Source organism: Hemitrygon akajei, chromosome 30 (assembly GCF_048418815.1).
Source record: "Hemitrygon akajei chromosome 30, sHemAka1.3, whole genome shotgun sequence".
NCBI classification, from domain to species: Eukaryota; Metazoa; Chordata; class Chondrichthyes; order Myliobatiformes; family Dasyatidae; genus Hemitrygon; species Hemitrygon akajei.
In genome coordinates, this window is record NC_133153.1 from 4,356,213 (window position 1) to 4,620,843 (window position 264,631).

Below are 264,631 nucleotides of genomic sequence, written 5' to 3' on the forward strand. Positions count from 1 at the left end.
GGCGCTGGTCCTGCTACTGTTGGAAAAGGGCTTCTTTTTTCTGTTGTTGTTTTGTTGATGGTGCACCATCAATAACTCTCGGAGACGGGAGGCAAATGACAGGCTTTTATTAGCTGCAAAAGTGACCACAACATCTTGGAGACTGAGGGGGGAGCAGTGCCTCCAATCGCCTTTATACAGGGGTCTGTGCTGCAGGAGCAGTCAGCAGAGGGGTGTGTCCAGACAGGTATACATAGTTTACCACAGTTGAACCTTGTGTTCTGTGTTGATCTGTCAAGCATTGTGGGCATGCTATGTGTGATAACATTTGTGTCTGTACAACTACAAATCAAATCTATAAAGGAGAAATTAACATGTATATTCACTTTTCAGAGAGGAACAAATCAATGCAGATGTGTGAGTTCTCAGTCAATAATTAGTGCTAAAAGGAGTCATTGCACTAAAAGAAATAGACCTGTGCATTAACCTTCTTTTAGATTAATGTAACATAAAAGTGTACATGTAACAAAACATTCAATTTCCCTTTACCAGACCATATTCAAATAACATTCCATAACTAACGTCACTACACTAAAAATTCATTCTTTATGGTGGTCCTCAGTTTCTTTCAGGATAGCATCAGGTTTGGCAGTTGTCTTGCCAAAGATAACTTTCTCAGTTTCCGGTGTCACATTGCTGTTAGTGACATGAACATCACTGAGAGCCACGTCAAGTGGCTGTAATGTGTCCATCTTGTTGGATGCAATTGGCTCAGGTGCGTTCTTCGGTTGAGAATCCAGTATCTGGTCCACATGACGTTGCCATGCCTGATCTCCAGTATCCACCGTGTACATCAGTGGCCCAGTTCTTGTAGCTATCCTACCGGGTGTCCAACTGTCTTCACTCACTTCCTGCCCAATCTCGAAGCTCCTTGCTGATTTGCTTGGTAACTGTCTGAACTGTTTATTCTGCACATCCTTCCATAGGTCTGGTTCAGGAGGGCTATGCAAAATCTCAGATTCCTGCTCATGAACAGGTGTTTGAGTTGCAAAGGACAAATAAGAAGATGTCCGCTTTGTGCTGTAGAGAAATGCCCTCCTTGTCCGTCGCTTCAATAGACGTTTTGAAGGTTTGAACAAACCTTTCAGCTAACCCATTCATTGCTGGGTGGTGAGGAGCTGACTTGAAATGCTTGATACCATTTTTCTTCCTGAATAGTCTGAACTCTTCTGACGTGCTTTGTGGTGTGTTATCACTCACAATTTGTTCTGGTAAGCCATTTTTAGCGAAGGTAGTCCTTAGAGTGGAAACAGTCTTTTCTGATGTGGTTAACTTCATTGATATGACCTCAGGCCACTTCAAATGATCATCCACAGAAATCAGAAACATGGAGTCCATGAAGGCCCAGAAAAATCAATATGTACTCTTTGCCTTGGTGAAGTCAGCCACTCCAAAGGGTGTAAAGGTGCTTGTGGGGTGCATTTTGAATGTTGTGGCATCCCAAAATGTTTTTGGCCAAGTCTTCAATCTGTCTATATATTCCCAACCACCAGACCGAGCTGCGAGCGAGACTCTTCATCTTGACTGTACCCAGATGTCCTTCATGCAGATAATCTGCACTCCGATGCGCAGTTTAGAGGGCAGCAAAACACGAGATTCACACATCAGCGTCCTTTGACATACAGACAGCTGGTCTCGTCTCACTGAGAACTCAGGAAACATAGGATCCAAGATGGTGGCACGACGCAGCTTGCAGCGGCCTCTCCGGAGTTGATATCTGTTATTTGTCAAGCGGGGTGCCGTGCACAATCCTAATCTGATGAAAAACAGACATGGGAGCACGGAGGAACATCTGGAAATCTCCAGGAAGGCCTTCTTCGTTGCTGCTGCTGCTGTGAGGTCCGGGTCTGTGCTGGGAAGAACAGACCCCTATCCTCAGGGTCATGTTGCCGGTGGCCGGCAGCAGGGGCACCGTAGTGTGCTCGGCAGAGGATGGTGCTCAGAGAGGCTGTGCCAGAGGGAATGGTTGGAGGCTCGGAGGTTCGACGGACTCAGAGTCCACTGCGGTGCTGTGTCTGTGAGGCTGGGTCCGACGGAGCTTTCATTGTTTGCTGCACCTGCGAGGCTGAGTCCGGCACCGTGGAAGTCCACAGCGGGGGTATTCCCTTCTGCCGCCGGCGTGGGATGACGAGTCTATCGGGACCCTGAGGACTTGAGGAAACTGTGTGGTGGTTTCTTTCAAACTTACAGTCTTTTAACATCTTTGGACTATTTTTACTGTGCCCATAGTCTGTTTTTTTTTTATCAATTATGGTATTGTCTGCACTATCGTAACTATATGGTAACTATAACTATATGTAACTATATGGTTTTGTGTAGGTCTTGTAGCTTTAGTTTTTGGTTTGTTGGGTGGTAGAGTTGGTGTCCTGACTTGGTGTGTCTGGGTAGTCTTGTTTTGTCTGGTGGATTTGGAGCTCCTTTCCGGGGAACGCGCTAAGATGATAGCGCAATATTAATATGCAGCAACCTCTCCGGACTCTGGATTGGGGATTGCCAAACATTATGTGGATTTTCTGGTGTAGTCTGTTTTGTCATGTGCTTTTGTGATATCATTCTGGAGGAACGTTGTCTCATTTTTTAACTGCATTGCATTTGTGGTTTCTAAATGACAATAAATTGAAATTCAATTCAATTCAATTCAATTACCATGAGCTGACCATCCTTGCATGGTAATGTCATTGACTTTTGACAATGTTGGGTTTCTCTTTGTATTTCAGAATTTGTTACTGATAACTGGTCCGGCAATGCTGTGAGGAACACTTCTGCTGGGTCACAGAATGAAGATTTTTCTTCTTCAGTTGTCAATAGTGGAAGACGTGACAAGTGTCATTGTTGCTGTGTTGTTTGGTACCCTTGAACTCTGTGTCGTAAGACTGGGTTGTTAGGAAAAGTGTCTAATGTTACAACCAGGTAACAGAGATCACTGGTATTCCCTTCCTGGGATTGAAAATGGACACAAGAGGCTAGTGATCTGTCACTAGAGTAAACTTTTGTCCATAGAGGTAGTGGTGGAACTCCTTTCCTCCCCATACTAGGCTACGGGCCTCTTGGTCAATCTGTGCATAGTTGCATTCGGTGCTCATCAGTGATCTTGAAGCAAACACAATCAGACGTTCAGATCCATCTTTCATAGTGTGTGATAAAAGGGCACCAACCCATAAGGGGACACATCTCACACCACTCTGATGGGCAGAGATGGGTCATTATGGGTAAGCAGTTCATCTGATGTTATTGGTCTCTTTGTTTCCTTGAATACTCTTTCACATCATTCTGACCATTCCCACTTTGTCTCTGTTTGCAACAGAGCATTCAATGGATACAACACTGTATCAATGTTAGGGAGAAACCAGTGGTTGTAGTTTACAAGGCCCAAGTACGTCCTGACTTGTGACATATTTTCCGGTTTGGGTGCCTGGAGTGCTACTTCAGTCTTCTCTTGTGACTAACATAAGCCAGGCTTGTCAATGATGTGCACAATATGAGATTTCATTCTTGAAAAACTCACATTTGTCTCACTTTGAACACAGACCATACTCACTCAGCCTGGTAAGCGCTTTACCAAGGTTCTGCAGGGGCTCTTCATCATTCTTGCCGGTAACAATGATGTCATCAAGGTAATATTATGTTTCTCAGACATCTTGGAGCTCTTGGACCATTGCTCTTTGCCAAATTGCTGGAGCTGATGTGACGCCAAAGATGAGACGATTATACTGGAACAGTCCCTTGTGGGTGTTGATTGTGTGGAACTTCCTGCTCGACTCCTCAATCTCCATTTGCAGATAGACACATCGCTCTTTGAAAAACTCTCCCCACCTGCCAACGATGCAAAAATGCCTTCTATTCATGGCAAGGGATACCACACAGTACACAACACAGCGTTGATGCTCACTTTGAAGTTCACAGCTCCAGCCTTCCCTTTCTTGATCACCAGAACAATGGGTGTGGCCCAATTGCTCCATGGCCCTAGAGAGAATGACAGATGCTTCCAAGCTCTGAAGTTCAGCATCCACTTTAGGACGTAGTGCATAAGGCACTGGGTACACTTTATTGTATCTTAGTGTTGCTGATTCGTCAAATTTTATTCAGGCCTTCAAGCCTTTGAGTTTACCAATCCTCTTCTCAAGCAACTTCAGGTTAGCATTAAGCATCTTTGGTTAGTGCTACAATTTGGGCTGCAGATGCCTGTTGATGACACATTGAGAGCTTTGACTGCATGCCAGTCAGGTTGGACTTTTCTCAACCATTCATGTCCAAAAAGCACTTTCTAAAACATGTGGCTGTAACTGCTGTGTTTTGCCTCCACATGTCACATTCACAGTGTCTCTTTGGGAGACACTTTTTCACCTGAGTGGGTACTTAGCATCACTAAGGTCTTCTCTAATGGTGGCTTAGAAAACAGTCTGTTGCAGTCAGCCTTTGAAATTATAGACAAAGCTGACCCTGTATCCAGTTCCATTTTCGGTTTTACACTAGATGCGTCTGTTGTGATCCATATGGTTTTGTGATCTGCTATACAACTCTAGACATGAGAGGTCACTTTTGTCAGACTGTTGTCTGATTCATTTTCACATTCAGTCACTTTTTGCATTTATTTTGTTTTGTGTTTGAAACTTTCTGCTGTGTGGAATTTCTCTTCAGTTGTGCTTTTCATCTGACTTGTGCACTCTCTCTATGCAGCCTTGAAAAGTATCTGTTATACTTACTGTAAACTTTTTCTTTGAATCAACTGTCATTTGCATCATGGGAGGATTTGCTACATTGATAACATTTTTGGCTTTTAGCATCATCCGGCGATATTTTGCACGTTTCACATTCTAAACTCTTTTACTGTAGTTCTGCCACGTCCTTTGCTGGTGTCTCCAATTATATTGCAATGGTCAATGCCCATTCTCAGGTTAGGTCTCTTTCTGACAGTAGCCACTCTTCAGTGCTCTGATAATGTAAGCCACACACATGCCTGTCCCTTAATGCATCAGAAAATCCATCTCTAAAGTCACAGTATCGGGAAAGTTTGCACAGTTCTGCAATGTATTCAGAAATGCTTTCATCCTTTGAATATTTTTTGTGAAATCTAAATTTCTCAGCTATTACTGGCAGTTTTGGGCTCAAGTGATTTTTCAAGATTGCAAAAATTTCATCAAATGTCTCGCTGGCTTTTCAGGAGTTACTGAATTGCGAAAGAATGTATGTTTTAGTACCCATTAAGCTAAGAGGTGTGGAAACTTTCTTTACCTCGACAACATCGTTAGCATTACAATACAGTTCAACCTTCTCAATAATATGATTCCCATTCGTCAACTTTCCCAACTAAGGCCATCATTGTGTTATGTTTACTTTAGTTGTGCATTTCTCACTGTGTACTGCGCACTGTCACTCACATGCCCTTTTCTAGCACCTGTGACCACCTTCTCCATACTGTTTCACAATTCCCTCTTGCTGTCTCTCTCCCTATTCTGTTGTCTCATAACTGTTGGTGCAGTTGGTGTCTGATGTCCAGATTTGTACTCGTCAACAATTCGTTGTGTCTGTACAACTACATATCAAATAAATAAAGTCACACACTCAGAGAAGTTAACGTGTATATTCACTTCGCAGTGACAGCAACAAATCAATGGGTATGTGTAAGTTCTCAGTCATTAATTAGTGCAAAAGGAAGTCACTAAAAGAACTAGATCCATACATTACAACACCCAGCACATCACTAGATTGTGTTGGTTAACACAAATGATGCACTTCACTGTATGTTTCAACGTACATGTGATAAATAAATGAATCTGGATTTGAACTTAAAACAGCATGGTGAACTTCACAAAGGGTGGTGACCTTCTGAAAGTCCCTACCCTGGAAGGCTGTGGTGACTGGATCATTGAGATTACTTAAAGAGAATACAGGTACATTTTTAATGATCTAAGAATTGAGGGCTGTGAGGAAACCAGAGCATGGTCACAGAGAGAACGTGCATACTCCACGCAGACAGCAGCAGAGATCATGTTTGAACTCTCGACTCTTCAACCTGCAACATTTTAGCAATATTTCCATATTTATTGAAATTTCTGCAGTAAGCTGTTTAAAAATAAGCAGCCAGCATTTAATTAACAATTTACTACTCAAGTGATTTTTCAATTTGTTTTGGAGGAATTACAGGGCAGGTAACAAGTGCAATTTATCCTACTCCCTGCTGAGTCTGGAATCCGGCTGACAGCCATCAACTGAAATGAGGGATAAGTTCTCTGCCACTCAGGTACAGCACATGTATCAAGTCCATTATGAACCCATTTTATGAGATTGCAGCTTTATTCCTTGGAAATCATTTGAACTACAGGTAGACATAGGCAAGTGTTGATTATCTGTAGTAGATAGTCCTACCAAATGTACATCAACAGAAAGGAAATTCAGCTTTCTCTGCACATCCACAGCTGAGCATGGGCTAATGGAATTGAACAGCTGCTGTCGATGAAAGTGAACAAAAGTTTAGCAAGTAAATTCATATCCAAAAGACTTATGATCCAGCAACATGTGTTTTGCCTCATTAATCAGATTTACAAAATTAGTTTGAAATTAATTTGGAGCTATATTCAAGCTCCAAATTTCTGCATTGCAGGCTTAGTGCAGAAATGCTTCTTGATTCAAAACAATACTGTATCTGGAACACAGAACAGAACAGTAGAGGAGCAGGCCATCGGGCTCACAGAGTTGTGCCGAATCAGCTACAAATGATATCAAAAACTCCCAAACGCTCCTCTGTTCTACCTACACCATGTCCGTATCCCTCCACCTTCCTTAGATCCACGTGCCTATCCAAACATTTCTTAAAAGCCTCTGGCGTATTTGCCTCCACCACCACACCGGGCAGCACTTCCCAGGTATCCACCACTCTCTGAGTAAAAAACTTACCCCTCACAACCCTCTTGAACCTACGTCCTTTCACCTGCATGCCCTCTGGTATTAGACATTTCATCCCTGGGAAACAGATCATCTCTATCCATTCTATCTGCATCTCTCATAATCGTGTTAAACCTTTATCACATCTGCCCTCAGCCTCTGATTCTCCAGAGAAAACAACCCAAGTTTATTCAGCCTCTCCTGATAAACCAGGCAACATCCTGGTAAACCTCTTCTGCACCCTCTCCAAAGTCTCAACATCCCTCCTATACTGGGCGACCAGAACTGTATGCAATAGTCCAGATGTGGCCTAACCTGAGTTTTATACATAACCTCCTGACATTTGAACTCAATGCTGGACTAATAAAAGCCAGCATTCCATAAGCCTTCTTAGCCACCTTATCGACCTGTGTAGCCACTTTCAAGGAGCTATGAACTTAGATCCTGAGATCTCTCTGCTCAGTGACACCATTAAGGACCCTGCCCTTAACAGTGTGCTGTCTCTTTGCATTTGCCCTACCGAGGTGCAACAGCTCACGTTTATCGGGGTTAAGCTTTCTCTACCACTTCTCAGCCCATATCTGCAACTGGTCGATATCGTGCTGTATCCTTTGTATCCTTCCACACTATCGATGACTCTAACCATCTTAGTATCATCCGCAAATTTACTAATCCACCCATCTACATTTTCATCAGATCGTTTATATACATCACAAACAGCAGAGATCCCAGCACAGATCCCAGCACAGATCCACTAATTACAGACCTCCAGCTCAGATAAGTACATTCGACCACTACCTCTGTCTTCTATGTGTAAGCCATTTGTGAATTCAAACAGTCAATTGGCCACGGATCTCATGCACCTTAACCTTCTGGATTAGCCTCCCATGAGGGATTTTGTCAAATGCCTTACTAAAATCTATGCAGACAATATCCACTGCTCTACCCTCATCAATCTCTCTCATCACATTGTCAAAAACTCAATCAAGTTGGTAAGGTATGACCTGCCACGCACAAAGCCATACTGGCTCTCCGTAATTAGGCCATGGATTTACAAACGATCATATATCCTATCCATAAGAATTTTATCCAGCAATTTCCCTACAACTGATGTGAGACTCACCGGTCTATAGTTCCTCTGGGACCTTGCCTATGCCTAATGAGGACTCAGATACTAGTCAAGGGCCCCAGTAATCTCACCAGTTGCCTCTTTCAATAACCTGGGGTAAATCTCATGATGTCCTGGGAGCATCCTCTTTAATACTCATTAGGATGCCAACACTTCCTCTTCCGGGACCTCAATGCACCTCCATATCCTCTTCCTTGGTGAATACTGAAGACAAGTACTCATTAGGTACCTCACTCATATTATCTGCATCCAAGCAAATGTTCCTCCTGCTTTATCCTTAAGTTCCACCCTCTCCCTAGTGATCCATTTACTCTTGATGTATGTATAGAATGCCTCGGGATTCACTTTAACCCCACATGCCAAGGACTTTTCATGGCCCCTCCTGGCTTTCGTTATTCCCTTCTTGAGTTCTTTTCTGGCTTTTTTATGATTCTCATGTGCTCCATTTGATCCTAACTTCCAAAGTGTTTCATACGTTTCCGTTTCCTTCTTGACTAATTTCATCACCTCTATGGGCATTCACTTTTCTCTTACTTTTTCCTTCCTTTTAACAGGAACAGACCTTTCCTCTACTCTGTGCAGTTTATCTTTAAACATCCTCCACATGTCTGATGGGGACTTGTCAATGAAAATGTGTTCCCAATTAATGCTTCTTAGTTCCTGCCGAATGTCCTCCTAATTTGCCCAACTCTAGTTTAAAACTCTCCCTAAAGGACCATACCTATCCTTATTGAGAACAATCCTGAAAGTTAAGGAGTTGTAGTCACTGTTCCTTAACTGTTTGCGCACGGAAAGGTCAATTACCTCACAAGACTCATTACCCAACATCAGGTCATCTCCTCTCATTGGCCCATCAGCATATTAATTTAAGAAACCTTCCTGGATATACTTAACAAGTTCTGCTCCGTCTAAACCTCTTACACCAAGAAGGTCCCGGTTTATATTAGGGAAGTTGAAATCCTCCATAGCAACAACCCTATTTTTCTTATGCATTTCCTTAATCTCATTACACATCTGTTCCTCAATGTTCCAGTGGCTATTGGAGGGTGTGTAGTACAATCCCATCAGTGTGATTTCATCCTTCCTATACCTGAGTTCCACCTCTGTGTCTGACCCCTCCATTATGTTTCCTCTGAGAGCAACTATGATATTGTCCCAGATTAGTAGTGCAACTCATTATTTTACCTCCTCTATTTTTCTAAAAGTTCAAAAATCTGTTATATTAATCACCATCTACCCATCTCTCAACTGAGTTTCAGTAATGGCTACAACATCGCAGTTCCACGTACTAATCCATGCTCTAAGTTCATCACCCTTTTCCATAATCCTTCTAGCATTAAAACTCTCCGACCCATCATACCTTTTATTTCAATTTTGCCTTTAAATACTTTCCCTGACATCCACCATCTGGTCAGATCCTTCCCTCACTGACATGGGGCTCCAGTTCCCAGCCCCCTGCAAAACTAGTTTAAACTCTGGAGTAGCATTAGTAAACTTTATGGCCAGGTTATTGGTTCCCCTCCAGTTCAGGTACAACCTGTCCCTCTTCTACAAGTCACCCATTCCGCAAAAAAGGTTCCAATGATCCTAAAACTTGAAACCCTGCCATCTGCATCATCTCCACAGCCACTCATTCATCCGTGCTATCATCCCATTCCTACCTGCACCAGCCGTGGCACAGGGAACAATCTAGAGATCACAACCTTGGTGGTCCTGCTCTTCAGCTTCCTACCTAACTCTGTATACTCACTTCCCCTTTTCTGCCTATGTCAATATGCACCACGACCTCTGGCTGTTCACCCTCCCCCTGGAGAATGCCTTGCACCTGCTCCGATACATCACCCGGGGGGCATCAAACCATCCTGGTGTCTCTGTTGCAGCCACAGAATCTCTTTTCTGTCCTCATAACTATGAAGAGTCCCCTCTAACTACCGCACTGCTTGATTTTACCCTTCCCTGTTGAGGTCAGAGCTGGCCACAGTGCCACATTCGGGCAGATGCTGCTTTGATATGATACCTCAGCAATATCCATAGAACCATAGAACACTACAGCACAGTACAGACCCTTCAGCCCTCCATGTTGTGCCGACTCATATAATCCTTAAAAAAAGTACTAAACCCACACTACCCCATAACCCTCCATTTTTCTTTCATTCATGTGCCTGTCCAAGAGGCTCTTAAATACCCCTAATGTTTTAGCCTCCACCACCATCCCTGGCAAATCATCCCAGGCACTCATAACCCTCAACTTACCCCTGATGTCTCCCCTAAACTTCCCTCCCTTAATTTTGTACATATGCCCTCTGGTGTTTGCTATTGGTGCCCTGGGAAACGGGTACTGACTATCCACCCTATCTATGCCTCTCATAATCTTGTAGACCTCTATCAAGTCCCCTCTCATTCTTCTACACTCCAAAGAGAAAAGTCCCAGCTCTGCTAACCTTGCTTCATATGACTTGTTATTTTTCATCCATTTTTTTATCCAAACAGCCAAGGTTCCATTTATCCCATGCCTTATGACTTTCTGGATGAATCTCTCATGAGGGACCTTGTCAAATGCTTTGCTAAAGTCCATGTAGACCACATCCACTGCCCTACCCTCATCAATTTCTTTTGTTACCTCTTCAAAATACTCAATCAGGCTCGTGAGGCATGATCTTCCCTTCACAAAGCCATGTTGACTATCCATGAGTAGACTGTACTTCTCCAAATGCTCGTAGATCCTATCCTTAAGAATCCTTTCCAGTAGTTTGCAGACCACTGATGTAAGACTCACCGGTCTATAGTTCCCAGGTTTCTCCCTATTACTTTTTTTTAAACAAGGGAACTACATTTGCCATTCTCCAGTCCTCCGGCACTTCCCCTGTAGCCAAAGAGGATTCAAAGATCATAGCTAATGCTCCTGTGATCTCTTCTCTCAATTCCCACAACAACCTGGGGTGTATCATATCTGGCCCAGGGGATTTAGCAATCTTAATGTTTTTAAGAAGATCCAGCACTTTGTCTTCCTTAATCTCCACATTGTTCAGCACACAGGCCCGCTCTACTTTGACCTCATTCTGATCAAGATCCTTCCTTTTTGTGAATACAATATCCAACAAGGAATACTTGTGGCTGAGGGTAATGGTCAAAGGGGAACCCTGCACTGACTAATTAATCCCCTTACCTCTCCTGGTGGTCACCCATCTACTGTCCAAAACCTTCAAAAGTCTGGTCTATAATATCTTCAGCCTCCTAAATAATCTTGAGTACATTCATCTCCTCAGCCTGGTCAGTCGGTCACTGAAGATGAGTGCTCTTCCCAGAGGTGTAGCCATCAGGGAAACCGTCAGGTATCCTGAATTCCCACAGCTGTCAGGAGCAGTCAATCGCGACTACTCTGCAGCAAAAAATGAAATGACTGACTATCTTTACATGTGCAATCCCAAAATTCTAATTGTAGCTTTGAATTATGTGTTGTGTGACAATTTTGATTTCGGAGACAGTGAACTTGTTGGATTTCATGGAAAACATGTCATCCTATACTGCAGATTCTTACAATCCTTCAAAAGAGAAGTTCTGTTCATGTGAGATAGAGCGCGGAGAAGGTCCTTCCGGCCCACTGAGCTGATTCGCCAGCAACACATCGATTTACTCACAGGACAATGACCAGTTAACCTACCAACCGGCACATCTTTGGACTGTGGGAAGAAACCGGAGCACCCGGAGGAAACCCACAGATACAAAGGAAGAACACACAAACTTTGTTACAGAGGACGCTGGAACTGAACTCCGAACTCTGATGCCCCGAGCTGTAATAGAATAAAGATAAAGATCTTCTCATCAAAGTTTCAATATTGAGATCAGATTACGTGGAAACTACCATTTAGTCCATAATACCACCATCTAAAATAGAATAGAGCTCGCTACAAACACTCAGCAAGTCAGGCAGCATCTGTGGAAGGATTAATGCTGTTGATGTTTCAGGTGGGCGATGCTCCCTCTTTCTTTGAGCTGAAACAAAGGCTCCCTCTCTGTGCTTCCAGTTTTCAGAATCAGGTTTAGTTTGGTTTTGGGGCCACAGTAGTGTAGCAGTTAGCATGACAGTGGAACAGCTCAGAGTGTTCCGGATTTCAGAGATCAGTACTGCTGCCGTCTGTGAGAAGTTTACACGTTTTCCCCATGAACCACATGGGTTTCCTCCAGATGCTCCAGTTTCTCGCAGTCCAAGGGTGTACTGGTTACTCCGTTAATTGTTTATTGTAAATTGTCCTGTGATTGGGCTGGTGCTAAATAGGTGGGTTGCTGGGCCAGAGACTGTTGTGAGCTGTACCCGTAAATACAGAATTACAAACAATATTCCTTTCTTATGTGACATGAAATTTATTGTTTAGCAACATCAGTACAGTACAAAGACATAAAATTACTATAAATTGCACATTTTTTGATTTTCAAAGGTCGTTTCCATTGTTTAAGGAATTGTGTCACTTGTTAAACTGTGGATCTGAAATAAATAACTTGGCAAAATATTTGTATTGTTAATAGACAATGAGGCAGTTTAAAGGTTGCACAGAGGTTTGATATCATTAAAGTGATAAAATGCTTCATACCATAACTGTCCTCAATATGTTTTGTTGATATTGTATTAGTTACTCATTAGTTTCAAATTTCAACATTCATATTTCAAGTTGATACCACTAAAACCTTTTTGCTGATGTTTGGGTAAAGACAGAAAAACACAGACATTCTATTTTAATTTCATCAAAATCCTTGCCTAGCTTTGAAAGTTTGACTGTACACAAACTGACACATTTATTATCTTCATTGATGTGTGTCATCAAAATGGTAGGTTTTTGAGGGAGGTTTCTTGATACCTCTCTCATTGTGGAGTTCTGGACCGGTTGACAGCTGTCAGCTTTCTGTTAGTGGGACAATTATACTGCCAACCATTCAACTGAGCTTTGAGATCTGAAGGAAGGCAAGAAAATTAGCCTGAACATTGCGGTACAATAGAAAGATGAGGTAGGTAATATCAGCAATTTCTAAAGAAAGGTTTTGATTTTATTTCAGCGGCAGTATCCCGTTACTAACTGGTAGCCCTGGCTCATTGTTGAAGCAGAGACCTGAAACAAACCCATAATTAATTCCACAATTCTTTGAAACAAGATTGGTATTGATATATTATTGTCACATGTACCAAGGTACAGTGAATTCCCCACAACTTCCAGCATCTCCAACTGGATTTCACCACCGCACTTTCCCTCCCCCCCCCCCCCCCCCACTTTCTGCGTTCTGCAAGGATCGCTCCCAATGTGATTCCCTTGTCCACTTGTCCTTCCCCACTGACCATTCTCCTGGCACTTATCCTTGCAAGCAGAACAAGTGCCACAACTGCCCCAACACATCCTCTCTCACTACTATTCAGGCTCCCCAAGCAGTCCTTCACCTGTGAGTCTGTTGGGTTCATCTACTGTATCTGGTCAGTGAGACCTGACGTAGATTGGGAGATTACTTCACCGAGCACCTCCCCTTTATCCACCAGAAAGTGCAGGATCTCCCGGTGGCCACCCATTTCAATGCTACTTCCCATTCCCACTCCGACATGTCAGTCCACAGCCTCCACTACTGTCGCGATGAGACCGCACTCAGGTTGGAGGAGCAACACCTTGTATTCCGTCTGGGTAGCCTCCAGCCTGGAGGCATGAACATCGATTTCTCTAACTTCTGGTTATTGCCCCCTCCTCCACTATCTTCCATTCCCATTCCGTCATTCACCTTATATCCCTACCCGCCCATCATCTCCCTGTGGTGCTCCTCCCCCTTTCCTTTCTTCCATGGTCTTCTACCCTTTCCTATCAGATTCCCCCTTCTCCAGCCCTTTACCTCTTTCACCAATCGACTTCCCAGCTCCTTACTTCACCCCACTCCTGGTTTCACCTATCACCTACCACCTAGTTCTTCTTCCCCTCCCCCTACCTTCTTGCTCAGACTTCTCAGCTGATTTGCAATCCTGAAGAGGGGTCTCGGCCTAAATTGTTGACTGTTTACTCCTTTCCATAGATGCTGCCTGGCCTGCACAGTTCCTCCAGTGTTTTGTGTGTGTTGTTTTCCTGTGTCTGTGAAAAGTTTGTCTTGTATGAAGTTTATACAAATCATTACACAGTGCATTGTGATAGAATAAGGTAAAAAATAACAATATCAAATATCAAAAAGCTATCGAAAAAGAGCTATCACAGTTATTTCAGGTAAATGATCATAACGAGGTAGATTGTGAGGCCAAGACTCCATCTTATTGTACAAGGGGGCTGCTTGAGAGTCTGCTAACAGTGGGATAAGAAGCTGTCCTTGAGCGGGTGGGTACATACTTTCAGACTTTTGTATGCTCTGTCTGATGCAGAGGGTGGGTGGGATTGTTGATTATGTTTTACTGAAGTATAGGCACCCTCTGTAGAGGGGAGGCTCGTTCCCCTGATGTGTCCACAATGCTCTGCATTTCCTCGCAGTCACAGACAGGGTAGTTGCCATACCAAGTCGTTATGCAGCCAGGCAGGTCACTCGGACATATTTTGAAGTACGAAGGCAAAGCCAGACTATTGAAAGTATTAATCTGTAATTTAACTGTGTTCCTTTCCAATCTTATGGCTGGACACAAAGAGCAAATACACTGCATTTAAAAGGTGACCGCTGGTTGTTTCTATTGTCCCAGCTCACACCTATCACCAGTCACCATCACTAAAACTCGCATTATATGGTCTTGAATGCATTATGGGAATATAGGGAAATTCAATGTCATAAAAGTGGCTAAACTTCGAGTAATTAATCAGCTATGTATGTTTTGGACTTTCTGTCAGTGAAGACTAATGTAAATGAATGTCTCACTTTCTGCTTACTTTTGTTTTGGAAAATCAATCAGTACCAAACACGTTGATTCATCATATGTAACCTCATTTCTGGAGATTTAGTTCCTTTTTATTATAAACTCCAATAGCCTGCTTCTCTGCCCAGCTGTACTTTCATCAGCCTTCCTGACCTTCTTCCCTCTGACCCCCAGAGCCTCACCCCCACCTCTCCACTGTCCGCTGCTTCTCCGTGGATGAGGTGCCATACACTCAGAGGAGGCCCAGAGGGGCAGGGGGCCACGTCAGATGGTGAATTCCACATCAGCAGTTAGTGCTGTGCTATATGCTGCTGAGCACAGGAACAGGAGGATAGGACAGATGATTGTGGGGCTAAAGAGCTGCTGTGGGATGGTGGGGAGGGGGAGGGTGGTTCATGAATTTGGTTTAATGTAAAGAGTGTGCTGAGAGACAGCTAATGTGTAGAAAATAGAGCAGGGAAGTCCAGTGAACAGAGTGGACAGAGACAAATGAGAGCTCTGGTAGGCAAAACTGCATTTACTTTATGTACGGGGTGCCACACGTCAATGAGTGAGCAGAGTGTGGATCAATACTGCACTAAGTGTAACTATTTCAGCTGTGACTGGGGAGGGGGGGTCCTGCAGGGATATAGAACCATAGAAACATAGAACACTACAGCACAGTACAGGCCCTTCAGCCCTCCATGTTGTGCCGACTCATATAATCCTTAAAAAAATACTAGACCCACACCACCCCATAACCCTCTATTTTTCTTTCATTCATGTGCCTGTCCAAGAGGCTCTTAAATACCCCTAATGTTTTAGCCTCCACCACCATCCCTGGCAAATCATTCCAGGCACTCATAACCCTCAACTTACCCTTGATGTCTCCCCTAAACTTCCCTCCCTTAATTTTGAACATATGCCCTCTGGTGTTTGCTATTGGTGCCCTGGGAAACGGGTACTGACTATCCACCCTATCTATGCCTCTCATAATCTTGTAGACCTCTATCAAGTCCGCTCTCATTCTCCTACGCTCCAAAGAGAAAAGTCCCAGCTCTGCTAACCTTGTTTCATATGACTTGTTCTCCAAACCAGGCAACATCCTGGTAAATCTCCTCTGCACCCTCTCCATAGCTTCCACATCCTTCCTATAATGAGGTGACCAGAATTGAACACATATGTAGAAATAAATAAGTTTGTTGAGGCAAAAGCTGGCTTGGTATTTTGGTAAACACGAGGAAATCTGCAGATGCTGGAAATTCAAACAACACACACACAAAATGCTGGTGGAATGCAGCAGGCCAGGTGTGCTCCACCAGCATTTTGTGTGTGTTGTTGGTATTTTGGTAAATAGATTTATTATTTTCTTGTGTGTGAAGTACAGCTTGTCTCATGTATGTTACAGGGAAAAGCTTGTCTTGTGTATGTTACAGGGACAAGCTTGTTTTGTGTGTGAGGTACAGAGAAAAGATAGTCCTGATGAAGGGTCTCGGCCCAAAACGTCGACTGTACTTCCTATAGATGCTGTTTGGCCAACTGCGTTCCACCAGCATTTTGTGTGTGTTGTTTGAATTTCCAGCATCTGCAGATTTCCTCGTGTTTACCGAAATACCAAGCCAGCTTTTGCCTCAACAAACTTATTTATTTCTACATATTGTGTTCAATTCTGGTCACCTCATTCTCGTGTTTACAGAGAAGAGCTTGTCTTGTGTGTGAGTTACAGAGAAAGCTTGTCTTGAATATGAAGTACAGATTACAACAGTGCATTGAAGTGCATCAAGGTAAAACAATAAGAAAATGCAGTAGTGTTACAGTTACAGGGAACGTGCAGTGCAGGTAGACAATAACGTACAAACAAGCTGGAGGAACTCAACAGGTCGGGCAGCAACCGTGGAAACGAGCAGTCAACGTTTCGGGCCGAGACCCTTCGTCAGGACTTGTTTCCACAGATGCTGCCCGACCTGCTGAGTTCCTCCAGCTTGTTTGTACATGTTGATTTGAACACAGCATCTGCAGTGTACTTTGCATTTAGGTAGACAATAAGGTGCAAGGCCATATCATGATAGATTATGAGGCTGAGTCCATCTCATCGTAATAGGGAACTGTTCAATATGGGGTGGGGGGGGTGAGAAGAGAGAATGCCCAGGGTGAGTGGGGTCTTTGATTATGTTGGCTGCTTTACTGAGGCAGCGAGAAATGTAAACAGTGTCCAGGGAGGAGACGCTGGTGTTCGTGTCCACAACTCTGTAGTTTCTTGCAGTCTCGAGACAGCAGTTGCCTTACCAAGCCGGGATGCTTTTTATGGTGCATCGATAAACGTAGGTGAGGGACAGTATGGAGCATGGCAAATTTTTTTAGGCCGTTGATAAAGTAGAGGCATTGTTGAGTTTCATTGGCCACGACATCAACAGGTATGGACAAGAACATGTCATTGATGTTCACGCCCAAGCACTTGAAGCTCTCACCCCTCTTGACATCAGCACCAAAGATGTCAACAGGATCACATCTCCCTTCTTGAAGTCAATAACAAAACAGTCAGTGTTGCTTTGCTGACATGGAGGGAAAGGTTGTGGTCATGTCGACATGTTGCTAAGTTCCTGTACTCTAACACCTCATTATTTGAGACACTGCCCGCTGCTCTGATGTCATCTGTATATGAGTGTCATGATTGTGTAGTGTTAGCGGGACGCTATTACAGTTCGGGAGTATCGAAGCTCAGAATTCAATCCCAGTGTCCTCCGCATGGAGTTTCTGAATGTCCTCCCGGTGGAATGCGTGGGTTTCCCTGTGCCCCGGTTTCCACGTACCGGGTGGGTTAACTGGTCACTGTAAATTGTCCAGTGATTGGGTTAGGGTTAAATCAGGGCTGTTGCGTTTGCCTGAAGGGCCAAAAGGGCCTGTTCCAGTCCGTGTTTCTAAATAAAATAAGCCTGCAGCTGGAGTTTGGCCTCAAAGCCGTGAGCGTGCAGGGAGTTGGGCAGTCCGACGCTGCAGACTGACGGGCACCAGTGGTGACGGTAATTGTAGCGCAGGAGTTGCTGCATGTCCTTCATCGGCCATGAAGACAAGGGTTCAGTAACAAAGGGAGGCTTTTGAGTTTGGTGATGATTTTGCTTGGATTACAGTATTGAACGTGTTTGTGAGATAGAGATCAGTTCACCTGACCATAACAGTGCCTCCCTTGGAGCAGTTTTGATTCTCCGCTGGTCCAGTACCTTCCTACTTATATCTGTGATACCTCCAATGTTCTCTGCCTCCATTTCCAGTTCCCTGGTCCCAACAGAACATCTTTACCATGGATGCAGAATCCCTTTACACCTCCACCCTACATCAGGATGGATCTGAGGGTCCTCCACTTCCTCCGGGGCAGAACTTCTTCAGTTCCCCACCTGTAAGAACTTCTTCAGTTTCTCTCACTTCCTCCACATGCAGGTTGTAGCCCTAGGCCCTCATCTGGGCCAAACTACACCTTTCCCTTTAGTTCCAGTCCTGCCCAGGCTCACACCCTCACACGTTGGTTGGTAGATTGATGACTGCATTGGTGCTGCCTCCTGAACTTACTTTCCACCCTCCCCTCCCCTCACCTTCACACCATCAGCCTCTGCCCCTTCCCTTCCTTCTCTGGATCTCTCTGCCTCCAGCTCAGGAGATAGCCTTGCTACCAACATCCCTCACAAGCCTGCTCATTCCCATAACTGTCTTGACTACTCTTCGTCCGACCCAGACTCCTATTCTCCCAGTTCCTCTGACTCTGTCATAATTGCTCCAAACGCTGAGATTTCTACACAGGTGCCTCTGAAATGATTTTTCTTCTTCCTGAACCACAAATTCTCTCTAATTTTGTTAAAGAAAAGGTCTTGACTACATTTCAACCATTTCTTGAGCTTCTGCTCCCCATCCCTCTACTTTGGGACAGTACAAGAATAGAGTCCTCACTTACAACCCACCAGTCCCTACATTACACAGATCATTCTCTGCAATTTCCGTCCCTTCAACACTTTCTGATTACCTGGTCCATTTTTTCTTCCCCTGCACCCCTCCCCCCAACCACACACCTTCCTGAAACACTATCCTCTAGCAACCACAGCAATGCAACACTCCCCTTTCCCCGCCTCTGCTCCTCCCCTCCCAACAAACAGCCCATACAGGTGAACCTGCACTTCATCTGTTCTGATGTGTGTTCAGCATTCAGTACTGATACTGCGGTCGCCTCTTTACTGCAAACACCAAACGCAGTAACTGCTTTGTGGAGTACCCTTGCTCTGGCTGCAGGGGTGTCCCTGAACTTCCTGTTGTGTAGCATTTTAATCCCAGTCCCACCCTTGCTATGAAACATGTCTGCTCCTGCACTGCTCCAGTGAGGTCCAATGGAACAGCAGCTCATGTTCTGCCTGGGCACGAGTTGACCCTCTAACTTCCCGTTGAACGTCTTCGGTTTGTATCGGTGTCAGTCAATCTCTTGGGTTACTGGCTCAGTTTGATGTGTCTGTTCTGTCTGACTATGGAGGATGTACCCAGCCTGATCTGCCTGAGAAGATGGAGTTGATGTACAAGGCTGCATTCTTCTTAATCCTTTTCGCTCCTTATGGAGCGTAGGGCCTCAACAAAAGTCCTCCACTTCCTGCCGTATAGCCCCAGCGTGAGGTGTACAAAGCTGCATGCTCTTGTTGAATAGCTGAACAATCTCTGGGGACTGAATTGCCTACTCCAGACTCCAAACAGAGGAGTTTGGTCAGAGGCATATGGAACACAGGAAGAGCAACAGCATAAACACCTTGATAAACTCTAATCTTACGGTATGAACATTGATTTCTCTAACTTTCCACCCTTGTTTTTCAGATCCTCTTTTCCCTCCCCCACCCTCTCCATCTGCCCATCACATACACTCTCCCTCCGCTGGTTCACAAGCTCACCTCTTTCCCTTTATTGCACAGTCCACTGTTCTCTCCTATCAGACTGCATCTCCTTCAGCTCTTCGTCACCTTCCACCTCCAGCTGCTTATTGTCACTCTCTTCCCTGCCTCACCCGGATCCACCTATCACCCCTTCCTCCCACCTTTTTAGTTACCGCCACCCCTCTTTCCAGTATTTCTCTCCACAGATGCTGACTGACCCACTGACCCTGTTGTGTGTTGTCCTACATCTGCAGTCTCTTGTGTCCCGAGAAGTGAATCAGTCTCTCACCTGTGATCCCATATCTTTTATTACCCCATGTGATAATCTTTCACTCAGTCGTGAGATTTTGAACTGTGCCTCACAAACCACGTCAGTTATTAAAGCAACAGGGGTAGAAGTGGAAGTTCAGTAACTGTTGTGTTTTTAATATTTCAGTAATATTGTAAATATGTTGTTTGATTAAGCATTCTTTGTTGTTTACATAATGCATTGTTGGTTATCTGTAAAAGTACATAAATGGCATATGTTATTATGCTGCCAAGTCATACGTGCATGCCTCTCTTGAAGTAAAAACAAAACTAGACACATTATCTGTTGATTCCCTGCTTCCCTTCTGATTAGTTCTATGTTTTGGGGTTAGAAATCAGAACAGTAACCACGTGCAACATAAACCACACCACCGCTCCCTCCGCAGGGCCCAGAGTGAAGTTTTTGCCTCAGATGAGTTGGCTCCACAACTATTGAAACTGTAGGAAGCAGGGTTTTCTAAATTGAATTAAAAATGTGCTTTTTATTTAATGTAACACAACTTTTTTTTCAATCAAACAGGAACGAAAAGACCCAATTACTCAGCAGCTCATCCTCATTGAGATGACAAGTTAGAGCACCCGTCCAAGTATCTCTCATCAAATTCCTCAGTGCCAAGCTACTTCCGGAAGCTTCAGGCTGCTATGACACAAGACACTGCAATTCATTCATTATGTTCAAGAGCTAATTACTTGAAAATCCACCCTTTACTAGATTTAAATGTGCAGAAAACTGGAGAAAAACCATCACAAAAATGCCATGATATAATGTGGCTTGAGATGATGGGAATGCGTTCATAAACCCTCACATACTATGCATCTCAGTCATAATGTGACTCGAGAAATTCCTTTACTCTTAAATGGAGAGAAAAAGAGAATATTGTCTCTAGAAATGTTTATTATTTTACCACCAATTTCAAATAACACTTATTGATTTTGACCAAGAGCAGGTCAACAACGCCCAAAGCCTCTCTGCACAGTTACAGAATATGAGAGAGAAATGAGTAACCTGGTTGCAAGCTGAACCTTTGTGATAAACGCAGGCTCAGTAATCTGGAAATCTCTTCATTCATATTTTAGTTTATATCGGCCATATCCAGTGCACAAGTCTTCCAGAGGTGTTTATGGCCCTTGATCTTATTAATAGAGGGGATGTGGAGAAATAGTCTGAGTATTAACAGATTCCAAATGATGAACAAATAGATATACCCACCCTGAACTGATTACTAAAAAGATCGTGCCTTGTTCAGGAGTTGAGTGGTGTCACAGCAACAACCTTACGTTCAGTGCAGGTATGATCGGGGACTTCAGGAAGGGGAAGTCCAGGGAGTATACACCTGTCCTCATAGAGGGATCAGCAGTGGAAAGGGTGAGTATTTTCAAGTCCCTGGGTGTCAACATCTCTGAGAATCTATCCTGGGCCCAACTTATGGATGCAATTACAAAGGTGGTATGACAGTGACTATATTTCATTGGCAGTAGAATTGGTATGTCAAAGACTCTCGTAAATTTCTACAGGTGCACCATGGAGAGCATTCTAACAGGTTGCATCACTGTCTGGTATGGAGGGTCACTGCACAGGATCGGAAAAAGCTGCAAAAAGTTGTAAACTTAGCCAGATCCAGCATCCAGGGCACCTTCAAAAGGGGTTGCCACAGAAAAGCAGCATCCTTCATTAAGGATCCCATCTCACAGGACGTGCCCTCTTCTTGTTGCTGCCATTGACGAGGTACAGGAGTCTGAAGACACACATGCAATATTTCAGGAACAGCTTCTTGCCCTCTGTCATCAGATTCTGAATGGACAATGGACCCATGAACACTACCTCAGTATTTTTCCCTCTCTTTTTGCGCTACTTGTTTAATCTATGTTAATAAATATACTGTAATTTACAGTTTTTATTATATATTGCATTGTACTGCTGCCACAAAACAACAAATTTCATGATACACGCCAGTGATATTAACCCAATTCTGATTCTGCAAGCTTTATGTTCGAATTCATTCGAACTTTTCTCAGGTTGTTTTGACCAATAATCTGTGACAAAATGCCTTTGTGCAGCAACACAGACAGCACCTGTCAAAAAACCTGCTCTTGAAAGATTTCTGACTGTACGATGTGGTCTCATCATATGCTTCTGGGATCTGTGAATTTTCCTTCTCGGAGTTTTCTTGGACACCCGGGGCAGTCAATGAATTGTCTGACTTTTTTTTACAAAATTAACTTTATTACTTTGGGGCTGTTTTGGAACAGAGTTGCCAGGTAGGTGTATGCCTAGTGACAGCAATCATCTCTCAACCCCCTGACTTTAGTTACACATTAGCAAGTTGATGTTGTGATTGATGTCAGTCCCACATTAATGTGTTGTGTAAATCATCAGTCACAGATCCCAGGACCCAGCTCTTGACAGCAGAAAAATGGTCACATTAGCAGGCATACTCTAAGCAAGCCAGCTGCAATTGGAACTGCTGCTGCTACAAGGGATGAAACAATTCGGCATAATTTTAAGTTTACACATAATTTTATAAATGTAACAATGACTAATTAATCTACCTATTAGTAACATGTGAGCAAATCAAGTTTTTCGCAACAATTATTCTTCCTGGCTCTGCAATCTCCTCCACTGGTGTAAACCTGATTCGGTTACCATGACGACAGAAATAACTCAGTGCTGCAGTTTCTCTTTGATTGATGTGTTTTCCTGCATGTGGATGTCACCGACAAGGCCAGCACTTATTGCTCATCCCTAATTTTAGTCGAGAAGGTCCTCGAACCACTTTGGTCTGTGCAGAATCTCCCATAGTGTTATTCTTCATGCACACAGTATTACTTTGTGAGAGAGTAGTTGAGCAATAGTTGAGAAGGTGCAATTAAATGAGCCTTTGGCACAGCAAGGAAATTCACCACAGCCTTCAAACGACCAGATAATTACTGGCAATAACACTGCAACTTCACCTACAGCTAGTAAGGATGATCGTTGCTGAAGATTGTAACCCTTAAAGATGAACTGACCTTATTTTTTCAATGTTTATCTTTACTGTTGTCCCTCAGGTCACCTTGTCAATCACTTATTTCCGTTCCAGTTTAACTATTGTAATCTGCACTTGTAGTTCACAGAATACTGACTGACCCAAACATAGAACACAGAATGTAGACCAGTGCAGCCCAGGAACAGGTCCTTACGCCCAGATTGTTGAGTTGAATTAAATTAATAACTAACTGCCTAACTAAACTATTCCCTTCTTCCTACACAATATCCATATTGCTCCATTCTCTACACATTTGCCTCATAATCGCTTCCCAGAATCAGACTTGACCTCTTTCTCATTACTACCATCAGGGAGGAGGTACAGGAGTCTGAAGGCCCACACACCACATTTTAAAAACAGCTTCAACCCGTCCACCATCAGATTTCTGAACGATCCATCGACCCGCGAACACCACCTCCCTGTTCCCCTTCTGCACTATTTACATATTTATTTATGAATGTAACTTACACGGATTTTTAAATATTTTACACTATACTGCTGCCACAAAACAACAACTTCCACACATACTTCCAACATAATTCACCTGGTTTGGATCTATGGATCCATCTTCCTCAAGCACTACCTTTTGAAGATATCCTCGATGGTAGGGAGTGAGGGAGAAGCAGCCTCTTTCAACCTTTGCACTGGGGCCTCCACAGCAAACACTGAAGTACCCAATCAGAATGCTTCTGTTGTGTTGTCTCCACACTATCCCTGGCACCCACACTCTGTAAAAACTTGTCCGACACATCTCTTTCGGACTTGTCCCCTCACTCTCCAGTATTAGAAGTTTCAACCCTGGGGAGAAACACCTTCTGTCTATGCTTATCGTAATTTAATGAACTTTTATCTGGCCTCCTCTCAGCCTTTGCCACTCCAGAAGAAACAACCCGTTCGTCCAATCTCTCCTTATGGAACATGTCCTCTAATCTCAGCCTCTTGTGAACCTTTTCTAAAACCTTCCACATCCTTCCAATAATACGGTGACCAGAATTAGACACAATACCATAAGACATAGGAGCAGAATTAGGCCATTTTGACCCATCGAGTCTGCTTCGCTATTCAATCATGGGTGATCCTTTATCCCCTCCTCAGCCCCATTCCCTGGCCTTCTCCCCATAACCTTTGATGCCATGGACAAGCAAGAACCTATCGACCTCCACCTTAAATACACCCAACAACCTGGCCTCCACAGCTGCCTGTGGTAACAAATTCCTCAAATTCACCACCCTCTGGCTAATAAAAATTCTCCAGATCTCTGTTTTAAGTGGATGCCCCTCTATCCTGAGGCTGTGCCCCTTTGTCCTAGACTCTCCCACCATGGGAAACATCCACTCAGTCTAGACCTTTCACCATTCGAAAGGTTTCAATGAGATCCCCCCTCATCCTTCTGAATTCCAGCAAGTACAGACCCAGAGCCATCAAACGTTCCTCGTATGATAACCCTTTCATTCCTGGAATCATCCTTGTGAACCTCCTCTGGACCCTCTCCAACATCAGCACATCTCTTCTTACATGAGGGGCCCAAAACTGTTCACAATACTCTTGGTGAAGCCTCACCAGTGCCTTATAAAGCCTCAGAATCACATCCTTTCTCTTATATTCTAGACTTCTTGAAACGAATGCTAACATGATATTTGTCTTCCTCACCACCAACTCAACCTGCAAGTTAACCTTTAGTGTGTTCTGCACAAGGACTTCCAAGTCCCTTTGGATCTCGGATTTCTGGATTTTCTCTCCCTTTATAAAATAGTCTGCACACTTATTTCTACGACCAAACTGCAAGTCCATGCATTTTCCAACATTGTATTTCATTTGCCACTCTCTTGCCCATTCTCCTAATCTGTCTAAGTCTTTCTGCATCCTTCCTGTTTTTTCCAATGCTACCTGCCCCTCCATCAATCTTCATACAATCTGTAAACTTTGGAACAAAGCCATTCATTTCATCATCTAAATCATTATATACAGCATAAAAAGAAGTGGTCCCAACACTGACCCCTGTGGAACACCACTAGTCACTGGCAGCCAACCAGAAAAGGATCCTTTTATTCCCACTCACTACCTCCTACCAGTCAGCCAATGCTCTAGCCATGCCAGTAACTTTCCTGTGATACCATGGGTGGCCTCATGTGTGGCACCTTGTCAAAGGCCTTATGAAAATCCAAATATACAACATCCACTGCATCCCCTATATCTATCTTTCTTGTAATCTCTTCAAAGAATTCAAACAGGTTTGTTAGGTAAGTTTTTCCCTTAAGGAAACCATGCTGACTTTGTCCTATCTTGTCCTCTATCACCAAGTATTCCATAACCTCATCCTTAACAATTGACTCTAACATCTTCCCAGCCACTGAGGTCAGGCTAACTGGTCAATAATTTACTTTCTGCTGCCTTCCTCCTTTCTTAAAGAGTGGAGTGACATTTGCAATTTTCCAGTCCCCCAGAACCATGCCAGAGCCCAAAGATTTACAAAAGATCATTATTAATGGCTCCACAAGCTCTACAGCTACCTCTTTCAGAACACAAGGGTGCAGTTCATCTGGACCGGGTGTTAGGTCTTTCAGCTTTTTGAGCACCTTCTGCCTTGTAACAACAACTGCAGCTAGTTCTCTTCAATGTCTGGCTCACTCCTAGTGTCTTCCACAGGGAAGGCTGATGCAAAATACTCAGCTCATCTGCATCGCCTTGTCCCCCCTTATTATTTCTCTTGCCTCATTTTCTAGCAGTCCTATATCCACTCTCATCTCTCCTTTATTTTTATATACTTGAAAAAGCTTTCTCTATTCACCTGGATATTGTTTGCTTTCATATTTCATCTTTTCCCTCCTAATGATTCTATTCCAAATATGTATTGAATTGAATTGGCTTTATTTCTTACATCCTTCACATACATGAGTAAAAATCTTCGTTACATCTCCATCTAAATGTGCAATGTGCAATCATTATAATTTATAATAAATAGAACAGTCAATGTAACATAGAAACAGTCTGATGGCCTGGTGGAAGAAGCTGTCCCGGAGCCTGTTGGTCCTGGCTTTTATGCTGTGGTACCATTTCCCGGATGGTAGCAGCTGGAATAGATAGTGGTTGGGGTGACTTGGGTTCCCAGTGATCCTTTGGGCCTTTTTACAACACCTGTCTTTGTAAGTATCCAGAACCATGGGAAGTTCACAATTACAGATGTGCTGGGCTGTCCACACTGCTCTCTGCAGAGTCCTGTAATTAGGGGAGGTATAGTTCCCATACCAGGCAGTGATGCAGCCTGTCAGGATGCTCTCAATTGTGCTCCTGTAGAAAGTTCTTAGGATTTGGGGGTCAATACCAAACTTCTTCAACCGTCTGAGGTGCCTTTTTAACCACACAGCTGGTGTGTACAGACCACGTGAGGTCCTTGGTGATGATGATGCTGAGGAATTTAAAGCTGTTCACCCTCTCAGCCCAAGATCCATTGATGTCAAAAGGGGTTAGCCAGTCTCCATTCCTCCTGTAATCCACAACTTGCTCCTTTGTTTTTGCAACATTGAGAGTTAGGGTTGTTTTCTTGACACCACTGTGTCAGAGAGATGACTTCTTCCCTGTAGGCCACCTCATTATTGTTTGAGGTTAGGTCAATCAATGTAGTGTTGTTGGCAAATTTAATCAGCAGATTAGAGCTGTGGATGGTGACACAGTTATGGGTATACAGGGAGTAAAGGAGGCGGCTTAGTACACAGCCCTCAGGGGCTGCTGTATTGACAGTATACTACTAATTTCTAAATTTTTTAAATATTTGTTCAAGTAGCTGATAGTCACATCAGATGCAATAGACTGACCCTTCTGAACATCGGGAAGACAGCATTTACCCACTATGTCCCATCTTTCCTACACTGGGATCCCCTGCTTGCACAATCCATGGGAGACTCATCTCTTACACCGCCACTACTTCGGAAGAAGCTCCAGAGTCGAGGGAGAAGGTGCCGATAAACTGGTAAGGCTGAGACGGCGTGCTGATCAGCCGCCGCTCCCTAGCATACTCCTGGCTAACGTTCAGTCCCTGGACAGCTAGCTGTGAGAACTGAGAGCCTGATTCTCCTACCAGTGGGAGACAAAGGAATGTAACGTTTTGTGCTTCATGGAGATCTGGCTGACGGAGTGGATACCAGACCATGCCATCGAGCCCTCTGGGTTCTCCCTGTTCGAAACAGGTCAAAAAACCTCACTGGGAAGAGTAAAGGAGGAGGGGTATGCTTCATGGTCAACAATGCTTGGTGCGACCCCCAGAATGTGCATGCACTTAAATCCTTTTGTTCCCCAGGCCTGGAATACCTGGTGCTGCAGTGCAGGCCCTAGGGAGCTCACGGCTGTTATTGTCACAGTGGTGAACATTCTGCCGCAGGCTGATACCGACCTGGCTCTCAGGGAACTGTACGAGACCATCAACATGCTGGAGTCTGCACACCCAGAGGCTGCCTTCATCGTCACTGGTAACTTTAATCGAGCGTCGCTGAAGTTTTGTCAGCACATCCAGGTGGGCACTCGTGGAGATAACGCACTTGACCACTGCTACACTCCCTTCCGCAACGCTTACAAAGCTCTCCTTTGCCCAGCTTCTGGAAAATCAGATCACTCTTTGATCCTGCTTCTCCCAACGTACAGGCCAAAGCTGAAACAAGAGGCGGCCATAATTAAAACTGTCCACTGTTGGTCCAACCAGTCGGCCTCCATACTGCAAGACTGCTTTGATGATGTCGACTGGAATGTTTTCCATGATGAGGGTGTCTCCGAGTTCACGGATGGAGTCACGTGCTTCATATCCAGAGGTACATTGCTGATGTTGTCCCCCAGAAGTTGGTCAGGGTCTTCCCGAAACAGAAACCCTGGACCAGTAGTTCTGTGCGAGCAGCACTGACCGCGCAACATAGAGTTTACATCGCCGGCAATCAGCAGGAGCTCGAGAGAAGCAGCTACGATCTGCGCAAAGCTATCAAGGCAGCAAAACAACAATACAGGGACAAGATTGAGTCAAGATTCACAATGAATAGCACACGTAACTGGTGGTGAGGGTTGCATACCATCGCAGACTTCAAAGCCAAACATGGCCTCTCTCGCAGATGAGCTCAATCGCTTTTATGCTCGGTTTGATGAGACTCCAAGGAAAGCCACCACTACAACCTGCAACCTGGTCACCTTTGAGGCTGAGATGCGCAGATGTTTCCAACAAGGCTGTGGGACCAGATGGCATCCCAGGGCGAGTACTGAGGATGTGCGCAGCACAACTGGCGGGTGTGTTTACTGACATTTTTAATCTCTCCCTCTCCTAGTGTAGAGTGCCCTCCTGCTTCAATTTGATCTGATTAACTCATGCTGATTTGAGTGTATTTCTATGTATTATAAATGATAAAAATTATAATTTGCTATGATTGCACACTTAGACAGAGATGTAACGTAAAGATTTTTAAAGATTTTGTATGTGAAGGATGCAAGGAATAAAGTCAATTCAATTCATTAATTTTAGTTGCTTTCTGTACATTTTTAAAAACTTCTCAATCCTCTATCTTCACACTAATTTTTGCTTTGTTGTATGCCCTCTCTTTTGCTTTTACATTAGTTTGACTTCCCCTGTCAGCCATGGTTGTACTGTTTTGCCATTTGAATATTTCTGTGTTTTTGGGATACATCTATCCTGCACCTTCCTCATTTTCCCCAGAAACTCAATCCATTGCTACTCTCCTGTCATCCCTGCCAGCATCTCCTTTCAATTTACTTTGGCCAGCTCCTCTCTCATATCACAGTAATTTCCTTTACTCCACTGAAATACGGCTATGTCAGACTTTACTTTCTCACAAATTTCAAGTTGTACTTAATTATATTGTGATCACTGGCTTCTAAGGATTCCTTTACCTTAAGCTCCCTAATCGCTTCCAGTTCATTACATAACACCCAATCCAGTGTAGCTGATCCGCTAACAGGCTCAATAACAAACTGCTCTAAAAATCCATCTCATAGGTATTCAACCAACTCACTCTCTTGAGATCCATTACCAACCTGATTTTCCCAATTACCTGCATGTTAAGATCTCCCATAACATTGCCTTTTTGACACACCTTTTCTATTTCCCGTTGTAATCTGTGGTCCACCTCCCAGCTTCTGTTGGGAGGCCTGTATATAACTGCCATCAGGGTCCTTTTACCTTGCAGTTTCCTCACCCAACCCACAAGGATTCAACACCTTCCGATCCTATGTCACACCTTTCTACTGATTTGAAGCTATTCTTTACCAGCAGAGCCATGCCACCCCCTCTGCCTGCCCTCCTATCCCTCCAATACAACGTGTAACCCAGGACATTCAGCTCCCAAATACAACCATCCTTCAGGCTTGATTCAGTGATGGCCGCAACATCAAACCTGATAACCTGATCATACAAGATCATTCATTATTGCTTATACTCTGTGCATTGAGGTATTTCACTTTTGAGTGCTGTATTTGCTGCCCTTCTTGATTCTGCACCCCTAATACACTGATATTCACCCTGCTGGTTACAATTTTGTCCTATCACCTGCCTGCCCTTCCTGACAGTCTGACAGATGTAAGATGTAAGATGCATTAGTAAGATGCATTATTATTATTGTTATTATTATTATTATTATTATTATTATTATTATTATCACATCAGTAAGATGCAATCTGCTCTGCCATTCAATTATGGCTGATTTATTTCCCATCTCAACCCCATTCTCTTGTCTTCCCCCCATTATGTTTGATGCCCTTACTAATCAAAAACTTATCAACCTCTGCTTTAAGTATACTCAATGACTTAGCCTCCACAGCTGTATGTGGTAATGAGTTCCACCACACTCTGACTAGTTTTATAAAGCTGCAACTTAATTTCCTGACCATTGAACTCAGTGCCTCAACTAATAAAGACCAGCATGGCATTCACTTCCTTTATCACCCTGTCACCTGTGTAGTCACTTTCCAGGAGCTATGGACTTGGACCCCTTGATCTCTCCGTACATCAACACTGTCATTAACTGTGTACCATCCCTTTACATACGATCGCTCATAACGCAACACCTCACACCTGCATGGATTAAGCTCCACCTGCCATGTCTCTGCCCATTTCTGCAACTAATCCACATTCTACTGTATTCTTTGGCAATCACCCGTAACATCACCAAACTCACTAACCCACTCCTGCTCTTCTTCATGCAGGTCGTTCACAAACAGCAGAGGTGCTATGCAATTTTTAGAAGAGTACTATTGTCTGCCCTGCAGAATATGTTGCATTATTTCCACTGAACAGTCAACAATCTTGTTCAGGAAATGGAGATCAAAGAGAAAAGGGCAAAATATAATTACAATTAGAATAATTCACAGATTACAGGAATTTTCAGATAATCACATACTGGCATTCTTCGTGTCTCAGTCTGTCAGTACAGAGACACAAAATAACTCAGCATCTGTGGAGGGGAATAGATAGACCACGTTTCATACTGAGACCCTTCATCGGGACCTGAGTTCCACCAGCATTTTGTGCATGTTGCTGAAGATTTCTAGCATCCGCAAACTCTTTTCTGTTTGAGGCCGTTGCTGCCTTGATTCTGCCTTTGTTACCTGTCTCAGCAACGCACTGTGTGGGAGGAACTCAGTGGGTCAACATTTCGAGTGGAGATGTTCACCTGGACTGGCTTCTGCACCCAGTCTCTCTCCTCCTACTACCCACTTACATCAGGGGTAAGTTACAGTCTATCCATCGGCAGGCTGTTGGGGTGCAGGAGGAAACCAGAACACTCAGGAGCAATCCAGCGAACAGGCAGCAGCAGAGGCTGGGGTGGAAGCCATTGCTGGGCACTACCTGCTGCACCAAAGTGCTGCCCAGTTACAGGAACTGATGTAAGCAACTGCTTTTGTGTGTAGCAGATAATCTACACCAGTATTTGACAGAATCAGCTTTTAAGTAATCCTTTACCTGAGGCAACAGAATCAATACAAGCCCCCTGGTGAAACTTGAGAATTCTAGTTAGGGTATGTTTGGGTTTGGGTTTCTGATCCTCCACAATATTCCACGTGGGAATTTAAACTGGAGGTGGATGTTTTTGTTTGACGTCGAGTTGCGAACTCGACATCATGGATGGAGAGCGTGCTCGGGAGCAGTCTGTCACTGGATTGAACTTGGGAACCTCCGTTCTCGAGCCCGGCGCTGATCTCACTGCGCCACCAGCTGACCATTGTTAGGTTAGAATTAAAACTATTTAATGTCATTTTCCACCCATTTCAAAAGACAATTGGTCAAACATTTTGCAATGGAAATTTCAAGTTAATGCAAACGATTAGCAGCTAAATTAAATTAAATTAATACTTTGATTTTTTCCCCCCACAGCTGCTGGACCACTGAAGTTCCTTTGCTAATAGACTATTGACAAAAGTATTAATTTAGTTTAATGTTTCCCTGTGTGATGCATCTGAAGATAAGATCATGAGATTCCGAAATGTGCATTTACTTCTCAATTCAAACTTAATTGAAGCAATTCATCATACAAACGCTTGACGACACACAAGGAAGATTGAGTTGCATTATTAGTTATCTCGGGACTGTGATGGCTGATGAACTACCACAGATTCTCCAGTCTATTTCCACACTTAACTCCGCATGTAAATGCCACCAGTTCAACGGAAATAATTACTTTAAACACATACTGTACACATCAACTCAAAAGATGAGGGGATTTTCTTTTATTAGAAAGGACATCTTGACAGTATTTTCAGAAGACAACTTTAAAACATTGTATATAGATAAAATTTGAGAAAAAATACAATAATTTGTATCAAATTTAATTACATCTATATTCTATAATCTTCTAATGCAATGAAATTTAGTATTTCTGAAATTCTGAACTGCAGAACTCATTGGGTTTGTCGTGAGAATTTAGAACTCTCTGGTAAAGTGCGCGCTGACCTTCCTTTCAGTAACCCAACATGTACAAAAATCAACTGAAATACATTTACTCTCTTTTTAAACTAAAGGCAAAACAATGTTTTCTAACAAGAATTCCAAAACTCATCTTCACATACAATCTAATCTCTCAATCAAGTATTTGGCAGGTTTAAGGACTTTTTGGCATCCCTCCAGTGTAAGAACTCATCAATGCACCGGCAGTCATGTCGGCACATACTTGCAAGGAAATTAAACATTTGTCCAGGAAAAAAAAGGAAGCCTAATACATTTTAGTTTTGCTCAGATCACAAGCACCAGGAATTAGTAGTGAAGACATAAATAACAATTCCAATAGCAAGTAAGAATGTTTGATTTTCAAAAGCCCTAATATATTGTAAAAAGAGAGGGCAGCAAAGAGCCTAAATATATGGTATATCAGTGAGATCCAAGTAAAATCTAGATTATACAAGCATAGCTCGGACATTTTTGGCTGTTGGCCCATACTCATAAAAGCTACTAAGTGCAATGGCCAAAAAGGGCTTGCTTACGATTCATTTGTGACACCTCCCAGCAATCTATAATAAAACTACTGCTGGGATTCAGCCTGGCCCGACTTCCTGTAGAGACAAAGAGTACATATCGATTTACATAAGGCATCAGCAACCCCTTTCATTTATCTTGCACATGGTCCACAAATAAGTAATAATTTTGTTCTCATTATACCAAAATGGTGGACAGCATGCATCTTGGTTAAGAAACAAACAATGTTCGATTATCAACAAAAAAAGGGGGTTCCATACAGACCACTCTAGCAAGCACATTTCCCCCTATCCTGGTTCTCTGCATTTAGATGTTCAGTGGAGCTGTGGCCATTGGACCTTACAACACCTTCAGGTATCCACGATTTGTCCACACATCGTTCCATGCGTTTCATGATTAGCTCCAACAGAGTCTCCACAACTTTGTTCACATTGGATGCAGTTGCTGCACTGGTTTCAAAATAGGGAAGTCTGTGTAGAAGGCAAGAAACCATTAGCTCGTCACAAACAGAAATACCTACTTCCATTAACCTACTGGTTACAATACAGTGTTCAAATGTGCATATTGCAATGATCAACCATGTTTCAGATCTTAACATCAAACCATAAACTGATTGATACTGTCAATATACATTCAGGATTTAGCATTGCTGACTTGCATCAAAACATTTACTAATCCTTGCAAATGAAAATCAAATATTTGTAGATGCCAGAAATCTTTAATTGGTCAGACAGTGTCTTTGGGAAGAGAAAGTGTCACTTAGGGACCAGTGTCCATAATTCTATTAGCTTCACAATACAATTGAAAAAGAAATAATGTTAAAGGGACTTCTGGCAAGTGGAAGGCTTTTAAAGCTGAGATATAGAGACTTCAGGGCCAGCATATTGCTGTGTATCCAAAGATACCAGCTGCGTGACAGATGCACTGCCACCTGGCTGGTCGGAGGACACACCACATGCCAATCAATATTTGGTGCACTGCCACCTGGCTGGTCGGAGGACACACCACATGCCAATCAATATTTGGTGCACTGCCACCTGGCTGGTCGGAGGACACACCACATGCCAATCAATATTTGGTGCACTGCCACCTGGCTGGTCGGAGGACACACCACATGCCAATCAATATTTGGTGCACTGCCACCTGGCTGGTCGGAGGACACACCACACGGCAATCAACATTTGGTGCACTGCCACCTGGCTGGTCGGAGGACACACCACATGCCAATCAACATTTGGTCCCTCCCAACTAATCAATGCACACCTAAATTATTGGTCACCTTAATTGGATTATCTCACCCAGCCCCATGCTATAAAAGGTGAGACATGTGCCTGGCTCGCTCTCTCTTACAGACCACCTCATTGAAGGTAAGTGCATTGATTTATGTTTGGGAAGGTCTATCGTTTGTCCTGGTAAGGGAGCCGCAGCTATCCAAGGTCAAGGGGGATAGCTGTTGTAGTGCTTTTCCCTTGTTCTTTGTATGTGTAACCGTACCCTGTCCCCACACCGCTTCCTGTGTATTGTAGTTGCTTGTGTTGACCCGACTTCCCCTTGTAAATAAATTCCTTATTATTAAAACTGTGTGTGTCCAGGCCTCTACTATTAAGACTCAAAGAACCAGTTATTTTCCATCACAACATGCTGTTAGAGTGAAGAGCAGGATTAGGGATATGGTATCCATGGAAGCAGTTGAGGCTTCTTCACTAAACAGTTAGATAGATTTTTACACAGTAGGGGAATTAAGTGTTATGGACAAAAGGCAGGCAGATGGAGCTGAGTTTACGGACAGATCAGCCATGACCTTATTGAATGATGGGCCAGGCTCGATGGGCCAGATGGCCTACTCCTGCTCCTATTTCTTATGTTCTTAAGTATTTGTGAAGTGGGGTGCTGTGCGCAATCATAATTGATTGAAAACAGACGTGGAAGCACGGAGGAACATCGGGAAATCTCCAGGAACACCTTCTTCATTGCTGCTGTAAGGTCCGGGACTGCTGGGAAGAACAGGACCCCAGTCCTCGGGGTCGTGTTAATACGCTCAGCAGAGGATGGTGCTCGGAGAAGCTGTGCCGGATGGGGATGGTCGTCGGCTCGGAGGTTCGACGGACTCTGAGTCCGCTGCGGTCAAGTCGCTTTCAGTGTGTGCTGTGTCTGCGAGGCTGAGTCGGGCAGCACCGTAGAAGTCCATAGCGGGGGGTATTTCCTTCTGCCACCGGCGTACGATGGCGAGTCTGTCAGGACCCTGGGGACTTGTGGAAACTGTGTGGTGATTTCTTTTGAACTTATAGCCCCTTAACATCTTTGGACTATTTTTACTGTGCCCATGGTCTGATTTTTTATCAATTATGATATTGTTTGCACTGTTGTAACTATATGTTGTAATTATGTGGTTTTGTGCAGGTCTTGTAGCTTTAGTTTTTGGTCTTGTTTTGTCTGGTGGATTTGGAGCTCCTTTCCGGGGAACGTGCTAAGATGGTAGCGCGATATTAATATGCAGCAGCCTCTCCGGACTCTGGATTGGGGATTGCCAAACGTTATGTGGATTTTCTAGTGTAGTCTGTTTTGTCATATGCTTTTGTGATATCATTCTGGAGGAACGTTGTCTCACTTTTTAACTGCATTGCATTTGTGGTTTCTAAATGACAATAAACTGAATCTGAATATGAAAAGTCTAATCAGGAAATGGAAGGAGGTCTCTGTTTGGTATAGGCCACTGGGATCAAGTGAGTCTCTTGAAAAACATAAGGGATGGAGTTGCACGCTTAAGGAGAAAACTGGGGAGGCAAAAATGGGCTGAGATATTAGCAGATAATATTAAATATCCCATAAATACAGTATATTAAAAGCAAAAGAGAGCTTGGGAGAAAGTAGTTCTTCATGCCGATTGGTGTGTGGAACTACAGGAAATGGATGAACTCGTATAAGAATACTTCTGTCTCTATTTTCTGTGGAGAAGGACAAGGAAACCGGTTGTTCCGGGAAGGGAGGAGTAATATCCTGGAGCATAAAGGAGATGGTGTTAGAGGACTTGAATGACATAAAGGTGGATAAATCCCCAGGGTGTGACCAGGTGTATTGTAGGATGTTACACGAAGCAAGAGAAGTTTGCTGGGACATTGGCAGAGGTATTTGTATATTCGTTAGCCAAGGCTGATGTACCAGAAAACTGGTATATGGTAAAAAATGTTGTAAAATTGATTCAAGAAAGGCAACAGAGATAAGTTAGGGCATTACAAATTAGTGAGTTTTACATCAGTGGCAGAAAGGTTCTCAGATGGGATTCTGAGTGACAGGAATTACTCGTATTTGGAAAGGTAAGCATGAACCCAGATGTTATCAGACTGGCTTACACAAACTCCATGTGGAGTGCACGAGCTTAGGGCAGAAGTCCAGTTGCTGCACCTTTGAGGCAAAGGCACCAACTGTTGCCCCACTTCGTGCTTATAGCCTTGGTAACGGTTGAGGATAACGGTCCTGAAATCTTCCCACATTGTTGACATGAACCTTCCTCGTATATGATATTGGAGCTAATGGCTGACCATGTTAACACTGACACCAGTCATATTAATTGGCATTAACTGTAGCTAATTTGTACCTTAAATATCTTATTTATGCCAGCACAAATGTAGCAAATAATAAAACAAAAAGGTGGTGGCAACAAGTTTCACCTCCACATTTCATAAGTTGTTCCTCCCCCGCCTGGACACTGCTGCTGTCACAGAAACAAATCTGACTCCAGTCAGCTGCAGTACACAGTTTAAGGTGATTCAGTAATCTCACACCAGCACTGACAGACAGTCAGTTTAGGGTCAGCGTCTGGTGAACAGGAATAAAATGTTATTCACTGAGGCCTAAATACTGCCTACCCAGCACAGGCACCAAGTTGGGGAGCAGAGAGTATATAAATCCCCTTCCCATCTACTCCACTCTTCCTCCTGTCAAAATCTCTTCCCTGCAGTCTGATCATATACCCCAATTTTTTGTAAACCTAATTCAGCTTCACTTTTCTAGGTGGTTATGCCCAGTTCTATAACAGGACATCGGTTACGGGATTCGTTGCTTCCCGTGAGCTTCTCTGGAGACACCTGACAGGGAGGAATTCCTTCCACTGACACCCACTCCTCTAATTCTATCACCCTGCAGATGTTCACACTATATTAACACAGAAGATTTGTTTCAAAATAAATTTCAAAGATCATCTTTAACCATTCAGACAGAGGTAACTAGAATGCAGCAAATTCCTCTTTCCAGTAAAGAATGAATATACGCAGTGAAAGAGCTTGAATAAAAACAAAATGTTGGAAAGACTCAGCCAGGAGTGTCTTTAAGGTTAAGGTACATGTTGGTCCTGCATCAGATCCTGATAGGGTGTAGGTATAGTATGTACACTGAAAACCACATCCTCTATGCCCCTTCCGCTCTCTTTCTGCCCCACTCACCTCCTTTCCACCCCATCCCAGCCCCCTGTTACCCAAGTTCTTTCCCTTTCCCCCGCCTGTTCCCTCTGCCTATCATCCCTCCTTTATCTGGTTCCCCTGACCTTCCTTACTCATCAGATTCCAGCACCTGCAGCTTTTTCTGTTTCCAGCCACCACCCTGCAGCTCTGGTCTCCACCCCCACCTGCCCATAATCTGCCTCCTCACCTCCACCTACCTACCACCTGCCAGCTCCTGCCTCATTTGTCCCTCTCCCCACTTTATGCTCTATGCACTCACAGTCCTGACCTATCCCTTTCCTCCACAGATCCTGCCTGACCCGCGGTTTGCTTTTCGCACCAGACTCCAGCATCTGCAGTCTCGTGTGTCTCCAGCCGTGTGTAACGGTAGTTCTGTAAAATTCCTTCTTGCTGTAACAATTCTCAAATACTTTACACGAGACAATCTTGATTCGGCAGTAGACAGAGATGATGTTAGTACAGAAGAACCAGCTCAAACTAAAGCCCATGTTCCAACACCTTCCCGACTTCTGCACCCATGCATTACAGTGCAGAAACTCTGAGCACACCGTACACCCAGGGCAACTCCACGTGGTCCCGCAACCTTACACCAGCGTAACCGGCATGGTCAGCCTGTTTTAATGAGATCCTTTTAACTTATTAACTTTAATGAAAGAAGGGCAGTTAATACTGCTGAATTTTATCTTCAGTTTTATTTAATTCGTTGTTTTAAGCTGTGAAATGTACCTGACAGTACTGAGGCAAGGAGGTGAGCAGACTGTTTTGTGCCCACTCCACCTCACACAGGGAGGCGTGTGGCTCCAAAAGGTCAGTGCTGTTGGAATGTGAGGTTTGCTGGGCAGCCCAGTGTGGCTATACCTCTGCACGTAGGCTGTTATTTCAAACACCATAGTATGAGAGGACCAACCTTTCACTGAGGGTCTAATGATTCTTTTAAGCAGCACAGAGCACCCCACAGACACACCCCAGCATCAATTCAACAATCATTGTCACTACAGCATCAGGCTCCATTTCCCCTCCACATCCTCAATAGCAACTGCCCACCTCCCAGCACCTTGCCATGTAACCTCCTGGGATACGGTATCTCTCTCTTCCCTTCCAATGGTTCACTCGCAGTTCTTCCAATCAGCACTCATAACGAGGTTTATTCAGTTTGGTTCTTATACTTTCCTACTCCTTCCCCTCCCCCACCACCTTATTTTGGCTTCTGTCCCTTCTTTTCCAGTCCTGATGAAGTGTCTCGACCTGAAATATCGTCTGTATATTCCCCTCCACGGATGCTGCCTGACTTGCTGAGTTTCTCCAGCACTTTGTGTGTGGTGCCATAAAATAGCTCCCGAATTTCCTGGGTCTCTGCCTTTAATTCAACATCTCACTCTTACTCAGTCTCCGATATCTCGCACTGTTCCCAGGAAGCTCAAGGTACAGCTTCTCACCTTCTGACTGGACACAATACAACATTAGGGATTCCAAACTATTCCAGCGTGTACCTAGTTCTGGTAGAAGGTCACGTTTGCTCTGAAGTTTCTCTCCTGTAAACATTGGGTGACCTGGGAAACGGAATTGTTACGAGGAGAGGAATAGTAAAGGGACACTGCAGGCTGCTCTGGGACAATGAGACGTGGTGGCAGTGAGATTAGAACATCAAATATCACACTAATTCAAAATGCAAAAGCAAAGCCTCACTCAGAAAATGCTACTTCAAAACATTCACTATCATAAAATTCTTCCCAAGGTCGGTATAATCAGAATGTAATTAGAAAAACAAATATGCTCCCACAGTCACTTCTTGATCAACCTTGCACATGAAAATGTAATACATTTTTGTAAGACAAGATATTGGAGTTGTTGAATTTATAACTAGCTTGGTAGGTGTGTTTATTCAGAGATAAGGTTACAGTTGGAAATAGTTCAGTTATGGTACAGCAAGGTCATGTTTCAATAAATTCTGTAATGCTGATTACTCCTAACATGGTCTCCTTATGGTCACTCAATAAAGCCCCATTCAGAAGTGCTCAGACTCCAGGAACTTGCAGATCCCGTTAAACAGAGATTGCCAAAGCTGCCCTACACAGTTCCCTGCTGACAATGAACCAGGACTTCACAAATCAAAACCCATGTTCAGACACAGACAACAGGCTGGGGCTAAATCAGAAACATGCAAAGTTATTCATACAAGTTATACAAAGTGAGTGTAAGCGTCGGCACGGACTAGAAGGGCCGAGATGGCCTGTTTCCGTGCTGTAATTGTTATATGGTTATATTCACCTAGAAATTCATATGCATGGCACTTCTTTCTAATACATCTGACTACTCATTTTTCCCCTGGAGCAGAGGGCAACTGTGCCCATTTCTGTACTGAACAGGACAGATTTGGTCGTGATTCACTGTCACACGCTGATGTTAGTCAAGCTCAGGACAACAGCGTTCCCTGTGCAATGTGTGAAGGAAGTGAGACTAACAAATTCTCTACACTCATCACTACTATGTCTTCATACACAGTAGTGGGTACGAAGAGTTTCACCTCTTAAGCTCCTTAAGTCCAAGCATCACCAAGCAACTTCTGATCACCCAAGATGCCAAACTGCAGTGCACAACCCAACACCTCACTACTGCCTACCCCCTTCCCACACAGCTCTCCCGCTCGATCCCCCGCCCAGCGTACTTTTGTCCTTGTTAACAGAACAGCAGCTGACTACACCCACCATCATAACCATCTAGCACACCTTTCGAGTGACTCAGAATTGCTATGGAAACCAAGTCTGTAATGCATAAACTGTTTGCCTATCACAAAATATCTGCAGTCACAATTTCAATGAGGGAGAAATCCAAGCATTTGTCAAGATCATGAGTAAGGAGGAACAACATTAAGCTGCTAACCATTCTCTAGTTGAAGGTGCTGCCTATGTTTGGATGCAGGTGTTACATCTCCAAATAAATTTTTTCTTTAACATCTCCTTTACCTTTAACTTCAGTTTGATGACATTAAAACTTCACTCCACTCTCGCTGAGAAAACTACTCTAACCAAGCTCTAGATTCCACAGGGATATGTGCTGCAAACATGTCAAAGTAATAGAATCTGGACACAACAAACATAACAGATGAGCAGTCAGAGATACACACATTGACTACAGCCAATACATCAGAGAGCAACACACATAATGAAAAGTGTGAGAAATGAAAAGGCAGTGATTGCACCTCTGTTGATGTGTTACGCCCAGAAGAACAAATGAAAACATCACAGACTAAAATTGTACTCTGAATTTTACTCACTCATAGTTAGCACAATCTCTTTTTGCTCCATTCTGTACGAAACACAACTTTTTCAGATAATCAAGCTTTCCAGATTTTCATTGCTAATGGACATGAACTTCTTCAAATTCACCCAATTAAAAACCTTCTCCCGAAGCACTGACTCATTATTCCTAGTGATGAGACTGTGGAACATAAGACAGTTTCAGATCTTCTGAGATCTTATGCCGTTAACATGGCCTGAAGATCCTGAGACTCAGTACAGTTAAACTTGCCATTCAAGTCCCTGATCTTTACCTGGAAATTGTTCTTACTCAAGCTTCCTGCAGCATCAATCATTGCTTCATGTGAACTTTGAGATGTAAGATTAGGAAGAGAAGCAGAGGCAAGTTCCTTGCATTGCTTGGACATTGTTAAAGAGCACGACTGACCCCATATCTCAGTGTCACTATTCTGTACCAACACAATGTCCCTCAATTCCAACAACCACCATCGCCGAGAAAGATTATTTTTGTTCCTTTCAAGAACAAATTCTGAGATTTACAGTCTGAGAGAGCATCAGAATCCGGTTTATTATCACTGACATATGTCATGAAATTGGCTGTCCGGCAGCAGTGCAGAGCTATATTGAGCATCTTCCATGTGGCACAGTGGAAGGACTCAACACAATGTCAGCAAAATACTGTACTGTACAACATAGCAGTACATCAGCTCACCGCAGGTCAACAGCACCCACACCGTTATCACAGTACACACACCCATTCCCTCACCTCAGTACATGCTCCCTCACCGTGGCAACCATCCTCACCATGGCAAATATTCCCAACTCAGTTCATTCATTGCTCAGTTTTCAAAAGCTGGTAAACATATTGTAAATTTGCCAGTGGTGGTAGACAAAGTAAGCTGCTCTTTACCCTTCAAATTCCACAATTATTCATCTCTCTTCCAACACTTTATTGTCAACACTGAGAAAACGACCATTTTCACAAAGCCATAGATTATACAGAATGGATAACAGACCACTCAGCATGACTCTTTGACACTGACCAATGGACACCCATCCATATTAATCACTGACCAATCAGTATGACTCTTTGACACTGACCAATGGACACCCATCCATATTAATCACTGACCAATCAGCATGACTCTTCCACACTGACTAGTGGACACCCATCAATATTCAGCCTGTCTCCCAAAATCGTGATTTTTTGTGCCTCAGTAACTCAAGTGTTCATCTTAATGCTTCTTAAATGGTGTTAGTGACCTCGCTTAAACCACTCTCTCTCTAACATTGTCTTCCAGGTACTCACCACACTCTGCGTGAAGAATGTCCCTCTCAGATTCTCTGCAAATCTCTTCAACCTTACCCTAAATCTATGTCCTCATATAGTCAGCATTCAAGATTGAGTTCAATCGTCATTCACCCTTACATGAATTTCTATAAATACAGCCAAATGAGACAGCACTTCTCTCGAGCCAAGGTGCAAAATGCAGTGCCAACGGTCATGCACAGCACATGGTACATGTAGTAAACATGCAGTCACTCAAGCAAAAATCTAACATAGACGATAGATGTGCTTGGCAAGAGCAAGCCTGCAGCAGTCCACAGACAAACACAATCTAGCTCGTCTTCTACTGAGCAAACACTGGAGAGCAGCACTGCTGGGTAGATCCAGTCCCCAATCCAGCATGGACACGACACCGCCACCAGTGCCACTTCTCCAGGGAGGCTGAAACAGGCAACACTGTAGCATGGGGCCTAGTCCACTTCACAGCCTAGGCCATGCAGATCCCCTGATACTGATCTTTCCAATAAACCAGTGGACCAGACTTGTGATCACCAGAAAAGTGTCCAAGACAACTACTTGCTGTTAGCCTACACACTGCCTTTGCACACCGACTCTGACACCATTTTGTAGCAGGCAGCAACATCATCCGCACCAAATCCAGCTCTTCCACCTACGAGCAACTCATTGATAGGGTAGACCTGCAGTTCTTGAGATTCTTAATGTTCAGAAAGGTGCTGTGGTCATAAAAAAAAGACTTTTTATAATAAAAAAAAAGACAAAAACAGCTTTGGTAGGCCCCAAAGAGGCCGGTGTGTCTGAGCATGCCACCATCTTACCAGAAGAAAGACATAAACATAAATAATTTTTACAGGAAGAACAGAATTAGAGCAAAACAATGTCAACTTTCCATGTATTTCATGGGTATTCCAAACAGTAATGGCCCCAGCACTGATCCTCGCATGACACCACTTGCAGAAACAATCTTCCACCATCAGACTCTGTCTTATATTTCCAAGCCAATTTTGAATCCACTTTGCCAACATGCCCTGGATCCCTTCAGCCCTCACCTGGTCTGCTCCCTTCCAATGAAGGGCCTTAACCTGAAATGTCAACTGCCCATTTCCCTCCATTGATACTTCTTGACTCCACTGAGATCGTCCAGCTCCAATGTCTGATCTGTTACTTCAGCAGCAATCTACTCCCATCTCCCATAGCTGTCTGGGATAAATCCCCATTATAGGAAGGACATCCAGGCTTTGGAGAGGATACAGAAGAGGTTTACCATGATGCTGCCTGGATTAGAGGGCATGTGCAATAATGAGAAGTTTGACAAACTTGGGTTGTTTTCTCTGGAGCAGCAGAGAATGAGGGGAGATCCAACAGAGGTTTACAAGATTATGAGTGGCTCATATAGATTAGACAGAAAATCTTTTTTCCAAGGGTTGAAATGTCTAATACCAGAAGGCATGCATTTAAGGAGAGAGGGGGAATTTCAAAAGGAGATGTGAGGGGCAAATTGTTGTTGCTTTGAGTGGTGGGTGTCTGGAGTGCATTGCCTGGGGGTGATGGTAAAAGCAGAAACATTAGGGAGATTTAAAAGATGTCTAGATAGGCACATGAATGTGAGAAAAATGGAAGGGTATGGATATTGTGTAGGCAGAAGAGAATAGTTTAGTTAGCCATTTGATAACTAATTTTATTGGTACAGCACAATGTTATGGGCTGAAGGGCCTGTTCCTGTGCTATACTGTCAATGTTCTATTTAACTTTTCACCCTGACAGGAAGTTGCTTACCTTGAATGCTCACAGGCTCTTCTTTGAAAGTGAAAATGTCAACTTGCAATCTACCTTTGTCAGATCGTCCCTGAAACCGGCCTTCCTCCTCACCCCACTCCCCTATAGTTTAGACCTTTAACACTGATGATCCTTTTCTTTATCCATAACTGTCTATATTTCAAGGTGGTTATGTTCACAATCTTCAAATCAGATAATGCACATGGAGGCAGTAGTACATATATTATCGAACAGCAGACTTCAAAGTGCACAGAGGAATTCCTGTGAAGGATGAAATTAAGCAAAGCAACTCCCAACATTTCAAGAAGGTCTTGCAACCAAATCAGAGAAGCAAGATGAAGTGATGTTCTGCACTCAGACCAGTAACAGGAAAACAGGCACACAACCCAAGAGCAGCGCAGAGGAGAGTGAACTTTCAACATCAACATTTAAGAATGCAATATTCGCAAAACTTTTATTTAACAAACCATACATTTAGTATTGGCACAGAACACATTAAAATCCTTCTAATTACATAGCTAATAATAAATTACTGCCCTGTCTGGGCCAGAAACACTCAAATCTTCCATGTAAATTCTATGGAGAAGCAACAGTCTGCAGTACTTTGTAAGAGTATTAGAAAAGAACAATGATGAAGCATCTCAGGTTTATGATCACTGACTTGATGTTTTGAATTTGGTTGTTTTGCAGCAGCATTACAGTGCAAGACATAAATAAATTGTGCAAAAGAGGTACAGTGAAGTAGTGATCAGAGACATTCAGAAGTTACATGGCCAAGCTGTTCCTAAAACACTGAGTGTTTATCTTTGGACTCCTGTGCCTTCTGCCTGATGGTGGTACTAAGAGAGTATGCCCCAAGTGGTGAGGGATCTTAATGATAGATCCAATTTTCTTCAGGCACCTTCATTTGAAGATGCCCTTCATTGTGGGAGGGTTGTGTCTATGATGGAGCTGGTACAACTCTCTACAGCCTCCTGCGAGCCTGCTCATGCCATGTGGTGATTCAACCAGTCAGAAAATTCACCACAGTACACCTGTGGAAATTTGCAGGAGTCTTTGGTGAGATTAAACTCAAACTCCTAATGAAGTAGAGCTGCTGGTGTGCCTTCTCGTGATTGCATCAACGTGTTGGGCCCAGGATAGATCCTCTGAAGTTGCTCACCCTTTCACAACCCTGTGACATGGGTGTCCTAGTACATGACTCGGAGGGTTGGTAAGCAGATATATCAGCTAATGAGGAAAGCTAACAGGAAGGCGGTATTTATTGGTGGAGGAACTAAACACTTCAAAGGTAACTTGTATTCCATTTCTATCGGCCTCTGTGGGGAGCACACCTGAGCATGTGTTCATACACCAAAGGCAGGTCTGAAGGCCACTGGAATAGGGGCATTGTCTAGTGAGTGAAGTGTTGGACAGACCAGCTTGGATCTGGCTAAGTCTGTACAAATGAGAGGACACCCGACTAAAGACTGCAAAGACCCTAAGGGGTGTTGACAGGATGTTGACGGAGAGGACGTTGACATTTGTGGCAGAACCTATACCCTGGTGGGGGGGGGGGGGGGCTCTGTTTATTAGCAAGGGGTCATCAGTTTTTGAAAGAAATGTGTTCTCTCGAATGGTTGCAACCCACTTCCGCATAGGACAATGGAAGTAGTCTGAATCTTTCTGGTTGGATAATTAATAAAGACAGTGACAGAATGCAGAGTTGAGGGGATAATCACTCAACGTGAACTTATTACGTGGCAGAACAACTCAGGGGCCAGGTGGCTCCTACTCCAAGTCTCTACATGACTTTAACAAGGTGAAGTACACCCTACTCCCAAGATACACAACACCGCAACACCACCATCATGCTACACAGCTAAAACTTTATGCACCTACCTAAAGTGATCTGCACATGGAGGATCTACAGTAATTGATCAGGAAGGGTGACAAAGGCTCCGAGGGAGAGAGAGGAGAATGGGGTTGAGAGAGAAAACAAATCAGCTATGCCTAAATAGTAGAGTAGACTCAATGACCTGAACTGTCCAATACTGCTCCTATATTTTATGGTCCAACTTCCTACAACCCAAAACTCTTTTGTTCCCACTGTTCCAGTGCAGTTCCTAGAATTTGTCTGCAAACATTAAAAGGAATACATCTGACTCTCACACACAGAGGAAGAACTGTTCCATTGTAATCTCACACTTCGCTGTTTAACCTGTTACTGCTTCCTCCGCTGTTATACAGAGCAGCCACCGTCTCCATCTCCTCCACTGCACTGGTGATCTCTACATCACCACCCGCTTAGGCTACAGAAATTCACCCCAACAGAATTCACCACTCACCACCCGCTTAGGCTACAGAAATTCACCCCAACAGAATTCACAACTCACCACCCGCTTAGGCTACAGAAATTCACCCCAACAGAATTCACAACTCACCACCCGCTTAGGCTACAGAAATTCACCCCAACAGAATTCGCAACTCACCACCCGCTTAGGCTACAGAAATTCACCCCAACAGAATTCACAACTCACCACCCGCTTAGGCTACAGAAATTCACCCCAACAGAATTCACAACTCACCACCCGCTTAGGCTACAGAAATTCACCCCAACAGAATTCACAATTCACCACCCGCTTAGGCTACAGAAATTCACCCCAACAGAATTCGCAACTCACCACCCGCTTAGGCTACAGAAATTCACCCCAACAGAATTCGCAACTCACCACCTGCTTAGGCTACAGAAATTCACCCCAACAGAATTCACAACTCACCACCTGCTTAGGCTACAGAAATTCACCCCAACAGAATTCGCAACTCACCACCTGCTTAGGCTACAGAAATTCACCCCAACAGAATTCACAACTCACCACCTGCTTAGGCTACAGAAATTCACCCCAACAGAATTCACAACTCACCACCTGCTTAGGCTACAGAAATTCACCCCAACAGAATTCACAACTCACCACCTGCTTAGGCTACAGAAATTCACCCCAACAGAATTCACAACTCACCACCCGCTTAGGCTACAGAAATTCACCCCAACAGAATTCACAACTCACCACCTGCTTAGGCTACAGAAATTCACCCCAACAGAATTCACCACTCACCATCCAAAAGGTTGACATTTAGCATAAAATTGAATTTTACAGAGATCATGTGAACAAATATGGAAATAAACAGAGGATAAACTCATTTCTACAGTGCAGATGATGCAGCTTCAGATCTGTGATCCAGACCAGTTCTTAAGGATGACTGATGGGGTGAAGCTGGGGGAAGGGTCACCTGCATCCAATAAGATGCAGGTGTAACTCACAACCTTATCACTAACCTAACCAAACATACTCACCCATATTTCTCTGCCAACTCCTTTGCATCCTCTTCCTTTACAGCTCTCTGGTCCTCTAGGTCACATTTATTTCCACATAATACAATATCCGGGTTTTCACAGTATGCATGCATCTGAAGCTGACCTAGAAATAAATGAAAGAATCATAACTACAGTCAATCATTTTGCAGTGGAAAGGGAACCATTCTATCCATCAGATTACCCATTGCATCAGAGGCCAGTAAACCAAAAGTGAATTCCAACATTAATGCTCTTGGGTCAAAAAAGTCAGCTCCTTGAGGGAAATAAAAGGAGAATTTGAATACAAGATACCACAATGGCTTCAAAGCATTTCTCTTCCCAAAATAAAAAGTAGTGAGGTGATCTAATTTGAAAGTTAACTGCACATCAGCAAGAGACGTGCATCGTCTGTCGAGGGCTAGTTTTGTTAGGTCTGTACAGTGCATTCCACTTCACCAGCAGGCATCTGGAGATCTTCACTCTCTGTGTCCAAGCTATCGTGCAGGTGCCCCAGCCAGGGACTGATATTCTTCAGCAGAAACATGGGCTTATCTACGGTGGGGTCTTACTCACAAGCAATCCTTCACAGAAGAGTCCTCTGATTTTAATCAATTCAAGACCTTGCACTACAGTGAATCCAATGTCAAACACCTGAAGCACTTGCACCAAGAGCTGTTCACATGGTACAGTATGACTTCCCTGGGACATGGGGCACAGAGAGTGCAAGCCTAGGCTTTTGGGAGTGTCCATGCGGCACACAATGCTGCAACCAGTTCAAATCTTCTCAATGCGTTAGGTCCTCCTGCCTTTCATACAAAGTGCACCAAAGTAACAGAAACAAGCTGGAGGCAAGTCTCATATTTCACTAGAGCACATTTCAATCATTTGTGGACAAATTTAAACTCCCCAAATGTCTCTGGCTTCCCTTGTTTATTAAATTCCCACAAAATCTGAAATCCCAGAATGATTCCTACTCCCTTGTACTGTAAGACAACCTCAGCTGTGAAAACTGCTGGTTAGCTCTGGGGATGTGAGGTTGGAATGGGGGGGGTACAGTTCTGGGGATGTGAGGTTGGAATGGGGGGGTACAGTTCTGGGGATGTGAGGTTGGAATGGGGGGGGGTACAGTTCTGGGGATGTGAGGTTGGAATGGGGGGGGTACAGTTCTGGGGATGTGAGGTTGGAATGGGGGGTACAGTTCTGGGGATGTGAGGTTGGAATGGGGGGGTACAGTTCTGGGGATGTGAGGTTGGAATGGGGGGGTACAGTTCTGGGGATGTGAGGTTGGAATGGGGGGGTACAGTTCTGGGGATGTGAGGTTGGAATGGGGGGGTACAGTTCTGGGGATGTGAGGTTGGAATGGGGGGGTACAGTTCTGGGGATGTGAGGTTGGAATGGGGGGGTACAGTTCTGGGGATGTGAGGTTGGAATGGGGGGGTACAGTTCTGGGGATGTGAGGTTGGAATGGGGGGGGGTACAGTTCTGGGGATGTGAGGTTGGAATAACCACCTAGCAATGGGGGGGGGGTACAGTTCTGGGGATGTGAGGTTGGAATGGGGGGGTACAGTTCTGGGGATGTGAGGTTGGAATGGGGGGGTACAGTTCTGGGGATGTGAGGTTGGAATGGGGGGGTACAGTTCTGGGGATGTGAGGTTGGAATGGGGGGGTACAGTTCTGGGGATGTGAGGTTGGAATGGGGGGGTACAGTTCTGGGGATGTGAGGTTGGAATGGGGTGGGGTACAGTTCTGGGGATGTGAGGTTGGAATGGGGTGGGGTACAGTTCTGGGGATGTGAGGTTGGAATGGGGGGGGTACAGTTCTGGGGATGTGAGGTTGGAATAACCACCTAGCAATGGGGGGGGGGGGTACAGTTGGGCTGAGACTAACAAATGCTGCCACATCTTCAAAAGAAAATTATTAAAATATTGGCAAGGAGGGCTCCACATAACATTAAAATCTCGGAAGTTGTTTTCATGGTCATTCCCTCTGAAATCTCAGTGTTCTTGTGGTCAGCAGTGCAGTTAAAGGTGGTTTAAATTATTAATTTACCAGGGATTAAACAAACCCTGTCCGAGTCAGAATACTGGAGATAGAGGACATGTAGGTAGTGTGAGCTGGAAAAACACTCAGAAGTTTGAAGGTGGAGTCCAGGGAGAGTTGCTGTAACTCCGTACACCAAGGGGAGGGACAGACACAAAGCAGCAGTGAATGGGAGTGGAATTCAGAGGGATACAAGTCTGCTGACAAACTGAAGGATTATATACAGTACAGGATGGGGAACTGTATTCACCTTTGGCAGGTTTATCTGAGAAACAAACTGGAAGGTGGACAGACACAGTCTGTACACACTCGAGGACTGACCCATAAACAGACTAACAAATATAGGGAACTCCACAATCACTCCTTAGTAAAACAAAATGCTTGATATTTATATATAGAACCAACAGTGAGTGTGGAATTAAGGCTAAAACACCAAACTGAGCAAATATAAAGACATATCTTGTGTCTTTCCTACCCACCTCATGCAGATCGCCCTAACCCTACATTCCTACAAACGTTAGTGGTAAGGCAGGTGAACACTCTTTTATCTCTGCTATTGCAGAGAAACCCAGACATGTGCACCTGTGTGAATGCCAACCACGTCAAAGCACAAAACGAGCGCACGCACACACACACACACACTCTCACTCTCACTCACTCACACACAATGTTTTACGTAAGCAGAAGCAAACTTCCAAATGCAAGGGAATTGACTCCCCAGGTGAACTTACTGATCCAGTTTCTGACGTTGAGGAAGCTTTGCTCATTTGTCAAGTCAAACAGCAACAGGAAGCCCATCGCATCTCTAAAGAAAGCAGTCGTTAGGCTACGGAACCTGGAGGAGAAGAGCATTCTTTGTAATCGATGTAAACAGAAACCTTTTGACACCCGTACTTGAGTCTGTGCACACGTACCAAATCAGAGTAACTGAAATGCCAACAAACAGCTGGTGCACACACAGACCGCAATTCCCAACAGGGACACTTCCTCAGCTCACTCACATTTTACCCACTATTCCCTAAATGAGCTTTCAGCTCCACACCCCTTTGCTCTCCTCTGAGTTACCTTTTTACCTCCTGCTCAATGACAAAGGTCCCTCCATTAGAGGACAGGAGTCTCTTTCTAAACTCAAAGACAATGATTACAGCATCTAACGTGAGGGACCATCTCCCACCTCAGGTTGCAGCCTTCTGATTATTTCCACAGTTGGTTCGGGGAACTGTAATTTATATTGGGAATGCAAAAAATATCAAATTGAGAGTGGGAAGTGACTGGAAGAACGTGGCCAAGACTCTCCTTGTACTTCACCCGAATAATGCAAGTGAGAAGAGTAGTCGAGTGTTCCTAAGCGTCTTAAATCTAAACTAAACTGTGAAAGCATGGAGACACAAGAAACTGGAAGCAAGAGAAGTCAGCTCACTGAGGGGAAAATACCAGGTACTACACTCCTTTCTGAAAAGAAACAGGAGTGCTGATATTTATTAGATGCATCAACGGCATCCTTGAGGGCTAGTTTGTGAAATCCCAGTGCATTCCACTCCACCATCTATGTCCAAGCTTCTGTGCCATGGCCCAGCCAGTGACTGATGACCTCCATCAGCTATGTGGGTTTCTCTGCAGGGGGATCCCAGTCACACATAATCTTGGAGCAAAGAATAATCTACTGTAGGAACTCAGCAGGTTGAGGAAAGGAGAACTGTCCACATTTTGGGTTGAAACTTTGAATCAGGATAATCGAAAGCATGATATGTGAATTGGCTAAGGTAGATATGTTGTGATAGTGAACAAGCAGTGCTGGAAATGCAAAGAATTATTCTTGAGCGATGGAGGAAACTGACTTTCTCCCGACATCCCGACACCCAACAGAATGCAGATACACTAAGTCCATTGGAAAGGTCAAAACAAACCAAAAGCCACCAGCAATCCAAGACCCAGCTCCCACCAAACCTTCCCATGTTCCCAATCTCCACTCCAACCCACCCTTTCAACCTCATCTCCTACTCTCCAGACTCCCTCTGCACACTCACTAATGAGTATTTGTTACTGTGGTGAACTACATATACCTGTCTGGACACGCCCCCCCCCCCCCCCCCCCCGGCTGACTGCTCCTGTGGCTCCTCCCACAGACCCCTGTATCTCGACTCACGTCTCCGAGAGTGATTGATGGTGCATCAGTTACATGCCAGAATCAGACATCAAACACCACACAGCCCACAGGGAAGGTCTCAGCAGAAACACAGGATGTCGATCAGCACTCTCAGTAATACAATTGTGCAGATCCATGGATAGGAAATCAATGCAGAACAAGTATTTACTGAAATTAATGTGGGAGCATATTATGGGAGGTTGACGTCAGTGCAAGCTCAGTGGACATAAGGCCCTATTGCTGTGAATTTGATATAATTTACACAAACTTTAAGGCACAAAAACCACAAAAGAAAAAGTGCTCCAATTCTAGCAAAGTCACTGACATTACACAATCAAAGGAAACTGCAAAACAAAGTTGGGGGAAATTAACGGCAATAAAATACATTCAATCCCCAGAAATAATGACCCATGTCCCAAAGTTTAGAAAAAGGTTTTCATCTTCCAGACATCCCAGGCAGTTCTCAAAGGTTGGAAGGGAAAAATAGAAAAAGCAGTTAGTTGGAGAGGAAAAGCAAGGAACTGCAGACCAGTGAGACAACAGGAATGCTGAAACAATACTGGCAAGTATTGGTTAGGGTCACAGCATCAATACCCATGTGTATCACTTACAAAGTGGTTACAGGACATTAGGAATTGTAAAGGATTGTAAAATTGGGTAGTCTGTTGTGACTGTGATTGAAGTCACTGGAGAGACACTGAAGACGACAAGCATGCATTCTTCTGGAGACCCTCTCGGTCGAGTCTCACAAAGCTAGAAATACATCACAGTAAGTCAAAGATAACAGTAGGCAATTCAATACAATCCAACAGTTACAAGCACATCACTTACTTCAATATTTTGGGCCAACAGTGTATCCTTTGAATTATAGTGATAAATGCCTTTGAACGTTCAAACACCTTTGCTGGGACAAAGTAAATTACACGAATAGTCCAAAAACTTCTGGGGACAGGGATCCCAGTCACCTCAAAGTAATGTTACAGCAACACACAAAATGCTGGTGGAACGCAGCAGGCCAGGCAGTATCTATTAGGAAGAAGCACTGTCGACGTTTCGGGCCGAGACTCTTCGTCAGGATTGGTGTAGTTTCACTTATCAAAATCGGGAACGTCCTGACAAAGGGTCTCGGCCCGAAATGTCGACAGTGCTTCTTCCTATAGATGCTGCCTGGCCTGCTGTGTTCCACCAGCACTTTGTGTGTGTTGCTTGAATTTCCAGCATCTGCTGATTTCCTCGTGTTTAAAATTAATGTTGTTAGGGCTGACTCTCTGAGTATATATACTGTATCTCCCAAATATTGATTGATTGGCTATTTGATGTGATAATATCAGTCTGGTCTGCAAGCTTTCTTGAACTAGTTTACAATATTGTAAATAACTTAGCCATGATGTCTGGTTTGATGCTGGCCAAATTAGCCTAACCCCATTGTCTTGTGCATCACCTCTTGAACAGCCAGCCCTGAGCTGTGGGCTATCCTGTGCTCTACACACAGCATTGTTTATTTCCAAAGGTGTGCTTTTAACTTTGTTAGTATGTGCAATTTACAATTTACATTAAACACTGAAGACTGGTACTTGCTTGAATTAATATCTGCTATATTCACATAACTTCAGAATATTCCCTAACAATACAAACTTATGAAAGAGAAACTATGCTTAAAGAATCTTTTAAAGAATCGTTTAAAGAATCTCGTGGAATTTCTTGAGGTGATGACCAGAATATTAGACAAGAGAGAATCAATGAATGTAGAGTGTTTGAACTTTGAGATGCCTTCAGTAAGATGCCTCAAGTACAGTTAAAGAAAATTAGGCGCTGTTACTTTGGGGCTTAGAATAGCGGCAGCAATCAATAAGACCAAAGGGTGATTCTCAGGCTTGGAGGATGTGAATTGTGGAGGCACAGGGGTCAGTGCTTTGGCTTCAGTAGTTCTCACTCTACATCAATGACTTGGATGTGAAATACATCCGGGTTTGCTTCTAGGACAAAGCGGGCTGGCAGAGTGAGTTGTGAAGAAAGTGCAGGTAGAATACAGACACATTAAGTGACTGTGCAAGGCTACTGTGTTTTAAGTCCAAAGTGTCAAAATGGAAAATTATCCAGTATGGTAGAAAAGAATAATAAGTAGTTATTTTTAATTGGTGAAAGACTAAAAAGCTTTGGTATTGAGATGGGGAGTTAAAAAGCCTTGGTAATGGGATGGGGGGTTAAAAAGCCTTGGTAATGAGATGGGGAGTTAAAAAGCCTTGGTAATGAGATGGGGGGTTAAAAAGCCTTGGTAATGGGATGGGGGGGGAGTTAAAAAGCCTTGGTAATGGGATAGGGGGTTAAAAAGCCTTGGTAATGGGATGGGGGGGGGGTTTAAAAAGCCTTGGTAATGAGATGGGGGAGTTAAAAAGCCTTGGTAATGAGATGGGGGGTTAAAAAGCCTTGGTAATGGGATGGGGGGGTTAAAAAGCCTTGGTAATGGGATGGGGGGGAGTTAAAAAGCCTTGGTAATGGGATGGGGGGTTAAAAAGCCTTGGTAATGGGATGGGGGGGTTAAAAAGCCTTGGTAATGGGATGGGGGGAGTTAAAAAGCCTTGGTAATGGGATGGGGGGTTAAAAAGCCTTGGTAATGAGATGGGGGGGTTAAAAAGCCTTGGTAATGGGATGGGGGGTTAAAAAGCCTTGGTAATGGGATGGGGGGTTAAAAAGCCTTGGTAATGGGATGGGGGGGGTTAAAAAGCCTTGGTAATGAGATGGGGGGTTAAAAAGCCTTGGTAATGAGATGGGGGGGTTAAAAAGCCTTGGTAATGGGATGGGGGGAGTTAAAAAGCCTTGGTAATGGGATGGGGGGAGTTAAAAAGCCTTGGTAATGAGATGGGGGGTTAAAAAGCCTTGGTAATGGGATGGGGGGGGGTTAAAAAGCCTTGGTAATGAGATGGGGGGGTTAAAAAGCCTTGGTAATGGGATGGGGGGGTTAAAAAGCCTTGGTAATGGGATGGGGGGAGTTAAAAAGCCTTGGTAATGGGATGGGGGGTTATAAAGCCTTGGTAATGGGATGGGGGGGTTAAAAAGCCTTGGTAATGGGATGGGGGGAGTTAAAAAGCCTTGGTAATGGGATGGGGGGTTAAAAAGCCTTGGTAATGAGATGGGGGGGTTAAAAAGCCTTGGTAATGGGATGGGGGGTTAAAAAGCCTTGGTAATGGGATGGGGGGTTAAAAAGCCTTGGTAATGGAATGGGGGGTTAAAAAGCCTTGGTAATGGGATGGGGGGGGTTAAAAAGCCTTGGTAATGAGATGGGGGGTTAAAAAGCCTTGGTAATGAGATGGGGGGGTTAAAAAGCCTTGGTAATGGGATGGGGGGAGTTAAAAAGCCTTGGTAATGGGATGGGGGGAGTTAAAAAGCCTTGGTAATGAGATGGGGGGTTAAAAAGCCTTGGTAATGGGATGGGGGGGGGTTAAAAAGCCTTGGTATTGAGATGGGGGGAGTTAAAAAGCCTTGGTAATGGAATGGGGGGTTAAAAAGCCTTGGTAATGAGATGGGGGGGTTAAAAAGCCTTGGTAATGGGATGGGGGGTTAAAAAGCCTTGGTAATGAGATGGGGGGGTTAAAAAGCCTTGGTATTGAGATGGGGGGAGTTAAAAAGCCTTGGTAATGGAATGGGGGGTTAAAAAGCCTTGGTAATGAGATGGGGGGAGTTAAAAAGCCTTGGTAATGGAATGGGGGGTTAAAAAGCCTTGGTAATGGAATGGGGGGTTAAAAAGCCTTGGTAATGAGATGGGGGGTTAAAAAGCCTTGGTAATGGGATGGGGGGAGTTAAAAAGCCTTGGTAATGGAATGGGGGGTTAAAAAGCCTTGGTAATGAGATGGGGGGTTAAAAAGCCTTGGTAATGGGATGGGGGGTTAAAAAGCCTTGGTAATGAGATGGGGGGTTAAAAAGCCTTGGTAACGGGATGGGGGGTTAAAAAGCCTTGGTATTGAGATGGGGGGAGTTAAAAAGCCTTGGTAATGAGATGGGGGGGTTAAAAAGCCTTGGTAATGGGATGGGGGGTTAAAAAGCCTTGGTAATGGGATGGGGGGTTAAAAAGCCTTGGTAATGGGATGGGGGGTTAAAAAGCCTTGGTAATGAGATGGGGGGTTAAAAAGCCTTGGTAATGGGATGGGGGGTTAAAAAGCCTTGGTAATGAGATGGGGGGTTAAAAAGCCTTGGTAATGGGATGGGGGGGTTAAAAAGCCTTGGTAATGAGATGGGGGGGTTAAAAAGCCGGTATTGAGATGGGGGGAGTTAAAAAGCCTTGGTAATGAGATGGGGGGGTTAAAAAGCCTTGGTAATGGGATGGGGGGTTAAAAAGCCTTGGTAATGGGATGGGGGGTTAAAAAGCCTTGGTAATGGGATGGGGGGTTAAAAAGCCTTGGTAATGGGATGGGGGGGTTAAAAAGCCTTGGTAATGAGATGGGGGGGTTAAAAAGCCTTGGTAATGGGATGGGGGGTTAAAAAGCCTTGGTAATGGGATGGGGGGTTAAAAAGCCTTGGTAATGGGATGGGGGGTTAAAAAGCCTTGGTAATGGGATGGGGGGTTAAAAAGCCTTGGTAATGGGATGGGGGGTTAAAAAGCCTTGGTAATGGGATGGGGGGGTTAAAAAGCCTTGGTAATGAGATGGGGGGGTTAAAAAGCCTTGGTAATGGGATGGGGGGTTAAAAAGCCTTGGTAATGGGATGGGGGGTTAAAAAGCCTTGGTAATGAGATGGGGGGTTAAAAAGCCTTGGTAATGGGATGGGGGGGTTAAAAAGCCTTGGTAATGAGATGGGGGGGTTAAAAAGCCGGTATTGAGATGGGGGGAGTTAAAAAGCCTTGGTAATGAGATGGGGGGGTTAAAAAGCCTTGGTAATGGGATGGGGGGTTAAAAAGCCTTGGTAATGGGATGGGGGGGTTAAAAAGCCTTGGTAATGGGATGGGGGGTTAAAAAGCCTTGGTATTGAGATGGGGGGAGTTAAAAAGCCTTGGTAATGGAATGGGGGGTTAAAAAGCCTTGGTAATGAGATGGGGGGTTAAAAAGCCTTGGTAATGGGATGGGGGGTTAAAAAGCCTTGGTAATGGGATGGGGGGTTAAAAAGCCTTGGTAATGGGATGGGGGGTTAAAAAGCCTTGGTAATGAGATGGGGGGGTTAAAAAGCCTTGGTAATGGGATGGGGGGTTAAAAAGCCTTGGTAATGGGATGGGGGGTTAAAAAGCCTTGGTATTGAGATGGGGGGAGTTAAAAAGCCTTGGTAATGGGATGGGGAGTTAAAAAGCCTTGGTAATGAGATGGGGGGGTTAAAAAGCGGTAATGGGATAGGGGGGGGTTTAAAAAGCCTTGGTAATGAGATGGGGGGTTAAAAAGCCTTGGTAATGGGATGGGGGGGGTTTAAAAAGCCTTGGTAATGAGATGGGGGGGTTAAAAAGCCTTGGTAATGGGATGGGGGGGGTTTAAAAAGCCTTGGTAATGGGATGGGGGGGGGTTTAAAAAGCCTTGGTAATGAGATGGGGGTTAAAAAGCCTTGGTAATGAGATGGGGGGGTTAAAAAGCCTTGGTAATGGGATGGGGGTTAAAAAGCCTTGGTAATGGAATGGGGGGTTAAAAAGCCTTGGTAATGAGATGGGGGGGGTTAAAAAGCCTTGGTAATGAGATGGGGGTTAAAAAGCCTTGGTAATGAGATGGGGGGGGTTTAAAAAGCCTTGGTAATGAGATGGGGGGGGTTTAAAAAGCCTTGGTATTGAGATGGGGGGAGTTAAAAAGCCTTGGTAATGGGATGGGGAGTTAAAAAGCCTTGGTAATGGGATGGGGGTTTAAAAAGCCTTGGTAATGAGATGGGGGGGGTTTAAAAAGCCTTGGTAATGAGATGGGGGGGTTAAAAAGCCTTGGTAATGGGATGGGGGGGGGGGTTTAAAAAGCCTTGGTAATGAGATGGGGGGGGTTTAAAAAGCCTTGGTAATGAGATGGGGGGTTAAAAAGCCTTGGTAATGAGATGGGGGGGGGTTTAAAAAGCCTTGGTAATGGGATGGGGGTTTAAAAAGCCTTGGTAATGAGATGGGGGGGGGGTTTAAAAAGCCTTGGTAATGGGATGGGGGGGGGGTTAAAAAGCCTTGGTAATGAGATGGGGGGGGTTTAAAAAGCCTTGGTAATGGGATGGGGGGTTAAAAAGCCTTGGTAATGAGATGGGGGGTTAAAAAGCCTTGGTAATGAGATGGGGGGGTTAAAAAGCCTTGGTAATGAGATGGGGGGTTAAAAAGCCTTGGTAATGAGATGGGGGGTTAAAAAGCCTTGGTAATGGGATGGGGGGGTTAAAAAGCCTTGGTAATGAGATGGGGGGGTTAAAAAGCCTTGGTAATGAGATGGGGGGTTAAAAAGCCTTGGTAATGAGATGGGGGGTTAAAAAGCCTTGGTAATGAGATGGGGGGGTTAAAAAGCCTTGGTAATGGGATGGGGGGGGTTTAAAAAGCCTTGGTAATGAGATGGGGGGGGGTTTAAAAAGCCTTGGTAATGGGATGGGGGTTTAAAAAGCCTTGGTAATGAGATGGGGGGGGGTTTAAAAAGCCTTGGTAATGAGATGGGGGGGTTAAAAAGCCTTGGTAATGAGATGGGGGGGGTTTAAAAAGCCTTGGTAATGAGATGGGGGGTTAAAAAGCCTTGGTAATGAGATGGGGGGTTAAAAAGCCTTGGTAATGGGATGGGGGGTTAAAAAGCCTTGGTAATGAGATGGGGGGTTAAAAAGCCTTGGTAATGAGATGGGGGGTTAAAAAGCCTTGGTAATGAGATGGGGGGTTAAAAAGCCTTGGTAATGAGATGGGGGGGGTTAAAAAGCCTTGGTAATGGGATGGGGGGGGTTTAAAAAGCCTTGGTAATGAGATGGGGGGGGTTTAAAAAGCCTTGGTAATGGGATGGGGGTTTAAAAAGCCTTGGTAATGAGATGGGGGGGGTTTTAAAAAGCCTTGGTAATGAGATGGGGGGGTTAAAAAGCCTTGGTAATGAGATGGGGGGGGTTTAAAAAGCCTTGGTAATGAGATGGGGGGGTTAAAAAGCCTTGGTAATGGGATGGCGGGGGGTTTAAAAAGCCTTGGTAATGAGATGGGGGGGGGTTTAAAAAGCCTTGGTAATGAGATGGGGGGTTAAAAAGCCTTGGTAATGAGATGGGGGGGGGTTTAAAAAGCCTTGGTAATGAGATGGGGGGGGTTTAAAAAGCCTTGGTAATGAGATGGGGGGGTTAAAAAGCCTTGGTAATGAGATGGGGGGGGGTTTAAAAAGCCTTGGTAATGAGATGGGGGGGGTTAAAAAGCCTTGGTAATGGGATGGCGGGGGGTTTAAAAAGCCTTGGTAATGAGATGGGGGGGGTTTAAAAAGCCTTGGTAATGAGATGGGGGGGTTAAAAAGCCTTGGTAATGGGATGGGGGGGGTTTAAAAAGCCTTGGTAATGAGATGGGGGGGGGTTTAAAAAGCCTTGGTAATGAGATGGGGGGTTAAAAAGCCTTGGTAATGAGATGGGGGGGTTAAAAAGCCTTGGTAATGGGATGGGGGGGGTTTAAAAAGCCTTGGTAATGAGATGGGGGGTTAAAAAGCCTTGGTAATGAGATGGGGGGTTAAAAAGCCTTGGTAATGAGATGGGGGGGTTAAAAAGCCTTGGTAATGGGATGGGGGGGTTAAAAGCCTTGGTAATGGGATGGGGGGGTTAAAAAGCCTTGGTAATGGGATGGGGGGTTAAAAAGCCTTGGTAATGGGATGGGGGGAGTTAAAAAGCCTTGGTAATGGGATGGGGGGTTTAAAAAGCCTTGGTAATGAGATGGGGGGGGGTTAAAAAGCCTTGGTAATGAGATGGGGGGGTTAAAAAGCCTTGGTAATGGGATGGGGGGGGTTAAAAGCCTTGGTAATGGGATGGGGGGGTTAAAAGCCTTGGTAATGGGATGGGGGGTTAAAAAGCCTTGGTAATGGGATGGGGGGTTAAAAAGCCTTGGTAATGGGTTGGGGGGTTAAAAAGCCTTGGTAATGGGATGGGGGGTTAAAAAGCCTTGGTAATGGGTTGGGGGGTTAAAAAGCCTTGGTAATGGGATGGGGGGTTAAAAAGCCTTGGTAATGGGATGGGGGTTAAAAAGCCTTGGTAATGGGTTGGGGGGGTTAAAAAGCCTTGGTAATGAGATGGGGGGTTAAAGCCTTTGTAATGGGATGGGGGGTTAAAAAGCCTTGGTAATGGGATGGGGGGTTAAAAAGCCTTGGTAATGGGATGGGGGGTTAAAAAGCCTTGGTAATGGGTTGGGGGGGTTAAAAAGCCTTGGTAATGGGTTGGGGGGGTTAAAAAGCCTTGGTAATGAGATGGGGGGTTAAAAAGCCTTGGTAATGGGATGGGGGGTTAAAAAGCCTTGGTAATGGGATGGGGGGGTTAAAAAGACTTGGTAATGAGATGGGGGGTTAAAAAGACTTGGTATTGGGGTTTAAAAAGCCTTGGTAATGGGATGGGGGGTTAAAAAGCCTTGGTAATGGGATGGGGGGGTTAAAAAGACTTGGTATTGGGGTTTAAAAAGCCTTGGTAATGGGATGGGGCATTAAGAAGCTTTGGTTTTGGGATGAGGGGTTAAGAAGCCTTGGTATTGGGATGGGGGGGGTAACAAAGACTTGGTATTGGGGTTTAAAAAGCCTTGGTAATGGGATGGGGCATTAAGAAGCTTTGGTTTTGGGATGAGGGGTTAAGAAGCCTTGGTATTGGGATGGGGGGGTAACAAAGACTTGGTATTGGGGTTTAAAAAGCCTTGGTATTGGGATGGGGGGAGTGGAAACACAAGTTTCCCTACTACAGGAATTACTAAGCTAGCATGCAGGATGCTGAGCAAACTGGAAGGCAAATGATTTGCCAATGTTCACTGCAAGCTGCTTTGAGTACACGAGTACAGATTATCTACTGCAATCACGTACGGTTATGGTAGTACGGAGAGTGGGTCCAGTAAGAACATGAGAATGGTGTAGAAACTGCAGTGATTGCCAGGACTTTGGAAGTTGCCTTTCAATGAGTCAGACAAGCTGAAATTTGCAAATTTCTCATAGAAAGTAAGAGAGACAATCCTTCCCTGCAGAGGTGCCCAAACCAGGGAATGGGATAATGCGCAATATTTCCAAAATATTCTGCTTTTATTTCAGACCTACAGGATCTGCAGTTTTATTGGTTCACATTAAAAATATGGAGTTGGCCTAAAAAACTCACAGGCAAATAAATTTCATTCTCCAAAGTTGATGAACTTTTGGAAATCCCTAGGTCTATGGATGTTCCACCATCCAGTATATTGAAGACAGAGATAATCAGAGGTTTGTACGTATATTGACGAAATCATGGAATTTTGGGTTGGTGCAGGGCGTGGCACCAGCAGTGAGGGGGCAGGGATGTGGGTGTCCTGAAAAGTGTTTTTCCAGAATACAGAGTGCTATGATGGACTGTAAACCGATTGCTCTCAGCACGGGGAGTGAGCAAAGAGATGTGTAAAGGACATCCTTGTTATGGAGAGAGAGAGAGAGAGAGAGAGAGCATGGAAATAGGTCTTTGACCCAGCAAATTATCCACCTATCAGCTACTCAGTCATGCCAATCCTATGTTAATTCTAATTTTTTATTCTCTACTCAGATTCCATCACTCACCTACTTTAGGAACAAATTAAATAGGCAAATTACTAACCTGCACAGCTTTGAGAAGTGGGAGGAAACTTCTATTGTTTCCACCATAGGGAACTATTGTTCCACCATAGGGAACAACTCACACAAAATGCTGGTGGAACACAGCAGGCCAGGCAGCATCTACAGCATTTTGTGTGTGTTGTTGTTTGAATTTCCAGCATCTGCAGAGTTCCTCGTGTTTCCACCATAGGGAAACCTACGTAGTCACAGGGAGAACATGCAAACTCCACAAAGACAATACCAGAGGGCAGGATTGAAGCAGGCTCTAGTATGAGGCGGCTGCCCACTGCACTGCCCTTCAGTTGAACAAGAAAAAAAAGATAAGAACAGCTGACAGTGGGGACGAGGTTGGGTCTATTGATGCAGACATAAAACACCAGGTGACAGGAACCATACTTCACGCCAAAAGTAGTGGGTATCTGGAGTCACTGTCTGAACGGGTGCAGGGAGCAGATACTGGGCAGGAAAGATAAACAGAAGGTCAGCTGGGCCATGTGAGATTGTTGCCGGAGCTGTGTCCTCTGCCTGCGCTTTGAATCAATTATCTCATGGTCACACTAAAGAAACAGCATGCCAGCAGTGAAAAGCAAATGGGTGTCAACTGTGGCATTAGACATCATCTGAGAAATACAAATGTTGCAGGGTTTAGATCTGAAGTTGTGTGATAAGCTGAATGTACCGTAATTTGTCACCTTGTTTCCACGAGTATGTTCTAGAGAATAGGACACGTGCCTCTCACTGCAGAACTGTCTCGTAAGCAACATGTTTACACGCAGCTGCAGGGGACGGTCAGGGACATGAGATATTAGGTATTTCTACAATGACCAACCAGTACATCTTTGGACTGAAAGAGGAAAGCAGAAGAAACCCACGCAATCTCAAACTGGCTACGGGCAGCGACGGGCACTGAACCCAGGTCACCTGAATTGTAAAGCACTGTGCACTACACTACTGTGCTGCCCATTTCAATATAAAATGTTATTGGAAGCAATCATGGACAACATGGGAAAGTCTACCTTCAAACTATTTATAAAATGCTGTTGTAAAAACTGCATCTGGGTCCAACAACTTTGCCATCTTACAGAAGTTTAAAAATGAGTAAAGAGAAAGCATTCAAACTGAGAGATAATTCAGCAATGGAGAGGAGCATACTGCACCAGTGCCAGTAGATTCTGCTGGACACGACTTTGAGGCAAGCATGGTTCTGGTTATATTTATGGTCGATGGTGGCCCAGCCACACATTGAGTGATCAGGCCTGTACTCCTCTGGGACTTCAGTGTTAGAAATATCAGCTCCACCAGTGTTATTCGACATTAACAGATGATGTGCAACAACAAACACCCACCTCTCCTGGCCAGCTGTGTCCCAGAGCTGAAGGTGGATCCTCTGTCCTCTTCCTGCACTGCCATCTGAGCCACTGGGCTTATAGACCTCGACAAAAAAAAGCCACAAATGTTATTATAGCTCATTTCACCAGATTGCAACAGTGGTGCACCACAAATAGGCCAATAGACAAAGTGACCAGAGCTGGGATTGTCCAACGTTGTATTTGGAGGCAAGTTGCATCCACTTGGGGTGTGTAATACTGACTTCAAAGCTAACAACATCTGAAAAGTTAACACGTCTTTTCTTGCGTCATTTTCAGACTCCAGTCAAAGGGTTTCAGTAAGCACATAGGCTCCATTCCATATCACCTGACTGGTATGTTTGTAACATTTAAAAACTGAATGCCCACACACATTCACCAAAATAGGCTTTCCGCATCTGGTGTGACCACGACTCTACTACCTAGGATGTTCCAAACAAAAATCACACTGGGGTGAAAGGTCTTGATCTGAAATGTTGACGTCCTGTTCTCATCCCCCACTACAGATGCTGCCTGATCAATCCAGTCTCTCCGGCAACTTGTGTTTTGGCGGCACACAGGTCTCCCAAGGATCAACTGCAATCAAAAGTTACTATCCTGCCCATAAAATCAGCTGTATTGCCTCTGCTGAAACACCAGATTTGCCCCAAAACAGCCACAAGTGGGGCTTTGTAGGTGAGCCTGCCACTTTGAATCAGAATCAGGTTTAATATCGCTGGCAGATGTCACATGTTGTTTTGATGCAGCAGTACATTGTTAAAAAATTATCAATTACAATAAATAGACATCCGTTAGTCTCGTGAGACCATGGATTTGTGCCTTGAAAGGTTTCCAGGGCGCAGGCCTGGGCCTGGGCAGGGTTGTATGGGAGACCAGCAGTTGCCCAAGCTGCAGGCCTTCCCCTCTCCACGCCATCGATGTTGTCCAAGGGAAGGGCACGAGGACCCAAGCAGCTTGGCACCGGTGACATCGCAGAGCAATGTGTTGTTAAGTGCCTTGCTCAAGGACACAAACACGTTGCCTCAGCTGAGGCTTGAACCAGTGACCTTCAGATCACTAGACTGATGCCTTATCCACTAGGCCACGCGCCAACACAAATTACAATAAGAAATATGTATAAAAATAAATTAAATAGGTGTACAAAAAGAACAAAAAAAGAAAAGTAGTGAGGTAGTGTTCATGGGTTCATTGTCCATTCAGAAATCTGATGGTAGAGGGGAAGCAGCTGTTCCTGAAACATTGACTGTGTGGCTTCAGGCTCCTGTACCACCTCCTTGATGATATCAATGAGAAGAAGGCATGTCCTGGGTGACAGCGGTCCTTAATAATGGATGCCGCCCTTTGAAGATATTTTCAATGCTGGGGAAGCTAGGCCCCATGATGGAACTGGCTAAGTTTGTAACTTGCTGCAGCTTTTTCCAGTTCTATGCAATGGCCCCTCCATACCAGTCAGAGATGCAACCAGTTGGAAGCTCTCCAGGGTACATCTGGAGACATTTGCAAGAGTCTTTGGTGACATACCAAGTGTCTTTAAACTCCTGGTGAAATATAACCCCTGTCATGCCTTCTATGTAATTGCATCACTATGTTGGACCCCAGGATAGATCTTCAGAGTTTCAAATCCAGTAACTTGAAACTGTAGGTGTGAGTGCAGCAGGGTGAGGCTGCTCTCCATGCTCTGCTTAGGCACTGATACGATTTCCACCCTTTTGAATGAGGTGGGAATCTCCGACTGCAGCAGTGGGAGAGTGAAGATGTCCCTGAACACTCCCGCCAGTTGGTTGGCACAGGTTTTCTGTGCCCTGCTAGACATACCACCAGGGCCTGATGCCTTGCAAGGGTTCAGCCTCGTAAAGATGTTCTGATGTCAGCCTCGGCTGCAGAGATCACAGGGTCACCAGACGCTGCAGGGATTCACACAGGTGTGGTTTTATTCTCCTTTCAAAATGTGCATTAAAGGTGTTGAGCTACTCTGGAAGTGAAGCATCACTGCCATTCACAAGGTTAAATTTCACCTTGTACCAAGTAATGGCCTGCAAACTCTACCAGAACTGACATGCATCTAATTCTAATCCCTAACTTCAACCGGAATTATTTTTCAAAGTTCAAAATTTATTATCACCATATACAACCCTGACGTTCATTTTGCTGTGGGTGGACTCAATAAGTCTATAGAATAATAACCATAACAGAATCAGCAGAAGATTCCCCAACTTGGGCGTTCAACCACAGTGCAGAAGACAACAAACTATGCAAATACAATAGGAAAGAAATAATAATATTCAATAAATAAGCAACAAATATCCAGAGCATGAGTTGAAGAGACTTCCATAGATCATAGCTGGACTTCCTGTATTGTGCTGGATTGCCGGTCTTGAATGCCACAGATGTGCCCTCAGCAGATTACAGACCTCCTGGCCAATCCACAGCTTTCATTTTGGGTATAACATTCAGATTGAAAGATGAATCCATGAATATTGTCCACTTCCCTTGATCAAACCACCTTGGTCCTCATGACTGGTGCTATAATCTTTCCAAAGGGTGCGTCTCGGATGGCAGGGTAAGTGTTCTTGATGGTGGAATTACAGTGGTTAAGTGTGTTGACTCTGCTGGCTCCCTAGCTGATACGTTGGTGGCAGTTGTTCAGACATTTCTACAAGCTGGTCTGTTTGAAATCCCCCGCGATGACAGGGAAGGTATTTTACATTTTACCTAACACAAGACAGGTTCACAGTCTCCAGGACTGGAATTCAGGTCAAAGTGCTCACGATCCAAAGATAATTGTAGGGTCTGGCAAATTCAAATGTTTCAGTTATACTGGGTCCAGTTACAGTTGGTTTCATTCTGTGGCCCCACAGTTCACAGTGGTAAAATTCAGGTTCACAAGAAATTTTCCATTTTAACAAACGCTACATGCCCTAGTGACCTTATGCTGTTAACAAAACAGGTTACATTTTTGACTATTAAAACAAGGGATGATGGGTACCGATGGAGTTGGACTGAAAGAGATGGGCAACATAATAGGCTGGACAGATAGGGAGCGGGTGCTGGCGGGCATAGGGTGAGCAGGGGGAGCGGACCCAGACGGACAGAGGGGGAGCGGACCCAGACGGACAGAGGGGGAGCGGACCCAGACGGACAGAGGGGAAGTGGACACTAATGGAGCCCACACAGAAGGATGAACACATTCATGGAAACTGTACACCCATGAGATGACCTCAATTCAAATGTCTTATTAAGCCATGGAATTTCACCTCAGGCAAAATTATTTGTCATAATTCAAGGCTAGTAATTCTAAACAAATTGCATCATTTAGTGCCACTCCCCATGTCTCTCTATCAGCCTTGGAAATCCGTTCACATAAAAAGGAGAATGATGGATATCTTGATAAGTATTAGGAAGAGAATTCTGGCCCTCAAAGGGAGTGCATTTTGGATCTTATCAGTTCTGTGAACAAACTTCTCATTCACAATGTGCCATCTAACATTTTGTTGGGGATTCTCAATGGACAAAATTCAGACTTTGCTGTTGTACTGCTCTCAGCTCAGCATGTTCTTGCTGGTGACATTTCACTCGCAGCCACAACAGTAACAGCAGCCATTCCACCCCCTCGGCCAAAAGCAAAACACAATGAAACAAGGAAGGAGATTTCATACGACTGGAAAGTACTCACAGATCTTGAAATGTGATGGGTTGCAATAAAAGGTCAAGTATATGGGAGCAATTCAACCAGAAACTTACAGAGAAAGAAGTGATTGCAGCTCTCCTATAAATAGCTCCTTGCAATCAAGGAATTATTAAACTGCAAATACTCCTTTGCTTCGAATCACTGCATTTGGCCGTCCACCACTGATGATCTCAGAGGCAATACTTTCATCAGAGACATGGTCCCATTTGTAATTTGAAATAGTCATTTCAGCAGAGACTCGAGATGGCAGATGCTGGATTCTGGGGTCATGAAACGTCTGTGGGAGGAACTCAGATGCTGGATTCTGGGGTCATGAACCGTCTGTGGGAGGAACTCAGATGCTGGATTCTGGGGTCATGAACCGTCTGTGGGAGGAACTCAGATGCTGGATTCTGGGGTCTGTGGGATGAACTCAGATGAGGGTCAAGCAGAATCTGTGAGGGGAATGAACTGTCGGCATTTTGGGTCAGAACACTGCATCAGGACCTCCATATCCAAGTGACTGCAGTCTCTTGTGTCCAGACAATGAACCAGACTGATTTTATAAAGATCTCCAGTGGTAGCAAATGAGAACGAAACTTCAAAATCTTGGAAGAGAAAGGCGAAGAACAAGAGTCAAACTGAAGCAAAACAAAAACTGAAGTGTAATAGAAAATGTTGGAACCGTTCCTGTTGGGCAGCATCCATGGAAAGAGAGTCACCTGGAAGCATTTCTGGGATTGACTGCTTTGGTTTCTGTTTACAGAACCAGCAATTTTCAACCGGGCAGCACATGTGGTAGACAAAAATCAGAAGTCACTTCTCATTGCAGAGATCGTGGATCAGCAACAATTCTGCAGCCTACTCAGATATGGTTAGGACCAGTCTGATATCGCACCAGCCATTAACTGGAATGCCACTGATGGTGTAACCCCAGGAGCACAAGAGCACTCTGTAAGGAGAGCTGCATTTCCATTCTAACCACAAGTGAAACATCATCCCAGTTCATTGATTACTATGGCACAGGACTGCTGAAATGAAGATGATAAGCCCAAACCCAGCTGAGGTGCAATCTGAAAAGATGGGTTGCTCCTCATCACCCTGGTCAACCATCATCACCAAATCACTCTGAACGTGGCATCGCCTGTACTCTAACCCAATGCTGCATTTCTTGCTTTGCAGAAAGTAGAATTCATCTATCATGTGGATCACTGGATACTGTGAAGGATACGGCCCTTAATGGAGAAACAAGAATTTGCAAACACTGGAAGCCGGAGCAAGAGAGAAGTTGCTGGAGGAACTCCAGATTAAGGGCTTTGACCTGAAGTGTTTTACTGTGTATTTTCCTCCATGACCCACTGAGTTTAGTTTTGCTCCCCTTTAATTCCTGCTTGAAGTCCAGGGAAACATCGCAGAATACAATTCAAAGCAAGCTACCAGCTCCAAATGGCTCATGGGACATTTGTCACTTCCAGTCAACTCTCCTCTCCCATTATTGTTCAGACAGTAAAATGGCTACTGTCATACCTACATGTGGTACAGCTTGTGAGGACATCAAATAAATTCAAAGACAGGCTCATCTTTGGAATGAATCTAACGCTTTGTTAAAATATTTGGGGAGGCAAAAATGACAAGAAAGAAATGCCTTCTTGATGCGCAGAAATTTAGCCAGGAGAAGTCAGTGAGTCTGCAAGTGAGCAGAAGCCATTTTAAATAAGAGCCGATCAAGGACACTCTTCCAAAAGCTCCTACACAAAGTCCTCTCAAATCACCAAAATCCAAAAATAGGAAGAAAAATCTGAAAAATCAAAATTCAAAACTCCAAATCTTTGCAGAAGGTTTCACAGGGAAAGGCAGCAAAAGGAGAAGGGTGCTCCGAGAGTCTGTCAGGGAGACAAGCTCAAAGGATGCAGAGAGTGACGGGAGAAGGATGGTCAGAGAGTGACGGAGAGACAGTGACGGGAGAAGGATGGTCAGAGAGTGACGGAGAGACAGTGACGGTAGAAGGATGGTCAGAGAGTGACGGAGAGACAGTGACGGGAGAAGGATGGTCAGAGAGTGACGGAGAGACAGTGACGGGAGAAGGATAGTCAGAGAGTGACGGAGAGACAGTGAAGGATGGTCAGAAAGTGACGGAGAGACAGTGAAGGATGGTCAGAGAGTGACAGAGACAGTGACAGGAGAAGGATGGTCAGAGAGTGACGGAGAGACAGTGACGGGAGAAGGATGGTCAGAGAGTGACGGAGAGACAGTGACGGGAGAAGGATGGTCAGAGAGTGACGGAGAGACAGTGACGGGAGAAGGATGGTCAGAGAGTGACGGAGAGACAGTGACGGGAGAAGGATGGTCAGAGAGTGACGGAGAGACAGTGACGGGAGAAGGATAGTCAGAGAGTGACGGAGAGACAGTGAAGGATGGTCAGAGAGTGACGGAGAGACAGTGAAGGATGGTCAGAAAGTGACGGAGAGACAGTGAAGGATGGTCAGAGAGTGACGGAGAGACAGTGACAGGAGAAGGATGGTCAGAGAGTGATGGAGAGACAGTGAAGGATGGTCAGAGAGTGACGGAGAGACAGTGAAGGATGGTCAGAGAGTGACAGAGACAGTGAAGAATAGTCAGAGAGTGACAGGGAGAGACAGCGAAGGATGCTAATCAAGTTCAAGGTGTAGTTTATGTTGAGGCCTATCCAGACACCTGGTGTCCAGATTTTGAGGCACAGGTAGCTGTAGCAATGAAGTACTAGGGCCCCTGCACATGGTTACCTGAATTCCACCAGACCAGACCACAAAGTGATGCACTTGCTGAGAAGTCTATTAACAAGAGAAGGTCTACATGCTCACAGGAAGACCAGTTTTCTTTCTATTGGTCTTCTCTGTAAGAGACAAAAGCTGCAACATTTGTTTAATGTGCCTGCCTTTGTTTCCTCAGTTTAATTTTCCCTGTTTGGAGAAGCAGATGGAAGTGTCCTGCAGCAATCTCTGTGCATTTTTATTTGTTGGTGTCACATTTGCCATTCTGCCTCCCAAGTGTTGTGGAGTTAAGTGCGGAAAATGTTGAAACCCAAAGTTTTGGCAAAAGATTTCCAAACAATAGCAAATCTCATTTAACTCATTGTAGTCCAAGACCATTGTTTATCACTCAAGTGAAATTAAAACTTGCACAAAACATTCTTTGCTGACAGATTACAGACCATAAGACCATAAAATACAGGAGCAGAATGAGGCCATTTGGCCCATTGAGTCTGCTCCGCCATTTCACCATGGCTGATCCATTTCCCTCTCAGCCCCAATCTCTGGCCTTCTCCCCCATATTCCTTCATGCTCTGACCAGTCAGAAATCCCTCAATCTCTGCCTTAAATATTCATAAAGACTTGGCCTCCACAGCTGCCATCAGCAACAAATTCTACAGATTCATCACTCTCTGGCTAAAATTACAGAATTAAACAAGACTGTGGTTGCCAAGGGAACAGCAGGCAACTAATTAAAGAATCCTTTTAAAATGAATTCTACTCTATTATAAGTTTTAGAGATGAAAACCTGTGGTGATTGAGCCATCTGTGGAGGAGGTTCAGATGCAAACCATCCCACAGTTAATGGAGACACCTAATGGCTGAAGCTCAGCAAGCTGTCAGCATCTTGTGGAAATGCATCATCAGGGACTAAACTCTATTAACGCGGTCATTAGTGACATTCAGAGAAATCAATAGAGACAAACTGGGAACAACTGGCAAACCGAAAATGACTTCTATTCATTTAGGCAAAAGTCTCTGGGACTTGTAAAAGGGAGGTGGGGGGGTTGGAGATGTACAGTGAAGAGTGAGGGAAATGCAAGACAAGTTGTCCAATTCTAAAACAAACTCCGAGAAATACGAACCGGTTAAGGGACAGGATCCAAAACAGCCATCTGAAAACAAATTCAGCCGGAGTGCATTTTCTGCCCCAGTGAACACAGACACTCAAGCAAAGTTCAAAGTAAATTTATTATCAAATTACATACATGTCACCATATTCAATCCTGAGAATTGCTTCCTTGCAGGCATACTTAGTAAATCCAAGAACCATCATAGAATCAATTCAAAGTCTGCACCCAACAGGACAGACAGCTAGTGTGCAAGAGACAACAAATTGTGAAAGTACAAAACAAAATGAAAGAATAATAAATAAATAAAATCAAGAACATGAGATGAAGAGTCCTTGAAAGCGAGTCCACAGTTCATGAGAAGATTTCAGTAATGGGGCAAGTGAAATTATCCCCTCTGATGGTTGAGGAGTAATAACTGTTCCTGAACCTGGATGTGAGTCCTGAGCCTTCCTGATGGCAGCAGCAAGAAGACAGCGTGACTTTTCATGGCTGAAGGGGAAACCATCAAGCGCTCATACGAGAGGATAAATCGTGTAAGCTGGAATCTGTGGCCATAAGTCGCCTTCGTCAACAGGCAGACTACCCTCCCCCTACAAGAGCATGGCCCAATTCCCAACTTGCTTTACAGTAATTTTCTAGATCTGGATTTGTCCGTAACATGATTCACTTCTCAAAGGGAGCTTAGTTTTGCAAGGTTCCTACCTTAAAGAAAACTCCTTCAAATTCTGACTAAAACAAGGGAGAAGACCGGCAGTGCAGGGCAGTGGGAGACCAGAATGGATGCACCAATATTATTGCAATGGGGGATGCCAATCAAAATTCCCATACTGCAGGTAATGAAGAAATCATCTCAAAAACTCTTTGGATAACTAAAGGTCTAAGAGCCTGGAGTGGCATTGGACCAAAGCGGGCTTGTGGAGGGTGAAGTAAACTCAGCTGAGTACAGAAATGGGAAATGCAAAATGCTGATGGAGGGACATACAGCTCATTGCAGCTAAATCCAGTGGACGAAGACTGGGACAGCATCACCATCTCCAAAGTAAGCTTTCACCAAAACTATATAACCCAAACAACTCCTGGTTTCTTCTCTGAGGGCTCATGGAGCAGAGGGCGACCAGCATGTCCGGTACAGTGGGAAGTACATCTTTGTACTTTTCTCATTTGTACACGAGTTGCTGCCGGAACTCAGAGGCTCAAGTCACATTTTATGGAGGAAAATGAACAACTGACATTTCAGGTCTGAACCCAATGCAGATGGAGGGTTTAAGACTCAACGTTGACTGTTTATTTTCCTCTGCAGACGCTGCCTGCCAACTGATTCCTCTCGCATCCTGTGTATTACAACAGCAGCAGTGTTGTCTCTGCAGTGTGAGTCGGATGCCATAATCCAGTTGAATACTTCACACTTATCTACCAGGAAGCAATTTCTCCGGTCACAGAAGCATCCCAGAGTACACATAAAGTACAAACAATTACCCTGTTACAAGGAGCCACACTCTATTAAGAGCATTAATGGAGCCAAATAAATCCACAAGAGGAAGTTCAGCTGAAGTGAATGATTCCCACAGAAGATGTAAAACAGAACTTTCTAAGAGAAGCACACACAAAATGCTGGAGGAACTCAGCAGGCCAGGCAGCATTTTGTGTATGTTGTTCGGATTTCCAGCATCTGCAGATTTTCTCCTGTTCATGACTTCATAACAGGGATTTTTAAAATATACTTCAATGACACTTGGCACATGGTCATCTTTAACTTAAAATTGTTTGTATTCACTTGACAAAGCTTTCAGCAAATTTAAAAATGTAGTTGACAGATTTTCTCTTCCAGCAAGTTATACTTCAGTAGTGCATTGCAGGATGAGGAGACTGGAGTAAAGCCCCAGATTACTAGGTAGGGCCTGCAGAGTAGTATGAAGCAGAAAGACCTAGAACAAGCACTTGGTTCCTGAAAGTGGTGTCACAGATAGACAGGGTGGTGAAGATGCTAGCCTTCATCAGTCACGGCATTGAGTAAAGTTCGGATGTTATGTACAACCCAAACAATGCAATGTGGCCACATTCTGGAACATTCTGTTCAGTTTTCAGCTTAGCGGCATGCTTTCGGAAAGATGCCACTAAGCTGAAAAGAGAGCAGAAATTTGCAAGGAAGTTACTAGGAGTTCAAGGACTGAGGTATGGGGAGAGGTTGAACACGTTGGGACTATTTTTTGAATGGGACATAGGAGAATAAGATGTGACCTCACAGTGGTATTGAAATTATGATTAGGTTAATGCACAATCCTTGTCACGGGTGGGAAATGAAGAACTAAAGAGCATATAAGTTTAAAGTGAGAAGGGAGATTTCCACCCGGGGATTGTGTAGATAAGGAAAGTGTTGACACAGGATGTGGTAGATTAAATTAACAGGTACATTAACAACACTTAAAAGGTAATTGGACAGGTACATTGGACAGTAATTGATAGGAAAGCTTTATAGAGGTTGAGCCAAATGCAAGAAATTGGGACTAGCTTGGATGGAAATGTTGATTGACATGGAGCTGGTGGACCATAGAGCCAATTTCTGTGCTGTGTGACCCCACGATTCACATTCCCCTTCCTTACTCACACAAGGCAGCAGCAGAGTCTGTGCAGTTTAGAACTTGTATTTTATCCAGGAAGATGGTGACAAAGAGAAAACTGACTCCATCACACTTTCTGCAAACAACAGCATAAAACAAAGGCAGGATTTGTGCTCAGGCTACAGTGACCTGACCTCTGCCCGGGCTACAGCATGTGAGCTATAAGGAGAGGTTTGACAAAACTGGGCCGTTTTCTCTGGAGTGCTGGAGGCTGAAGTGTATAAGATTATGGCAGGCATAGGTAAACAATCAATCTTTTATCTCTCGGGCAGATGTACATTTAAGGTGAAGGGGGGAGTTAAAAAGATGTGTGAGACAAATTTGGTCAGTACCTACAATGAAGGTGAAGGTGGTGAATTGGCAGATTATGGAAGGATCCGGATCATGTGCAAGCAGTTAGTTGAAGTTGGTGTCACGTTTAGCACAAACAGTGTTAACTGAAGAGCCATTCCTGTGTTGTCATGTTCCACTTTCTATGTTCTAGATTATCAAACCATCCAGTTGTGTACTCCTGAATCGCCCACTTACAAAGTATGAAACCACCTCACACACCAAATGGATAGTAACAGAAGCATATGCATAATCAAAGATCCAAAAGTCTGAAAGCACAACTTCTAGGTTCAAGGACAACTTCTATCCTAAGACTATTTAATAGTTTCTAGACGATAAGTTAGACTCTTGACCTCACAATCTACCTCGTTATAATCTTGCACTTTGGTATTTACCTGCACTGCATTTTCTTTGCAGCCGGTCCACTTTTGTAATTCTTTTACCTTTTACTACTTCAGTGTAATAATCAGATCAGTATGAACAGAATGCAAGACAAGCCTCTCAGGACAGGTGACAATAATAAAATAATTCCAATCCCAAGTAACAGGACATCAAATGAAAGTTCCTTCCACTAGGGGGAGCTCCGCAACAGCCTGGAACCGACGAGGTTTCAGTGGTCTGGTCTTGGGATATAGACGGCAGCTTTGTAGAAAGACCATCTCTTGCCTCTGTCCTCTGCTCCAGCATTGGCAATCATAAACTACACAGTGATACGTTTGTGGAATGACAGGCGTATAGAGCTCTTTCCTTGCTTTATCCAGTAAAGATGCAATGATGCAACATACACAAAATGCTGGTGTCCTGACGAAGGGTCTCGGCCCAAAATGTCGACAGTGCTTCTCCCTATAGATACTGCCTGGCCTGCTGTGTTCCACCAGCATTTTGTGTGTGTTGCTTGAATTTCCAGCGTCTGCAGATTTCTTCGTGTTTGCGTCTTTAAAGATGCAATGATGATGACTTTGAACAGTGAGTGGCACATCCACACCAACTTTCAGGGCAGCTATGGCCACTTATAACCTGATCAAACGCTTCAAAATCAAACAAATATGTAACAAAATAGAATAACTTTGGCATGTCAACAGTGCTTAAGCCTTGGAGAATAAGTTACTAAAGACAGCCTGTAGCGAAGTGCTACACACAGCGCTGAAATAACAACACGCAGTCGGTAAGTCGTTTCGAGACTAGTTTATTCAAACTTCGCGGCGCTGGCATTTAATCCCTAGTGGCCGCCCTCTCCGGGCGGAAATAACATCAGAGGTGCATTACCAAAGTCTCTCCCCACGCGCTGGCTATTTGTGAGCCAGTTCACCTGCGCAGAAAGAGGGTCGCCACATAACCCACCCCCCCAGAACCAGCGATACACCCCCCAATGTCCACAGTCTGGATCAGCCTCTGTTTGGGAGGTCTGCCTCTGCGCCGCGGTGCCTGAACCTCGACCGGCTGCGTCAAGTCCACATGGACTGGTTTGAGTCGGTCCACCGTAAAAACCTCCTCTCTCCCCTCAATGTCCAGAACGTACGTGGACCCGTTGTTGTTGATCACCTTGAACGGCCCCTCATACGGCCGCTGTAGCGGTGCCCGGTGTCCGCCCCTTCATACAAACACAAACTTACAGTTCTGCAGGTCTTTGGGTACATGGGTCAGGGTCCGTCCATGCTGTGAAGTCAGTACGGGGGCTAGGTTACTGAACCTTTCGCATAGTCTGTCCAAGACTGCTGCGGGTTCTTCCTCTTGCCCCCTTCACACTGATACTTTACTGATCTTTAGCAAACAGGAGCAATGCACATAAATTGCTGGATAAACTCAACAGGCCAGGCAGCATCTATGGAAAAGAGTAGCCAGTGTAATCACTGAGCTCGCCCACCCCAGACATTCTATCTTCTCCTTCTCCCATCGGACAGAAGATTAGATACGTGAAAGTACGTACCACCAGGCTCAAGGACAGCTTCCACCCCACTGTTATATAACCATATAACAATTACAGCACGGAAACAGGCCATCTTGGCCCTTCTAATTCATGCCGAACGCTTACTCTCACCTAGTCCCACTGACCTGCACTCAGCCCATAACCCTCCATTCCTTTCCTGTCCATATACCTATCCAATTTTGCTTTAAATGACAATACCGAACCTGCCTCTACCATTTCTACTGGAAGCTCATTCCACACAGCTACAACTCTCTGAGTAAAGAAATACCCCCTCATGTTACCCTTAAACTTTTGCCCCCTAAGTCTCAACTCATGTCCTCTTGTTTGAATCTCCCCTACTCTCAATGGAGCCTATCCACATCAACTCTATCTATCCCCCTCATTATTTTAAATACCTCTATCAAGTCCCCCCTCAACCTTCTACGCTCCAAAGAATAAAGACCTAACTTGTTCGATCTTTCTCTGTAACTTAGGTGCTGAAACCCAGGTAACATTCTAGTAAATCTTCACTGTACTCTCTCTTTTGTTGACATCTTTCCTATAATTCGGTGACCAGAACTGTAAACAATACTCCAAATTCGGCCTTACCAATGCCTTGTACAATGTTAACATTACATCCCAACTCCTATACTCAATGCTCTGATTTATAAAGGCCAGCATACCAAAAGCTTTCATCACCACCCTATCCACATGAGATTCCACCTTCTGGGAACTATGCACTATGTTATAAGAATATTGAATGTTTCCATCTACGACAAGATGGTTTCTTGAACCTGGTGGCGTGGTCCCGCAGCTCCCGTAACTCCTTCCTGATGGCAGCAGAGGGAAGTCCCTGATGATGGATGCTGCTCACCTGCAACTCTGCTCCTTACAGAGGTGCTCAGTGATGGGGGAGGACTGGGTTGTACCCACTCCTTTTTGTGGGATTTTCTGTTCAAAGGCATTGGAGTTTCCATAGCAGACTATGATGCAAATGTTCCATTGTGCATGACACGTCAAATCTTTGCAAACTCTGAAGAAAGTAGAGGCGATGCAGAGCCTTCTTTGTAATGGCACTTACATGCTGGGCCCAGGACAGGTTCTCTGAAATAATATTTAAACTCTGAGGAATTTAAAGTTCCTGACTCTCTCCACCTCTGATATCCTGATGAGGACTAGCTCATGGACCTCCTGTTTCCTGCTGCTGTGGTCAATATCCAGCTTTTTGGTCTTGTTGATATTGTTATGACAACACTCAGCCAGATTTCCAATCTCCCTCCTATATACTGATTTGTCACCACCTCTGATTCAGCCAATGATAGTGGTGCCATCAGCAAACTTAAATATGAAAATGGAACTCACCTTTGCCTCACAATCATGTGTAAGGTGAATAGAGCAGGGGGTTAAGCACACAACTTGTGGTGCAGTTGAGCTGATGGTGATTGTGGTGGAGATGTTGTTGCCAATCTAAAATGACTGGGGTCTGCAAGTGAAGAAATTGAAGATCTAGTTGCACAAGGAGGTATTGAGGCCTAGGACTTGAAGCTTATTGATTAGTTTTGATAGGATGATAGTGTTGATTTCAGCGTTAGAGTCAACGAAGAGCATCCTGATGCAGTCCAGATGTTCCAGAGCTGAGTGAGTCAATGAAATGGCATCTGCTATTGACCTGTTGAAATGGTAGACATATTGGAACAGATCTAACTTGCTCCTCAGGCAGGAGTTGATATGTTTCATCACCAAATGCTCAGAGCATTTCATCACAGTGGATGTGAGTGCTATTGGATGATAGTCATTGAGATAGGTTACCACGTTCTTCTTGGCTACTGGTTTAATTGAAGCCTGTTTGAAACAGGTGGATATCTCAGACTACTGAAGTAAGAGGTTATAGATATCAGTAAACACTCCAACCAGTTGATCGGCACAGATCTTCAGTACTTGGTCAGGTACCCTGCCTGGGTCAGATGCTTTCTGTGGGTTTTCCCACCTGAAGGAAGCTCTCAGGTCACAGCTTCAAAACCTGAAATCACAGGGTCGGCAGGGGCTGTGAGAGTTTGTGAAGGTGCCTCGAAGTTCCATCAATCAAAACAAGCACGAAAGGCATTGGACTCATCTGGGAGTGAAACACTGTTGGGTTTTAGTTTGTAAGTGGTGTTAGTATTCCAGCACTGTTACAACTGTTGAGCATCCTTTTATAATTCGAGTTGGATCTGGAATTGCACTTTGCATGTAAGATGGCTTTCCAGAGGTTGTACTTGGACCTTTTGTATTTCCTATGGTCGCCAGTCCTGAACAGCACCTATCTACCCCCTCAGCAGATTGCAGATCTCTTGGTTCATCCACCAAGGCTTCTGGTTGGGGAAGACGCTGAATAATTTTGTGGGACACACTTAGCTACGGCTGCTTTTATTAAGTCCATGATAACCGTAGTGTATTCATTCAGATCTTCTGATGAGTCCCTGAACACAGCCCAGTCCACCAACTCGAAGCAATCTTGTAGCTGCTTCGCCGCTCCTGTGACCTCTGCTTTTGTTGTCCTTACCTCTGGTGCCTTGTTCTTTAGCCTCTGCCTGCATGCAGGTCGGTGGAGGACAGCCAAATGATCAAATTCCCCGAAATGTTGTCTAGGGATGGAATGGTAGGCAGCCCTGATCATAGTGGTAGAGTGTGTTGGGAATCCTGGTGCTATTGTTGATAGTTGATTATAACTGAGCAGAGATTTCTTCAAGCAAATCCGATTGTAGTCCCCAGCAAAGATGAGAAAGGTGTCAGAGTAGGCTGCTTCTTGTTTGCTAATCACAGCACTGAAAACATCAAGTGCTTGCTTAATATCTGCCATTGCTGATACGTAAACTACAGTCAGGATCACGACACAGAACTCTCTCAATTAAGAAGAACGATCGCACTTAATCAGTAGATGTTCCAGGTCGGGACAATAAGAGTGTGATAAACTAAGTCCAAGCTTCACAAAAAGTTTGCCATGAAAGACAGACCTCCACCTTTTGCCCTCTTCACAACAGCATTTTTGGTCCATCCGGTATACTAAGAAGCCCTCAGAAGTGATTGTCTGCAGGAGCCATGTCTCCATGAAACAGAGAACACAACAATCCTTCATTTTCCTCTGATACAGCAATCTTGCCTTTTCATCCTCAATCCTGTTCTCTGGTGGCCATACGTAAGCCGACAATGTACTGGTGAGAGGAAGTTTCATACCCCAGAGTTTTAGTCTGGTTTGCAGTCCGCCCCAACGAGCTCACCTCCTGTATTCTTGAGAGTCAAGTTTGCTGAATCTTTCAGATCATAAACTCCCTAGTTTAGTTAGACAGTTTATAAGTATGTTTCTTGAAGGGAAATTAAGGGTTGCAGACTGCAGTGACTGTAGTTCAGAATTATAGCTGGAATTGCCTGCAAAATATCGCCAGTGCCATCTCTCAGCAGAAAAACATGTTAACTCTACAAACTAATGTGAATTTCAGATTAGTTAACTTAATGAAACATTGCACAGATCCAGCAGTAAAAAATGGAGACAAACACGGCTGTTCAGGAAGGCAGGCAGCTATTTCCAGCATTATGAACAGTGGGAAACATTGTGCAGGAGAAAGTTAAAATCTAGCAGACAAACCTGAAAATGTCATGACTCAAGCTCCCGGAAAATGACATTAAAAGTAAAGTCAAAGTGAAAATCTCTCTCAGTGTGGAGCTGGTGCTTCAGTGCAACACCCCAGGAAATGTGGAATTAACAGAACCTGCTCCTATCACTGCAGAACACTTGCCTTAACAAAAATTAATTCGTTTTGAAAGTTGAAGATTTGTAAAATAATTACACCCAAACCCAGCATGTACTGACTCAGGACAAAATCTGAATTATTAATATGAGTGCAAAATGTGATAAAGGGCCTAAAGGTAATACACATTTTTTAAAAATCAGAGGTAATGTTGAATCATTGCCACAATACTGTAGAGAGAACATTGACATTCTGGTATCGGTTTAACTCACCACTCGCTTTTCTCTAAAGTCAATGCCAACTGTGGTGATGAACTTGGAGTTGAACTTGGCATCTGTGTACTGATACAGGAAGCTGGTTTTTCCTACTCCAGAATCTCCAAGTGCTAGAAACTTGATGAGATAATCGTAGTCTCCATCAGACATGGCGAGCACTGACTGTAAGCCTGTAACATAGAAGGGGATGTTTTCAAATTGTCTCTGACCAAGTCACCATCAAAACAAACCCTTGTCAACTTGGTAACATTGAAACACAACTAATGATCACAACGGGAAAACACAACACCAAGGTTTAGACGAAAACTACCCTTCAGGCTGTAATGCTGTAAAGTCAGTCGATTATTCACACACAGAGAAGTCACACTGAAACAGCTGAGCCCTACCTTGCTCACATTCTACAGGTAGCTCTGCTATAACATTATAACACAAATGATGAATTGGGGAACACTGTATGAAAGGGCCAAATTGATTACAACATGATTTCAATCAGAAACTGGAGAATCATTGAAGAGTTACTTTGGAAATTGACAAGTAGAATAAAAAGATGTCAAAAAGCAGTGTTGGGAAAATAAGCCCCGTTTCCATTCAATCTCCGCATAGCAATTAAACACCATAGTCTCTGGTTTCATTGTGGGAGGCCATTGGAAACTGATAAGCCCTCACATCTATTGATAACTGTGTAAGGATATTGTATTAATCCACATAATACACAGTCTTTAGTCATGTTTAGCTTGGAGCAACAGATTAAACATATAACTATTAAAAACACCTTTCTATTTGTAAGTCCTGCAGGTAAAGTAACTTTGTTATTGAAAGTCTGGAACCCTCTAGCTCCCAGCTCACCTCTTCCCACTGACACAATTGTTTTTTTTTTAAATGTGCATTTTCTTTGGAGTGCAACAGTCTTGTTACAGAGGAACTGCCTGTACTGCGAACGCAAAGTAAATTTGTTGCACCCCCTGCTGCCACTTAAAGTGCTGAATGGGCCAAGGCTCATCATGGTGTGAGCTGGGACTGGGTGGGGATGGTGAACCGGGGTTGGGTGGGGATGGTGGGCCGGGATTGGGTGGGGATGGTGGGCCGGGACTGGGTGGGGATGGTGGGCCGGGGTTGGGTGGGGATGGTGGGCCGGGACTGGGTGGGGATGGTGGGCCGGGGTTGGGTGGGGATGGTGGGCCGGGACTGGGTGGGGATGGTTGGGCCGGGACTGGGTGGGGATGGTTGGGCCGGGGTTGGGTGGGGATGGTTGGGCCGGGGTTGGGTGGGGATGGTGAGCCGGGACCGGGTGGGGATGGTTGGGCCGGGACCGGGTGGGGATGGTGGGCCGGGATTGGGTGGGGATGGTGGGCCGGGATTGGGTGGGGATGGCGGGCCGGGACTGGGTGGGGATGGCGGGCCGGGACTGGGTGGGGATGGTGGTCTCACCTTGGTGAATGTGGCCATTCCAGGACTCCAGGCCACCTGGACCCAACAGCTTTGCTTGTCACCTCTGATTGAATGTGATGGAAGCTGCCATCTCACCCTCCTTTCAATTACAGTGCCCCCCCCCCCCCCCCCAAGGTCTCGCTGGTAAAGTCCAACAGGCAGCCTCTTCACCCTCAGTCATGGAGCACCCGAGGGTGGAGCTCACACTGAGTTCCATGCAGACACAGCCAGGACAGGTATCATTTCCAGTTATCTGTCAGTGTACAGTGTGGCAGTTCCGCAGGGTAGCAGTGCCCACCAGAGGCAATCTGCCCAATCCCAATGGACTAGACCATGCAGGAAATAGTCTGTGAACAACACTGCTAACCACAGGCTGCCAATGAGATCAAACAGACAGCCCCGAGAGGCACGGAACTGCCCTTGCATCACAAGACCATCTCATGAGAAGCTGGAGAGATGAAGTTCAACATTCTTCAGCAGTGGCAGTGACTTGTAACAAGAACCATCAATGAAACCGATGACCCAGAAACTACAAAGAACCTCACTCGCAGGCACTGAGCCAGAAGTGATTAAAAGCTAAAGGCAAAGCCAGCCGAAAGCAACCTATTACTTCAGCTGGAACGAGTAAGTCTATTAAAAAGAGCTTTTCCCTATAATTTAAGGACAGCAATAGGAGGCAGAAATATAAGAGCAGCTCACAAATCTAGCTCCAGAATAAAAATGAGTGTCAGGATAACTCAATCCGACTTTTCGGAAATGCTTTGGTTTGGTGTCTGGCTCACAGGTGAAGTCAGCATACTGGGTTCATTTCTCCATTCCTGAAAGAACACTGCCCGTGTTAGGACCACGCTTGCCTATTCACGTCTGTCTAAATGCCAATTTTACCATTGTGGCAGAGGCTCACATACACCAGACCCATGCGGATTTAAAGGCAAAACTTGCAGAAAATGTACCAAAGCAGGACACGTACAAAGAGCATGTCGGGCAGACAAAAATAAACGGACTGCACAGGGAAGAGAAAATGATAAAACGTCAAGCTGCAGTTTCAAAAAAAAAATGCTGTTGATGTTCTAATAATCTGATAATGATGAGAGTGACACAGGAGTGGCTAGCCTCGAGGTTTACAATGTGAAAACGAACAAGAAACAAGCAATATGGCTTACACCAGAAGTGAACGACATATTGATTATTTAGCCACTGGCTCGGCTGTTTCAGTCATTACACAAAATGAGTTTAAGTGGCATTTCAAAGATATTGAACTAAGATATCCAATTAAGAACTTATACTGGAGAAAAGATAACATACTTATACTGGAAAGAAAAGATAGAAGTGGGAATAGCGTTCGTGACAGTGAAATATAACAATCAACAAGCCACATTGGGCTTGTATGTGGTAAAAACAAAGGGCCAGCATTGTAGAGCCATGATTGGCTGAGACAACTACAACTTGATTGGAGATTCATTTACCTTCAACTGAAAGTGAATTAAGAAAGGTACTGGATGATACCACAGCAGTGCTCAAGGATGGCATTGGAAAACTCAAACAATATCAAGGGTAAAAAAGTATTAAATGAAAAGGCACAACCAAGTTTCAAAAAGCCCATCCGGTTCCTTATATCATCAGTGATAAAGTTCCTTATGTACTGCGTATGTTAATCAAAATGGCTTCCTTGTTTGTTAAAAGTAAAACTGCTTCTTTGTGACGCTAACTGGTGAGAGAGTGTTGTCTTGCAGAGCATTCTCGAAGCTTCTCGCAGTCTGTTTAGGTTTAGAATTGCTGATAACTGGGATTGTATTCATTTGTTAACCAATGGGGTTGGATGTCATTTTTTTCTTGTGGGTGTGGGAGCTGGGATTTCGTGGCTTTTTCGGGAGTCGGGGAGGAAGACACCAAAGAAGGTGGACGTGTGCCGCACAGCTCGATTGACCACTTCAGGTGGTCCCAGGTGCGAGATCGTGGAGGTCGGAGGAGAGAGAAGAGTGGTTGAACGGTTCGATGGTTGAGCTCCAACGATGTGCACTAAATTGACTGAACTCTGATAAGCTCAGCGCCTTTTTCTTTATTTTCTTTTCCTTCATGTATACTGTATCATTATCAATCACTTAGTTTTAGTAAAATCCTTGAAGTATTTTCTATAACTGTATCTGGTGTGAGCTTGATACTGTGTATGCGATGCTGCGTTAACTTGTTTTCCACAGCATCTGCGTATACGGGAAGCAGGGTTGGCGAGTGGCTGGAATTTTCCCCCTAGACATATACCAGCCTGTCGTGTAAGCACTACACTTATATCAGCTGTGATTCTATCTTGGATCACATGGAAACTGAAGGAATTCTTTCCAAGGTTCAATGGAGCCAGTGGTGCCATTATCCAAGTAGAATGGGTGTGTCAAGTGCTGTGGGGATTCTAAAGTCACCATCAACCCAGTACTGAAAGTAGATCAGTACCCTCTTCCTAGGATAAAGGGTATTTTTACAAACCTTTCTGGAGGGAAACACTTCAGCAAAGTGGAATTAACTGAGGCCTACCTACAGATGGAAATTGAAGAAGAGTCCAAATCGTCACTACTATGGTCACACCATTGACCCACAAGGATTACACAAATGTGCTGAGAAAATCCAAGCAGGTGGATGCCCCAAAGAAAAAAGATGCGTCACACTTTTTAGGATTTGACAATTACTACAACAGGTTCCTGCCACACTATCTCAGAACTACACAGAAAACCAAAACGGCTGGAATGTGCAGCAGAAATTCCAGTTCCCCTTTTCTACCAGTGCTGGGATGAAATTTCCCTTGAGGAAATTTCTTTAGTTAAAGGCTAAAGAATTGGAGGAACTAAATGTCGGTCATCTAGGTGTGTACAAAATGAAAGCATTGGTTTGAAGCTTCCTCTGGTAGCCTGGGACAGATCAGCAGATCGACCAGCTTGCCATGCACCGTTTGGGATTTCCACATGTCCAGAAGATGCCAAGAGCTCTCCGTCCCTGGGAATGGTTTGCACTGTGCTGTCAGAGGATTCATGTGGATTTTGCCAGACTATTTCATGGGGCACAAATTTCACAGTAGTAGTGGATGCCTCCGTTACAGCCTGTTGATGAATTCCAGACCATTTAGTGACAAAGGACAACCATTTGTTATGGAACAGTTTCAGTCCTTGCTGAAAATGAATGGAATAAGACATTTTCTGATGATACAAAGATAGGTAGTGCTGAGGAAACAGAGAGTCTGCAGAGAGACTTGGATAGATTGGGGGAATGGGCAAAGAAGTGGCAAATGAATTACAATGTCGGAAAGTGTACGGTCATGCACTTTGGTAGAAGAAATAAACGTGCAGACTATTATTTAAATGGGGAGAGAATTCAAAGTTCTGAGATGCAACGGGACTTGGGAGCCCTCGTGCAGGATACCCTTAAGGTTAACCTCCAGGTTGAGTCGGTGGTGAAGAAGGTGACTGCAATGTTGGCATTCATTTCTAGAGGAATAGAGTATAGGAGCAGGGATGTGATGTTGAGGCTCTATAAGGCACTGGTAAGACCTCACTTGGAATACTGCGTGCAGTTTTGGACTCCTTATTTAAGAAAGGATGTGCTGACATTGGAGAGGGTTCAGAGAAGATTCACTAGAATGATTCTGGGAATGAGAGGGTTAACATATGAGGAACATTTGACCGCTCTTGGACTGTACTCCTTGGAGTTTAGAAGAATGAGAGGGGACCTCATAGAAACATTTCAAATGTTGAAAGGCATGGACAGAGTGGATATGGCAAAGTTGTTTCCCGTGGTGGGGGAGTCTAGTACGAGAGGACATGACTTGAGGATTGTAGGGCGCCCATTCAGAACAGAGATGCGAAAAAAAAATTTTAGCTAGAGGGTGGTGAATCTATGGAATTTGTTGCCATGGGCAGCAGTGGAGGTCAAGTCATTGGGTGTATTTAGGGCAGAGATTGATAGGTATCTGAGTAGTCAGGGCATCAAAGGTTATGGTGAGAAGGTGGGGGAACGGGAGTAAAGGGGAGATTGGATCAGCTCACGATGAAATGGCGGAGCAGACTCGATGGGCCGAATGGCTGACTTCCGCTTCTTTGTCTTATGGTCTATTACATTAGCACTGTACCACTCAGTTATAAATGGCTTAGTGGGAAGGTTTGTCCAGAGTCTAAAGATTACACTGTGAGCAACGTCAGCAGAATGCTAGAATAACACTGAATCCGAAGCTCACCAATTTATTCCCTGCACACTCTACAACCATCAGCTGTGCTGGTCTTGAGTTGCCCCTCTTACACTCAAAGCTTGGATCTCCTCTGAAGGAGTATGTGGAACAAACAACTGAGACAAACTGAGGGCTTCTCGAAGAAGGAAGGTCGATGTTTCACTCCTGAGCAAGCAGCCCTGGCAAGGTGCTATAGAGGTAATTAAAAGTGTGTACTTGGAAAGATTAAGGACAGAACTGGACCACAGTCCTACAGAGTGGAGATGCACCCAATGCCATCCAGAGACGACAAATCACACTTTGGAGTTGAGATGCATTCTATGTTGAGTTAGTAGGGAGGAGTGTTGTATACTTAAAACATCTGTAGTATTTGAGTAATATTGTAAATATACAGAACTAGAGGGCACAGGCTCAAAATTGAGGGACAACCTTTTAGAACAGAAGTGAGGAGGAATCTTTTTAGCCAGAGAGTAGTAAATCTCTGCCACAAACTGTGGTGGAGGCCAAGTCGTGGGTATATTTAAGGCAGAAATTGATAAGTTTCCTGATCGGTCAGGGGATCAAAGGATATGGTGAGGGGGAAGGGTGTATGAGGTTGAGTGGGATCCGGGATCAGCCATGATGGAATGGCAGAGTAGAGTCAATGAACTGGATGCTCTAATTCTGCTCCTATGTCTTATGGTCTCATTTGACCGGCCACACAAACCTCTAACCCCTCTACTCTCTATGGCTTCGAGCAAATGCGATCCACCTCTTGATGCTCTGAGGTGGTGAAGTCTGAAAAAGTAAGACGTATACGGCAATATTCCCCTTGACTGAATTCAAAAACTTAAGAACCTGAATGGCATCCAGAAGTGGCACTTAAAAGTTGAAGGAAATTTATTATTAAAGTGTATACATGTTACTCTATACTACCTTGAGATTCATTTTCTTGCAGGCATTTATGGGAAAATAAAGGAATATGTTAACTGTACATAAATAAACACAAACATTGTGCAAATTAAAACAAGCTGTGCAAACAAATAAATAGCACTGAGAACGTGAGTTGTAGATACTTGAAAGTGAATCTGTTGGTTGTGGAATTGGTCAAAGTAGTGGTGGGTGAAGTTATCCACATCAGTTCAGGCGGCTGGTGGTTGTTACTAAATGTGGTGGTATGTGACCTAAGGCTTTTGTATCTTCTGCCAGATGCTAGTCGGAAGAGGAGAGCATGGCCTGGATGGTGGTGGTCCTTGATGATGGATTTTGCTTTCTTGTGGCTGCACAGCATGTAAATGTGCTTAATGGTGGGATGGGTTTTCCTGTGATGGCCTGGACTGTATCTACTCTCTATAGACTTCTCCATTACTGAAAATTGGTGTTTGCATACCAGGCTTGCATTTCACCAAGTCTGGATACTCTCCACCGTGCATCTATCAAAGTTTGAGGTGACATGCCAAATCTATGCAGACCTCAGCCAATAATCATGTCTTTGGCTTTGCTGGTGATGAGGAAGAGGTTTGCTGTGGCATCACTAAACTGATTTTTAATCTCCCTCCTATCTGCCAATTCTTCACCACCTTTGATTTGGCTGTAACTGTGGTGTCATCAGCAAACTTAAATATGGTGTTGAGATGGAGTTCAACCCAGATAAGTGTGAGGTGGCTCATTTTGGTAGGTCAAATATGATGGCAGAATATAGCATTAATGGTAAGACTCTTGGCAGTGTGGAGGATCAGAGGGATCTTGGGGTCCGAGTCCATAGGATGCTCAAAGCAGCTGCGCAGGTTGACTCTGTGGTTAAGAAGGTGTACGGTGTATTGGCCTTCATCAATCATGAGATTGAGTTTAAGAGCCGAGAGGTAATGTTGCAGCTATACAGGACCCTGGTCAGACCCCATTTGGAGCACTGTGCCTTCACTTAGCTATCTTGCTACTCATACTCAAATGGCTAGCATGAGATATGAGCACACAACTAATTCTCAGCCAAGAGTGCTAATGTAAAATGATTTTTCACTCTCGGAGTCATTAACGACTGCTTCACTAATGGATGCAAACTGTGCACCATGCATCAGAAAAACACTAATGAACGGCTCCATCCACACACCCTCTCTCCTGGTGATCAATATTCATGTCAAGACCCAGGAATGTGTCAATCACCTCCCTTTTCTTGGAATTCTTATCTCCACAAGACATTGCAGTAACAGCAATCTCTGACACACAAACTTTAGCACACCGAAGAACCGATGTTTGTAATTCAAGAGTTCAAAGCTGGCACTGAACTCATCTGCAGAGCAGAGAGATCCCTGCCCTTCTGTATAGAGTGGAGTCAAGAAAAATGGTCAACTCAATACTTGAGAAATGTCATTGCTGCTCATTTTATAACATTCACCAGACTGAATGTCAGAACAAATGAAACTTCTCCCATGCAAGATGATTTAATAGGTTGGCAGTTGAAGTGGTATTGATTGAGACCTTGGTTCCCTTGATTTATAAATGTTATGAATTTGGGTCACTATTGGTGTGGGAATATGTAGTAGGTTCACCACCCACGCTTTTATTGCTGCTACTGAACCAGCTCAAATCTTGTGTTCTCATGTCTAGGTTTTCTTGGAATAGGCTAAATAATAGCTGGGAGCCACCCTCTTCTTGTTTAAGGAAATGGAACTCTGAGGAATATGAACACCACCCAGAATTGGAGCAGTATTGTGTATACCCCTCAAATGTTTTCAGCCTTTCCATAAAATCATGACTGACCTTGCATATCTACAATCACAAATGTTCCATCTGTTTGCTGACTGTAATAAATAGAGAAAAGAGAGTTGAAGTCTCTTTTGCAAGTACCAATGCCAAAAATGCTCTGCTGGTGAAAATGCAGAACGTTAAGCTGGTGTGGACTATTTGTCTCAATATGCTCAAACAAGCTGACAGTTATCTGACCCTACTCCACCCCTGAACACTTGCTTTCTACGTTGGGGCATGACAAGTACTCTTTAAGTGTCATAAGGTTTTCTGCCTATATGAATGGATTAATCCACATCTCTCAAAGAACATGCCAACCTTTAACCTACACTAAAATCAATCTAACCCTTTCCTCCCAAATAGCCCTCCATTTCTCTATTATCCATGTGCTACGTCTCTTAAATGTCCCTAATGTATCTGCCTCTTGGCAGCATGATCCACATCCCCACCACTCTGCTTTTAAAAAAAAACTTACTCTGACATTCTGCCTATACTTGCCCCCAATCACCTGAAAATTACGCCACTAACCATTTCCGCCTGGAAAAATGTTTCTCTCTGTCCACTTTATCTGTACCTTTTATCATCTTGAACATCTCTATCAAGATTCCCGTCATTCTGCTTCACATCCATACCCTTCCTATAATGAAGCAACCAGAATTAAACACAATATTCCAAGTGTAGTCTGACCAGGGTTTTATAGAGCTGCAACATTACCTTGTGTCTTGAACACAATCCCAGAAGTACAACACAGCATATGCCTTCTTAACAACCCTATCAATCTGCACAGCAACTTCGAGGGATCTATGGACATAGACCCCAAGTTCTCTCTGTTCCTCCACACTGATAACAATTTGCCGTTAACCCTGTTAATTCTGCCTTCAAATTTGACCTTCCAGAGTGTATCACTTCACACTTTTCCTTGTTGAACTCCATCTGCCACTGCTAAGCCCAGCTCTGCATTGTATCAGTGCCCTGTTTTAACCCTCAATGACCTTCTGCACTATCCATAACACTCACCAACATTTGTGTCGTCTGCAAACATACTAACCTACCCTTCCTAGTCCATGTCCAAATTGGATAGGTATATGGACAGGAAAGGAATGGAGGGTTATGGGCTGAGTGTAGGTCGGTGGGATTAGGTGAGAGTAAGCATTCGGCACGGACTAGAAGGGCTAAGATGGCCTGTTTCCGTGCTGTAATGGTTAGATGCTCATGCATTCTTTGTTAGCTTACATAATTCATTATGGGTTATATGTAAGAGGCGGACCACCGGTGCCTCAAAACCAGTTGCTTCAGGCGGTTGGGGCTCGTCAGCCTTGGACGGCAGCCCACCTAGTAGAAGGAAAACCCTGATTTTAAACCTCCGCTGCCTTGGGGCCATACCCACCCATGGGAAAGGCTTCGGGAGTAAAACCCGAGGAAGAAATCTGGAGTCGGGGTCTCTAAGGCAGTTTGATGTTGTTTACAGCTTCACTCTGGCAACCTCTGCGACGACACTGGTGCCAGGCTGTATCGGCGCATGCCCTTCCCTTGGACTACATCAGTGACGTGGAGATGGGAAACCCGCTGCATGGGCAACAGCCGATTCTTCAAATCTTCCCACCCAGGCTTGCACCCTGGAGAGGACACAGCCCACCAGAGGCCCAAGCCCATGATCCCCTGGGATCGAAGGCTGCCTACTACTACATGTGAGAACTACAGTACTGTGCAAAAGTCTTATAGCTAGGGTGCCGAAGACTTTTGCACAGTACTGTATTTGTTAACTTGGAGCGCAGAGTGAGTTTGTAAATCTGACGGAAGCAGAGGATGATGGGAATGGGAAAGGGTGGATGCCATGGGAGGGGTGTGAGACAGGTAGTGGAGAAGGTGTGCCGAGGGCAGAGAGTGGCCCGGCTGCAGACACACCCATCCCTCGGACACTTGATTCCAAACAATCGGTTTATTGATCATTACAGAATGTCTCTCTGATGCTTCCAACTTCCTCCCCTCTCTCTTCACTTTTCTCAACCATGATTCCCTTCTCCCTGTCCCTTTTCCACTCTCAGTCCACAATAGACACCCATATCAGAATCAGGTTTATCATCACTCATGTATGTCAGAAAATTTTTTTTTGCAGCATCACAGTAGAGCACAATATATAAAATCACTACAATATCGTGCAAAAGCCTCTGGCACATGTCCCTAAGACTTTTGCACAGTACTATACATGAATGGCACATATCAATACACCATGTCATAAGTGCGTGTCTCACTAAACATAAAATGAAGTAGACACGTTATCCCGGCTCCAGTGTTATTCTTTCGACGAGCTTTTGGAGTTACAAAATATTGTACAGGTCACTGACAGCATTTCAGAAGTGTCTGGCATCACCCCAAGCACAGAAGGTGCCGGATGGATGGGTGGGAGAGGATCGGATGGGCCAAATGGCCTATTTCTATACTGTGTGGTTCTATGACAAGATTTCTATGCCTCTGACACTCCCTTTTACATTTTTCATTCTTGTCAATCAAACACACGATAGTTTAACCAATGGCTGCCTGTCACAGATAGCAGAACTGACAATAAGGTCATTTCTCCCTTCCTCCTTGCTCAGACGTGACTCGAGTCAGGTTACTGTCCCCTGAGAAACATTGTCACACCAGCACCTCCAGGGATCCTCACCACCCAGGCCAGGCTCTTTTCCCACTGCTGCCATCAGGTAGAAGGTACAAGAGCCTCAGGCTTCACACCATCAGGTTCAAAAACAGTTACTACGATAGCTACACTCATTTAATGACTCTGTTATGTTGTTATTTCATGCTTGTTATTTATTGCTGTTTATTTATATCTGCATTTGCAGAATTTGTTTACTGTTAAACTGTTTACAGTTACTGTTCTATAGATTTGCTAAGTATGCCCACAGATAAAGAATCTCAGGGTTGTCTGTGGTAACATGCAAGTACTCTGATAATAAACCTTACTTTGAACACACATACATGGCTCTCAGTAACAACCTGTAGCCTCTGCCAAGGTCAAATCAAGCTGCTGCTTCAACGCTCTCCGCAGCTGCGGAAATATCTACCGCCATCCACAAGTTGGGTCATGAATGCATCTGATTTACATAACAGGAATATGCTTCAAATACCTTTTACCCCGGGAGCATTTACGGACTGCTGCATAAGCTCTTCTTATGCAAATATTTCTGAGGTTTCCTTAAGGCTGTTACAGCCGGGGGTGGTAATGGGGACCAGCTCACACTACCTATTAAATGCTCCCAATGTCATGTGCCTCAAATAGCCTCTGACAACCAACTCCAGCTCCTGGCCTTCATGTGTGGCTTAGCTACTAAGCCCGGCGGAACCATTTCTACTGACAGGAGAAGGGGCAAAAAAATGGATTACTGGCACCTTAAAACCAGACGCTTCAAGGAGATGGGGCTTGTCAGCCATGGCCAGCAGCTCATCTCGGAGAAGGAAAACTCTGATCTCAAACCTCCGCTGCCTTGCAGCTACACCCGCTCATGGGGAAGGCTTCAGAAGTAAACACGAGGGAAAGATCCGGAGCTGGAGTTCCTGAGGCAGTCCTACTGCTGACTGGCAACTCCTATGATGTTGCTGGTACCAAACTGTATCAGTCTCTGTTGTTCCTTTGGGTTCATCACCTGTGTGGAGAGGGGGAGCTTGCTACACGGGTAACAGCTTGCTCTCCATATCGTACTGCCCAGGCTTGCGTATCTAGACAGCTAGAATGCAGCATCCATGGTCAACTCCGACCGACGGCGGCCTCAGGCCTCAGCTTTTGTGAATCACTGGTTGAAGATCAAAGGAAGAGCTCTGAAACTGAGTCCTGGCAACCAGGGGAGGTGTAGGAGGGGCATGAACATCAATTTCTCCAACTTCCAGAAGTTGCCTCCTTGTGGTGAACTACATATACCTGTCTGGACACGCCCCCTGCTGACTGCTCCTGTGGCTCCTCCCACAGACCCCGGTATAAAGGCGATTGAGGCCTGAGCCCGGCCTCTCTGTCTCCAGGATGTAGTATGGTGGTCAACCACTGCTTGTTCCTTCTTCCAGTCAATAAAAGCCGTTACCTCGCCTTTACGTCTCAGAGAGTTATTGATGGTGCATCACTCCTCCATCATCCTCCATTCCTATTTCTGTCCCTCACCTGCCCATCACCTCCCTGTGGTGCTCCTCTCCCTTTCCTTTCTTCCATGGCCTTCTACCCTCTCCTATCAGATTCCCCCTTCTCCAGCCCTTTACCTCCTTCACCAAAACACTCCCAGCTCACTACTACATCCCTCCTCACTCCCAGTTTCAGCTATCACCTACCACCTAGTCCTTCTTCCCCTTCCCCTACCTTCTTGCTCCGACTGCTAATCTATTTTCCAATCCTGAAGAGGGGTCTCGGCCCAAATTGTTGACTGTTTACTCTTTCTCATAGATGCTGCCTGACCTGCAGAGTTCCTCCGGCATTTGATGTGTGTTGCTTAGAGTTCCAGCACCTGCAAATGTTCTCGTATTTGATCTACTCCAATCCTGTAGGTGTTCAGAATGCACTGAAATAATTCTGTCAGGTTGTGGGTACGTGGGAAAAGAGCAGTATTGTGCTCGTCATGATGTTTAGGCAAGATGTGTTACATTCCTTCCTCACTCTGTTGTGCAAGTCTGACAATCCTTTTGAAATGATTACACCAGAATGATGGGAAGGTTAGAAGATTCATTTAGCTCGTGGCAAGGAAACTGAACTGTCCATTCTCTTAATCACTGGGTGCAAGCTACATGTTATTCAAACTGGGAGGTGTTTCAGAAAAGGTTCAGCACACAGCCACCAGGCAGTGAAATACTGCAGTCACATTCATATTTCAAAACCCATTGCCTCTTCCTAGCCACACTTCTCAGGGAATTATTTTCCTCTTGCTCCATCCACAATTCCTGAATGAGCCTGGACTCAAATATTTGCTTCTCCTTACAAAATGCACCAGGAACCTCAACAGTACCGAGGCTGCAGAGCAGAGACCATCCCCTGCAGAAAGATGAGGTAGTCCCAGTGACACAGGAACAAGATGCCTTCAAGGACAGAGATAGATGTTCATTCCTGCTAGAACTCACTGAAGGGGACAAGTGTTCTCCTAAACTGTGGTCCTTCACAATGGAAACCATCTGCTCTTAAGAGTTGCTAAGTGGCACAGTCTGAACACTCGAGTAAGAGGGAGCTTGTGGTCATGAACACATGGGGAGGTGAAGCAATGGTGGAGGAGGGGCTGGGAAATATCACCCAGCCTTTGATTATAATGCAAGAGGACAGACGCTAGGCAGGGTCACGATAAAAATAATTTTCCATGTGTTTCAAACATCCATATTTAGATAATATTCTGCATTTTAATTCATACATTTTAGTTAGCACGCTGGACTTTATACAAATCCCAAACACAAACAACAAAACAATGGATTTTATTAACACTTTTCAAGATCTGATCATTGTTGACAAAGACAGCCTTTATTGCCCACCCCCCATAGCCCCAGAGATGCGAGTGGTGCTGAGTCTCTTTTCCGAAGCACTGCAGTTGAGCCCAGAGAAAAGCTAGTGAGTGATTCCAGAATTTAGACCTAACACCTAAGGACCAGCAAGATATACTTGCAAATTAACCAGGATCGTGTACAGTTTGGAGAGGGAGCCTGCAGGTGGTGGTGTTCCGATATTCCCAATGTTCCGGCCCACGTGCTGGACTAAGTCACAGGTTTGGAGGAGCTGCCAGTGTTGTCTAGGTGAGTAACTGCAATGTATTTGGTGATGAAGACACCGTGCACAGGTGGTGTAGAGAATGTATGGGGAGAGGGATGCTGTGATACCGATCAAGACAGCTGATTAGTCTTGATGGTGCTGGAGCTGCACAAATCCACGCAAGTGGAAAATACTCTATCTCGATTGCAATTTGTACCTTATGGATGGTGAGAAGTTGGCAGAAGGCGAGGCGTTTGCCCAGACTGACTTGATCTGGAAGCCACTCTGTTTATGTGCTGGTCCAGTTGAGTTTCTGCTTAATGGTGACCTCCCAGGTACTGACTACAGAGAATATTTTGCACACCACAGTCCCGATGAGACACCGGACTGCTTGGAGGGAGAGGGAGTTTAAATGGAGCGAGCAAGGTCAATTGGCATATTTTGCACGTCACAGCCCTAAGGAGACATTGGATTGCAGATAATTAAACACTTGGTAAGTTCCAATAAAAAGAAGCTTGGTTTAAGTGGATCAGCCATTGTGTGAGTGGGCCAGTGTTGGAATGAGGAGTTGAGGCTTTGATGCATCGAGGCATTAGTGAGGAGAGAATAGCCATAGATAGATTTTTTTTCTTTCTTTATTTCTTACTGTACATTTAGAGCAGCGGAAATGCCAGGTAGGATAGCGGAAGGCTCCTCGTGCATGCGGGAAGGCCGGAAGCCTCCAGTGTCCCTGACAACATCAGCTGCGAGTGCATCCAGCTGCAGCTTCGAGCAGACTGTGTTAGAGAGCGGGAACTCCGGATCATCGGGCAAGCTGGGGTAGGTAGATAGGGCATACAGGGAGGGTGTTAAACCCAAGGTGCAGGACACAGGAGGTATACAGCCAGTGCAGAGTACCTCTGTGGCCATTCCCCTCAACAACAGGTATACTGTTTGGATACTGTTGTTGGGGGAGTGGGGTGGGGAAATGACCTAGTAGTCATCCACAGGGATCAGATCTCTGACACGGAGTCTTTCTCTGTGCCACAAGAGGCGAGTGGTAGTGATGCGGACTCGTTGGTTAGGGGAACAAATAAGGAGATTCTGTGGATGAGAATCAGATTCCCTGATAGTCCTTCCTTGAAGCTCCTTCATGCACAGCTGTCTAGATGTTGCAGGGTTGAGTAAAGAGCCAATGAGATGGTATCTGCTGTGGGTCTGTTGCCCTGGTAGGCAAACTGGAGCAGACCCAAATTGCTCTTCAGGCAGGAGTTGATATGTTCCATCCTCTCAAAATACTTCATCACCGTGGATGCGAGTACTACTGGATGATCGCCATTGAGCCAGGTAACCAGATTCTCCTGAGCTCTGGTATAATCGAAGCCTGCTTGAGGCAGGTGGGTATGTCAGACTGCAGAAGCAACTGGTTAACAATCTCCGTGAACACTCCAGCCAGTTGATCAGCACATGTTTTTAGTTCTCCATCTGGGCCACATGCTTCTCGTGGGTTCACACCCCTGAGGATACTCGCATGTCGGCCTCAGGGACTGAAATCACAGGATCATCAGGGACTGTTGGGAGCTCCTGATGGTTCCTCCAAGTTTTGACAGTCAAAACCAGTATAGAAGGCATTGAGCTCATCTGGAAGTGAATCCCTAAGGTCCCCTAGGTCACTTGATTTAACTTTATAAGAGGGGTTAGTTTTCAAACCCTGACAACTGTCAAGCCTCCTTCATTGATTCAAGTTTCATCCAGAATTGCCACTTTGCCTGTGAGATGGCTTTCCAGAGATCGTACCTGGATCTCTTGTAATGTTCTTGGTCACCAGACTCAAAACCCTCTGATCAGCCCCTCAGCATATTGCTGATCTCATGGTTCATCCAGGGCTTCTAACTGGGGAGGACTCGGAATGATTTTGTGGGACACACACATCTACAACAGTTTTCGTGAAGTAATTGACCACCATGGTGTATTCATTCATTTCACAGAGGAGCCCTTGCACACGGCCTAGTCCATCAACTCGAAGCAATCCTCTGCCTCTTGTGAACACCTCTGTCGTCCTCATCTTTGGAGCTTTGCTACTTAGCCTCTGCCTGTATGTAGATAGGAGAAGGACAGCAAGTGATGATATTTAGTGAAAAGTGGTCTGGGCACAGAACGGTCGGTAATCCTAATCTTAGTATAACAGTGAACTAGTGTGTGGCCCTCAAGGCAGGTCAGTGGGGAAATAGACCTTTATCCATCTCCTTCCACGGCATGCACTTTGCTGAGGGATGCAGCGATGATTGTTGACGTTCACCTAAAACAACTGTGTGACACCACATTCCACGGGCCTTTCTGGCAAAGCTGTAGCTTTGTTAACAGGGTGAAGGAAGCGCTTTGGTCTGCGTGAAGCTGTGCAAGGAGCTGACTTTGACCAAACACGACAGACTGTAATTTAAAGGGGAAGTCACTGCTAAAGGTCCAATTGCCAAGGGTTCTTCACCATGACACACACATGCAGACCGGAACTAGTGAGAAGTGTCACCGTTACAGTTAGATCAAGCAACACCATGAAAGAACAAAAACTCATACTATGCAGATATAATATAAGCTGTGTGCAAATCAAACGATAAATCCTGTACAGTGAATCCCTACACACAAAGACACTGGGACTACTCATACAATTTGCATTCTCAAAACCGAAAAGAGAGTTGTTCAAAGCACTATCAGCAGGGTGTGAAACGATTAGAAGTTGCATAACAACAAATAGTGTCACCAAACGAGTTCCAGGCATTGGGTTGCCAAGGAATCATTTTGAAAAGGACAGGCGTAGATTCAAGGAAGATGGTGCTGCTAAGGAAATGGTTTTTAATTAAACATCACAAGCTTTTAGAAGGATGACAAATTGTACCTGTGAAAGTTAATACATTATTCAGCTCCAATCAGTGTAATCTTGAAGCTGCACAGGGTAACAGAAAAGAAAGCCACTTGAGTGCATAAGAAGGGACTGGCAACTGCTGGCAGTTCCAAACAAAACTACCGTACATATTACAATGGCATTTTGAATCAAACAAAATGCAAAGCCTTTCACTTTATTCCAAGAAATGCTGCAATCATCCTTACCAACTCAAGTTAATCCCCCAGTATTTATTCTGGATTAATCCCCTCTTTGATCCCTGTGCTGGGTGGACCTTGTGCGGGATCAGTGATCCACTTCGTTCAGTGAGGACTGTGGACTTGCAAAATAAAAGGCAGGCAAATTCTAGAAACATTTTAATTCATTGTCCTTAATTGCATGTATGTTTTGGGGCATTTGACAACATTATTTTTTAAAAATAAATCAATATTTTTAAAGGTTTCTGGATGATGGAAGCTCAGCTCTGACAGGTGGCAGACCAGCTGTGGGCATCGGCAGTACGGAGCCACTCCCAGCTCCTTCTGCACACCCATCCTAGCCCATCACTGCTCGGGTCCAAGGACAGATGCCTCAGGCCAACAAGGTACACATCCAGTGTTATTCCAGCACCGTTTGATTAATCTATTTTAATAAACTCCATGTTGCATCCAGGATAATGGTATGAAATTGTGATGGAAGCAGATATTAAATACAATACTCCTTCAAACCTTACAGGCAACAAGAGAAAGCAGGAGCGTGGGATTAATCACTTAACTCGAGAGCCAGGATGGAAAATAAGCTTAAAATCTTACTGCATTGTTCAATGGTCATGCTCATTCCTCTCAGAGACAAGCTGAATTTACAACGTTTGACAGTCTGCCATCTTGAAGTGAGAGACACAGACACACCACGTCTCTAGTGTATCTACCCAAACACATTACAGATGTCCCAGATCGTCAATACATGTATTTTTCTAGGATTCCATCCATAAACTGTTTGTAACCAGAACACTTCACAAGTGGGAAAAGTGGCAATGTAAATAAAGACACTGGACAACTGAGACAGTGTGAAGTTAGACCAGTACATTCAACTGTTGCTGCAAACTGACTTCCCACCCAGCAGAAGATGCCTGCAACGATGCAGCAGCCAGCAAATCTATCCGGCCCATTTCCTGGAGGCCCATTCCTATGTATGGGCTGTACTCAAGGACCTGCACTTGTAGCTGATACCCCTTTCAGTCCATCTGTGTGTGTCCTAATCTTCTTCGGTCCATCATGATCAAATATCATCATGGCAAGTGGGTGAGGTGATGTGCCCCTTTCACTGCCCACACTGTGTACTCCTGACACAGGGTCCTGGGCTTCCAGCACTAACATGGCATTAACTTCTCCACTTTGATTTTTGGCTGATGACCACTGGCCAATATTACATGGGAACATTGCGTTATTTCTAATGGTGGCTTGAGAACATCCTTTCAACTTGTCCTTTTCCATAAGACTGCGGAGTAGAGTTAGGCCAATCAGCCCATCAAGTCTGCTCTGCCATTCTATTATGGCTGATTTATTACCCCTCCACCCAAATATTCCGCCTTTTCTCCATAACTTTTGATAGCCTGACTAACCAAGAATCTATCAACCTCCACTTTAAATACACTAAATGACTCAGCCTCCACAGCAATCTGTGGCAATAAATTCCACAGATTGACTACTCTCTTGCTAAAGAAATTTCTCCTCATCTCTGTTTTAAATAGATGTCCCTCTATTCTGAGGCTGTGCCCTCTGGTCCTAGACTCTCCCACCATAGGAAACATCTTCTCCATATCCACTCTATCCAAGATTTTCAATATTCACTAGTTTTCAATGAGATACCCCTTCATTCTTCTAAACTCCAGTGATGGACCAACAGCCATCAAACTCTCCTCATATGTTAACCTGGAATCATTCACGTGAACCTCTTCTGGACCCTCTCCAATACCAGCACATCTTTCCTTAGATGAAAACTGCTCACAATACTCCATGTGTAGTCTCACCAGTGCCTTTTAAAGCCTTGCTTTTGCATTCTAGTCCTCTTGAAATGAAAGCAAACATTGCATTTGCCTTCCAGCTCAACCTGCAAGTTAACCTTTCAGGAATCCTACACGTGGACTCCCAAGTCCCTTTGCACCTCAGAATTCTGAATTTTCTCCCAGTTTATACAATAGAACATCTGCTCTGAAAGCAGAGAATTTAACAGCAGGGTCGTGCTGAGAGCCTAAGAGTCTGTTAGGAGCCCACAGACTCCTTGTATGGGCAGAAAGAAAATTCTTTATGCCTTCTAGCAAAGTGAATGACCATACACTTCCCAGCACTGTATTCCATCTGCTACTTCTCTGCCCATTCTCCTAATCCAAGTCCTTCTGTAGCCCCTCTACTTCCTCAGCACTACCTGCTCCTCCACCTATCTTGGTATCATCTGCAAACTTGGCCACAAAGCCAACAATTCTGTCATCCAAATCATTAACATATAACGTGAAAAGAAGCGGTCTCAACATCAGGCCCTGTGGAGCCCCACTAGTCACTGGCAGCTAACTAAAAGGCTCCCTTTATTCCCACTCTTTGCCCCCTACCAGTCAGCCAATCTTTCATCTATGCTAGCATCATTCCTGTAATTCCATGGGCTCTTATCTTGTTACACAGCCTCATGGGTGGCATCTTGTCAAAGGCCTTCTGAAAATCCAAGTAAGCAACATCCACTGATTCTCCTTTATCTATCCTGATTGTCATTTCCTCAAAGAGTTTCAACAGAATTGTCAGGCAAGATTTCTCCTTAAGGAAACCCTGATAAATTTGGCCTATTTTATCACATGTCCCCAAATACCCTGAAACCTATAAGACCATAACATATAGGAGCAGAGTTAGGCCATTTGGCCAATGGAGTCTGCTCCACCATTTCATCATAGCTGATCCAATTTTCCTCTCAGCCCAAGTATTTTCCCCATATCCCTTCATGCCCTGACCAATCAAGAATCTATCAACCTCTGTCTTAAATATACATAAAGACATGGCCTCCGCAGCTGCCTGTGGTAACAAATTCCACAGGTTCACCACTCCATTCTAAAAAGACACCCATTTATTTCGAGGCTGTTTCCTCTGGCCTTAGACTCTCTTACTATAGGAAGCATCCTCTCCACATCCACTCTATCAAGGCCTTTCACCATTCAATAGGTTTCAATTAGGGTCACCCCTCAGTCTTCTGAATTCTAGTAAATACAGCCACAGAGTTACCAAATACTCTTCATCAGACTAGCCATTCAATCCTGGAATCATTTTCATGAACATCCTTTGAAACCCCTCCAGTTTCAGCAAATCCTTTCTAAGGGGCCCAAGCATGCTCCCAATACTCCAAGTGATGCCTCACCAGTACTTTATAAAGTCTCCACATTACATCCTTGCTTTTATAGTCCTCTTGAAATGAATGTTAACATTGCATTTGCCTTCCTCACCATAGACTCAACCTGCAAATTAACCTTAGGGATTCCTGCACAAGGGCTACCAAGTCCCTTTGCACCTCTGTTTTTGTATTTTCTCTCCATTTAGAAAATAGTCTACCCTTTCATTTCTTCTACCAAAGTGTATACTTCTACCATACATTTCCTGTCACTGTATCCATCTGCCACTTCTTTGTCCATTCTCCTAATCTATCCAAATCCTTCTGTAGACTCTCTACTTCCTCAAAACTACCAGCCCCTACACCTATATCATCTCAAACTTTGCAACAAAGCCATCAATTGTATCATCCAAATCATTGACCTATAATGTAAAAAGAATTGATCCCAACACCGACCCCTGTGGAACACCACTAGTCACTGGCAGCCAACCAGAAAAGGCTCCCTTTATTCCTACTCCTGCCAATCAGCCGCTGCTTTATCCATGCTAGAATCTTTCCTGGAACACCATGGATTCGTAACTTATTAAGCAGCCTCATGTGTGGCACCTTGTCAAAGGCCTTCTGAAAATCCAAGTACACATCAAACGATTCTTTGTCTATCCTGCTTATTATTTCTTCAAAGAATTCTAAGAGATTTGTCAGGCAAGAATTTTCCTTGAGGAAACCATGCTGTCTATGGCCTATTTTATCACGTGACTCCAAGTACCCTGAGTCCTCATCCTTAATAATCGATTCCAACATCTTCCCAACCACTGAAGTCAGGCTAACTGGTCTATAGTTTCCTTTTTTTTTGCCTCCCTCCCTTCTTGAAGAGTGTTGTGACATTTGCAAATTTCCAGTCCTCTGGAACCATTCCAGAAACTAGTGATTCTTGAAAGATCGTTACTAATGCCTCTACAATTTCTACAGCTGCCTCTTTCAGAACCCTGGGGTGTACTCCATCTGGTCCAGGTGACTTATCTACTTTCACACCTTCCAGCCTCCCAAGCACCTTCTCCTTTGTATTGGCAACTACACTCACTTCTGCCCTTAAGACGCTCAAATTTCTGGCATAGTAATAGTGTCTTCCACAGTGAAGACTGATGCAAAATCCTTATTAAGTTCGTCTGCTGTTTCTTTGTCCCTCATTACTACCTCACCTGTGCCAGCAGTCTGATAGCAACTCTTGCCTCTCTTTTACTCTTTATATATCAGGAGAACTTTTGGTATCTTCTTTGATATTATTGGTTAGCTTACTGTCATATTTCATCTTCTCTCTCCTTATGGCTGTTTCAGTTGCCTTCTGTTGGTTTTTAAAAGCTTCCCTGCCCTCTGACTTCCAACTAATAGCTGCTCTATATTATGCCCTCTTGTTTGCTTTTCTGCTGTCTTTAACTTCCTTTGCTAGCCACATCCTACCTTTAGAATACCTCTTCATTTTGGGATATATCTATACTGTGTCTTCTGAATTGATCCCAGAAGCTCCAGCCATTACTGCTTTGCCATCACCCTGCTAGTGTCCCCTTCCAATCAACTTTGGCCAGCTCCTCTCATGCCTCCATAATTCCCTTTACTCACCTGTAATACTGATACATCTGACTTCAGCTTCTCCCTCTCGAGCTGCAAGGCGAATGCTATCATATTACGATCACTGTCTCCTAAGGGTTCCTTTACCTTAAGCTGTCTAAACAAATTTGGTTCATTATACAACACCCAATCTAAAATTGCCTAGCAGGCTGCTCTAAAAAGCCAGCTGGTATACATTCTATAAATCCCAACTCTTGGGATCCAGCACCAACCTGATTTTCCCAATCTACCTGTCATAACATTGCCCTTTTTACATGTCTTTTCAATTTCATGCTGTAATTTGTACCCCATATCCTGGCTGCTGCTCTGAAGCCTATGTATAACTCCCATCAGGGTCTTTTTACCCTTGCAGTTTCTTATCTACCCAAAGGGATTCTATACTTGCCTATACTGTGTAGTCTCTTTTTAAGGATTTGATTTCACAAACCTGCTTGCAAGGATATTTGCCCTCTTGAGTTCAGGTATAACCCATCCTTATTGTAAAGGACACACCTTCCCCAGAAGAGATTCTAAAGATCCAAAAATCTGAAATGCTGCCAATGCACCAGAACCTTGGCTACTACCCTGGAAGTCCTGCTTTTCAACTTTCTACCCAACTCCCATTTTCTTTCTTCAGGACCTCCTCCCTTATCCTACCCATGTTGTTGGTACCAAGATGTACCACGACTGCCAGCTGCTCACCCCCCCCCCCCCCCCAGATTGCTGTGGACCCAATCTGAAACATCCATGAGCCTGGCACCTGGGGGGCAGCATGCCATCCAGATGCCTCTTACACGCCCACAGAATCTCCCGTCTACTTGTGGAAGGAAATTAAACTTTGTTGTCAAGCTTGACTAGCCAAGTATTGCCCAAGATTTTGGTTATGAAGATGACAGGATCAGGGGAAGACTCTGTCTTGCTTGTGCTAGCTAAAATAGGAGTTAGAATAGGATTTCCCAATACATCCCAAAGGGTCTCGGCCCCTCCATCTGGGATGTTAGATCATTTTTCTCAATAAATAAATGAACAAGTATAATGTTTTTTGAGTTATTTATTTAATTGGGTTCTCTTTATCTAGTTTTAGGACTTCCATGAAGATTTGGTCACATTTTAGGTCATATTGATACAGAAATAAAGACAATTCTACAGGGTTCACAAACTTTCTAGCACCACCATGTATTAGTTTGGCACAGCTGTTCCTGTGTCGTGCTGTTCCATGTTCTAAAGAAATTTAATTTGGTGGTTGGAAGTCAATTATCTTAGCCTCAGGACCTCTCAGCTGGAGTTCCCCAGGACAGTGTCCTAAGCCCAACCATCTTCAAGTAATCCATTCATGACCTTTCCTCGATCACAAGATCAGGTCTGCTGACTGCTAAATCATCAACACCATTCACAACTCCTCAGACAAAGCAGCCCACATCCAAATGCAGCAAGACCGGGATAATATCCAGGGCTGGGCTGAAAGGTTGTAGATAACGTTCACATTACAAGAATACCAAGCAACGATGATCTCCAACAGGATCTAGCTCTCACCCCTTGACACTTAGTGCCTTCACCCTCTCTGAATGCCCCATTCTGAATGTCCCTGGGGGCCCACCACCGAAAGGAAACTGGACTGGAGTAGCCACATACACACTGGACCTACAAGAGCAGGTCAAAGGCTGGGAACCCCGTTATGAGTAACTCACCTCTGAACCCCCCCCCCCCCACCCCCCCATCCGTCACCATCTACAAGGCTCATTTCAGGAGATTAGTGTAATGCCCTACACCATCCTGGATGAACACACCTTCAACAACCCTCAAGAACTTCAACTTCAAGAGAACACTTAAGAAAGAAAGGTAAGCTATACATTGAGCCAAAACAGATGGGGAAGATCTTCAATGTATTTTTTGCATCTATATTTACTCAGGAGACAAACACAGAGTCTATGGGAGTGAGGCAAAGCAACAACGAGGTTACGGGCCCTATACAGATTACAGAGGAGGAGATGTTTGCTGTCTGGAGGCAAATTAGGGTGGACAAATCCCCAGGGCCTGACAAGGTGTTCGCTCTGATGTATGGGAGGCAAGTGCAGAGACTGCAGAGATGTTTAAATCACCCTTAGTGACAGGTGAGGTACCAGAGGATTGGGAGTATAGCTGATGTTGTTCTACTGCTTAAGAAAGGCTCTAAATATAATTATAGGCCTGTGAGCCTGGCATCAGTAATGGAAAAGTTAAGGGAAGGTATTCTGAGTACTTGGATAGACAGGGACTAATTAGGGATAGTCAGCATGGATTTGTGTGTGGTAGGTCGTGTCTGACCAACCTTATAGAGTTTTTCAAGGAAATATCCACAAAAGTGGATGAAGGCAAGGCAGTGGATGTTGTCTTTCGGGACTTTAGCAAGGCCTTTGACAGGGTCCCACATGGGAGGTTGGTCAAGAAGTTTCAGTCGCTCAGCATTCAAGATGAACTAGTAAATTGGATTGGACACTGGCTTTGTGGGAGAGGCCAGAGAATGTTAGTAGATGGTTGCCTCTCCGACTGGAGGCCTGTGACTAATGGAGTGCTGTAAGGATTGAAGTTGGGACGGTTGTTGTTTGTTGTCTATATCAACAATCTGAAAATGTGGTCAACTGGATCAGCAAACTTGCAGATGACACCAAGATTGGGGATCTAGTGGACAGCAGAGAAGATTGTCAAAGTATGCAGGGGGACATGGCCAGCTGGAAAATTGGGCTGAAAAATGGCAGATGGAATTTAATGCAGACAGGTGTGAGGTGTTGCACTTCGGTTGGTCCAGCCAGGGTAGCACTTGCACGGTGAGTGGCAGGGCACTGAGGTGTGCGAAAGAACAGAAGAATTTGGGAGTAAATGTCCATAGTTCATTGAAAGCAGCAGCACAGATAGATATGGCTGTAAAGAGCAAACACGAGGAAATCTGCAGATGCTGGAAATTCAAACAACACACACAAAGTGCTGGTGGAAACGTCAACAGTGCTTCTCCTTATAGATGCTGCCTGGCCTGCTGTGTTCCACCAGCACTTTGTGTGTGTTGTATGACTGTAAAGAAAGCTTTTGTCACATTGGCCTTCATAAATCAAAGTGCTGAGTACAGGAGTTGAGATGTTATGTTGAAATTTTATATGATGTTGGCGAGGCCTGATTTAGAGTATTGTGTGCAGATTTGATCACCTACCTACAGGAAAGATGCAAGTAAGGTCGAAACAGTACAGAGAAAATTTACAAGGACAGGAGTGTCCAACTTATCAGGAAAGATTGAATAGTTTAGAACTTTATTTCCTAGAACATAGAAGACTGAGAGAAGATTTGATGGAGGTATACAAAATTATGTGGGTACAGACAAGGTAAATGCAAGCAGGCTTTTTGTCCACTGAGGCTGGGTGATACTACAACTAGAGGCCATGGGTTAAGGGTGAAAGGTGAAATGTTTAAGGGGAACATGATGAGAAACGTTTTTCACTCAGAGGAGGTTGAGTGTGTGGAATGAGCTGCCAGTGGAAATTGTGCGTGAGTTCAATGAAGAGAAGTTTGGATAGCGATGGATAGCAGGGGTATGGAGGGCTACATTCTGGGTGCAGGTTGTTGGGACTAGGCAGTTTAAATGGCTTGGCACAGACTAGATGGGCCAAAGGGCCTGTTTTTGTGCTGTAGTTTTCTATGACTATGATATACAGGACATAGTAGCACACTTGACAGGCACCAAATCCACAGTGATTCACTCACTCCTTTGCCGATAAACCATAGCAGCAGTTTGTGTCTTCTCCAGGATGAGCTGCAGCAACTCAACGAGACTCCTGAGACAGAACTTCCCAAACCTCGCACTCCTACCAGCTAGAGGGACAAGGACAGCAACAGCACAGGAACACAACTGACTGCAAGTTGCCCTTCAGGGCACAAACCATCCTGACTTGGAAATATATCACCGGTCAAAATCCTGGAACCACTGGCCAAACGGTATTACGGGTATACCCACTTCCTTAAAGACTGCAGCAGTTCACCACCACCTTCAAGGCAACTAAAGGTGAGCAATTAAATCCAAACCTGACATCCCTTGAATGAAGAGAAATTACCACCCATGGAAGTCAGCGGTGGACAGGGATCAGACTGCATACTCAATAGGCAACAGACTCCAACCAGTCTCGGGGAGGAGGGAGAGATCTTCCCACCCCTTACATCCAGCTACCATTTATTGAAAATCATTTCTAACTTATTGACAGCTCTGCCGAGGGAAACTTGCACTTGTTCTTCACCACTCCACGTCTCTTTGATCTTGAAAGCAATAACTTGTATCCCACCACCTGGGAGAGTATGGGAATTTGGGAGAAAAGCTACCAGGACAATGAGTTGATGTACTCTAACCAATGAGGCATGGGGTAGGAGCTAGGAAATGGGATTTAGGTTGGCATGGACAATGACCAGTCACTAAATGTACTGAGGAGCCCTTCAATGTGATCAATCTGTGCTCTTGTTGATCCAAAGTAAGGGACATCAGTAACCCAGTCCTTCACTGTAAGACCAAGGGATTTCTTTTTCACTTTGACTCGAGAATGGCACAGCTAGTGGAGACAGACCCACACTCAGTCCTGATCGCCGGTGCTGTAGGTGTGGAGTTTGTGACTGTGAGTGGCACAGCTAGTGGAGACAGACCCACACTCAGTCCTGATCGCCGGTGCTGTAGGTGTGGAGTTTGTGACTGTGAGTGGCACAGCTAGTGGAGACAGACCCACACTCAGTCCTGATCGCCAGTGCTGTAGGTGTGGAGTTTGTGACTGTGAGTGGCACAGCTAGTGGAGACAGACCCACACTCAGTCCTGATCGCCAGTGCTGTAGGTGTGGAGTTTGTGACTCAGTGGCACAGCTAGTGGAGACAGACCCACAGACCCACATTCAGTCCTGATCGCCAGTGCTCTAGGGGTGGAGTTTGTGACTGTGAGGGTTTCCTTCGAGTACTGGCATCTCCTTAGAGCAAAGGGCTTTGATGGGGTGGAACTGGTTAGGTGTGTTCAGGAAGGTTTTCTGATGCAATATGTAGATAAGCCAACTAGAGGAGAGGTTGCACTTGATCTGGTATTGGGAAATGAACTTGGTCAGGTGTCAGATCATTCAGTAGGAGAGCATTTTAGCGGTAGTGATTGCAACGGTCTCTCCTTTACCATAGCACTGGAGAGGGATAGGAGCAGACAATTTAGGAAAACATTGAATTGGGTAGAGGGAAATATGATGCTATTAGGTAGGAACTTGGGAGCATGACTTGGAAGCAGATATTCTCGGGGAAATGCAAGGCAGAAAAGTGGCAAATGATGAGGGAACATTTGCATGGAGTTCTGCATAGGTATGGTCCATTCAGGCAGGGAAAAGATATTAGGGTAAAAGAACCATGGCGTACAAAGGATGTAGAAATCTAGTTAAAAAAAGAAAAGGTTATGAAAAGTTTAAGAAACCAGGAACTGTTAGAACTAGAAAATTACAAGGATGCCAGGAATGAGCTCAAAAATGAAATTAGGAGAGCTGGAAGGGGCCACGAGAAGGCCTTAGCAAGCAGGATTAAGGAAAACCCCAAGGTATTCTACAAGTACGTGAAGAGCAGAAGGATGAGCTGTGTGAGACTAGGACCAATCAGGAGTGTAAGTAGAAACATGTGCATAGAGCCTGAGGAGATAGAAGAGGTACTTGATGAAGAAATAGAAGGGTGGGTTAGTTAGTTTGTTCATTACACAGAGTTGGGGGTGTTGTGGATAGTGTGGAGGGCTGTCAGAAGTTACAGAGGGACATCGATAGGATGCAGAACTGGGCTGAGAAGTGGCAGATGGAGTTCAGCCCAGATAAGTGTGAAGTGGATCATTTCAGTTGGTCAAATCTGAAGACAGAATATAATATTAATGGTAAGACCTTGGGGTCCATGTCCAAAGGACACTCAAAGCTGCTGTGCAGGTTGACAGTGTTGTTAAGAAGGTGTATGCTATGAGGTAATGTTACAGCTATATACAGCTTAGATAGACCCCACGGAGTACCGTGTTCATTTCTGGTCACCACAGCAGGGATGTGGATACTATAAAGACAGTGTAGAGAGAGTGCAGAGGAGATTTACAAGGATTGGAGAGCATGCCTTATAAACATAGAACATAGAACTACACATTACAGGCCCTTTGGCCCACAATGTTGTGCTGACCATGTAACCTACTCTAGAAACTGCCTAGATTTTCCATAGCACATAGACCTCTATGTTTATAAGCTCCATGTACCTATCTAAGAGTCTCTTAAAAGACCCTATTGTATCAGCTTCCACCACCACTGCCGGTAGTGCATTCCACATACCCACCACTCTCTGTGTGAAAAACTTACCCCTGACATGCCCTTGGTACCTACTTCCAAGCACCTTAAAACCATGCCCCCTCATATCAGTCACTTCAGCCCTGGGAAAAAGCCTCTGACTATCCACATCGTCTTATACACCTCTATCAGCTCACCTCTCATCCTCCGTCGCTCCAAGGAGAAAAAACAAGTACATACAACCTATTCTCATAAGGTACGCCCTCCAATCCAGACCACAGTCTTGTAAATCTCCTCTGCACTCTCTCCATAGTATCCACATCCTTCCTGTAGCGAGGTGAACACAGTACTCCAAGTGGAGTCAGACCAAAATCTTACATAGCTGTAACGGTACCTCACGACTTTTGAACTCACTCCCGGTGTTGATGAATGCCAACACACCATACGCCATTTTAACAACACTGTCAACCTGTAGAGCAGCTTTGAGTGTCCTATGGACACGGACCCCAAGATCTCTCAGATCCTCCACACTGCCAAGAGTCTTACCATTAACATTATATTCTGTCTTCATATTGGACCTACCAAAATGAACCACTTCACACTTATCTGGGTTGAAGTCCATCTGCCACTTCTCAGCCCAGTTCTACATCCTATTGATGTTGTGCTGTAACCTTTGACAACCCTCCAGACTATCCACAACACCCCCAAACTTTATGTCATCAGCAAATTTACTAACCGATCCTTCTACTTCCTCATCCAGGTCATTTATAAAAACCACAAAGAGGAGGGGTCCCAGAACAGATCCCTGAGGCATACCACTGGTCACTGACCTCCATGCAGAATACAAACTGTCTACAACCACCCTTGGCCTTCTGTGGGCAAGCCAATTCTGGATCCACAAAGCAAGGTCTCCTTGGATACCATGCCTCCTTACTTTCTGAAGCAGCCTTTCATGGGGAACTTTATCAAATGCCTTACTGAAATCCATATACACTACATCCACTGTTCTACCTTCATCAACGTGTTTTGTTACGTCCTCAAAGAATTCAATCAGGCTCGTAAGGCACGACCTGCCCTTGACAAAGCCATGCTGACTATTCCTAATCAGGTTATGTCTCTCCAAATGCTCATAAATCCTATCTCTCAGGATCTTTTCCAACAACTTGCCCACCACTGAAGTCAGACTCACTGATCTATAATTTCCTGGGTTATCTCTACTCCCTTTCTTGAACAAGGGGACAACATTTGCAACCCTCCAATCCGTCTCCCCTCCCTATTGATGAGAAGACGTTGAGTGAACTTGGCCTTTTCCTCTTGGAGTGACGGAGGATGAGAGGTGACCTGATAGAGGTGTATAAAATGATGAGAGGCATGGATCATGTGGATAGAGAGGCTTTTTCCCAGGGCTGAAATGGCTAACATGAGGGGGCATAGATCTAAGATGCTTGGAAGTAGGTACAGAGGGGATGTCAGGGGTAAGTTTTTTTATGCCGAGAGTACTGGGTGTGTGGAATGCACTGCCAGCGAAGGTGGTAGAGGCAGATACAATAGGGTCTTTTAAGAGACTCTTAGACAGGTACGTGGAGCTTAGAAAAATAGAGGGCTATGCAGTAGGGTAATTCTAGGCAGTTTCTAGAGTAGGTTACATGGTCGGCATAACATTATGGGCTGAAGGGCCTGTCAAGTGCCCTAGATTTCTCTGTTTCTATGTTTACTCTACTTCCCTCCCACGAAGTTCTGCATTTGGTCGGATAACTACCCTAGTGTGTAAGTGAGTGGTAGAATCAAAGGCGAGTTCATGAGAAGAATAGATAGTGGGATTGATGTCAGATCAGTGTAGACTTGTCAGCACAGACTGGGTGGGTCAAAGGGCCTGGTTCCATACAACATTCTAATGCAGACAAAGACTTGGTTTAACGTCTCAGAAGAGAATGTTAGCATATCCAACAGGGTACGTCTTCAGAACTGCTCCAGCAACTTATAGGAGTCTCTGAAGTGAGGCTTACACTGCTGGGACCTCAAAGTTTAGGTAGTAACAGCTATTTGTAGGTCATCGAAACACTGCACTGGAGTCAGAAACTGCTTGTTAGAGACCAGTCTCTGAATAATAGCAACAGAATTTCAACCAGCAACTCAACACAGAAATATAGGCAAGTCTTCACAACACATAAACCCTCTGCTTTCACCCAGAGTGGCAATAAAACCATGGTAATCCACTGAGATACCTCAATGGCTCAACACCTGTTTGCCAATCCAGAGTCCTGTTCCCCTCATTCCCTACCCACTCTCTCCTTCACTGCCAATGTTATCATATTCTGTAAAGTCTGCTGAAATTAGAATTTGTCAATGTAATAGAAATAACATCCAAAAATCTGGAAAATCTGACAATTCAGCATGCTGGATTATTGAAGGTTTTTAATTTCTCTTCAAGTCAACACTATCAAGATTGTTTAATGACATTTCCAGTACACGAGCATAAAGGAGTACAAAATAATTGTTATTCAAGATCCAATGCAGCATTAAAAAAAACAAAAAAAGATAAAGAACACAATAATTTAAAAAATAGCATAGATAGCCTGTATACAGAGATTGTTTCTATGTCCATAAAGTGACACCAGGCCTCATGTCTGTACATACGGTGACTCTGACAGGAAATGATAAATTAGTGGTAGGGAATTGTGGTGGGGTAGGTTAGTTGGTGGAGGTGTTGATCAGCTTTACTGCTTGGGGAAGGTAACTGTTTTTGAGTCTGGTGGTCCTGGCATGGATGCTAAATAGCCCCCTCCCGGATAGGAGTGAGACAAATAATCCATAGGCAAGGTGGGTGGGATCTTTCATGATGTCACTGGCCCTTTTCCAGTACCTTTTGGTATGTGTCCTTGATGGCAGGTAGGCTGGTGCTGGTGATACGATGGGCATTTTTGTGGCAGTTTCTGTACCATTAGAATGCTCTCTACTGCTCATCTATAGAAGTTTGTGAGTATAGATGTGCCTAGTCCAGCTCCCTTCCTCAGAAAGTAGAGGTGTTGGTGAGCTTTCCTGATTGTGTAGGATTCAATACACACCAGAAGAATACAATGCATAAAGTCAAGGGTTACCTGTTCTCTTGCCTATAGTTTTACAAATCACTCAGTCTGCAGATGAAACAGAAGGAAATATACAAAGATATTACCGGTCAGAGGTGCCCATTATCTGCGGCCAGCTCCAACTTCCCATTATTCAAGAGAGTAGAGCCTTTCTAAACACTAAGACTTTTCCACAATATCTGAAAGTAGGGATCAAATTCAAAGTACCTGCTGGAAACAATGAAGTAATTTAATCATAAGTATTTTCCAGCTGTATCCAAGAACTGCAAAACCACACATCTCAGAATCCTTCAGCAAAATGAATATTCCTTTGGAGGACCCATTAACATCACAAGGCTCCAGGAGACCTCCCAGCCAGGTGAACGACAAAATCAAAGTAGCCACAGAATAGTTGGAGTTGCAAAGGATTCCGGTTTGCTTCCCCATGGCTTGTAAAGATAAAAGTGATTGCGCACAAATGCTCAAGACGACGAGTGCTAATATTGGGAGAAATTCAGGATCTCAAAACCTCTCCATGTCTGAAAAGATCCCATGACGTGGAATTCGCGGCACAGAAACAGGCCTTCACCCCCTCTGTTTCTGTTAATCCCACTCCAAACACTAAATCCATCCATTTGTTTCTGCCCCAGGTGTATATTCAAATTTATTCTCAATAGTGAGCTCAGTATTTTTTTTTAAATTTTATTTAATTGCATTTTTAAATGATTACAAGTATAGAAAAAAAAGTATGTATCCCTTCCCCCCTCCCCTTAACCCCTCCCCCCTAACTTCCCTATATAAAAAAAATTAAGAAAGAAAAAAAAGAAAGAAAGAGTGCCTGGTTGTTGGAAGGTCTCCACATGCTCCATGGAGTTCTTAATAACTTTAGTATATATATTTATTTCTTTCCCCAAGTAACCATTTATTTCATCTTCAGAGCACCTATATATTTAATCCTGTCTTTTGTAAATAAGGGCCCCAAATTTTCAAAAATGTTTCATTTCAAAAAGGTTTCAAAAAGGGATTAAATACGTAGGAGATTGTTTTGAAGGAGGTATATTAATGTCATTTGATCAATTAAAGAATAAATATAAAGTATCAAATAACACTTTATTTTGTTACTTTCAATTAAGGGCTTACATAAGAGAAAAACTAGGTCAAACAATGTTATTGCCGAAATCTAAAGAAATAGAAATTTTAATTCAAAAAGGAAATATTAAAAAATTTATATCTTGTATGTATAATTTGATTCAAAAACAGACAACTAAACAAGGAGTCCATAAGTCAAGACAAAAATGGGAAAGTGATTTGAATATTAAAATTGAAGAAACAAATTGGTCAAGACTATGTCTTGATAGTATGACAAATACAATAAATGTTCGGTTAAGATTAGTGCAATATAACTTTTTACATCAATTATATATTACACCACAAAAAATAAATAAATTAAATCCAAGTTTATCTGATCAGTGTTTCCGATGTAACCAAGAAACTGGTACATTTTTACATTCTACATGGTCTTGTTCTAAAATTCAACCTTTTTGGACAAATTTAAGACTTTTATTGGAACAAATTATGGGAATACAACTTCCTCATAATCCAATATTACTTTTACTAGGTGATATTGAAGGGACAAAACCGAAACTCAAACTAAATAAATATCAGAAAGAATTCATAAAAATTGCACTGGCTGTAGCCAAAAAGGCTATTGCAATTACTTGGAAATCAGATACATATTTAAGTATAGATTGTTGGAAAAAAGAAATCTATGGCTGTATTCCATTAGAAAAAATTACTTATAATTTAAGAGATAAATATGAAACATTTGTGAGCTCAGTATTGATGAGTTCAGTGGATGGGCCTCCAAGTCCCTCTGGGTGAATCTACTCCCATGGTGCTGCTGGATGCAGAGTTCACAGACAATAAAGTTTTCTGTCAGACCAGGGTGCAACTCCAAGTGAGGGTCCTTCCCTGCACTAACCAGCCTCGTTCATGAGGTCATCAGAGGTCACTGATTGAACGACTGGTGTCCGGTCACACTCACCTCGATAATAAGCAAATGCTTTGAGAGGCTGGTCAATGAGTACATCTGCAGCATGTTACCACCCCACTGGACCCCCTACAATTTGCCTACCAACACAACTGATCGACAGATGATGCAATGGCCACAGCTCTACACACCGTCCTTACACATCTGGAGAAGAAGGATGCTTATGTGAGAATGCTGTTGGTGTTAAGTATTCAACACCATAATTCCCTCCAGGCTTGACAAAAAGCTCAGACACCTTGGCCTTCACCCTGCCTTGTGCAGCTGGATCCTGGATTTCCTGTCAGATCACCAGCAGGTGGTAAGAGTGGGCTCCCTCACCTCTGCCCCTCTGCCCCTCAACACAGAAGCCCCCCCCAAACTGTGTCCTAAGCCCCCTCCTTTACTCTCTGTATATCTATGACTGTGTTGCCACCCACAGCTCCAATCTGCTAATTAAATTTGCTGACGATTCTATATTAATTGGCCTAATCTCAAATAATAATGAGGCAGCCTACAGAGAAGAAGGCATCACCCTGACACAGTGGTGTCAGGCGAACAACCGATCCCTCAATGTTGCAAAAACACAGGAGCTGTTTGTGGATTACAGGAGGAATGGAGACAGATTAACCCCTATTGACATCAATGGATCTGGGGTTGAGAGGGTGAACAGCTTTAAGTTCCTTGGTATAAACATCACTGAGGATCTCACGTGGTCTGTACATACCGGCTGTGTGGTGAGAAAAGCACAACGCCTCTTTCACCTCAGACGGCTGAAGAAATTTGGTATGGGTCCCCTAATCCTTCCTACAGCGGCACAATTGAGAGCATCCTGACTGGCTGCATCACTGCCTGTATGGGAACTGTACTTCCCTCAATCGTGGGGCTCTGCAGACAGTGGTGCGGACAGTCCAGCGCATCTGTAGATGTGAATTTCCCACTATTCAGAACGTTTACAAAGACAGGTGTGTAAAAAAAGGCCCGAAGGATCATTGGGGACCCAAGTCATCCCAACCACAATCTATTCCAGCTACTACCACCTGGGAAATGGTACCGCAGTATAAAAGCCAGGACCAACAGGCCCAGGGCAGCTTCTTCCACCAGGCCATCAGACTGATTAATTCATGCTGTCACAATTGTATTTCTATGTTATATTGACTGTCCTGTTGTACATAATATTAAAGATTACTCTAAATTGCACATGGCACATTTAGATGGAGATGTAACGTAAAGATTTTTACTCCTCATTTATGTGAAGGATGTAAGATATAAAGCCAACTCAATTTGTTTGCCGTAACACTGGAGATTTCGTGCAGCTCAAGCTGAAGCACAGCACTTGTTGTACCTCTGCCTTCTGACAGGCGCAGGCATGCATTCTGGACCTGACACAGTTGATGCACACCTAGACACAGGAGCGCTGCCAGCCGCCAGTATAAAACCCATGTAATATTGTGTAGGTGTGAAAGCAGAAACACGTAAGATATGCTGAGCTGGCCACAGATGCTAAGCAGCGTGGATGGAAGGTGCCGATTCTCCCAGTAGAGCTTGGCTATGGAGGATTTGTAGATACACCCATGGACAGATTGCTGAAGGGATTTGGAGTCCAAGGCCAGGGCCAGCGGCAAGCTATAAAAGAACTCTCAGAGGTAGCCGAGGGAAGCAGCCACTGGTTGTGGTTGAAGAGGAGTGATGGCAGCTGGGCCTAAAATGTGGCCAGATGTGAAGGGGGCTGCACCTGGGATGCCGGGTCACACAGTTGACCCTCTAGAGATGCAGTGGGCTTAAACTGATGAAACACCTAAGATCGGGGGTGCCCAGCTGATGACCCCTGGGAAACATCTGCCACCCACCAAGCCACACCTGAAGATCTCTATGCTATGACCCGAGTTAGGATGTGCTTATCAAAAGGATTGAAACATCTCGTCCTATGAGCTCAAACTATGTAAGATCACTGCCCGGTCCCCCGAGATGAATGCCAAATAACAAAACCCACTAGTACAGTACAGGCTGCAGGAACTTTACATCAATGGAATTTTACTCACCAAGGAAATTAAAAGATATGAAAATTAAAGTAGTATCTCAAGCTTCAAATAAATATCAACATAAAGCAAAAACAGATTCCTACCCAAGTTTTACTTTGCAGACAATCAGAATGTGATCTGGGCACACACTGCTTCCAAACTGATGAATGTACAGGGCTTCAAACAAATGGCACCAAACTAAATCATCTGAGACACAATATCAGTTCTTATGAAGGCCACCACCACTCTCTCTTCTCCAAGAGCAGTCACGTGGCTTCAGATTTATCCCGTTTCAATTTTGTTAAAATGCTCAAACACGATTTATGCAGAAGACTGTGTACAGCAGCATCCATCTGAGAGGTTTGTGAGCGGACACGTTCCTGCCACACATCTACACATCCTGCATGCTGAGGGAGAACACAATCACAGAGCTGCAATCACTGCCAAACTTTACAGAGATAAATGCTTCAACTCCTAGCAATCAACGTAAAAAGCACACAGCGATGGCATTTCAGAACATATTTTCTTTAAGAAAGATTAAGTAGCAAAAGCATTTAAGATAACAGTAGCAACTGGGGGAGAGAGAGAGAGCCTGGAGCCTGAACAACAGTAAATGCGGCTGTTGAGAGGATTCAGTCTCTGCTATTCTAATACCCAAACCTATTCTTACCTGCTGTGCCTTAATGAATTACGATTGTGTTCAGAATGAAACTAACTCAGACCCAGCCCGTGGCAGCGCATCAGCTCCACCTGCAAAGCACACAGCATTTCAGCTTACGTGTCAGTGTTTGCATTTGCTGAGGAACTTCCTGAAATGAAGGTGTGGTGGCTGTGTGTGCAACGCTGGAGATGAGGCATTAAATGTCTCCGCCCGAAATACAACTCAGCCTTTAACAATGACAGGGTGAGGAGGTGTGGCAGAGACAGGGAGTGAGTGCGTGTTTCATGGAATGATTTGTTTACCCAGAGCAACCGTGACAGATATGCTAATACAGCATATGGGGTGTCTGCTGGCTTGGGCACAATGATAATTCCCCAAACTCCCCGTTCCAATACCGATATGTATTACATCCACTCGAGGGAGTAGTTGGGGGAATCTCAATTCAACATTTCCATCGGAAGTACAGCAACACTCCCCCCACCTCCACCCCCAACATTACCATGGGAGATGCATACACGCTTCTAGGTGAGGACTTCAGTCAACTCCAAGGGAGAGTGCTCTCAAATGAGACAGGACTCACATTTTGGGAGGAAGGGATGAAATGTTGGGAACCAATCAAGAAAATCATACCAGCTGCCCTGGATGATGCACTTCTACAGGCTGGGTCTGAGTTAGCTTCATTCTGAACACAATCCTAATTTATTAAAGCACAGCAGGTAGGAATAGGTTTGGATATTAGAATGGCAGAGACTGAATCCTCTCAACAGCCGCATTTAGTGGATGAGGACAATTAATGGGAAAATGAGGGGAAGCTTCTTCACTCAGAGGCCGGTGTAAGGAGGGCACAAGTTGTCAGCAGATGTACTGGGTGTCAGTTGACACTTCAAGGAAGTTTGGGGAGGTATATGAATGGGAGAGGTAGGGAGGGGGTCTAGGTGGGAGTAGGCAGAAGACCAGGCTGGAATGGACTACTTGGGCTAAACGGCCTGCTTATGTGCTATTGTGTTCTAGGACATGATGACCAATTAAATCGTTACTAGGGAAACTGATGTGTGATGGGCCTCAAACTAAGCAAATTTTTTTATTGCCCCATACCTCAACCTCACCTTATCTCTGCATAAACCTGGCTCATTCAACACCCAGCCACTTGTCACACAAAGGGAGCACAGCAAGACTGGGGAAAAGTAGGATACCAAGATACCCTATTGATCACTGTCAATACTAAAATATCCACCTGCTCCCCTACACCCACTGTACACACTCACACTGAAACAAGGAGCCTTCACACAGAGCTGATGATCAGCTCATTCGGAGTCAATCTGCATGAAGACCGTGGAGATATTTCACTCCAAGGGCTGTTCTTATTCTGGCTTTTACCCCCTTTCTTTCCAGTCCTGATAAAGGGTCTCTGTCCGAAACATCAACAGTTTATTCCCCTCCATAGATGCTGCTTGACCTGCTGAGGTCCTCCAGCACTTTCTGTGCTTGTGTTCCAGATCTCCAGCATCTGCCCAATCTATTGTATTTATTTCTACGTACTGAAGTATTTACTTAACTACAAATAAAACAGACATTCTGTTCCCAAGCCAAAATGTGGCCTTGGTGGGTCTTTACAATAATTTCTGCTGTTGCCATTTTTTTTCCAACTGAAGAACAAACTGGACTTAACATCTCAACTAAACTTGAGACAGAGTGTAACAATCACATAGTTAAACATATTCATATTTCACGGTGCAAGGAAGTTACTCATATTTAAAAAGGGAGAATAATCAGATTTGGAGATGACAAGCACCAGCAGCAGACCATCTGGCCTTCTGAGCACTCTTCAGTTCTACTGACCCATGACTGAGCCTCATCTACACTCCACCTCTGTTCCAACTCCCCAGTCAAAATCTGACCTTCTCAGAGATTATACCAGTCCGAAGGAAAAGGAGACTGGGAGGACAGGCAGCTCCAGGTAGAATGTCTGGTCTAGTACTTCGCCAAGAGTACTGAGGAAAACCCACAATTCCAGGAGGAAGACACAGCTGAACCCACGTGCGTGCATTGGCTGAAGATCTGGAGATTTTTAAATTCTTACACATTGTTTAGTTCCAGTCTTTAGGACATTCTCTGGGCACCATTGCAGTCATTGCCAGTGTACATGATCAGATAACAATATGGTATTCAGCAATATTAATCTCTAGGCAGACTGGACATCCTGACTACCACCACCCTCATTCTGGATCCACCTATCACCTCCCAGCTAACATCCTGACTACCACCACCCTCATTTTGGATCCACCTATCACCTCCCAGCTAACATCCTGACTACCACCACCCTCATTTTGGATCCACCTATCACCTCCCAGCTGACATCCTGACTATCACCACCCTCATTCTGGATCCACCTATCACCTCCCAGCTAACATCCTGACTACCACCACCCTCATTCTGGATCCACCTATCACCTCCCAGCTAACATCCTGACTACCACCACCCTCATTCTGGATCCACCTATCACCTCCCAGCTGACATCCTGACTACCACCACTCTCATTCTGGATCCACCTATCACCTCCCAGCTAACATCCTGACTACCACCACCCTCATTCTGGATCCACCTATCACCTCCCAGCTAACATCCTGACTACCACCACCCTCATTCTGGATCCACCTATCACCTCCCAGCTGACATCCTGACTACCACCACCCTCATTCTGGATCCACCTATCACCTCCCAGCTGACATCCTGACTACCACCACCCTCATTCTGGATCCACCTATCACCTCCCAGCTGACATCCTGACTACCACCACCCTCATATGGATCCACCTATCACCTCCCAGCTGACATCCTGACTACCACCACCCTCATTCTGGATCCACCTATCACCTCCCAGCTGACATCCTGACTACCACCACCCTCATATGGATCCACCTATCACCTCCCAGCTGACATCCTGACTACCACCACCCTCATTCTGGATCCACCTATCACCTCCCAGCTGACATCCTGACTACCACCACCCTCATATGGATCCACCTATCACCTCCCAGCTGACATCCTGACTACCACCACCCTCATTCTGGATCCACCTATCACCTCCCAGCTGACATCCTGACTACCACCACCCTCATATGGATCCACCTCACCTGCCAGCTCTTGCTCCATTCTTTCTCCCACCTTTTTAGACTACCTATCCCCATCTTTCTAACCCTGATGAAGGGTCTTGATCCAAAACATCAACCGTCAATTTTCCTCTATAGAAGCTGCCTGACTCGCTGAGTTCCTCTGGCATCTTGTGTGTTGCTCCAGATTTCCAGCATCCGCAGAATCCTGTGTCTAGATAATTATATTTTTTATTGAACAGGACTCTTTCACAGAAGCAGAACATTATTTATTGGCCAAACCATATTGCCCCTTGAATGAAGAGACCTGACAAACCAGTTGAGAGTCATCACATGGAGGATCACCACGCGGGTGGAAGTTCCCACTTGCTTCAAAAAGGCAACAATTATACCAGTGCCTAAGAAGAGTAATGTGAGCTGCCTTCATGACTATCGCTCAGTAGCACTCACATCTACAATGATGAAATGCTTTGAGAGGTTGGTCATGACTAGACTGAACTCTTGACTCAGCAAGGATCCAGACGCATTGCAATTTGCCTATCGCCACACTAGGTCAACAGCAAACACAATCTCAATGGCTCTTCATGGCTTTAGACCACCTAGACAACACAAACGCTTACATCAAGATGCTGTTCATCAACTATAGCTCAGCATTTAATACCATCATTCCCACAATCCTGATTGAGAAGTTACAGAACCTGGGCCTCTGTACCTCCTTCTGCAATTGGATCCTCAACTTCCTAACCGGAAGACCACAATCTTTGTAGATAGGTAATAATATCTCCTCCTCTCTGACGATTAACACTGGTGCACCTCAGGGGTGTGTGCTTAGCCCACTGCTCTACTCTCTCTACATCCATGACTGTGTGGCTAGGCATAGCTCAAATACCATCTATAAATTTGCTGATGATACAACCATTGTTGGAAGAATCTCAGATGGTGACAAGAGAGTGTACAGGAGTGAGATATGCCAACTAGTGGAGTGGTGTCACAGCAACAACCTGGCACTCAATGTCAGTAAGCTGTAAGAGCTGATTGTGGACTTCAGGAAGAGTAAGATGAAGGGACACAGACCATTCCCCATAGAGGGATCAGAAGTGGAGAGAGTGAGCAGTTTTATGTTCCTGGGTGTCAAGATCTCTGAGGACCTAATCTGGTCCTAACATATTGATGAAGTTATAAAGAAGGCAAGACAGCAACTATACTTCACTAGGAGTTTGAAGAGATTTGGCATGTCAACAAATACACTCAAAAACTTATATAGATGTCCTGTGGCGACCCACTTCCCAGCGCACTCAAACCGGCTCACAAAGTGGCGCGTGCCGGCATTGAGGCCGGTCCCAAAGAGGGCGCCAAGCCTGCTTCACCAGCAAGGGGAAAAGCCCGCGCGCGGGACGGGATTGTGAATACCCGCCCCCTACAGCATTCCCACCCGGGGAGGGCGGGAACAGGAAGGCTTTAAAGCGAGGCCACGAAGTTTGAATAAATCTCTTTGCAACTGCAGCTCACCGACTACGTGTCATTATTTCAGCGCTGCGTATAGCACACCGCTACAGTACCATGGAAAACATTCTGACAGGCTGTATTACAGTCTGGTATGGGGGTGGGGCTACTGCACAGGACCAAAAGAAGCTGCAGAGGGTTGTAAATTTAGTCATCTCCATCTTGGGTACTTGCCTACAAAGTACCCATGACATCTTCAAGAAGCGGTGTCTCAGAAAGGCAGCATCCATTATTAAGGACTTCCAGCAACCAGAGCACTGTTACCATCAGGTAGGAGGTACAGAAGCCTGAAGGCACACACTCAGTGATTCAGGAACAGCTTCTTCCCCTCTGCCATCTGATTCCTAAATGGACATTGAACCCTTGAATACTACCTCACTGTCTTTATATATTTCTGCTTTTTGCACGATTTTTAATTTATTCAATATACATACACTGTAATCGATTTACTTATTAATTTATCATTATTTTTTCTCTCTTCTATATGATGTATGGCATTGAACTGCTGCTACTAAGTTCACAAATTTCATGACACATGCCGGTGATAATAAGCCTGATTCTGATTCTGATCTGGGGTCTGGCACAATCCGGCCTGGGCACGGCAGGGAGATGCCTCTCCTCGACAGACCTGACTGAATCAGGTTGGGAGTTAAGTAGTTATTTGGTCCTTTAATGGCTATGTTATTGGTGCTGACCTTTCAACCCTAGACTTATTTACTATATTTCAATTCCCCGGCCGTCACTGTGAGATTCTCATACCTCCACATAAACAGCCCAGTAAATTAACCAAGCAACGCTCAACAGTCGAGTTTTCAAGGCACTGGGACCTTGTGCATGAGCTCCAACAGAGTCAGAATCAGTTTTATTATCTAATAAATGTTGTGAAATCTGCTGTTTTGCAGCAGCAGTACAGGACATACATAAAAAATTAGTGAGCTAGTGCTCATGGTCCATTCAGAAATCTGATGGCAGAGGGCAAGAAGCTGTTACAAAAACGTTGAGTGAATTCAGGCTCCTGGATCCTTGATGGTAGCAATGAGAAGAGGGCACGTCCTGGACAGTGAGGTTGGATGCCACCTTCCTGAGGCATCACCAACTGAAGATGTACTCTATGCCCGTGAGTCTGCAGCTTTTCCCTGCCCTGTGCATTGAAGCCCCATTCCTGTAATGTATTATGTGAGTATTCGTAGGTCAGAGTGCGTATGACGTCAGAACGCGGGGTTTTGTAAAATGCAAGTCTGGTGAATAAACATGTGTGTTTAATACTGCGGTGTCCGAGTCACATTAACGCTACATGGTGTCAGAAGAAAGCGAAAAGGAAAGGAAGAGAAGACACGTAAAAAGATGTCACAGTTACAGCCACCGTCGAGTTTAAGCCTACGAGGGAATATTGCTGAGAATTGGAAGGTATGGGTCCAGCAGTTTGAGCTGCTTTGCACCGCCCGTGGCGTAGATGACAAGACGGAGAAGGTGCAATGTGCTACGTTTCTGCATGTGGCGGGAGCAGAGGCAATAAAGGTTTGCAACACGTTTGTCTTCCAAGAGGGTGAGCGAGATAAAATTGAAGTGTTGAAGAAAAAGTTTCAAGATTACTGCGAGCCGAGAAAAAACCTACCATACATTCGACACATATTTTTTACGAGGGCTCAAAGACCGACGGAGACCATAGACGCCTACGGAACAGATGTGAAGAACAAGGCAAAAAACTGTGAGTTCGGACAACTGCATGATTCTTTAATACGCGACAGGATTGTATGCGGCATACGAGATGATCATGTGAGAGGCAGGCTGTTGAGAGAGGCGGAGCTTACATTGGAAAAAGTGATTGATATGTGCCGTGCTAGCGAGATCACATTGAGTCAGGTTAAAATGCTTAATGAAGAGACTGAAGTATACAAAATAAAAGCTGTGAAAACTGACAAGAGTAGGACAAAGCCAGCTCCACAGGATAATCAAAAGGAAGTTAACTGCAACAGATGTGGTTATAAACATGGGTACAGAAAATGTCCAGCCTTTGGTAAGACATGCAAATTATGTAGAAAGAGAAATCACTTTGCAAAGATGTGCAAATTGCAGGAGCAAGCAAGGAAAATGCATGCTGTGGAACAGAGTGAGTGCAACAGTGACATGTTCATTGGAACAATTGAAGTGGAACAGGAGGTATGCATCAAGAATATTGATAATGCAGAGATGGAGGATGAAGATGATTGGATTGAAGATCTGACAATAAACAGGAGGAATGTGACATTTAAGCTTGACACTGGGGCGAAGTGCAATGTAATGTCAGCAGAAACATTCAACTCACTGGACATCAGAGGAACACTTGGAAAATCCACCTGCAAGCTTGTTGGATATTTTGGCCACAAGACAGCATCATTGGGAAAGAAAACACTCACCTGTGTGTATAAAGGACAAAAACACAAGATAGAGTGTGAGATTGTGCAACAGCATGTTTCGGCAATACTAGGCAGAGCAACATGCATAGAGCTAGGCCTGGTGAAGCGAATCTATGGTGTTGAGAAAGAAAATGACATTCTCAAAGACTTTGCTGACTTGTTTTCTGGAATAGGATGTTTACCAGGGAAACACCGTATCCAGATTGATCCAACTGTTGCACCAGTCGTGCATGCTCCGAGGAAGGTTCCAGTAGCTCTCAGGGATCGAGTAGTGGAGGAGCTACACAGAATGGAACAGATGGGAGTCATAACGAGACAAAGTGAACCGACCGACTGGGTGAATAGTATGGTGACAGTGGTCACAGAGAAAAAGATTAGGATTTGCATGGATCCACAAGATTTCAACCAAGCCATCAAAAGAGAGCACTATCCGCTGCTCACGGTTGAAGAGGTTGTCTCCTGCATGCCTAATGCAAAATACTTTTCAGTATTGGATGCAAATCAAGGTTTCTGGCAGATCAAGCTGGATGAAGAAAGTTCCAGATTATGCACTTTCAACACGCCCATAGGGAGATATCGTTTCCTGCGTCTACCCTTTGGGATTTCTTCTGCATCAGAGGTATTCCAGAGGTCAGTGGCACAAATGATTGAAGGCCTGGATGGAGTGGTCAGTATCATTGATGATTTGCTGATATGGGGTGACACCATTGAGGAGCATGATCAGAGATTGAAGAAGCTTCTGGAGAGAGCACGTGAGTACAACCTAAAACTGAACAAAAGTAAATGTAGGATCAGAACTACAGAGATCAAATACATAGGTCACGTACTCAGCGCTGATGGGCTAAAACCAGATAATGAAAGGGTCAGGGCTGTGGTACAGCTACCACCACCTGAAGACAAGCAAGGGCTTTTGAGGTTCATGGGCATGAGACAGTATCTTGCCAAGTTCATTCCCAACTTATCGGAGGTCAGTGCTCCACTTCGAAAGCTACTAGAGAACAACACTGAATGGCATTGGGAAGATGAACAAAAGAAAAGCTTGGACACATTGAAGCAGTTGGTTACCAATGCACCAGCACTCAAGTTCTATGATGTCAATAAACCGATGACAATGTCTGTGGATGCCAGTTCGGAAGGAATAGGAGCTGTTATACTGCAGGATGGGAGGCCTGTGGCATATGGATCACGAGCACTTACAGACTGTCAACGCCGATATGCTCAAATCGAGAAGGAATTACTTGCCATAGATTATGGGTGTGAGAAGCTCCACCAGTATGTATATGGCAAAGAAATCCAGGTTGAGAGTGATCACAAACCACTTGAGAGCATCTTCAAAAAGCCACTTCATCAAGCTCCTATGAGGCTGCAAAGGATGCTTCTCAGGCTACAGAGGTACTCTCACAGTTACCTATAAGCCAGGAAAAGAACTGCACATCACTGATGCTTTGAGCCATGCTTACCTCAAAGAGCAAAAGGAAGAGTTGCTAGGAAGAGAGCTGGAGATCAACTGGGTTACACCTCAGCTACCTATTTCTGAGGAGAAGTTGAATATGTTCAGGAAAGCAACTGCAGAAGATCCTGAAATGCAAATGCTAAGAGACATTACAATGAATGGATGGCCAACAAAGAGAAAAGATGTTCCAAAAGAAATACAGAAGTACTGAACATTTAAAGAGGAAATTAGCTATGCATCAGGACTAATGTTCAAAGCGGCAAAACTCATAGTACCAAATCAAATGAGACAGGAAATGCTCAAGTACATGACAAGCTAAAGTACAAGCAAATAAAGCAAAAGAGCTACTATGACAGACATACAAGACAGTTACCAGATCTGCATATAGGTGAAAATGTCAGAATACAGAGAGGAGACACTTGGCAGCCAGCTGTGGTTGTGAATAGGCATCAGCAACCAAGATCCTTCATAGTTCGCACGCCGGATGGAAGAGTCTACAGGAGGAACAGGAAGCATCTGCTGAAGACAGGTGAGAGGGTGTTTCCACGTACAGATACACAGGACATTTCCACGGATACAGACATGGAAACAAACGACACCAAGAGTGAGGGGCGTGACGAAACCCCACGACGCAATGACGGTGAAAGTTCGGCGCAGACAGACCGAGGTGGAAATGCAGACACAGAGGTTACTCGAGAGACTGACTCTGAAGGACAAGCACAGTCACAGTTCTATCGCACAAGGTCTAGGAAACAAGTCAAACTTCCAGCTAGATACAGAGACTAGATCTACCTACAGTCTTGCACAGTTTGAGACAAAATCACACATGTTATAAGTTCCAAGGAGCGAAATAAAAGGTTTATTAGTCTATGTTAGTAAAAGAAAATATATTGCCGTTAGTATTGTAAGATACAATGTAGAATACAGTATAAGAAGTTAAGATTTTTATTAGTTTATGTCATGGCTGTTGTAATGTTAGAAAGTCATACCTAGAGGCATTGTTTTGGTAATTCACAGTATTGTAAAAAAAAAACTTGAGAAGGGGGATGTAATGTATTATGTGAGTATTCGTAGGTCAGAGTGCGTATGACTTCAGAACGCAGGGTTTTGTAAAATGGAAGTCTGGTGAATAAACATGTGTGTTTAATACTGCGGTGTCCAAGTCAGATGCTTTCACGGTACATCTGTAGAAATTTGCAAGAGTATTTAGTGACATACCAAATCTCTGCAAACTCCTAATAAGATATAGCCATTGGTGTGCCTTCTTTGTAATTGTATTAATTTATTGAACCCGGGACAGATTTTCAGACACGCTGGCATCCAGGATCTTAAAGCTGCTCACCCTTTCCACCACCAACCCCTCAAAGATGACCAGCATGTGTTCTCCCGAATGCTCCTTCCTTAAGTCAACAATCAGTTTCCTGGTCTTATTGACGTTGCGTGCAGAGTTGTGTTTGCAACACCTGTCAACCAGCCAATCCAGCTCATTCCTGTATGCCTCCTCGTCACCATCTGAGATTCTGCCAACAACAGCTGTGTCATTGGCAAATTTATACGTTTAAGATGTGCCTGGCCACACAGTCACAAGTGTACAGGGAGTAGAACAGTAGGTCAACCACATATCTTTGAGGTGTGCCTGTGTTAATTATCACAAGGAGGACGTATTACTTCTGCTCTGAACTGACTGTGATCTCGCAATGAGGTCAAGGATCTAGTTGCAGAAAGAGGTACCGAGGCCAAGCACTACCTGACCTTCCTTATTCCTTATCCTTCTGTCACCCCGTTTCGACATACTACAGCCCCAGTGTGGGCCTGTCTGCACTCCAGTCCTCATCTACAGTCCGATTCTGACAGATCTGGTTTAGCTCACAAGCAGATGGCCAAACAAGCTGAACTGACTGCCAGTTATAAAATGTAAAGAAACCTAGGGTCACTCTACACCAGAACCCCAATGTAAAGGAACATAGGGTCACTCTACACCAGAACCCCAATGTAAATGAACATAGGGTCACTCCACACCAGAACCCCAATGTAAATGAACATAGGGTCACTCCACAGCCAGAACCCCAATGTAAATGAACATAGGGTCACTCTACACCAGAACCTCAATGTAAATGAACATAGGGTCACTCCACAGCCAGAACCCCAATGTAAATGAACATAGGGTCACTCCACACCCAGAACCCCGATGTAAATGAACATAGGGTCACTCTACACCAGAACCCCAATGTAAAGGAACATAGGGTCACTCTACACCAGAACCACAATGTAAATGAACATAGGGTCACTCCACAGCTAGAACCCCAATGTAAAGGAACATAGGGTCACTCTACACCAGAACCCCAATGTAAATGAACATAGGGTCACTCCACAGCCAGAACCCCAATGTAAATGAACATAGGGTCACTCCACAGCCAGAACCCCAATGTAAATGAACATAGGGTCACTCTACACCAGAACCCCAATGTAAATGAACATAGGGTCACTCCACAGCCAGAACCCCAATGTAAATGAACATAGGGTCACTCTACACCAGAATCACAATGTAAATGAACATAGGGTTACTCCACAGCCAGAACCCCAATGTAAATGAACATAGAGTCACTCCACAGCCAGAACCCCAATGTAAAGGAACATAGGGTCACTCCACACCCAGAACCCCAATGTAAATGAACATAGGGTCACTCCACACCAAGAACCCCAATGTAAATGAACATAGGGTCACTCTACACCAGAACCCCAATGTAAATGAACATAGGGTCACTCCACACCCAGAACCCCAAAGTAAATGAACATAGGGTCACTCTACTCCCAGAACCCCAATGTAAATGAACATAGGGTCACTCCACTCCCAGAACCCCAATGTAAATGAACATAGGGTCACTCCACACCCAGAACCCCAATGTAAATGAACATAGGGTCACTCCACAGCCAGAACCCCAATGTAAATGAACATAGGGTCATTCCACAGCCAGAACCCCAATGTAAATGAACATAGGGTCACTCCACACCCAGAACCCCAATGTAAATGAACATAGGGTCACTCTACACCAGAACCCCAATGTAAAGGAACATAGGGTCACTCTACACCAGAACCACAATGTAAATGAACATAGGGTCACTCCACAGCTAGAACCCCAATGTAAAGGAACATAGGGTCACTCTACACCAGAACCCCAATGTAAATGAACATAGGGTCACTCCACAGCCAGAACCCCAATGTAAATGAACATAGGGTCACTCCACAGCCAGAACCTCAATGTAAATGAACATAGGGTCACTCTACACCAGAACCCCAATGTAAATGAACATAGGGTCACTCCACAGCCAGAACCCCAATGTAAATGAACATAGGGTCACTCTACACCAGAATCACAATGTAAATGAACATAGGGTTACTCCACAGCCAGAACCCCAATGTAAATGAACATAGAGTCACTCCACAGCCAGAACCCCAATGTAAAGGAACATAGGGTCACTCCACACCCAGAACCCCAATGTAAATGAACATAGGGTCACTCCACACCAAGAACCCCAATGTAAATGAACATAGGGTCACTCTACACCAGAACCCCAATGTAAATGAACATAGGGTCACTCCACACCCAGAACCCCAAAGTAAATGAACATAGGGTCACTCCACTCCCAGAACCCCAATGTAAATGAACATAGGGTCACTCCACTCCCAGAACCCCAATGTAAATGAACATAGGGTCACTCCACACCCAGAACCCCAATGTAAATGAACATAGGGTCACTCCACAGCCAGAACCCCAATGTAAAGGAACATAGGGTCACTCCACAGCCAGAACCCCAATGTAAATGAACATAGGGTCATTCCACAGCCAGAACCCCAATGTAAATGAACATAGGGTCACTCCACAGCCAGAACCCCAATGTAAAGGAACATAGGGTCACTCCACACCCAGAACCCCAATGTAAATGAACATAGGGTCACTCTACAGCCAGAACCCCAATGTAAATGAACATAGGGTCACTCTACACCCAGAACCTCAATGTAAATGAACATAGGGTCACTCTACACCCAGAACCACAATGTAAATGAACATAGGGTCACTCAACAGCCAGAACCCCAATGTAAATGAACATAGGGTCACTCCACTCCCAGAATCACAATGTAAATGAACATAGGGTCACTCTACACCCAGAACCTCAATGTAAATGAACATAGGGTCACTCTACACCAGAACCCCAATGTAAATGAACATAGGGTCACTCCACACCCAGAACCCCAATGTAAATGAACATAGGATCACTCCACAGCCAGAACCCCAATGTAAATGAACATAGGGTCACTCTACACTCAGAACCCCAATGTAAATGAACATAGGGTCACTCTACACCAGAACCCCAATGTAAAGGAACATAGGGTCACTCCACACCCAGAACCACAATGTAAATGAACATAGGGTCACTCCACAGCCAGAACCCCAATGTAAAGGAACATAGGGTCACTCCACACCCAGAACCCCAATGTAAATGAACATAGGGTCACTCCACACCCAGAACCCCAATGTAAATGAACATGGGGTCAGTCCACAGCCAGAACCCCAATGTAAATGAACATAGGGTCACTCCACAGCCAGAACCCCAATGTAAATGAACATAGGGTCACTCTACACCCAGAACCTCAATGTAAATGAACATAGGGTCACTCTACACCCAGAACCTCAATGTAAATGAACATAGGGTCACTCTACACCCAGAACCACAATGTAAATGAACATAGGGTCACTCCACAGCCAGAACCCCAATGTAAATGAACATAGGGTCACTCCACTCCCAGAATCACAATGTAAATGAACATAGGGTCACTCTACACCCAGAACCTCAATGTAAATGAAAATAGGGTCACTCTACACCAGAACCCCAATGTAAATGAACATATGGTCACTCCACACCAGAACACCAATGTAAATGAACATAGGGTCACTCCACACCCAGAACCCCAATGTAAATGAACATAGGATCACTCCACAGCCAGAACCCCAATGTAAATGAACATAGGGTCACTCTACACTCAGAACCCCAATGTAAATGAACATAGGGTCACTCCACACCCAGAACCCCAATGTAAATGAACATGGGGTCAGTCCACAGCCAGAACCCCAATGTAAATGAACATAGGGTCACTCCACAGCCAGAACCCCAATGTAAATGAACATAGGGTCACTCCACAGCCAGAACCCCAATGTAAATGAACATAGGGTCACTCCACTCCCAGAACCCCAATGTAAATGAACATAGGGTCACTCCACTCCCAGAACCTCAATGTAAATGAACATAGGGTCACTCTACACCCAGAACCTCAATGTAAATGAACATAGGGTCACTCCACAGCCAGAACCCCAATGTAAATGATCATAGGGTCACTCCACTCCCAGAACCCCAATGTAAATGAACATAGGGTCACTCCACTCCCAGAATCACAATGTAAATGAACATAGGGTCACTCTACACCCAGAACCTCAATGTAAATGAACATAGGGTCACTCTACACCCAGAACCACAATGTAAATGAACATAGGGTCACTCCACAGCCAGAACCCCAATGTAAATGAACATAGGGTCACTCCACTCCCAGAATCACAATGTAAATGAACATAGGGTCACTCCACACCCAGAACCCCAATGTAAATGAACATAGGGTCACTCCACAGCCAGAACACCAATGTAAATGAACATAGGGTCACTCTACACCCAGAACCTCAATGTAAATGAACATAGGGTCACTCCACAGCCAGAACCCCAATGTAAATGAACATAGGGTCACTCCACTCCCAGAACCCCAATGTAAATGAACATAGGGTCACTCTACACCCAGAACCTCAATGTAAATGAACATAGGGTCACTCCACACCCAGAACCCCAATGTAAATGAACATAGGGTCACTCAACAGCCAGAACCCCAAACAGATAGAAGATGGTAAACCAACTTGCTTTCTCTTCCCTCTCCAAATAAACATCAGATAAAAGAGTCATCGTGTGCAAAATGTGGTTATAAAAATGGAAATACACGTTTTATTCTTAAACATACCCAAGGGCACTTGCAAAATATCACAATGTTCCACAGTATAACATTGCTGAAAGAGATATATTCTATATTTAGTTGATAAAAAAAATAACAACGTCAATTGGTGGTGCACAGCATGGCCAAGCACACAGTTACTGAGGAGCTCCTCTTCAGCTATAATTTGTTAAATTAAATGTTACTTAGAAACACAGCTTTTTTTGAGAAAGGAACGTCATTACCAGCGATATTATGATGAGTGTACAGTGATGGGGAGCCAATTGAAAAATCACCCGTTTGCATTGAAAGGTATCAAGGAGACTGATTTGTAGCCACTTAAACAACATCTGCAAAGCCCAATTTTAGGCAGATTGGACTCATTTTACTGACTTAGCCCAAGTGGAAATATTTTAGAAAAACACAAAACATCTTTGTTTTGCAATCATAGTTTTCTACAAAAAAAATGTGAATGATTTGGAAAGAAAGTAATGGTTTGTTGTGCGACATTTTTAGAGCCTGCATGGAGGCGGTGTGGATCCAGACTATTCTGAGTCCCAATACAGCTGTCAGTATTGAGTCAGAATCCAGCACAAAAAGGTGAAAATTAATTAAATCCTGGGGAAAACATGTCATTGTGAGTTGCCATCTCGACCAGATGACACAAGCTAAAGTGACGAAAAGAGAATCTGATCCCTCCCAGAAAGCCAACAATTTGCAGCGGCATATTGTCAGTTGAAGAGGGCCTGGCTGATGCAGATTTGTGAACAAAACAGCAACTGTTTGCATCAGAATGCAAGTATTGAAACAACTATTTGCTTTAATTAAAGTTGCATGCCACTATTAAGCTTCAAAATCCATATATTATTCTCAAATTCAAGTGGCTTCATTTACCCTGAACCAATGTTTTGAGTGAATGAACCAATTGACTGATTAACTTTAATTCACTCACTGCTTCACATCATTAGTGAATCAGAGTTAAACTTTTTTAAAAATCCATTTTACCGAATAATATCAGAGCAGTGAAGCACTTGAACCCTGCCAATCATCGGAAATCCAAGGCTCCTTGCTGGTTCTAAGTCAGGTTAAAATTCATACTGTTCCAAGTGACCAAAGAAATTGGTAACGTCAGTGCTAAGCACACCATACCTCAATGTGATGTGAAAATGCAGCACCGCTGTCAGGAATTTTCCAGATCCAAATTCCCACCGTGCAGCCAAGTCCAGGGCTTGTCTTACTGATAAAATGCCCGTTTCATCCAGAACCAGAGGCTGGGGAGAGAGGATTACAGAAAGTCAGAACACCTTCCACCAACTAATTACAAATCCACCAAAAGCAAACTCAGGGAAAATAGATGAGAGCTGAAAATGAGCTTGCAGAAGTCCTAACAAGGCACTGTCATGAGCAACAAAGACTGGATCTTTCCCTAATAAGCATCAGCTGCTTATCATGTGGTTCTGCAGCCTAAGCAGGGGCCTTTCCTTCAGCTCACAACATCCAATGAAACATCGCTCCAGGTTATTAACCAGAGGGCTGGCCAGCTTCAAATAGGCCCACACAGAAATCATCCAACACGTGAAGTCTCCAGTATGTGCAATTTGTAGCACAGATGTTGCAACTGATCACAAACAGCATTTCCCTACACAAGATGCAAAAAGAAAATTCTGTAGGGCTTTGAAGCGAAGTTGTGTGTTATCTGTAACACTGGCAATGGATTGACACGTAAACAAACCTATCAGAAACATTAACAATGTTCATGTGAACCAATAGCAAGTCTGCAAATGGCTGCCTGGAAAGGTCAGTTACAGATCAGAAAGGAAAACTTAGTGCTTAGAATGGAATCAAGTTCACATTGAATCTTTGCCAGCCAAGGCAGAGTTTGCCCTGCTGTGGTGAACTACATATACCTGTCTATATCTCGCCTCACGTCTCCGAGAGTTATTGATGGTGCATCACCTGCCTAATCCCATTTCCCCAACCCAAAGGTCATGAACCAAGTACATGCTCAGTGCAGTGAGGTCTGCCTCAGCCATCCTGTCAGAGTTCCTCCTCTCACCATCTTCTAGAAGGAGAAAGTTTCCTCCTAAACACAGGAAATTCTGCAGACGCTGGGAATCCTGAGCAACACGCAAAATGCTGGAGAAGCTCAGCATCTACCTGGCTGCCAGATTTGCGGAGTTTTTCCAGCATTGTGTGTGTGTTGCTCAAGGTTTCCAGCGTCTGCAATTGTGTGCAGATGGTACTTGCTAGATGCCACCCAGATGAAAGGCCTTGGCCTGAAACACAAAAGTTTCCTCAGATTCCTTCCCTTCACTCAGGTCACCTGATCTGTGTACCAATCTGTCCACTGCCAAACCGGGTACCACACCAATGGGAGAAACTCAATGGCTCAGCTGAGTTGGAAAACGTCCATTCCAATGACCAACATAACCTTCCCTCAACCAACACACAGCACCATTTATCGTATTTTCCACTGGACTCTGCACAGACTGGAAGACATTTTGACTGTGGTGAACTCTTGAAAGTCTGAAGGATACATGGCACTCCGGTGGCAAATGCTGGATTATAAAAACCAGCTCTCATCCAGTTATCACCACATTGCCATTTGTGGGATCTTGGGTTGCCTACATTAAAACAGTGACTGCACCTACAATCGTACAACTTCGGGGCAGAAGAATGCCACTCAACCCTCATTCTTGTGCTTCCATTTAATAACACTGATAGTTGATCTAAATGCAGCCCTGACTTTGCATTCCTCCTGCCGGTGGTAACCTTTCGGGCCAAGACCCTTCATCAGGGACTCCTACCCTTAGCTTTAAAATATGAAGAGGCTCAGCTTCCACTGCCACCATCATCTGAGGAAGAGTCCAAAGACTCACTCTCAGAACACATTTCCCCTCATCTTATGTCTATCCATGGCCTCCTCTATTGTCAAAATGAATCCAAACTCAGGTTGGAGGAACAACACCTTATATACCAGCTGGGTAGCCTCCAACCTGATGGCATGAACACTGACTTCTCTAACTTCCGTTAATGCCCCTCCTCCCCTTCTTACCCCATCCCTGACATATTTTTCAAATCTCTTACTATCTTTCCTTTCGGTTAGTCCTGACGAAGGGTCTCGGCCCGAAACGTCGACAGTGCTTCTCCCTATAGATGCTGTCTGGCATGCTGTGTTCCACCAGCATTTTGTGTGTGTTGTTCCCCTCATCTTAAATGAGCAACACTTGTCTTTTTGAAGAGCAGTAACTTCCTTCCAATCTCCCCCCCCCCCACAAGAAGAAACATTTTGTAAACCCACCCTGTCAAAACAATCAGGTCTCCTGTTACTCTTCTGAACTGCAGCCAATTTAAACTTGGCTGGTCTGACCTTTCCTCAGAATCCAGTACGACCATTGTAGTTATTAGCTTTTCTGACCACTCCCAACACACTTACTTTCTTCATTCAGATGAATACTATGTATGGCCCTCCACACGTACTCACATCGCCCTTCAAAAGAAGAATGAACTCCCCACTTTGCATTCAATTTCCCAACTTTGTATTTGGCCAATGACAGTGGTATCATCAGCAAACTTGAATATGGCATTGGAGCTGTACTGAGTCCCACAGTCATTAAGTGTCAGTGAGTGAACAGGGGCCAAGCACACAGCCCTGTGGTCCACCTGTGCTAATGATGAATGTGGGGGAGATGTCGTGACCAGTCTATACTAACTGGGGGTGTGTTAGTGAGGAAATCAAAGACCCAGATGTATAGGGAGGTACCAACGCCCAGGTATTGGACATTAGTGATGAGCCTCGAGGGCATAATGGTGGTGCTGAAGGCAGAGACATATTCAATGAAGAGTATCTTCACTGTCCAGGTGTTCCAGAGTAGAGTGAAGAGCCAATGCAATGGCATCTACTGCCTTGAACCTTTGTAAATGTGGTGAAGTTTCTCCAGAGTGCTGTACGGAGGGAGTGCAGATTCTTTACCCAGCAATAATGAAGGAACAGAGATAAATTCACAAGTTGGAATGGAACCTTGAGGGGAATTTATGATTCGCAGCACTCAGTTTGTCAACTCCCCCAAATCTCTGGTTCATGGTATTCCAATGCACCAACACCCCAGAGTACAGGTGGTGAAGAATTTATGAAAGTAGCTGTTGTCATTTTGCAGATGATGTACATATACCATGGCAACCGTGTGCTGGTTGGACACCTCCCCATTCCAGCAGTAAAAGATGCTGGTTGGAGACCATAAGATATAGGAGCAGAATGAGGCCATTTGGCCCATCAAGTCTGCTCCGCCATTTCATCCAATTTTCCTCGCAGCCCCAATCTCCTGCCTTTTTCCCATATCCCTTCATGCACTGATCTATCAACCTCTATCTTAAATATACACAAAGACTTGGCCTCCACAGCTGCCTGTGACAAAGAATTCCACAGATTCACCACTCTCTGACTGAAGAAATTCCTCCTCATCTCCTTTATAAAAGGACACTCCTCTATTCTGAGACTGTGTCCTCTGGTCTTAGACTCCACCACCATAGGAACCATTCTCTCCACATCCACTGCCTCCATTTAGAAAACAGTCAACCTTTTCATTTCTTCTACCAAAGTTCATGACCATACACTTCCCAACACTGTATTCTGTCTGCCATTTTCTGCCCATTCTCCGAATTTGTCCAGCTCCTTCTGTAGCCTCCCCACTTCCTCAAAACTACCTGCCCTTCCACCTATTTTTGTACCGTCTGCAAACTTTGCAACAAAGCTATCAATTCTATCATCCAAATCATTGACAAATAACTGAAAAAGAATCGGTCCCAATGCAGACCCTTGTGGAACACCACTAGTCACTGGCTGCAAGCCAAAAATGGCTATTTATTCCCACTGACTGGCCTCCTGCCAATCAGTCACTGATTTATCCATGCTACAATCTTTGCTGTAATCCCATGGGCTTGTAGCTCGTTAAACTACCTCACATGTAGCACCTTCTGAAAATCAAAATACACAACATCAACCAATTCTCATCTGTCTATCCTGCTTGTTATTTCTTCAAAGAATTCCAACAGATTAGTCAGACAAGACTTTCCCTAGAGAAAACCTCCAAATAACCTGAAAGCTCATCCTTAATAATCGACTCTAACATCTTTCTAACCACCGAGGTTGGTCAAACTGCCCTATAGTTTCCTTTCTTCTGCCTCTCCCCGTTCTCGAAGACTGGAATAGTATTTGCAATTACCTAGTCTTCCGGAACCATTCCATAAATTAGTGATTCTTGAAATATCATTACTAATGCCACCACAATCTGTTCAGCCACCTCTTTCAGAAACTTAGGATGTAGTCAATCTGGTCCAGTTGACTTAAGTACCTTCAGATCTTTAGGTTTCCCAAGACATCCCCTTTAGAACATTAGAGAATGCAGCTTGGAATCTCCCCTTTTGAACAGTAAAGGGTGTCAGTTGGAGATCTCCCCTTTTGAACAGTAAAGGGTGCTGGATGGAACGTCCCCTTTAGAACAGTAAAGGGTGCTGGTTGGAGATCTCCCCTTTAGAACAGTAAAGGGTGCCGGTTGGAACGTCCCCTTTAGAACAGTAAAGGGTGCTGGTTGGAGATCTCCCCTTTAGAACAGTAAAGGGTGCCTGTTGGAGATCTCCCCTTTAGAACAGTAAAGGGTGCTGGTTGGAGATCTCCCCTTTAGAACAGTAAAGGGTGCTGGTTGGAGATCTCCCCTTTAGAACAGTAAAGGGTGCTGGTTGGAGATCTCCCCTTTAGAACAGTAAAGGGTGCTGGTTGGAGATCTCCCCTTTAGAACAGTAAAGGGTGCTGGTTGGAGATCTCCCCTTTAGAACAGTAAAGGGTGCTGGTTGGAACGTCCCCTTTAGAACAGTAAAGGGTGCAGGTTGGAGATCTCCCCTTTAGAACAGTAAAGGGTGCCTGTTGGAGATCTCCCCTTTAGAACAGTAAAGGGTGCTGGTTGGAGATCTCCCCTTTAGAACAGTAAAGGGTGCTGGTTGGAACGTCCCCTTTGGAACAGTAAAGGGTGCCGGTTGGAGATCTCCCTTTTAGAACAGTAAAGGGTGCTGGTTGGAGATCTCCCCTTTAGAACAGTAAAGGGTGCTGGTTGGAACGTCCCCTTTGGAACAGTAAAGGGTGCCGGTTGGAGATCTCCCTTTTAGAACAGTAAAGGGTGCCTGTTGGAGATCTCCCTTTTAGAACAGTAAAGGGTGCTGGTTGGAGATCTCCCCTTTAGAACAGTAAAGGGTGCTGGTTGGAACGTCCCCTTTGGAACAGTAAAGGGTGCCGGTTGGAGATCTCCCTTTTAGAACAGTAAAGGGTGCCGGTTGGAGATCTCCCCTTTAGAACAGTAAAGGGTGCCGGTTGGAGATCTCCCCTTTAGAACAGTAAAGGGTGCCGGTTGGAGATCTCCCTTTTAGAACAGTAAAGGGTGCTGGTTGGAACGTCCCCTTTAGAACAGTAAAGGGTGCTGGTTGGAACGTCCCCTTTAGAACAGTAAAGGGTGCTGGTTGGAACGTCCCCTTTAGAACAGTAAAGGGTGCTGGTTGGAGATCTCCCCTTTAGAACAGTAAAGGGTGCCTGTTGGAGATCTCCCCTTTAGAACAGTAAAGGGTGCTGGTTGGAACGTCCCCTTTAGAACAGTAAAGGGTGCCGGTTGGAGATCTCCCCTTTAGAACAGTAAAGGGTGCCTGTTGGAGATCTCCCCTTTAGAACAGTAAAGGGTGCTGGTTGGAGATCTCCCCTTTAGAACAGTAAAGGGTGCTGGTTGGAGATCTCCCCTTTAGAACAGTAAAGGGTGCTGGTTGGAACGTCCCCTTTAGAACAGTAAAGGGTGCTGGTTGGAGATCTCCCCTTTAGAACAGTAAAGGGTGCTGGTTGGAGATCTCCCCTTTAGAACAGTAAAGGGTGCCTGTTGGAGATCTCCCCTTTAGAACAGTAAAGGGTGCTGGTTGGAGATCTCCCCTTTAGAACAGTAAAGGGTGCCGGTTGGAACGTCCCCTTTAGAACAGTAAAGGGTGCCTGTTGGAGATCTCCCCTTTAGAACAGTAAAGGGTGCTGGTTGGAGATCTCCCCTTTAGAACAGTAAAGGGTGCCGGTTGGAGATCTCCCCTTTAGAACAGTAAAGGGTGCCGGTTGGAGATCTCCCCTTTAGAACAGTAAAGGGTGCTGGTTGGAACGTCCCCTTTTGAACAGTAAAGGGTGCCGGTTGGAGATCTCCCCTTTAGAACAGTAAAGGGTGCCTGTTGGAGATCTCCCCTTTAGAACAGTAAAGGGTGCCTGTTGGAGATCTCCCCTTTAGAACAGTAAAGGGTGCCTGTTGGAGATCTCCCCTTTAGAACAGTAAAGGGTGCTGGTTGGAACGTCCCCTTTAGAACAGTAAAGGGTGCTGGTTGGAGATCTCCCCTTTAGAACAGTAAAGGGTGCCTGTTGGAGATCTCCCCTTTAGAACAGTAAAGGGTGCTGGTTGGAACGTCCCCTTTAGAACAGTAAAGGGTGCTGGTTGGAACGTCCCCTTTAGAACAGTAAAGGGTGCCTGTTGGAGATCTCCCCTTTAGAACAGTAAAGGGTGCTGGTTGGAACGTCCCCTTTAGAACAGTAAAGGGTGCCTGTTGGAGATCTCCCCTTTAGAACAGTAAAGGGTGCCTGTTGGAGATCTCCCCTTTAGAACAGTAAAGGGTGCTGGTTGGAACGTCCCCTTTAGAACAGTAAAGGGTGCTGGTTGGAACGTCCCCTTTAGAACAGTAAAGGGTGCTGGTTGGAGATCTCCCCTTTAGAACAGTAAAGGGTGCCTGTTGGAGATCTCCCCTTTAGAACAGTAAAGGTTGCCTGTTGGAGATCTCCCCTTTAGAACAGTAAAGGGTGCTGGTTGGAACGTCCCCTTTAGAACAGTAAAGGGTGCCTGTTGGAGATCTCCCCTTTAGAAGAGTGAAGGGTGCTGGTTGGAACGTCCCCTTTAGAACAGTAAAGGGTGCCTGTTGGAGATCTCCCCTTTAGAACAGTAAAGGGTGCCTGTTGGAGATCTCCCCTTTAGAACAGTAAAGGGTGCTGGTTGGAGATCTCCCCTTTAGAACAGTAAAGGGTGCTGGTTGGAGATCTCCCCTTTTGAACAGTAAAGGGTGCTGGTTGGAGATCTCCCCTTTAGAACAGTAAAGGGTGCTGGTTGGAGATCTCCCCTTTTGAACAGTAAAGGGTGCTGGTTGGAACGTCCCCTTTAGAACAGTAAAGGGTGCTGGTTGGAGATCTCCCCTTTAGAACAGTAAAGGGTGCTGGTTGGAACGTCCCCTTTAGAACAGTAAAGGGTGCTGGTTGGAACGTCCCCTTTAGAACAGTAAAGGGTGCTGGTTGGAGATCTCCCCTTTAGAACAGTAAAGGGTGCTGGTTGGAGATCTCCCCTTTAGAACAGTAAAGGGTGCTGGTTGGAGATCTCCCCTTTTGAACAGTAAAGGGTGCTGGTTGGAACGTCCCCTTTAGAACAGTAAAGGGTGCCGGTTGGAACGTCCCCTTTAGAACAGTAAAGGGTGCCTGTTGGAGATCTCCCCTTTAGAACAGTAAAGGGTGCTGGTTGGAACGTCCCCTTTAGAACAGTAAAGGGTGCCTGTTGGAGATCTCCCCTTTAGAACAGTAAAGGGTGCCTGTTGGAGATCTCCCCTTTAGAACAGTAAAGGTTGCTGGTTGGAACGTCCCCTTTAGAACAGTAAAGGGTGCTGGTTGGAGATCTCCCCTTTAGAACAGTAAAGGGTGCCTGTTGGAGATCTCCCCTTTAGAACAGTAAAGGGTGCCTGTTGGAGATCTCCCCTTTAGAACAGTAAAGGGTGCTGGTTGGAACGTCCCCTTTAGAACAGTAAAGGGTGCTGGTTGGAACGTCCCCTTTAGAACAGTAAAGGGTGCTGGTTGAAGATCTCCCCTTTAGAACAGTAAAGGGTGCCTGTTGGAGATCTCCCCTTTAGAACAGTAAAGGGTGCCTGTTGGAGATCTCCCCTTTAGAACAGTAAAGGGTGCCTGTTGGAAATCTCCCCTTTAGAACAGTAAAGGGTGCCTGTTGGAGATCTCCCCTTTAGAACAGTAAAGGGTGCCTGTTGGAAATCTCCCCTTTAGAACAGTAAAGGGTGCTGGTTGGAACGTCCCCTTTAGAACAGTAAAGGGTGCTGGTTGGAGATCTCCCCTTTAGAACAGTAATGGGTGCTGGTTGGAACGTCCCCTTTGGAACAGTAAAGGGTGCCTGTTGGAGATCTCCCCTTTAGAACAGTAAAGGGTGCTGGTTGGAGATCTCCCCTTTAGAACAGTAAAGGGTGCCTGTTGGAAATCTCCCCTTTAGAACAGTAAAGGGTGCTGGTTGGAGATCTCCCCTTTAGAACAGTAATGGGTGCTGGTTGGAACATCCCCTTTAGAACAGTAAAGGGTGCCTGTTGGAGATCTCCCCTTTAGAACAGTAAAGGGTGCTGGTTGGAGATCTCCCCTTTAGAACAGTAAAGGGTGCTGGTTGGAGATCTCCCCTTTAGAACAGTAAAGGGTGCTGGTTGGAGATCTCCCCTTTAGAACAGTAAAGGGTGCTGGTTGGAGATCTCCCCTTTAGAACAGTAAAGGGTGCTGGTTGGAGATCTCCCCTTTTGAACAGTAAAGGGTGTCAGTTGGAGATCTCCCCTTTTGAACAGTAAAGGGTGCTGGTTGGAGATCTCCCCTTTAGAACAGTAAAGGGTGCCTGTTGGAGATCTCCCCTTTAGAACAGTAAAGGGTGCCTGTTGGAAATCTCCCCTTTAGAACAGTAAAGGGTGCTGGTTGGAGATCTCCCCTTTAGAACAGTAATGGGTGCTGGTTGGAACATCCCCTTTAGAACAGTAAAGGGTGCCTGTTGGAGATCTCCCCTTTAGAACAGTAAAGGGTGCTGGTTGGAGATCTCCCCTTTAGAACAGTAAAGGGTGCTGGTTGGAGATCTCCCCTTTAGAACAGTAAAGGGTGCTGGTTGGAGATCTCCCCTTTTGAACAGTAAAGGGTGTCAGTTGGAGATCTCCCCTTTTGAACAGTAAAGGGTGCTGGTTGGAGATCTCCCCTTTAGAACAGTAAAGGGTGCCTGTTGGAAATCTCCCCTTTAGAACAGTAAAGGGTGCCTGTTGGAAATCTCCCCTTTAGAACAGTAAAGGGTGCTGGTTGGAGATCTCCCCTTTAGAACAGTAATGGGTGCTGGTTGGAATGTCCCCTTTAGAACAGTAAAGGGTGCCTGTTGGAGATCTTCCCTTTAGAACAGTAAAGGGTGCTGGTTGGAAATCTCCCCTTTAGAACAGTAAAGGGTGCTGGTTGGAAATCTCCCCTTTAGAACAGTAAAGTGTGCTGGTTGGAGATCTCCCCTTTAGAACAGTAATGGGTGCTGGTTGGAATGTCCCCTTTAGAACAGTAAAGGGTGCCTGTTGGAGATCTCCCCTTTAGAACAGTAAAGGGTGCTGGTTGGAGATCTCCCCTTTAGAACAGTAAAGGGTGCTGGTTGGAAATCTCCCCTTTAGAACAGTAAAGGGTGCTGGTTGGAGATCTCCCCTTTAGAACAGTAATGGGTGCTGGTTGGAATGTCCCCTTTAGAACAGTAAAGGGTGCGTGTTGGAAATCTCCCCTTTAGAACAGTAAAGGGTGCCTGTTGGAAATCTCCCCTTTAGAACAGTAAAGGGTGCTGGTTGGAGATCTCCCCTTTAGAACAGTAATGGGTGCTGGTTGGAGATCTCCCCTTTAGAACAGTAAAGGGTGCTGGTTGGAATGTCCCCTTTAGAACAGTAAAGGGTGCTGGTTGGAGATCTCCCCTTTAGAACAGTAAAGGGTGCTGGTTGGAGATCTCCCCTTTAGAACAGTAATGGGTGCTGGTTGGAATGTCCCCTTTAGAACAGTAAAGGGTGCTGGTTGGAGATCTCCCCTTTAGAACAGTAAAGGGTGCTGGTTGGAGATCTCCCCTTTAGAACAGTAAAGGGTGCTGGTTGGAGATCTCCCCTTTTGAACAGTAAAGTGTGTCAGTTGGAGATCTCCCCTTTAGAACAGTAAAGGGTGCTGGTTGGAACGTCCCCTTTAGAACAGTAAAGGGTGCCTGTTGGAGATCTCCCCTTTAGAACAGTAAAGGGTGCTGGTTGGAGATCTCCCCTTTAGAACAGTAAAGGGTGCTGGTTGGAGATCTCCCCTTTAGAACAGTAATGGGTGCTGGTTGGAACGTCCCCTTTAGAACAGTAAAGGGTGCCTGTTGGAGATCTCCCCTTTAGAACAGTAAAGGGTGCTGATTGGAGATCTCCCCTTTAGAACAGTAAAGGGTGCTGGTTGGAGATCTCCCCTTTAGAACAGTAAAGGGTGCCGGTTGGAACGTCCCCTTTAGAACAGTAAAGGGTGCTGGTTGGAGATCTCCCCTTTAGAACAGTAAAGGGTGCCGGTTGGAGATCTCCCCTTTTGAACAGTAAAGGGTGTCAGTTGGAGATCTCCCCTTTAGAACAGTAAAGGGTGTCAGTTGGAGATCTCCCTTTTAGAACAGTAAAGGGTGCTGGTTGGAGTTCTCCCCTTTAGAACAGTAAAGGGTGCCGGTTGGAGATCTCCCCTTTTGAACAGTAAAGGGTGTCAGTTGGAGATCTCCCCTTTAGAACAGTAAAGGGTGCTGGTTGGAGATCTCCCCTTTAGAACAGTAAAGGGTGCCTGTTGGAGATCTCCCCTTTAGAACAGTAAAGGGTGCCTGTTGGAGATCTCCCCTTTAGAACAGTAAAGGGTGCCTGTTGGAGATCTCCCCTTTAGAACAGTAAAGGGTGCCTGTTGGAGATCTCCCCTTTAGAACAGTAAAGGGTGCCTGTTGGAGATCTCCCCTTTAGAACAGTAAAGGGTGCCTGTTGGAGATCTCCCCTTTAGAACAGTAAAGGGTGCTGGTTGGAGATCTCCCCTTTAGAACAGTAAAGGGTGCCGGTTGGAGATCTCCCCTTTAGAACAGTAAAGGGTGCTGGTTGGAGATCTCCCCTTTAGAACAGTAAAGTGTGCTGGTTGGAGATCTCCCCTTTAGAACAGTAAAGGGTGCCTGTTGGAGATCTCCCCTTTAGAACAGTAAAGGGTGCTGGTTGGAACGTCCCCTTTAGAACAGTAATGGGTGCTGGTTGGAACGTCCCCTTTAGAACAGTAAAGGGTGCCTGTTGGAAATCTCCCCTTTAGAACAGTAAAGGGTGCCTGTTGGAAATCTCCCCTTTAGAACAGTAAAGTGTGCTGGTTGGAGATCTCCCCTTTAGAACAGTAATGGGTGCTGGTTGGAACGTCCCCTTTAGAACAGTAAAGGGTGCCTGTTGGAGATCTCCCCTTTAGAACAGTAAAGGGTGCTGGTTGGAGATCTCCCCTTTAGAACAGTAAAGGGTGCCTGTTGGAAATCTCCCCTTTAGAACAGTAAAGGGTGCTGGTTGGAACGTCCCCTTTAGAACAGTAAAGGGTGCCTGTTGGAGATCTCCCCTTTAGAACAGTAAAGGGTGCTGGTTGGAGATCTCCCCTTTAGAACAGTAATGGGTGCTGGTTGGAATGTCCCCTTTAGAACAGTAAAGGGTGCCTGTTGGAGATCTTCCCTTTAGAACAGTAAAGGGTGCTGGTTGGAGATCTCCCCTTTAGAACAGTAAAGGGTGCTGGTTGGAGATCTCCCCTTTAGAACAGTAAAGGGTGCTGGTTGGAGATCTCCCCTTTTGAACAGTAAAGGGTGTCAGTTGGAGATCTCCCCTTTAGAACAGTAAAGGGTGCCTGTTGGAGATCTCCCCTTTAGAACAGTAAAGGGTGCTGGTTGGAGATCTCCCCTTTAGAACAGTAAAGGGTGCCGGTTGGAGATCTCCCCTTTAGAACAGTAAAGGGTGCTGGTTGGAACGTCCCCTTTAGAACAGTAAAGGGTGCCAGTTGGAGATCTCACCTTTAGAACAGTAAAGGGTGCCTGTTGGAGATCTCCCCTTTAGAACAGTAAAGGGTGCCTGTTGGAGATCTCCCCTTTAGAACAGTAAAGGGTGCTGGTTGGAGATCTCCCCTTTAGAACAGTAAAGGGTGCCGGTTGGAGATCTCCCCTTTAGAACAGTAAAGGGTGCTGGTTGGAACGTCCCCTTTAGAACAGTAAAGGGTGCCTGTTGGAGATCTCACCTTTAGAACAGTAAAGGGTGCCTGTTGGAGATCTCCCCTTTAGAACAGTAAAGGGTGCTGGTTGGAGATCTCCCCTTTAGAACAGTAAAGGGTGCCTGTTGGAAATCTCCCCTTTAGAACAGTAAAGGGTGCCTGTTGGAAATCTCCCCTTTAGAACAGTAAAGTGTGCTGGTTGGAGATCTCCCCTTTAGAACAGTAATGGGTGCTGGTTGGAACGTCCCCTTTAGAACAGTAAAGGGTGCCTGTTGGAGATCTCCCCTTTAGAACAGTAAAGGGTGCTGGTTGGAGATCTCCCCTTTAGAACAGTAAAGGGTGCCTGTTGGAAATCTCCCCTTTAGAACAGTAAAGGGTGCTGGTTGGAACGTCCCCTTTAGAACAGTAAAGGGTGCTGGTTGGAGATCTCCCCTTTAGAACAGTAAAGGGTGCCTGTTGGAGATCTCCCCTTTAGAACAGTAAAGGGTGCTGGTTGGAGATCTCCCCTTTAGAACAGTAAAGTGTGCTGGTTGGAGTTCTCCCCTTTTGAACAGTAAAGGGTGTCAGTTGGAGATCTCCCCTTTTGAACAGTAAAGGGTGCTGGTTGGAACGTCCCCTTTAGAACAGTAAAGGGTGCCTGTTGGAGATTTCCCCTTTAGAACAGTAAAGGGTGCCTGTTGGAGATCTCCCCTTTAGAACAGTAAAGGGTGCTGGTTGGAGATCTCCGCTTTAGAACAGTAAAGGGTGCCTGTTGGAGATCTCCCCTTTAGAACAGTAAAGGGTGCCGGTTGGAGATCTCCCCTTTAGAACAGTAAAAGATTCCGGAGTCTGTCCACTGATTCTCCAGCCTACCATCTCTGGTTGGGATGAGACGGTATGGTCTGTATATAATATGACGTTTGTGAGGCTTCATCCTCATCTGAAGGGTTGCTCCTCATGTCTGGCTGCACTTCAGCATTGTGCTCTGGTCTGTGGTTACATGGAACCGAGGGGAGAGGTGTGCTCAGGGGATCACCTGGTCCTGGGCAGGCTGGCCATTCACATGTCCAGCCCGCCAGCAGTCGGGTCGTGAGAAACCGACTCTGAATTCTGAAAAACTTACCGGGATATTTCCTTGCTGGGCTGAAATGGGAGCTTACTCTTTTTCCAGGACACGTCAGTGGCTGCACTTCAAAAATTGGGTCTATAAAACTTGGATTAAAATGTTACTCTAGAAATGAAACCTCTTAAATATATTTATTCCATATGCTGATTAATAAAGACTGTTCCTGACTCATGAGTAGTTTGTTTTTACAGGAGCAACAGACGGATGGGAAAGAGAGAGGGAACTTGTTCAGCTGCTCACATGTCTAGTTCATGCGTCAGACATTTGAATATAATAATATTGTGGGAGCTTGTTTGTATATAGAGGGTGTTCATGACCTGGGACATACTGTACAATTTTTGAAATTCATCCTCACTTGCTTTAATATGCTCTTGCACATAACTAGGACTGCGGGACCATTGACCTCAGGATCTCCGGTGAAGTTTTACTGTCCTCACCCTAGATATTAAGGCCTGAAGCTACAAGCATAGAACTGAGGAATGAGGACTGGCATGGAAACATTTGAAGAGCTGCTGATGGAGCAGCTATCCTTTCAATCAGGATTCAGACTCAGGGACCAGCAGCAGAGACGGGTAGGAGGTGGGTGGTAAACAAACAGAGCTGGCTACTGTCCCCTGCACCAACCAGTTAACATAGTAGATATGGAAATAGATCAGCAATTAAAGGCATCAGAAAGGTGACAAGCAATGAAGATGATCTAGCCTGACATCAGCAATCTACTTGTATAGAAACATCAAACCAATCATCACAGCAGCATTTCTCTCACCTTTCCAAAACTTTTCCCCTCATTAATTTTCATGCAGTAAGCTTTGTAGCAATAAAATTTAGAAATGACAAATTTATGACTTGAGATCAACAGTCAATAAGGTGGAGGCAGTAACAGGAAGTTGGAAACAGATGAGGTACCAGCGATCCCCAGCAGTGAAGTTTAGTCATTTCAAAAATAAATTAAACAAGGAAACATTTGAAATATTCTGTTTCTGCAATAATAATCAGAATATTATTCAAATATTTCATACCACTTGTTCAAGTTAAAAATCACTCAATGTTTTAAAATAAAATTCGATCCACATTTCTCTTCCAAGAAAACCAAGTCTATAATCTTTCACAAAGAGGCAGACTTTCAAAATCATTGTCAATTATGTGCCATCTTCAGTTAGGACATATATGTCAAACTCAAGGCCCGCGGGCCAAATCCGGCCTGCGGTGGAATTATCTTTGGCCCGCGAGATAATATCTAATTACTATTAAAGCTGGCCCCAGTAATCGAAGCGCCTATGGTGTATGATATGGCTAATGTTGAGTTTATTCAGGTACCAGGTTTTCAGGGTTTTTAGTGTTTATTTGGCAGTCTTCTTTATAAGAAACGGAATTTGTAAAGTGAAACACTTTGTAGTTATAGCAGAGACTGAGACACATGAGAGCAGGCTGAAAAAACGGAGGCAACGAAAGCTGCGTTCCCACGCGTCCGACTGATCCGGCCCGCATGAAGCTGCATTTTGCTCAATCCGGCCCGTGACCTAAAATGAGTTTGACACCCCTGAGTTAGGAGATTATTTTATTCATTAATAAGCTAATATTTTATTTTTCATCACTGAAATTTCTCAACCCATACGTTACAAATGAAATCAATGTTAGATCAAAACTAACTGCTTGAAACTCAGGTAAGGCAGTGTTTGTGAAGAGGAACACTTAACATTTCAGCTTCATCATTAATTATGGATTTAATTTTCATTTCCAGCTTCTGTTATTTTCTGGGGTTTTTTTGAAAGCTTGTGTTAATCTACATCTCAGAATCGGATTTAATATCACTGGCATATGTCATGAAATTTGTTAACTTTACGGCAGCAGTACAATGAAATACAGGATAAATATAGGAAAAAAAACAGAATTACAGTAAGTTTATATCTGTATACCAAATAGTTAAATAAGTAGTGCAAAAACAGTAAAACTAAAGTAATAAGGTAGTGTCCATTCAGAAATCAGATGGTAGAGGGGAGAAGCTGTTCCTGAATCACTGAGTGTGTGTTTTCAGGCCTCTGTATCTCCGTCCTGATGGTTAGAGTAAGAGGAGGGCACGTCCTGGGTGCTGGAGGGTCCTTAATGCTGGGCAGCACCTTTTTGAGGCATCGCTCCTTGAAGGTGTCTTGGATACTATAGAGGCTAGTGCCAATGATGGAGCTAAGTTTACAACTCTCTGCCACTTACTTCAATCCTGTGCAGTAGCTATATTTTGTAAACTGCAAAGATAATTTTTAAATTTGAGATCAAAACTGGAGAGGAATTTTGGCAATTAGAGATAATTATTGTCAACTGACTGAGAGCAAGGTTTAGAAGGGATTATGCACGGATGTATACACCAGATTGGTCCCCAGTCGAGAAAGCAACCAAGGCTGGTTTGAAAAATCATTGCTTTCTGTTTGGCACATTTTAGTTCTCCATCAATTTAAGTTACCCAGTTAATACTTCCAAATAACATCTTAACAAAATATAAGCAGTCAGAACTTGAGATAAATCACTTGAGGTTTGACACCTCAAGAACTATATATAAACACTGACTTCCACTGGGTAAGCGGACCGCAAATTAAACTTCAGTTGTCCTGCACTAAATCCACCACTGGATTCAGCATTGATTCAACAAGATAGAGCCTGTTGACCAGCAGAACTCTGAAGAAAAGCCTTTGCCAAGAAACGTTAACTGTTTCTTTCCACAAATGTTGCCTGACATGCTGAACAGTTCCAGCACTTTACTTTCATTTCAGTTTCTCAGCATCGACAGATGTTCTGATTTTCAGATCCTCAGATTAAAACAGTAGAGAGCCACTTTCACTCTAGTGAGTTTGGCTGTTCAGGTGGGAGACCAGTGAAACTTTACTCTTAACCATTCAAAGAAGTTTGCTTCTGTCATATTCAAACTGGTTGTAAGAAAACACAAGGTTAATGGAAAACAAAGGCTACAACTGTATAGCAAATTTCCCTGAAATAAAGTCCACACTCAGATGAACTTCCCAAACTGAATTTCCTTTCAGAAGAAGGAAAGAAGGAAAGAAGAATTTCCTTTCCAACCTATCAACATTAAATGGAAACATCAAGGTTGTGATCTTTGCAGGAGGAACACCACATATTGCATTCCTGCCTCAGAGCCAAATCTGAAATTGGTGGATCATAACAGCCAACCTCCAGAAACCAGGTATTAACAAGTTCATTTATTTCTGAACTGATGCCAGAAAGAAAGATTCAAAAGCTCCATTTTTCTGAGAAATCTCTGGCACCTTACTTGAGACATTTCAGTTCCCTCTCCCACACCTTGACATACAGGTCTTAGCTCTGGAGAAAAGGATATTGAAGCTCAATTCCATCCCAACCCACTGACTATTTGCAAGGACATACTTTGTTGGGATCAATGCACTGGGAGCGGAAGTAGAAAATCCAGCCAATTTCATCTATGGTAACGTGGCCAGCTATAGCATCCTCAGGAGCTGACCTTGATTCTGATTAATAATTATACTTGGGATCTATACAAAGGTATTATGTAAATCTCAGCTAATGCTCAAAAGGAAGCTTCAAATTCTGTGATTTTTCAGGAGATAACCATATGTGCATCAGCAAACACTGGACATCTGTGAGCTATGCTGCCAAATTTAATTGTTCTTTGGACACACAATGTCTATTAACATGAACACTTGAAAACCTATCAAGGTAGGTGTCCAATGTGGCCAGGGAGAGGAACACTGCACCAGCTTCTGCTCCTCATTACATAAAAGGGGAAGGGGTGGGGTGGGGGAAGCAGACTGGCTTTAAGTACAACTTAATAAGTTTGAACTCATTAAGTATTTGCAGCTTCATTGCCAAGTTATAAACACACTAAAAGTTTAATTGGAGTTATTAAATTTTGTTGGGAAAAAATATTTTGGATAAGGATTATTCTAGCAATGAATGGGTTGAGGAGATTGCTAACAGCTGATCACGTCTAGATCGTGTCCCTTGTACTTTTTGAGGAAGTTGAGGGCCACTGGCCTTGTGGGTAGCTGGCCCAGGCTCACAACAGAAGACTGAAGCCCCAAGACAAAATGCAAAGATATTGGGAAGGACATATGACAAAAGAAATGTAATTTACACAATACCAAGAATTTATGCAAGTCTTAACCCACAACTGTAAGGCGACCTTGGTAGAATCTTGGCCACGGATGTTCTGTGGAAGAAGGGCAGACAATGTCAATCCAGACCCAAATCTCTAAGCTCAGATGGCTCTTGTCAAAACTCTTACTCAAAAATTTGGTATGCATCCAATTGCTCCTTGACCCTGCTATTCCAGGCGTCACAGATCATGGGAAACAGTAAGCCTTCTCCATTGTTCTAAGATCATTTATTCCTTTCAAGGAGGATCATCTACTTCATGTCAGGACTTAGGAAAACATTTTTATTCAATATTTACAACAAAAACCACGCTTGAATAAATTTGTAATGACAATTTATATGTCACAATGTGGTTAAAGGTTCCTGACAATAGTGGCACATTACTAAGGCTTTTTTTTAAACCACAAGTTCCTCACAGACTCCTCTCCAAGTCATACACCATCTTATTTCAGAAATACATCACTGGCTCTTCTCCAACAAAGGGTTTAAATCAGCGGTTCCCAACCAAGGGCCTAAGGACCCCTCGATTAATGGTAGGGTCCATGATAATAAAAGGGTTTAAACCCCTGGTTTAAATCCTAGTACTCACCACCAAACAATACCATGTTAGCATCTTCACCAGGCAGACTGCAGCAGTCCAAGATGACTTAGCACTCTTACCGTAGGTGATGGGAAATAGTCAGTAACTGCTGGACTTGCCACCATTGTCCATCCATGTACTGAAATAGCACAGGCCAAAAAGTGAAATATGTTTTGGCACACCCTTCATTAATATTTTGACGTCATGTGCAATTGTTGAAATTGGATTCCTGATCCATATTTCTGAAGGTTCCAATAGAGGCAAAGGTGAGGACCTTCCCCTCCAACTCCCCTCTGGATTCCAGAAACCAGTTCATGTTTGAATTACAAACTGGTGTGCGTAATATGGGAATTAAAATACTGATGCAATAGTTCATGGTCAAGTCTTTCTCATGAGTACTCAGGGTACTTTGCCATCGACTGCCCTACTTGATATTGTGTAGGGAAATGAAGCTTTGACCTGAACTGCACTGCGTGTGCATTCTATCAGTCACTCCAGAAGGGCAACAAGTTAACACTCCGGGAAGTACTATGTACTTCCAAACAAACCAAATCTGTAACTTTGTAGGTACATTGATATGTGCAAAAAGACTAGTAATCGTAATACATTTACTAGGAAGCAATTTCCTAAGTCTTCATTTCAGAGAACCTTCAAAGAGTCCATTATAGATCACTACAGTACAGAAATGCTCCTCAGCCCATTGAGTCTGTGCCAAACTATTAATCTGCCCAGTCCCAACGACCTGCACATAGCCCTCAGTACCCCTCCCATCTACGTACTTATTCAAATCTCTCTCAAATGTTGAAATTGTACCTGTGTCCACTGTGCTCGTCCCACTCTCACCATCCTCTGATGAGTAAGTTTCCACTCATGTTCCCCTTAAACATTTCACCTTTCACACTTCACCCACAACCTGCAGTTCTAGTCTCACATTGGGAAAAGCCTGCTTGCATTTACACGCTCTATACTCCTCATAATTTTGTATACAAGTCTATCAAATGTCCCCTTATAAGTCCCTGGAGCTCTGGAGAAAGTTCTAACCTATTCATCTTTTCTTCTGACTCATATCCCCAAATCCTGACAACATTCTTGTAAATTTTCTCTGAACTCTTTCAAGGAATTATGGACCTGTATTCCCAAATCCCTCTGCCCTACCTCTCTCCTCAGTTCCTTACTGCTCACTGTGAAAGTCCTATCCTAGTTTGTCCTCCCAAAGTACAACACCTCACTCACAAATGTCTGCATTAAATTCCATCAGCAATTTTTCAGCCCATTTTTCCAGCTGTTCCAGATCCCACTACAATCTTCGACATCTTTCCTCACTGTCCACTACAGCTGTCTTGGTGTCATCTGCAAACTTGCTATCCAGTTTACCACATTATCATTCAGATCATTAATATAGATGACAAACAACAATACACTCAGTACCATTCCCTGCGACATCCATTCTCCGCTGAGAGTTTCTGATTTTGGGGAATGAGATGGGAAGTCCTTTTATAGTCTGTGGTAGTCATTTGAGTAGATATAGAATTTAAAAAGACAAAATTAAAATAAATAAAAGTCCTAAGTGGGGCTGAGGCCAATTTTGCTATTTGAATAAAAGTGAATTGCCAATCTGAATGCAGATGGGTTTTGGAGCAATTGAATTGAATTTGGGACCAAAGACATCCTCATTGTCCATACACGGGACAAGGGTAGATTCCTGACAAACGTTTCAAAAGAGGATAATGATGTTAAACTTTTTACCAAAACCTGGATGAGGGAAACATATCAGTCCCATACTAGCTACTCTGCATTTGCTTCCTCTATCTTTTAGAATTCATTCTAAATTTCTCTTACTTGTTTTTAAAGCTCTTAATGGTCTGCAACTGGAATATATCACAGAATCATTACTGTATATTTATAATCCTGCTTGAGCTCTCAGGTCTTCTTCTGCTGGTCTCCTAAATTTAAACAGTTTCCCTTAAAAGATCATTGACAGGTCTGCTTTTTGTAGTACGCTCCCAAACTGTGAAATTCAATACCTCAAAATGTAAGGGATGCAGTCTCAGTCCAAACCTATTTATTTAACCTTGCTTTTAACTAACATCTTTTCGTCTTTTTATTTTCAAGGCTTTTTTGAATGTTTTATTTTATTTTCATGTTTGAACTTTACCCCATTGGAAAGCAATTTGAACTACATCCTTTGTATGACAAGTGCTCTGTAAAATAAAGTTATTATTTGATGTCATAGTTCAGCTGGATGAGTGTCAAAAAATTAGGCGGGATATAGAAAGTACAGCAAAGGATTAAGGGTTTGGCAATTTAGAAAGTGGATAAATTTGAAGCTTGGATGAAATACATCTTTGGCTGTCAAATATCAGCAAGGCAGGAAATTTTGTTTGAGAAATGATTAGATAAGTGAAGGTTGTTTCATTGGAAAAGAGAAGGCTGGGAAAAGACTTAACTAACGTGTAAAAAAATAAAGTAGCACCTCGAGAAATGGAAAGGATCCATTGCCCCTAACAGGTCAAAAATTGAGGCAAAACATGAAGTAATTGGTAGTTGAGGATGGCAAGGGTTTACCACTTTAAACCCACAACACATGCTGGCATTGTGAGCTTTTGCTTTACCCATGTGCAATTACAGTGCAAATATCAAGAGAGAAAATGTTTTCTTTAAAGACTGCACACTATAACAACATAAATATAACACCACTGCCATAGTGGAGGCGATAGGCTAATTGTACAGTCAATTAAGGCACTAAGGGATTGATTTTATGCACACAATATTATTTGATATCCACTCCTTGCTGCACTTTCTGGAAAAATAAATTTGTTTTTATTGGGAGAAGTTACTGTACTTCCTTCCCCTCTGAAAAATTAAAGTCAATTCACACAGGAAACTTGATTCATCATTTACTGCCATCAGTCTCTACAAACAAGTTTGCAAATACAACTGCAAAAAAAATTACATTGAGAACACATTTCAGCGTTAAAAAAGGTGTCTGCAATTTATGAACATATAAGAGGTTTCATGTTTAATTAAATGTAGTGCATAGATATTGCAGTAGGCCTCATTTACCTTGCAATCTGTGGCAAAATTCTCAAAACCTTTTCAATCTAAAAGTTCATAATGATCTGATACCAAATTTAAAATCATTTGATTTGAAATGGAGTCGGAACACTTCTCTAAGCTATTCCAATTAATTGGTTTTAAATCCTCATGAACTGTGTCAGTCTGGAATTTCCCAGCTTGAGTTGTGAATTTAATTTTATTACTTTCACTGCCAATTTTTTTTCCACAGATCTCCGTGATGCTCAGACTGACATTTGTCGGTTATTGTTCTGACCATGTATGTAACTGGATAGTTCTGGCTTCTGTTTTTACTTTTAATTGCTCTTTTGTAACTGCGTCTCAGATGTTGGCATCAGAGCAGTACAAACTTGAGTTACCAGTGGCCTGGTTTTTTATTTGATTTAACTCTTTGCGGAAAACAAGGTAGCTAACTTTATATTACTATCCTTCAGGTTTTCAACCTGCCTTCACACGTGATCAATACGTTAGGCCTTCCAAAGGGTCTTTGAAAAGGTCCTGCATTACACAGATCTGATTGTGCAACACCTGGATGAGAAACAAGCTGCTGAGGTGGATAAGGATTTTCACTCAGTGGAAGAAGATGGCGTTGCCTTACCAGCTGCCTCCTCTAGACCAGGGGTCCCAGCATTCAAGTGAACTCTAACAAGGAGCCAGGAAGTAGGATGACTAAGCCACAGATAGTCAAATTCTGTTCTTCAGCAATAATCAACATTCCACCTTAAGCCAATTTTCCTGCTCCACCCCCACAGATTCGTCTTGTGCACAGAAACCTATTGATCTCAGTTTTCAGATAATCAATCAGCCTTGCATTAAGAAACGTCTGATTTCAATCCTGAATGAGCCACCGCTTACTGAACCTCCCTTGGTTCCACTGCTCAATTAGAGACGTCCTTTTCTACTCCACCCTCTACAACTATCCCACTCATTCTTCAGAATCATTTTATTATATTATGAAGGGAGATTAATGTAAGCTGTATTCAGTATAAAGACATTGATTGTAATGATAGGCCACGGTGCAAGGATTCAACTGGACCATAAACACACTAAAACATTTGGCTGGAGAATAAACTAAGATAGGATATCAGGTGAAGAAAATGTCAAATAAAAATGAAAGGGAGACACTTCTTCACAGAGAAGGCAATGAGGCTTTGAAAATCTCCAGCCTAGGGACTGTGGGTGGTGAGTGCATTTGTCAGAAGCTGAAATTTCTGGATACTTAGGAAGGGAAGGAAAGAGGGAATGAGACAGGAGACAAATATCAGCTATGATAGAGTCACAGAAACAGGCCCTTTGGCCCATCTAGTCCATGAGCAGCTCAAAGGGAAATCTTTCCTTCTACTAGTTAGCTGCATCACTTCACAGGAGTAACACAAAGATGACAGTTCAAGCCACCTTTCACAACAAGGTGTCTTTGCCCTTCATTACTGGAATATTTGAATTCAAAGGTTCAAAGATTCACTTATTATCAAAGTATACACCTCTGAAATTCTTCAATTATTCATTAAAGGGGTTCTGTATCTTTGGACGTTTCACGTTGAGACCACTGTCCACCTGCCATGTGGCACTGATGTGAGGGCCAACTGTTACTGGGGTGGTGGTTTATAATCTGCTTTTGGTGCTACAGAACACTCACTAATTACATCATTTCAGTAGCTGCCCTGGGGGTATTGATTGCAGTGTGCAGCAGATCTACCGAAAAAACAAAACACATCTGTCTTAAAGTGTGTACACAAAGTGCTTTGGTTTACAACAGAGTAATTTATAGTTTAAGATTGCCAATATTCTGTAAAATCCTCTGGGTTTAAACGATTCGTCTGGATTAAAATGATATTTACATTATCAATATGAAGTGGAAATGGTACCAGAACCAGAATGAGCATCAGCTAGACTGCAGTGTGCTGGATCTCCCACAGCAGCAGCCCCACACCCCGGGGAATTAAATCAGGCCTCAGCACCACTCACCCTAGATGCGCAGAAAACAAGCCTAACCTGAAACTGCAACAACTGAACCATTATGACACAGCACAGATTTACTCCAAGCTTCAGAACAGCTGCTAAACAAGTTGGAGCCATGGAGTTATTACAGAGAGCTTACTCACATCAGCTGACCAATTATCCACTTGGAGCTCAACTGGAGACAAACACACAGTGTGTCACGCTAACTTACAACATATTCGCCTGCAGATGGGAGATGCAGCAAAAAAAAACATACTGTATAAAAGTACGTCTTTTTGAGAGATGTGCACACTCCAGGCGGCTCTGCCAACCCATAAAGCCAACAGCACAGAAAAGGCCCCTCAGCCCACAACGTCAGCACCAAACATGGTGTCATTATTACAAGATACAGTGAAGAGCTTTTCTTTCAGATTCAGATTTATCTGTCACATATATATCTAACCAGTCCTTGAGCAAGGCACTTAACACACATTGCTCTGCGATGTCACCGGTGCCAAGCTGCATGGGTCCTAGTGCCCTTCCCTTGGACAACATCGGTGGCGTGGAGAGGGGAAGGCCTGCAGCTTGGGCAACTGCCGGTCTCCCATACAACCCTGCCCAGGCCCAGGCCTGTGCCCTGGAAACTCCAGGCGCAGATCCATGGCCTCTCGAGACCGACAGATGTCACCACCACACTGAGATGCAAAGTTAACATATGAATTGTCCCCAAATCATGCTGGGGGCAGCCCACAAGATGTCAAATTAAACTAAAGCTAAATTAGCTAAAGCCTGGTCACATCAGAAGAGTCAGCAACACTAAATTAGTGAGCAACTGTGTTTAAGGTAGAGTTTAAAAGAGGTAGGTCTCAGGACCTACTGGCAAGTTTCACTAATGGGACTCTAAAGGAGCCACATTTCAAATTGTTAGTTAATAGTTGATTGGCTAATAAGCTTATTAACAACAGCCAATAAAACATTAGTGTCAAATAGAATGGCCATCATTGTAATGGGGAATGTATAATGATACAACAGTGGGAAGTGATCATTCCCCACTGTCTCTACAATGAAAAATCAGAGGAAAGCTTCTCATATCCCCAGACAGGAATTTTTTAAAAGGCAAATTGGGATGTATTTGATGATTTATGTGAAAGCAAATTTCCTGATCATTTGGTTTTGGAGGATATTGAGCTGAGTAATAATACCTCATGCTCTGTAGAGCTAAGGAATCAATTCCCAGATCATTGAGAATGATAAAAGGAGAGCTGTTCCCTGGTGGCTGTGGAAGAGCTGTGAAGGAGCGGAATAAAACTTTTAGCAAAGTGAGTCAGTGTTACTCCTATTCATCTGTCAGACAATATAGAAGCTCAAGCTATAGCTAGAAAAGTAGTGAGAAGGGTAAAGTTCTGTGGTAGCATTGGGAAGAGACCCAGATTGGGTAAGATGGAGTTTGATACACAAAATGGGGGGGGGGGGAATAGAAAACTTGATGCATTACCAGTTTTGTATGGTGGAGAGAAGGTTGCTCTTCCAGACTCTGCAAAAGCAGAGTTTTTAGCAAAAACATACGCCAGTGTATACTTATCTTATCTTGACACGTACAACACGCTGGATGAACTCAGCAGGTCAGGCAGCATCCGTTGAAATGAGGAGTCAACGTTTCGGGCCGAGACCCTTCGTGAGGACTCAGGTTTAAATCTTACCTTGAAACAGTTTTGCTAAGTAATCCTCAGCTTGCCAAGTAAAAAATATTCCAGCTCCTGCTTGGATGTCAAACTTACATTGTCTGAACTTAAAAAGGGCTGTTAATGGTGCTGGTCAGCCATCACCTGGGAAAGATTATATTTGTTATACTATGTTAACACTCAGATTTGAAGCATATGCTCATTTTAAAATTCTTTAATACAATATGGGATGAAGGGTGACTTTCTGCTTCCTGGAAGTTAATGGTTGTTAACCCTTTATTGAAACCTGGTAAGGATCAATCAGATCCTTCCAGTTATAGACCTGTTTTGCCAGCCTCAAATACAAGTATGATAATGGCACAAATGGTTATAGCAAGGCTTTCTTATTTTGTGGAGAGTAGTTGAAAATTAGCTGTATACCAATTTGGATTTTGTAAAGGGAGAATGACATGGACTGGAATCTGATATTCGAGGCCAAAGTTAATAAAGATTCAGTGGTAGCGGTTTTCTTTCATGTGGAGAAAACTCATGAAATGTATGGGCACAAGTGGTGGCTGCTTAAATGGGAAAAGATGGGGATTAGTGGTAGAATGTTCAATTGAATTCAAAATTTTTAATAATTTATTGATCGCAAAGGAAATTACAGTGTCATAGTAGCATTACAAGTGTACGGATATAAATGTTAGGTGAGAAGTAAGAAAGAAAAAATAATTTACCTCAAACAATCTAACAGGATGGGGTCATCACTTCCCCAGCTATAGGTTGACTCATTATAGAGCCTAATGACTGAGGGTAAGAATGACTTCATATCGCGCTCTTTGGAGCAGCGCATTTTGTCTTAGTCTGTTACTAAAAGTGCTTCTCTGTTCAGCCAAGGTGACATGCAGGGGGTGAGAAACATTGTCCAGAATTGCCAGGATTTTCCAAAGGGTCCTCTGTTCTAACATAGACCCAGTGTGTCCAGTTTGATTCCTATAACAGAATCAGCCTTTCTGATCAGTTTATTGAGCCTGTTGGCATCACCCATGTTGATGTTATTGCCCCAGCACACTGCCACATTGAAGACTGTACTGACAACAACAGACTAGTAGAACATGTGAAGGAGAGGCCTGCATACTCCAAAGGACCTCAGTCTCCTCAGGAAGTAGAGGCGACTCTGGCCCTTCTTGTACACAGCCTCTGTGTTGATGCTCCACTCAAGTCTGAAATCCAGATTCACCCCCAGGTATTCGTAGTTCCTCACCACATCCATGTCCTCACCATCAATAGTAACAGGGAGCAGTGCAGGCTTAGCCTTCCTAAAGTCCATCACCATCTCCTTTGTCTTACTGATGTTCAGCTGCAGATGATTCAGTTTGTACCATTTGACAAAGTCCTCCACCAGGGCCCTGTATTCATCCTCCCGTCCTCCCTTTATACACCCAACCACTGCTGAGTCATCAGAGAATTTCTGCAGATGACATGACTCAGCATTGTATCTAAATTCCAAGGAAAGGAGACTATACTATACTGTCCCTTGTCGGGCCCCAGTGCTACCTATAGCCATGTCTGATACATGCCAAGCCACAAAGACCACGGTTTGCCAGTCAGATAGTCCATATCCAGGATACAATGCAAGTGTCAACCTGCATTAAATGGAGTTTTCCCCTCACCAGTGAGGGCTGTATGGTATCAATGGCTCTTGAAAAATCACAAAACATGATCCTCCCAGTGCTGCCCTGCTTATCCAAACAGGATTAAACTCTGTTCAGCAGGAAGATGACAACATCGTCTACTCCAAAGTGCTCCTGGTGGGCAAACTGCAGGGAACCGAGGGCTGATCTGACGAGGGGTCGGAGGTGAGCCAGGACCAGCCCCTCTAGAGCCTTCACGATGTGTGCGGTCAGGGCCACTGGACAATAGTCATTCAAGACTTTCAGTTGTATGTGACTGGAGGATACAAGTTAGGGTGGGAACACTGAGTACGAGATAGAGAATGGGACTCCCACTCCTTTTTAATATTATGATTAATGATATTTTTTCAATTTTGGCTCAGACCTTCTCAAATTGTCATATGGTACAGTGTGCGAGATAAGCTGGAATTAAATTACACAGTTAGACAATGCAGGCAGCTATTAATGAAGCAGGGAAATGGGGATATCAGGGAGGAGTTACAAGTTCTGCTGCAAAGGCATGAGATATTTGATCTCACAATTGATCTCAAATTAATTGCTAAACTTCCTAAACAGGAGTCAGTGGTAAAGTTTCTAGGTATGTGGATGGACACAAGGTGAACATGGAAGATGTATGTGGATGAAATTTTAGAGAAGTGTTAAAAAAAGCCTTTAATGTGCTCAGTTGCATAGTTGGTGTGATTGGAATACGAGTAGGATGTGTTGCTTATGGGTCAGTCTCACCAGCAGTCTTAAAACCCCGAGATAAAGTTCAGTCTCAAGTATTAAGATTATGTTGTGGTGCCATTAAATCATCCCTAATTTTGGCATTACTGATAGAAATGGGTGTGGTAACTTTACTTCTACACAGGTTACAGTTAACAATGGTTTAGTGGATTAACATAAGAGGACAAAGTTGGCCATTCAATACTGACAACATCAGTAGAGTGTTGGATCTTACAAATGCAACACACCTTCGGTTTTAGTTGTGCAATAACACAAGACAGTCTGCAAGTGCTGAAAACCCAGAGCCCTGCACACAAAATGGTGAAGAGCTGGGAGTTGGGGCTTTGGCTGAAGTAAGTGGCCCAGGTGCGGGAAGTGAGAGCAGCTCTTTAAAAACGGCTTCTGAGCAAAAGCGCCGGTAAGGTTTTATTTTGTTGAATACAAATCCTTAGTCCTTGATTCAGCAGAGATGGCACAACGGCAGTCAGGGAAGTCTCAATCCTATCTCCCTGCTCTGAGGCTCAGGCAGAGCAGTAGTGATAAGGGACTCAATAGGGGGACAGAAGTTCTAGGACGGTGTGGTGCCTACCTGGTGCTAGGGTCAAAGATGTTTCAGAACATTCTCAAGGACGAAGGTGAACAGCCAGAGGTCGTGGTTAACATTGGCACCAATCACAAGTAGAAAGGGAGAAGAGGTCTTGCACAGTAAGCAAAGTGAGTTAGGGAAGGATTTGAAAAGCAGGACCTCCAAATTAATAATCTCTGGATTACTTCAAGTGCCACATGCCAATCAGGGCAGGAATAGAAAGACAGAGGAGATGAATGAGTGTCTGAGATTACACAAGGTTTCAGGTTCCTGGATCATTGGAAACCATTCTGGGGCGGGGTGACCTATACAAGGGAGATAAATTGCATTTTAGCTGTAGGGGTACCACTATCGTGGATGGGAAGTTCACTAGACCATCTCGGGAGGATTTAAACTAGGTTGGCAGGGATTTGGAAAGCAGAGCCCCAGGTTGGAAAGTGGAAGGACCGAGTGGAACGTGACTGGTAAGAACAAGCAGGAGAAAGGTAAGGCACAATGTGATGAAGTAGGAAGTGTGCGTACTTTAATTTAGGGAGCAACATGAATAAGGGTGATGATCTAGAGCATTCATCAGTAGATGGAACTACTGTATGATGCTTTGGATACAAGAGACGCTAACTGAGAGAGGGACAGGACTGGATGTTCCCGAGTTCTGATGTTTTAGAAGAGAGGAGGAGTGGGGGTGGGTGGGAGATGGTTGTATCTCTAATCAGGACAATATCACCACTGCACTCAGGTGACGGACTGGAGGGCTCACCCATGGGGGGAGCTCAAAAATAAGCATACAATCACTGATGGCATTATTCAACAGACCCCCCCCCCCCCCCGATAACCAATGAATCCTTGAAGAACATATGCAGGCAGATTAGGCAAAGGTAAGAACAAAAGTTACTGCTGACTTCATCTTCTCTGGGAACTCCTGCTGCAAGAGGTAGAATTGGGTTGGTATATCCAGGAGGGCTTCTTAAATGCAACAAGGAAAAGTCAAACAACATCTGGGGTTGGGAAATGAGCCCGGCCAGATGGCTGATCTTGTAGCGTGAGAATAGTGACTGGATCTCAAGGCTTAATGGCCATTGATAAGTGTGAGCATGAACCTTGCAAGAGAGTATTACATTGGTGCAGGGCAAATTACGAGAGTATTAGGCAGAAATTAACGAAGTTAATTGGAAGCAGCTGTTTTTGGGCAAGTCCATATCTGACATGTGGAAGCTGCTTAAAGCAATGCACAAGACACCAGAGGAACTCGGCAAATCAGGCAACGTCAATGGAGGGGAATAGACAGTTGACGTTTCGGGCTGAGACCCTTCATCAGGACTGGAAAAGAAGGGAGAAGATACCAGAATAAGGTGGGAGAGGGGAAGGAACACAGGTTAGGTGATAGTTGAAGCCAGGTGGGTGGGGAAGTGGTGGGGGTGTGGGGAGGATGGAGTAAGAAGTTGGGAAGTGATTGGTGGAAGTAAAGGGCTGAAGGAGGAATGTGAAAGGAGAATAGACCATGGGAGAAAAGGAAGGAGGAGGAACACCGGGGGAAGTGAGGAGAAGAGATAAAAGGCCAGAGTGGGAAGAAGGAAGGGGGCGAGGGAAATATTATTGGAAGTTGGAGGCTACTTAGATGGAATATAACCTGGAAGTGGTCTAGTAGCAGAGGAGGAGGCTATGACTGACATGTCAGAATGGAAATGGGAATGGGGATTGGAATTAAAATGGTTGACAAATTGGGAAATCCTGTTTGACGTGGATGGAGCGAAGGTGCTCGACAAAACAGTCCACCAACCTACATTGGGTCTCGGCATTGTAGAGGCTGCAACAGGAGCACTGGATACAGTAGACAACTCCAACAGATTTGCAAGTGAAGTGTTCCTCACATGGAAGGATTGCTTGGGGCCCTGAATGGAGAGAAGAGAGGAGGTGAATGGGCAGGTGTAGCAGTTCTGCCACTTGCAGGGTTAAGTGCCAGGAGGGAGATCAGTGGGGAGGGTCAAATGGACAAGAGAATCATGGAAGGAGCACTCCCTATGTAGATTGTTGGAGGGGGATGGAGGTGGAGGTAAATGTGTTTGGTGGTAGGGTGCCACTGAAGTTGACAGAAGCTGCCGAGAATGATGTGTTAGATGTGGAGACTCATGGAGTGGTAGGTGAGGACAAGAGGAACTCTATCCCTGTGGATGGGGTGAGTGCCAGTGGCAGGGAAAGAGATGTAGGTGAGGGCAGCAGCAACAGCAGAGGAAGGAAACACCAATTTCTAAAGGGGGTAGCTCTGACGTCCTGGAAAGGAAAGCCTCATCCTGGGATCAGACGTGGTGTACACAAAGGAAATGAGAAAAGGATATGATATACACACAGACAGGATGGGTAGACGTATAGTCAAGATAACCTTGGAAATCAGCAGGTTTACAAAAAGTAGACAGCTTGTCTCTGGAGATGGAGACAGATCAATAAAAGGAGAGAAGTGTCAGAGTAAACCAAGTGAATTTAAGGGCTGGGTAGAAGCTGGAGGCAAAGTTGATGAAATTGATGATCTCAGCATGATACAGCACCAATGCAGTCATCAATGCAGCACAGAAAGAGCTAGAGAGCTGGAACAGGGACTGTTCCACCTAGCCAACAAAGAGGCAGGCATAGCTGGTGCCCGTGGCTACACCTTAAGCTTGGAGAAAGTGGGAGGAGCTGAAAGGACAATTATTGAGGGTGACGACCAATTCTGGCAAATAGAGGAGGGTCATGTTGACAAACTGGTCAGGTCAGCTGAGAAAGAAGCGCAGAGCTTTAAGACCTTCTTGATGGGGGATAGAAGTGTATAGGGACAGGACATCCATAGTTAAAATCAAATGATCTGGGCCAGGAAATTAAAAGTTGTTGAGGAGATAGGGAGCATGTGAAGTGTCATGGATATAATGGGAAAGGGGATGAGATACAGTCTAGGTATGCAAGCACGAGTTCAGTCAGGCAAGAAATAACAGGCCTACCTGGACAGTCAGGTTTATGGATCCTAGATAGGAGGTAGAAACAAGTAGTGTGGAGTAAGGTTACTATCATTGGTGGCAGTGGATGGGAGACCTCCAGAGTTGGTGGTTTGTGATGGTATTGGAGACAATGTCCTGATTATGCCAAGAAGGGACCTTTTCAAGGGGTAAGTAACAAGAAGCGTCTGAGAGTTGCCATCTGGCCTCAGCAAGGTAGAGTTCAATCTGCCAGACGACAACAGCACCCACTTTGTCAGCAGCTTTGATGATAAGGTTGAGATTGGTATTGAGATTGCAGAGCAGTGTGTTCAGAGGGAATGAAGTTCGAAGAGAAGACAGGAATGCTGAGGTCAAGCTGGTTGATGTCTCGTCGGCAACTAGATATGAAAAGATCCAGAGCAGGCAGAAGAGCAGAGTGGGGTGTCCAAGCAGAAGGTGGTTAAAGACCAACCACACAGTACAGGGTAGGCATATTCCAGTAAGAAGGATAAGGATGGCAACGCAGGGGAAACTTGAATGTCAAGAATAGTGAATAGAGTGAAGAAAAGGTTTAGGAAGTTAAAAGTTAAACAGAACCCTTGGATTATACAGAAGCCAGAAAATAACTCAAGGAGGAAATTAAGAGAGCTAGCAGGGGCATGCAAAGTCTTCAGCAAGTAGAATTAAAGAGCCCCACAGAATTCTATAAATATATCAAGAGCCAGGAAGCAGATAGGACAACTATCTGTTTGGAGGCAGGCAACATGGGTAAGGTCCTAAAGTGAGGCCTTTGCATCAGTATTTAATTGGGAGAGAGATGTGAAGGATAGGACGATCAGTATGGAGCATGTTAGTATGCTAGGGTATTGGGATAAAGGAGGTACTTCAAATTTGGAGAGGAAAGCATTCACCTGATTCAGAATTGACTTGTCCATTGAGGGTAGAGGTTATTGGGACCTCTACCCAATATATACATCAATAACCTAGATGAAAATGTAGATGTAGGTAGTGTAGAAGACTTTCAAAGGGTATAAAGCAGTTGCAGATATGGGTGGAGAAATGGCAGTTGGAGTTTAACGCAGCCAAATGTGAAGTGTTTCACTTTGGGAGATGAAATGTAAAGGCACAGTAAACTTAATGGCAAAGCTCTTAACAGTAATGTACAGAGCTGCTTGAAAGTGGCTGCACAAGCTGGTAGTAATGGAAGGTGGAAAAGGAGGCATATGCCTTGGTTGCCTTTTGATGCTCCATCAATAACTCACTCTGAGACGTGAGAAGCGAGATATCGGCTTTTATTGACTGGAAGAATGAACAACACTACATCCTGGAGAATGAGGCCGGGCTCAGGCCTCAATCGCCTTTATACAGGGGTCTGTGGGAGGAGCCACAGGAGCAGTCAGCAGGGGTCTGTGGGAGGAGCCACAGGAGCTGTCCAGACAGGTATATGTAGTTCACCACACCTTTATAGTAGAGAAACTGAATTCAGGAGTTTTAGCAAGTTATGTTGCAGCTTTATAAAACTCTGGTTAGGCCACATCTGGAGTATTGAATTCAGTTCTGGTCACTCCATTATAGGAAGGATGTGGAAGCTTTGGAGGGGGTACATACGGGGTTTCAGGATGCTGCCTGGATTAGATGGCATGTGCTATAAGGAGAGGTTCAACAGATTTGCATTATCTCTGGAATGGCACGGGCAAAGGAAAGATCTGATCGATCTTGACAAAATTGAGAGCCATAGTCAAACTAGGCTGCTGCTATCTTTTTCCCGGGTTGAAGTATTGAACACTAGAGCGTGCGCCCAAGGTGAGATGGCTGAAGCTCAAAGGAGAGGTGTGGGCAGGTTCCACACAGCCGCAACCGGGCGGGGGGAGGGGGGGAGGCAAATATGAAAGACTTTGATAAGCTCTTTGATAAGCACATGATACACAGGAAAAGAAGAATATGGACATTGCATAGGCAGTGGGATTTAGTTTAGTTGGGCATTAAGTACTAATTTAATTATTTTGTCACAAGATTGAGAGCCAGGGCCTGGTGCTGTGTTGTTTTGTATCTGATTCCTCCACTTCCTTTGGCAATGGGTTCATGCCATCAACAATTAGTGTTTTTTTTTAAATGTTCCCCACAAACCTTTTTAAAACTCTTTCTTCTCACCTAAAGCTTGTGCTCTCTTGGTTCCACAGTCCAACCATGCATGGGAACAGTAATCCAAAGATCCCTCTGTTCACCCTACCATTACAGTCTACATCCCACTCATGGATGCCTTCCCAAATACTTCATCGACACTTGTTGGATTTAAAATATATCTGACAATGCTTCACCCAACTTTCTAGCTAATCTGCATCCTGCTGTAGACCAAAACAACCTTCCTCATCATCCATGACAGCACCAACTTCTATGTCATCTACAAACTTACCAGTCATAGATCCATTCACATCCGAAGCCATTGATACCACATCACAATGTCACAGCACCAATCCCTGTTGCACACCACTTTTCAGAGACTTCCATTGCTTCCCATCATCAAAACAATAGCCAGCTCACCTTGGACTTTGTGTGCACTGACATTCTGGACAATCCTACCAATCTGAACCATTCAAACGCCTTAATGAAGTTTACAATGACAAATTCTACCATCTGTGTTCATCATCTGAATCAGGATTTATCACTGACATGTCATGAAATTTGTTGTTTGCGGCAGCAGTACGGCGATACATAAACAGTGATAGCAGTGCATAAAATATATATGTTACAATAAGAAATGTCTGTTAAAATATAGTGCAAAAAGGGAACAAAAGTAGTGAGGCAGTGTTCAAGAACTTTTCAGGAATCTGGCAGAGGGAAAGGAGCTGTTCCTAAGACTGAGTACATCTTCAGGCTCCTGTACTGTTTCCTTGATGGTAGTAATGAGAAGAGGGTATGTCCTGGGTGACGGGGGAGCTTAACGATAGATACCACCTTTGAGGCATCGACCTTTGAAGATAACCTCAATGGTGGGGAGGCTGGTGCCCATGATGGATCTGGCTGAGTTTACAACCCTCTGAGCTTTTTCCAATCCTCCGCCAGATGGTGGTATAGCCAGTTAAAATACTCTCCACAGTGCATAGTCATAGAATACTACAGTATAGACACAGGCCCTTGGGCCTATCTAGCGCATACTGAACTATTAATCTGCCTAATCCTATCGACCTTCACCCAGACCATAGCCCTCCATACCACTATCAAAATCTCATCAGTGTTGAAATCCAGCCTGCATCCACACTCTCACTAACCTGTGAAGATCCCCCTCATGTTCCCCTTCAATATTTCACCTTTCACTCTTAACCCATGACCTCTATTTCCAATCTCAAAAGCCTGCTTACATTTATCCCATCTACACTACTCAATTCTGTATCCCTTTAAGAAATCTTCTCTCATCCTCCTCCGCTCTCAGGGGAAAACAGTCCTAACCTATACAAACTTTCCCTATAACTCAGGTCCTCAAGTCCTGACAACATCCTTGTAAATCTGCTCTACACTTTCAATCTTATTTACATCTTTCCTCTAGGTAGGTGACCAGAACTGCACACAATATTCCAAACTAGGCTTCACCAACACCCTGTAAAACTTCAACTTCAATTCCTGTATTCAGTACTTTGATTTATGAAGGCCAATGTGCCAAAAGCTCTTTATGACCCTTTCTACTAGTGATGCCACTTTCTGTTCCACTGTACTCCTCCATCCCCTACCACTCACTGTGCAAGTCCTACCTTTGTTGGTCCTCCCAAAGTGCAACACTTCACACTTCTCTGCATTAAATTCCATCTGCCATTTTTCCAGCTGGTCAAGATCCCACTGTGAGCTTTGATAGCCTTCCTCACTGTCCAATACACCCTTGTTCTTGGTGTCATCCGCAAATCTGCTGATGCAGTTATCATCCAGATCACTGACATAGACAACAAACAACAACACACCCAACACTGACCACCGCAGCACACCACAAGTCGCAGGCATCCAGTTCGAGAGGCAACCAGCTACTACCACTCTCTGGATTCTCATGCAAAGCCAACATCTGATCCAATCCTCGCCCTGAATGTTGAGTGACTGAACCTTCTTAACCAAACTCCCATGCAGGATTTTCCTTCATTAACTTTCCTGATAACTAAGATCGGTTAGATACAACCTACCACACACAAAGCCATGTTGACCATCACTAACCAGCTCCTATTTATCCAAATACTTAGTGACATGCAAAGGTTTGGGCACCCCGGTCAAAGTTTCTGTTACTGTGAATAGTTAAGTGAATAGAAGATGAACTGATCTCCAAAAGTCATAAAGTTAAAGATGAAACATTCTTTTTAACATTGTAAGCAAGATTAGTGTATTATTTTTGTTTTGTACAATTTTAGAGTGAGTAAAAGGAAAGGAGCACCATGCAAAAGTTTGGGCACCCAAAGAGATTTGAGCTTTCAAATAACTTTTACCAAGGTCTCAGACCTTAATTAGCTTGTTAGGGCTATGGCTTGTTCACAGTCATCGTTAGGAAAGGCCAGGTGATGCAAATCTCAAAAAAAATACCCTGACTCCTCAAACCTTGTCCCAACAATCAGCAGCCATGGGCTCCTCGAAGCAGCTGCCTAGCACTCTGACAATTAAAATAAATGATGCCCTCAAAGCAGGAGAAGGCTATAAGAAGATAGCAAAGCATTTTCAGGTAGCCGTTTCTTCAGTTTGTAATGTAATTAAGAAATGGCAGTTAACAGGAACGGTAGAGGTCAAGTTGAGGTCTGGAAGACCAAGAAAACTTTCCGAGAGAACTGCTCATAGGATTGCTAGAAATGCAAATCAAAACCCCTGTTTGACTGCAAAAGACCTTCAAGACCTTCAGGAAGATTTAGCAGACTCTGGAGTGTGGTGCACTGTTCTACTGTGCAGCGACACCTGCACAAATATGACCTTCATGGAAGAGTCATCAGAAGAAAACCTTTCCTGCGTCCTCACCACAAAATTCAGCATCAGAAGTTTGCAAAGGAACATCTAAACAAGCCTGATGCATTTTGGAAACAAGTCCTGTGGACTGATGAAGTTAAAATAGAACTTTTTGGCCACAATGAGCAAAGGTATGTTTGGAGAAAAAAGGGTGCAGAATTTCATGAAAAGAACACCTCTCCAACTGTTAAGCACGGGAGTGGATCGATCATGCTTTGGACTTATGTTGCAGCCAGTAGCACGGGGAACATTTCACTGGTAGAGGGAAGAATGAGTTCAATTAAATACCAGCAAATTCTGGCAGCAAACATCATACCATCTAAAAAAGCTGAAGATGAAAAGAGGATGGATTGTACAACAGGAAAATTATCCTAAACACACCTCAAAATCCACAATGGACTACCTCAAGAGGCACAAGCTGAAGGTTTTGCCATGGCCCTCACAGTCCCCTGACCAAAACATCTTCGAAAATCTGTGGATAGACCACAAAAGAGCAGTGCATGCAAGACGCCCCAAGAATCTCACAGAACTGGAAGCTTTTTGCAAGGCAGAATGGGCAAAAATCCCCCAAACAAGAATTGAAAGACTCTTAGTGGCTTTCCTCTGCTAGCTCACTCCACCCCCCTCACCTGCCCCCAGCAGAATCCAAAAGTGATATACTGTACCTGTTATTGAGAGAAATGACCACAGGGGTTCCCTACATTGGCTGCCTATCCCTGTTGGTCACCCTAGATGTAACTACCTTCCAGTGTCACCTGTCAATCAGCCTCTCAGCCTGCAGAATGATTTGGAGTTCATCCAGTCCTTAACATCTGTAGAAATTTGCTGGCGGTATTGACATGCCAAATCTCTTCAAACTCCTAATGATAGCACTGACAAGCCTTCTTCATAATTGCATCAATATGTTGGGCCCAGGATAGATCTTCAGAGATGTCAACAGCCAGGAACTTGAATCCGATTACCCTGTTCCCTCCACTTCTTCGTCCTGAAGTTCACAATCAAATTGAGACAGGATTTTCCCTTCATACGACCGTGCTGACCTTATTTTTTTTTAAATGCAAATTCTTGAGGTTCACAGTTCATTTTCCACCTGGTATGTATTGAAAACACAAGACTAAATGGCAAATGCAGGTACAATTGAACAGCCAAGATAAATTCAACAATTCCTGATGTACAGATTGCCCCAAGGAGGGGTAATTAATGCAGGACGGGGAACTTTTTTTGGTATGTACACTAAGTCAGAAAGGATGTTAGATCAATGAGAATGCAGGAAGTTGAAAGCCCAAAAAGCCAAAATGAGGACAGGAAGTGTTCAGCTGGCAATAATACCATTAAAATCAGACAATTATCAAACTAAGTTAACTCAATCTTGGCAAAGTGATAATCTGCAAAGTAACTTTCCTTCCCTGTCTAGTGACAGTAGAAGTTTTGTATTATTTTCCAGTCCGACACACCATGCTGAATTTAAAGAATTAACGTTGGAAAAATCAATGAACCAAAGAAAATAAGAGCAGATTTAGCAACAACACAACTTCACCATCAACACCCAATTTCTTGTCATCTTAAAATTTACTGACCAAGCTTTGTGCATTCCCATCAAAATCACTTATATAAACAATGAACAACCCCATGACATGGCATTAGTCAATGGTCTCCATTCTGAGAAACATCTTTCAATCACCGCCTGCTGCTTCCTACCTGAGCCAAATTTGAATCCATCTAACTAGCTCCCTGGATTCCATGGGACCTAGCCTTCCAAAACAGCCTGCCGTACAGGTTTTAAGGTTCTGCTAAAGTGCAAATAGATGGCATCCTCTGCCTTGCCCTCATCAACCATTTCAGTTACCTTTTCAGAAAGCTCCAAGAGATTTGTCAAAACGCGACTTCCCATACACAAAGCCAAGCTGACTCCTAATCAGGCTGTCTATCCAAATGCTAGTAGATCCTGTTCCTCAATCCTCTCCAGTAACTTCCCAACTACTGATATCAGGCTGCAGGCCTGTAGCTCCCAGGCTTGTCTTTGCTACCCAGAACAACATTAGCCGCCTTCCATTTGTCAGGAACTTCATCAGCGACCAATGATAAAGCAAGTATCTCCACAAGGGCTTCTACAATTTCTTTACTTGACTCCCAATAAGTCTGAGGATGTACTCTGTCAGGCCCTTGGGGTTTATCCACCTTAATGTACTTAAGCTGTCATAAGACTGGACCCAAATGCAGGACGCAGGCACTGAAGTACTGGGGGCAGGACGGGACAAGCTAAAGGATAGGACAAGGTGTGGAGACCGTGGCGTTCGGAGATGATCTTGGAGTTCAGAGATGATCTTGGGGTCCAAGGGGGTCGCGAGGCTTGGCTAGAGGCAGGGGTCACGAGGCTGGAGTCTTGAGGCTTGGCTAGAGGATAGCCCCCGGGCAGGCTGCAGAACTCCTGGGCAGGACCCGGACCTCCCAGGCAGGACACAGGGGCCTAGGCAGGTCGCGGGGCACAACCCATCGGAGGCGAGGGATAGGAAGGGGCAGAGTCCCCTGCCGGCCAACGGCAGTCCGGCCTGGCTTACCCAACAGAGGCAAGGGATAGGGAAGGGCAGAGCCCTCTGCCAGGCAATGGTAATGTGGCCTGGTTTACCCAACGGAGGCAAGGGATAGGAAGGGCAGAGCCCTCCGCCGGGCAACAGCAATCTGGCCTGGTTTACCCGATAGAAGCAAGGGATAGGGAAGGGCAGAGCCCTCTGCCAGGCAATGGTAATCTGGCCTGGCTTACCCGACGGAGGCAAGGGATAGGAAGGGGCAGAGCCCTCCGCTGGGCAACGGCAATCTGGCCTGGTTTACCTGACGGAGGCAGGGGGTAGGGAAGGGGTAGAGCCCTCCGCCGACCAACGGCAATCTGGCCTGGTTTACCTGACGGAGGCAGGGGGTAGGGAAGGGGTAGAGCCCTCCGCTGGGCAACAACAATCCGGCCTGGTTTACCCGACGGAGGCAAGGGATAGGAAGGGGCAGAGCCCTCCGCTGGGCAACAACAATCCGGCCTGGTTTACCCGACGGAGGCAAGGGATAGGGAAGGGGCAGAGCCCTCTGCTAGGAAATGGCAATCCGGCCTGGTTTACCCGACGGAGGCAAGGGATAGGGAAGGGAGCTCGGTCCGGGGTGACTTCAAGACTCACTGCGGCCGGAAGACTCGGGCGGCTACAGAGCAGCCCAGTCCATCACTCACTCACACAACTCATCGCTAACAGTGGTACTCCAAGCCAGGACGGACAGGACAAGCCCCCAACTATACTCAATCCCAGAGCCCCTTATATTCACAGCCAACCGATAGGCATCAGGTGTGCCTCCTTGAGCCCAACCAAGCTAAGATGATCCTCAGGTGTGGCTATTAGAGTTCAAGGCGAAACGAGGGGCGGTCGAAGGACCCGGAGTCCGGAGTCCGTGGACCGGATCTAGAACCAGAATGCGGACTTCGGACCCGACCATAACAAATACCAACTCCCTAGTAAGAACATTTTTCAAACATTTCCACTTGTTCCCCTTGTCTCTTAGGCAGCAAAGGATTTTCCTCTGTTGACAGGAGAGATTTGTTAAAATCCCACCTATTTCCTAAACACAAAGTACACTGCAGATGCTGTGGTCAAATCAAGACGTACAAAAAAAAGCTGGATGAACTCAGCAGGTCGGGCAGCAATGAAGTTTTTTGTACGTCCACCTATTTCCTGTGGCTCAAGACATAGGCAGTCCTGCTGGACTCTTTCCAGCCTCCCTTTTGCTGGAGAATTTTTCTTAACCTTACCGACCGGATCCATCTAATACCCTCTTTGCCCGCCTCATTCCCCTCAAGTATATTCTTGTTTAAAAGTCATCAAGGGATTTATTCATCCCTGACACCCTAAACCCAATGCCAGGGTTCCTTGAACTTGCCAGGGCCAACAAGGGTGAAAGGATGCAAGTCCAGGGGGCTCTGTACCTGCCACGTGCCTCCAGCCCTTGACATCCAGAAAATATGAACACATGATATGCCCTTCAGAAGTGCAGAGGTGTTAGGTAATTACTAAGGAAAATAGAGGCAATGAAGGAGCACAAAGGATGAGGGTGGAGGTTCTAAATTAATATTTCTCATTTGCATTTATTAAGGAGAAAGACAGTCATTGGAAAATTAAGGGAAGGGTGATGTTATATCAACAACTTGGTGCAGGCATGAAGGTAGATGATCCTCAGAGCCTGTTGAGAATCTCAGGTTGCTATGACAGGCAGAGAGGACTTCTCTGGAGATTGAGTGACTTTTAAAGTCATTGCTGGTGACTGACAAGATGCCAGATGAACGGACATGAGTAAAAGTGGTGCCTTCATTCAAGGACAGCAGAGATAAGCCAATGGGTCTAACAGTAGTAAGGAGGTTATTGTGTAAATATCAACAGGATTACCCTGCACTTGGAAGAGCAAAGACTAGTCAAGGACGATCTGTAGAATTTTGATGTGGTAAGGCTGGGGGTAAAGTAAACCTAGCAAAAACAAAATCCTTTAGTAAAATTAAAACGTATGTTTTGACCAAGTACAACTGAAAATGTTGGTTCCAGTTTGTAATGGAGATGTGAACAACATTTACTTCCTCAACCCTACCAAATGTTTTTACAGTTAAGGAATTTTGACATATAGTCTCTGTCACAACAGCAGTTACTTAGTACCTCAGTAAACTCATGTACCCAGCACACAGAGTGTGACCAGATTGCTGGGATTTCAGTGATGTTGAAAATCTAAAACGGAAGAACTGTATTAAAAACCTCCCTTTTCTGGCAGATTCTGTGGCACTCGCTGTCTGGGTCATGGTCAGTGAAGCAACAAACCGTACTTCCTTTGAAAGAGTTGAAACCTGAAAATGTGATCATTGAAACTATTCTGTCCTCAGATATGGATATGCAGTTATAGAGAACTTCAAAAAAGTAACTAGAGAACTATGAGCTGCACTGAACGGCTGGAAACTAGTTAAAAAACACTTACAGAATTAAATTTTCTGGTCTATATACCATCTTTTCCACAGCCTTTATTGAAGTACAAGAATTATTCAATTGTACAAAATTAGAATTTTGGACAATAAATTAAAGGAAGGCTGCTCTTCCTTGAGTACATTTCTCAAAGCAGCAAAATAATTAGTAAATTATCTTCAGTATGTTAAACCCAGACATTGTGTTACCAGCAGTCAGGAAAAAAACTTCAGAGTCAGGAAACAGGCCATTGCTTTCAGAGTAATAAACAGCAGGACGTGGAGCATTGGAACTACATTCATCAGAATATTTCCGGCCACAGACACAGACACCAAGTTAGATAAGTTTCATTACTATCAAGGAAAGAGATCAGTACTCCTCTGCTCTGTAGCCCAGCTGTTTACTGCAACCAAGCCATTGCAAGTGCAGATGACAGTTAGCCCAATCGTATGTAACGTAAGACAGTTCTGACAAAGGATCTTGACCTGAAAACATAACGCATTTCTCTTCTCACAATTGCAGCCTGGCCTGCTAAGTATTTCCAGCATTTTTTTTAATTTTTGATTTTCAGCATCTGTTTTTTTTTCTTATTTTCAAACTGTATGTGGCAGGTTGTCAATGGACAGGTTCCACAGCACAGATTCCTCATTCAAATCAGTTGTTCTAGTAGTGATCACTATCCAAGTCCTGGGCATTGAATCTCCCACAACACAGCCACACCCAACCCCTGATCAATCAACAGGAAGACAGTCACTGCAAAAATGCAAAACAGGGTGCATCATGAATGTGACTAGAAAATCCCTTAGATCAGGGGATCTAACAGCTCTCAGGGAAGCAAGAGTTGTCCTTTCCCACTCCATCGGGGAACATTCTCAGAGAATTTACAGTCACTTCTGCGATACCAAAGACACGAGGCGCATGTGGCAGGGAATTCAGGGGATTACAGACTATGCGTCATTGACCAGGATGCTTCGCTCCCGGACAGGCTGAACGTGTTTTACGCTCCGATGCACCTTGGAAGTGCTGGTCAGGAAGGCCCCTCCCCCCCCAGGGCTGAAGCTGAGGTGAAGGAGACCCTGGCCAGTCAACCCACACAAAGTTGCAGGGCCCGATAATATACCAGGTCAGGTTCTGAAAGACTGCACAGCCGAGCCGACGGAGGTGCTGATGGATATATTCAACCTCTCTCTGGAACAATCCATTGTCCCCCTCGGTTTTCAAAGAAGCAACCAACGTTCCAGTGCCAAAAGTGGCTACAGTAACCTGCTTAAATCACTATCATCCAGTGGCATTAACATCAACCGTTATGAAATGCTTTGAGCGGCTGGTCATGGAGCACATTAAACCCTTTCTCCCAGTTACCCTGGACCCTTTCCAGTTCAATTAATGCTTAAAATCAATCCACTGACGATGCAATAGCCTCTGCCCTCCACTCTGTCCTGTCCCACCTGGAAAACGGGGTCTCACATGCCAGACTGATGTTTATAGACTCCAGTTTGTCATTCAGCACCATCTTACCCCAGAGCTGGTGGGGAAACTGTCCTCGCTGGGCCTCAACACTTCCCTCTGAAATAGGATACTGGACTTCTTAACAGTGAGGCCACAGTCAGTCTGTGTGCCTTGTCCCGTTACACTGAGCAGTAGCGCTCCCCAAGGCTGTGTGTTCAGCCCTCTGCTGTTCACACTGCTGATACGTGATCGCAGGATCCAGCTCAAACCGTGTCATTAAGTTTACGGATGACACAACAGTGGTTGGCCTTATCAAGGACGTTGACAAGACAGCGTATCGAGAGAAGAGCAAGCTAAGCCCGAACGTGGAGAAGACAAAGGAAAGCATTGTGGACTTCAGGAAGGTGCAAACCCTATGCAAATACACGGCTCCTTCAGAGAGAGAATTAGTGCACCAAGTTCCTGGGATTTCACATCACAAATGACCTCACCTGGTCTTTTAATATCACCTCCCTGAACAAGAAGGCACAGCAGCACCTCCACTTCCTAAAAAGGTTGAGGCAAGCAAGACTTTCCTCTCCCCCGCGCACCTCCCCCCATCTTAATTGTGTTTTACAGGAGCACCATTGAGAGCATCCTGATAAGCTGCATCTCCATCTGGTACAGGAGCAGTCGAGCATTGGACCGGAAGTCCCTACAAATTACTGTGAGAACAGCTGAGGGGATCATGGGGGGTCTCACTGGAGACATTTATCAGAGCACTGCCTACGCAGGGCCCTTAGAATGACTAAGGATACTGCTCATCCATCCAGCATCCTCTTTGACTTCCCACCATCAGACAGGGGACTACGATGCATAAAAACAATGGTCAGAATGAAAATCCGTTTCTTCCTCCAGGCCATTAGGCTTCTGAACTCTCTGTTGTATCGTATTTGAAGAGTCACTGGTTAATCGATTCCGTAGCTTACAATGTTTAATATTAATGCTATTTATGACTGATTCATCTGTAGATTTTATCCTTACCTTCATAAGTTATTGTGTGTTATGTGTATGACTGTGCTTTACACCCTGGTTCAGAGAAATGTTTCTCATTTCTATATACATTATATGGTTATATACATTACCTACATTACATACATAGTTAAATGGCAATAACATTGACTTGATTTGATTGTTTAGAAAAAAGGTGGAAATTGTCAGCAGGTCAGGCAGGCAAGTTGTTTTTGCCTGCAATGTGTTGTCAGGGATGGGAGTGAGGCAAATACGATAGGTATTTAAAGGCATTGATAGGCACAAGAATGCTCTGGGAATGGAGGGATTTGGGCATTCTGATAGTAATGTACATAATAATGAATTGCAAAGACATCTAGATTAGTTGGGGAGATGTGCTGAGGAACGGTAAATAGATTTCAATTTTTAAGTGTGAATGATGCATTTTAAACAGTCAAAGCAAGGTAGGACCTATACAGTAACTGGCAGGGTACTGATGAGTGTTATGGAGCAGGTATGGCAGTACATGTACATAGTTCACTGAAAGAAGCCTGCAATTAGACAGAGTTGTGAGGCCATTTCGTGTGCTGGCCTTCAGGAATGGTATGCTGCAGTTAAACAAATCGCTGGTGAGTATTGTGCAGTTTTTGTCAAGCTGCAGAGGCTACCTGGACTAAAGGGTTTCAGTTCATAGGGAGAGGTTGCCCATGCTGGAGTGTAGGATAACGATGGACAATCAGTCTTTTCTCCAGGTTTGGAGAATCCAAAACTAGAGGGCATAGATACAAGATTTCAAGGGTTTAAGAGACTTAAAAGGGGAGAAATAACTATTTTACAGATGGTAGTGAATACCTGGAATAAATTACCAAAAGAATTAGTTAAGGTGGGTACAATTGCAAGTTTAAGAGGTATCTGTTTAGGTACATGGGGGCTACTGCGGACCTCCAAGGACCATCTGTGCTGTATAGACCACCAATGATGGTTAAATGTGCTTGTCATGTGCCCAGCTATGGAATTCAAAGTTCCAGTACATTTATTTTTGAAGTATGTACATTATATACAACCTTGAGATTTGAATTCTTGCTGGCAGTCACAAAACAATGAAACCCAATAGAACCCACTAAAAAACACTACCTAAAGACTGTCAAACAGCCAATGTGTGGAAAAAAAATGGAAATAAACAGTAAATAAAGTAAACAAATAACATGCAGAACATGAACTGCAGAGAGAGACCACAGTCCACAAACCCGTTGGGTGCAGGCCACAGCCGTGGAGCCAGTTCAGTATTACAGCCAGTCCACAAACCCGTTGGGTGCAGGCCACAGCCATGGAGCCAGTTCAGTATTACAGCCAGTCCACAAACCCATTGGGTGCAGGCCACAGCCATGGAGCCAGTTCAGTATTACAGCCAGTCCACAAACCCGTTGGGTGCAGGCCACAGCCGTGGAGCCAGTTCAGTATTACAGCCAGTCCACAAACCCGTTGGGTGCAGGCCACAGCCATAGAGCCAGTTCAGTATTACAGCCAGTCCACAAACCCGTTGGCTGCAGGCCACAGCCATGGAGCCAGTTCAATATTACAGCCAGTCCACAAACCCGTTGGCTGCAGGCCACAGCTGTGGAGCCAGTTCAGTATTACAGCCAGTCCACAAACCCGTTGGGTGCAGGCCACAGCCATGGAGCCAGTTCAGTATTACAGCCAGTCCACAAACCCGTTGGGTGCAGGCCACAGCCGTGGAGCCAGTTCAGTATTACAGCCAGTCCACAAACCCTTTGGGTGCAGACCACAGCCGTGGAGCCAGTTCAGTATTACAGCCAGTCCACAAACCCGTTGGGTGCAGGCCACAGCCGTGGAGCCAGTTCAGTATTACAGCCAGTCCACAAACCCATTGGGTGCAGGCCACAGCCGTGGAGCCAGTTCAGTATTACAACCAGTCCACAAACCCGTTGGGTGCAAGCCACAGCCATGGAGCCAGTTCAGTATTACAGCCAGTCCACAAACCCATTGGGTGCAGGCCACAGCCGTGGAGCCAGTTCAGTATTACAGCCAGTCCACAAACCCATTGGGTGCAGGCCACAGCCGTGGAGCCAGTTCAGTATTACAGCCAGTCCACAAACCCGTTGGGTGCAGGCCACAGCCATAGAGCCAGTTCAGCATTACAGCCAGTCCACAAACCCGTTGGGTGCAGGCCACAGCCATGGAGCCAGTTCAGCATTACAGCCAGTCCACAAACCCGTTGGGTGCAGGCCACAGCCGTGGAGCCAGTTCAGTATTACAGCCAGTCCACAAACCCGTTGGCTGCAGGCCACAGCCTTGGAGCCAGTTCAGTATTACAGCCAGTCCACAAACCCGTTGGGTGCAGGCCACAGCCATGGAGCCAGTTCAGCCCTGAGGCGAGTGAACCTCACGGAGTGGTGACCTGAACGACGGTTTGCCCTTTGCCCTCGGCCTTGATCTTTTTAAACTGGCTCAGCACTTACGTTGGCTAAAAATCAGCTTGTTTCTTGTTCTCGGGCCTAGGCCCCACTGCTTTGATCCACCCCAGTCAGTGATGCGCCATGTCAAGGAATGGTAATGAGAAGTCAATACACATCATGTACTCAACCAAAAGTGGAAAAGCTATGCTCAGACACAAAAAGGGGCACTGCCAAATACAGCTTTGAAACAACTGATCCATGCAGCATCCTCCCTGCTTGTCCCAGTTGCCTGTGTTTAGCCCCTCCCTCCCTAAATGCCTCTGAAATGTTACAACGGTACCCACTTGGACCACTTCCTCTGGCAGCTCATTCCAGGTACGTCACACTCTGTTACCTCTCAGTTCTGTTAAATCTCTCATATTTGTGGCTTCTAGTTTTGGACTCCCCAACCTACAGAAAAGACTGACCACCCACTCTATCCATGTGCCTCATGACTTTATTAACTTCTACGAGGTCAGCTAAGCACCTCATTCCCCTACGCACCAGAGAATAGAGACCAGAATGACTCAACTCTCACTATAACTCAGGCCCTCTAATCCTAGCGGCATCCTCACAAATCTCTTCTGCATTTGCAAGGCGAGTAGGAAAACTATTCATACCAGTTGCTGAGCAGTGAAGTCGGTCATGAGATCTAGTCCACTATTCTCAAGGATGGAGAGGTGGGTACCTACTGTCTCAAAAGAACCAGCACTAAGAACAGAACATCCAAAGAAAACACTGACAGATGCTCCACACACAAAAACAATTGAAACTCTACACGGTATAGAAAACTATTTCTATTGATGACACAAGTTGAGTTGCACAAAATGAAATAGGTTTTCAGAGAAAGCAATGAAGATATTCACTGGATGACTGGATTCAGTAAAGAATCTGTTCCAGAATTTGTCTCCTGAATGAAATGGGGACAGAGAATGATGCTCAGGGAACTGAAATGGAAGATTATGTTGGAGAACACTGGGTGTGTAAAGACAAAACCAGCGGCTAAAGATTTGTCCATTAATCTAGCAACTTGAACACCTCGTCTTTAAATGTGACAGCCGCAGTGCCTTGTAAAATTATTCAGCCCCAACCCTTTGTTCGCATAAATGAATATTACAATAATCACGTGCTCTCAAACAGGGAAAACTGTAACACATGAAAAACTAAAATTTCCAAAACTGAAATGTCAGCAGTTGGAAAGTATTCATTCTCCTTTGCTCAGTATTAAGTTGAACCACCTCTCATAGCTATTACAGACAGTAACCTTTTTGGATAAGTCTTAGTTTCATATAACATGACGGAGCAAGATTTGCTCATTCCTCCTTGCAAAATTGCTCAAGCTATGCCTGGTTAACCAGGGAGTGGTGGTGGACAGTAATGTTGAGGTCTTCCCAGAGATGTTTGATTGGGTTAAGGTCAGGACTCTTGACTGGGCCACTAAATAATAACAATTTTCTTCATCTGAAGCCACTCCACAGTTGCTCTGGCAGTGTGCTTTGGGTCATTGTCCCTTTGAAAGATGAACTTCCTCTCAGTTTCAGCCTTCCAGCAGAGGCTAGCAGGGATCCAAGATCTCTCTGAATTTAGCATTTGTCTTCCCATCATTCCTGACCAGATTTCCAGTCACAGCTGCTGAAAAGCATCCCCATAGCATGATGCTACCTCCACCATACAGGGATGGTGTCACCTGGCTGATGCACTGTATTAGATGTACACTAGACATGTACACTTAGTGTTAGGCCAAAAAGTTCCACTTCAGTCTCATCTGATCACATCCTTCATCCATATCTTTACAGAATCTTTTAAGTAACACTTTGCAACATTTTTACAGGCAAGAATATACAGTACTCTTTTTTAAAGCCAGGACTTCTTCCTTGCCACTTTTCCACAAATACCCTTTTTGCACAAGGCCTTAGAGATTGTGGAGCCATGAACTTCATCTCCAATTGCAAACACTGACTTCTGTAGTGACTATTGGCGTCGCTGTAGCCTCTCTTGCAAGTGCCGTTCTTCACCAGCGACCTAGGCAGTGTGGCTGTTGTTTCATACTTTTTCACTGAGCTCTGAGGTTTGTTAAGTGCCTTTGAGATGGTCTTGTACCCATCCCCAGAGTTTTGCTTCTCTAATATCATTTGCCTGACTTGTCTTGAATGTTCTTTTGTCTCCATTTTGGTTTGGTGTGTTGGAAATCTACCACACTGTTGGACCTTTCAGAGAGAGGGGGTATTTATTCTTACGATTGGGTGAGTTGGTAAGGTAACATACAGTATTGCACAGTAAGTACAAAGGAGACGAATACTTTTCCAGACTCAATTTTCATTTCTGACTTTTAGTAAACTGCTGACAGGTTTTGCAGTTTTTCTTTTGATTTGATATGTTGCACAATGTTTTGTAGATCAACTCAAAAAATTCCTACATCAATATAATTTAAATGTAGAAACTGAGACAGTAAAACGTGAAGATAATTGTGGGGACTGAATACTTTTTCCAGACAAGCACTGTGTCAGAATTGCAGAAGAAGCTCCTAAAGCTCCCCTGGAGGTTGAACAGATGGACCTCTGGCTAAAGATGTGATTAGTGATCCACACCTTCCTCTCATCCAGATGGACCTCTGGCTAAAGATGTGATTAGTGATCCTCAACTTCCTCTCATCCAGATGGACCTCTGGCTAAAGATGTGATTAGTGACCCTCAACTTCCTCTCATCCAGATGGACCTCTGGCTAAAGATGTGATTAGTGATCCACAACTTCCTCTCATCCAGATGGACCTCTGGGAGGGCAACTCAGAACTTTGCATCCACTTCAAAAAGGGCATCAATTATACTGGCGCTCAAGAGCAGGGTGAGCTACCTTTTCAACAGGTAGCGCTCACAATTACTGCAATGAAGTACTTAGAGAAAGTGGCCATGGCTAGAATTAAGCATGGCTAGACTCGTTGCAATTTGCTGACGACCACTGCTCTCTGCTCTGCTGTGGAACACCAAGATAACAGCAAAGCTTACATCAACCTACTGTTTGTTGATTACACCGCAGCAGTCAACATCATCTCCTCAGTTTCACTCGACAAGATTCAAAACATGGGCTTCAACCTCCCCCTAGAACTGGATCCTCAATTTCCTCAACAGGAGATCGCAGATGATACAGATTGCTGATCACATCCCCTTGCTGACAACCACAGACATCCCTCAGGATGTGTGCTTAGTCTCCTGCTCTATTCTCACCACACTCATATGGTCTGGCACAGCACAAATACATTATTAGTTTTTAATTCAGAGATTCAGTGAAAAATAGGTCCTTCTGCCCCCTTGTGCTGCGATGCCCAGCAACACGCTGAGTTAACCCCAGCCTAATCACAAGACAATTTACCATGACCAATTAGCCTACTAGCCAGTATATCCTTGGATTGTGGAAAGACCCCAGAGCTCCCACAGGAAACCCACACGCACATGGAAGGTACGTATAAACTTGCTTACAGAGAACGCTGGAGTTGAACTCTAAACTCTGACACCAAGCTGTAATAGCATTGTGCTAAACGCTACCCTACAGTGGTTGCCATGCCATCAATAGATTTGCCAATAACACCACTGGTGCTGACAGAATTTCAGATGGCAATGAAGTGATGTAGAGTCGAGATAGATCAGCTGGTCGAGTGGTGTCAAACAACAACCTTGCACTCAGCACCAGCAAGGCCAAAGAACTGATCGAAGGCTTCGGGAAGGAGAAGTAGGGAGGACACACACCAGTCTTTATTGAGGCGTCACTGATGGGAAGGGCGAGCAGCTCAAGTTCTTGGCTGTCAATATCTCAGAGGTTCTGTCCCGGGCCAATATGTTCATGCAATCATGAAGGCACACCACTTGTTCTAATTCATTAGGAGTTTGAGGAGGTTTAGTACGTCGGCAAAGACTGACAAATCTCTACAGATGTACAGTGATGAACTCTCTGACTGGCCAACATGGAAGCTCCACTGCATTGGATTGAACAAGCCTCAGCTAGCTCCACCAGACATAACCCACACCACCATCAATGATGCCTTAAGACTGTGGCATCTATCATGAGGACCCTCGCCATTCTTCTCGCTACTACCACCAGGGAGGTACAGGAGCCTGCAGACTCACAATCAATAACTTCGGAGCACCTTCCCCTCCACCATTCTTCTGAGGTGGACATCAACTCTTCTTCATATTCCTCTTTTACACTATTTATTTTGTAATTGACAGTAATTTTCATTTCCTGCACTGTGCCACTGCCACAAAACAACATTTTGCCACATGTCAGTGAAACCAAATTTGATCAGAATCAGGTTTATTTTGAATTTACTGAGCACTGGGAGCGCTGTGGGGTTGTGGCACCACATAGAAACATAGAAAATAGGTGCAGGAGTAGGCCATTTGGCCCTCCGAGCCTGCACCGCCATTCAGTATGATCATGGCTGATCATCCAACTCAGAACCCTGTACCTGCTTTCTCTCCATACCCCCTGATCCCTTTAGCCGCAAGGGCCATATTTAACTTCCTCTTAAATATAGCCAATGAACCAGCCTCAACTGTTTCCTGTGGCAGAGAATTCCACAGATTCACCACTCTCTATGTGAAGAAGTTTTTCCTCATCTTGGTCCTAAAAGGCTTCCCCTTTATCCTTAAACTGTGACCCCTCGTTCTGGACTTCCCCGACATCGGAAACAATCTTCCTGTATCTAGCCTGTCCAATCCCTTCAGAATTTTATACATTTCAATAAGATCCCCCCTCAATCTTCTAAATTCCAGTGAGTATAAGCCTAGTCGATCCAATCTTTCCTCATATGAAAGTCCTGCCATCCCAGGAATCAATCTGGTGAACCTTCTCTGTACTCCCTCTATGGCAAGAATGTCTTTCCTCAGATTAGGGGACCAAAACTGCACACAATACTCTAGGTGTGGTCTCACCAAGGCCTTGTACAACTGCAGTAGAACCTCCCTGCTCCTGTACTCAAATCCTCTTGCTATGAATGCCAACATAGCATTTGCCTTTTTCACCACCTGCTGTACCTGTGAAGGAATTATGATATTACTACTGTAAGGAACCTTCCAAAAGAGCCAGCAGACAATTTTGCAGGGGTGGGTGATAAAGCCACATAAACAAGTCTACCATATCAATGCCAAATACCAAACATCAATTTATACTAATATCATCCACAAACATTTGCCTCCTAGCCTTCTATATGTCTCGACAAATCTAGTGCTTGTCTAGATGTTTAATGTTGTGGGTTTTCAGCCTTCAGGCAGTGTATTCCAGATTCCAGCCACACTCTCCCTGACTCCAAACCCATGCTCACGAATTTAAGATATCTCTGCTCTGGGGAAAAGTTACCTCATCTACCCTACCTTTGCCTCTCTCAACTTTCTGTCAGAACCCCCTCTGCTCCCAGGAGAAAAAAAGTCCAGACAAATTCCTGTGAATCTCCTCTGCAATCAAGTCCTTCCCACAATCTAGCAAGTAAGACAGTACACGGTGGACAATTCAGTGTTTTATAAAGGTAGGGAAAAAACAGTAAAGCACTAGCACCTTAACCCACAATCCAATCTTATCCACCCCACAGTCACCCATCAGGGCCAGGTGGGAAGAGACAGGAGTGTGGGGATGGGGAGAACACATATGGCCACAAGGAGAACTTACAAACTCCCCACACAGAGCTTGAGACTGAATCTGGGAGACAGTGGCTCTACCTACTGTGCCATCCAACACAGAGTGCTACAAACATCTTTACGTTGTTCCTTCTCATCTTAAAGACATCTCTCTAAAATTAATTATTTCTATCCTGGGAAAAGGACTGATTGTCCACTCTTTCCCTTTGAATCTTACACATTTCTGTCAGGTATCCCCTCAGCCTTTGATGTTCCAGGTAAAACAGCCCGAATTTGCCCAGCTTCTCCATACCCTCAAATCCAGGCAAACCTCTTCTGCACATCTCTGCAACTGAGCGCCCACAATTCTCCAAGTGTAACCTAAAGAAAAGGTTTTAGAGCTACAACACGACTTCCTGACTTTACCCAGTGCCCAGCTGTGAAAACCTTAGTGTTTATAGTTTGTGCCTCAGCTAATGAAGTCACGTACTGCAATGCTTTCTTCATCACCTAATATCACCACATTGTCACTATTCTGAATCTTGGGGTTTGTACACAGAGGTCTATTTGTTCCTCAATGCTCCCTTGGTTTCTCACATTCACAATAATGTCCAAACTCTAATACTCCTCTTTCCAACTTATGAAGTGATAAACGTTTGGCCCACGATGCGTCAATTTTTGAAACTACTTCACAAACAATCTAAGCCTTCCCCCTACATAGCCTATAAAGCTCCATTTTTCTTTCAGCCACATGCCCATGGAACAGTCTCTCAAATGTCACCGGTGAATCAGCCTCAACCACAACTCCTGGTAGCACATTCTAGGTGCTTACCACAGTGGAAACACCCACCACTGACATCTACCCTAAACTTTCCTCCATTCACCTAGTATTGGATATTGCCACCCTGGGAAAAAGGTACTGGCAGTCCATTCATAACCTCTATCAAGTCATCTCTCAGCCTCCTTCACTCCGAAGATGCCAGGATTAAATCAGGAGAATGCCGGGCGGCGTGGCTCCTGGGACCAGAAGGACATTGTAACTCAATAAACAAATATCATTCTCTGGTCTAGAACCGTCCTCCTTACCATCAACGACACTGCCAACATTCATGTCACCAAACTTGATCACACGTCCTGCATTCTTATCCAGACTATTAACTGTATTTTATGGGTGAAAGTTGAGAAGTTTAAAATAAATACGAGGGGAAACTTCTCAACTCATAGGGCCGCCAAAGTGTGAAATGAGCTGCCAGTGCAAGTGGGTGATTTCAACATTTAGGCGAAGTTTGGGTAGGTACATGGATGGAAGGGGTCTGGAGGACTATGGTCAGTTCGATGAGAGCAGGCAGTTTAAATGTTTTAGTATGGAATAGATGGGCCAAAGGACTTGTTTGTGTGCTGTAATTCTCTATGACTCTCAAAGTACAGAAATAAATTTATTATCAAAACATGGCACCATATACAAACTTGACATTTATTTTCTTGCAGGTATTCACAGTAATTACAAAGAAAATCAATAGAATTAATGAGACTGCACACAAAATGGACAAACAACCAAAGACAAAAAAGACAACAAACTGTGCAAAGAAAGAAAAAAAACACAAAAATAACAATAAATAAATATCGAGAACATGAGATGAAAAGCCCCTGAAAATGAATCCATAGGCTGCGGGAACAATTCAGTGTTGGGGGTGAGTAAAGTTATCCCCTCTGGTTCAAAAGCCTGATGATTGAGGGGGAATAACTGCTCCCGAGCCTAGTGATGAGGTTCCTGTACCTCCTTCCTGCCATCATATATACAAATATATATTATATCGTAGCGATGTACTACATACAGAGCTAGAGACGACACACAGTCTGTAAGTCATTTCGAGACTAGTTTATTCAAACTTCGCGGCGCTGGCTTTTAATCCATAGTTCCCGCCCTCTCCGGGCGGAAATGACGTCAGAGGGGTATTACCAACGTCTCCCCTCGCGCGCTGGCTATTTGTGAGCCGGTTTGCCCGCGCAGAAAGTGGGTCGCCACAATATAAAAATGTTGTATAAAGTTGTACCACAGCCTCCCAAATTGTTTCAGTTGAGCTGTTTATTAAGAACAATAGAATACAAACACCAAACATAATACAAAAGCCTGTTGCCACGGGACGGGAGTTCATTGGCGGGGAGAAGGGCATTGAAGAAACGAGATCATTATGACAATCAACCAGAACACAGACAGACACCTTAAATCACAGCAGGTTTCGCTGCTGTATGAGTGCTAACGCTCAGGGGATTCGGGACACAGCTAAGCCCAAAGCTCCTCCAGGTTCGGGGGTTCAGCTCAAAGCTAACAGCTCTGACTGGTAAAACTAAACTGTTACGGAAACAGCAAAGAGGAATCCTCCTACATCTAAGTGTGACGGTATTCTGGAGTCTATACCCGGGACTTGCATGACTGACAGTAGTGAAAACTGAGAGGAATCTACTGACACGATCACCACCAGAGATAGAGGAGCTTCATTGCTGCCCTAAACACCAGCCGTGTAACAGGCTATAAGTAAGTAAGAGGACCGGCCATTCAGATCGAGAGCTGTGACATGCAGCTAAACAAAGAGCTTTACTCTGGACTGGCTGAAGGCTGAAGTGAGAAAGTAGAAATTGAAGAACTAATGTTCCAAAAATCTTCACCCATTTAATTTTTAAAAGTTCACCAATGCAATTTGATTGAGACCACTCACCCTAGCTCAAAGACATTATGGAAGCAAAGCCCAACATTTCCAAGAAAAACTCAGTAGCATTTTGGTCAAGAGTCAGGATGAGAGAAGGTCAAGGTTAAGAGGCAGCTGTAGACCAGCCTCCTCCACAAAACATGATCAGAACTGACCCAATGCAATCTTAAAGCTACAGCAACAATATTGGAAATGAATTTGGACAGGAGAGGTTTAGAGGGATAAGGGCCAAATGGGATGAGCTTGATGGGCACCATTGATGAGCTGGGCTGAAGGATTTGTTTCCATGCTGTATTACTCTGTGACTTTAAATCTGGAGATGGATTATTTTCTTCACGTGTAGTCAATTCACAAGTTCAATGCAAGTAGCATCTGCACCACTACCAAGTTCAATGGAAACTTGTTTGTTTTTGAAAGGGGAAATACCATGCAAATGTGTGAATTTTATTATGCATTGTGCACAGGAAGGTGCAGACCATGTAGAACCTTGGATTAAACCAAACATAACAAGCCCCACTCGTTTCACATGTCTACTCAGTCCGAGATGGACTTTGTTGCAGACTAAGAAATCCAGGCACACAGAGCTTACACTGACCACCAGTGCACTTGGTTCTCTTCCAGCCCACTTGACCTACCTCAGCACAATCCAATTTAAATCACCACAGTACACAGCCACACACACAATAACGGGATCATTTCCAATATACTTTGGGATTTGTTGGGCAGAAGGAGTGGGGAAAATATCATAATCAGGGGTACAGAAACAGACACCGCACATACAAAAAGGGTTGAAAGTAATTACAGATAAAAGAGTAATTAAAAGTTCATTACATTTATTTAGTCACTTGCAAAAAGATAATGTCATTTTTAACATATTAGTGCACTCAGATGGAGTGGCAGGAGAGAGCAAAGACGGGCCACAAGATTGACGTTGAGATTATACAGGTGACATCAACCATTCTAATGAAAGGAGCCAATTCCTTTTCATCAGGTCCCTCAAAGTGCTGCTGATACCCCAGAAAGATCTGATTTTGTGCAAACCCAGCCATTGACAGAGGTCAAGTGTCATTTCACTGCCAACAGCCTCCACCACAAGAGCATTTCAAATCATCTTTACCAAGCTGTATTAAAAAGCAAATTTTAAATTAGAACTTTTCTCAGACTTCACACTTGTAAGGTGTAAAGGCACACAATACTCCTGTAGAGGCTAACAGCAAAAACATTGCCAGAACAAAAAACTGATGGTGGGTTATTAAATCCATTTCCTCCTACAATGTATTTACATTCTTGCTTGGTTTAGCACTGTGCAGTGACAGACACACCCACTAATTGGGAAACTCAATCCAAGGAAAATCATGATTAAGAGATCAAACACCAAACTAAGAAATAATACCTCTGGAACAGTTCCAATAGTTGAACATTTCTTCAGCATGTATACTAATTTTAACTTCAGTGTGTTTGTAAACCTTGTATCAAAATGCACACAATGCATTTTAAACTAAAAATAACCTCAGTTTAGACAAAAACTTACACTTAAAATTTCACACCTTAGTTAAAGGGGAGTGAAGAATGTGCAACCCTTGTAACACAATCTCTGACTGACCCAAATCAAAAAAAAATCACCCGCAACAGAATAATCCCACAAGAAACTTTCCCTATCCTCACATTTGCTTGCCTGGTAGCAATTTTGCTCATACAAAAAAGCTGGATGAACTCAGCAGGTCGGGCAGCATCCCGTTGAAAGAAGCAGTCAACGTTTCGGGTCGAGACCCTTTCAACCATTTTAACGGATGCTGCCCGACCTACTGAGTTCATCCAGCTTTTTTGTACGCCTTGATTTGACCACAGCATCTGCAGTGTACTGTGTGTTAGCAATTTTGCTCATTTTGCCAATGCATTCTCTTAAAGGGAGAACAGTCACAAAATATCATCCCTCATCGTCAAGCCCCTGAGCGGCCGATATCTTTAATGTATTCAGAGATACACAAGTTGCAGAGCTAACGTCCTCTGTATGTGAACTGGACCAGCACTGGCGCAGGAGCTCCGATTGTAATATTGGCTCAGTGTTCCTGTCTTCAACAGCCCAGTGCCTATCGCTGGGCTTTTCCTTCAGCTCAGTATTCTCAACTGAGCTCTCACATCCTTCTTAAAGCGTGGTGACCAAAACTGCACACGGCTCCAGAAGTAAGAAGTTGAAAACGGCAGCAAAATGTTCATTGTTTTCCTAAGAATGGCAGGATACTCTTCTTTCACAGAAATCCAGAATTTGTCCAGGGGCAGGTCTCATCTTGAGTGCATGATCTGAGTGCAGCTCACAAAGTTCTTCTTCTTCTTTCAAAGAGAAGTTCTCAGACTGAGCAGAAGATTCAGAGAAAGGGTCCCTCACCCAGTCATACATTTGTGTTGAGAAGAAGGAAAAAAAAACTGTTCAGTTTTATTCTGCCGTTTTTCCATGTGGTTTTCAATATGACTCAAGACTTTCTGATTCCTTCTTCACTCTCAAGCTCAAGCAGCAGTGGAAACATTTCAAAATTTCCTTTTGCAACATGATTTTTCCCCAACGATTCTGTTTCCTTTTAAATCCAAGAATCTTGTCACTTGAAGTCAAAATATTTTATCCTGGGCCTTGCAAAGATTTGTTCAATTGGTTCATATAATGAAAAATATCTGTTAAGTAAGCTAGTTTCTGCAGCCATTCTTCATCTTCAAAACAATTAGCAAATCCAACCTACTATTTTCTTGAAAGTACTCAACACCCTGCTGAGAATTCTTCCTCTGCTAAGCCACCGTATTTCTGTCCGTAGCAGGAGATTGGTGTGTTCTTTGTCCAGGTTTTCACACTGATTTTTAAATATTCTCAAGTGAAGTGGTCTTAAAGCTACTAAATAACTTGCTTCCTGAATCCTTTTACTGACTGTGACTTTATTTTCAAAAGCTTTAAACCATTTGTTTTGAAGTTCCGATAGTTGTTTAAAATAATCAGCACTTTTGCGTGTCACGTGGCTGTGATTTGTAGTTAAGTGTCTTTTCAATTTTACTGGAGCCATTGCTACATTTGTGAATTGTTTGCCACAGACGAGGCACAATGGAATAGGACAACTTGGATCACCAGTCCATGTGAAACCCTTTGATAAGTTGCTTTCATTGTAAAGACGGCCTTCTTTGTGTCCGTTGTTGCACTAGTGCAGTGAAGTGACTCAGAAGATTGTAATTCTTCATCATTATGACACTGGTAGTTTGTTCACTCCCTTAAGTCAGTCAGTGGTGCACAAGGGGAAGTTGGGGGAGGTAATTCAGTAAGGAGAGGCTGATGTCAGAGCCTAAGTTCGGTGAGTCCATTCAACAGTTGGAATACACACTTCACACTCCTCATCAATCTACTGTCCTCCCCTCCATGCAATAGAGCACTCACCAATTATCAACCTACTGTTCTCCCCTCTATGCAATACAGCATCATCAATTAGCAAAACTGAGAATGGACTCAACCAAGTAAACATGGTCCAACTGCACACTGACATACCGGGCTGAGATTGCTAACGGGCTGCTCACCACTTTGCACGCAAAGTTCAAAAAAACAATGTGTCTTTTTATATAATCACGATCTCTCGTGGAACCCTTAGCGACCTCTCACAGAACACTGGTTGAGAAATCCTGGATTAGAAGATTATGGTTTCAGAGCACAATGTAACAAGTATGAATTCTTTAAACCAAGCATCACATACTATAGTCTCATCATTAACACATGGATTAGACAAGTCTGCTGAGAAAATTCAAGCAATAGTGAATGTCCAAAATCAAAGGACGTGTCACAGTTGTGGTCCTGTTAGGGATTTGTCAACTACTATAACAGGTTCCTGCCAAAACTGGCTGCTATGCTCCATCCCTTGAACTCATTACACAGACCAGGAAGAATTGGCAATGGACAAAGAGGTGTGAGGTGGCTTTCCAAAAGACAAAGGAAATGGTGATGTCAGACACTGTACTCACACATCATCCAGTGAAGCTTCCCTATGATGCAGACATGTCACAAGTTATGAGTGATGGAAGTTAACCTTTGGATCTCGTTTGGATCTAAGAGAAAACTTAGAAACAGATTGACAGAGAAGCCTTGAGTCTGCTTTGGGGTGTAAAACATTTCAACTGCTGCTGGTATGGGAGATTTTACCCTGGTTACTGATCATCAACCTCTGGAGTCCATTTTTAATCCACAGAAGGTGTTCCACTAACAACAGCAGCACGAATGCAGAGATGGGTGTGTTTCTTGGAGGATGCAGATATAAGATCAAATTCAACAGGACAATTAATCATGGAAATGCTGATAGATTGTCCTGTTTACCTTTGGAAAAGGAAGTACCTGTAAAACTGACAAAAGAGGACACTCCCCTGGATGTATCCTCCCTATTACGGCAGAGATGATCGAAAGGGAAACCAAAAAAGACTACCACTGGCTCAGGTCCACATGGCCACCCAAAGCCCATTTTGCCAGCACCAGGATGAACTTGTCTTTGCCATACATGGGGATTGGATTGGGAGTTGTACCATTCAAGCTGAGAGCTAAAGTGTTGGAGGAGCTACACGCTGGTCATCTAGGTGTGTCGACTCGAGCCTTTGTCTGGTGGCTTGGGATAGGCCAGTAGATTGAGCAGTTTGCCGAGCACAGGTCAGGATGCCAACACGTCCAGAAGAAAGGTGTTCAGAGCTGTCAGAACCACTACCTGCAGTCTCTGAGTCGACCCCTACAACCACCACAGAGGAGGCCCCAGACTGTTTCACAGCCACGAGTCTCACCTGCAGGGTGAGCACCCTGGTTAGGGGAGACATTATCCCACGAGTGTAACAAATTCTCTACAGCAATTAAATCTTTCGGCCAGAATAGGACAACCTAACATTTACTACGCTGTACAGTAGTTGTATTATATAGTTGCCATGTATTCTGTATTGACTTGGAGTTTATAGCTAAGCAGATAGGAGTGTTGTGTATTTAATATTTCAGTAATATTTGAGTGATATTGTAAATATTGTTTGATTAAGCACTCTTTGTTGTTTACATAACTCATTACGTTATCTGTACAAAGTAGATGAATGGCATGAGTCCTTACACCATCACATCGTAAATACGCATCTCACTAAAGAGTAAAAATGAAATGTACATGGTCACCTAGACTCCTTTCTATTAATTTAATGCTTTCGAGTTACAAAACGTAACATTCCTCCCGGCCCCCAACAGTATCCAAAGCAGTATGCATATTATTAATGGGAATGGCCACAGGGGTATTCTGTACTAGCTGCCTATTCCCTTTCCCTCACCTGACAGTCACCCAGCTACCTGCTTTCTGCAACCTAGGGCTGACTTCCTCCCTGTAGCTCCTATCCATCACCTCATTTTCCCGTAAGACCTGAAGGTCATCCAGCTGCAGCTCCAGTTCCTTAGCATTGGTCTAAGGAGGTGCAGTTCGGTGCACTTTGTGCAGATGGAATTAGCTGGGAGAAGGGGGGTCTAGGCCCAACATGTCGACTGTTTACTCTTTTCCATAGATGCTGCCTGGCCTGCTGAGTTCCTCCAGCATGAGAGTGTGTTGCTTTGGAGTTCCGGCATCTGTAAATTTTTTACATGTTAGTTATCAGGGAGACTGGATGTCTTTCAAAGTTCCCACATCTCACACAAAGAATGTACCGCTACCTCTGGCGCCATTCTTAGCACAACAGAATAAAAACTTACTGGAAACTTACCTAGAACCTCCACCTGTGCTCGCAGACCCTGTTAATACCCAAGCTTGACTACTCTAACACACTCCACTCACACACTCCACTTGCATTTAGCTTTCTTTTTTTGGCCCCTTCCGAGTGCCTAATAGATCATTATGATTGCAGCCTGCCATTAATCCACAAAAACCCCTAAGCTCCTTTTGTAAGTCACACGGCATCACCAATGCACGGCCTCTTGCGTTGATTGCAGCCCACGAAGAAGTCCCCCATGACTACCGCAAGGTTGCCCTTATTATATGCCTTTTCTATTTCCCACTGAAATTCACATCCAACATCCTGGCTACTGTACAAAAGAAAGTCTCAATTTCCCCTGGAATTCACCGTCCCAAATGTAAATTCCAGCTACAGCATAATATTCATTTAAGACCTCGAAGTCTTCTGGCTCTACACAGTTGCCCTTTTGCCCTTTTGTTACCTAATGAGCTCCACTCTTTTTCCAGTTACCCTCTTGATCTTAAAACACCTTAGAATTTTCCATAACCCTGTCTAGAGTTCATCACTCCTCTGCCCTAACCTACACTCCTGCAGGGCCTGCCCTGGTTTCAGTGACCTACCTACCTACCACATCCTCCCTTTTACTTTATTCAAGCACTGGTGACCCACAAAGCTGCAGCCCCGTCTATTTTCCTGTACACTCTGCCTTTGTGGCTAGATTCTGCTCTAGTTCCATCTACAGATGGTACCACCACAGTGGGCTGCATCTCAAATGACAATGAGCCATTTTACAGGAGGAGATAGAGAGCTTAGTAACACGCTGTCATGACAACAACCTTTTCCTCAAAAGAGCTGGTCACTGACTTCAGGAAGTGGGTTGGTACACATACTCTTGTCTACTTCAACATTGGTGAGAGTGAAAGGGTTGACAGCATCAGATTCCCAGGAGTGAACGTTACCAATACCCTGTTCCAGTCCAACCAAGTAGATGCCATAGCCAAGAAAGTTCACCAGTACCTCTTCTTCCTCAGGAAGCTAAAGAAATTTGACATGCCCCTGTCAAACCTTCCCAGTTTTTAACTGATGCACCACAGCAGCATCCTGTGTGCATTAGTATGGCAGCTGCTCCCCCCATGACCACAACACACTGCTGGGATCTGTGGCATTTGCCTTCTCTCTATGGATCGTCTATTTCCCAAAGCACAGACAAAGACTTCACCCACCCCAGACATTGTCCTTTCTCCTCTCTCCCACTGGGCAGAAGATACAAACACTCAGGGAATGTAATGAATAGGCCACAGTTGTTACAGAGAATAATCATGGACGAGTATGACCCCACAAAGTCATTCAGAGACTTCCCCAACAAGAACCAAGAGATCTTCAATCTGCTGAGCTGTTTGTCCTGTGACCCAGGAGTGTACAAGAGTTCCAAGTACGACCTCTGAGACCATGTGAGAACATCCTTCAGGAGGATAAACCCACGTAAAGCATCTGGCCAGACGGTGTACCCAGCCAAACCCACATAAAGCATCTGGCCAGACGATGTACCCAGCCAGACCCACATAAAGCATCTGGCCAGACGGTGTACCCAGCCGAACCCACGTAAAGTATCTGGCCAGACAGTGTACCCAGCCGAACCCATGTAAAGCATCTGGCCCAGACGGTGTACCCAGCCGAACCCACGTAAAGCATCTGGCCCAGATGGTGTACCCAGCCAAACCCACATAAAGCATCTGACCAGACGGTGTACCCAGCCGAACCCACGTAAAGCATCTGACCAGACGGTGTACCCAGCCGAACCCACGTAAAGCATCTGACCAGACGGTGTACCCAGCCGAACCCACGTAAAGCATCTGACCAGACGGTGTACCCAGCCGAACCCACGTAAAGCATCTGACCAGACGGTGTACCCAGCTGAACCCACGTAAAGTATCTGGCCAGATGGTGTACCCAGCCGAACCCACGTAAAGCATCTGACCAGACGGTGTACCCAGCCGAACCCACGTAAAGCATCTGACCAGACGGTGTACCCAGCCGAACCCACGTAAAGCATCTGACCAGACGGTGTACCCAGCCGAACCCACGTAAAGTATCTGGCCAGACGGTGTACCCAGCCGAACCCACGTAAAGTATCTGGCCAGACGGTGTACCCAGCCAGACCCACGTAAAGTATCTGGCCAGACGGTGTACCCAGCCGAACCCATGTAAAGCATCTGACCAGACGGTGTACCCAGCCGAACCCACGTAAAGCATCTGACCAGACGGTGTACCCAGCCGAACCCACGTAAAGTATCTGGCCAGACGGTGTACCCAGCCGAACCCACGTAAAGTATCTGGCCAGACGGTGTACCCAGCCAGACCCACGTAAAGTATCTGGCCAGACGGTGTACCCAGCCGAACCCATGTAAAGCATCTGACCAGACGGTGTACCCAGCCGAACCCACGTAAAGCATCTGACCAGACGGTGTACCCAGCCGAACCCACGTAAAGTATCTGGCCAGACGGTGTACCCAGCCAGACCCACATAAAGTATCTGGCCAGACGGTGTACCCAGCCGAACCCACATAAAGCATCTGGCCAGACGGTGTACCCAGCCGAACCCATGTAAAGTATCTGGCCAGATGGTGTACCCAGCCGAACCCACATAAAGCATCTGACCAGACGGTGTACCCAGCCGAACCCACATAAAGCATCTGACCAGACGGTGTACCCAGCCGAACCCACGTAAAGCATCTGACCAGACGGTGTACCCAGCTGAACCCACGTAAAGTATCTGGCCAGACGGTGTACCCAGCCGAACCCACGTAAAGTATCTGGCCAGACGGTGTACCCAGTCGAACCCATGTAAAGCATCTGACCAGACGGTGTACCCAGCCGAACCCACGTAAAGTATCTGGCCAGACGGTGTACCCAGCCAGACCCACATAAAGTATCTGGCCAGACGGTGTACCCAGCCGAACCCACATAAAGCATCTGGCCAGACGGTGTACCCAGCCGAACCCATGTAAAGTATCTGGCCAGACGGTGTACCCAGCCAGACCCACATAAAGTATCTGGCCAGACGGTGTACCCAGCCGAACCCACATAAAGCATCTGGCCAGACGGTGTACCCAGCCGAACCCATGTAAAGCATCTGACCAGACGGTGTGCCCAGCCATATATTGAAGACCTGTGCTAATCACCTGGCTAGAGTACTAACTGACATCTTTAACGTCTCATTTCAGTAGTCTGAGGTACCATCTGCTTCTGGCAGGTTTCAATCATACTGGAAGAAGTATGTGGTAATCTGCCTATTGTCCACTAGCACTTAGACCTACTGAGATGAAGTGCTTTGAGAGGTTTGGCATTAAGCACATCAGCTCCTGACTGAGGAGTGACTTAGATCTGCTCCATTTTGCCTGCTGTCAGAACAAGTCAACAACAGATGCCATTTTAGTCGCTCTCCATACAACCCTGGACAGTGAAGGTGCATACACCAGGGTGCTCTTTCTTGATTCTAGCTCAGCATCTAACACTATCATCCCTGCAAAATTAATCAATAAGCTCTAGGCCTTGGACCTCGATAACTCCTTGTATAAGTGAATGCTCGATTTCCTCACTTGCTGACCCCAGTCAGTCTGGATCAGAAACAACATCTCCTCCACAATCTCCATCAGGACAGGTGCACCACAAGGATGTATAACCATATCACAATTACAACACAGGAACAGGCCATCTCAGCCCTTCTAGTCCGTGCTGAACGCTTATTCTCACCTACCACTCTCTGAGTAAAGAAGTTCCCCCTCATGTTACCCCTAAACTTCTGCCCCCAACTCTCAACTCATGTCCTCTTGTTTGAATCTCCCCTACTCTCAATGGAAAAAGCCTATCCACGTCAACTCTATCTACCCCCCTCATAATTTTTAAGTCCCCCATCAACCTTCTACGCTCCAAAGAATAAAGACCTAACTTGTTCAACCTTTCTCTGTAAATTAGGTGCTGAAACCCAGGTAACATTCTAGTAAATTCTAGTAATACATGGAAATATGATGTCGTGACCATTACAGAGACTTGGCTGGCACGAGGGTAGGAATGGATTCTCAATATTCCTGGATTTCAGTGCTTTAAAAGGGATAGAGAGGGGTGAAAAAGGGAGGAGGGGTGGCATTACTGGTCAGGGATACTATTACAGCTGCAGAAAGGGTGGGTAATGTAGCAGGATCCTCTTTTGAGTCAGTATGGGTAGAAGTCAGGAACAGGAAGGGAGCAGTTACTCTACTGGGGGTATTCTATAGGCCCCCTGGTAGCAGCAGAGATACCGAGGAGCAGATTGGGAGGCAGATTTTGGAAAGGTGCAAAAATAACAGGGTTGTTATCATGGGTGACTTTAACTTTCCTAATATTGACTGGCACTTAATTAGTTCCAAGGGTTTAGATGGGGCAGAGTTTGTTAAATGTGTCCAGGCTAGATTCCTGTCACAGTATGTTGACAGGCCGACTAGGGGGAATGCCATACTAGATTTAGTATTAGGTAACGAACCGGGTCAGGTCACAGATCTCTCAGTGGGTGAGCATCTGGGGGACAGTGATCACCGCTCCCTGACCTTTAGCATTATCATAGAAAAGGATAGAATCAGAGAGGACAGGAAAATTTTTAATTGGGGAAGGGCAAATTATGAGGCTATAAGGCTAGAACTTGCGGGTGTGAATTGGGATGATGTTTTTTCAGGGAAATGTACTATGGACATGTGGTCGATGTTTAAGGATCTCTTGCAGGATGTTAGGGTGAGGAAGATAAAGAATGGTAGGTTGAAGGAACCATGGGTGATAAGTAAAGTGGAAAATCTAGTCAGGTGGAAGAAGGCAGCATACATGAGGTTTAGAAAGCAAGGAACAGATGGGTCTATTGAGGAATATAGGGTAGCAAGAAGGGGCTGAGAAGGCCTTGGCCAGTAGGGTAAAGGAAAACCCCAAGGCATTCTTCAATTATGTGAAGAACAAAAGGATGACAGGAGTGAAGGTAGGACCGATGCTGAGCCTCTGGCTAGGATCTTTATGTCCTTGTTGTCCACGGGAATGGTACCGGAGGATTGGAGGGAGGCGAATGTTGTCCCCTTGTTCAAAAAAGGTAGTAGGGATAGTCCAGGTAATTACAGACCAGTGAACCTTATGTCTGTGGTGGGAAAGCTGTTGGAAAAGATTCTTAGAGATAGGATCTATGGGCATTTAGAGAATCATGGTCTGATCAGGGACAGTCAGCATGGCTTTGTGAAGGGCAGATCGTACCTAACAAGCCTGATAGTTCTTTGAGGAGGTGACCAGGCATATAGATGAGGGTAGTGCAGTGGGTGTGATCTACATGGATTTTAGTAAGGCATTTGACAAGGTTCCACATGGTAGGCTTATTCAGAAAGTCAGAAGGCATGGGATCCAGGGAAGTTTGGCCAGGTGGATTCAGAATTGACTTGCCTACAGAAGGCAGAGGGTCATGGTGGAGGGAGTACATTCAGATTGGAGGGTTGTGACTAGTGGTGTCTCACAAGGATCTGTGCTGGGACCTCTTCTTTTTGAGATTTTTATTAACGACCTGGATGTGGGGGTAGAAGGGCAAGTTTGCAGACAACACAAAGGTTGGTGGTGTTGTAGATAATGTAGAGGATTATCGAAGATTGCGGAGAGACATTGATAGGATGCAGAAGTGGGCTGAGAAGTGGCAGATGGAGTTCAACCCGGAAAAGTGTGAGGTGGTACACTTTGGAAGGACAAACTCCAAGGCAGAGTACAAAGTAAATGGCAGGATACTTGGTAGTGTGGAGGAGCAGAGAGATCTAGGGGTACATGTCCACAGATCCCTGAAAGTTGCCTCACAGGTAGATAGGGTAGTTAAGAAAGCTTATGGGGTGTTAGCTTTCATAAGTCGAGAGATAGAGTTTAAGAGACGCGATGTAATGATGCAGCTCTATAAAACTCTAGTTAGGCCACACTTGAGTACTGTGTCCAGTTCTGGTCGCCTCACTATAGGAAGGATGTGGAAACATTGGAAAGGGTACAGAGGAGATTTACCAGGATGCTGCCTGGTTTAGAGAGTATGGATTATGATCAGAGATTAAGGGAACTAGGGCTTTTCTCTTTGGAGAGAAGGAGGATGAGAGGAGACATGATAGAGGTGTACAAGATATTAAGAGGAATAGACAAAGTGGACAGCCAGCGCCTCTTCCCCAGGGCACCACTGCTCAATACAAGAGGACATGGTTTTAAGGTATGGGGAGGGAAGTTCAAGGGGGATATTAGAGGAAGGTTTTTCACTCACAGAGAGTGGTTGGTGTATGGAATGCACTGCCTGAGTCAGTGGTGGAGGCAGATACACTAGTGAAATTTAAGAGACTACTAGACAGGTATATGGAGGAATTTAAGGTGGGGGGTTATATGGGAGGCAGGGTTTGAGGGTCAGCACAACATTGTGGGCCGAAGGGCCTGTAATGTGCTGTACTATTCTATGTTCTATGTTCTAAATCTCCTCTGTACTCTCTCTATTTTGTTGACATCTTTCCTATAATTTGGTGATCAGAACTGTACACAATACTCCAAACTTGGCCTTACCAATGCCTTGTACAATTATAAAATTACATCCCAACTCCTATACTCAATGCTCTGATTTATAAAGGCCAACATACCAAAAGCTTTCTTCATCACCCTATCTACATGAGATTCCACCTTCAGGGAACTATGCACCATTATTCCTAGATCACTCTGTTCTACTGCATTCTTCAATGCCCTACCATTTACCATGTATGTCCTATTTGGATTACTCCTACCAAAATGTAGCACCTCACAATTATTTGCATTAAACTCCATCTGCTATCTTTTAGCCCACTCTTCTAACTGGCCTAAATCTCTCAGCAAGCTTTAAAAACCTACTTCATTATCCACAACACCACCTATCTTAGTATCATCTGCATACTTACTAATCCAATTTACCATCCCATCATCCAGATCATTAATGTATATGACAAACAACATTGGACCCAGTACAGATCCCTGAGGCACACCACTAGTCACCAGCCTCCAACCTGACAAACAGTTATCCACCACTACTCTCTGGCATCTCCCATCCAGCCACTGTTGAATCCATTTTACTACTTCAGTATTAATACCTAACAACTGAACCTTCCTAACTAACCTTCCATGCGGAACCTTGTCAAAGGTCTTACTGAAGTCCATATAGACAACATCCACTACTTTACCCTCATCAACTTTCCTAGTAACCTCTTCAAAATTTTCAATAAGATTTGTCAAACATGACCTTCCACGCACATATCCATGTTGACTGTTCCTAATCAGACTCTGTCTATCCAGATAATCATATATACCATCTCTAAGAATACATTCTATTATGTTACCCACCACTAACATCAAACTTACAGGCCTATTAGAACCCTTTTTAAACAATGGAACCACATGAGCAATACGCCAATCCTCTGGCACCATCCCTGTTTCTAATGACATTTGAAATACTTCTGTCAGAGCCCCTGCTATTTCTACAGTAACTTCCCTCAAGGTCCTAGGGAATATCCTGTCAGGACCCGGAGATTTATCCACTTTTATATTCCTTAAAAGTGCCAGTACTTCCTCCTCCTTAATCATCATAGTTTCCATAATTTCCCTACTTGTTTCTCTTACCTTACACAATTCAATATCGTTCTCCTTAGTGAATACCGAAGAAAAGAAATTGTTCAAAATCTCCCCCATCTCTTTTGGCTCCACACATAGCTGTCCACTCTGATTCTCTAAGGGACCAATTTTACCCCTCACTATCCTTTTGCTATTAATATAACTGTAGAAACCCTTTGGATTTATTTTCACCTTACTTGCCAAAGCAACCTCATATCTTCTTTTAGCTTTTCTAATTTCTTTCTTAAGATTCTTTTTACATTCTTTATATTCCTCAAGCGCCTCATTTACTCCATGCTGCCTATATTTATAGTAGATCTCTCTTCTTTTCCGAACCAAGTTTCCAATATCCCTTGAAAACCATGGCTCTCTCAAACTTTTAACCTTTCCTTTTAACTTAACAGGAACATAAAGATTCTATACCCTCAAAATTTCACCTTTAAATGACCTCCATTTCTCTATTACATCCTTCCCATAAAACAAATTGTCCCAATCCACTCCTAAATCCTTTCACATCTCCTCAAAGTTAACCCTTCTCCAATCAAAAATCTCAACCCTGGGTCCAGTCCTATCCTTCTCCATAATTATATTGAAACTAATGGTATTGTGATCACTGGACCCAAAGTGCTCCGCAACGCATACCTCCATCACCTGACCTATTTCATTCCCTAACAGGAGATCCAACACTGCCCCTTCTCTAGTTGGTACCTCTATGTATTGCTGCAAAAAACTATCCTGCACACATTTTACAAACTCCAAACCATCCAGCCCTTTTACAGTATGGGCTTCCCAGTCTATGTGTGGAAAATTAAAATATCCCACAATCACAACCCTGTGCTTGCTACAAATATCTGCCACCTCCTTACAAATTTGCTCCTCTAATTCTCGTACTTAGACCCCTACTCTACTCGTTTTATGACTGCATGGCTAAAAACAACTCCAATGCCTTCTTCAAGTTTGCTGATGACACCTCTGTTGTTGGCCAAATCAAAGGTGGAGATGAATTGGGATACAGGAGGGAGATTGAAAATCTGTTTTACTGACGTTGACTGAAAGGATGTTGTAGAGTGGTGCCACAACAACAACTATCATTCAACATCACCAAAACCAACTGATTATTGGTAACACGTAGAAGAAATTGGGAGTCCAAAAGCCAGTGCTCATTAGGGAATTAGAGGTGGAGAGGTCAGTAACTTTAAATTCCTTGGCTTTATCATATTAGAAGTACTGTCCTGAGACCAGTTCATTAATGCCATTTCAAAGAAAGCATGGCAGTGCCTGTACTTTCTTAGAAGTTTGCACAGATGCGGTGTGTCATCCAACACTCTGATAAATATCTGTAGATACATAGTGCAGGATATCCTGACTGGTTGCATCAAGGCCTGGAATGGAAACACCAGTACCAAGAATGGAAAAACAGGAAAAGCCCTCCCCACCAATGAGTATATCTAAACACAGCACTGACACAAGAAAGCTGCATCCATCATCAAGGAATGCCACCATCTAGACTATGCTCTCTTCTTATTGCTACCTACCATCAGGAAGCTTGTACTGGGAGCCACAGGTCACACACCACCAGGTTCAGAACAGTTATTACCCTTCAACCATCAGGCTCCTGAACCAGCTAACCACAATACAAAGCTTATCATTGAACACAATCTTTTGACTCTTTTTCAAGGACCCTCCAAGTCATGTTCTGTTTTATTTATTATTACTTGTTTCTTCTTGTATTTGCACAATTTGTCAATCTTTGTCAGTAGTTTTTCACTGAGTCAACTATACTTCTTCAATCTACTGTAAATGCCTGCAAGACAATTAATCTCAGGGTAGTATTTGGTGACATCTATGTATTTTGATAATAAATTTACTTTTGAACATTTTTGAACTTTTGAAACTGTACCTTCGTACGATAGACCAGTAGTGACAATAGATCAATTTCAATGACTGTCCCTTGGCTTTGTACTTTCATTATTTCACTTTCTGGAGACTCCCACTTCAGGTAGTTCCTCCCAGGCCAGTCAACAGTTGTCAATTCCTTCTCCAAGGAAATATCAAATCAAACGGTGAAGTTGTAGACATGGTCCAGCTATAAAGGGTGTTACATTTGAAGGCTTATAACACCTCTGAAGAAAGTAGCAGGCCGTGAGGAATTAGCAAAGTGGGGGGGTCCCAAACGAGAGTTGTCTAATGTGAATCAAAAGAACAGAGCTATGGGGGCAGAACTGGTAGAGCTGCTCTCTCATAACTCCAGAGACCCGATTCAATTCGAATGTCCAGTGCTCCCATGCGAAGTTTGCTCCAGAGGATCATCTGTATTCCTGCCATGACCCAGTTCTCTCCCACAACTCACAAATGTGCATTAGTTGGCCCTGGTGTTTCGATGAGTAGCAGAATGTGGGGAAGTTGATGGGAATATGAGGAGAATGATGTAGGCTAAAGGTAGGAATTTTATGTAAAAGCACAGACTTTCTCTGCACTGTATTCTACCGATATGCAAAATGGAAAGATTAGCTCAAGTTAATGTGAGTTCCTCATTGACCAAGAAAGGAGAAATTACATTCGCTCTACACAGAGACAATGTCCGAAAAACGAGGAAGCAAACCAAATTAAAGAGTAAATTAGAAACTCAAAGGAATTAGCACTAGTTTTTTTTAAAAAATGAAGTCTTGGAGAAATTACCATAAGACCATAAGATTTAGGAGCAGAAGTAGGCCATTCAGCCCATCGAGTCCACTCTGCCATTCAATCATGGGCTGATCCAATTCTTCCAGTCATCCCCACTCCCCTGCCTTCACCCCATACCCTTTGGTGTCCTGGCTAATCAAGAACTTATCTATCTCTGCTTAAATACACCCAATAACTTGGCCTCCAGAACTACTCATGGCAACAAATTCCACAGATTTACCACACTCTGACTAAAGTAATTTCTCTGCATTTCTGTTCTAAATGGATGTCCTTCAATCCTGAAGTAGTGCCCTCTTGTCCTAGACTCCCCTACCATGGGAAATAAATTTGCCATATCTAATTTGTTCAGGCCTTTCTCCCTTCATTCCCCTGAACTCCAGGGAATACTGTCCAAGAGCTGCCAGACATTCCTCATACAGTAACCCTTTTATTCCTGGAATCATTCCTGGAATCGATCTCGAACACACTGCTGCTGATCGGTCCAAGTGGTGCAATCTACGCTCCAAGGCAGCAAACAACTTCCAAGCCAACTGGCGCATCAGCACCTCAAGGTGAGTCAAGAAAGACACAGGAAGGCGTCCGCTCCTGCCCCAACAGGCGGTGCTCCTTGCCCCATTTGCAACTGAATCTGCGCTTCAGACTTCGGCCTCAGAAGTCATATGCGTGCCCACAGACGTTGACTGCGCAACACATTCGTCTTCCTCGGACTTCGAGAGACTACTACTACTACCATTCTCCTGAATCTTCTCTGAACCCTCTCCAATGTCAGTATATCCTTTCTAAAATAAGGAGCCCAAAACTGCACACAATACTCTAAGTGTGGTCTCACGAATGCCTTATAGAGCCTCAACATCACATCCCTGCTCTTACATTCTATACCTTCAGAAATGAATGCCAACATTGCATTCGCCTTCTTCACCACCGACTCAACCTTTCGGGTATCCTGCAGAAGGACTCCCAAGTCCCTTTTCATTTTGCATTTTGAATTCTCTCCCCATCTAAATAATAGTCTGCCCCTTTATTTCTTCCACCAAAGTGCATGACCGTACACTTTCCAACATTGTATTTCATTTGCCACTTCTTTGCCCATTCCCCTAACCTATCCAAGTCTCTCTGCAGGCTCTCTGTTTCCTCAACACTACCAGTTTCTCCACCTATCTTTGTATCATCAGCAAATTTAGCCACAAATCCATTAATCTCATAGTCCAAATCATTGACATACATCGTAAAAAGCAGCAGTCCCAAAACCGACCACTGTGGAACTCCACTGGTAACCGGCAGCCAGACAGAATAGGATCCCTTTATTCCCACTCTCTGTTTTCCACCGATTAGCCAATGCTCCACCCATGCTAGTAACTTCCCTGTAATTCCATGGGCTCTTATCTTGCTAAGCAGCCTCATGTGCAGCACCTTGTTAAAGGCATTCTGAAAATCCAAGTACACCACGTCTACTGCATCTCCTTTGTCTATCCTGCTTGTAGTTTCCTCAAAAAATTGCAGTAGGTTAATCAAGCAAGATTTTCCTTTCAGGAAACCATGCTGGCTTTGGTCTAACTTGTCACGTGCCTCCGGGTACTCCGTATCGTCATCCCTAACAATCGATTCAAACAACCTCCCAACCACTGATGTCAGGCTAACAGGTCTATAGTTTTGTTTCTGCTGCTTCCCACCTTTAATGGGGCAGGGCAGAAAAGTGACTTACATCTGAACTCTTGACTGCTTTCACCTCTCAAAAGTTTCAGATTCCACGATTGTACCCACAAAATGTGTCAGGTACCCTCAATACCCAAAACACAAGGAAATGAGAACATCATGTAACTATGGAGTAGCTAATGTGTATCAGTAGTAGGGGAAGTAGTTACAGGTTACACAAATTAGGATCAGGAGTCAACATGGATTTGTGAAGAGAAATCTCATTTGATACATCAGGAAGTTGAGGGTGTACTAGAGAAAGTCAGCTGATATGGCATTTAAACTTCCAGAAAGCCTTTAAGGTGCCATATGAGAGCTTATTAAACAGAATTAAAGGGGCTGTAATGGAGAGAAATATATTGTCATGGATTAAGAACTGGCCAACAGACAAAAGATGAGGACAGGAATAAACAGACCATTTCCAGGTTGTAAAGCAGTGTGTGTCTTCAGGCTCCTGTACCACCTCCTTGAAGGCAGTAATGAGAAGGTGGCATGTCCAGGGTGATTCCAGGTCCTAAGTGCTGGATGCTGTCTTTTTGAGGCATCTCCTTTTGAAGGAGTCCTCAATGTTGGATTGACTGGTGCCTATGATGGAGCTGACTGAGTTTACAATTTGCTGCAGTTTTATCTGATCCTGTATAGTGGCTCCTCCATACCAGATGGTGATGCAACTAGTTAGAAATCTCTCCACAGTACAGCTGTAGAAATTTGCAAATATCTTTAGAGATATCTCAATTCTCTTCAGCCTCCTGATGAAATATAGCCACTGTTGTGCCTTCTTTATAATTGCATCAATATGTTGGGCCCAGGATAGATCCTCAGAGATGTTGACACCCAGGAATTGACAACTGCTCACCCTTTCCACTGCTGATCTCTTGAGGAGGCCTGGTATGTGTTCCCTCAACTTCCCCTCCTGAAGTCCACAATGGTCTTTTTGACAGTGAGTGAAATGTGGTTTTGCTGCGACAGTACTCAATCAGCTGATCTATCTCGCTCTTGTACACCTCATCACCATCTGTAACTGGTCCTGACACAGTAATTCAGAGACTGCATCAACCATTTGCATTCAGGAATCAAGTGTAACATATTCAAGTGTAGCAATGATACACAGCCAGGTGGCAGTGTGGGCTTCGACGAAGATGCAGAGAGGCTTCAAGGGGATATATGAATAAAAGCTGAAATAATCTGAGATCCTGTCAGATTTGGTTAACTCTTTCCATTTGTGTTAGATGGTTAAACGTTGATATCAGTAGGTGTTTCAAAGCCACTGAATCATTGTACTAATCTCAGAGGTAACTTGCATTTTTTAAAAGGTATTATGGAAGTAAGTAATATGTTGGCCTCAACTGAAGGAGAATTTACCTGCAGTTTTAACACCACATTCCTGTACAAAGTTCTAGGTATGGTCTCAGTCCAGTCTCCCTGCCCTAGAAAGGATAAACTTTCAACTGAGTGTTGAAAGTTCGCAGATTGATTGCTGGGATGACAGGGTTTGTTATACAAGTAGTAGGTAGACCAAGTGTGTTTCCGCAGACGTGGCCTGACCTGTGGTGCACGATTGGACACAGTGCAGATTTGGAATCATTCCAGCACAAGGTAGGGCATCGACAGTTTAACCTTTTTGAGAAATACCTGGAAGGTGTGGCTGTGAAGTTAAAACACAGAGGTTTCATGAAACCCATCTCTGCCTGCCTGTTGTGTGCTCTGAAACTGCACAAGTTGTGGATTTTTCATTTTGGTATTTCAGTAAAAAACCATAAACATGACAACATTAAGCTGCTGGAAACATCTGGGAACACACTGATAGCTTAATTTCAATGGCTGCAGGGCTGCTTGGCAACTAACAGCACCCCAGAGAGGAGAGACTCAGCCCTGCAGGAAACTTCACTGGGAATTTTGCATGTTAAATCAGAATCAGAATTAGATGTTACATCACCAGCACATGTCGAGAAACTTGTTATCCTGCAGGTGCGTGGAAGTCACGATGAGGACACAAGGAAGGCTGCAACATCCCAGTGCCTCCAAAGAGTGAGACGGGTCCTAGCAAGCCAGCTGAATGGGAACAAAATCAGAGCCATCAACATATTCGCCCTCCTGGTCATCAATAGCGTGCTGACCAGGGAACAAACTGGAAGCTGCTGCCAACAAAACTACTAACATGGAGGATTCTATCCAAGGTCCAACGTCCAGCAACTGTACACCTGCTGGAATAAAAGAGGACGGGGACTTGGAAGTGTCAAGAACACAGTCCGGGACAGGAGAACCTCTCAGACAGCAGGCAGAGGATATGAAATGGAAGGGGTGAAACAGAGCCAGAGGACCAGAGGCCATGGCAGGACAAGACACTGCACAGGATGTACCATCACCAAATATCAGAGGTGGCTGAGTCTGACCAATGGCTGGAAATGACAGGGCTGAGGGACAGCACAGAAGCACTGCTCATGGCTGCACAAAAACCTGTGCTGAGCACAAGAGCAATAGAAGCAGGGTCTGTCACACCAGACAAGACCCACCATGCAGACTGCGCAAGGGATCTGCTGAAATCATCCAGCAAAATGCAGGCAGGGACAGCATCCACTGAATGGAACAACCAAGCTGCAGGAACTCTGTACAGGAACATCTGCACTGAGTACGGATTGGACACTCCCAAGTCCAAAAGGAAATACCCGAAAAGGTCGTGGAGAATAACAGAGATGAGATCCTGTGGGACTTCCAAATACAGACTGATAAGTATGTATTGGCCAACCAACCAGACATAGTAATACTGGACTAGGAACAGAAGAAATCAATAGTAATAGATGTGGCAATCCCGAATGACAGGAAAACGAGAAGCTGGAGAAATTCCAGCGCTTGAAAGAGCAGATAGAAAGGATGTGGAAGGTTGAAACCAGAGTAATCGTGGTGGTGACAGGAGCCCAGGGGCTGTGACACCTGGATTGGAAGAGTGGCTCCAACAAGTCCCAGGAACATCTGAGATCTGAGTCCAGAAGAGCGCATTACTAGGCAAAGCAAGGATACTCTGGTGAGCCCTCAAGCTCCCAGGCCTCTGATAAAGGACCCAAGATTGAGGAAAAATACACATACACACCACCCATAAGGGGTGAGAAGAGGGCAAGTCCTGGGTGATGGGGCTCCTTAATGATGGGTGCTGCCTTTAGAGGCATCACTTCTTGAAGATGTCCTGGCTGCTGGAGACACTGGTGCCCATGATGGAGCTAACAGAGGACAAAGCTCAAACACACCTTTCCCACCAGGATCCACTGCCGTCACTTCTCAATTCGTACCGTCGCTGCTATGAGAATCACTTTCCTCACTGACGAGCTCACCTCCTTTATTTCACAGCAGTGAAACTCTCCTCATAGCTTTAATACAGTCAGTAACTCTAAACAAGCAATCCCATATTGCTCACAAAAATAAAGATAAATGTATAAAAGTCAGTTCAGGTTGCAAATCTCTTGACTCATTTAAAGATTTCAACATGGAAATGCTCAGATTTCTGGTTGATGTCTGAAAACCCGTGGAGAACAGTGAAATATAGTCACTCTGGTAGAGTTGCACCAGTCCCATCATTCACTGGACCTTCCCTCCACCACAGTGCCACATCCTTCTCTCCTCCCCACATGCAGAACTCAGACTCACCAACTCCCCAATGACTGACACCACCCAGAGCCAAAGAATAAGGTGTTACTTTTTCCTCCACTGACACCACATGGGAACTTTTTCTTGTACAAGGCCAGTTCAGTCAATTTAGCTTCTCAACTGGCTTCCAAATCTGTGGCTGCAGCACATCACTGGTATACCACCAGCTATGTAACAATACTTAACACAACTCTGTGGGTGCCAATGAATCTCTGTACCAAGAACTTCAATGACTCAAAGCTGCATTTCCTACAAAAAGACGAGCACAACCTAACCAAAGAAATGGTTACTGGTCGTCCATCTCTGAGAAACGATATAGGTGGCTGAGGACTGTGTTCTTCCGGTAACCTGAGTTTTATTTTAAAGCTAGAGCTGAAGCACCCTCCCAGGCCTGAACATCTGGATAGCAAAGGTGCATTCATCAGGATGCTCTTTATCGACTGTAGCTCGCTTTCAATACCATCATCCCCTCAAAGCTAATCAAGAAGCTTCAAGACCTTGGCCTCAGTACCTCCTTGTGTAACTGGATCCTTGATTTCCTCACTTGCAGACCCCAGTCAGTCTGGATTGGCAACAACATCTCCTCCACAATCTCCATCAGTATGGGTACACCACAAGGCTGTGTGCTCAGCCCCCTGCTCTACTCACTTTATACTTATGACTGTGAGGCTACACACAGCTCCACGGCCATATCTAAGTTTTCCAACAACACCAATGCCAAAGGCTGAATCAAAGGTTGTAATGAATCAGCATATAGGAAGGATATTGAAAATCTGGCTGAGTGATGCCACAGCAAGACCTCTCACTCAATCTCAGCAAGACCAAGGAGATGATTATTGACTTCAGGAGAAGGAAACCAGAAGTCCGTGAGCCAGTCCTCATCAGGGATCAGAGGTGGAGAGAATCAGCAACTTTAAATTCTTTGGTGTTATCATTTCAGAGGATCTTTTCTGGGCCCAGCATATAAATGCAATTATGAAGAAAGCACAGCAACACATCTACTTCCTTAGAGGTTTTCCAAAGCATGACCTTGAAAACTTTGACAAATTTCTATAGATGTGTGGTATATTGATTGGTTGCATCATGGCCTGTTATTGACCTGGAACAGAAAATCCTACAAAAAGTAGTGGATATGGCCCAGTCCATCACGGGTAAAGCCCTCCCCATGACTGAACACATTGACATGGAGCGCTGTCACAGGAAAGCAACATCCATCATCAAGGACCCCCACCACCCAGGCCACGCTCTCTTCTCACTGCTGCCATCAGGAAGGTGGTACAGGAGCCTCAGGACCCACACCATCAGGTTCAGGAACAGTTATTACCTTTCAACCATCAGGATCTTGAACCACAGGGGATAACTTCACTCAACTAAAGTCGCCCCATCACTGAATTGTTCCCACAACCTGTAGACCTCACTTTCAAGGATTCTTCATCTCGCGTTCTCAATATGTTTGCATATTATTTATTTTTCTCTCTTTCATATTTGCACAGTTTGTTGTTCTTTACACATTGGATGTTTGTCCCTTCTGTGGGGTGTGATCTTTCATTGATTCGATCATGTTTTCTCGACTTACTGTGTATGCCACCAAGAAAATGAACCTCAGGGTTGCACATGGTGACACCTGTACTTTGATAATAAATTTATTTTCAACTTTTAAATTTTGACGCAGTAGCTTCAGCCTCCACGCATTGTCCTCCATACTCACTGGAACACTGGGCATTATCAGTGTGCAATATGCTATCATTCGGGATTCAGAAATTACTTCTGCTGTTCGCTTGATGTTGCCCTTCAGTGTTCGCTCAGTGGAACAAGCTGGACCAGGACAATCTACATCCACTGACTTGGGCTAAATTATATGACTGATTTTTAAAATTGTAACTAAGTGTGCTATTTATGCTATGTGATATTTTACAGTGTACCTTGGCCCCAGAGAAACACAGTTTCATTTAGATATACAAACACAAGGAAATCCGCAGATGCTGGAAATTCAAGCAACACACACAAAATGCTGATGGAACGCAGCAGGCCAGGCAGCATCTATAGGGAGAAGCACTGTCGACGTTTCGGGCTGAGACCCTTCTCTATAGGGAGAATCCTTTCCCTTCTCTAGCTCTGTATCCCTTTTGCCAATCACCTGTCTGGCTCTCAGCTTCACCCCACCCCCTCCGGTCTTCTCCTATCATTTCGCATTTTCCCCTCCCCCTACTACTTTCAAATCTCTTACTATCTTTCCTTTCAGTTAGTCCTGACGAAGGGTCTCGGCCCGAAACGTCGACAGCACTTCTCCCTATAGATGCTGCCTGGCCTGCTGCGTTCCACCAGCATTTTGTGTGTGTTGCTTCATTTAGATATATCCATGTTTGCTTGAATGATAATTAAATGTGACCTTGAACTTGACAAACACACACATGAATGGCTTCAGCTGCTTTACAACATCCTGAATTTGTAGTTTCGTGAACATAGGTGAATACTAGATTGAACAATGTAAAAGGTACATTATCACAAAACTGTCTTGGCCAATCACAGTGAGAGGGAACTTAACAGCTTCAATGGCTTGGCCAAAAAGCCCCAGGTAAGTAATTATTACTTCAGGAATCACTGGGAGTTATCAAATGACTGGGTGTTGCTCCTATATGGCTACACTGGTAAAGATCTTCATATATTTATTTGCTTATGACTCAGAAGGCAACTGCCTTAGTTCATCATCAAGTCTCTACCAGCTCATAGATCAGTCCAGAAAATCCCATTCCTCTCCTTATCTCCCTGTAACTATTTATTTTCTCCAGATGCCCATCATCTCTAGATCCTCCTGACACCCATAAGTAATTTACAGTAGGGGGCAAGAGTGAAGCCCACCTGGTCACCTTGACTAACAAACGTACTAATGCAATTTATGGCAACCTGTAGAGATGCATCAGGACAACGATGGTCATGGCTGCCGGATTGACAAGGAGAACAGTTCGGAGATCAAAGAGCCATTTAACTGAAGTGCAGGGCTCTGCTGGATTGGAGATTTCATTAAGGAAACAGAAACAATTCCACAGGCATCTGAAGGCCATGCACCAACCGAACTGCATGACCTAAATAACAGGATGTAGGGTGGTGGTCCAGAAACTCACTGACAACCAAAATTAATCTGATGCCCTGATCCAAGTACCAGGAACAAAGGTGAGTTTTTGTTTTAAATTTAGATCAGAGGAGACTCTGTCAATTGTGAGCATTTTCCCTACATTACTGTACCCTACAGCAGTTTCCCCAGTTCAGTCCCACCACCTTCACTGGCTAACAACTGAACTTACCACATGCTAACGAAAAAAAAAATAACCTTAGGTGGGAGCAGACCTGAAACCCTTAAACGTGGCAGCAAGGAAATGCACGATTTCTTCAGGAAGAGCCAAGAAAAGGAGAAATGCCAGAGGCCCTCAGAAGTACCATTAATTGCAGACATGTTTAAGAAAGAAGACAAGTGCCTCTGTGGTAACTACAGAGCGATCCCCCTACCATCTACCACAGGGAGAGTCGATACCAGCAGCCCTCACAGACGACAGCACTGATTTCTGAATCACAATGCAGATCTCATGCACAGGAATCTTTATCATGCAGTAATTACAAGATGCAGCCACTGCACATGGGCTTCACTAAAGCCTTCAACACTGTCCAACAAGAGTCTGTGAAGAACTGCCTCAAAACAGGCTGCTCACAGAAAATATTCTCCATCTTACCGAAGCAGGGAAGTCACAATGCCAACATTCCTCCCAATCTTTCTTGCACAGCGCAACACATCACGTCCAAGTAGTTACTCAATGAGGAGGGAACAATCAGCGGAGCTAATGGGAAGATGTTAAATACAAGTCACCATCCCATTCCAGAAACAGGCTTATCCCAACCCTGGGAGCTGACCTGCGGCTTGCAGTCAATGCTCTTCTCCTCATGCACTTGGAGGCTGAGCTCCAATACACAACCTCTATGAAACAACACTGCCCTCTGCAAACTGTGGTCCACAAATGTTGGGATAAAACGGGGCACATTGGAACTACTCGCAGAGCACCCATTTCACAGTTCAATCCCAATTGCCGATGCTGTCTGTGTAAAGTTTGCACATACTCCCTCCAGGTGTTCCAGTTTCCTCCCGTATCTCCAAGTCATGGAGTTTGATAATTAAATAGCCACTTTGTACGAGTGAGTGTTAGAGTCTGGAGGTGAAAATGTGGGAAAGAGGAGAACATTGGGAAATGTGATCACTGCAAGTCAGCATTCAATGGGCCAAATGGCCACCATGTCACAAGAAGGTATGCAACAATGGAAACAATGAGATCGAGGAAAACATGAATCACTTTTGTTATCTATGGAGCTACTATTCAGTGAAGATAGGAAATATCTACCAAACTTGTCATTACCTTAATGAGTGTGACCTGAAGTAGATCAAACTGGAGTTGCCAGGTAAAGGTAAAGGTGACATGTCTCTACTCCAGTTTCCCTGTTCCATCGTTGCTACAACACGGTCAGAATAATGATCCTTTTTGTCAATTTGCCATAAAAGTGGGCAGCCCAACAGCACTGGCCTAGTTCAACTTGGGCTTGAGGCTGGGGACACTGGTCTAACAGAGGAGTTTCTTCATTGTAGATTGGAAGGGCTTGTGGATCGAGCATTGGCTGTAATGTTTCAACATGCCTACTGCAGGTGGGCAGACTAAGGGCTGAACTCCCAACGACCACTCCGTGGCACTCTGTAGTCCCACAGCCCTCTCCAAACTCAGGAGTTGGAGAGTAAGCAAGCCATCCTTGATCCCAAGGGTCTGCTTAAGAAAAACAGAAGCTGCACAGTATTCTGTGGGGAGCAAATCACACACACACACACACACACACACACACACACACACACCATATGCACACACGTGTGCACACACACCCACAGGCACCACACGTGCACACACATCGATCACACACACACATGCGCGCGTGCACACACTGATCATGCACTTGCACACATACCGATCACACACTTGTGCACATGCCAAGTGAGGAAGTGAGGAAGTCTAGGACCAGAAGGCACAACCTCAGAATAGAGGGACGTCCTCTTAGAGGGGAGATGAGGAGGAATTTCTTTAGCCAGGGAGTGGTAAATTCATTGCAACAGGCCGCTGTGGAGGCCAGGTGATTGGGTGTATTTGAAGCGGAGGTTGATAGATCTTGGTAAGTCAGGGCGTGAAAGGTTAGAGGGAGAACAGTGTTGAGAGGAAAATGGAACAGCCATGATCAAATGATGGAACAGACTTGATTGGCCGAATGGACATTCTGCTCCAATGTCTTGTGGTCCAAAAAATAATTGATTTTAATATTTTATGTGATCGATTTAAGACAAAAAAGCACCTATGAAACTGGAAGGCAATTCAATTTCAGTAACAGACAGAACAGTCAATGCAACGAGAGCATGTGTTACATAAGTTAGCACAGCTGTTCTTCGGAAGAAGCAAATCCTTGCTTGTTTCTCCTCCATTACCCATCTGCACACAACCGTCCCATCCCTTACAGCCACCAACCCCACGCCCTGCTCCAGCTGTGCTGCCAGAGCTGAGCACACAGGTTTGCCGACAACAACCTGGCCCTTAACACCCAGAAGACCAAGGAGATCATTGTGGACTTCAGGCATGCTAGGAGCCACACTCACGTCCCCATCTACATCAATGGAGCTGTAGCAGGAGCATATATCAAGCTTCAAATTCCTTGGTGTCCACATTTCTGAGGATTTCACACGGTCCCTGAACTCTTCCACCCTGATCAAAAAGGTGCAACAGCACCTTCATTTCCTGTGGAGCATCACGAAAGCTCACCTCTGTCCCAGGATACTGACGGACTTTTACCGCTGTACCATTGAGAGCATACTCACCAACTGCATTTCAGTGTGGTATGGCAATTGTCCTGCATCGGACCGCAAAGCACCCCAGCGTGTGGTGAAAACTACCCAGTGGATTATCGGCACCCAATTGTCCTCCATTGAGAACATCTACCATAAACGCTGCCTGGGCACGGTGAAAAGCATTATCAAGGATGCATCTCACCCTAACCATGGACTTTTTACTCTCCTCCCATCTGGTAGGCGCTTCAGGAGCCTCCGCTCCCGCACCAGCAGGCACAGGAAGAGCTTCTTCCCTGAGGCTGTGACCCTGCTGAACCTCACATCACAGCGCTCAGCAGTATTGCACCCATATTGTACTGTCTCAGTACGTTTACATTTGTATGCTGCAGCACTTACTTTTTATTCACAATTATTTTGTAAATGACACTATTCTTTGCTTTTCTGGTTAGATGCTAACTGCATTTCATTGGCTTTGTATCTGTACTCGGCACAATGCCAATAAAGTTGAATCTAATCTAATCTAATCAGGCAGCACAGGAGCTTCACTTTCTATCAGGCAGCTGGTCAGAAAAGAAACCCAGGCTGCAGCGTTGAGCAAACTCATAAAAACCCTTCCTTCATTTTACACTGCACTAAAGGATCGGACCAAATCAAAACTGAACGTACCCATTACCTTGACAACCTTGGTATGCACCCTACAATTAATGTTTGCTTTCTCTTCATTCCTCCATTCCAGTAGCTTATGACATACTTGTTTTGACTCTTCCAGATTATCGACCCAAAACTTTGACTCTTTCTCTCCCCACAGGTGTTAACTGACCTACTGAGTATTTCCAGCATTTTCTGCTTCTGCTTTGGACCATGGGCTGGAAACCGTCAGACATTTGGGAAAGTGACCCTTTACTATCACATGAACTAGAACCCTGTGGCTGTCCCCCTCAGCTGAGGCAAGCCCTCGGTGTCTGTGGTCGGCAGCAGGCCGCAGATACCATGGTAGCATGAGATATTACAACATGGAACATCGGAGTTTGGAACTCAGTCCTGGCATTCTCCGCAAGGAGTTTGTACGTCCTTGCAGGTTTTCTCCAGGTGCTCCGGTTTCCTCCCAAAGCCCAAAGGCATACTGGTTAGTCCCCTGATTAGGCTCCGGTTAAATCAGGGGTTGCTGAGCAACTCAGCTCAAAGGGCCAGAAGGTCCTGCTCCTCACGCATCTCTAAATAAAAAATAAATAAAATACCCCAAAATGTAATAAAAACTTCTCACAATACCAAATGGCACAAAATCGACAACCTGTTGCAGCCTCAGAATTGTTTTCTCAGCCATTTCAGATGGGAAGAGCTCAGGATCATATTGTGTATAACCACAGGCAAGGTCTTTAGTTGGCAGCTTTGCAAGAGGAATGTTCCTTTTAAAGATTTTATGTTTAAGAGAAACTAAAGGGAGGGGAATTCAGTTTGCTACTTTAACCACTGGCTGCTAACCTGCTTTCCAATTCAAGGCACAAGATTCTGCAGACACTGGAAATCTTGAGCAACATACCCAAAATGCTGGAAGAACCGAGTAAGTCCAGCAGGATCTACAGAGAGGAATAAACAGTCAACGTTTTGGGTTGAGACCCTTCAACAGGATTCATAAAGGGACATCATAACAAGAATGAAGGGTCTTGGCCCGAAACATCGACTGTTTATTCCTCTCCATAAGTGCTGCCTAACTTACTGAGATGTTCCGGTATTTTGTGGGTTAACCAATTAAAAGCACAATTTACAAGTCTGAATGAGCCACATAGCTATCAGCTATCGATTGATGAGCATACTTGTTCATGAGAAGCACCCCGAGGCAAATACATTACTAGATCAGAACCAAAATGCAAATCATTGCAATCCACCCACAAAGTGTGTGCTAGCTCAACACCTTCTAGTAGCTCCACATTGCACTTAGGGCTCTGTCTAATTGAACAGGTTATAAATACTATTCTTTTAGCTAATAAATTAAACTACCGTATATAAATGTGGGCTGATTACTCAGCATCTGGATTTGTATTGCAGTCGATGCAGGAAAAAAGATCCACTTAGCAGACCTTATTTACATTATGCACAAGAAAAATAACCCAAATCAAACCTAAAGCATAGGCATCACTGACTGGCTCATTACAGGAAGAGGACTGATTTCAGGGAGCACATTTATTGAGAAAATTTTGAGTTAGCAGCAACCCAAGAGTTAAATCAGCTTCTGTGTTAAAATGTACAAATACATCTCAATCCTCAAAGTTCTCCATTTCTTTCTGGACACCAGACCTAACCAGTTCCCCTCCACCACCACTCTTCTCCTAGCTGAACGTCCTCACTCTAAATAATTTCTCCTTTGGCTCTTTCCACTTCCTTCAAACAAAAGGGGTAGCCAGGGGCACTCACATGGGTCCCAGTTATGCCTGCCTGTTTGTCAGCTGCATGGAACACACACAAAGTGCTGGTGGAATGCAGCAAGCCAGGCAGCATCTATAGGAAGAAGTATAGTTGACAGTTCGGGCCGTGACCCTTCGTCAGGACCAAGCCTACAGTATATAAAACATAGAACAGTACAGCACATTACAGGCCTTCGGCCCACAATGTTGTGCCCACCCTCAAACCCTGCCTCCCATATAACCCCCCATCTTAGATTCCTCCATATACCTGTCTAGTAGTCTCTTAAACTTCACTAGTGTATCTGCCTCCACCACTGACTCAGGCACTAACTGATTCCATGCACTAACCACTCTCTGAGTGAAAAACCTTCCTCTAATATCCCCCTTGAACATCTTTCCCTTTACCTTAAAGCCATGTCCTCTTGTACTGAGCAGTGATGCCCTGGGGAAGAGGCGCTGGCTGTCCACTCTGTCTATTCCTCTTAATATCTTGTATACCTCTAACATGTCTCCTCTCATCCTCCTTCTCTCCAAAGAGTAAAGCCCTAGCTCCCTTAATCTCTGATCATAATGCATACTCTCTAAACCAGGCAGCATCCTGGTAAATCTCCTCTGTACCCTTTCCAATGCTTCCACATCCTTCCTAAAGTGAGGGGACCAGAACTGGACACAGTACTCCAAGTGTGGCCTAACTAGAGTTTTATAGAGCTGCATCATTACATCGCGTCTATTAAACGCTATCTCTCGACTTATGAAAGCTAACATCCCATAAGCTTTCTTAACTACCCTATCTACCTGTGAGACAACTTTCAGGGATCTGTGGACATGTACCCCCAGATCCCTCTGCTCCTCCACACTACCACGTATCCTGCCATTTACTTTATACTCTGCCTTGAAGTTTGTCCTTCCAAGGTGTACCACCTCACACTTCTCCGGGTTGAACTCCATCTGCCACTTCTCAGCCCACTTCTGCATCCTATCAATGTCTCTCTGCAATCTTCAACAATCCTCTACCCTATCCACAACACCACCAATCTTTGTGTCATCTGCAAACTTGCTAACCCACCCTTCTACCCCCATATCCAGGTCGTTAATAAAAATCACAAGAAGTAGAGGTCCCAGAACAGATCCCTGTGGGACACCACTAGTCACAACCCTCCAATCTGAATGTACTCCCTTCACCACAACCCTCTGCCTTCTACAGGCAAGCCAATTCTGAATCCACCTGGCCAAACTTCCCTGGATCCCATGCCTTCTGACTTTCTGAATAAGCCTACCATGTGGAACCTTGTCAAATGCCTTACTAAAATCCACGTAGATCACATCCACTGCACTACCCTCATCTATATGCCCGATCATCTCCTCAAAGAACTCTATCAGGCTTGTTAGGGACGACCTGCCCTTCACAAAGCCATGCTGACTGTCCCTGATAAGACCATGATTCTCTAAATGCCCATAGATCCTATCTCTAAGAATCTTTTCTAACAGCTTTCCCACCACAGACGTAAGGCTCACTGGTCTATAATTACCTGGACTATCCCTACTACCTTTTTTGAACAAGGGGACAACATTCGCCTCCCTCCAATCCTCTGGTACCATTCCCGTGGACAACAAGGACATAAAGATCCTAGCCAGAGGCTCAGCAATCTCTTCCCTCGCCTCATGGAGCAGCCTGGGGAATATTCCGTCAGGCCCCGGGGACTTATCCATCCTAATGTATTTTAACAACTTCAACACCTCCTCTCCCTTAATATCAACATGCTCCAGAACATCGACCAAGCCTACACTGGTGACCGACCATCCACACTTTCCCTACGTTACATCGACGATTGCATTGGTGCTGCCTCCTGCACTTGAACTGAACTTATCAACTTCATCCACTTTGCCTCCAACTTGCACCCTGCCCTCAAATTCACCTGGTCCAATTCCAACACCTCCCTTCCCTTTCTCAATCTCACTGTCTCTATCTCTGGAGGCAGCTAATCCACCGACATCTTCCTGGATTACACCTCATCCCACCATGCTACTTGTGAAAATGCCATCCCCTTCTCTCAATTCTTCCGTCTCCGCCATATCTGCTCTCAGGGTGAGGCTTTTCATTCTAAAGTGAAGGAGATGTCCTCCTTTTTCAAAGAAAGGGGCTTCCCTTCTTCCAAAATCAACACTGCCCTCAACTGCATATCTTCCATTTCATGCACGTCTGCTCTTACCCCATCTTCCCACCACCCTACTAAGGAGAGAGTTCCACTTGTCCTCACCTACCACTTCATCAACCCCTGGAACAAATGCTACACCTGCCCCTACAGCTCCTCCTTCACAACCATTCAGGGCTCTAAACAGTCCTTCCAGGTGAGGTGACACTTCACCTGCGAGTCTTTTGGGGTCAGTTACTGTTTCCGCTGCTCCTGGTTTGGTATATCGGTGAGACCCGACGTAAACTGGGGGACCACTTCGCTAAGCATCTACGCTCCATCCTCCAGAACAAGCAGGACCTCCCATTTTAATTCCACTTCCCATTTCCATTCCAATATGTCCAACCATGGCCTCCTCCAGTTGAAATGAGGCCACACTTGGGTTGGAACAACACCTTATATTCCATTCGGGTAGCCTCCAACCTGACGGCATCAATATCGATTTCTCAGACTCCGGTAATGCCCCACCACCCTCACCCCTTTCATCATTTCCCATCACTTTTCCCCCCCTGACCTCATCTCCTTACTTGCCCATCGCATCCCTTTGGTGCTTCCCTCCCCCCCACTTTTTCTTTCTTCTATGGCCTCTGTCTCCTTCACCAATCAACCGCCCAGCTCTTTGCTTCATCCCTCTCCTTCAGGTTTCACCTACTTCCTGGTGTTTCTCTCTCCCCTCTCCTGGTGGGAAGATGGGGTAAATCACCTCCTCAGCTTTTTTCCCTTCAGCCCAAGAAGTCGACTGTATTCTTTTCCATAGATGCTGCCTGGCCTGCTGAGTTCTTCCAGCATTTTGTGTGTGTTGCTCAAATTTCCAGCATCTGCAGATTTTCTCTTGTTTATGAAATTCATACCAATGGTGTTATGACCATGGATGGAATGTGTACATTACAACTGAACCAATGGTGTTATAACAGTGGATGGAATGTGTGCATTACAACTGAACTATTGTGTTATAACAGTGGATGGAATGTGTGCATTACAACTGAACTATTGTGTTATAACAGTGGATGGAATGTGTGCATTACAACTGAACCAATGGTGTTATAACAGTGGATGGAATGTGTGCATTACAACTGAACCATGGTGTTATAACAGTGGATGGAATGTGTGCATTACAACTGAACCAATGGTGTTATAACAGTGGATGGAACGTGTGCATTACAACTGAACCATGGTGTTATAACAGTGGATGGAATGTGTGCATTACAACTGAACCATGGTGTTATAACAGTGGATGGAATGTGTGCATTACAACTGAACCAATGCTGTTATAACAGTGGATGGAATGTGTGCATTACAACTGAACCAATGGTGTTATAACAGTGGATGGAACGTGTGCATTACAACTGAACCAATGGTGTTATAACAGTGGATGGAATGTGTGCATTACAACTGAACCAATGCTGTTATAACAGTGGATGGAATGTGTGCATTACAACTGAACCAATGGTGTTATAACAGTGGATGGAACGTGTGCATTACAACTGAACCAATGGTGTTATAACAGTGGATGGAATGTGTGCATTACAACTGAACCAATGGTGTTATAACAGTGGATGGAACGTGTGCATTACAACTGAACCAATGGTGTTATAACAGTGGATGGAACGTGTGCATTACAACTGAACTATTGTGTTATAACAGTGGATGGAACGTGTGCATTACAACTGAACCAATGGTGTTATAACAGTGGATGGAATGTGTGCATTACAACTGAACTATTGTGTTATAACAGTGGATGGAATGTGTGCATTACAACTGAACTATTGTGTTATAACAGTGGATGGAATGTGTGCATTACAACTGAACTATTGTGTTATAACAGTGGATGGAATGTGTGCATTACAACTGAACCAATGGTGTTATAACAGTGGATGGAACGTGTGCATTACAACTGAACCAATGGTGTTATAACAGTGGATGGAATGTGTGCATTACAACTGAACCAATGGTGTTATAACAGTGGATGGAATGTGTGCATTACAACTGAACCAATGGTGTTATAACAGTGGATGGAATGTGTGCATTACAACTGAACTATTGTGTTATAACAGTGGATGGAATGTGTGCATTACAACTGAACTATTGTGTTATAACAGTGGATGGAATGTGTGCATTACAACTGAACCAATGGTGTTATAACAGTGGATGGAATGTGTGCATTACAACTGAACTATTGTGTTATAACAGTGGATGGAATGTGCGCATTACAACTGAACCAATGAAGACTTCAATGCAGATCCTCAACTATTAAAAAGACTGCAGACTGATGGACTGTTTGAGCAACAATTTTGATAATCAGACCAAGCGAAACAGCCACCTCTCAAAGCCCCTTCACGCGTTGCACAACCCAAACCTCAACATGGAGAAGACAAAGGAAGTTATTGTGGACTTCAGAAAGGAGGTCCCTACCAATTAGCTTGAGAACAGCCGAGAGGATCATAGGGATATTTATCAGGAGCACTGCATACACAGGGCCCTTAGTGTTATTAAATAAGCTCCAAAACTAAGGAGACATTTTGTGCAGGAAGGAAGCCAGTAATTATTTCTGGGTGTCGGCAAGAACAACCTTTCTCCATAAATCAGAACTGAATGTGAACGTTTGAAAAGAAACTGTTCCTTCTAATCCACAATGCCTCCAAGGTTTCACTTAATGGTTGCCACAGCAAACTATACATCAACACATTACAGACAAGGGCTTGCATTCAATCTAGTGGCCTGCTCCCAATAAGAGGAAATTTTCTAACAAGATATAATATGACTCACTGTGTGGAATGGAAATATTTATTTTAAGGCCACAGAAAGCACAGATAACGCCTCAGAATGTAGTCTCTGGCATAACAAGTAATTAGCCAAAGTGCTGTGAGGGAGTCAATACACAAAGGCCCTTGATTATTATTACAACTCTAAATCAAAAAAGATTGTGAACCTAGGGGTCTCACCCCTTGGTGTTATGCTACTTTGATTACTCAAGACCAAAGCCAAGAAAAAAAAAACAAATTGTCTTGGTTACTGAGAATGAATTTCTAAACCCAACTAAAAGACAGCATTAAAATACTACTGGACTGTTCAAAAAAGTTCTATCTGATTGCACATTGTTATGTCACATACGAAGCACATTTGTAGCAACACTAAAGCCTTTTACAACACAAAGTACAATGTTAATGCTTGATGTTGTAACATTTCCACACTTCTCCATGGTTCCTCATTTTCATCCGCATTTATTTCCAATCACTGGAAGGAATGTGATCAGCAGATAGCTTACTGAAACAATGATTGCAACAAGAGCTTTTATATATTTTCCACTTCTTCCACATCTTTACAGTATCTCCTAAGTGACACTTTGCGAAGGCTTTACAGACAAGGATAGGCTTTCTTTTTAAGTGGTAGTGTGGCATAAATCTAATACAGTGCATCAGCCAGGTGACACCATCCCTACTGTAAAGTATGGGGGTAGCATCATGCTATGGGGATGCTTTTCAGCAGCTGTGACTGGAAATTTGGTCAGGACTGATGGGAAGACAAATGCTGCTAAATACAGAGAGATCTGGATAAAGCCCTGCTAGCCTCTGCCGGAAGGCTGAAACTGGGGAGGAAGTTCATCTTTCAAAAGGACAACGACGCAAAGCACACGGCCAGAGCAACCATGGAGTGGCTTCAGCTGAAGAAAACTTATATCATTGAGTTTCCCCAGTCAGAGTCCCGACCTTAACCCAATCAACCATTGACCTCAAGATTACTGTCCAACACCACTCCCCAATTAACTAGGCACAGCTTTAGCAAGTTTGTAATCTTGCTCCATCACATTGTGCAAAGCTAATAAGAGACTTATCCAAAAAAACTACTGGCTGTAATCGCTGTGAAAGGTGGTTCAACTACGTATTGAGCAAAAGGGATTGAATACTTTCAAGCTGCTAAAATTTCATTTTTTGAATATTTGGGTTTTCATGCTTCACAATTTTCCTTATTTTTGGGGGGCTCTGCTATGAACAAACAAGCATGTGATTCACAAATACAAATTCTCAGTTGTACTGATCAAAATCCGTGGTTGTAATACTCATTTATGTGAGCTAAGGGTTGGGGGCTGAATACTTTTTCAAGGTACTGTAGTAGTGGTTCAGTACTAGGATAACACACATAGAAAGGAACCATGTGGAAAGAGTAACAAGGCCCAGTTTCAGGGGTTTCTGTACTGAAGTCATTTTTCCAATGAATGCTGTAACCTGTCTGGAGTTCTCACCAGAAAAAGGGCTGGGCTAATTTTCGGAAGTCGATTTCTGAGGGGAAAGGTGGAAGGGGATAGGTGGAAGAACATTTTTTCATTCACAAAGTGATGGAAATCAGGAAAACACTTCCTGAAAATGTTGTGAAGCCAAGTATTCACAAAAACTTAAGCAGCATCTGGATGGATCACCAAGGCACAGAGGGCTACAGAAAGCGGCAGATAAAATGGACTCTGGTTAATTGGGACACGTTGGCACCATACACTGTGACCTAATTAGCAACTGCCCCAATTAGCCAAGGTTTCATGGAAATTGTTTAAAAGGTATAAGAAAGACAAACTACCATTTAACTGAGAAACAAGTTATGTATTTAAATGACACTCACTCGAACAGATAAGGGTAACAAAGAGGTGGTCACAGGAGGCTGAGGAACAGCTACGAGACTGCTTCAGTCAGTAGACTCGGCCACGTTCAAGGTTTCAGAGGATCTGAATGAACACACCACTGTTGTCACAGACTTTACTAAAACAGTCCCCACAAAATCATTCAGAGTCTTCGCTACCCAGAAGCCCTGGTTGAACCACGAGATCTGCAATCTGCTGAGGGTCAGATCACTGACATTCACTTGCAGACCACAATCAGTCAGATTGCCTACAATATTTCCTCCATAATCACCATCAGCACCAGACTGTGTGCTTAGCCCCCGCTCTACTCGCTTTACACTTATGACTTTGAGGCTAAGCACAGCTCTAATGCTATATTTCAGTTTGCTGACAACACCACTATCACAGGCCAAATCAAAAGTGGTGACAGACCAGCATATAGGAGGGAAATTGAAAACCTGTCTGAGTGGTGCCACAACAGCAAGCTCCTACTCAATGTCAGCAAGGCCAAAGAGAGGATTATTGATCAGGAGGAGGATCCGTGAGCCAGTCCTCATCCAGGGATCAGAGGTGATGGGGGTCAGCAACTTTAAATTCCCCAGTGTTATCATTTTGGAGAATCTGTCCTGGGTCCAACACACAGAAATCAAGACAGTGCCTCTACTTCCTTAGGAGTTTGCAAAGCTTCTGCATGACATCTAAAACTTGATGTGTGGTGAAGAGTACATTTACTGGCTGCACCATGGCCTGGAACGGAAAATCCGACCAAACAGCCCTCCCCCACCACTGAGCGCTGTCGCAGGAAAGCAGCATCTGTCGAGGATGCCCACCATCCAGGTCACGTTCCCTTCCCGGTTCTGCCATCGGGAAGACGGTACAGGACCACCAAGTTCAGGAAGTTGTTCTGGCTCTTGAACCAGAAGGGAAACTTCACTCACCCCATCATGGAACTGTTCCCACAACCTATGAACTCACTTTCAAAGCCTCTTCATTTCATGTTCTCAATATTTATTGCTTACATATGATTATTATTACTACAATGTTTCCTCCGTTTTGTTTTTGCACAGTTTGTTGCTGTTTTTGATGCACATTCGCTAACGTCCCTCCTGTGGGGTACAGTCTTCCATTGTTTCTTGGACTTACTGTGATTGCCCACAATAATATAAATGGTGACACCAACGTACTTTGATAATAAAGTTAGTTTGAAATTTGAAATACAGAACAAATTAAAACACTACCAATACTAATACCGCACTACCAGACTGTATTAGCTCCCAGTAGTTATTTACAGAGGAATTCATCTGTCATGTATGCTACCATGTTCTTTTGATTGACAGATAATGGACTACTGTAACTGCCTTCCTGCACATGGTCAAAATAAAAAACACAATTATCCAAAATCACTGCTTTTTGAATCAGTATCCATCAGCCCAAATGGGTAACATAACACAAGCTTACACAAGTGACATTACTTAAAAACACTGTGTGCTCCTTAGCGTCTAATGGCCACACAAGTGCAGGTGACTGACACGAGTTAGAAACTTCAGCAACAGTCTCCTGTCTCAGTTAGGCATCATGACGTCCCAAACTAATGAAGGGAATCCAGCTATTTTCTCCATTAGTTTTTGTTCTTTTAAGAGTTGTCCTAAACAAGTGGTGCCCAGATTAACTGATGGACCAATTAAGCAGAATCCACTATATGGACAGGTATTGATAGAAAATGCCCCAAGGGGCCAAAGGGCCTGGCTCGGTGCAACATCACCGTGGTTCTGTGGAGAGAATGGTTGGAAGGCTTGCCATGACACGACCAGACTGTTCTGGGTGTTTCTCTGACTGCTGCTCCCAATAAACAGGAGAGAACACTAAAAGCAAACAAAACATTGCTCAGCCGAAAGACCAGAAGTGCTTCCCATTAACAAGCCGCTGTGAAAGGACCAATCAGCACAAAACACTAGTTTAAGGAAAGATGCATGATCACCCATGCCCATGCTGATTAAGAAAACCAGTCAACTTTAATGTAATTTCCTGCACTTCAGGGGTAGGTAAGGATTTAGTGTAAATGCTAATCACAGATTTAATTGAGATGTGTCCTGCAGTGTCCCCAGGGAGTAACAATGCTCCATTAATGCCATTGTGGGAGGGTAATTATTATTAAAAATTTAAAACACATCATATGGAGTAGCACAAGGTTATGAGCTGTTAATAAGCAATAAAAACCCAGCCACCTGCAGTGACACAGCCCAGCAAGAACATCAACGACAGGAGCTGCTTCATCCCCACAAGCTGTCACATACACACATTCACCCAACAAGCCGTGCCCCACCTTGCTCCTCACCGTACAGAGACCCACTGAACAAAACAGAGACACAACAGACTGCAAATGCTTGAATCCAGAGCAATTAAAATAACACTGATGAAACTCAACAGGGGAATGAACAGTCAGTGTCAGTCAGTATCTGTGGAGGGATCGGAACAGACAGTGACAGTCAGTATCTGTGGAGAATGAACAGTCAGTGTCAGTCAGTATCTGTGGAGAATGAACAGTCAGTGTCAGTCAGTATCTGTGGAGGGATCGGAACAGACAGTGTCAGTCAGTATCTGTGGAGGGATCGGAACAGACAGTGTCAGTCAGTATCTGTGGAGGGATCGGAACAGTCAGTGTCAGTCAGTATCTGTGGAGAATGAACAGTCAGTGTCAGTCAGTATCTGTGGAGGGAATGAACAGTCAGTGTCAGTCTGTATCTGTGGAGGGAATGAACAGTCAGTGTCAGTCAGTATCTGTGGAGAATGAACAGTCAGTGTCAGTCAGTATCTGTGGAGGGAATGAACAGTCAGTGTCAGTCAGTATCTGTGGAGGGAATGAACAGACAGTGTCAGTCTGTATCTGTGGAGGGAATGAACAGACAGTGTCAGTCTGTATCTGTGGAGGGAATGAACAGTCAGTGTCAGTCAGTATCTGTGGAGAATGAACAGTCAGTGTCAGTCAGTATCTGTGGAGGGAATGAACAGTCAGTGTCAGTCTGTATCTGTGGAGGGAATGAACAGACAGTGTCAGTCAGTATCTGTGGAGAATGAACAGTCAGTGTCAGTCAGTATCTGTGGAGAATGAACAGTCAGTGTCAGTCAGTATCTGTGGAGGGAATGAACAGTCAGTGTCAGTCAGTATCTGTCGAGAATGAACAGTCAGTGTCAGTCAGTATCTGTGGAGAATGAACAGTCAGTGTCAGTCAGTATCTGTGGAGGGAATGAACAGTCAGTGTCAGTCAGTATCTGTCGAGAATGAACAGTCAGTGTCAGTCAGTATCTGTGGAGAATGAACAGTCAGTGTCAGTCAGTATCTGTGGAGGGAATGAACAGTCAGTGTCAGTCAGTATCTGTGGAGGGAATGAACAGTCTGTGTCAGTCAGTATCTGTGGAGAGGAATGAACAGTCAGTGTCAGTCAGTATCTGTGGAGAGGAATGAACAGTCAGTGTCAGTCAGTATCTGTGGAGGGAATGAACAGTCAGTGTCAGTTAGTATCTGTGGAGAGGAATGAACAGTCAGTGTCAGTCAGTATCTGTGGAGAGGAATGAATAGTCAGTGTCAGTCAGTATCTGTGGAGGGATCGGTACAGTCAGTGTCAGTCAGTATCTGTGGAGAGGAATGAACAGTCAGTGTCAGTCAGTATCTGTGGAGAGGAATGAACAGTCAGTGTCAGTCAGTATCTGTGGAGGGAATGAACAGTCAGTGTCAGTCAGTATCTGTGGAGGGAATGAACAGTCAGTGTCAGTCAGTATCTGTGGAGGGAATGAACAGTCTGTGTCAGTCAGTATCTGTGGAGAGGAATGAACAGTCAGTGTCAGTCAGTATCTGTGGAGAGGAATGAACAGTCAGTGTCAGTCAGTATCTGTGGAGGGAATGAACAGTCAGTGTCAGTTAGTATCTGTGGAGAATGAACAGTCAGTGTCAGTCTGTATCTGTGGAGGGATCGGAACAGTCAGTGTCAGTCAGTATCTTTGGAGGGAATGAACAGTCAGTGTCAGTCAGTATCTGTGGAGGGAATGAACAGTCAGTGTCAGTCAGTATCTGTGGAGAATGAACAGTCAGTGTCAGTCAGTATCTGTGGAGAATGAACAGTCTGTGTCAGTCAGTATCTGTGGAGAGGAATGAACAGTCAGTGTCAGTCAGTATCTGTGGAGAGGAATGAACAGTCAGTGTCAGTCAGTATCTGTGGAGGGATCGGAACAGTCAGTGTCAGTCAGTATCTGTGGGGGGGAATGAACAGTCAGTGTCAGTCAGTATCTGTGGAGAGGAATGAACAGTCAGTGTCAGTCAGTATCTGTGGAGAATGAACAGTCAGTGTCAGTCAGTATCTGTGGTGGGAATGAACAGTCAGTGTCAGTCAGTATCTGTGGAGAGGAATGAACAGTCAGTGTCAGTCAGTATCTGTGGAGAATGAACAGTCAGTGTCAGTCAGTATCTGTGGAGGGAATGAACAGTCAGTGTCAGTCAGTATCTGTGGAGGGATCGGAACAGTCAGTGTCAGTCAGTATCTGTGGAGAATGAACAGTCAGTGTCAGTCAGTATCTGTGGAGGGAATGAACAGTCAGTGTCAGTCAGTATCTGTGGAGGGATCGGAACAGTCAGTGTCAGTCAGTATCTGTGGAGGGATCGGAACAGTCAGTGTCAGTCAGTATCTGTGGAGAATGAACAGTCAGTGTCAGTCAGTATCTGTGGAGAATGAACAGTCAGTGTCAGTCAGTATCTGTGGAGGGATCGGAACAGTCAGTGTCAGTCAGTATCTGTGGAGGGATCGGAACAGTCAGTGTCAGTCAGTATCTGTGGAGAATGAACAGTCAGTGTCAGTCAGTATCTGTGGAGAATGAACAGTCAGTGTCTGTCAGTATCTGTGGAGGGAATGAACAGTCAGTGTCAGTCAGTATCTGTGGAGGGATCGGAACAGTCAGTGTCAGTCAGTATCTGTGGAGGGATCGGAACAGTCAGTGTCAGTCAGTATCTGTGGAGAATGAACAGTCAGTGTCAGTCAGTATCTGTGGAGAATGAACAGTCAGTGTCTGTCAGTATCTGTGGAGGGAATGAACAGTCAGTGTCAGTCAGTATCTGTGGAGGGATCGGAACAGTCAGTGTCAGTCAGTATCTGTGGAGGGATCGGAACAGTCAGTGTCAGTCAGTATCTGTGGAGAATGAACAGTCAGTGTCAGTCAGTATCTGTGGAGAATGAACAGTCAGTGTCAGTCAGTATCTGTGGAGGGATCGGAACAGTCAGTGTCAGTCAGTATCTGTGGAGGGATCGGAACAGTCAGTGTCAGTCAGTATCTGTGGTGGGAATGAACAGTCAGTGTCAGTCAGTATCTGTGGAGGGATCGGAACAGTCAGTGTCAGTCAGTATCTGTGGAGGGATCGGAACAGTCAGTGTCAGTCAGTATCTGTGGAGGGAATGAACAGTCAGTGTCAGTCAGTATCTGTGGAGAATGAACAGTCAGTGTCAGTCAGTATCTGTGGAGGGATCGGAACAGTCAGTGTCAGTCAGTATCTGTGGAGGGATCGGAACAGTCAGTGTCAGTCAGTATCTGTGGAGGGAATGAACAGTCAGTGTCAGTCAGTATCTGTGGAGGGATCAGAACAGTCAGTGTCAGTCAGTATCTGTGGAGAATGAACAGTCAGTGTCAGTCAGTATCTGTGGAGGGGATTGAACAGTCAGTGTCAGTCAGTATCTTTGGAGGGATCAGAACAGTCAGTGTCAGTCTGTATCTGTGGCGGGATCGGAACAGTCATTGTCAGTCAGTATCTGTGGATGGGAATGAACAGTCATTGTCAGTCAGTATCTGTGGAGGGGAATGAACAGTCAGTGTCAGTCAGTATCTGTGGAGGGATCAGAACAGTCAGTGTCAGTCAGTATCTTTGGAGGGATTGAACAGTCAGTGTCAGTCAGTATCTTTGGAGGGAATGAACAGTCAGTGTCAGTCTGTATCTGTGGAGGGATCGGAACAGTCATTGTCAGTCAGTATCTGTGGATGGGAATGAACAGTCAGTGTCAGTCAGTATCTGTGGAGGGATCGGAACAGTCAGTGTCAGTCAGTATCTGTAGAGGGAATGAACAGTCAGTGTCAGTCAGTATCTGTGGAAGGGATGAACAGTCAGTGTCAGTCAGTATCTGTGGAGGGATCGGAACAGTCAGTGTCAGTCAGTATCTGTGGAGGGATCAGAACAGTCAGTGTCAGTCTGTATCTGTGGAGGGAATGAACAGTCAGTGTCAGTCAGTATCTGTGGAGAGGAATGAACAGTCAGTGTCAGTCAGTATCTATGGAGAATGAACAGTCTGTGTCAGTCAGTATCTGTGGAGGGATCGGAACAGTCAGTGTCAGTCAGTATCTATGGAGAATGAACAGTCAGTGTCAGTCAGTATCTGTGGAGAGGAATGAACAGTCAGTGTCAGTCAGTATCTGTGGTGGAGAATGAACAGTCAGTGTCAGTCAGTATCTGTGGAGGGATCGGAACAGTCAGTGTCAGTCAGTATCTGTGGAGAATGAACAGTCAGTGTCAGTCAGTATCTGTGGAGGGATCGGAACAGTCAGTGTCAGTCAGTATCTGTGGAGGGATCGGAACAGTCAGTGTCAGTCAGTATCTGTGGAGAATGAACAGTCAGTGTCAGTCAGTATCTGTGGAGGGATCAGAACAGTCAGTGTCAGTCAGTATCTGTGGAGAATGAACAGTCAGTGTCAGTCAGTATCTGTGGAGGGGAATGAACAGTCAGTGTCAGTCAGTATCTGTGGAGGGAATGAACAGTCAGTGTCAGTCAGTATCTGTGGAGAGGAATGAACAGTCAGTGTCAGTCAGTATCTGTGGAGGGATCGGAACAGTCAGTGTCAGTCAGTATCTGTGGAGGGATCGGAACAGTCAGTGTCAGTCAGTATCTGTGGAGAATGAACAGTCAGTGTCAGTCAGTATCTGTGGACGGGAATGAACAGTCAGTGTCAGTCAGTATCTGTGGGGGGATCAGAACAGTCAGTGTCATTCAGTATCTGTGGAGAATGAGCAGTCAGTGTCAGTCAGTATCTGTGGAGGGATCGGAACAGACAGTGTCAGTCAGTATCTGTGGAGGGATCGGAACAGTCAGTGTCAGTCAGTATCTTGGAGGGAATGAACAGTCAGTGTCAGTCAGTATCTGTGGAGAATGAACAGTCAGTGTCATTCAGTATCTGTGGAGAATGAGCAGTCAGTGTCAGTCAGTATCTGTGGAGGGATCGGAACAGACAGTGTCAGTCAGTATCTGTGGAGGGATCGGAACAGTCAGTGTCAGTCAGTATCTGTGGAGAATGAACAGTCAGTGTCAGTCAGTATCTGTGGAGGGGAATGAACAGTCAGTGTCAGTCAGTATCTGTGGAGAATGAACAGTCAGTGTAAGTCAGTATCTGTGGAGAATGAACAGTCAGTGTCAGTCAGTATCTGTGGAGGGATCGGAACAGTCAGTGTCAGTCAGTATCTGTGGAGGGAATGAACAGTCAGTGTCAGTCAGTATCTGTGGAGAATGAACAGTCAGTGTCAGTCAGTATCTGTGGAGGGATCGGAACAGTCAGTGTCAGTCAGTATCTGCGGAGGGAATGAACAGTCAGTGTCAGTCAGTATCTGTGGAGGGATCGGAACAGTCAGTGTCAGTCAGTATCTGCGGAGGGAATGAACAGTCAGTGTCAGTCAGTATCTGTGGAGGGAATGAACAGTCTGTGTCAGTCAGTATCTGTGGAGGGATCGGAACAGTCAGTGTCAGTCAGTATCTGTGGAGAATGAACAGTCAGTGTCAGTCAGTATCTGTGGAGGGATCGGAACAGTCAGTGTCAGTCAGTATCTGTGGAGGGGAATGAACAGTCAGTGTCAGTCAGTATCTGTGGAGGGATCGGAACAGTCAGTGTCAGTCTGTATCTGTGGAGGGAATGAACAGTCAGTGTCAGTCAGTATCTGTGGAGGGGAATGAACAGTCAGTGTCAGTCAGTATCTGTGGAGGGATCTGAACAGTCAGTGTCAGTCAGTATCTGTGGAGGGATCGGAACAGTCAGTGTCAGTCAGTATCTGTGGAGGGGAATGAACAGTCAGTGTCAGTCAGTATCTGTGGAGAATGAACAGTCAGTGTCAGTCAGTATCTGTGGAGAATGAACAGTCAGTGTCAGTCAGTATCTGTGGAGGGATCAGAACAGTCAGTGTCAGTCAGTATCTGTGGAGAATGAACAGTAAGTGTCAGTCAGTATCTGTGGAGGGATCTGAACAGTCAGTGTCAGTCAGTATCTGCGGAGGGAATGAACAGTCAGTATCTGTGGAGGGAATGAACAGTCAGTATCTGTGGAGGGAATGAACAGTCAGTATCTGCGGAGGGAATGAACAGTCAGTATCTGCGGAGGGAATGAACAGTCAGTATCTGTGGAGGGAATGAACAGTCAGTATCTGTGGAGGGAATGAACAGTCAGTATCTGCGGAGGGAATGAACAGTCAGTATCAGTCAGTATCTGTGGAGGGGAATGAACAGTCAGTGTCAGTCAGTATCTGTGGAGAATGAACAGTCAGTGTCAGTCAGTATCTGTGGAGAATGAACAGTCAGTGTCAGTCAGTATCTGTGGAGGGAATGAACAGTCAGTGTCAGTCAGTATCTGTGGAGAATGAACAGTAAGTGTCAGTCAGTATCTGTGGAGGGATCTGAACAGTCAGTGTCAGTCAGTATCTGCGGAGGGAATGAACAGTCAGTATCTGTGGAGGGAATGAACAGTCAGTATCTGCGGAGGGAATGAACAGTCAGTATCTGCGGAGGGAATGAACAGTCAGTATCTGTGGAGGGATCGGAACAGTCAGTGTCAGTCAGTATCTGCGGAGGGAATGAACAGTCAGTGTCAGTCAGTATCTGTGGAGGGATCGGAACAGTCAGTGTCAGTCAGTATCTGTGGAGGGATCGGAACAGTCAGTGTCAGTCAGTATCTGTGGAGAGGAATGAACAGTCAGTGTCAGTCAGTATCTGTGGAGGGATCGGAACAGTCAGTGTCAGTCAGTATCTGTGGAGAGGAATGAACAGTCAGTGTCAGTCAGTATCTGTGGAGAGGAATGAACAGTCAGTGTCAGTCAGTATCTGTGGAGGGGAATGAACAGTCAGTGTCAGTCAGTATCTGTGGAGAGGAATGAACAGTCATTGTCAGTCAGTATCTGTGGAGGGGAATGAACAGACAGTGTCAGTCAGTATCTGTGGAGAATGAACAGTCAGTGTCAGTCAGTATCTGTGGAGGGATCGGAACAGACAGTGTCAGTCAGTATCTGTGGTGGAGAATGAACAGTCAGTGTCAGTCAGTATCTGTGGAGAGGAATGAACAGTCAGTGTCAGTCAGTATCTGTGGAGGGATCAGAACAGTCAGTGTCAGTCTGTATCTGTGGAGAGGAATGAACAGTCAGTGTCAGTCAGTATCTGTGGAGAATGAACAGTCAGTGTCAGTCAGTATCTGTGGAGGGATCGGAACAGTCAGTGTAAGTCAGTATCTGTGGAGGGGAATGAACAGTCAGTGTCAGTCAGTATCTGTGGAGGGATCGGAACAGTCAGTGTCAGTCAGTATCTGTGGAGGGGAATGAACAGTCAGTGTCAGTCAGTATCTGTGGAGGGGAATGAACAGTCAGTGTCAGTCAGTATCTGTGGAGGGAATGAACAGTCAGTGTCAGTCAGTATCTGTGGAGGGAATGAACAGTCAGTGTCAGTCAGTATCTGTGGAGAGGAATGAACAGTCAGTGTCAGTCTGTATCTGTGGAGAGGAATGAACAGTCATTGTCAGTCAGTATCTGTGGAAGGGAATGAACAGTCAGTGTCAGTCAGTATCTGTGGGGGGATCAGAACAGTCAGTGTCAGTCAGTATCTGTGGAGGGGAATGAACAGTCAGTGTCAGTCAGTATCTGTGGAGGGGAATGAACAGTCAGTGTCAGTCAGTATCTGTGGAAGGGAATGAACAGTCAGTGTCAGTCAGTATCTGTGGAGAATGAACAGTCAGTGTCAGTCAGTATCTGTGGAGAATGAACAGTCAGTGTCAGTCAGTATCTGTGGAAGGGAATGAACAGTCAGTGTCAGTCAGTATCTGTGGAGAGGAATGAACAGTCAGTGTCAGTCAGTATCTGTGGAGAGGAATGAACAGTCTGTGTCAGTCAGTATCTGTGGAGAATGAACAGTCAGTGTCAGTCAGTATCTGTGGAGGGGAATGAACAGTCAGTGTCAGTCAGTATCTGTGGAGAATGAACAGTCAGTGTAAGTCAGTATCTGTGGAGGGGATGAACAGTCAGTGTCAGTCAGTATCTGTGGAGAGGAATGAACAGTCAGTGTCAGTCAGTATCTGTGGAGAATGAACAGTCAGTGTCAGTCAGTATCTGTGGAGGGAATGAACAGTCAGTGTCAGTCAGTATCTGTGGAGGGGAATGAACAGTCAGTGTCAGTCAGTATCTGTGGAGGGGAATGAACAGTCAGTGTCAGTCAGTATCTGTGGAGAATGAACAGTCAGTGTCAGTCAGTATCTGTGGAGAATGAACAGTCAGTGTCAGTCAGTATCTGTGGAGGGAATGAACAGTCAGTGTCAGTCAGTATCTGTGGAGGGGAATGAACAGTCAGTGTCAGTCAGTATCTGTGGAGAATGAACAGTCAGTGTCAGTCAGTATCTGTGGAGAATGAACAGTCAGTGTCAGTCAGTATCTGTGGAGGGGAATGAACAGTCAGTGTCAGTCAGTATCTGTGGAGAATGAACAGTCAGTGTAAGTCAGTATCTGTGGAAGGGAATGAACAGTCAGTGTCAGTCAGTATCTGTGGAGGGGAATGAACAGTCAGTGTCAGTCAGTATCTGTGGAGAATGAACAGTCAGTGTAAGTCAGTATCTGTGGAAGGGAATGAACAGTCAGTGTCAGTCAGTATCTGTGGAGGGGAATGAACAGTCAGTGTCAGTCAGTATCTGTGGAGGGATCGGAACAGTCTGTGTCAGTCAGTATCTGTGGAGAATGAACAGTCAGTGTCAGTCAGTATCTGTGGAGGGGAATGAACAGTCAGTGTCAGTCAGTATCTGTGGAGAATGAACAGTCAGTGTCAGTCAGTATCTGTGGAAGGGATGAACAGTCAGTGTCAGTCAGTATCTGTGGAGAATGAACAGTCAGTGTAAGTCAGTATCTGTGGAGGGATCGGAACAGTCAGTGTCAGTCTGTATCTGTGGAGGGATCGGTACAGTCAGTGTCAGTCAGTATCTGTGGAGGGAATGAACAGTCAGTGTCAGTCAGTATCTGTGGAGAATGAACAGTCAGTGTCAGTCAGTATCTGTGGAGGGGAATGAACAGTCAGTGTCAGTCAGTATCTGTGGAGGGATCGGAACAGTCAGTGTCAGTCAGTATCTGTGGAGAGGAATGAACAGTCAGTGTCAGTCAGTATCTGTGGAGAATGAACAGTCAGTGTAAGTCAGTATCTGTGGAAGGGAATGAACAGTCAGTGTCAGTCAGTATCTGTGGAGGGATCGGAACAGTCAGTGTCAGTCAGTATCTGTGGAGAGGAATGAACAGTCAGTGTCAGTCAGTATCTGTGGAGAATGAACAGTCAGTGTAAGTCAGTATCTGTGGAAGGGAATGAACAGTCAGTGTCAGTCAGTATCTGTGGAGGGAATGAACAGTCAGTGTCAGTCAGTATCTGTGGAGGGATCAGAACAGTCAGTGTCAGTCTGTATCTGTGGAGGGAATGAACAGTCAGTGTAAGTCAGTATCTGTGGAAGGGAATGAACAGTCAGTGTCAGTCAGTATCTGTGGAGGGATCGGAACAGTCAGTGTCAGTCAGTATCTGTGGAGGGATCGGAACAGTCAGTGTCAGTCAGTATCTGTGGAGGGAATGAACAGTCAGTATCTGTGGAGGGAATGAACAGTCAGTGTCAGTCAGTATCTGTGGAGAGGAATGAACGATCAGTGTCAGTCAGTATCTGTGGAGGGATCAGAACAGTCAGTGTCAGTCAGTATCTGTGGAGAGGAATGAACAGTCAGTGTCAGTCAGTATCTGTGGAGGGATCGGAACAGTCAGTGTCAGTCAGTATCTGTGGAGAGGAATGAACAGTCAGTGTCAGTCAGTATCTGTGGAGGGAATGAACAGTCAGTGTCAGTCAGTATCTGTGGAGGGGAATGAACAGTCAGTGTCAGTCAGTATCTGTGGAGAATGAACAGTCAGTGTCAGTCTGTATCTGTGGAGGGATCGGAACAGTCAGTGTCAGTCAGTATCTGTGGAGAGGAATGAACAGTCAGTGTCAGTCAGTATCTGTGGAGAGGAATGAACAGTCAGTGTCAGTCTGTATCTGTGGAGGGATCGGAACAGTCATTGTCAGTCAGTATCTGTGGAGGGGAATGAACAGTCAGTGTCAGTCAGTATCTTTGGAGGGAATGAACAGTCAGTGTCAGTCAGTATCTGTGGAGGGGAATGAACAGTCAGTGTCAGTCAGTATCTGTGGAGGGGAATGAACAGTCAGTGTCAGTCAGTATCTGTGGAGGGAATGAACAGTCAGTGTCAGTCAGTATCTGTGGAGGGGAATGAACAGTCAGTGTCAGTCAGTATCTGTGGAGGGAATGAACAGTCAGTGTCAGTCAGTATCTTTGGAGGGAATGAACAGTCAGTGTCAGTCAGTATCTGTGGAGGGAATGAACAGTCAGTGTCAGTCAGTATCTTTGGAGGGAATGAACAGTCAGTGTCAGTCAGTATCTGTGGAGGGAATGAACAGTCAGTGTCAGTCTGTATCTGTGGAGAGGAATGAACAGTCAGTGTCAGTCAGTATCTGTGGAGGGAATGAACAGTCAGTGTCAGTCAGTATCTTTGGAGGGAATGAACAGTCAGTGTCAGTCAGTATCTGTGGAGGGAATGAACAGTCAGTGTCAGTCAGTATCTTTGGAGGGAATGAACAGTCAGTGTCAGTCAGTATCTGTGGAGGGAATGAACAGTCAGTGTCAGTCAGTATCTTTGGAGGGAATGAACAGTCAGTGTCAGTCAGTATCTTTGGAGGGAATGAACAGTCAGTGTCAGTCTGTATCTGTGGAGAGGAATGAACAGTCAGTGTCAGTCAGTATCTGTGGAGGGAATGAACAGTCAGTGTCAGTCAGTATCTTTGGAGGGAATGAACAGTCAGTGTCAGTCAGTATCTGTGGAGGGAATGAACAGTCAGTGTCAGTCAGTATCTTTGGAGGGAATGAACAGTCAGTGTCAGTCAGTATCTGTGGAGGGAATGAACAGTCAGTGTCAGTCAGTATCTTTGGAGGGAATGAACAGTCAGTGTCAGTCAGTATCTTTGGAGGGAATGAACAGTCAGTGTCAGTCAGTATCTGTGGTGGAGAATGAACAGTCAGTGTCAGTCAGTATCTGTGGAGGGAATGAACAGTCAGTGTCAGTCAGTATCTGTGGAGGGAATGAACAGTCAGTGTCAGTCAGTATCTGTGGAGGGAATGAACAGTCAGTGTCAGTCAGTATCTTTGGAGGGAATGAACAGTCAGTGTCAGTCAGTATCTGTGGTGGAGAATGAACAGTCAGTGTCAGTCAGTATCTGTGGAGGGAATGAACAGTCAGTGTCAGTCAGTATCTGTGGAGGGAATGAACAGTCAGTGTCAGTCAGTATCTGTGGAGGGAATGAACAGTCAGTGTCAGTCAGTATCTGTGGAAGGGAATGAACAGTCAGTGTCAGTCAGTATCTGTGGAGAATGAACAGTCAGTGTCAGTCAGTATCTGTGGAGGGAATGAACAGTCAGTGTCAGTCAGTATCTGTGGAAGGGAATGAACAGTCAGTGTCAGTCAGTATCTGTGGAGAATGAACAGTCAGTGTCAGTCAGTATCTGTGGAGAATGAACAGTCAGTGTCAGTCAGTATCTGTGGAGGGATCGGAACAGTCAGTGTCAGTCAGTATCTGTGGAGGGATCGGAACAGTCAGTGTCAGTCAGTATCTGTGGAGGGAATGAACAGTCAGTGTCAGTCAGTATCTGTTGAGGGATCGGAACAGTCAGTGTCAGTCAGTATCTGTGGAGGGATCGGAACAGTCAGTGTCAGTCAGTATCTGTTGAGGGAATGAACAGTCAGTATCTGTGGAGGGAATGAACAGTCAGTGTTTCACCTTGACACTCTTCATCTGGACTGATCTTCAACGCATATCATCCTCTCTTCATTTCTTTCCGGAGACGTTCCCTGAGGCTGATCGGCTGCGTTAATTGAGCATCTAGTGTGTTTTTCCCATTGCATAAACGTTGGTTAAGTGAGCTTGTTTTGTTGGGAAGAAATTTAAAGATTTGATCAGGTCAGTGCCGCTGATCACCTGGTCTGTTACTATCCGAGTACACAGAGTGTGTATGGACAACCTCACGGGTTTCAACACTACCAAACCCCAGGAATGGAAGAGCGGCCAGTGACAGTCACAAAACTGACCAACAAATAAGGCTGGATGGTCAAGCAAGGCCAACGCCAGTCTGGAGGATAACAGGTAGACTTTACCTATCCCCGAATTGGTGGCTACAATCATGCGCGTCCTTCTGAGAGAGTTACAAAGAGGCAAATTACGGTCACTAAGCCACGGTTTCCCATTCACCTTACTGGGAAAAGACAACTTTTTACTGACAACTCGTTAGACTAGAGAGTTTTTACAAACCCGACGTGCGTTCTACGCAGACAACAGATGTCAGGAGCACCGTCACAAAGAACCCCAGTGTCTCCTTTACCCCAATGTCTCCTTTACCCCACTTCTTTTCAATGTCCCCGTCTTTCTTTCCGGACTCGAAGTGGTCCGTGTTATCCGGTGTTACCTGTAGGGGAGCGGGACAGCTACAGTGATCACGGGCCAGAGCTGGAGCCGGTGCGGACGGACCGGGGAAGCTGGCAGCACTGGTGCCCGTGCCTGAGGAAGGGTCAGCGAGGTCGCGGGCTCCCACACCGGCCGCAGTCAGTCTGGGCACACCCACCAAAGACAGCCGGGACACTCGCTCTGTGCCTCTTCTCAATACAGGGGGTCTAACTTTTGCAAACCAAAACCACCGCTGCAGCAACACAAAACTCTGGAAAACCCGACCGAGCCCCATTAACAACAGTCAACTGTGTACCCACCGTCACCCTGCCACTCAGCGATCCCACGCAGAAATGTGCTCAGCTCCGAAAACTCACATTTAAACGCACTTCAATTACTCTCACATCCTTCCTTTGTGGGCGCAACATCACTTCCCGTAAACCGGCTCCTCCCTCCTTCGCCACTGTTCGTTGTGTGACCGCCCAGCTCGGACGCACGCCGGGGCTTGCACTGCGGAGCCACATCTCCAGTGCTGGGTTTACGCTGACCATGTTCCGACAGTGCCTGTCTACTTGAACAGAGAACAGCTACCTCGCTCAATCAGTACACCGTCTTAGGCCAGCTTTCACTTGTGATGTCCTCCGATGGGCTTGTCACCATCCCAGAGAGTGTTGCAGATGTCACTGTGGGCAGTTCGGAGCCGGGATGGGTACTTGAATCGCTCTGTTTTTGGCACGTGTACCGAGATAACAGTGAAAGAACTTTTGCCTATCAGGCAGACAGGTCACTCCATACACGAGTACACGGTGGTAGTAAAAACGGAGCGCAGAATATAGTCTTACAGTTACAGAGAGAGTGCAGTGTAGGTGGACAGCTACACCGGGAGAATAAAAGTTCATCTTTACCGGTAGAGGTGTTTTCTCGATCTTTCGATCTACCTGGTCATTGCTGTGCGCCTTGTTGTCGACCCGCACTGTGCTCCAAACTCCAGCCTGTTTCACCGAAACATCGATATCTTTCCGCAGTTTAAGGCTTGTCCTCCACACTGTGAACGCCGGCATCAGTCCTTATACAAAAACCACGTACTTGCAGATTTTACCTCCTGCCGCTAGGTCCATTCATGCATGTATAGTACAAACAGTAATGGTCCCTCTGCAATACTATGCAACAAGTCATAGAGACATGCTTCTGCCATCGTCCTCTGAGTTAGTTTGCCAAATTGCCCTGGACCACAAGTGGATCTCCCATGTGGAACATAGTCAAAGGCTTTGCTAAAGTCCATGTAAACCAGATCAACTGCTTTGCCCTCATCAAAGCATTCTGCTAAATCTTCAAGGCATTTAATCAATTTGGTCAGGCAGGATCTGCCTAGGACTGAACAGTCTCTGCCTACCTCTGAACAGTCGCTGCCTACCCCTGAACAGTATCTGCCTAGGTCTGAACAGTCTCTGCCTACCCCTGAACAGTCTCTGCCTAGGTCTGAACAGTCTCTGCCTACCCCTGAACAGTCTCTCCCTACCTCTGAACAGTCTCTGCCTAGGTCTGAACAGTCTCTGCCTAGGTCTGAACAGTCTCTGCCTACCTCTGAACAGTCTCTGACTACCTCTGAACAGTCTCTGCCAAGGTCTGAACAGTCTCTGCCTACCCCTGAACAGTCTCTGCCAAGGTCTGAACAGTCTCTGCCTACCCCTGAACAGTCTCTGCCTACCCCTGAACAGTCTCTGCCTACCCCTGAACAGTCTCTCCCTACCTCTGAACAGTCGCTGCCTACCCCTGAACAGTCTCTGCCCAGGTCTGAACAGTCTCTGCCTACCCCTGAACAGTATCTGCCTAGGTCTGAACAGTCTCTGCATGCCACTGAACAGTCTCTGCCTAGGTCTGAACAGTCTCTGCCTACCTCTGAACAGTCTCTGCCTACCCCTGAACAGTATCTGCCTAGGTCTGAACAGTCTCTGCATGCCACTGAACAGTCTCTGCCTAGGTCTGAACAGTCTCTGCCTACCACTGAACAGTCTCTGCCTACCTCTGAACAGACCCTGCCTACCCCTGAACAGTCTCTGCCAACCCCTGAACAGTCTCTGCCTAGGTCTGAACAGTCTCTGCCTACCCCTGAACAGTCCCTGCCTACCCCTGAACAGTCTCTGCCTACCCCTGAACAGTCTCTGCCTAGGTCTGAATAGTCTCTGCGTACCCCTGAACAGTCTCTGCCTACGTCTGAACAGTCTCTGCCTAGGTCTGAACAGTCTCTGCCTACCCCTGAACAGTCTCTGCCTACCTCTGAACAGTCTCTGCCTACATCTGAACAGTCTCTGCCTAGGTCTGAACAGTCTCTGCCTACGTCTGAACAGTCTCTGCCTACCCCTGAACAGTCTCTGCCTAGGTCTGAACAGTCTCTGCGTAGCTCTGAACAGTCTCAGCCTAGGTCTGAACAGTCTCTGCCTACCCTTGAACAGTCTCTGCCTACCTCTGAACAGTCTCTGCCTACCCCTGAACAGTCTCTGCCTACCTCTGAACAGTCTCTGCCTACATCTGAACAGTCTCTGCCTAGGTCTGAACAGTCTCTGCCTACCTCTGAACAGTCTCTGCCTAGGTCTGAACAGTCTCTGCCTACCTCTGAACAGTCTCTGCCTAGGTCTGAACAGTCTCTGCCTACCCCTGAACAGTCTCTGCCTAGGTCTGAACAGTCTCTGCCTACCCCTGAACAGTCTGCCTACCTCTGAACAGTCTCTGCCTACCCCTGAACAGTCTCTGCCTACGTCTGAACAGTCACTGCCTACGTCTGAACAGTCTCTGCCTACCCCTGAACAGTCTCTGCCTAGGTCTGAACAGTCTCTGCCTACCCCTGAACAGTCTGCCTACCTCTGAACAGTCTCTGCCTACCCCTGAACAGTCTCTGCCTAGGTCTGAACAGTCTCTGCCTACCTCTGAACAGTCTCTGCCTAGGTCTGAACAGTCTCTGCCTACCCCTGAACAGTCTCTGCCTAGGTCTGAACAGTCTCTGCCTACCCCTGAACAGTCTGCCTACCTCTGAACAGTCTCTGCCTACCCCTGAACAGTCTCTGCCTACGTCTGAACAGTCACTGCCTACGTCTGAACAGTCTCTGCCTACGTCTGAACAGTCTCTGCCTCGGTCTGAACAGTCTCTGCCTACCCCTGAACAGTCTCTGCCTACGTCTGAACAGTCTCTGCCTACCCCTGAACAGTCTCTGCCTACGTCTGAACAGTCTCTGCCTACCCCTGAACAGTCTCTGCCTACCCCTGAACAGTCTCTGCCTAGGTCTGAACAGTCTCTGCCTACCCCTGAACAGACTCTAGCTACCTCTGAACAGTCTCTGCCTAGGTCTGAACAGTCTCTGCCTACGTCTGAACAGTCTCTGCTTAGGCCTGAACAGTCTCTGCCTACGTCTGAACAGTCTCTGCCTAGGTCTGAACAGTCTCTGCCTAGGTCTGAACAGTCTCTGCCTACCCCTGAACAGTCTCTCCCTACCTCTGAACAGTCGCTGCCTACCCCTGAACAGTCTCTGCCCAGGTCTGAACAGTCTCTGCCTACCCCTGAACAGTCTCTGCCTAGGTCTGAACAGTCTCTGCCTACCTCTGAACAGTCTCTGCCTACCCCTGAACAGTATCTGCCTAGGTCTGAACAGTCTCTGCATGCCACTGAACAGTCTCTGCCTAGGTCTGAACAGTCTCTGCCTACCACTGAACTGTCTCTGCCTACCTCTGAACAGACCCTGCCTACCCCTGAACAGTCTCGGCCTACCCCTGAACAGTCTCTGCCTAGGTCTGAACAGTCCCTGCCTACCCCTGAACAGTCTCTAGCTACCTCTGAACAGTCTCTGCCTAGGTCTGAACAGTCTCAGCCTACGTCTGAACAGTCTCTGCCTAGGTCTGAACAGTCTCTGCCTAATTCTGAACAGTCTCTGCCTAGGTCTGAACAGTCTCTGCCTACCTCTGAACAGTCTCTGACTACCTCTGAACAGTCTCTGCCTAGGTCTGAACAGTCTCTGCCTACCCCAGAACAGTCTCTCCCTACCTCTGAACAGTCGCTGCCTACCCCTGAACAGTCTCTGCCCAGGTCTGAACAGTCTCTGCCTACCCCTGAACAGTCTCTGCCTAGGTCTGAACAGTCTCTGCCTACCTCTGAACAGTCTCTGCCTACCCCTGAACAGTATCTGCCTAGGTCTGAACAGTCTCTGCATGCCACTGAACAGTCTCTGCCTAGGTCTGAACAGTCTCTGCCTACCACTGAACTGTCTCTGCCTACCTCTGAACAGACCCTGCCTACCCCTGAACAGTCTCGGCCTACCCCTGAACAGTCTCTGCCTAGGTCTGAACAGTCCCTGCCTACCCCTGAACAGTCTCTAGCTACCTCTGAACAGTCTCTGCCTAGGTCTGAACAGTCTCAGCCTACGTCTGAACAGTCTCTGCCTAGGTCTGAACAGTCTCTGCCTACCCCTGAACAGACTCTGCCTACCCCTGAACAGTATCTGCCTACCTCTGAACAGTCTCTGCCTAGGTCTGAACAGTCTCTGCCTACGTCTGAACAGTCTCTGCCTACCCCTGAACAGTATCTGCCTACCTCTGAACAGTCTCTGCCTACCCCTGAACAGTATCTGCCTACCTCTGAACAGTCTCTGCCTACCCCTGAACAGTCTCTGCCTACCTCTGAACAGTCTCTGCCTACCCCTGAACAGTCTCTGCCTACCTCTGAACAGTCTCTGCCTACCCCTGAACTGTCTCTGCCTCGGTCTGAACAGTCTCTGCCTAATTCTGAACAGTCTCTGCCTAGATCTGAACAGTCTCTGCCTACGTCTGAACAGTCTCTGCCTACCTCTGAACAGTCTCTGCCTACCCCTGAACAGTCTCTGCCTACCTCTGAACAGTCGCTGCCTACCCCTGAACAGTCTCTGCCCAGGTCTGAACAGTCTCTGCCTACCCCTGAACAGTCTCTGCCTAGGTCTGAACAGTCTCTGCCTAGCTCTGAACAGTCTCTGCCTACCCCTGAACAGTCTCTGCCTAGGTCTGAACAGTCTCTGCCTAGCTCTGAACAGTCTCTGCCTACCCCTGAACAGTCTCTGCCTAGGTCTGAACAGTCTCTGCCTACCACTGAACAGTCTCTGCCTACCTCTGAACAGACCCTGCCTACCCCTGAACAGTCTCTGCCAACCCCTGAACAGTCTCTCCCTACCTCTGAACAGTCGCTGCCTACCCGTGAACAGTCTCTGCCCAGGTCTGAACAGTCTCTGCCTACCCCTGAACAGTCTCTGCCTAGGTCTGAACAGTCTCTGCATGCCACTGAACAGTCTCTGCCTAGGTCTGAACAGTCTCTGCCTACCACTGAACAGTCTCTGCCTACCTCTGAACAGACCCTGCCTACCCCTGAACAGTCTCTGCCAACCCCTGAGCAGTCTATGCCTAGGTCTGAACAGTCTCTGCCTACCCCTGAACAGTCTCTGCCTACCCCTGAACAGTCCCTGCCTACCACTTAACAGTCTCTGCCTACCCCTGAACAGTCTCTGCCTAGGTCTGAACAGTCTCTGCGTACCCCTGAACAGTCTCTGCCTACGTCTGAACAGTCTCTGCCTAGGTCTGAACAGTCTCTGCCTACCCCTGAACAGTCTCTGCCTACCTCTGAACAGTCTCTGCCTACATCTGAACAGTCTCTGCCTAGGTCTGAACAGTCTCTGCCTACGTCTGAACAGGCTCTGCCTACCCCTGAACAGTCTCTGCCTAGGTCTGAACAGTCTCTGCGTAGCTCTGAACAGTCTCAGCCTAGGTCTGAACAGTCTCTGCCTACCCTTGAACAGTCTCTGCCTACCTCTGAACAGTCTCTGCCTACCCCTGAACAGTCTCTGCCTACCTCTGAACAGTCTCTGCCTACCCCTGAACAGTCTCTGCCTCGGTCTGAACAGTCGCTGCCTACCCCTGAACAGTCTCTGCCTAGGTCTGAACAGTCTCTGCCTACCTCTGAACAGTCTCTGACTACCTCTGAACAGTCTCTGCCTACCCATGAACAGTCTCTCCCTACCTCTGAACAGTCGCTGCCTACCCCTGAACAGTCTCTGCCTACCCATGAACAGTCTCTCCCTACCTCTGAACAGTCGCTGCCTACCCCTGAACAGTCTCTGCCCAGGTCTGAACAGTCTCTGCCTACCACTGAACAGTCTCTGCCTACCTCTGAACAGACCCTGCCTACCCCTGAACAGTCTCTGCCAACCCCTGAACAGTCTCTGCCTAGGTCTGAACAGTCTCTGCCTACCCCTGAACAGTCTCTGCCTACCCCTGAACAGTCCCTGCGTACCCCTGAACAGTCTCTGCCTACCCCTGAACAGTCTCTGCCTAGGTCTGAACAGTCTCTGCGTACCCCTGAACAGTCTCTGCCTACGTCTGAATAGTCTCTGCCTAGGTCTGAACAGTCTCTGCCTACCCCTGAACAGTCTCTGCCTACCTCTGAACAGTCTCTGCCTACATCTGAACAGTCTCTGCCTAGGTCTGAACAGTCTCTGCCTACGTCTGAACAGTCTCTGCCTACCCCTGAACAGTCTCTGCCTAGGTCTGAACAGTCTCTGCGTAGCTCTGAACAGTCTCAGCCTAGGTCTGAACAGTCTCTGCCTACCCTTGAACAGTCTCTGCCTACCTCTGAACAGTCTCTGCCTACCCCTGAACAGGCTCTGCCTACCTCTGAACAGTCTCTGCCTACCCCTGAACAGTCTCTGCCTCGGTCTGAACAGTCTCTGCCTAATTCTGAACAGTCTCTGCCTAGATCTGAACAGTCTCTGCCTACGTCTGAACAGTCTCTGCCTAGGTCTGAACAGTCACTGCCTAGGTCTGAACAGTCTCAGCCTACCCCTAAACAATATCTGCCTAGGTCTGAAAAGCCTCTGCCTACATCTGAACAGTCTCTGCCTCGGTCTGAACAGTCTCTGCCTAGGTATGAACAGTCTCTGCCTACCTCTGAACAGTCTCTGCCTACCCCTGAACAGTCTCTGCCTAGGTCTGAACAGTCTCTGCCTACCCCTGAACAGTCTCTCCCTACCTCTGAACAGTCGCTGCCTAGGTCTGAACAGTCTCTGCCTACGTCTGAACAGTCTCTGCCTACCCCTGAACAGTCTCTGCCTAGGTCTGAATAGTCTCTGCGTAGCTCTGAACAGTCTCTGCCTACCTCTGAACAGTCTCTGCCTACCCCTGAACAGTCTCTGCCTACCTCTGAACAGTCTCTGCCTACCCCTGAACAGTCTCTGCCTCGGTCTGAACAGTCTCTGCCTAATTCTGAACAGTCTCTGCCTAGGTCTGAGCAGTCTCTGCCTACCTCTGAACAGTCTCTGCCTAGGTCTGAACAGTCTCTGCCTACCTCTGAACAGTCTCTGCCTAGGTCTGAACAGTCTCTGCCTACCCCAGAACAGTCTCTCCCTACCTCTGAACAGTCGCTGCCTACCCCTGAACAGTCTCTGCCCAGGTCTGAACAGTCTCTGCCTACCCCTGAACAGTCTCTGCCTAGGTCTGAACAGTCTCTGCCTACCTCTGAACAGTCTCTGCCTACCCCTGAACAGTATCTGCCTAGGTCTGAACAGTCTCTGCATGCCACTGAACAGTCTCTGCCTAGGTCTGAACAGTCTCTGCCTACCACTGAACAGTCTCTGCCTACCTCTGAACAGACCCTGCCTACCCCTGAACAGTCTCTGCCAACCCCTGAACAGTCTCTGCCTAGGTCTGAACAGTCTCTGCCTACGTCTGAACAGTCTCTGCCAAGGTCTGAACGGTCACTGCCTACCCCTGAACAGTCTCTGCCTAATCTGAACAGTCTCTGCCTAGGTCTGAACAGTCTCTGCCTACCCCTGAACAGACTCTGCCTACCTCTGAACAGTCTCTGCCTACATCTGAACAGTCTCTGCCTAGGTCTGAACAGTCTCTGCCTACGTCTGAACAGTCTCTGCCTACCCCTGAACAGTCTCTGCCTAGGTCTGAACAGTCTCTGCGTACCTCTGAACAGTCCCAGCCTAGATCTGAACAGTCTCTGCCTACCCCTGAACAGTCTCTGCCTACCTCTGAACAGTCTCTGCCTACCCCTGAACAGTCTCTGCCTCGGTCTGAACAGTCTCTGCCTAATTCTGAACAGTCTCTGCCTAGATCTGAACAGTCTCTGCCTACGTCTGAACAGTCTCTGCCTAGGTCTGAACAGTCTCTGCCTAGGTCTGAACAGTCTCGGCCTACCCCTGAACAATATCTGCCTAGGTCTGAAAAGTCTCTGCCTACTTCTGAACAGTCTCTGCCTCGGTCTGAACAGTCTCTGCATAGGTATGAACAGTCTCTGCCTACCCCTGAACAGTCTGCCTACCTCTGAACAGTCTCTGCCTACCCCTGAACAGTCTCTGCCTACCTCTGAACAGTCTCTGCCTACCCCTGAACAGTATCTGCCTACCCCTGAACAGTCTGCCTACCTCTGAACAGTCTCTGCCTACCCCTGAACAGTCTGCCTACCTCTGAACAGTCTCTGCCTACCCCTGAACAGTCTGCCTACCTCTGAACAGTCTCTGCCTACCCCTGAACAGTCTGCCTACCCCTGAACAGTCTCTGCCTACCTCTGAACAGTCTCTGCCTACCCCTGAACAGTATCTGCCTAGGTCTGAACAGTCTCTGCATGCCACTGAACAGTCTCTGCCTAGGTCTGAGCAGTCTCTGCCTACCACTGAACAGTCTCTGCCTACCTCTGAACAGACCCTGCCTACCCCTGAACAGTCTCTGCCAACCCCTGAACAGTCTCTGCCTAGGTCTGAACAGTCTCTGCCTACCCCTGAACAGTCTCTGCCTACCCCTGAACAGTCCCTGCCTACCCCTGAACAGTCTCTGCCTGCCCCTGAACAGTCTCTGCCTAGGTCTGAACAGTCTCTGCGTACCCCTGAACAGTCTCTGCCTACGTCTGAACAGTCTCTGCCTAGGTCTGAACAGTCTCTGCCTACCCCTGAACAGTCTCTGCCTACCTCTGAACAGTCTCTGCGTACATCTGAACAGTCTCTGCCTACCCCTGAACAGTCTCTGCGTAGGTCTGAACAGTCTCTGCGTAGCTCTGAACAGTCTCTGCCTACGTCTGAACAGTCTCTGCCTACCTCTGAACAGTCTCTGCCTACCCCTGAACAGTCACTGCCTACCTCTGAACAGTCTCTGCCTACCCCTGAACAGTCTCTGCCTCGGTCTGAACAGTCGCTGCCTACCCCTGAACAGTCTCTGCCTAGGTCTGAACAGTCTCTGCCTACCCCTGAACAGTCTCTCCCTACCTCTGAACAGTCGCTGCCTACCACTGAACAGTCTCTGCCCAGGTCTGAACAGTCTCTGCCTACCACTGAACAGTCTCTGCCTACCTCTGAACAGACCCTGCCTACCCCTGAACAGTCTCTGCCAACCCCTGAACAGTCTCTGCCTAGGTCTGAACAGTCTCTGCCTACCCCTGAACAGTCTCTGCCTACCCCTGAACAGTCCCTGCCTACACCTGAACAGTCTCTGCCTACCCCTGAACAGTCTCTGCCTACCCCTGAACAGTCTCTGCCTAGGTCTGAACAGTCTCTGCCTAATTCTGAACAGTCTCTGCCTAGGTCTGAACAGTCTCTGCCTACCTCTGAACAGTCTCTGACTACCTCTGAACAGTCTCTGCCTAGGTCTGAACAGTCTCTGCCTACCCCAGAACAGTCTCTCCCTACCTCTGAACAGTCGCTGCCTACCCCTGAACAGTCTCTGCCCAGGTCTGAACAGTCTCTGCCTACCCCTGAACAGTCTCTGCCTAGGTCTGAACAGTCTCTGCCTACCTCTGAACAGTCTCTGCCTACCCCTGAACAGTATCTGCCTAGGTCTGAACAGTCTCTGCATGCCACTGAACAGTCTCTGCCTAGGTCTGAACAGTCTCTGCCTACCACTGAACAGTCTCTGCCTACCTCTGAACAGACCCTGCCTACCCCTGAACAGTCTCTGCCAACCCCTGAACAGTCTCTGCCTAGGTCTGAACAGTCTCTGCCTACGTCTGAACAGTCTCTGCCAAGGTCTGAACGGTCACTGCCTACCCCTGAACAGTCTCTGCCTACGTCTGAACAGTCTCTGCCTAGGTCTGAACAGTCTCTGCCTACCCCTGAACAGACTCTGCCTACCTCTGAACAGTCTCTGCCTACATCTGAACAGTCTCTGCCTAGGTCTGAACAGTCTCTGCCTACGTCTGAACAGTCTCTGCCTACCCCTGAACAGTCTCTGCCTAGGTCTGAACAGTCTCTGCGTACCTCTGAACAGTCCCAGCCTAGATCTGAACAGTCTCTGCCTACCCCTGAACAGTCTCTGCCTACCTCTGAACAGTCTCTGCCTACCCCTGAACAGTCTCTGCCTCGGTCTGAACAGTCTCTGCCTAATTCTGAACAGTCTCTGCCTAGATCTGAACAGTCTCTGCCTACGTCTGAACAGTCTCTGCCTAGGTCTGAACAGTCTCTGCCTAGGTCTGAACAGTCTCGGCCTACCCCTGAACAATATCTGCCTAGGTCTGAAAAGTCTCTGCCTACTTCTGAACAGTCTCTGCCTCGGTCTGAACAGTCTCTGCATAGGTATGAACAGTCTCTGCCTACCCCTGAACAGTCTGCCTACCTCTGAACAGTCTCTGCCTACCCCTGAACAGTCTCTGCCTACCTCTGAACAGTCTCTGCCTACCCCTGAACAGTATCTGCCTACCCCTGAACAGTCTGCCTACCTCTGAACAGTCTCTGCCTACCCCTGAACAGTCTGCCTACCTCTGAACAGTCTCTGCCTACCCCTGAAAAGTCTGCCTACCCCTGAACAGTCTCTGCCTACCTCTGAACAGTCTCTGCCTACCCCTGAACAGTATCTGCCTAGGTCTGAACAGTCTCTGCATGCCACTGAACAGTCTCTGCCTAGGTCTGAACAGTCTCTGCTTACCACTGAACAGTCTCTGCCTACCTCTGAACAGACCCTGCCTACCCCTGAACAGTCTCTGCCAACCCCTGAACAGTCTCTGCCTAGGTCTGAACAGTCTCTGCCTACCCCTGAACAGTCTCTGCCTACCCCTGAACAGTCCCTGCCTACCCCTGAACAGTCTCTGCCTGCCCCTGAACAGTCTCTGCCTAGATCTGAACAGTCTCTGCCTACCCCTGAACAGTCTCTGCCTACCTCTGAACAGTCTCTGCGTACATCTGAACAGTCTCTGCCTAGGTCTGAACAGTCTCTGCCTACGTCTGAACAGTCTCTGCCTAGGTCTGAACAGTCTCTGCCTACCCCTGAACAGTCTCTGCCTACCTCTGAACAGTCTCTGCGTACATCTGAACAGTCTCTGCCTAGGTCTGAACAGTCTCTGCCTACCCCTGAACAGTCTCTGCGTAGGTCTGAACAGTCTCTGCGTAGCTCTGAACAGTCTCTGCCTACGTCTGAACAGTCTCTGCCTACCTCTGAACAGTCTCTGCCTACCCCTGAACAGTCTCTGCCTACCTCTGAACAGTCTCTGCCTACCCCTGAACAGTCTCTGCCTCGGTCTGAACAGTCGCTGCCTACCCCTGAACAGTCTCTGCCTAGGTCTGAACAGTCTCTGCCTATCTCTGAACAGTCTCTGACTACCTCTGAACAGTCTCTGCCTAGGTCTGAACAGTCTCTGCCTACCCCTGAACAGTCTCTCCCTACCTCTGAACAGTCGCTGCCTACCACTGAACAGTCTCTGCCCAGGTCTGAACAGTCTCTGCCTACCACTGAACAGTCTCTGCCTACCTCTGAACAGACCCTGCCTACCCCTGAACAGTCTCTGCCAACCCCTGAACAGTCTCTGCCTAGGTCTGAACAGTCTCTGCCTACCCCTGAACAGTCTCTGCCTACCCCTGAACAGTCCCTGCCTACCCCTGAACAGTCTCTGCCTACCCCTGAACAGTCTCTGCCTACCCCTGAACAGTCTCTGCCTAGGTCTGAACAGTCTCTGCGTACCCCTGAACAGTCTCTGCCTACGTCTGAACAGTCTCTGCCTACCCCTGAACAGTCTCTGCCTACCTCTGAACAGTCTCTGCCTACATCTGAACAGTCTCTGCCTAGGTCTGAACAGTCTCTGCCTACGTCTGAACAGGCTCTGCCTACCCCTGAACAGTCTCTGCCTAGGTCTGAACAGTCTCTGCGTAGCTCTGAACAGTCTCAGCCTAGGTCTGAACAGTCTCTGCCTACCCTTGAACAGTCTCTGCCTACCTCTGAACAGTCTCTGCCTACCCCTGAACAGTCTCTGCCTACCTCTGAACAGTCTCTGCCTACCCCTGAACAGTCTCTGCCTCGGTCTGAACAGTCGCTGCCTACCCCTGAACAGTCTCTGCCTAGGTCTGAACAGTCTCTGCCTACCTCTGAACAGTCTCTGACTACCTCTGAACAGTCTCTGCCTACCCATGAACAGTCTCTCCCTACCTCTGAACAGTCGCTGCCTACCCCTGAACAGTCTCTGCCTACCCATGAACAGTCTCTCCCTACCTCTGAACAGTCGCTGCCTACCCCTGAACAGTCTCTGCCCAGGTCTGAACAGTCTCTGCCTACCACTGAACAGTCTCTGCCTACCTCTGAACAGACCCTGCCTACCCCTGAACAGTCTCTGCCAACCCCTGAACAGTCTCTGCCTAGGTCTGAACAGTCTCTGCCTACCCCTGAACAGTCTCTGCCTACCCCTGAACAGTCCCTGCGTACCCCTGAACAGTCTCTGCCTACCCCTGAACAGTCTCTGCCTAGGTCTGAACAGTCTCTGCGTACCCCTGAACAGTCTCTGCCTACGTCTGAATAGTCTCTGCCTAGGTCTGAACAGTCTCTGCCTACCCCTGAACAGTCTCTGCCTACCTCTGAACAGTCTCTGCCTACATCTGAACAGTCTCTGCCTAGGTCTGAACAGTCTCTGCCTACGTCTGAACAGTCTCTGCCTACCCCTGAACAGTCTCTGCCTAGGTCTGAACAGTCTCTGCGTAGCTCTGAACAGTCTCAGCCTAGGTCTGAACAGTCTCTGCCTACCCTTGAACAGTCTCTGCCTACCTCTGAACAGTCTCTGCCTACCCCTGAACAGGCTCTGCCTACCTCTGAACAGTCTCTGCCTACCCCTGAACAGTCTCTGCCTCGGTCTGAACAGTCTCTGCCTAATTCTGAACAGTCTCTGCCTAGATCTGAACAGTCTCTGCCTACGTCTGAACAGTCTCTGCCTAGGTCTGAACAGTCACTGCCTAGGTCTGAACAGTCTCAGCCTACCCCTAAACAATATCTGCCTAGGTCTGAAAAGCCTCTGCCTACATCTGAACAGTCTCTGCCTCGGTCTGAACAGTCTCTGCCTAGGTATGAACAGTCTCTGCCTACCTCTGAACAGTCTCTGCCTACCCCTGAACAGTCTCTGCCTAGGTCTGAACAGTCTCTGCCTACCCCTGAACAGTCTCTCCCTACCTCTGAACAGTCGCTGCCTAGGTCTGAACAGTCTCTGCCTACGTCTGAACAGTCTCTGCCTACCCCTGAACAGTCTCTGCCTAGGTCTGAATAGTCTCTGCGTAGCTCTGAACAGTCTCTGCCTACCGCTGAACAGTCTCTGCCTACCCCTGAACAGTCTCTGCCTACCTCTGAACAGTCTCTGCCTACCCCTGAACAGTCTCTGCCTCGGTCTGAACAGTCTCTGCCTAATTCTGAACAGTCTCTGCCTAGGTCTGAGCAGTCTCTGCCTACCTCTGAACAGTCTCTGCCTAGGTCTGAACAGTCTCTGCCTACCTCTGAACAGTCTCTGCCTAGGTCTGAACAGTCTCTGCCTACCCCAGAACAGTCTCTCCCTACCTCTGAACAGTCGCTGCCTACCCCTGAACAGTCTCTGCCCAGGTCTGAACAGTCTCTGCCTACCCCTGAACAGTCTCTGCCTAGGTCTGAACAGTCTCTGCCTACCTCTGAACAGTCTCTGCCTACCCCTGAACAGTATCTGCCTAGGTCTGAACAGTCTCTGCATGCCACTGAACAGTCTCTGCCTAGGTCTGAACAGTCTCTGCCTACCACTGAACAGTCTCTGCCTACCTCTGAACAGACCCTGCCTACCCCTGAACAGTCTCTGCCAACCCCTGAACAGTCTCTGCCTAGGTCTGAACAGTCTCTGCCTTCGTCTGAACAGTCTCTGCCAAGGTCTGAACGGTCACTGCCTACCCCTGAACAGTCTCTGCCTAATCTGAACAGTCTCTGCCTAGGTCTGAACAGTCTCTGCCTACCCCTGAACAGACTCTGCCTACCTCTGAACAGTCTCTGCCTACATCTGAACAGTCTCTGCCTAGGTCTGAACAGTCTCTGCCTACGTCTGAACAGTCTCTGCCTACCCCTGAACAGTCTCTGCCTAGGTCTGAACAGTCTCTGCGTACCTCTGAACAGTCCCAGCCTAGATCTGAACAGTCTCTGCCTACCCCTGAACAGTCTCTGCCTACCTCTGAACAGTCTCTGCCTACCCCTGAACAGTCTCTGCCTCGGTCTGAACAGTCTCTGCCTAATTCTGAACAGTCTCTGCCTAGATCTGAACAGTCTCTGCCTACGTCTGAACAGTCTCTGCCTAGGTCTGAACAGTCTCTGCCTAGGTCTGAACAGTCTCGGCCTACCCCTGAACAATATCTGCCTAGGTCTGAAAAGTCTCTGCCTACTTCTGAACAGTCTCTGCCTCGGTCTGAACAGTCTCTGCATAGGTATGAACAGTCTCTGCCTACCCCTGAACAGTCTGCCTACCTCTGAACAGTCTCTGCCTACCCCTGAACAGTCTCTGCCTACCTCTGAACAGTCTCTGCCTACCCCTGAACAGTATCTGCCTACCCCTGAACAGTCTGCCTACCTCTGAACAGTCTCTGCCTACCCCTGAACAGTCTGCCTACCTCTGAACAGTCTCTGCCTACCCCTGAACAGTCTGCCTACCTCTGAACAGTCTCTGCCTACCCCTGAACAGTCTGCCTACCCCTGAACAGTCTCTGCCTACCTCTGAACAGTCTCTGCCTACCCCTGAACAGTATCTGCCTAGGTCTGAACAGTCTCTGCATGCCACTGAACAGTCTCTGCCTAGGTCTGAACAGTCTCTGCCTACCACTGAACAGTCTCTGCCTACCTCTGAACAGACCCTGCCTACCCCTGAACAGTCTCTGCCAACCCCTGAACAGTCTCTGCCTAGGTCTGAACAGTCTCTGCCTACCCCTGAACAGTCTCTGCCTACCCCTGAACAGTCCCTGCCTACCCCTGAACAGTCTCTGCCTGCCCCTGAACAGTCTCTGCCTAGGTCTGAACAGTCTCTGCGTACCCCTGAACAGTCTCTGCCTACGTCTGAACAGTCTCTGCCTAGGTCTGAACAGTCTCTGCCTACCCCTGAACAGTCTCTGCCTACCTCTGAACAGTCTCTGCGTACATCTGAACAGTCTCTGCCTACCCCTGAACAGTCTCTGCGTAGGTCTGAACAGTCTCTGCGTAGCTCTGAACAGTCTCTGCCTACGTCTGAACAGTCTCTGCCTACCTCTGAACAGTCTCTGCCTACCCCTGAACAGTCTCTGCCTACCTCTGAACAGTCTCTGCCTACCCCTGAACAGTCTCTGCCTCGGTCTGAACAGTCGCTGCCTACCCCTGAACAGTCTCTGCCTAGGTCTGAACAGTCTCTGCCTACCCCTGAACAGTCTCTCCCTACCTCTGAACAGTCGCTGCCTACCACTGAACAGTCTCTGCCCAGGTCTGAACAGTCTCTGCCTACCACTGAACAGTCTCTGCCTACCTCTGAACAGACCCTGCCTACCCCTGAACAGTCTCTGCCAACCCCTGAACAGTCTCTGCCTAGGTCTGAACAGTCTCTGCCTACCCCTGAACAGTCTCTGCCTACCCCTGAACAGTCCCTGCCTACACCTGAACAGTCTCTGCCTACCCCTGAACAGTCTCTGCCTACCCCTGAACAGTCTCTGCCTAGGTCTGAACAGTCTCTGCCTAATTCTGAACAGTCTCTGCCTAGGTCTGAACAGTCTCTGCCTACCTCTGAACAGTCTCTGACTACCTCTGAACAGTCTCTGCCTAGGTCTGAACAGTCTCTGCCTACCCCAGAACAGTCTCTCCCTACCTCTGAACAGTCGCTGCCTACCCCTGAACAGTCTCTGCCCAGGTCTGAACAGTCTCTGCCTACCCCTGAACAGTCTCTGCCTAGGTCTGAACAGTCTCTGCCTACCTCTGAACAGTCTCTGCCTACCCCTGAACAGTATCTGCCTAGGTCTGAACAGTCTCTGCATGCCACTGAACAGTCTCTGCCTAGGTCTGAACAGTCTCTGCCTACCACTGAACAGTCTCTGCCTACCTCTGAACAGACCCTGCCTACCCCTGAACAGTCTCTGCCAACCCCTGAACAGTCTCTGCCTAGGTCTGAACAGTCTCTGCCTACGTCTGAACAGTCTCTGCCAAGGTCTGAACGGTCACTGCCTACCCCTGAACAGTCTCTGCCTACGTCTGAACAGTCTCTGCCTAGGTCTGAACAGTCTCTGCCTACCCCTGAACAGACTCTGCCTACCTCTGAACAGTCTCTGCCTACATCTGAACAGTCTCTGCCTAGGTCTGAACAGTCTCTGCCTACGTCTGAACAGTCTCTGCCTACCCCTGAACAGTCTCTGCCTAGGTCTGAACAGTCTCTGCGTACCTCTGAACAGTCCCAGCCTAGATCTGAACAGTCTCTGCCTACCCCTGAACAGTCTCTGCCTACCTCTGAACAGTCTCTGCCTACCCCTGAACAGTCTCTGCCTCGGTCTGAACAGTCTCTGCCTAATTCTGAACAGTCTCTGCCTAGATCTGAACAGTCTCTGCCTACGTCTGAACAGTCTCTGCCTAGGTCTGAACAGTCTCTGCCTAGGTCTGAACAGTCTCGGCCTACCCCTGAACAATATCTGCCTAGGTCTGAAAAGTCTCTGCCTACTTCTGAACAGTCTCTGCCTCGGTCTGAACAGTCTCTGCATAGGTATGAACAGTCTCTGCCTACCCCTGAACAGTCTGCCTACCTCTGAACAGTCTCTGCCTACCCCTGAACAGTCTCTGCCTACCTCTGAACAGTCTCTGCCTACCCCTGAACAGTATCTGCCTACCCCTGAACAGTCTGCCTACCTCTGAACAGTCTCTGCCTACCCCTGAACAGTCTGCCTACCTCTGAACAGTCTCTGCCTACCCCTGAAAAGTCTGCCTACCCCTGAACAGTCTCTGCCTACCTCTGAACAGTCTCTGCCTACCCCTGAACAGTATCTGCCTAGGTCTGAACAGTCTCTGCATGCCACTGAACAGTCTCTGCCTAGGTCTGAACAGTCTCTGCCTACCACTGAACAGTCTCTGCCTACCTCTGAACAGACCCTGCCTACCCCTGAACAGTCTCTGCCAACCCCTGAACAGTCTCTGCCTAGGTCTGAACAGTCTCTGCCTACCCCTGAACAGTCTCTGCCTACCCCTGAACAGTCCCTGCCTACCCCTGAACAGTCTCTGCCTGCCCCTGAACAGTCTCTGCCTAGATCTGAACAGTCTCTGCCTACCCCTGAACAGTCTCTGCCTACCTCTGAACAGTCTCTGCGTACATCTGAACAGTCTCTGCCTAGGTCTGAACAGTCTCTGCCTACGTCTGAACAGTCTCTGCCTAGGTCTGAACAGTCTCTGCCTACCCCTGAACAGTCTCTGCCTACCTCTGAACAGTCTCTGCGTACATCTGAACAGTCTCTGCCTAGGTCTGAACAGTCTCTGCCTACCCCTGAACAGTCTCTGCGTAGGTCTGAACAGTCTCTGCGTAGCTCTGAACAGTCTCTGCCTACGTCTGAACAGTCTCTGCCTACCTCTGAACAGTCTCTGCCTACCCCTGAACAGTCTCTGCCTACCTCTGAACAGTCTCTGCCTACCCCTGAACAGTCTCTGCCTCGGTCTGAACAGTCGCTGCCTACCCCTGAACAGTCTCTGCCTAGGTCTGAACAGTCTCTGCCTATCTCTGAACAGTCTCTGACTACCTCTGAACAGTCTCTGCCTAGGTCTGAACAGTCTCTGCCTACCCCTGAACAGTCTCTCCCTACCTCTGAACAGTCGCTGCCTACCACTGAACAGTCTCTGCCCAGGTCTGAACAGTCTCTGCCTACCACTGAACAGTCTCTGCCTACCTCTGAACAGACCCTGCCTACCCCTGAACAGTCTCTGCCAACCCCTGAACAGTCTCTGCCTAGGTCTGAACAGTCTCTGCCTACCCCTGAACAGTCTCTGCCTACCCCTGAACAGTCCCTGCCTACCCCTGAACAGTCTCTGCCTACCCCTGAACAGTCTCTGCCTACCCCTGAACAGTCTCTGCCTAGGTCTGAACAGTCTCTGCGTACCCCTGAACAGTCTCTGCCTACGTCTGAACAGTCTCTGCCTAGGTCTGAACAGTCTCTGCCTAGGTCTGAACAGTCTCTGCCTACGTCTGAACAGTCTCTGCCTACCCCTGAACAGTCTCTGCCTAGGTCTGAACAGTCTCTGCCTACGTCTGAACAGTCTCTGCCTACCCCTGAACAGTCTCTGCCTACCTCTGAACAGTCTCTGCCTACATCTGAACAGTCTCTGCCTAGGTCTGAACAGTCTCTGCCTACGTCTGAACAGTCTCTGCCTACCCCTGAACAGTCTCTGCCTAGGTCTGAACAGTCTCTGCGTACCTCTGAACAGTCTCTGCCTAGGCCAGAACAGTCTCTGCCTACGTCTGAACAGTCTCTGCCTAGGTCTGAACAGTCTCTGCCTAGGTCTGAACAGTCTCTGCCTACCTCTGAACAGTCTCTGCCTAGGTCTGAACAGTCGCTGCCTACCCCTGAACAGTCTCTGCCTACATCTGAACAGTCTCTGCCTACCCCTGAACAGTCTCAGCCTAGGTCTGAAAAGTCTCTGCCTACGTCTGAACAGTCTCTGCCTAGGTCTGAACAGTCTCTGCCTAGGTCTGAACAGTCTCAGCCTACCCCTCAACAGTCTCTGCCTCGGTCTGAACAGTCTCTGCCTAGGTATGAACAGTCTCCGCCTACCTCTGAACAGTCTCTGCCTACCCCTGAACAGTCTCTGCCCAGGTCTGAACAGTCTCTGCCTACCCCTGAACAGTCTCTGCCTACACCTGAACAGTCTCTCCCTACCTCTGAACAGTCGCTGCCTACCCCTGAACAGTCTCTGCCTACATCTGAACAGTCTCTGCCTACCCCTGAACAGTCTCTGCCCAGGTCAGAACAGTCTCTGCCTACCCCTGAACAGTCTCTGCCTAGGTCTGAACTGTCTCTGACTACGTCTGAACAGTCTCTGCCTAGGTCTGAACAGTCTCTGCCTACCCCTGAACAGTCTCAGCCTAGGTCTGAAAAGTCTCTGCCTACGTCTGAACAGTCTCTGCCTAGGTCAGAACAGTCTCAGCCTAGGTCTGAAAAGTCTCTGCCTACCCCTGAACAGTCTCTGCCTCGTTCTGAACAGTCTCTGCCTAGGTATGAACAGTCTCCGCCTACCTCTGAACAGTCTCTGCCTACCCCTGATCAGTATCTGCCTACGTCTGAACAGTCCCTGCGTACCCCTGAACAGTCTCTGCCTACGTCTGAACAGTCTCTGCCTAGGTCTGAACAGTCTCTGCCTAGGTCTGAACAGTCTCTGCCTACCCCTGAACAGACTCTAGCTACCTCTGAACAGTCTCTGCCTAGGTCTGAACAGTCTCTGCCTACGTCTGAACAGTCTCTGCCTACCCCTGAACAGTCTCTGCCTAGGTCTGAACAGTCTCTGCGTACCTCTGAACAGTCCCAGCCTAGATCTGAACAGTCTCTGCCTACCCCTGAACAGTCTCTGCCTACCTCTGAACAGTCTCTGCCTACCCCTGAACAGTCTCTGCCTCGGTCTGAACAGTCTCTGCCTAATTCTGAACAGTCTCTGCCTAGATCTGAACAGTCTCTGCCTACGTCTGAACAGTCTCTGCCTAGGTCTGAACAGTCTCTGCCTAGGTCTGAACAGTCTCGGCCTACCCCTGAACAATATCTGCCTAGGTCTGAAAAGTCTCTGCCTACTTCTGAACAGTCTCTGCCTCGGTCTGAACAGTCTCTGCATAGGTATGAACAGTCTCTGCCTACCCCTGAACAGTCTGCCTACCTCTGAACAGTCTCTGCCTACCCCTGAACAGTCTCTGCCTACCTCTGAACAGTCTCTGCCTACCCCTGAACAGTATCTGCCTACCCCTGAACAGTCTGCCTACCTCTGAACAGACTCTGCCTACCCCTGAACAGTCTGCCTACCTCTGAACAGTCTCTGCCTACCCCTGAACAGTCTGCCTACCCCTGAACAGTCTCTGCCTACCTCTGAACAGTCTCTGCCTACCCCTGAACAGTATCTGCCTAGGTCTGAACAGTCTCTGCATGCCACTGAACAGTCTCTGCCTAGGTCTGAACAGTCTCTGCCTACCACTGAACAGTCTCTGCCTACCTCTGAACAGACCCTGCCTACCCCTGAACAGTCTCTGCCAACCCCTGAACAGTCTCTGCCTAGGTCTGAACAGTCTCTGCCTACCCCTGAACAGTCTCTGCCTACCCCTGAACAGTCCCTGCCTACCCCTGAACAGTCTCTGCCTGCCCCTGAACAGTCTCTGCCTAGATCTGAACAGTCTCTGCGTACCCCTGAACAGTCTCTGCCTACATCTGAACAGTCTCTGCCTAGGTCTGAACAGTCTCTGCCTACCCCTGAACAGTCTCTGCCTACCTCTGAACAGTCTCTGCGTACATCTGAACAGTCTCTGCCTAGGTCTGAACAGTCTCTGCCTACGTCTGAACAGTCTCTGCCTAGGTCTGAACAGTCTCTGCCTACCCCTGAACAGTCTCTGCCTACCTCTGAACAGTCTCTGCGTACATCTGAACAGTCTCTGCCTAGGTCTGAACAGTCTCTGCCTACCCCTGAACAGTCTCTGCGTAGGTCTGAACAGTCTCTGCGTAGCTCTGAACAGTCTCTGCCTACGTCTGAACAGTCTCTGCCTACCTCTGAACAGTCTCTGCCTACCCCTGAACAGTCTCTGCCTACCTCTGAACAGTCTCTGCCTACCCCTGAACAGTCTCTGCCTCGGTCTGAACAGTCGCTGCCTACCCCTGAACAGTCTCTGCCTAGGTCTGAACAGTCTCTGCCTATCTCTGAACAGTCTCTGACTACCTCTGAACAGTCTCTGCCTAGGTCTGAACAGTCTCTGCCTACCCCTGAACAGTCTCTCCCTACCTCTGAACAGTCGCTGCCTACCACTGAACAGTCTCTGCCCAGGTCTGAACAGTCTCTGCCTACCACTGAACAGTCTCTGCCTACCTCTGAACAGACCCTGCCTACCCCTGAACAGTCTCTGCCAACCCCTGAACAGTCTCTGCCTAGGTCTGAACAGTCTCTGCCTACCCCTGAACAGTCTCTGCCTACCCCTGAACAGTCCCTGCCTACCCCTGAACAGTCTCTGCCTACCCCTGAACAGTCTCTGCCTACCCCTGAACAGTCTCTGCCTAGGTCTGAACAGTCTCTGCGTACCCCTGAACAGTCTCTGCCTACGTCTGAACAGTCTCTGCCTAGGTCTGAACAGTCTCTGCCTAGGTCTGAACAGTCTCTGCCTACGTCTGAACAGTCTCTGCCTACCCCTGAACAGTCTCTGCCTAGGTCTGAACAGTCTCTGCCTACGTCTGAACAGTCTCTGCCTACCCCTGAACAGTCTCTGCCTACCTCTGAACAGTCTCTGCCTACATCTGAACAGTCTCTGCCTAGGTCTGAACAGTCTCTGCCTACGTCTGAACAGTCTCTGCCTACCCCTGAACAGTCTCTGCCTAGGTCTGAACAGTCTCTGCGTACCTCTGAACAGTCTCTGCCTAGGCCAGAACAGTCTCTGCCTACGTCTGAACAGTCTCTGCCTAGGTCTGAACAGTCTCTGCCTAGGTCTGAACAGTCTCTGCCTACCTCTGAACAGTCTCTGCCTAGGTCTGAACAGTCGCTGCCTACCCCTGAACAGTCTCTGCCTACATCTGAACAGTCTCTGCCTACCCCTGAACAGTCTCAGCCTAGGTCTGAAAAGTCTCTGCCTACGTCTGAACAGTCTCTGCCTAGGTCTGAACAGTCTCTGCCTAGGTCTGAACAGTCTCAGCCTACCCCTCAACAGTCTCTGCCTCGGTCTGAACAGTCTCTGCCTAGGTATGAACAGTCTCCGCCTACCTCTGAACAGTCTCTGCCTACCCCTGAACAGTCTCTGCCCAGGTCTGAACAGTCTCTGCCTACCCCTGAACAGTCTCTGCCTACACCTGAACAGTCTCTCCCTACCTCTGAACAGTCGCTGCCTACCCCTGAACAGTCTCTGCCTACATCTGAACAGTCTCTGCCTACCCCTGAACAGTCTCTGCCCAGGTCAGAACAGTCTCTGCCTACCCCTGAACAGTCTCTGCCTAGGTCTGAACAGTCTCTGACTACGTCTGAACAGTCTCTGCCTAGGTCTGAACAGTCTCTGCCTACCCCTGAACAGTCTCAGCCTAGGTCTGAAAAGTCTCTGCCTACGTCTGAACAGTCTCTGCCTAGGTCAGAACAGTCTCAGCCTAGGTCTGAAAAGTCTCTGCCTACCCCTGAACAGTCTCTGCCTCGTTCTGAACAGTCTCTGCCTAGGTATGAACAGTCTCCGCCTACCTCTGAACAGTCTCTGCCTACCCCTGATCAGTATCTGCCTACGTCTGAACAGTCCCTGCGTACCCCTGAACAGTCTCTGCCTACGTCTGAACAGTCTCTGCCTAGGTCTGAACAGTCTCTGCCTAGGTCTGAACAGTCTCTGCCTACCCCTGAACAGACTCTAGCTACCTCTGAACAGTCTCTGCCTAGGTCTGAACAGTCTCTGCCTACGTCTGAACAGTCTCTGCCTAGGCCTGAACAGTCTCTCCCTACGTCTGAACAATCTCTGCCTAGGTCTGAACAGTCTCTGCCTACCCCTGAACAGTCTCTGCCTACCTCTGAACATTCTCTGCCTACATCTGAACAGTCTCTGCCTAGGTCTGAACAGTCTCTGCCTACGTCTGAACAGTCTCTGCCTACCCCTGAACAGTCTCTGCCTAGGTCTGAACAGTCTCTGCGTACCTCTGAACAGTCTCAGCCTAGGTCTGAACAGTCTCTGCCTACCCTTGAACAATCTCTGCCTACCCCTGAACAGTCTCTGCCTACCCCTGAACAGTCTCTGCCTACCTCTGAACAGTCTCTGCCTAGGTCTGAACAGTCTCTGCCTAGGTCTGAACAGTCTCGGCCTACCCCTGAACAATATCTGCCTAGGTCTGAAAAGTCTCTGCCTACTTCTGAACAGTCTCTGCCTACCTCTGAACAGTCTCTGCCTACCCCTGAACAGTCTCTGCCTAGGTCTGAAAAGTCTCTGCCTACCCCTGAACAGTCTGCCTACCTCTGAACAGTCTCTGCCTACCCCTGAACAGTCTGCCTACGTCTGAACAGTCTCTGCCTAGGTCTGAACAGTCTCTGCCTACCCCTGAACAGACTCTAGCTACCTCTGAACAGTCTCTGCCTACGTCTGAACAGTCTCTGCCTAGGCCTGAACAGTCTCTCCCTACGTCTGAACAATCTCTGCCTAGGTCTGAACAGTCTCTGCCTAGGTCTGAACAGTCTCTACCTACCCCTGAACAGTCTCTCACTACCTCTGAACAGTCGCTGCCTACCCCTGAACAGTCTCTGCCCAGGTCTGAACAGTCTCTGCCTACCCCTGAACAGTCTCTGCCTAGGTCTGAACAGTCTCTGACTACCTCTGAACAGTCTCTGCCTAGGTCTGAACAGTCTCTACCTACCCCTGAACAGTCTCTCACTACCTCTGAACAGTCGCTGCCTACCCCTGAACAGTCTCTGCCCAGGTCTGAACAGTCTCTGCCTACCCCTGAACAGTCTCTGCCTAGGTCTGAACAGTCTCTGCCTACGTCTGAACAGTCTCTGCCTACCCCTGAACAGTCTGCCTACCTCTGAACAGTCTCTGCCTACGTCTGAACAGTCTCTGCCTACCCCTGAACAGTCTGCCTACCTCTGAACAGTCACTGCCTACGTCTGAACAGTCTCTCCCTACGTCTGAACAATCTCTGCCTAGGTCTGAACCGTCTCTGCCTACCCCTGAACAGACTCTAGCTACCTCTGAACAGTCTCTGCCTAGGTCTGAACAGTCTCTGCCTACGTCTGAACAGTCTCTGCCTAGGCCTGAACAGTCTCTCCCTACGTCTGAACAATCTCTGCCTAGGTCTGAACAGTCTCTGCCTACCCCTGAACAGTCTCTGCCTAGGTCTGAACAGTCTCTGCCTACCCCTGAACAGTCTCTGCCTAGGTCTGAACAGTCTCTGCCTACCCCTGAACAGTCTCTGCCTAGGTCTGAACAGTCTCTGCCTACCCCTGAACAGTCTCTGCCTAGGTCTGAAAAGTCTCTGCCTACTTCTGAACAGTCTCTGCCTAGGTCTGAAAAGTCTCTGCCTACTTCTGAACAGTCTCTGCCTACCTCTGAACAGTCTCTGCCTACCCCTGAACAGACCCTGCCTACCCCTGAACAGTCTCTGCCAACCCCTGAACAGTCTCTGCCTAGGTCTGAACAGTCTCTGCCTACCCCTGAACAGTCTCTGCCTAGGTCTGAAAAGTCTCTGCCTACTTCTGAACAGTCTCTGCCTACCTCTGAACAGTCTCTGCCTACCCCTGAACAGTCTCTGCCTAGGTCTGAACAGTCTCTGCCTACCCCTGAACAGTCTGCCTACCTCTGAACAGTCTCTGCCTACCCCTGAACAGTCTGCCTACGTCTGAACAGTCTCTGCCTAGGTCTGAACAGTCTCTGCCTACCCCTGAACAGACTCTAGCTACATCTGAACAGTCTCTGCCTACGTCTGAACAGTCTCTGCCTAGGCCTGAACAGTCTCTCCCTACGTCTGAACAATCTCTGCCTAGGTCTGAACAGTCTCTGCCTAGGTCTGAACAGTCTCTGACTACCTCTGAACAGTCTCTGCCTAGGTCTGAACAGTCTCTGCCTACCCCTGAACAGTCTCTCACTACCTCTGAACAGTCGCTGCCTACCCCTGAACAGTCTCTGCCCAGGTCTGAACAGTCTCTGCCTACCCCTGAACAGTCTCTGCCTAGGTCTGAACAGTCTCTGCCTACCCCTGAACAGTCTGCCTACCTCTGAACAGTCTCTGCCTAGGTCTGAACAGTCACTGCCTACGTCTGAACAGTCTCTGCCTAGGCCTGAACAGTCTCTCCCTACGTCTGAACAATCTCTGCCTAGGTCTGAACAGTCTCTGCCTACCCCTGAACAGACTCTAGCTACCTCTGAACAGTCTCTGCCTAGGTCTGAACAGTCTCTGCCTACGTCTGAACAGTCTCTGCCTAGGCCTGAACAGTCTCTCCCTACGTCTGAACAATCTCTGCCTAGGTCTGAACAGTCTCTGCCTACCCCTGAACAGTCTCTGCCTAGGTCTGAACAGTCTCTGCCTACCCCTGAACAGTCTCTGCCTAGGTCTGAACAGTCTCTGCCTACCTCTGAACAGACCCTGCCTACCCCTGAACAGTCTCTGCCAACCCCTGAACAGTCTCTGCCTAGGTCTGAACAGTCTCTGCCTACCCCTGAACAGTCTCTGCCTACCCCTGAACAGTCCCTGCCTACCCCTGAACAGTCTCTGCCTGCCCCTGAACAGTCTCTGCCTAGGTCTGAACAGTCTCTGCGTACCCCTGAACAGTCTCTGCCTACGTCTGAACAGTCTCTGCCTACCCCTGAACAGTCTCTGCCTACCCCTGAACAGTCTCTGCCTACCTCTGAACAGTCTCTGCGTAGGTCTGAACAGTCTCTGCGTAGCTCTGAACAGTCTCTGCCTACGTCTGAACAGTCTCTGCCTACCTCTGAACAGTCTCTGCCTACCCCTGAACAGTCTCTGCCTACCTCTGAACAGTCTCTGCCTACACCTGAACAGTCTCTGCCTCGGTCTGAACAGTCTCTGCCTACCCCTGAACAGTCTCTGCCTAGGTCTGAACAGTCTCTGCCTATCTCTGAACAGTCTCTGACTACCTCTGAACAGTCTCTGCCTAGGTCTGAACAGTCTCTGCCTACCCCTGAACAGTCTCTGCCTACCCCTGAACAGTCTCTGCCTATCTCTGAACAGTCTCTGACTACCACTGAACAGTCTCTGCCCAGGTCTGAACAGACCCTGCCTACCCCTGAACAGTCTCTGCCTAGGTCTGAACAGTCTCTGTCTACCCCTGAACAGTCTCTGCCTACCCCTGAACAGTCCCTTCCTACCCCTGAACAGTCTCTGCCTACCCCTGAACAGTCTCTGCCTACCCCTGAACAGTCTCTGCCTAGGTCTGAACAGTCTCTGCGTACCCCTGAACAGTCTCTGCTTACGTCTGAACAGTCTCTGCCTAGGTCTGAACAGTCTCTGCCTACCCCTGAACAGACTCTGCCTACCTCTGAACAGTCTCTGCCTAGGTCTGAACAGTCTCTGCCTACCCCTGAACAGTCTCAGCCTAGGTCTGAACAGTCTCTGCCTACGTCTGAACAGTCTCTGCCTACCCCTGAACAGTCTCTGCCTAGGTCTGAACAGTCTCTGCGTACCTCTGAACAGTCTCTGCCTAGGCCTGAACAGTCTCTGCCTACGTCTGAACAGTCTCTGCCTAGGTCTGAACAGTCTCTGCCTACCTCTGAACAATCTCTGACTACCTCTGAACAGTCTCTGCCTAGGTCTGAACAGTCTCTGCCTACCCCTGAACAGTCTCTCCCTACCTCTGAACAGTCGCTGCCTACCCCTGAACAGTCTCTGCCTACATCTGAACAGTCTCTGCCTACCCCTGAACAGTCTCAGCCTAGGTCTGAAAAGTCTCTGCCTACGTCTGAACAGTCTCAGCCTAGGTCTGAACAGTCTCAGCCTACCTCTGAACAGTCTCTGCCTCGGTCTGAACAGTCTCTGCCTAGGTATGAACTGTCTCCGCCTACCTCTGAACAGTCTCTGCCTACCCCTGAACAGTCTCTGCCCAGGTCTGAACAGTCTCTGCCTACCCCTGAACAGTCTCTGCCTACATCTGAACAGTCTCTGCCTACCCCTGAACAGTCTCTGCCTAGGTCTGAACAGTCTCTGACTACGTCTGAACAGTCTCTGCCTAGGTCTGAACAGTCTCTGACTACGTCTGAATAGTCTCTGCCTAGGTCTGAACAGTCTCTGACTACGTCTGAACAGTCTCTGCCTAGGTCTGAACAGTCTCTGCCTACCCCTGAACAGTCTCTGCCTACCCCTGAACAGTCTCAGCCTAGGTCTGAACAGTCTCAGCCTAGGTCTGAAAAGTCTCTGCCTACCCCTGAACAGTCTCTGCCTCGGTCTGAACAGTCTCTGCCTAGGTATGAACAGTCTCTGCCTACCCCTGAACAGTCTCTGCCTAGGTCTGAACAGTCTCTGCCTACCCCTGAACAGTCTCTGCCTACCCCTGAACAGTCTCTGCCTATCTCTGAACAGTCTCTGACTACCACTGAACAGTCTCTGCCCAGGTCTGAACAGACCCTGCCTACCCCTGAACAGTCTCTGCCTAGGTCTGAACAGTCTCTGTCTACCCCTGAACAGTCTCTGCCTACCCCTGAACAGTCCCTTCCTACCCCTGAACAGTCTCTGCCTACCCCTGAACAGTCTCTGCCTACCCCTGAACAGTCTCTGCCTAGGTCTGAACAGTCTCTGCGTACCCCTGAACAGTCTCTGCTTACGTCTGAACAGTCTCTGCCTAGGTCTGAACAGTCTCTGCCTACCCCTGAACAGACTCTGCCTACCTCTGAACAGTCTCTGCCTAGGTCTGAACAGTCTCTGCCTACCCCTGAACAGTCTCAGCCTAGGTCTGAACAGTCTCTGCCTACGTCTGAACAGTCTCTGCCTACCCCTGAACAGTCTCTGCCTAGGTCTGAACAGTCTCTGCGTACCTCTGAACAGTCTCTGCCTAGGCCTGAACAGTCTCTGCCTACGTCTGAACAGTCTCTGCCTAGGTCTGAACAGTCTCTGCCTACCTCTGAACAATCTCTGACTACCTCTGAACAGTCTCTGCCTAGGTCTGAACAGTCTCTGCCTACCCCTGAACAGTCTCTCCCTACCTCTGAACAGTCGCTGCCTACCCCTGAACAGTCTCTGCCTACATCTGAACAGTCTCTGCCTACCCCTGAACAGTCTCAGCCTAGGTCTGAAAAGTCTCTGCCTACGTCTGAACAGTCTCAGCCTAGGTCTGAACAGTCTCAGCCTACCTCTGAACAGTCTCTGCCTCGGTCTGAACAGTCTCTGCCTAGGTATGAACTGTCTCCGCCTACCTCTGAACAGTCTCTGCCTACCCCTGAACAGTCTCTGCCCAGGTCTGAACAGTCTCTGCCTACCCCTGAACAGTCTCTGCCTACATCTGAACAGTCTCTGCCTACCCCTGAACAGTCTCTGCCTAGGTCTGAACAGTCTCTGACTACGTCTGAACAGTCTCTGCCTAGGTCTGAACAGTCTCTGACTACGTCTGAACAGTCTCTGCCTAGGTCTGAACAGTCTCTGACTACGTCTGAACAGTCTCTGCCTAGGTCTGAACAGTCTCTGCCTACCCCTGAACAGTCTCTGCCTACCCCTGAACAGTCTCAGCCTAGGTCTGAACAGTCTCAGCCTAGGTCTGAAAAGTCTCTGCCTACCCCTGAACAGTCTCTGCCTCGGTCTGAACAGTCTCTGCCTAGGTATGAACAGTCTCCGCCTACCTCTGAACAGTCTCTGCCTACCCCTGATCAGTATCTGCCTACGTCTGAACAGTCCCTGCCTACCCCTGAACAGTCTCTGCCTCGGTCTGAACAGTCTCTGCCTAGGTATGAACAGTCTCCGCCTACCTCTGAACAGTCTCTGCCTACCCCTGAACAGTCTCTGCCTAGGTCTGAACAGTCTCTGCGTACCCCTGAACAGTCTCTGCCTACGTCTGAACAGTCTCTGCCTAGGTCTGAACAGTCTCTGCCTACCCCTGAACAGTCTCTGCCTACCTCTGAACATTCTCTGCCTACATCTGAACAGTCTCTGCCTAGGTCTGAACAGTCTCTGCCTACGTCTGAACAGTCTCTGCCTACCCCTGAACAGTCTCTGCCTATGTCTGAACAGTCTCTGCGTACCTCTGAACAGTCTCAGCCTAGGTCTGAACAGTCTCTGCCTACCCTTGAACAGTCTCTGCCTACCCCTGAACAGTCTCTGCCTACCCCTGAACAGTCTCTGCCTACCTCTGAACAGTCTCTGCCTAGGTCTGAACAGTCTCTGCCTAGGTCTGAACAGTCTCGGCCTACCCCTGAACAATATCTGCCTAGGTCTGAAAAGTCTCTGCCTACTTCTGAACAGTCTCTGCCTACCTCTGAACAGTCTCTGCCTACCCCTGAACAGTCTCTGCCTAGGTCTGAACAGTCTCTGCCTACCCCTGAACAGTCTGCCTACCTCTGAACAGTCTCTGCCTACCCCTGAACAGTCTGCCTACGTCTGAACAGTCTCTGCCTAGGTCTGAACAGTCTCTGCCTACCCCTGAACAGACTCTAGCTACCTCTGAACAGTCTCTGCCTACGTCTGAACAGTCTCTGCCTACCCCTGAACAGTCTCTCACTACCTCTGAACAGTCGCTGCCTACCCCTGAACAGTCTCTGCCCAGGTCTGAACAGTCTCTGCCTACCCCTGAACAGTCTCTGCCTAGGTCTGAACAGTCTCTGCCTACCCCTGAACAGTCTGCCTACCTCTGAACAGTCTCTGCCTAGGTCTGAACAGTCACTGCCTACGTCTGAACAGTCTCTGCCTAGGCCTGAACAGTCTCTCCCTACGTCTGAACAATCTCTGCCTAGGTCTGAACAGTCTCTGCCTACTCCTGAACAGACTCTAGCTACCTCTGAACAGTCTCTGCCTAGGTCTGAACAGTCTCTGCCTACGTCTGAACAGTCTCTGCCTAGGCCTGAACAGTCTCTCCCTACGTCTGAACAATCTCTGCCTAGGTCTGAACAGTCTCTGCCTACCCCTGAACAGTCTCTGCCTAGGTCTGAACAGTCTCTGCCTACCCCTGAACAGTCTCTGCCTAGGTCT

The 264,631-nt window shown here is 45.6% G+C and overlaps 1 protein-coding gene across 5 annotated transcripts; it reads right to left on the minus strand.

Moving 5' to 3' along the window:
* Positions 1–31,815: 31,815 nt before the first annotated feature.
* On the minus strand, positions 31,816–235,035 carry rab27a (RAB27A, member RAS oncogene family). 5 transcript variants are annotated; one of them, XM_073032875.1, is made up of 8 exons: positions 234,899–234,941; positions 233,919–234,061; positions 129,885–130,006; positions 78,307–78,479; positions 61,906–61,991; positions 49,474–49,577; positions 46,703–46,826; positions 31,816–33,042 (listed from the first exon to the last, which is right to left on the minus strand). In XM_073032875.1, exons 4-8 carry the CDS (start codon positions 78,457–78,459, stop codon positions 32,841–32,843), a joined length of 669 nt encoding a protein of 222 aa, XP_072888976.1. In that variant the 5' UTR covers positions 78,460–78,479; positions 129,885–130,006; positions 233,919–234,061; positions 234,899–234,941; the 3' UTR covers positions 31,816–32,840. The 5 variants fall into 5 exon arrangements, with proteins under 5 accessions (XP_072888976.1, XP_072888975.1, XP_072888977.1 ...); XM_073032874.1 differs by lacking the exon at positions 233,919–234,061 and having other exon boundaries at positions 234,899–235,035; XM_073032876.1 differs by lacking the exons at positions 233,919–234,061; positions 234,899–234,941 and adding an exon at positions 234,956–234,977.
* Positions 235,036–264,631: the final 29,596 nt, after the last annotated feature.

Coding starts and splice junctions, on each gene's coding strand:
- rab27a (XM_073032874.1), bottom strand. CDS start 78,459: ATGTCTGATGGAGACTACGATTATCTCATCAAGTTTCTAGCACTTGGA. Junction 61,992..78,306: donor ACTTTAGAGAAAAGCGAGTG/GTGAGTTAAACC, acceptor TTTTTTGTCGAG/GTCTATAAGCCCAGTGGCTC. Junction 46,827..49,473: donor CAACGTCAGAAACTGGATCA/GTAAGTTCACCT, acceptor ATTTATTTCTAG/GTCAGCTTCAGATGCATGCA.